This window comes from Barbus barbus (assembly GCF_936440315.1).
Source record: "Barbus barbus genome assembly, chromosome: 35".
Taxonomy (NCBI): Eukaryota; Metazoa; Chordata; class Actinopteri; order Cypriniformes; family Cyprinidae; genus Barbus; species Barbus barbus.
In genome coordinates, this window is record NC_136763.1 from 19,095,312 (window position 1) to 19,383,669 (window position 288,358).

The 288,358-nt window shown below is 36.8% G+C and overlaps 15 protein-coding genes across 31 annotated transcripts; 3 read left to right on the forward strand and 12 right to left on the reverse strand.

Moving 5' to 3' along the window:
• Positions 1-2,363: 2,363 nt before the first annotated feature.
• Positions 2,364-7,121, reverse strand: LOC306855153 (uncharacterized protein). The gene is made up of 5 exons (XM_079393613.1): positions 6,112-7,121; positions 5,491-5,587; positions 3,555-3,708; positions 3,200-3,333; positions 2,364-3,113 (listed from the first exon to the last, which is right to left on the reverse strand). Coding segments are annotated over exons 1-5 (711 nt in total). The 5' UTR covers positions 6,436-7,121; the 3' UTR covers positions 2,364-3,111.
• A 5,558-nt stretch (positions 7,122-12,679) lies between these two features.
• LOC306855469 (Ig lambda-2 chain C region) lies at positions 12,680-13,973 on the forward strand. Its single transcript, XM_079394213.1, has 3 exons — positions 12,680-12,904; positions 12,981-13,048; positions 13,126-13,973. The coding sequence occupies exons 1-3, from the start codon at positions 12,843-12,845 to the stop codon at positions 13,479-13,481; spliced, it is 486 nt and encodes a 161-aa protein (XP_079250339.1). The 5' UTR covers positions 12,680-12,842; the 3' UTR covers positions 13,482-13,973.
• A 23,180-nt stretch (positions 13,974-37,153) lies between these two features.
• arrdc2 (arrestin domain containing 2) lies at positions 37,154-44,922 on the reverse strand. Of its 3 annotated transcripts, none has more exons than XM_079394094.1 (8): positions 44,746-44,922; positions 44,396-44,656; positions 40,785-40,854; positions 40,533-40,680; positions 40,092-40,451; positions 39,849-40,011; positions 39,586-39,740; positions 37,154-38,331 (listed from the first exon to the last, which is right to left on the reverse strand). In XM_079394094.1, the coding sequence occupies exons 2-8, from the start codon at positions 44,652-44,654 to the stop codon at positions 38,278-38,280; spliced, it is 1,209 nt and encodes a 402-aa protein (XP_079250220.1). In that variant the 5' UTR covers positions 44,655-44,656; positions 44,746-44,922; the 3' UTR covers positions 37,154-38,277. The 3 variants fall into 3 exon arrangements, with proteins under 3 accessions (XP_079250220.1, XP_079250221.1, XP_079250219.1); XM_079394095.1 differs by having other exon boundaries at positions 44,396-44,661; positions 44,746-44,888; XM_079394093.1 differs by lacking the exons at positions 44,396-44,656; positions 44,746-44,922 and adding an exon at positions 41,440-42,896.
• A 280-nt stretch (positions 44,923-45,202) lies between these two features.
• On the reverse strand, positions 45,203-49,568 carry LOC306854792 (uncharacterized protein; the record flags this gene model as incomplete). The annotated part of the gene is made up of 8 exons (XM_079393022.1): positions 45,203-46,341; positions 46,651-46,739; positions 47,394-47,568; positions 47,653-47,765; positions 48,453-48,577; positions 48,711-48,811; positions 48,885-48,991; positions 49,073-49,568. 8 exons carry the CDS (start codon positions 49,566-49,568, stop codon positions 46,201-46,203), a joined length of 1,347 nt encoding a protein of 448 aa, XP_079249148.1. The 3' UTR covers positions 45,203-46,200.
• Positions 49,569-52,875: 3,307 nt separating this feature from the next.
• On the reverse strand, positions 52,876-74,028 carry homer3b (homer scaffold protein 3b). 4 transcript variants are annotated; one of them, XM_079393386.1, is made up of 9 exons: positions 73,624-74,028; positions 69,188-69,344; positions 68,937-69,068; positions 66,404-66,511; positions 59,249-59,385; positions 58,522-58,678; positions 55,397-55,495; positions 54,548-54,628; positions 52,876-54,097 (listed from the first exon to the last, which is right to left on the reverse strand). In XM_079393386.1, exons 1-9 carry the CDS (start codon positions 73,626-73,628, stop codon positions 53,912-53,914), a joined length of 1,062 nt encoding a protein of 353 aa, XP_079249512.1. In that variant the 5' UTR covers positions 73,629-74,028; the 3' UTR covers positions 52,876-53,911. The 4 variants fall into 4 exon arrangements, with proteins under 4 accessions (XP_079249512.1, XP_079249511.1, XP_079249513.1 ...); XM_079393385.1 differs by having other exon boundaries at positions 66,395-66,511; XM_079393387.1 differs by having other exon boundaries at positions 66,395-66,511; positions 69,188-69,337; positions 73,624-74,021.
• Positions 74,029-78,282: 4,254 nt separating this feature from the next.
• il12rb1 (interleukin 12 receptor subunit beta 1) lies at positions 78,283-90,090 on the reverse strand. Of its 2 annotated transcripts, none has more exons than XM_079392835.1 (15): positions 89,856-90,090; positions 88,525-88,648; positions 88,181-88,357; positions 87,832-87,968; positions 87,720-87,753; positions 87,027-87,167; positions 86,846-86,925; positions 86,533-86,749; positions 86,157-86,300; positions 85,961-86,059; positions 82,187-82,330; positions 81,894-82,043; positions 81,666-81,750; positions 79,511-79,580; positions 78,283-79,106 (listed from the first exon to the last, which is right to left on the reverse strand). In XM_079392835.1, the coding sequence occupies exons 2-15, from the start codon at positions 88,568-88,570 to the stop codon at positions 78,756-78,758; spliced, it is 1,875 nt and encodes a 624-aa protein (XP_079248961.1). In that variant the 5' UTR covers positions 88,571-88,648; positions 89,856-90,090; the 3' UTR covers positions 78,283-78,755. The 2 variants fall into 2 exon arrangements, with proteins under 2 accessions (XP_079248961.1, XP_079248960.1); XM_079392834.1 differs by having other exon boundaries at positions 88,525-88,651.
• Positions 90,091-94,473: 4,383 nt separating this feature from the next.
• On the forward strand, positions 94,474-139,966 carry mast3b (microtubule associated serine/threonine kinase 3b). Of its 2 annotated transcripts, XM_079393406.1 has the most exons (27): positions 94,474-94,704; positions 98,674-98,760; positions 104,255-104,337; positions 105,851-105,926; positions 106,629-106,707; positions 107,024-107,181; positions 111,025-111,100; positions 111,177-111,386; positions 119,972-120,073; positions 120,163-120,295; positions 120,394-120,464; positions 120,558-120,646; positions 121,996-122,204; positions 125,065-125,203; positions 125,284-125,416; positions 125,523-125,688; positions 125,817-125,918; positions 126,590-126,712; positions 126,897-127,009; positions 127,450-127,622; positions 128,970-129,091; positions 131,548-131,748; positions 133,292-133,518; positions 133,610-133,732; positions 134,659-134,795; positions 135,143-135,324; positions 136,613-139,966. In XM_079393406.1, the coding sequence occupies exons 1-27, from the start codon at positions 94,661-94,663 to the stop codon at positions 137,599-137,601; spliced, it is 4,347 nt and encodes a 1,448-aa protein (XP_079249532.1). In that variant the 5' UTR covers positions 94,474-94,660; the 3' UTR covers positions 137,602-139,966. The 2 variants fall into 2 exon arrangements, with proteins under 2 accessions (XP_079249532.1, XP_079249533.1); XM_079393407.1 differs by lacking the exons at positions 94,474-94,704; positions 98,674-98,760 and adding an exon at positions 103,530-103,661.
• Positions 139,967-145,026: 5,060 nt separating this feature from the next.
• On the reverse strand, positions 145,027-162,179 carry abcb11b (ATP-binding cassette, sub-family B (MDR/TAP), member 11b). The gene is made up of 29 exons (XM_079392943.1): positions 161,989-162,179; positions 161,799-161,892; positions 161,696-161,714; positions 161,571-161,597; positions 161,430-161,484; positions 160,891-161,135; positions 159,400-159,487; positions 159,192-159,325; positions 158,924-159,095; positions 156,979-157,103; positions 156,692-156,866; positions 156,485-156,598; positions 155,943-156,053; positions 155,721-155,846; positions 155,427-155,630; positions 154,612-154,782; positions 154,327-154,528; positions 153,405-153,486; positions 152,914-153,043; positions 152,664-152,831; positions 152,480-152,584; positions 149,073-149,234; positions 148,772-148,975; positions 147,797-148,038; positions 147,549-147,705; positions 147,041-147,238; positions 146,737-146,943; positions 145,627-145,773; positions 145,027-145,543 (listed from the first exon to the last, which is right to left on the reverse strand). The coding sequence occupies exons 2-29, from the start codon at positions 161,872-161,874 to the stop codon at positions 145,343-145,345; spliced, it is 4,047 nt and encodes a 1,348-aa protein (XP_079249069.1). The 5' UTR covers positions 161,875-161,892; positions 161,989-162,179; the 3' UTR covers positions 145,027-145,342.
• Positions 162,180-165,629: 3,450 nt separating this feature from the next.
• Positions 165,630-169,497, reverse strand: atp5f1b (ATP synthase F1 subunit beta). The gene is made up of 10 exons (XM_079393607.1): positions 169,250-169,497; positions 168,479-168,652; positions 168,216-168,390; positions 167,990-168,111; positions 167,020-167,204; positions 166,784-166,942; positions 166,574-166,696; positions 166,278-166,490; positions 165,986-166,187; positions 165,630-165,877 (listed from the first exon to the last, which is right to left on the reverse strand). Exons 1-10 carry the CDS (start codon positions 169,353-169,355, stop codon positions 165,780-165,782), a joined length of 1,557 nt encoding a protein of 518 aa, XP_079249733.1. The 5' UTR covers positions 169,356-169,497; the 3' UTR covers positions 165,630-165,779.
• Positions 169,498-184,049: 14,552 nt separating this feature from the next.
• mknk1 (MAPK interacting serine/threonine kinase 1) lies at positions 184,050-195,373 on the reverse strand. 3 transcript variants are annotated; one of them, XM_079393896.1, is made up of 13 exons: positions 195,224-195,373; positions 193,000-193,075; positions 192,753-192,854; positions 192,449-192,546; positions 188,804-188,883; positions 188,611-188,684; positions 188,419-188,523; positions 188,277-188,332; positions 187,102-187,197; positions 186,817-187,011; positions 186,569-186,733; positions 185,617-185,660; positions 184,050-185,533 (listed from the first exon to the last, which is right to left on the reverse strand). In XM_079393896.1, exons 1-13 carry the CDS (start codon positions 195,344-195,346, stop codon positions 185,344-185,346), a joined length of 1,404 nt encoding a protein of 467 aa, XP_079250022.1. In that variant the 5' UTR covers positions 195,347-195,373; the 3' UTR covers positions 184,050-185,343. The 3 variants fall into 3 exon arrangements, with proteins under 3 accessions (XP_079250022.1, XP_079250023.1, XP_079250024.1); XM_079393897.1 differs by lacking the exon at positions 195,224-195,373 and adding an exon at positions 193,914-194,255; XM_079393898.1 differs by lacking the exon at positions 195,224-195,373 and adding an exon at positions 193,908-194,255.
• Positions 193,750-256,753, forward strand: elovl1b (ELOVL fatty acid elongase 1b). 5 transcript variants are annotated; one of them, XM_079393900.1, is made up of 10 exons: positions 194,052-194,169; positions 204,911-204,988; positions 239,396-239,482; positions 249,490-249,591; positions 250,767-250,957; positions 251,152-251,232; positions 251,346-251,402; positions 251,490-251,595; positions 252,748-252,884; positions 255,745-256,747. In XM_079393900.1, exons 4-10 carry the CDS (start codon positions 249,531-249,533, stop codon positions 256,066-256,068), a joined length of 957 nt encoding a protein of 318 aa, XP_079250026.1. In that variant the 5' UTR covers positions 194,052-194,169; positions 204,911-204,988; positions 239,396-239,482; positions 249,490-249,530; the 3' UTR covers positions 256,069-256,747. The 5 variants fall into 5 exon arrangements, with proteins under 5 accessions (XP_079250028.1, XP_079250026.1, XP_079250029.1 ...); XM_079393901.1 differs by lacking the exon at positions 194,052-194,169 and adding an exon at positions 204,525-204,624; XM_079393902.1 differs by lacking the exon at positions 239,396-239,482 and having other exon boundaries at positions 193,750-194,169.
• mob3c (MOB kinase activator 3C) lies at positions 195,850-202,306 on the reverse strand. 4 transcript variants are annotated; one of them, XM_079393244.1, is made up of 5 exons: positions 201,997-202,303; positions 201,598-201,656; positions 199,987-200,515; positions 198,501-198,703; positions 195,850-196,454 (listed from the first exon to the last, which is right to left on the reverse strand). In XM_079393244.1, the coding sequence occupies exons 3-5, from the start codon at positions 200,402-200,404 to the stop codon at positions 196,425-196,427; spliced, it is 651 nt and encodes a 216-aa protein (XP_079249370.1). In that variant the 5' UTR covers positions 200,405-200,515; positions 201,598-201,656; positions 201,997-202,303; the 3' UTR covers positions 195,850-196,424. The 4 variants fall into 4 exon arrangements, with proteins under 4 accessions (XP_079249370.1, XP_079249371.1, XP_079249368.1 ...); XM_079393245.1 differs by lacking the exon at positions 201,598-201,656 and having other exon boundaries at positions 201,997-202,306; XM_079393242.1 differs by lacking the exon at positions 195,850-196,454 and having other exon boundaries at positions 198,304-198,703; positions 201,997-202,293.
• Positions 256,754-259,662: 2,909 nt separating the features above from the next.
• On the reverse strand, positions 259,663-273,805 carry zfyve9b (zinc finger, FYVE domain containing 9b; the record flags this gene model as incomplete). Its single annotated transcript, XM_079393023.1, has 15 exons — positions 259,663-259,824; positions 260,871-261,047; positions 261,569-261,674; positions 261,756-261,918; positions 262,378-262,458; positions 265,091-265,241; positions 266,810-266,914; positions 267,021-267,103; positions 267,928-268,152; positions 268,250-268,405; positions 270,626-270,748; positions 271,076-271,181; positions 271,952-272,085; positions 272,161-272,260; positions 273,344-273,805. 15 exons carry the CDS (start codon positions 273,803-273,805, stop codon positions 259,663-259,665), a joined length of 2,334 nt encoding a protein of 777 aa, XP_079249149.1.
• Positions 273,806-277,216: 3,411 nt separating this feature from the next.
• On the reverse strand, positions 277,217-282,021 carry LOC306855300 (transcription factor BTF3 homolog 4). The gene is made up of 6 exons (XM_079393878.1): positions 281,959-282,021; positions 278,289-278,350; positions 278,069-278,182; positions 277,782-277,983; positions 277,639-277,698; positions 277,217-277,563 (listed from the first exon to the last, which is right to left on the reverse strand). The coding sequence occupies exons 2-6, from the start codon at positions 278,340-278,342 to the stop codon at positions 277,517-277,519; spliced, it is 477 nt and encodes a 158-aa protein (XP_079250004.1). The 5' UTR covers positions 278,343-278,350; positions 281,959-282,021; the 3' UTR covers positions 277,217-277,516.
• A 3,003-nt stretch (positions 282,022-285,024) lies between these two features.
• Positions 285,025-287,322, reverse strand: ptgfr (prostaglandin F receptor (FP); the record flags this gene model as incomplete). The annotated part of the gene is made up of 2 exons (XM_079393024.1): positions 285,025-285,336; positions 286,516-287,322. The coding sequence occupies 2 exons, from the start codon at positions 287,320-287,322 to the stop codon at positions 285,025-285,027; spliced, it is 1,119 nt and encodes a 372-aa protein (XP_079249150.1).
• Positions 287,323-288,358: the final 1,036 nt, after the last annotated feature.

Genomic DNA, 288,358 nt, shown 5'->3' on the forward strand with positions numbered 1-288,358 from the left:
TTTCATTTATGAGCAGTAATTTTTTTAACTTGTGTACGAGTTAGGCAAGTAAGATATTTGGTCTTGGCTTGGGTATTTATATCAAATTTATTATATTAATCAGGGCTCTCAAGTCTCCCACATTTCAAGCAGTAACTTCACACGCTCTCACGCCACACCTTGTATTTTTCACGCTGAGAAGGGATAACTTGTCCCGCTATATGTACAATTAATAGACGAGGGAATACGGAGTAAGTTATCTGCCGAGTTATACAGAGTTAAATGCCACCTACCAGCCAATCAGAAATTAGGATCATTCCAATTATGAAATGTCACTGTCATTCTGTTGCACTGCGGTAGCTTCTGTCACGAAAACAAATTCCTCGTATGTGTAAACATACCTGGCAATAAAGCTAATTCTGATTCTGGATGTTGTTGTTTCCGTTTAATTAAGCGTTTCTGCAACATGGATGCATGCGCACATGGAGTGCAAATTGGAAAAGAAAGATCTGATGAATGCTGTAGGTAACCCCTTCATTTATTATTTTTTTTCGATTTTATGATTCCTGAACGAAATAATACTAAGAGTCAGCTAAGAAAATACTAAGAAATTTGGCCCCAAACATGCCAACTGAACAGCAGTGCTTAATGTACATACTGTAGGCCTACACATACAGATTACAGAACTGGTCCTGAGCATGCATGTCAAGCTATGTGTGTGAGAGAGAGAGAGAGAGAGAGAGCGAAAGAAAGAGTACACATTTCAGCAAATTATTATTATTATTATTTTTCAAATTCAGATGCAGTGTGTTTTCCATGGTGGGTTTGAACAAAACCAAAACTAGGAACAGTTTGACTCTGGATGGAACACTTTTATCTATCATGACAGTGCTTCATGTGGGAGCCCTCTACCCCTGTCATCAGGCATCAAAATGTGCAACAAACATTTACAACAGAAAAAAAAGAAACATAAATGTGTACTCCCTCTGTCTCTCTCTCTCTCTCTCTCTCTCTCACTCTCACACACACACACACGTTGGTTTTTGTGGTTTATGGGGACTCTCCATAGGCGTAATGGTTTTTATACTGAACAAACTGTGTGTGCTATTGCCCTACACCAACCCTACACCTAAACCTAGCCCTCACAGGAGACTTTGTGCATTTTTAGATAAAAGAAACACCATTTAGTATGTTTTTTAAGCCTTTTGAATTACGGGGACATAGGCAGTGTCCTCATAAACCACCTTCATATTGTAATACCTCTGTACCCATGTCATTATACAAATTTGTGTCCTCATAAACCACATAAACATGCACACACACACACACACACACACACACACACACACACACACACAGCTTGACATACATGCTCAGGGTAAGTACTGTAATCCTACTGTATATGTGTACACATATAAATGAAAGTATATACATTGAGTACTGCTGTTCAGTTGGCTCATTTGGGGCCAAATTTCTTTTTATTTTTGATACATTTGTATTTTTAAGTTCATAAATCTTTTTATTTTATTAGAATGAATTTGTCTTTCATCAGATTTACCAGATGTTATTTCTATTTGTGCTGGTCAATTATGAACAATAGGTCAAATTGAACCGCTAGCAAAAACTTGGGTGCTGTAAATATTTGAGTTGCTCCTCACCTTTGCGTGGCCCCTCCCCTAATCTCACTCAATGTCAAATGTGCATTTCTAAGAGACAAAAAAAAATATTATTATTGCATATATATAATATATATATATATGAACCACTGGTATAAGTAGTTGTTGAATTTCTGTGTGTGTGTGCGCTCCTTTTGGAGTAGGTTGCTGTCTTTTAGTGTGTCCACATGGAGTGCTGTGCTTAACCAATTGTATTGCTTTCACAACTGTGTGGTGTGTGTATGGTGTGAGGTGAAAATCCAAAAGATCCCTGCTGGTCATTTCTGTAACTGGTAGATTTGTGTATCTGGTTTGATTTAAGATCTTGTGTACAAAAAAACAATGTGTTAATTTTAATGTTTAATTTGTGTATAAATAAATTGCTTAATTTATTTATATTTTGTCTATGTCTCCATGCTCACCCTGCCTTTGGCAAAGAACCTGTGTGCCCTTGTGGCTGTTATGTCCCGGTATATTCTGGGTGGCGTAGTCAACTATAGGATTTGTGTCCGTTGTTATTGGTAACTTCCCCTACCTGACCACTCTGCCACATACATAATAGGAGAAGACTGAAAAACAGTAGTCATAATTTTATAATTTGCATGGGAGTGGGTCGCCCCCTCATGGTGGCCGACATGTTGAGATCACATGACCATATAGCTAAGCTATTACTCACTTCATTTCATTATCATAATAAATATAGTATATTCTTAAAACCATACAGCTTTCGGTATAAGTTGTTTAATTTCTAATTTTTATCACAGTTGTGTGATGAGTTACCATAGTTTTGTGGTTGAAGGTAGACTGTAGTATATTCGTTGTTGTTCGGTGTGTGTGTCTTACTCTTCACCCTTCACTTGTCAATATGTACTGGGAACTCTTTCAACAGATTATTGTTAATAAGGCTGACATACAGATGGAAAGGTTACACACATTAAATACTGTCTTTTATCAAGTCATAATTAGAGAGTCAACATTCTAACTTTATTCAAAAATAGCTTTCAAAAGGTTTTCATGAATTAAAAAAAAAAGAAGAAAAAACAGACAGACAGTGGTAAAACAGTGTGATCAAATTTCTGAATAGCTCTTAACATTAATATCTCATTGGCATATTAGCCTGGTTACTCCAAACAAAAATAAATACAATTCCGAAACATCTAGACCCTAAAATCTATATATTTTTCCCAAATAAAAAAAAAGTCTCAAGAAAAAAAAAAAGTGACCACATATGAAGTACAGCATACATTTGTTGAAGGTGAATAAATTCTCCATGATCTCAGCCGTGCCATCAAAAAATGTTTGCAACACAAATACCTTCATTAACTACACATGATCAAACATTTTGCATCAGCACTTCTAAATGACGATTTACATGTGCTTCAAGTCCATGGTTACAAGTGCACCAGAGCGGTGTCCTCAGAACAGTGTTGCACCGAAACATGTACCCAAATACTCCATCATCCAGCATTCCTCTCATCTCTGAGAATAAACCAGAATCTCATTAGCACACAGGATACTGATTCATTATCAACACAGACACAATAACTACTACAAAAAGCACTTACATGGTACTAGAAGCAGACTAAGGCACACGATCACAGCCAATGTAACACTACTTGTGCTGATTCCTTGGGCTCCGCTGTCATTGAGATCAATATGATATTCATGTTCATGGTGGTCCACGTCTTTGCACTTCATGCTATGGTGAAATGAAAGAAAAATGAACCACATATAATTTCATCAGCAAAATGTGATAGTTCAAGCACATCAGCAAGCAAAAATGCAATGCAATGTACGATTTTGAGGGATATTTTCACATTGCATGGTTTATAATCTAACTTAGTCTATCTAATAAAACAAGAACTCTTTCAAGTGCAATGAAATAGTTGGAATTGGTGGAAGAGATGCTGTATGACTTACAGCTGCTTCTGTAAATATTGCTTGGTGGTCTCGCAGCTCTGTTTCTGCATCTCTGCAGCAATCTGGAGCTGTTTAGAAGCAAGGTGTAAAGCCTCACATGATGACAACTCCTGGGCCTTCAGAGTCAAATTGTGCTCCAGGGCTTCAATCTGGTCTGAAATGATAATGACAAACTCTCCTCAGACAATACAACTCGTAGCGTTTTTCTATGTAATGTTAATAAGTGTGTAGCCTCTCCTCTTCAAACTCTCTTAACAATATGCCAAACATTCTTTGAGGAAAAAAGTCTATTGGCTTATAAGGCAATGTCTAGGCACTGCGTAACTTATCAGTTTGTTTCTTAAAGGACTTCGGTGATGTCAGAGCACTATTTTGGGTCCTAGCTGGTAGCTGGCTGGTGTTGTTCGCTTGCTGCTTTGTCTCAAGTTCGACACTGGTGTTAAAATATGGTCTTGGTGTGAAACGTTTTTCTGGACATCGCACCTATCCTGTTTTGTGAAAAGGTTTTCCAAAGTCAGATAGCTTTTTTCAGATAACCGCTTTATCAGGCGGGTAAAAGGGCCGAGCGAGGCGATTTTAATCAGTGTTTGCTATCTCTCTCGCTCTTGTATTACCCGTTATTTTCATATCTCATGCTTTCAGGAGTCATTTCCTGCAGTTGTTTAGTGAGCCAGGAAATCCTTTCCAAATTAAACTAAATTCTAGCTTTGAAATGTTCAGTATAAATTTGGATAAACAGTACTGTTCCCTGCTGGGGAAAATTTTTTTAATTTAGGTGGCTTTATGGTCTTGACAGGCTGGTTTTGGTTGGTTTTAGCTGATTAAGTTGGTTTGAGATGGTCTTATCTAGCTCAAGATGCTCTCCCACCTAGCAAAGCTGACTTTAACTGTTCTAGATGCTCTCCGGTCTGGATTTAATATGGTTTCCCAGCTTGGTTAAGCTGGTCTATGGTCTTGCAGTCTGGCCAAACTCTAACCTGGTCAGTCTGGTTGAAGATGATGTTGAAAACCAACAGTTGAGGCCCGCAAACTAGTTTAAGCCAGATTGAGCTGTTTCTTAGATGAGTTAGGCAGTTATACTAAAAATAATAATAATAATAAAAAATAAAAAAGTCCTTTAAATTATGACATTCTGACAGTTATAAAATATTACATTTGGGGCCAGTATTTTTTATTTTTTTTAAAGAAATCAATATTTTTATTCATGATTATTCAAGGATTCATTATCAAAAGTAACACTAAAGGATTTCACATTTTCACAAAAAAAAAAAAAAAGATTTCAAACAAATGCTGTTCTTCTTTTGAACTTTCTATTCATCAAATAATTTGAAACAAAAATATATATTCACAGTGTATCCAAAAAAATATGAAGCAGCACACTGTTCTTGACTATTGATAATAGTCAAACTTGTTTCTTGTGACACTGAAGACTGGAGTAATGGCTGCTAAAATTCAGCTTTGAATCACAGGAATGAGTTTAAAATGTGTTTATTTAAGTTGTTTTAAATTCTAATGTTTCACAATATTACTGATGTTTAATCAAATAAGTGCAGTCTTGGTGAGCAGAAGATACTTCTTTCGAAAACATTAAGAATCCCAAACTTTTAAACAGCATCGTAATTTTTACTTGCATTGAACTCGACAACATTTTCTGCAAATATAATACATAAATGCACATATATAGACAGGGCAAAGAAATCTGACCAAAAATAGAAGAAAAACCACTAGTTACTGCGCTTCATGTTATTACATCAGCCACTGCAGAGAATTCCATGTCACAAACAAGCCTTTACTATTTGTTGTCTCTTCCGAGTTTCTATGGTTACATAGGAAAATGCATCTAAGAATATCGTCAGAGAGGGAGAGGGAGAGGGAGAGAGCGCTCCTTTCATGGCTGCTCTGATGAGAGGAAAAACTCTGACGTGAATTTTCCTACCTGTCTGCAGGCTGATTTCAGCAGTGAGGTTCTCCTCGATGAGTTTGTATTTCTCAATTCTGCTGTCCAAAACTGTGATGTTTTCGTTCAGAATAGCCTACAGAGAAACAGAAGCTTAATTAAACACAAGTTCATAAATGGGGTGAGGTTCGGCTGTGGATGTTCGCACTAAGACATTAAGGTGTGGCTGTCAGATCTCACGGGCGTGTGAGTGAACGCCGCCACCTCCAAAGGTCAAAAACTTGGCCACACAAATCAAGCCAAAACCTCTTTGAATACAATTTAACACCCACGTTTTGAAACACAACTACCCCAATGTGAAGATTATCAGGAAAGTTTGTTTTTTTTCCAGGAAGAGCTGGGATTGATATCCTGCCCCCTCAACGGGCAGGAGATGTGTTTAACATTCCGATCATTTGATTTGGCATATATTTGCATAACTCTACAGATTTAACTCAACCTGACCTGCTCTCTACTTCCCGTTAGGTCTCATTATGAAAAAACAAAACAGTTTCATATCTGAGCTTCAACTAACATAAAACTTAAAGGCATGCTTTTTTTCAAATCAGCATGTCACTATAACTTACTGAGGTTAAGGCCAGAAGAAGAAGATAAACTCACAATTTCTTGCAGGCTGTCATTCAAAGAGATGTTCAGAGACTGTATTTGCTCCTTGTACTGGTCGATTTGCTTCTGAAAAGCGGTCTGGTTCCTCCATCCCTGTCTCACCAGCTCCTCAAGAGCTTTTCGGTCTTTGGTCCACACGATTTTTGCCCCTTCATGTCTCTCCCTGAGGTCTTGCATCTCTGTCCGACACTGACTGGCTCCTTTCATCTCAGGCGAGGTGGCCCATACCACAATAATGATAAGAGAGATGATGGACCACAGGGCCAGGCAGGCGATCACGATATTACGTGTAGTCTGAGAAGATTTGGAGTTGGTCATCCTGAGGCACGCAGGCTGGAGATGTCCAAGAAGAACGAGCTGTTGGGTGCGAGTCTGTCAGGCGAGAGACTGTCTTCTAAGTGAAACGAAACTTTTAAAACCTGGGTTTCCCCTCTAAGCTCAGCTCAGGAAAGAGGAGTGGCTCTGCTCCTGTGCTGGGGCCTGCCGTCCAGTTACTCAGCCCTCCAAACACACGGATTGTTGCAACGTGACATCAGCTAGAGGTTATCCTCGCCGTTAGTGGGAAAAACCAAAAGTCGCCTCCCTCCTCTTTTTTCCGAAAGAAAGTTTCAGCTTCCATTCCTCGGTTCTGGGGAGTGTTCTGGCAGCGGTCCCGGATCTTAGAAGAGCGTGTTACCTCTGCTAGGACTTATTCTGAGCATTTTTAACAGGAGCAACTCAGTGTTTCCTGAACTTTTGCCAAGAGTGTCCATGCCCCTTTGAGTCAAAAAACTCAAACATACAGCAGCTTTTAGGTGGACTGACTGTATGAAATCTTCTGTTTATCTCTATATAGATTATATCTGTCACACTTTATATAGATTTATATAGATAGCCTGTCTGAAATGTAAATATTAAAACTTCATAGACCTCCCCCTCAAGCGTCCTCTGCCGGTTTAAGAGCAGAACTTCAGAGCCGGTTCGAGTTAGAACGGACCTTCAAAATTCTGCTGCTCAGTGTTTCCAGCAAGAGATGAGTCATCAGTTGGGGGGTGCTTACATAATTCTGAAGGGTGGCGGCTGTTTCCATGGGTCGTGGCCCCCTTGTATTGAATTCTTGCCTTTGAATTATGAACTCTTGCAATATTCTATTGCATTGTGAAATAGATTTTGTCAGATTTGGGGAGATTAATAGCATCTGGCAGTTTTGCACAGTTCTGGGGTGGAAGATTATTCATTGTTGCATCCATCCATCCATTTTCCAAACTACTTCATTTAATTCAATAAAATGTACAATATACCAAAGGTAAAGTTTTAACCTTATAAAGTCTACTGCATCCTATTTGATAGGAATATTTATAAGGCCTCTTAAGGATCAACATGATGAAAACTTTGCTGCAAGTAAAATTCCTTATAATTGTAAAAATGTCCACCTTCAGGTCGTACATGGGAATTTTTGTTGTGAAATCTTGACTAAGTAAACATGAGAATAAATTTGATACTGCTAGTTACAAGATTAATGCTTTCTGGACCAAAAAACTTAGGGTTACTTGATTCTCCATACATAATTTTCAGACAAATCATCAAAATGTGAGCTTCATAACAGGTTTTTGAGGAACGTTTATTTGTTCATCTTTCAATCATTATCGTACTGCTTTGCACTGTTTTGGGTCTGAAATTTGTAATAAAACTTTTTTTTTTCATCCTTAAGTATGAGATCAATATTCTCCTATATAAAACAATAAAATAATCAATAAAAAAATATGCAAACTTTTCCTAGATTTTGTCTAAATTTGAAAAAAAAAAATTTTTTTTGACTATTATTTTATATATCAGTACAGGGTTCATAAATGAAATGCTGGCAACACCCAGCCATCTTTCCACATTACTCTTGTTCTTTGTTTGCATTTAAAATTTGCATGTGTACATTGACAACGTCAAGATCCACCCTCTGCTGTAACCCCAGCCAGCAAGAGCAAAGTGCTCTGACAGGCATTTTGCACCAGTGCTCTGATTCACTCACTAACCTAATGAATTTGAACTCCAGATCCCTAGATTCCATTTGAGTCTATTCTGGGCAGAAAACACCAGGTTCAGATTCCAGATTGAGAAACTCACAGTGAGTTTGTACACATGTTCTTATTTAATGTTCTGTTAATTATTAATAATGGAGAAGATGATAAATACAACAACTGGTGCATTCACAAGACATACAGAGTATGCATATAAAGGGAAAATTAGTGTGTTTGTATCTCTCTCTTTTTGTTTTAAAACATAATTTTATCATAATCAGTCATAAACATGCCAGACTGTATAATGATGTATGCTTTGCTCTGATATATAATAGAAATGTCAAGAATTGACAGACATGTTCTGTAGTGTGACATATAGCCTATATACATTATATCAACTAACATTTCTAATTCTTGTGTAATTACTATACTTTTAATCAGTTCATATTTATTTTGAGACTACATGGAACATCTGTAGGCTACTTTTAAAAATGAATATCACACCACAGGACTATTGAATCGCAATAAAGCCAGATCTAGCATGTCATTGATGTGACATGATCCGGGTTTAATTACGTTTTATGTAAACGACAACTGATGATGATGGGTGATAAATGGACAGTAACAAGGTCGCGCTTGTTTACAGTTGAGAGCGACACACGTGCCCTTTTTGTGGTCAGACTCTTGGAAAAGCCAAACAAACCCTCAGCGAATAATTGCAAAATGTAGTTAGCTATATGCTAGTGTATATTATCAACATAGAAGAGCATCCGGCTCATGTGTGAAAAGTAAGAAAAGATTCTGGAACTAAAGAACATGCCACCTTTCCTTTAGAAAAGCAAAATGTATGGTAACACTTTATTTTAAGGACTGATTCTCACTATTATCAAGCATGCATAATACTAGCATATTGGCTGTTTATAAAGCACATATTGAAGGCTTATTCTGCATGACCATAATTAGATGCTCCAACTACTTAACTATTAATAGGCAGCAAAATATAAAAAAAATAGGCAAAAGTACTAGTTAATAGGGTATTGACACGGATTTCATGATTCAATATGATTTCTATTCACAAGCCTGCGATTTGATTCTGATCTCGATTCGATTCAGTATTGATTATTTTGAATGTGTATCAGGTACAGCACATGACAAATTTTCTCAACTAATGCTGTAAAATATGCATGAGACCCAGCTGGTACTACATTGTATATTGTCATGAATTGTGTCCATAGACTTCCATCCGACTGCCACAGGAGGTCACCTCTTCATCATATTGACACCACACAGACTGTTACATGTCACTCCGGACTGCACACAGCTGTCACCAATCTCACGCTCACCTGAAAGCTATTACACTCACTATATAATACCCACTCTGATCCTGCTCAAGTCGCCGAGTATTGTTCTGCGTTTATCACTCTCCTAGGGATAGTTGCTTTATGGAGCCTAGTTTCTAGTTCTAGTTTAAGTCTAGTCATTTCTTGTTGCCTTGTTTCCTGATTCCTGCCTGTGTATCTTGGATTAACCCTTGTCTCGCCGTTCAGACTCTGTACCTCGTCCGGACTTTTGCTCTTGTTTCTGGATTACCCCTCTTGTCTAGCCCTTTGGATTTTGTTCAGCGACCTATGCCAGCCCTAGGAATACTCTTTGTCTTGCCTTATACATATCTGTTTGCTGATGCTCGACCCTGCCTGTGTATGACCATGTCTATGAATAAAGCTTTGCGTATCGTCTCACGTCTCGTTCGCCCTGTTACAGATATGTTCTGGGTTAAAATGAACTGATTTGAATACAAACACTTAAAACACACAAGTTATAATAGTAACTTAACAATTACATAATTATATTTCCACTCCAATTAGTTTTTTGAAATATAAATTTAAATGGTGGATGTCATAAAAACTTGACAGATTTATTCAAACATAAAGAATATAGATTAGAGTAATCAATATGTTATATAGTGCATATATTTAGTGATTTTTCTAGCTGACTAATGAGTTCATTGTCACCGAATTTCTTTTTTTTTATGATTTTTTTTTTCTGAGATAAATGTGACCTTATTTGGCTTATTATTTAGGCTACAAGATGTTATATTGACATCTTTCTGCAGTTGAAACACTGTTTGAGACAGGATACGGATTTCGGTAAGTTGTATCCTTTCTTTTAACATACATTTGGATGTTTATTTTGTGCTGTAACTGGTATTAAAGCAGAGGAGATGATCAGTTCACATGTGCTTCGTGCTGCCGCTTCTCTTGAACTGAGGCACTACAGCAATCTCTCACTCCACATTACTGTAAGATACAAACTCGCTATATCGAGAAAAAAGTCAGAATTGTAAGATAAAAAGTCACAATTTCTTATTTTTATTTTTAATCAGTGGCAGAAACGGCTTCCATAGAATGGTGTTTATCTTCACTTGTAAAATAGGCATTGTTATTATCTGCACGTATCATTTTCTGGGGTCATGACCCCATCATTTCTCCTAAGAGACTCGTGTAACTGTAAAGACTGAACTCTCCATCCTACAAGAAGCAGGTTTATACAGACAGCCAAACTTAAAACAGTTCTCACCCACGTTGACTTATAGATAATAAAACCATGGATCTTCACATAAGCTGCAACATAAAGCTGTTTTCACTTCTGTATCTGGCACTGCACTGTAAGTGTTTTAAACTCATATTTCTTTTTGAATATTTTAAGTTTGTTATCTGATGTTTAAATACACATATTGCTGTTTTCAATTTTATATCTGTTTTTTAATGATTTTTTTTACTACTGATTTATTATTACTACTTTTAAGGATTATGTACTCATGAGTTTATTTAAAATATATATTTCAGTTTTTTTATGATTTTCCAATTTTACCAAGCACTAATAATATTGAGAATATTCATGATCTGAATATATTTCTTGATTATTTACTCTACATAAACATTTCACTGTGCATGTTATTCCAGGCTTTTTTTGGAAGCCTTCATTGAACATCTCTGTGCAGCAGGGGCAAAATGTCACACTGAGCTGCCCACTGATGCCCAACAGCAGCAAAGGGGTTTTGAGCTGGTATAAACAGACTCCATGGCACGGGCCACAGCTGATCCTCTCCTACAATATCACCAACACGTCACAGGTGCGCTACGGCACGGTACTGGACCACAGTAGATACGCCGTCTTAACCAAGGAAGGGTTAAACCCTCGAAACGTCTTACAAATCATCACAACTTTACGAAATGACACTGGAATTTATTATTGCGGTTTTTCAGACAAAAACCAGACGCAAATGTTTTACAACTGAATGCAAATGCTGTATTATATATTAGGTATGTTTTAATAAACTGATCTTAAATGCATCCTTGTGCAAATGAACTTTATTTATGGAAAACAATACACTTTTTTATACTATATCATGCATTCTATTTTCCATCACGAAAGCTATCTTTTTCATGTTTAAATATTTCTGACTTGCATTGCAAAACCTGCAAACTTTGCTCGGATTGGATTAGTTGGCTCCCAGGAGATCTGTGCAGAAGTGCTGGCAGTGTTGTGTTAGAGCGAGCATCTGTCTGTGCCAGTAAACCAACGGCTCTTTCCTGTTTTTATGTCCCTCTTAACCGAATAACAGTCAAATATGTTTTTAGCACACTGATACTTTATGGTGTATAACAGAAAAGAAAAACAATATTTTCTTTTCAGCGTATCATGGAAAAAAATATTAATAAACACAAATAGCAATTGCATCTTGTCTGCACTTCAGATAATCTTTACATTCCAGTGAAAAGAAGTTAATCCAATATTATATTATATTATATTACAGAAGTCAAAACAGCAAAGTGGATAAAAAGCCTATTAGAACTCACACATGTAGCATAAACTATGAAATGTAAATGATTCATTTTGAAAATTGAAAGATATGATTGTATAAAATAGCATAAAATAACAAGGTGCCTGCCCAGCACGGTTATCATTGTTGACTAACTAAAACCATTAGTTAAAAAATCATTACATGAAATAAAATAAACAATAACTGAAATATTTAGTTTTTAAAAATCTCAATTTGATATAGTTTAACTGTACTAAAATTTAAAATATGGATATAAAATGTATAAAAACTATGTAGACGGAACTAAAATAATATAATAAAAACTACAAAACACAAACGATAACTGAAATAAAATAAAATATGAAAAACATTCTCAATTTTATGTAGTTTAACTTGTAATGTACTAAAATAAAAAATTGAAAAAATTAATAAAAACTATTTAGACAAACAAATACTAAATATTTAACTAAAATTGAAAAGAAAATGGAAAGTATAAAATAAAATTGATTAATTAAATAATAAATACAATTATTAGCTCTTGTTGATAGTAAGATGAAACTGCTGCAAACACCACTATTCATTTTATAGTATATATTAAAATACAATTTAAAGATTTTATTGTAATAAAATATTTCTGTTAATATTTAAAAACATGAATTTCCTAAAACCTGATTCATGTGCCCTGTGAAGGAATCAACAGTGTAATGGTTGATTGCTTTTAAATGGACCATCTGCACACGGCATCTGAGCACATGGGACGTTCTTCCCTCAACCGTCAACCTCTGTTTCAGCTTCATAAGAGTCAACACCGAATCAAATCAAGCTGCACTGGCTCTAGAGCGAAATTATATCTCAGACAGCATTCGCTCACACACAATACGTATAAAGAAATTAAATGAAACAGAAAAGAAATGAACAAGAATAGAAAGCCAACTGGTGTGATTATCATTATTATCTCTCTTCTTCTGCTGCGGTGAGACTTTAAAGCCCAAATCGATTAAGTCAATTAATGTCTTGATCATGTAGCTCACTGCAAATTTCTATTACAGCATTGCTTCAGGTGAGAAGGACCCGATGAACCAGATGTTTAGCAGAGGACTTCGACTTATCGTGGAAGGTAAGAGATGCTTTCAGGAAGTTTAGAAATGTGGTTTTGCTGCTCAGTTTATACTCATCATTAACATGTTTTTTCAGTTTCTCACGTCCGTGTTGATCGCCAGGCGACTCCGAAAGTGCACGTTCTTCTCCCTGCTGGAGTTCAGAAGCAGCGTTCGGAGAGAGTGACGCTGGCGTGTGTCATCACCGGCTTACGGTCTAAATCGGTGAGGATCACATGGAAGGTAAACGGAGCAGCAGGTCTGAAAAACCACACCAGCTCTCCACAAGTGCTCCGAGAGCCTGGAGGCACATTCTCGGCTGTGGGACTGTACTCGGTTCTGGCTCATAAATGGAGCGGTGAGAATATGTACAGGTGTGAGGTGACATACAAAGCAGCGTTTCACTATTATAAGGCAGAGTCGTCTCTCTGCAGACCACCTGAGGGACTGTAACTCTCTAAATTGCATGAAATCTATCTGCTGACCGCTGAGCTGGAGCTCATATTTCACTGAAAAATCTGAGGGGGAAAAAAGGACAACATATTTTCTAAAGAAATGTAAAGACTGTTGTTAAAAGAATTCACAATGTTTGTATTGTCACATTATTTTGATGATGTTGGCCTCATAAATTGGCATTATAGCTGATGCATTTGGACATAATGCAATAGTTTTTTGGTGAATCATCATAAATTGAGGGCAACAAAATAAAATACTAATGATACATATAATGATTTATATAAAAACAGGCTTCATTTTCTTTAAACATATTATTATTATTATTATTATCTTAAATTTGCCATGAAAACTGACTATATACTGTCTTGTTTTGTTTTGTTTCTTTGGTTAGCTAGCATGATTCTGTTTTAATGCAAAGCAACAAAATATTACTGTTTCAATTAAAAATTTAAATGGAAAAATGTGTAATAAAAAAATCTGTAAACTGCTTTTAAAAGAATTCAGAATGTTTGTACTGTCTCACTACTATATATATATATATATATATGCGTATAGTGTGTGTGTGTGTGTGTGTGTGTGTGTGTATGTATACATATTAGTGCTGTCCATTAATTGCATCCCATATAAAAGTTTTTGTTTACATAATATATGTGTGTATACTGTGTGTATTTATTATGTATATAAAACACATGCATATATTTAAGAAAAATGTTGTTTATATATAAATATGTATTAATAAAATATCAGAATATAAATATGTAAATGTATATGCATGTAAATATTTTCTAAATATATACTGTATGTGTGTGTATTTGTATATACATAATAAATATACACAGTACACACACATATATTACGTTAACAAAAACTTTTATTTTGGATGGGATTAAGCGCAATTAATTATTTGACAGCCTTTTTATATATATATATATATATATGTGTGTGTGTGTGTGTGTGTGTGTGTGTGTGTGTGTGTGTGTGTGATATATAATGTGTGTGTACACACACAATGTAAAAAGATATTAATAATAAACTAAATAATAATGAAAAAAAAATCTATTTGTTGTGGCTACTGCAGCTTTCAATATTTAAAAAAAGGATGCAAAAAAAAAATGCCACAAAAGTATGAAAAGTTCATTGTTCAGTCCTACCATCCAACAATGGCTCATTTGCAGACATCAGTGCTAGGTTGGTGTGCCGTTGCTAAAACTGATGAATCACAAGAGGGCGCTAGAGGTTTAATGTAAGACCTGTTTACTGAAAACCTGAATAAAAGGTCATGAGAAGGGCAGCTCAGAGACACAGACGCTTCTTGCTTTCAGAAACAGTTGGCGTGCCACTTGCTCCTTTCTCTTCTTTTCAAAACTTCAAGTCTAACTCGAATATTATTAGGATAATATAATACAGGTGCATCTCAATAAATTAGAATGTCGTGAAAAAGTTATTTTTTTCTTGTAAGTTATTTCAAAAAGTGAAACTTTCATATATTTTAGATTCATTACATGTAAAGTAAAACATTTCAAAAGTTTTTTTGTTTTAATTTTGATGATTAGAGCTTACAGCTCATGGAAGTCAAAAATCAGTATCTCAAAATATTAGAATATTTACATTTGAGTTTCAATTAATGACCATCTCTACAGTATAAATTCCGGGTAAAAGAATTTGTACATTTAAATGTAAATGTAAATAGTAAACTGTCCTAAAACTGTCCTATCATTGGTCAAGGTTCCACGGAGCTGGAATGACAATTTATAATTCATTTGGAAAGAGAGTCAAAACAAACTCTCTCTCTCTCTCTCTCTCACACACATACTCATAACTCATGTGTTTAGTGCTATAAGTAACAAAACACTAGAGCTTTAAAAAGTGAAGTGAAGTGAAGTGAAGTGAAGTGAAGTGAAGTGAAGTGAAGTGACATACTGCGTGTGGTGACCCATACTCGCAATTCGTGCTCTGCATTTAATCCATCCAACGTGCACACACACAGCAGTGAACACACACCCGGAGCAGTGAAAATTCATAAATTTTCATTAAATATAATGAATATGTGATATAGTGCATATTTAGCAAAATGTTCATTATTAGAGTTCAGTTTTCTATTAACTATCAAGTTTACAGACATTGAATAAATGATTTTACACCATATTGTTTACAAGTTGTTTTATTGACATTTTTTTTGCGATTTAAACTGACTGAGCCATTACATGAGATATGAGACATTTCTCTTTCTTTCAGCATACCTTCTGATGTTCATTCATGTTTACTTCGTGCTGTGACTAGTAGTAAAGATGAAGAGATGATCGGTTCAGATCTGTCACGACACATTAAAGAGTGCCAAAACAGTATTTATTCTCTGAATTTCATAATAAATTTGCCGTAATTTTAAAGCTGAGACTTTGTTTAATATCAGAAGGTCCTATGGAGGCTGATGATCAGGGAAGTAGGCCAGCAGTTCTGAGTATGCAGCATAAAGAATGTTTATTAAAAGTTGCAAACGATGTTGTTGTTTTTTACTTTGAGCATGCAATTAAATATAAATTAATTTCTACCTAACTTGTCCGTGCTGCTGTGCGCATGTGTTTGTTCTGGTGTGCTCTTTATAGCCTACTTGGAGAAAACCTATGTACAAACTACAACAGGGTTTAAATACTGTATTTGCATGGCTAGAGGAACAATAGCTTTTGATACTTGTTTACAGCCTAAATGACTAACCTAGACAACATCAGTGGCGTAGCGATTCAGAAATGTTGTCAGATGAGTGGAGGTCCTGTTAAACAGGTTCCTCTCTCTGTTTTGAAGGACAGGCCTCCACAATGCCTCAGAGATGAAGCTTGGTTAACCTACAGAATACATCTGACCAACACAACAAATCAATAATGAAATAATAATAATAATGTAAATAATAATGAAAAACATATGCTTAGAGAGTTTGTGTGTGTGTGTGTATGTGTGTGTGTGTGTGTGTGTACATGTTTATATATACTGGTGGGGACTTAAACCTGAATACACACAGACTCATGGGGATTCGCGTCACGGTGGGGACCTAAATTGAGGTCCCTATGGGTACAAAAGCTTATAAATCATACAGAATTAGTTTTTTTGAGAAAGTAAAAAAAGCTTTCAATATTTAAAAATGATGGAAAGAATGCCACATAGTGAAGCCCAAACATATTGTGCACTATATTCCAAATCTTCTGGATCCATGTGATATCTTAAATATATTAATATTATTTTTTATATATATAAACTGAAAAGAATTTCCCCCAGGAATAGGATTTTTTTCATTTTAAGTGAAGTGGCATGTGGCCAAGTATGGTGACCCATACTCAGAATTTGTGCTCTGCAATTAACCCATCCAAAGTGCACACACACAGCAGTGAACACACACACACACCGGGAACACACACCCGGAGCAGTGGGCAGCCATTTATGCTGCGGCGCCTGGGGAGCAGTTGAGGGTTCGGTGCCTTGCTCAAGTCATGGTATCGAGGGTGGAGAGAGCGCTGTACATTCACTCCCCCCACCTATAATCCCTGCCACCCCGAGACTCGAACCCCGCAACCTTTGGATTACGAGTCCAACTCTCTAACCATTAGGCCATGACTTCTCCAACACGTTAGTCTCAATAATGCACAAAAGTCCCAATACTTTAATGTCATTTAAAGCATCCTATAGGTTTGTAAATGGAGTTTTCTTCGAATCAAGAAAAGGCAGCACTACATCAGATCAAATCAGTCCTCTGTATGAGCATGTGTGTAACACACAGACAAACTGATGGACCCTGGGAAGTGTCAGCCAGCCCACACTCACTTCCCCTAACTCTCTCTCTCTCTTTAGCCCTTAAGAGAGAATAGTGAGTAATGCTGGCAGCTTTCCAGGCCGTTTTTACATGACTGCACTGTGGAAGAGAAACCGGTCTGAACCAGTGCATACCGACTCGCAGGGCCTTTCCAGAAGTCCGTTCACCCTCTCTCTCTCTGTGTGTCATTGATTCTGATGTAGGAGCGCATGAACTTCCCTCAAGTTCTCTGGTGACATTCTGTCTCCTGGAAGGGTCCATGGTACAGATTCCTGGGAAGTGTAAGAGGATCCCCACTTAATCCCATCTGACTGAGGGTTTGTGGAGTCCAGGTGTCTTTCAGTTGTGTAATATATAACGTGTCATGGGGATGTCACAGCTCTTGATTAGCACAGGCATGTCTCAAACATTTTTGAGGTTGCATGACTCAGTCACATCCATGTCAGGAAAGAAAAAGTCGAGACTATCATTTTTGCTATTTTAGTGTCCCCAACTATACGCTGCTGATATGCGACAGAATTAGAATGCACTTTTACTGAATGTGCTGCATGTGCAGAACACCATGTCCATGTCGGTCTAATAGATTTGCGAATGTAACTGCTTTAGTTTTGGTTTATGAATGGATGTTTTATACAATTTGGCAGTTTTATTTGTTATACAGGCTATTATATTTCAATAACAACTGTAAAAAATTATTTCAACTGAACATCAAGATAGATTCATTCACAAACCTTTTTAATAAAGTTTTTCAAACAATTGCTGTATTTCTTGGAAGAACTTGTTCTGACCATTTCTTCTTATGAACATGAACAATTAATGAATATTTTCCCCAAACAGTTTTATTTTAGTATTACTGAGATATTATTATTAATATTTGAATATGTTTTATTGTTATTTTTAAATTGTTTTTATTTCTATATTTTTCTAATTATTTTATTTTAATTTATAGCCATTTTTTAATTATTTCTAAAACTTTTTATTAATTTGTATTTAAGTTTTAGTTTTAGTTATTTTATTACATCAAGTTAGACTAAATTAAAATATAAATACAACTAGGTAAGAATTCAAAGTTATATATAGTTATATAATTTAGTTAACTTTTATTTCAAGTAGCAAATCAAGTGTAATCTTGTTCAATGTGTGTGTGTGTGTGTGATTTTTAGAATATAATAATCATTTTAAAATAATAATGTAAAATGCCTTGCTGAGACGTCTGGGAACATTAACTCTCTAAAATAATTCAGACATCACATACAGACCGCATCTCCACTGGAAGTCAGCCAGACCACATGAATCTACCTAACAGTCAAATAAGGGTTTAACAAGCAAATATATGTTTCATAATAATGAGAATAAACTCAGGCATTCTTCACATGTAGTGTATTTCCATAAGCAGCCCTTTAATATCTCTAATTAAAGCAAGCGAGCTGCTATATCCAGATTGCCTGTTGTTTACAATTGTGGTGGGGGGAGGGGCATGACCTCTGACCTCCTTCAGTAAATCATCAGAAGCACATTCAGGTGCAGAGGTCTTTCCAACCCACTGATCCTATAGATGACATTCATCTGGGCTTCTTCTGTACTTCAAACTAATTTACAGCCTCTGGCCAGTTGGCTGAGCTGCCTTTTCATCAGCTTTAAAAAAAAAAGAGAGAAAAAATGTGTTTTTGACTCAGAATGCAAAGAGTTTAACCAGCTGTTTTCTATTACATGTTACATGTCTCAATATTATTATATTTCTGGACATTTTGTTTTTCTCTCTTCCATTAAAAAACAAACAAACATTTATTTGCACTGTAAAACAAGAAAATACAGTTTCATTCTTTCTTCTTCAAAATTGAACTTTTTTTAATTGTGCAAGGCAGAGTTTGATTTTTTCATCACATGCTTTTGGCTGCAATTCATTTTTTTTTTGTTATATCTTGTTATATTTTATTTTCCTCTCTTGCCTTAAAACAATATAGGTTTGCTTTGTAAACATTTTTGAAAAATAAGAATTTGACCCAATTAACACCCTAAATTTTCAGCATACAGAGAAAAAAACGAAATGTTGTCAGAACTTTTGTGGATAAACACCCTGTAACACTGCAGCTGTGCTCTGCTTCCTGCTGGGATTGTCTTCCCCAGCTCCTGTTTCCCCATGCAGCTGACACAATGCAAAGCGCTGCTGCAGCCGCAGGGTCACAGAAAGATGCCGCGTCCTGCTCTCCGTGCCAGCTAGAAGCTTCTGGAATACAGTGCCACTGCCTGCGCTTCCTTGATGCCATAAAATGTCATTTTCTTGATGTCCTTTACAAAAATGTACCACAGTTATGACAATAAAACTGTAGTAAATTTGTTTTAGCCATTATTGTGATTAAAACAAAATGGCAGACTGATAGTAAAAGTTTTTTACAGTGCTTGGAGATCCCTTATTAATTTATTATATTTACTGTAGTAACAATAACTGAGACTATTTTCAAGGTTGCTTGAAACTACACTGCAGCCTGACAATAAATATAAAAACCAGAAAGACATAATAGGTTTATAAAACTAAATTATTAAGTTATAATAATAAAATAATTTAGTTCAACAATACTATTTTTACTGATAAATAATATGATTATATATATGCATTAATATATATTAATCTAATTAACGCATTAATTTATCAGCCCTAATATATATATATATATATATATATATACACACACACACACACACAGGTGCATCTCAAAAAATTGAATATCATGAAAAAGTTAAATTTTTTTGGTAACATTTCAAAAAGTGAAACTTTCATATATTCTGGGTTCATTACATGTAAAGTAAAACATTTCAAAAGTTTTTAATTTTGATGATTAGTGCTTACAGCTCATGAAAGTTAAAAGTAAAAAATCCAGGATCTCAAAATATTAGAATATTTACATTTGAGTTTCAATTAACGACCATCTCTACAGTATAAATTCCGGGTATCTCTTGTTCTTTGAAACCACAATAATGGAGAAGACTGCTGACTTGGCAATGGTGCAGAAGACTAACATTGACGCCCTCCACAAAGAGGGTAAGTCACAGAGGGTCATTACTGAAAGGGGTGGCTGTTTACAGAGTGCTGTATCAAAGCATATTAAATGCAAAGTTGACTGGAAGGAAGAATTTGGGTAGGAAAAGGTGCACAAGCAACAGGGATGACCGCAAGCTTCAGAATACTGTCAAGCAAAGCTGATTCAGACACTTGGGAGAGCTTCACAAGGAGTGGACTGAAGCTGGAGTCGGTGCATCAAGAGTCACCACGCTCAGACGTCTTCAGGAAAAGGGCTACCAAGCCACTTCTGAACCAGAGACAACGTCAGAAGCGTCTTACCTGGGCTGTGGAGAAAAAGACCTGGACTGTTGCTCAGTGGTCCAAAGTCCTCTTTTCAGATGAAAGTACATTTTGCATTTAATTTGGAAATCAAGGTCCCAGAGTCTGGAGGAAGAGTGGAGAGGCACAGAATCCATGTTGCTTGAAGTCCAGTGTGAAGTTTCCACAGTCTGTGATGATTTGGGCTGCCATGTCGTCTGCTGGTGTTGTTCAAGATATGGGGCAAAAATGTAGCAGTTCGAGTTTTTGTCTCATATTTACATCATATATGACGCTTTTCCACTGCATGGTACGGCACGGTACGGTTCACTTTTGGTGGTTTTCCCCCTCTGCTGAGGTTCCAAGCGAACCGTACATTACCAAAACTTGACGTGTAAATTCAATAATTCAATGGACCATTCATAAAGAACCATTTACTTCACTCCTGAATGAATCAGCCATTTGAACGAATCAAATGAATTAATAAATGACTCTACTGGCAGTTTTAGTTCATTATTTAGAGTATCGGTTCATTAAATAAATAATTTAATATTTCCATAGTAATAATAAATTTAATAAAAAATTATTAAAGGAATAGTTCACCCACCCAAAAATGACAACTGTGTCATCATTTACTTTTTAATATTTAATATTATATTTAATTTATATTAATATTATATTTAAATGTAATATTTCTTGCTGAAGCTACGTTTTGCTTCTTTTGTCTGTTTGATGCTTTACACGACAATGACTTAAGATTTTCTTTTGGGAGTAATTTCTCAGCCTAATTAATCGCCACATCATGTAATTAATTTGATTAAAAATTTGAATCGCTTACCAGCCCTAATATATATAAATAAACATATATTTCTTTGTGCTGCCAAGATTATTAATCGCCATTAATCGCATCCAAAATAAAAGTTTTTGTTTACACGTGTGTGTACTGTGTATATTTATTATGTTTATATAAATACACATACATGCATGTATATATTCAAGAAAAATGTGTTATGTTTATATATTAAATATATTGATGTATAATATAAATTATATGAATATAAATATATACGTGTAAATATTTTCAAAATATGTGTGTGTATTTGTATATAGATAATAAATATACACAGTACACACACATATATTATGTAAACAAAACGCGATTAATCGTTTGACAGCACTAATAAAAGATTAAAGATGAAAAAATATTAAAAGATTAAAGACTTTTTTCTTTGTCATATTTATTCATTTTTTATTTTATTGTTAATTTTATTTTATTTTTGTAAACATCTCAATTGGATGAAACCCTTATATAAAGCCTTATGCATGTTTTTGTCAGGTTCTCATGTCATCATACAGGTATGTATTATGTTTGTATTACATAAGGCTATTTTTGGCTTTCCCATGTCAATCTTTGACAGAGTAAATTAAGTATAATTACAGTACACTGTTGTTGCTCGCGCTTTAAAAATACCTAAAGGATATATTATGAATTTCTCAATCTGACGTGACAGCACAATATGGACCAGGCCAAGTTGTCCCCTTCCAAGACTGTTCCACGAAAGGACAAACAAGGTGTGAGATGAATCGCCGTCTCCATCTCTGCCACGAGCCCCTCACCCTGGAGCACAGCCAAGCAAATGCGGAGCGAACCAGAGTAAGCCAGTATGACAGAGATTCCTGTAACCTCGCACCCGAACCCCTCTGACCGCTCCAGACTCACAGACACATGCTGGCACTTCCTGCCCCGCTCTATCAGTCTCATTCTCACTCTTTTTCCCTTATGCCACTTCCAGTTTCCTGCTGCTTCTAAGTTGTGAGATACTCATAATGTAAGTTACTCTTTTAAAACTAAATTAGCTAACTACACTGAGGCAATATCTTTTTTAGATATTAACATAGTTTGAGTTAACTATTATAACCCTAACACTGTAACTAAATTTACATTACTTGAAATAAATGTTAACTGAAATAACATTTATTTCAGCTAAATTCTTTACTTGATGTAATAAAATAACTCAAACTGAAATAAAAATGAATACAAAAAATTATATAGAAAACAGAAACAAACACTACTAGCCTACAAATGACAAAAACACACCCCAAATTATCAAAAAAAATAAAATGATCAAAAATAAAATTAAAACAGAAAATATCAAATAAAAACTGATTTTAAAAAAAATGTATAAATAAAAATCCTACTAAAATAACACTTGTATGACTTGAATATGACCTGAATATGTAAACCATATTAAATTTCATGCGCATTTTTCTAAATACAACAAACTACAGAAACACTTTCTACATTTCACTTGAAAAAACAGTTCCCATTTAGAATGGAACAAATATTATGGATGTCAATGGGGACCAGAAACTCTTTGGTTACCGAAATTCTTCAAAATATCTTCTTTTATGTTCAACAGAAGAAAGAAACTCACACAGGTTTGGAACAACTTGAGAATGAGTAAATTACTTATTAGAAAATATAGAATTACTAGAAAATATATGCTTCTAGTTGAATTGCTGCCAGAAATTGTAGCTAAACAGATAAATCATCCAAAAACTTAAATTCTGCCATCATTAAACAAACCTGTGTGAGTTTCTTTCTTCTGCTCAACATAAAAGTAATGTTTGAAGAATACTGGTACCATTTATTTCCACAGTATGGGGTTACCCACAATCTTTAAAAATATAGTTTGTGTTCAAAGCAAACTTTACAGTTTTGGTACAACTTGAGGGAGAGTAAACGATAAGAGAATTTTCATTTTTGGGTGAATTATTCCTTGAAGTTAGTGGCATCACCAGTCAGTGTTTTGCCTGTTTGAATAACTCCAGAGAGCATTCAACCTCTGTATTAATAGCAGATTGTTCACAAAGCTTGGAGTACTAATATAGTCACGCTTTCGTTGCGCTTTACTGATTCCCAGAAATGGCCAGCATGCGTGGAAAACAAGAAAATATGAAAATTAACTTTTAACTGTTTACAATCTCCAGTCTTGCCTCACCCATGTGCCTCAGTGTTTCTTGAGGTACTCAGCTGCTTTCAATCAGGTTCCGTGCTAGAGTAACTAGGATGTTTTTCCTGGAAAAGAATAGTGAGCAAGCAACACTTCAGGATAAAGACGCATTTTGAAATGCTGTTTTTGCGCTGTTTTGAAAAAGCTGTGGTAATTGTAAACACATTTGAGAGAGCAAAACCACTGGCATGAATTCTCAGAGACAGACGAGGCTGACATGTGCCAGGACGTTAGCTGCGATTCGGGAATACACTGGCATCCGAGTGACTCTGGTCATCTTGTTTACATAAAATCCAGAACAAACATCTTTTAAATGTGTTTTTCAAGCTTCTATTCTGGTAAGTGACTTTACCCCACACCCCCTGCTTACACCAGGACAGCCTCTGCCAAAGCTAATAGCTCCAAAAATAGTGTCATCCACAGACATCAGATGTATATAGTGCCCTCGGCGTACCTTTGTTCCCGTCTCACCTTTAACCCAGTCAGAAGTTTATTGCTGCTAAGCTCAACAAACATCACATTTCAACAGTTAATGTGTTTTGTTGGATCCGTGTTTGCTGAGGCATTGTGAGCCAGTTTTTAAAGGACAAACATAATACTAATGTTCCAATGTCATTCGTCACTTTCCAATATGGCTTAGTGGCATAATTAATTTGATGTGAATGGAAATGAGGCTATGAGGGACAGAAGAACAGCATGTTCAATTTCCATTTGTAAAACATCCGGAAGCATTCGTTTTCAATTTGAGCTGGTGATTTCATGCAAATGAGAGCGACCATGTGCAAAAGTTTATGAGAATGCACAGCGGCACAATATAGCAACAACTGTTCAGACAGTAGCTATGTTTCCATACATGTATTTTTATGTGCATTTCGGGATATTGCATAAATAAATGCTGAAAGAGTGCACTCTACATTAAAGAACTTTGTGATTTAAAGTTGTACACACAGCTTTAGTTTACTACACTATTAGTAAGGGGAAAAAAAAAAAGAAAAAAAAAACAAGTCTTTGTCACAAATGAATTCATTCACTCGTTTTAAATAAATGTATTATTTAAATCATGGCCACATTGTACTAATCGGTTCCTTTGTTTTTGTTAAATAGTGATCTTGATTGAACTAAAACAAGGCAATGAATTAATAAAACGTGGCCATAAATTATGAGTTATGTAATGAATGTGTGGGTATCACGAATCCTGTCCATGCACTTCCGTTTGCTCACCACCAGATGTCGTCTTCTCTTTACATTGCCTCTCACACCACACAGACTTTTACGTCACTCCAGACTACAGTTCCCATGATCCATTGCACTGATTGCACACACACAGCTGAATGCACTGATTACACATACACTGCTGAATCCATTCAGATAGGCTTTATAAGCCTTGAACGCCGCGTATATCATTCTTCTAGCGATAGCTACACTACGGAGCCATTTCATGTTTCCAGTCTAGTCATTTTGTTTTGAACTCTGTTTGCACCTCGCTTGGACTGTTACTCGTGTACCTGGATTATCTCGTTGCCTTGCCCTGTTGGATAGTGTTCGCTGATCGAAGACCCACGCTTGTCCTAGGATTATTCTTCGTCTTGCCTGTGTTGTACCTGTTTGCCATTATTGAATCCATGCCTGTTTCATGATCACGTCTCTTAATAAAGCTTTGCACATGGATCCGTACGTCTCGTCGGCTCCTTAACAGAGGGTCTCTTTAATTTTTTTATTCTCTTTAATTCTTTAATTCCATAAAATTCGTAAAACGTTCTTAAAAAAAAAAAATTATTCAATATTGTGCAAGAGAATCTATCTTTTTTTAGAGAATATATCTTGATTTTTTTAATTGATGATTTTTGCTGTTCTTTTTTATTTTTTATTCAAAGTATGCTGGAAAAAAAATAATATTAAAAAACAGCACAAAGGATTCCAACACTGATAATGAATCATCATATCAGAATGATTTCTGAAAGATCATGTGATACTAAAATCTGGAGTAATGGGTAATGGCTGATGAAAATTCAGCCTTTCATCACAGAAAAAAAATTGTATTTCAAAGTATATCAAAATAGAAAAGCATTATGATAAATCAAAGTTATTTTTCAAAATATTAGTGTTTTTTCTGTATTTTTGATTAAATAAATGCAGCCTCGATAAGCGTAAGAGACTTCTTTGAAAACACGCTCACTCATATACATATATACTTTTAGGCCCGGTTTCACAGACAGGGCTTAGACTAAGCCAGGATTAGACCATAGTTCAATTAGGACATTTAAGTAATTTTTATAAACATGCTTAGGAAAAAACATTACTGGTGTGCATCTTGAGACAAAACAAAAACACTGATATATTTAAAGATCAGTCACTGCAAATTTCTTTCAGTTGAAACAGCTCAGACTTACATTTTAGTCTAGGACTAGGTTTAAGCCTTGTCTGTGAAACCGGGGGTTAAAGAAGTTGACATATATTAAGCTAGCAAACACTTGATTTTATTATTTTTTATAATATTTGGTTTAAGTTTAGGCTTTGTGAGTAAGGCTTGATTTTCTCAAGCTGTGTCCTTGAAAACTTGAAGACATGTCTATTTTTAAAAAGATCATAAATCTGTGCATTCCACTGTGGAAGGGATGTGGAGGCACCAAATCAATGTAACACCAGTTAATGGATCTATTCCTAGTAATCAGATATCATCTGAGAGGAGTCACTCTCCAATCCAGCAGTCTTGGAATTTTGCATGTTCTTTCAAACGTTATTTTTGAGTATATTTCTGTATCTTGTTTCCTTAATCGTGCAAAACAAGCTTCATTCTTTCTTTCCTCCCACAAAGAGATGTATACATTGTGTTCTAAGCAAACAATTCAGTGCAGTTCACTGTTCTCAGTCAAGTCTTTCTGTTTCCTCCTCGGTTACAGTTTCAGGGGACTTGACCAATCATTTACAAACAGCAAAGGCAGACTGATAGTGAACACTTCCCCCGAAGTCCTCTAAGAGTGAAGCACTGGTTGACTGAAACTGCTGAGACTAGTCTTAAAAGTTAGTTATCTCATTTTTTTCTGCAACTCTGTTCATAACTTTTTGAAGTCAGTCACATTAAAAAACATAGATTACACTAATTTGAATCTGAAAAGTAAGACTGATTACCACTTGGTTAAACTAGTTTTTAAGATAGTCTGAATTTCTCATTTTCTCATCAGCGGAAGTCGTCATATTTGGGTTAACTTGAAGAGCAGTGAATGCATGCCATGGAGACTAGCACAAATATATTTTTGCATTCCCATTTGCTCGAAATAGCAAAAAAGTGTTTTCATGACAACAAAAAAAACTTGAAAAAGGCTAATAACAGATGTCAGAAGAGAGAATGATGTCAAATTGACCATCATAGACTCAATACAAAATCTAGTTTTATAAATGTACATAAACAATTTTAAAAATCAAAATATAAAAAAACTTTCAAGGATTTACGATGCTGATTACCGTCAAACGCTCATCACAGTCTTGTGAAAAGACCCCCAAACTCACACCATTGGTTGAGCCACTCTTGCTATGTCCAGCTAGTCAGAAGTCTCAGACAACGTGCAGTGTTTTGTCTGTGCTTTTCTCTGCAAATTAAAAAAAAATGGAACATTACAATGGAAGTCCAAGGTCACCAAAAGTGTTTGGTTACCAGCATTCTTTAAAATATTCCCTTTTTCAGAGAACGCATATTCAGTGCAATTATATTTTCTTGTACAGCACTGGACATTTTTCATTTTTAAGTATAAACACAAATATTTTTAATAGCTTATCCATTGTTGCTTTTCTCAAATACTTGTCTTATTTTAAAGACTTGTAGGCTTTTGCAGTGGGAAGAAAAATTGGACATCACTTTTAATGGTGAAAAGTTTACAAAAGACCTAGATTCAAAGAGGGAAGTGAGGGAAGTAACCTGGTGAATCAGTAAATCATGTATGCATGTTGTTCTTTCATAACAATGTATTTTGTCTTTGCGCAGAAAAAATAATGTAAATTATGTTTTGGAAAAAACATCAAGATCACATCATATTCCACTGAGAAAATGTGTGGTACCTGTCTGCAGAAGCACCCTGTCAACCACATGCTTGCTTTTTAAATTTTTTGTGGTTTCATTTAAAGGGCCAGTGATGTCACTCATGTTGAATTTTACATTTGATTGCAACAGAAGGGAAATTCATGCCTTCGTCTGATTGGCTAAATGCTGTTTTGTTCTCTGCAGAAACATGCCCGGAGACAGGAGAGCCAATCAGACAAAGCGAGGGAAGGGCTGCTACACCATATGTTGAACCAAGCTGGTTTCCTGAACAACCACACAGCCCTAGTCCGGATGTCTCATGTCACACAGTACTCTCTGTGTGCTAGGCCAGCTGTGCCCTTTCCTGCCCTCTTGGCTTCTCCCCTTGTTTTGCGTTAAAGGTGACCCATAATTCCCATGAGTTTGACCCTGCTTGGGTTATTTCTCCAGAAGTCATCAGTTGTAAGAATACACTAACCCACAGCAGAACGACCTCACAAGCCTCTACTGCTGTTAGTCAGCCAAATGTTAAGTCACTGAACATCAACACACAAACAAACAACAGCAGGGCTGCAACAGCTGGTAGCAGCTAGAATTTGGTAGAAATCTCTTTGAGATTGTGCTTTACTAGAAGATTTGACCCTCTGTTCCCTCCTCCTGGTGCTTAGGTTTGTAAAGTATGGCACAATAGGGCTTTTATACCACTTGGATTCTTGGCTTTCTTTTGTTTGGCACCGACTCCATGCTTTTTTTTTTTTTTCTCTCTAGTTTGGCACCAGTGACCTCTCTCCACCTGCTTCTTACTCTAAACCAACCTGTCAAGTCTGTCTGGTTATTAAGCCAAAGATAAGAACTCTGCGGGACTCACCGTTGTCTCTTCTCTCCTATGCAGGTGGCAAAAATAGTTGGTCAGTTGTGGTGAACCAGCACTAAAATATAGAGATAGACAACTCATCAATCAACATTTACTCACCATCATATTGTTCCAAACTAGTATGATTATTATTATTATTTTTCACAAGGAAGACATTTTGAAGAATGTTGTTTAAGTTTTTGTTCAATGAAACTCAGTGGGGTCCGAAAACAACACTGGAAAGAACGTCATAGACTAGTGAAAGGATAGGTTTATGTGAGCAAAATGCTAATATTTTAAACATTTTAAATTAAAAACTTCCAGCCTGGGAAACGTTAAATCAAGCATGGACCCATGAAGAACTTGTAACATTGAACTTGTAGAACACCAAATTCAGTGTAGGATTATGTTTCTTAAAAGCTTTGTTTATATCTGAAGAAAAGTCATATATATGTGGGATGGCATGAAGGTGAGTAAATAATGAGAGAATTTAGATTTTTGGTTGGCAATTCTGGGCCAAAACCTAAAATTCAGGATGCACTTGGCTGAAAAATAAAACTAAATGTTATTTAATAGTCAAATGTTAGTTATTCAAGTTTTATGTTTTCATAACAGAATTACGTCAATTTGTTATTGAAAAATAAATACTGAGCAGTGGCTTTTTTAATAACAGATTTATTCAAACATACATTAAATAACAAACAGGTTAAGTAAAAACATAATGAATATTTTATATAGTGCATATATTTGCTCCTTTCTAGAGCTATTTTTCTAGCTGATTATCAAGTTTATTGAATGCCTTTCCTCAAGTAAATGTGATATGTACAAGTTGTTTTACTGGTGATCTAAACACTGCATTTAAACACTGATTGAGTGATCACATTACTGTATACATTTCAGTAAGCTGTTCTGTTTCTTTCAGCATACCTTCTGATGTTCATTCATGTTTACTTCATGCTGCGACTAGTAGTAAAGATGAAAATATGACCAAAATATGACAAATAGTTGCAGTTTACCTGGAGGCAACAAAATTGCAAAGTAAGTTAATGGGTTATAGGGAAACTCCAGAGATTATGAGGTGTGTCACCAAATGATGCAACAGTGGTGTAATCAGATTAATTTTGATTGGCTAAATGGGGAAAAACCCTAAACCTCACAACAATCCATGTGAGCAGGTTTGTGTGAGATCGAAGGGAATCACAAGATCACGGATGTTTGGGAGCAAGATTTAGAATTTGAAATGCAAAACTACAGCTGTTTTGTTGGACTGTATGTTTTGAGTCAGGATAGGAACTTCTTGTGCATTTACCTTTAGATCGGCCCCACAGCTTCTGCTATCATCTGCACGGACAGAACATAGCCCTTGTTTTTTTGTAAGATGAGACCCTCTTACAAGGTAAGGAGACCATCAAAACATTCCTTCATCTCAAAAACATGATGATTTCCTTCACAGGTGACAAAAATTAATGTCTCACGGGAAGAAAATGAACAAAACCATTGAGACCAATGTGGGGTAATGGATTTCTGAATGTCACATTGGATGGCAGCAGGAAATCCACACCAAGGCTGTGTTTTCAAACCTCTGTCACTCAGGCCACGGGAAACAGGCCTTTCATGGAAACGTCGGTTTGCTGTGAGAAAGATCAGCTATGGTTTGCTAGTTCTTTAAAATCACTATAGTTCTCAGTGATGTTTGTCGCAGATGTTTATTGTAAAATTCTATATTAAAACAAATTAGGCAACTTTTGATGTACAGTAACAGTACAGAACTCAATATTTCATTGATCTTAATGTATAGCTGAACAAATACTAAGCCAGTGATAACATGAGTTCAATTGGAGTCATATTCATAAACAACAAAAACCTTAGTCTATACAGGGTAATTTGAGACCTCACTCAGAGCAGGACCTGACAGAAATCAGGTCTTCAGCAGTAGGAAGAGCTGTTCTTTATTATTTTGTGACCATCCTGTTCGGCTGCCCTGCCCATGCTTTGTGTAACATTAGTTTGTTCAGAGCTGGCTGTAAGTGAAGGAGCTGTAGTCTTGTTTTGGTTAGCAGCTTTCAGCAGCCAAACGCTCTCTGGTAGTTAAAGATGCAGGCATGCTATTTGACCTACATAGCCAAACAGAGGTCTGTAAAATCTCATTGTACGGCCAGGACAGGGGTGATAACTTGTTTACAAAGCACTCTGAAAAGAAAGCAAGCGTGTTTTCAACCCTCAAAACTCCATGCAAGAGTTTCAGAGGAAAAAAAGCAGGCAATTTTTTATGAAGGTTACACTGAAACTGAAACTTTCCTGTCTTTTATTCAGAGACCTGAACATGATGTGCAAGAAAAAAAGACATATTTTGCAACAATTTCTTAATTAATTCACTTGTTTTAGTTAAATCATGGCCGCTTTGTACTAATTTGCTCATGATTTAGCTAAATCAATATGATGAAGCAAATTAATGAAACGTAGACAACAATTAATATGTTGCAGGAATCCATACTTTTATGTACAGACTTTACTATTTTTGTGTCATTTCTAATCAGTTTTTTTTTTTGGTGAAATTAAAAACAAGTGAAAATATTATTTTATTGTGTGGACAAAATGCTATTAGCTTTGACAAACCTTAAGGAGTTGGCCATTTTGTTCCACCAGCATGTTGTGGGCATTACATTCGGAGGGAAAATGTTGGAATATACAATGTTGGAAACCGTAGACAAACTAAATGAACCAGTGAACTGGTTGTAAGAGAATAAAGAGCCATATCCAGTATCAGGAGAGACGTGAGGCTCGACAGGACAAGTCCGTCATTAGCTTAGAAGAACAGACATAGTCATCCTTATATCCCTTCAATATCAGGTTCAATGGAGTTTTACACGGCCTTCTGTAGTAATTTCGTCATCCACTGCAGCCGTACTGAACAGTAAGTGCTTTAAAACAGAATACACAACAAATGTTGTATTGAGTGAAGGCCGAATCAGTGTGTTGCTCATTAACTGACTGTCAGGCAAAGTCATCAGTGCCAGGGAGTTATTTAATGGCTGAAAGGTCACCGAGTTTACAGTCGCTTCCAGAATATACACTGACCTACATATACACTCTCTGTCTGTTTTCTTTCTTTCTGTCCTTAAATCTTACAGTTCTGACCATCATAACTTCAGAGCCGGTCACAAACAACTTTCTGTGTCTTCCTTCCTTATCAAATCTGCAGTCTTGTCAACACTTTAAATCTTCTTGACAGGCACCACATGAGTGTTTACATCTGGTTGTTCCTCTCTGTACTGGTTGTTTACTTGAACATAAAGTGTGACGTCAGTAAGGCAGGGAGCTCTGCTTTTCTCCTGAGAGAACTATGAAAAGAAAACCTCATTATTCCCAAACCTCCCTGTTTATTTAGCGGCACTCTTATCGTCTCCTGCCGAGTGGGAGTGTGCCTTTTGGTTTAGTGTGCATCACATCCTACCAATTATGACCCAAATTGTTCTCTTTTCTCACAGAGTCATTGTTTTGAGTGGGGCTTTGCGGATAATGATGACTGTTTGGAAAGTTTAAATAGGGAAGAGCTGACCAGAAACAAGTCTTACTGTCAGTATATACACATGACTCATTCAAAACTTCACAGTTCAGCATTTTGGAAACAAAATGACCACGTGAAAGCTCAGAAGAAGCTCCTGTTTTTAACCGAAGGTGTTCACTGTTCGTTGTCCTCACCCTTTCATCCTTTTACCATGTGTGGAAATGGCAACTCCTCCTAATGGCCTATAGTGGAACAGCATGTCCTTATGGCATACAACTTGAGCTCTTAAAGGCATAGTTTACTCAAACACTTCACCAAGGTTCGTATGACCTTTTTCTGAAGTTTTTAAATAACAGTTTTTGTCCTTACAGTAAAAGTCAATGGGGTCCAACTTAAGTGTTAGTAAATGACAGAATTTGCATTTTTGAGTGAAGTATCCATTTAAGGATATATATTATAGAGTGTAATTGGATACAGTTACACCCTGAAGACACTTTTCTAAAGCATGAGAGCCAAGAGCAGTGCAAACATCTCTGACAGATGTTACTGTCTAAAGGAAGTCAAAAACTATTGAGAGATTGATTATGTTGGTCAAAAGAGAGAAAGATGTCAATTTGCAGTATTAAAAACTCCCAAACAGCAGTGTTAACTATTTTTCTGAAATTGTATGCATGCCAAGGTAAAAAAAAAAAAGTGTATAAATGTACATTAAATGTAACCCTAGACCACAAAACCAAAGTAGCACAGGTATATTTGTAGCAATAGCCTACAATACATTGTATGTGTCAAAATTATGAATTTTCCTTTTATGCCAAAAATCATTAAGATATTAAGGTAAAGATCACATTCCATGAAGATATTTTGTAAATTGCATACTGTAAATATATTAAAACTTAATTTTTGATTAGTAATATGCATTGCTTAAAACTTAATTTGGACAACTTTAAAGGTGATTTTCTCAATATTTTGATATTTTTGCACCCTCAGATTCCATATTTCAGAAAAGTTGTATCTAAGTCAAATATTGCCCAATCAAACCATACATCAATGGAAAGCTTATTTATTCATCTTTCAGATGACATATAAATCTTAATTTAAAAAATGTGACCCTTATTGTGGTCCAGAGTCACAAATAAAAAAGAATAGCCGTATATATCACAAATCTTAAAGTTTAAATATTTTAAGATTAATGATTTAAAACGGTGGAAATGCACCAATCTGTTAAAAGGGTCCGCTCACGTTCATTGTATGGAAAGGAGCAGCTTAGGCCTTCTGCTCAATGTCTCTTTTTGTGTTTCCACATGTGAACCAAACTTGGAGTACTCTGGAATACTGCCTATAATGTTTTATTGAAGGGAAACCGTGGTTGTTTCTTAGAGGACTGTGGTTTTGCAAAAGTTTGACCGTGACTTTTGTGAGCAAAAGAGAGGGAGAAAGAATCTTGGAGTACATCCTGTTATTCTAGTAGGGCAATTGTGCAATTGCACTGCCAAAACGGCAAACACATATTTTGTTTATGCTCTTTCAATTCACTAGATAAAGATTTGTATGAAACTTTCTTTTCACCCAAAGTAAATGCATTCCTTCTCAGCCCCTCCATACATTCCTCACAATATTTACCATAGCTTCACAGCTCTGTCTGAGACCTGGACACGAGCCAGAGGCGGAGGCGGAACACGTCGCCACGTGCAGCGCAGCCTGATGTGGGAAATAACATGTATGCGCTTTTGACGCATTTAACATTTCTTATGTCATGTGCATGCAGGAATATATCAACAACACTTTTCTAAATTCCTGACCTTTGCCCCTTTTCTTCATTCAGGTTTGTGTCAAAATCCAAGTGCAGAATGTTGCATGCGAATAGTGCATTTAACATTGATTTTATCCCTAATGAAAAGCAAATTTGCATCGATAATGATAACACAAATGTTTTGGATCACGACTAATCGCCTCCTAGTACCACATCAGTGGAAAAAATCAGACTTAATCTATTTGGCAATGAGTTAATGCTTTGATTCAGCATAATTTTCGGGAAACGGACAAAGCTCAGTGCTGTTCATCAAGAACAAAGCAAACAGGCAGCTGGAAATACAATAACAACTCAGCCTTCAGATGCACCCAGAACCTCCAAATGTGTTTGAGATAAACCAAAACAAGTGCATTTTATGTCATACACAGGCATAAACAAGGTCAACAAATGTCTTGGTTTTTTTTTATCTGTGTGAATGACGGGATATTTTTGGAGATTCCTGGGCTGTAAGAGTAGCTTCTTGATCTGCCACTAAAGTTTCCTTGGTTTCCATGAAGTCCCCGGGCTTCATAGCAAACTGATCTGTCCGTGTGAAGTCAACAAGGGTCTCACACCCAGATGCACAGCCTTGAACGTCATGTTTCCATGTAAAGAAACCCCTCTAAGGACAGATAGACGCAAATATCACTGCCGCTTTGTTTGTGCAAAGTAATGTAGTGACTCCTTTTTCATTTCCAATGTTTTCTTTTGATATGTATATAGGCATATTTGCCATTTAGGAGAAAATTCACTTGCAAAACTCATTTGCCAAAGAAAGACATAATTCAAATTATCAAACATACTAGTTGATGTTTTCCTTAGCGTTTTATCTATAAGGCAGCTTTCAGGCAGAAATCTTGCCATTCCTAGAGTAACTGAGTGTCGTTACAACTGTTAAACTGGATTGTACTTTTATTCCAAACGTACGGCTTTCAGATCTATTTCAGGAGATTGGCCTACTCTTTTTGCTTTAAAACTTTTTTTTTCTGTACGTATCTTTTATCAAATTACTAATCCAGTCACACATCAGCAGTGTTGGAATTCAAAAAAAGTGAAAGTGAAAGTGAAGTGACATACGGCCAGGTATGGTGACCCATATTCGGAATTCGTGCTCTGCATTTAACCCATCCAAAGTGCACACACACACAGCAGTGAACACACACACAGCAGTGAACACACACACACACACACCTGGATCAAGGTTACTTTGGAAATGTAATAGGTTACAGATTACAAGTTTATTTAAAACTATTTCAATTACTTTGTTAAAGTAATGTAACCGATTACATTTGATTACTTTTCCAAAGAATGTTTTCAACTGTTAATCATTTTCAAACATTTAAACCAGGCAGGGTTAACCGTACAGTAGAACTCAACACTAAACTCATTCATTTTATAGCACAGCCAGTTCTGATTTTTTTAATTCCCAGCACTGAAATGCATTTTTATCTCTTGCCATGGTGGCAACTCTCTTGTAGGCTAAAGCTTTCAGCGGCAACGTGGATTGATGTAATTGGCAGACAGGGTGCACTGTAATTTTAAAGGAGAACCAATCAAAAACATCAGAATAGCATTGCTTTACTAAAAGGCCTTTAAATGGCAGGAGGCATTATGCACATCAAAAACCGGGAAAGCAACAAATTATTATTATTCAGCATATCTTAGCTGTTTACAGAAAATATTCAGATGTAGGCCCCTTTGTAATCATAAACCATTTTCATAAGTAATTGATGACAGATTTTTAATGATTACAGTTACATTTACCTTGCAATTAAATTAAGTAGCGCCGTTACATGTAACTAGTTTCGACTGCACATCAGCTTAACGGCCGCGCACTGCAGGTGCCTATTGTGTAGGATTCATTTGCACATCCAAAAATCTTCACGATCTTCATCAATATTTAATACCTTATCTACTTCTGAAACAACCATTCTTTTTGGCTGAAGTCAGCAGTCCCTGTTGTTTTTAAAGTTCAGATTTAAAAAAACAGGTCACGCCTATATTTCCATCATTGAATATCTTCTTGTTTGACCTATTTTAAAGGCGTTTCCTGAAGAAAGAAACAAAGAGAGGTTAAATTAGCAGGTGAATCAGCAGTACAGGGGATGAAACACTACACAAACACACACAAGTGTACTGATACAACACCTCTCTGTTGTAAAATAGGTCATGTAGACATGCAGTCTCGTGTGCTTGTCTTAGCTATGAGCTCAAAGGTCTTTAAATTGTCATAAAAGAAAAACTAAAGAACCTTTGTGATGTGCCTCTGTTTATTGTGCAGGTTATCACCATGTGTTATGTTTCCACCATCAGATGTTCCCGATATAGTGCCATGTTTAAATAAAAACTCCTCACGTCTTCCAATGCAAAAGGTGTGTTAATGGCAAAGAACACAGTTCCACAATGCTGTTTATAGACAATTGCCCTTCAGCAAATACTGTTCTTTCATAAGTGCATCTTTTGTTGCCGCTGCATAGGAGTATATTTGTGTCTGAAATAGAGCCTTCAGTATCATCAATCTAAAACATGAAAACATGAGAAAGTTTTTTAACACTGCGTGACGGTGAACTTGTGAAGGCGGCTTTGACTTGCAAGAGAATGGGAACTCCAGTCACCCAAAAGTGATCATTTGCTGAGTTTTTGTTCCTGTTTCACTTGTTCATGAATTCAGTGATAAAATAATAAAAACCCTGTGGGATGTACTGTGGGATGAAAAAAATGACATTCCTCTAAAGTTTATAACATGACCTTAAACAAGTTCAGTCAGGCCTACATTATGCTGGTGCAAGTTTGTATGCGATATTTTAATAATGACAGATAAAATATATTTATGTACTATGTTGTTATATTTCATGTTAAGCATTATTTCTTAATGACAGTTATGATTACCTGTTATATCAAATATGAACAAAAATCATGATTCAGAATACATGCATATAATTATTTTTCTCATGAGGTTCAAATTTGAATAACATTTTCTTACCGATAATGTAACGAATAACAAGTTTTCTTTAGAACTGATGGGATTTCATAAGAATGGAAGCATTTCAGAAAACAGCACAGGAGGAAAAAGGACACTTGGTGCCTCAAGCTCAACTTACGTTACATATAGTAAAAGTACAACCCCCAGGACTCATTCTTTTGACATTCTCATGGATGGAAAACAAAGATTTTATGATAAATGCAGTTGTATAGGAGTTAGGAACTCTTGAGGCACTTTACAAGTGATGTATTCAACTTTTGTTGTTCTAAAATAAGCTGAAGCAAATATGTTACGTAACCCTTTCCTTTGCATAACTATTATAAATAATTAAATATGCGATTATGAATATAATTGTTTTTCCAAAATCATATGAAATAAATCACCATATTCAAATGTATCATTTTTTCCATTTTATTTACTTAAAAGTGATTAACAACAACAAATTTCAACAACAAAAATCTATAAAAATACATTCATTCAAAATGAATTCCATAAACAATCATTATGTTTAAACCTGAAGGTACACTTTCTCATAATCTGGAAATGAAGCAAAGTCGGTGGTATTTTTGGAATGAGTGTAAGGACACTTCAGGGAGTCACAACACTAGGAAAGCTTAATGTGACTATCCCTGTAGTCGTTCATTGTTTTGTCTAAAACAACAAAAAAGGCACCTTGGGTACACATGGCTCTGTAATTTACCCCATTACTTTGTAAAGCTAACCGTCAAGGGCTGCTCAAGCCCTGCATTACCTCATGTCACAGGCAAAAACAAAGAAGAAAAACAACGGTTTTGCTCAAAAGTTATCCATGGTTTACATTCAGCGAGACATTAAGACCTTCCAGGTCACAGACTCGACCTCTGTCGAGCCAGATGAAACTTCAACCAACATAAGAGCCACTCCAAGAGGAGGGAAAAGATTTTCTACTTCCAGGATTTGCAATTTCCCCCTTAAAGCTCTAGTTTTTCCCTTATGCATAGAATTACCCGTTCACATGAACGTTACACCGATCTCTTTGGCTAAAACCAACACCAAAAGATGCGTACATGATGACAGTTTCGGGAGAGGACAACACCACACGCCTGCTAACACCTAAGGTGGCAGACTGCAGCTGGTTAAGAGGGACTTTGCCCTCGTTCACAGCAAAATAAGGCACTATGGGTAGCATCTCTGAATGGCTTCTCACCCATAATTTTCAAGTGATCATGCCCAAAATTCCCTGATTCTACGTACAATCTTTCAAGGCACAGACCAGAGTCTGATCGCTCTTTGGGACACAAACGTGGGCAGAACCTTTGTTCGCCCCGGTACTGAATGTCCTCTTTGTTTGATGAAAGCACTCGTCCTCGCCTAATCCAGACATCTCCTCCTCTCTCGGCCCCGCTGCTGGAAGCACAGATGCGAACGGCTCGAACGAAGAACAAGTGCCAATCTCAGTCTCAGAGAGGCGTCCAGGAGAATTAAATCTCAGCTTTTGTTTCAAACATCAGGTGATGCTCAGCTGGCAGAGAGTTCAACAGGTCATGCAGCGAGGACGCATGGTGAAGGGCTGAGGGTTTGGGTCCACCTGAGAAGAGAGAGAAAAAAAAACACGGATCAGAACATTTCCCATTGTGGTACTTTTCAAACTTACCAGATTAATTTATTAGTGATTTGCGGAAAGCAGGGAAAGAATCAAATTTTTATAAGCAGGACGAAACTCGTCCTTTGGTCATTTGTTATTGATGTGAAAGGCTGCACATTCAAACTCAGTATTTCAATGGAAATTCATCAGCACCTTTGTAGTTGCAACTGTTTTGTAAAATCACAATAGAATTTAATGTTTAAAGACTGTTTCTAAATAAAAGTAAAAATAAAAATTCTGAGTTAAAGAAAAAGTCGCAATTGCGATGCTAAAATCACATTGTACCACTGGGAGACACAAGCCTGGTTTCACAGACAGGGCTTAGACTAAATCAGGATTAGGCCATAGTTCAATTAGGACATTGAAGTCATATTTATAAACTTGCTTTAGAAAAAACATTACTGGTTTGCACTGATATATTTTAAGATCAGTCAGTGCAAGTTTCTTTCAGTTGAAACAGCTCAGAATTACATTTTATTCTGGGACTAGGTTTAAGCCTTGTATGTGAAACCAGGGGGAAAAAAGTCTCAAAAATCGCAATTATGATATATTATGATAACCTGCAGTTAAAGAAAAAGTCATTAGACAAATAAAGTTGCAAAGTAAAAAGTGACAATGTGAGATTTAAAAAAAAAAAAAAAAAAAGGGTTTACGCTGAGGAAGAAACAAGCTTCCAAATTTTTTTTTTTTTTTTTTTTTTTTTTTTTTTCATTAAACAGTTTTTCCTGCCTGCTCTGATTAAAAAAATCTATGTTGCAATTGTAATATTAAAATCACATTGTACAATTGGGAGATATAAAGTTACAAATTCAAGAGGTCGTAATTATGATATTTTATTTTTATTTATTTTAACTTTTTATTATTATTATTATTATTTATTTATTTATTTTATTTTTTTTACTCTGAGGCAGAAACAGGCTTCCAAACATTTTCTCTTTTTGTTCTGTAAACATATTTTTGGGCCTCTTCTGAAGGTTTTGGGATTGCATATTACACATATTATGCAACATTACATATTAAGTGCATATTATACAACATGCATATTTACTTTTTGTACTCTGGGGTGAAACAGGCTTCCAAACAGTTTTGTTTTTTGTTCGATAAACATGTAAAAATTAAAAACTCTTGGTCCCGACTGACAAAACTAGTTGAAAACCTCGGTCTAATACATAACTAAGTTTTTGCCTGTCTGCTCACCTCGCTGTACAATGGAGGCGGGCGTAATCTGAACTCCTGCACGTAGGCCATGAGGGAGCGCTGCAGCACACCGCTGAGATCTTCCTCAGGTTGGACTGCTGTGGAGTTCTGGACCGCTTCCTCATCTGACACAACAGAGCTGTAATCTGGAGGAGCTGTGGTTAAAAACAAAGGAGAATCAAAGTGAGCGACACATTTCACGGTATGACGTCGCTCTCAGGCTGATGAAAGAGAACGAAACCCAGGGTTGGGCAGAAACGTACGCTCAGGCTGCTCAGGGATGGCCATGCGAAGCCACTCCATGTTTGCGCTGTACTGGCTGCTGACGCTAGACGTGCGACTGCCAAACGGATGCAAAGGGATGGTGCCCATAACCAAAGGAAGCTCCAGGGAAAGTTTGGACGTCCCAGGAACATCAACGCACACCTATGAAAATACAAAGTGATGTTTAGTAAGATCATCCTAGCAGCTTTAGTGGTTTAGTAGCTCAGAGTTCTCAAACTCACCCTGAGCATGTATTCCACTTTAATGATGCGACACTGCAGGATAGAGGGGCCGACTGGGGGGATTTTGATGGCACGGCCATGCCATGTCTCTCTACGGCGTGCACCAACTATGTCCCCACACAACGTGGCCACCACGGCCCTCTTCTGTTTCATGGTTCCCCTTGCGATGAAGGTCTGCGTCTGGGTGATGTAAGCTTTCGGCATCACGGAGCGAGACGTGGAGTTATCGAATTCAGCGAAGACTGGAATCACTTCACCTGGAGTGTACCCCTTGCGGTCGATCTTTGCGGTGACCGACACCTGACCGCAGTTGCGGTACCAGATGCGGGCCATCTTCTCTTTGGTTCCAGCTTGAGGTGCCTGAAGATTAAAAACTCTGATTTAGTGTGCACAAAACTATAAACTGAAAATCACAAAGCGACAGCCATTCTGAGCTCCTACCAGCAAACTTGGTGTGTTGATGTCAATGGGCTCGATAACGGTGAACTCTTTCCTGATCTTCTTGACGGTGGCCCATGGGCGATGCAGCTTAACCTTCACCCAGTATCGAATGCTGCCGTGCTTGCCTTCAAAAGATGTCACTAGAGTTCTGACAGACAAAACACTTCCATTAACGCTCATATCCTTGCAAAACTTTCCAAATAAAGCTCACTGATAACATTTTATGAGACTAACAAAGCAAGCAGGGCTTACTCCTCTGGTAGCTGGAAACTGAAAGGGTACTCGTGTCTCCCAGCAGACAGGACTGTCAGCTCACCATTATCTGGAGGGGAAGAAAGGTAAAGAAACATGATTGCCCCGATAAATCATAAACACACAATGATAAGGGCAGTAATGTTAGAAATGCATGATGATATAACACAAAACTTAACATCAACCGCTGATGCCACGAAGGAATATTTGTCTATTTCATTCAAAAACTTTGTTAAAGTTTTGTTATGCATAAAGCAAAACTTGTTTCTCATTTAACCCCAGCCTCTTGAATAATAACTTAATTAGTTTATTCAGCAGCCTTTAAATATTGCTCACCTTAATAGTTATTTACACATTAACCAAACTGCTAGTGTAAAGGTACAAACTAAACAAATATCAGACGAGTGAGTCAATTATCAACGATTCCTTTGAGTCAAATTGATGCTTTTTTTCTTATCTTCAATCAATTTTCACTTTTGTTATATTGTAAAGAGCAGACAGTATATTTATTTTAAAGACACGTGAGAAAGCAAGTCTGGTTTAGGACGACATGGGGGAGATTAATGACTAAAATGTTGTTTTTATGTTTGGGTGAACTCCTAGAAGGGTCGAAAACAAGTTTGAACATCTAGATAGGCAGCCCTGGATGACTGACCTGCCTGCAGCAGAACTTCTCTCCGGTTTAGGTACTCCACTTCATCGCTGTAGTTCTGCGTGTAAGCCGTGCTGGACCCGGCGCTGCGAGACTCGGTCCAGTGGACTTTAGCGAAACCTTCTGCATGCAACTTCAGCGAATCCACTTTAGTCTCCGCCGAGAGCTCGAGCACAACCTTCCCTGAGACAACATCTCCGCTGCTGAACACCGGAGGACAGTCCAGCTCCGGAGAATCAAACACTATATCGAACTTTTTCAGCTTGTCGAAAATCATCTTGAATCGGCCCTTGAAGTATGTCTAATTCAGACGTGCGAAGTCAAACAAAGCGCGAGAGCGCGTGCATTCAAGTGCAAGGAAGCTGCTCTTCCTTCAGTTTCAAAACAAAACTGAAGCTGTGCATGTTCCCTGGTCGGCCTTTAACTCATGTGGGCGGTCTTACTGATTTTATTATGTAAGGCCTATTGCAGGAATCGCTGCCTGCTCATAAACATCTTAACTGGGTGTGGATGGAGAGCTCGGATGATTGATGCTTACAGGTTCTTAGACAAAAACATGTTGACTGAGCATGCCCAAAGCAGAGGAACCTCCCAGTGAAGAAGTCCAGCAAAACAAAAAACGGGTTCGTTCTGTGCTGTTGTGCTACTTTCTCTCAGTCACTTGTTCTCGCATACGAGAACGTCCTTTTGCTAAAACAAACACTAAGCCATTTCAGTCAAACATTTAGTGGCACTGCAGAAATAGTGTGAACTGCCAAAAGTAGTCAAATAAACGTGCAAAAGCACTTTTCTCAGACTTTTATGACCAAAACAACTTGCTTCTTTGTTAGCAGCGAAGTAAAGTCCACGCATCGCCGTCTCGCGGTGGATTCGCTTCATTAGTTTAGCTCCTCGTACACTAGTTAGTGTGCTTCGTTCTCCCTCTAGTGGTTCAAAGCTGAAGTTACAGCGTGAGGACTGTCACGTCTGTGCTGTCAAGTCACAAGCTGTTTATTTAGATATGATAAGAAAGCCTGACCATGCAATTTCTTAAACTGACACTAAAACTATGTATCAATCTGTTTGACACAAGAACCAACTATAATTGGCCGAAACTTTAAAATAGCCAAGCATTGGCCAGTCCAATCCAAGCCTTCACAAAGATGAACAGACATAAGCCAGTGTCTGAGTCATATTCCTTCATTGTAAGTTACGATATCTGACAAAACATTGGCTGTGATGACAGATCTTTCCTCGTGTCTCTTTATCACTGAAGAAAGAAAAGTCTGTTTGCATTCTGATAGCCTTTGATAACTTGGGGAAGCTCAGCTCACTTGACAGACTGTCAGTGAAGAAAAATGCAATGAAAAATATATATTTTTTATAAAAGTTCAAGAAAAACATGACAAAAATGATTTATCTTTCTCTCATTACTCTAAATAAATCACAAATGATTTAATAATTACAAAAAATATTACACTGAATATTAATTTAACAAATATTAATAAAAATAAAGAAAATAAGAATAATATATTTAACTACAAGCACACAAATAAATACAATAAAGATAAAAATAAAATAAACAGTGATTTTCAGTTTTTTTTTTAGGTAGGTCTAACATTAGTTTTTAGGTACAGAAATTGAATAAAGTAATGAAATGTAAAACAGCATTGCATATTTAACTGTATAAATTAAATATTAATCTTTATTAAAGTTACAAAAGCTATTCAATCAAGAGCAGTGAGTGATTTCTTTATTGTTGCCGTTTGAATAATATTAAGAAAGTGCTGTCACTTTAAGAGAATGTGAGAGAGTAGGCTACGTTCATGTCAGCTATAGGATACTTCCCAAGAAGGGCATTTTGACATAATTGTTGTGTGAATTTAAACACAATACTTCAGAGAGAGCTTAATATTTGCGTGCGTTCTGAGGTGCGGGTTTGCGGTTGCTCGTGTTTATTTCACCTCAACAGATGAATGATTAACCAGATCACAGGTTTGCTCAGCTTTATCACTCCTGTGCCAGCTGCCAAAGGTCACGAAGAAGAAGCCAGTCATTAGTGAAACTACTGCATGAGCACTCTTAAAGGGGCAGTTCACCATTCTGTCATCATTTACTCTCCCTCATGTTGTTCCAAATCTGCATGACTTTCTTTCTTCGTCATTTTTTGTATTTATAATGAATGGTGACTGAAGATGTGAAACCTCGAAAAGGGCACAAATATCACCGTAAAAATGGTGATAAAAATGTGATGTGTCCTCACAAGCTAAATAAGCCTTCAGGAGCTGTATGATCAGATAATTAGGAGACTCACCATTATATTAGGCACATCATTACTGATGATATTGATATCTGCCCTAACTCACTGATGATTCCTAGACACATAAAAACTTAGTGAATGAAAAGTATACAAAACCGATATGAATGACGCATTCACAATTCAGACTGATACAACCAAAAAAAAAAAAAAAGTCTTACAAACCAAAAGTTTTTGTTTTTTACATAAAGCTACCAAACAAATTCAGAGGATTTGGAATATTCTGCCCTCGTTCATTGAAAAGACCAATTGGGATATTCTTCATAATTTCTCTTTTTGTGATGCACATACCCATACATACTACAAAAATATATTTAAAATATTTGGTTTAAATAAATTTCAAAATAAAATAAAAAATTGCCAAAAAATATATTTGTTAATTTGCTTTAAAATATATTTCTGTGAATATTTTTACGTGTCTAATGTAAAAAAAAAAAAAAAAAAAAAAAAAAAAAATTGTTTTTGTATATTTTTGAATATATATATATATATATATATATATATATATATATTACAAATTATACACACACACACACACACACACACACACACACATATATATAGCTATATGCATTGCTATGTGGGGAAACAAACGGTTTCTTATTTTTTGAGTGAACCATCACTTTAAATATCTAATGCGTTGATCAATCCGTGCAAACCCACCTCGGATAAGCTGCTGTCTCTTCCTGAAGTAAGTGATCTTTGATGTGTAGTCGTTATAGACGGTGTTCACGCCGACGCTGCGGTTTTCCAGCCAGTGTGCTGCAGCGACCCCTCGTCCCAGGACTCTCAGGGCTCGGACTTTGATTTCCAGGTTGAGCTCCAGGATCACCACGCCAGTGATCACCTCTCCCCTGCTGTACACAACATCCTCCGGACCGTCCAGCTCAAGGGCAAAGAGTTTGACGCTTTGGAAAGCCATAACTGTGCTGCCCAAAATATAGAGTTTAAGTTAAATGAATAATCAGTTTGTACATCACTTATGATTAGAGGCTATTTTAACTCATTCATACCAAGTGCAAGCACAGCGCTCAATAAAACGTCGTTAAACCCTCAGTTTTAAACAGTTAGGACGTTATTAAGTTACGTAGGTGACATTACAACACGGTCAAAAAGAAGACGAACGCACATTTCACTTTTAAAACCCACAAACTGCATGAAAAATAAAGTCACAACTGCGTAAAACGCCCACTTTCGATTGTGCAGAACACGCCCCTTTAAATTGTAGCCACGCCCACTGTCTGGTGTAAATATGCCTTCGAGCTTATGATTGGACAAGTGTATAACGGGCCAGTTTCTTGCGTTTTTTCAAGCTATGGGAAAGCAATAGCCTAATGTTACTTTGAGATACATTTTCTTGCTGTATATAACATATTCTGTTGTTTATTATTATGTGTTTCTGCCGGGATAAAGTGGAATCCATAAGAAAAGAATATATATATATTTTTTTTCTTCTTTTTTCTTTTTTTACTAGAAACATGCAAAGTATAAGCACTTTTGAAAACGTTGTCACAATTTTGGACCCCACCATACACATTTACAGCATGATAATGACAGTATTACTAATTCTGTGAACTTGCAAATGCAATAAAATTCAACTCACAGGAAAATCATTGGAAAAACCCATCTAAATATCACTAAAATGAAATATTGAACTTGTGTATGCATACACATCAAAATAAAGTTCAAGGTTGCAACTTAGATGTTGTGTTTGTTTTGAGTGTGAGAAAGCGAGATCCGAGTTAGACGTGGGGCCATTACCTCGACAGATGGTCTGATAACACACAGGCTCTGGTTAAATACTGTGCAGGTAGAGGATCATGCCACTTTCCCTACAAAAACACAGACCTGCATGGAGGCTCTTTACTGGCAGACAGCACATTTAACTGGAAAACCTCTGCCACTGTCCTATGATATTTTGTACTTTTGTTGGTCTAAATGCCTACGTGTTGTGTGAAATCAGTGCCTTCTGACACACTTCTTGTCCTGAATTTCCCCACACACACTTTTGATCTGTAAATAGGACGTGTTCTGTTGTCATAAAACGCCTCATAGCCTCTTTTATGCTGATAAAAACTTTTCACACTCGTGGTTATAGAGGTAATGACGTTGTGTGCCAAATTCTGGACTTTTAACATGACATGAATTTGACAGGACATACACGTACATATACACAATGCTTTGAAACATGCATGCTTTTTTAATATTTTAAAGTCAAACACAAATAAGGTCTGCACTCTAAACAAATGTGTGTCCCTTTTAAGCCAATCTATGCATATTTGTCATTTAACGTTATCAAATCCATCATAAAATAATAAGAAATAGTAATTGTTCCTATTTGAGTTGAGTTGGATTTTGTTGATTATGGATTATGAATATGCATGAACAATACACTAAAGAAGGCTTTCAGCCAGAAAATGACATTTGTTTAGAGTAGAGAGCTTTTTTGTGATTTGGACATTTTAATCTCAAAACGGCATATGGCTGATGTGTTGAAGAAGTGGCTTTTCCAGGGATGCCTTGCAGTAGGGTTTGGGAACAAACGCTAAGTTATGGGTTGTCCTGAAGTCATGCTCGCTATGCCAGGGCCTGATATGGCTGTCTTTAACCTTGAAAGAGATTAGAATAAGGTCAATATCAGTTTTAAAACTTATATGAGCTCTTAAACTCAAATAACTGGTCATTGAACAACTATTATACAGCACAACCCCTAAATATGGGAGACTTTTTATATATATATTTGGTAGCATCAGGCAAAATTGCTTTTAAGTAAACTACTTGTCCACTACTTATCACATGGCACCACCAGCCAAGGCCCAGCTCATAGACCAATGTCTATGTTTACTTCTCAAGGACTGGAGAATAAATGGGAAACCAGAGAGCTAGGGTTTATCTGCTATGAAACGTAAATAGTTTACCTGCTGAAGCTGGCTAGGGTTCATTTTCTGTCTTTTAGATTTCAGGGGGGCAAAATCTTTTTGCATGGTTGCAAGCATCCGATCTGGCTCTTGAAAAAAAAGGGGGAAAAAAAGAACAAGATCAGAGAAATATTTGATATTAAATATTACCGAGAAAATTTTAAAAAGAACTATAAAATTATATATATTTTTATTTTTAAATTTTATCTCATTTATGATATTTTTAGAACACATTTTATATATTATTTAGGATATAATATTATTTATACATTTAAAACATTTATATTATTTTTTTAGAACATATTTTATTATTTTTGTGTCAGGTAACATAAAAAAACAAGAAATAAAATGAATAAAAACTATACAGACGTATTTAAAAACAACAAAACTAATAAAAATTACAAAAACATAACAAAATTACTAAAACTTTAACTATCAGAAAATATAAATGAAGTCTAATTCAAAATATTAACAAAACTGATACAAAAAAAACACTGCAGGCAACTTAAAAATGCTCTGCATGTAACTTATATTTAAATTTTATTCCAGTAAACAAAAATGTATTATGACTGAACCATCCTGACAATATTGAAAAGTAATTTTAAGGGTCAGATCAAGCAGAAATAGCGCTTTAAAGCAACAGCCTCCTATATGCTCTTTTTGCACTCTAAGGGTGTAATGTGAAGTAATGTGGGCAGGTCATTTTAGGGGACTTTTCATTGTGAAAATACAGCTCAAAGTACCTTGCTCACACAGCACATGGCTAGGCGGGTAGATCGGAGGTTTGGGACGGACCGCCTCTTTGGATGGGAACTGCTCCTGTGTTGTCCCTCCATCGAGATCAGGCCTCCCGAATTTAACATTGCAAGTCCCAATAGCGGCTCCATCCACATGCACTGGGAACTGTGAGCGCTTTATCTGAAAGGCAAACATCTCAGTTAGGACAGACATGCTTTGTATCTTCTAGATCTTCAAGAAAGAATAAGTTGTAATAGGCCACACCTTTGGGAAGAAGCACTGGTTTGTTGTTGACGGTCTCTCCTGGTTGCCCATCAGTATCTCTCCTTTGAACACAGAGCTGAGAGTCGGGCATCTGCGCTCTAGGTGAATAAGGCCTGGAAAAAAAAAACAGTTATTAAAGTCATAGATTGAATGTGCATGTCATAATTTGTTCATTTTCCCTTTGTGTGATGAATATAAAGCAGAAGCTGAAGGCAGGTTGATGTTTGAGTCACTTAAAAGTGAAGATTTCAAAGTCAGGAGTATTGAAATGGCACCATCTGCTGCTCATGCTGCGCTTTGACCATTAACATGCACAAAAAGCCCAGTAAACAGATAAAGCCGACTAACAACTTTGCATTGAATGAGGGAGAGAATTAAATAGTTAATGTCAAGATTTCAAGCTTTAGAAAGCAGAATAAAAAATGTATCATATTAAATGCACTTTCACTTATGTATAGTTTAAAACTGCTGTACAGCATCAGAAGAAAATTACATTCTCACATCAGTGTCACTGAAATACTATTAAAGTTTTTACTAATATTTTGAATCAGTTTAAAAAATGTATGATTTTAGTCATTTTGTTTTTTGTCATTTTTAGAAGTTTTGGGGGATTTTTTAAAAGTCTATAGAGTTATTAATTTTTTTTCAGTTTTATTTATTTTAGTGTGTCGAGATAAACTAAATAAAATGAGAAATTTGAATGGTTTTGCTTTTAGTTTCAGTTGACCATAATAGCCCTGTCCCATGTTCTGCATTAAAAATCAATTTTTGTGTACACAGCATACAATTAATGCACATACCTCCTTTGTATGCATGAAAATCTTCAAATAAGGCTGTTGTCCATTTGTTGTCAGGAACATCCCGAAGGTTGATGGGCCAAGATTTATTTATCTTAGGAAGCAGACATTCTTTGAATTCAGCAGTACTGTTGACAAATATATAAAACAATTCTGATTCTCCAAAATGACTAACTGGAAAGCAGATGTGAAAAAAATGACATCTAAAGAACTTTCTAGTGTGGTGCGATATTAAGGTTTTGTGTTTCTGCAGCATTATACCTGAGGCCATCTGATTGTCTGAATGAGGTAGAATAAGTTGTTAGTTTGTCCATTGTCTTTTCATGATCTCCCATCGCCACAGATGAACACTGAATTTGTTGCTAAAATAAAAGACAAAAAGATGTTATTGAACTGCAACTTTATTGAAAACACTGCCAAATAATATAAATGTACCTTCTCTGTGGACTGAGGACGACGAGGAGACCATCTGTACTGGAACTGCTCATGATAACTGGAACGGTATCTGTCCCTTCTGTCCATGATTAGATTTGATCCGACACCTGATTGATACAAATAAAGCATCTTATATCAACTCATAAAAAGCAAAATGTAAATATACAGTGTCAGTGTCCAGTACTAACCTGTTTTTGCCGGCTGCTTTGCTCTGGGGATCCGGGACACTTTATGTTTGATGTAGGAAGTCCTATAAATGGGTTCAGGATATTTGCCCTCGGGCAGGCTTATCATGACTGCAGTGATGGGACGAATGAGTTTGGCTGCACACATAGGCAGGGGCTTTAGCTCGGACTGAGTGGTCTCAAAGTCCCCACAGCTGTCGTCTGAATGCAGTTTAAAGTTGGTGCTCAGCATCGTGAGGTGGGTTAGTGTGGGCTGCGTGACAGCAGCTGGTGGACGGGGTGGGAAGGACAGCGCTGTCTCTGTCTGGTGCTTTTTTTCCAGGTAATTCTGGTCTCTGTGCTGGAAGTCTGGTGAGACAGGCTGAAGGATAACATCTCGTTTCGGCACGACGGTGGTGGTGTCTGCTAATTCAAAGTGCCTCTTGTTAGTTGTCGTATACATGTCGTCCGCTTCATCCAAAAATGGTAAATTGGAGATTCTGGAGCGAAGCATCTTCATAGCTTCGTGAGCAAGGTTGTAAACAGCAAAAATGTGCGGGTAAAATTGCTTGAAACGTCTAATATGTCTTCTCGAAGCGAAGGCATTTAAAAAGTGAAAAGTAAAAAGAACAAGAAGAAAGTAACGTGTCATAAAGAGGCTGGTGACGCGCGCATGTTAACCATTCCGCCAATATCGTTTGAATATATACAATATTGGCGACTTTACATTGTCATATATGCTTGCGTTTTTATACATAAAAGAATGAGCATTATTTAGCTTACCTTGTTTTATTGCAAAAAAAAAAAAAGTTTAGATGATTGTTTTTGTACTTTCACCCACGTGGTACACGGTGCACTATATGCGCGCGTCTGATATTCCCTACATTAAATGTCCCCACAAGGATATAATACCAATACATTTTGTCCTTGTGGGGAGATTTTTTGGGGGGTCCCCATGAGGAAACAGCATATAAAGAATTACATTTTTATTACTGTTATTCAAAAAATATAGAAAGTTTTGTGGGAGGTGTACGTACCCTAGTGGAAAATAATCATGTATTTGATATACATTTAAGGATACTTCAAATACATTGTCATATTTACGTACTTAATAAAATGCCCTGCATTTGTATTTTTAGTATAGTAAATTGGAACAACTCATTTTGTACTTAATGCACTTTAATAGTGCGTAAGTATTGCTGAAGTCCAATTAAAGACTTAGCCTATACTTGGTTGTGCTAAAGTGGAACTATACTTTAGGTAGGCCTACACTTGAAATATTTTGCATTTAAAGACTGATATTATTCAAAGATCACACAATCCTCATCAAAAGTGACTAACACATTTGAGGCTTATTAATAAGAAAAGTGCATTGTGCACAAGTAGGCTACTCCAAATAAAGTTTCATTGAAATTTCCATTTCAGCAAGTCTCGAGTTATCTGTCAGTAAATGTGTTAATAGATTTGAACTATACTTAGTATAAAATAAATGTGTTTTAAATATATATATATATATATATATATATATATATATATATATATATATATATATTTTAGGGCAGGGACGGACTGGCCATCTGGCTGGTTCATCAACAAAGAAAGTGTGTCAAATTAAGTGAGATATAAATGGAGGTCGGAGCCAGCTCCAAAGGGGCGGGTCAGCTCCAAATAGGTTGGGCCTTGTTAATATACCTACACCAAACCCAACCCTAAACCTACCCTCACTATTGGAGCTGTCCCAACATACTTGCGCCATAAGTCCCTCCCACTTAGAGGTAAGTTCCTCCCACTTGGAGGTCTCCGGGCTGCAGCGATATATACTTGAATTAATCAGAATCAGAATCAGAATGAGCTTTATTGGCCAAGTATGTTTAGTGACAGATACATTAAGTGACATTGACGGCCGACAAAAGGGGGCGCTAATGCAATCTATTTTTGTTTATAAGAAACCGAAACTAACACGAAGTGGGCTCATGATGGCAAGCAAAAAAACGTGAAGATAAAGGCGGTTGGAAGAAGCTAAAAAAAAAAAAACAAAGCGAACAGTTGTAGCCTATGAGCACTATAGTAAAATCCTAGGACACCCCTAGTCCAAACCTTCACTGTTATTTATCGCATTGTCTGGCAATTCATTCATAAAGAGACAGCAGCGATTCTAGGTTTATGTTTATCATTGTCATATTATACATTTTGCGTGCTTTTTTTATGTAGATTTCAAGAATTTTAGTTCATACGATAGTCTAATACATTTATTTCAATCCCCTGCTGAAAAATAAAAATAGAAACCATAATTTGTAATGGTTTTACTGGTTATAATGAAAATGTTATTGGTTTTAATGGAAACTGTAATGTGCCTGTTGGTCTCTGCTGGTGGCTTTAAAAACACTAAATCCTAATGTAATGCATCCCAAAACACACTAGGAAACATTACTTAATGGTTAAAAGTTTGACGGTTGTAGTGTAGTGGAAATCATTAGAATTTCTGTGATGGTTTCCATAGTTTTTTTCAGCAGGGTCACCATGGGTTTTGTGATGTTATTTGCCATAAATGAGACAGGATTGTTGTAATATTGTGAGATAATAGTGGCTGTTTGTAGTTATGGTGGGGCTATTTGGGAGAAAATCCAGGGCCGTTTTTTACTCCCAGTCCGTCCCTGGTTTAGGGTGAGGGGATAGAAAACAGTTTGTAGCCTACAGTCTAACACTCATTTCATCAACAGAAACCCTGTTCAGACCTCACTATATAGTACAGTAGGGCCTATCACTTTGATGACGTTGTAAAACAGAGACAGCACCAAAAGCCAGGGCTGATTTTCAATCCTTACAGCTCTCTTTTGTAGCATAAATTGGTATTTGTAAGCGTTTCCCAAACTTCCACACAATAGTTAATGTGGGCCTGTGGTTCTATGAGAGAACGATACAAAATACATGATCAATTCTGATTCCATATATTTTCAGTTTTATAGAATACTGGAAATGATTTCGACATTTTGTGTTTACATGTTATTTCCAACGCAGAAGTCAAGAGCAATTACTTTAATCCTAACTGTCGCATGATTAACGATTTGTCAATTACTAGGAACTTCGTTTTACTTAAATTCAATAATAACTTGTTATAGCATCAAACAGTTTCTTTAAAATATTCAGTTCCCTTTCTGCTCTTAAGTGAGAAGAAATTAGATTTAGAAGAGAGCTTTCACTGTTCAGTAGATGGCGGTATTGAATCATTTATAGTTTTCCCAAAAAGTAGTTATAACAAATATCACATGACTTTTAAATATACAACTAGGCTATGCATATGTTTATCATGTATTACTAGGTATATTAGTTGCTAGTTATTTGTTTGCAAACGCCACTATTATTCAATATTTTGTTTTAATGCAATGATATTCAAATATTTTGAACATGACTGTTCGTTTTGAGTTAATAGACCTCAATTTTAACAAATTATTATTAAACAAAGTAATATTATTATTATAACTGACTGAAATTATATCAGCTTCGCTAAACAATTAAAACACTGGATTTATTTCTCATAAACATTGTCAATTATATTTAATACATATTTCTTGCTTCTAAATAATTACGATTCAAAAAAGGCTACTTTGGATCCCTTTTTTCTTCTTCAAAATGCACCATAATTATCATAATTAAATATTACACCAAAACACATGGTTAACGCAATCAGAGCAAGCAATTTATTGCTTCATTAATTTGCACTCCATGTGATGTAACTTAACCTAATATGTAACAACTATCCAAGCATCATAAAAGCTATCTTAAGGGGTTTTACGGTTGTGAAAGAAAGGTTATATTAAAGGACATATACACATGAAGCAAATACTTTTATTGGGAATTCATATAAAACCACAGGCAACAACAGGCACACAATAGAAAAATAGCATATGTGCAAATGTCTTTGAGGTTACAGGGCAAACGTCCAAGCAAGGTATAAGGAAAGCAATAGTTAAAGTGATGTTTTTTAAAAAGAAGAACTATATACTATAACGCTTGGTATAACGATGCATGCTGAGGTATTGCAAATGATAGTGTTTTATAAAAAGTCTGAAGTGTTGTTGCATTTAGAAGTATCTGACAGTGAAAATTAAATTGAAGTACTCTCCGAAACAGTTGATCCTTGCAGAACTGCATTAGTTGTATAGCTACCTACATATTAAGACTGCACCAGACCAGTTAAAATAATGAATAAATTAATTCATGAAAAAGATCAAGTTAACCATTCACGTTAGTTAGTGCTGTGTGCTTCGATTTCCCTGTTTCTCTAGTTATCAGTTGCAGAGCCCTACATTAAGCAAACTTATGAGAAACTGTAAGCCAATAAATCGCTTAACGTCCTAACAGAGACATGTTGGTGTCCATAAAGAGTGAGATTTTCATTCTGCGGTTCTAGTCATGTATCTAACAATAATACTGATACATACATTGAACAGTAGCTTATATCTACAGAACCGTCTGTTCAAAGCCTTTTCTAATTAGAAAACTAGTCACAACCAAATCACAGATCTTAACAATTTCAACTATATTGATATCTAGTACCAATAAACGGGTCTAAAGGAAGTTCTAGTCTGTTTATGATTTTCCTTGACACTGTTTCAAGCAAACAGGCCCGGTTCTGTGTGCGAGAAACATCCGGTAAGTTACACCCATGGCTCTCAGGAAGCAAATGTGGAATGAATGGGTCCTAAATTCAGTTACTGTCATGCTAGTTATCAGTTCTCTAGTTATTACTACCTGCCTTGTACCACGAGGAACCGTTGAGTTGTGCAGCAAGGGAAGATTCCAGAGATCTCATCTACCTCATAATGGCGGTTTTGACATTGAACGTTTGTCTGGCCGCAGTGGTCATTTCTCCAGGAGCTTGGCTAGGTTCTGTCGCAGGTCGCTCAATTCGTAGATCTTGACGTCTAAGGTTTCGATGACCTTCTGCACCGCACTATCTGTCCTACTCCGGGCATCCTGGGACGAAGCTAAAGCACCCTCTGCTGTTCGCACTCGTTTCTCCAACTCAGAGTTCTTCACTTCCAGATCCTAATGCCAAGACAAAGTCATCTTAAGTCACGAAAAATAAATCCTTTTTTAATTATTTTAGGCTTTCAAGACCTCAAGTTTGCTTTACCAGAAACAGGAGATAATCATATGGCAAAACAAAGACCAAAACTAAAGCAAAAAACAACAAAACCAAGCAAGAGGACACAAATATACAATGATGTTAAAGCAGCAGTATTATAGAATTAAAGGTCATGAACATAGTATAATGAAAAAAGGCCATAAAAAAGCATTTTCCTTACTTTGAATAAATGTTAACTATAAAACAAAACAACATGAATAAATTATATATACAAATAAAATGTAATTTTTTTTAAATTACTAAAACTGAAATAAAGATTCAAAAAAGGTAACAAAAATTAAAGGTAAAACTGAAAACTAAATCAAAAAAACTATAACTAGACCAGACGGAGTAAAGTTAAAGGAATCTACCTGTATCCTTTGACAGGCTTCTTCCCATTCGTTCTCCAGCTCATTTACATCTGTTTTTTTGCCTCGTAGAATACTTATTTCCTGTAATAACCATTTTTACTGTAAATAAAGAATATTCTGTACCAAATTACTCATCTTACAAGTGAAATATAAAAGTACTTCTACTTTCAAAATGGTATAAAACTGACTTTAAATGGGCTGAAATACAAAAGAATGATTTTGAAACATTTCAAATGTACAGGCTAGTATATAACCAGTGTCACTGATTACATACTATTTCATTGATATTAAGCAATTCTGTATCTCAGATTTTTATGAGTGCAGTTTTATACATTGCCTTGGACCAGGATCACAATTTCAGTAAATATGCACAGAAGTACTTGTAGAAATTATGCACAAAAGGTAATTGCACTCTTAGTGTCACTAACACTAATTGCATAAATACATCATGATTATTAGTGGAAGCAACTCAACATGAAAAATGCAAATATCATGAGAAAGGCCATATAAAATTCAGGAATTTTAGAAGTTTAGGCCACAAAAATTTGGGGGGAAACATCCTGCTAAATTTTGGTTGGACAGACACACTCACACACATATAGCTAGAAGCCACACGTGCCTTCACAGGGTGCCACTGTATTTAAATGTACGAGTAATGCCCATAGATGATTCTGTTTGTAAATAAATTATTTTATATTTAATAGACATAGATAATACAGCTTACAGTGTGGGCATTATAATAGGATCGATCTATGGCCTCAACAACACACTATAAGCATCCAGCGTAGACATGCTCTCAAGTCTTTTGCGGTGTCAGTTAGCACTGTTACTACATTAAGCAATCTTTACCTCATCTTTTGCTCTGATAAGAGCCTCCATCTCCGCCACAGTCTGTGTGAGCTCCTCGCTGGAGACAGAAACCCCGCTCTGAGCCTCCAGCTCTGCAACCTGAAACATCAAACCAACAGAACACAGCTATTACAAGACTGTCATCAAACTCAGTCTCAGGCCGAACCATCAGCACGACTGTAACATGGGAATACCTAAAACACCTACTTTAAAAACATGTGCCAAGTTCTTAGAAATGTTCTCTTCGTGTTGGTTCATAAGCATAAAGTAAAACATTTTTTTAACAAATATCACAAAATATTATTTCATAAATATAATTAGTTGAATATGATTAAATATTACTTTCTAAATCATTTGTTAAATATGAAGAAATATTCATTCTTAAATATGGCAAAAATCATTAGTTTAATATATATAATTTGTTTAATATTACGACAGTATTTCATACATATCACTAGTTTAATATGACAAAATATTAAATCATAAATATATAATTAGTTTAATATTATGAAATAGTATTTCAAACATATCATTAGTAAAATATATTACAAAATATTAAATAATAAATATCATTAGTTTAGGTTATCATGGAATATTAATTCAAGCATATCATGAAATATTCATTCATAAATATCATTAGATTAGTATTATGAAATGTTAATTCCTAATATCAGTAGGTTTTTGGGGAGTCACACCACATAACATTTAACAACTTGAACTAACTTTGTTTTTTTCATAAAATGGTCAAATTATTTGATCTTTTAGGAGAATTACTGACCTTGACACACACTCATGATATCATTTCCTGTTTTATACTTTTTTCTGCATGCTGGTTGCACAACACAATGTTGATTTAATGGACATAAAAGTTGTACAAATATTAATCTTTGAACAAAATTGCTTTTTTCCCCTAAGAAACAATAATAAAACATTAGGCCAAACTACTCAATAAGGTTTACTTAGAAAATACCATCTGTGCAAAGGACTTCACATGAATAACTCAGAATCTGAATTTTTTCATTATAAATATCAAAACAGAAATTAATTAATTAAAATAAAGATAAAAAATAAAATGCTGTAGAAACTAAATAAAATATCACATGATCCTGTATTCTATGCTTTTACTCATTGTTTCCGTGATTTAGCATCACATCTTCAGATATTACAATTTACAGGTAACACTGCGTCATGGAAAAGTAAAGCAGGCCATCACTGCACTGGAGCTTTTAGCGCTGTCACTATTTTTTCAGTTTGTGTGAGGAAGAAACTTAGCGGTCTCATTTTCCCCACGGTCATTTGTCTTCCCTCTGTTCGGGACAATGAAGGCGTATTGTCTTTTCCTATAAATATCCCTCCGCACGCTCTCAGAAGACCTGAACTACATACGTCACCTGCTTGATATTTGCTTCAGTACACCTTCAAAGCCTTGTGGAATCCTTTATGTGTGATTATGTAAAAATACTGAAGAGTGCCGAAGGGAAAATATTCAGTTTGCCTGAGCAACTGCTAAAACAAATTGTTAACACATGAGAACGTCTCAATGTAGATGTGGACCTCAAAAAAGCCGTAATTTGTAATACAAATGGTTTTGCATTATTTTTCTGAAATTATGTTTAAATATGCAAATAAGGGATTATCTGATTAAATATGCAGTAATTTGAATACATTTCCAGAACAAAAAAAACATTGGATAAACCCAAGTTAAAAATTCTTGTTTTATTTTGCGAAAATATTAGAGTTAAAGGTTTTGACTGAGGGTGATATCCTGCAGTTTGATACGAGCACATCTGAACAATAGTGGCAGACACAGAGGGAACTGCTGCGGGGCAAGTGCATAATCCAATTTGTTCTAAACATAAGACATGAATTATATTAAGGGCTTTAAAATAACTTGTAAGATGTAGTTAACACGTGTAGTTTAAAGCGGTTGCCCCATCAGATGCTCTGACAGACACGTCACATGCACTGTTTAATGCATTTGAGATGTGCTGTTTTCCTCAGTGCATCATTTATATTTCACAGGTATTTTCTGTAAATGTCAGAAAGTCATGGATATATTTTTGAACATGCATGCCAATAGAATAGGAGTGCAATAATTATGACTAAAATATATAATCTGCTAAAATATTTGTTGTTGGACAATAATGTGCCATATGTAGATGTTTAAACCTATAATAAGTAAGTGTATTTATATGATAGCACTAACTATAAAGTGACTGTGATGGGGGTAATCAAAGCAGCCTAATACAATTTATTTGTTTTTGTTTTTTTTCATTCTTAGTTTACTGAGTTTAACTTTTAAAAAGCATTATTTTGTTTTAGATTGTAGTGTTACAATGCTACAATGTGATTTTAATTCTTTTTTGCACATAATATCTAGCATAGCCTATATGGTCATATTCACTTTATTTGTTTACATGACCTTTTATAAGTACATTGTTTCTTGGACAACTTTGGGCAGGATTTTAAAATACCAAGATATACACTGTATATCACAATTCAGGCAAAAAATACTGAGATATGATTTTTTGGCAATATCACCCAGCCCTAATAAATATGTAAATACACCCCCACCCCACTCTGTAAACACTTTTAGAATCTAAATAGAAATAAAACTAACATTTGCTGTATGTAAGTGCTAACGAAGTGGAGATTTCGGATTTAAAAAAAATAAAAAAATAAAAAATTGGAGAAATCGTCATTCAAAGTTAAGTACTGTAATTGAAATCTACTAGATAAAGCATAATAAAATAAACACTTAGATGTGTTTTTTGAATGCTTTCTGAAAAAAAAAGTTAGAAAATCTCTGCAGTGCATGAGAAAAACAAAAACAGTGGTTTTGCCCGCACTCCTAAAAATAAAGATTCTTTAAAGTTTCATTTTAATTCTTTAAAGTGTCTGCCAACATCCATGCAACCTTTCCATTGTACAAAAGATTCTTTACAGAGGAAAAATATGTTTCTAGATTATTAAAGGTTCTTCAGATTCTTCACATTACGAAAAAAAACGGTTCTTTTAATAACTGTTCATTGACAAGCTCCCTAAAATGCTTCTTCTACAGCATCTCTGTGAAAATGAACCACAGGCTTATTTTTAAGAGTGTAGTGTTTTGTCAAGTTCCTCACCTGCTCTCGAAGGCGATCCGTTTCCTCCTGATACTCGGCTAATTGTTTTTTCCATTGATCAATGCTGCTGTTAGCTTCATGAAGAGCGGCCACCAGCTTAGCGTTGCTGTCCCGGAGACAAAACAGCTCGGCCTCTGAGTTTCTCTCACATATCGACCTGTGAACAAACCAACATCTGGGTTACAATTATACTCCGGTAAAGACAAATTTCATCAAACGGCAGCAGATGGTAAATGCTGCACATATGACTTGAGTTCCTTTTGTGCTACCTTCATATTTTATAACTAGAAAATCAGAAACAGGCTGCATGCAAAAGTTTACTGATGTCCCTTGCCAGATTTCAGATTTAAAGCATGTTTTAACAGCTTCTTTAATCTAATTTTATTTATTTCCTGAACACTGTGGCTTTGTGATGTTTTCAGCACCAGCGTATTCAATGTTGTGTTTGTATGGTGAAGTACATCATGCTTGAATCTGGAAAACTTTTGACGTTAAACTCACTGCCAAACTACTGAGGAGGAAAAGTCCGTCAGGCGGATTGATTAGATTCACGTGCATCTGACTGAGCCAGTGTGGTTCATTTAAATGACAAAATACATCAAATAATTACTTTTAAATAGTTTGTCTCCAAATAATGTTTTATATTAGATATCACGAACAGAAGACTGAAATATCATAAAAGAAAATGTGAGATTTGATGGGTATCGTGGAGATCTGAATGTTTTACCCTTCAGAAAGCATCTTCCTCATCTGTTCCTTCTCTGTGGATTCCTCCATATCAGCACTCTTGCTGCGAAACAACTTGTCCTCACTGGAGCCATTGACACCAAGCAATGGAGGAGACTGACGGTCCTCACACAGCACCTGATAGATAATATTACCATTTTTAAGTTTCAAGTTTTTTGTTTTTAATGAACACCAAGGCTGCATTTGTGTGCTCAAAAATTCAGTAAAAACACTAATATTGTGAAATATTATTAAAATTTAAAATATAGGTTTTCTATTGTAATATATTTTAGAATGAAATTTATTCCTGTGATGCAAAGCTGGATTTTCAGCATCATTACTCCAGCCTTCAGTGTCACATGATCCTGCAGAAATCATTCTAATATGCATTGCTGATGTGCTGCTAAAAAAAATTTTTAAACATTTATTATTATCAATATTAAAAACAGTTGTGCTGGATAAGTTTTATGCAGAAACCATGATATAATTTTATTCATATATTAGGGGGGTGTGTGTGTTTAATGCATAGAATAGAGAGTAAATATGCATTCAATTGATCAAAAGTGACAACAAAAATATTTACAAAGGATTCTATTTCAAATAAAAGCTCTTCTTTTTAACTATATATTCATCAAAGAATCCTGAAAAAAAAAAAAGTTTCCACAAAATATTTAGCAGCAAAATTTGTTTTTAATAATCATAATAACCATTACTAATAACTGGGCACCTATAATAATTAATCACGTGACACTGTTTTTATTGGAATAATATTTCATTAAATTACAATTTTTACTGCATTTTAGATTCAATAAATGCAACCTTGGTGAGTATAAGAGACTTTTTTTCAATAACATTCAATAAACTATACAGTGAGGGAAGAAACGGTTTGATCCCCTGCTGATTTTGTACGTTTGCGCACTGACAAAGAAATGATCAGTCTATAATTTTAATGGTAGGTTTATTTGAACAGTGAGAGACAGAACAACAAAAAAGTTCAGAAAAACGCATTCCAAAAAAGTTATAAATTGATTTGCATTTTAATGAGTCAAATAAGTATTTGATCCTCTATCAATCAGCAAGATTTCTGGCTCCCAGGTGTCTTTTATACAGGTAACGAGCTGAGATTAAGAGCACTCTCTTAAGCCCGGCTCACACTGTGCGATTTTGGCCACGATTTGGTCGTCTGAGACAAATTTTGAAAAGATTCCTATAATCCTGGTTTGACATGTTCACCAACAGCCAATCAATGGCTGTTGCGATCAAATTTCACCTCCAACTAAATTCTGGCAGTGTCAGAAGATTTGGCGCACAGTCCTGCAGTGTGACTACCCCTACCATGAATGTCAAACTGTCTCCGTTTTTCAAGACAAGCTATGAGCAGAATTAATGCTAGAGAATTATTCTATCAGCCATAAACTCCGGCGCTCCCGTCCTCTGCTCACGGAATTCATCTGAAATGTTGCCTTTCCTATATAAACACTGGTTGCACCGCTGTTTTCATGTGGGTGTATAGAGCTGCATACACTACTCTTCTTAAATTAAATGTATTGCTGCCGTTCATATACTTTTCATGATAGCCAACATTTTGGTCCCGCGTGCAATGCAGTTCGCAGTCACTGGACGTGTGTGGGTTGATAATGCAAAACTAATGTAAAAAAAAAAAAGTTTTCTTGCACGCACCCGTTTTTAACTCGTCTTAACTGTCGTACAGTCTGACATTAATGACAACTGAGATCCCATAGTGTGACATGATCATCATGTTCGTACAGTCTGACAATCCTAAAGGACTTTTCAAAAATTGCTCAGTGTGAGCCCAGCTTTAAAGAGAGTGCTCCTAATCTCAGTTTGTTACTTGTATAAAAGACAACCTGTCCACAGAAGCAATCAATCAATCAGATTCCAAACTCTCCACCATGGCCAAGACCAAAGAGCTGTCCACGGATGTCAGGGACAAGATTGTAGACCTACACAAGGCTGGAATGAGCTACAAGACCATCGCCAAGCAGCTTGGAGAGAAGGTGACAACAGTTGGTGCGATTATTCGCAAATGGAAGAAACACAAAATAGCTGTCAATCTCCCTCAGTCTGGGGCTCCATGCAAGATTATCACCTCGTGGAGCTTCAATGATCATGAGAACGGTGAGGAATCAGCCCAGAACTACACAGGAGGATCTTGTCAATGATCTCAAGGCAGCTGGGACCATAATCACCAAAAAAACAATTGGTAACACACTACGCCGTGAAGGACTGAAATCCTGCAGCGCCCGCAAGGTCTCCCTGCTCAAGAAAGCACATGTACAGGCCTGTCTGAAGTTTGCCAATGATTCAGAGGAGAACTGGGTGAAAGTGTTGTGGTCAGATGAGACCAAAATCCAGCTCTTTGGCATCAACTCAACTCGCCGTGTTTGAAGGAGGAGGAGGAATGCTGCCTATGACCCCAAGAACACCATCCGTGGATGGGTATTCCAGCATGACAATGACCCAAAACACACGGCCAAGGCAACAACGGAGTGGCTCAAGAAGAAGCACATTGAGGTCCTGGAGTGGCCTAGCCAGTCTACAGACCTTAACCCCATAGAAAATCTCTGGAGGGAGCTGAAGGTTCGAGTTGCCAAACGTCAGCCTCGAAACCTTAATGACTTGGAGAGGATCTGCAAAGAGGAGTGGGACAAAATCCCTCCTGAGATGTGTGCAAACCTGGTGGCCAACTACAAGAAACATCTCTTTAAAATGGTAATCAATTCATAACTTTTTTGAAATGCGTATTTCTGGATTTTTGTTGTTGTTATTCTGTCTCTCACTGTTCAAATAAACCTACCATTGAAATGATAGACTGATCATTTCTTTGTCAGTGGGTAAATGTACAAAATCAGCAAGGGAACAAATCATTTTTTTCCCTCACTGTAAATAATAAACTACCATGCAATCAATGGTAGGGTATTTAACTCAACCACAACATAAAAATAACAACCAGTTTTTACAGAATTTGTATATCAGTGCAACATAAATGAGTAGATATTTACAAGATCCAAAATTTACTAAATCTCTCCTCTTAAATGCCACCACTGATATAGTGTTTACATGAAATGTCCACATTCAGTGAAAGAAAGTCCCAGCGAGCTTTCAAATCCCATCCCATGGTTCAACAGTATGAGAGCAGTCTGCACATGAGACTGTGCAGGGCATGAGGCGTTGTTCTTCGATTCAGATTTTGAAAGGACATCAGTTTATTTCAACCTGCTGTTCATGGAGACTTGAGAAAACCAGAACAGTACTTCTGAAAGAACTGGGCTCTTTTGCTTAAACTGCATAACAGCAAGCGCAGCCTTGGCGTTTCAAACACGTACAGTGTTTCTGTGCAGCAGTACACACTTGCTCTCAGAAAAGCTTGTATAATTCATAAAATCTCAATCTCGGCGTTCCCCAAAGGAAGACATTCTATTTCTCATTCAACCGCTCAGGCCGATGACTTGTTTGCCCTCTCTGTAGCAGTTCGTAGGGAGTTTGAGGTGGAGCTTTCTGTGTGTTTAATATATTTAAAAGAAGAGCAAGAGGAATCAGAGACACGACATCTCCACTACATAGTCAGTGGCAGCTCCATTCCTTCAATAATGCATCTTGCAGATTTCTAAATTTTTAATGAGGCATTACAGATGTCCAGAATACTCCTCTCTTATCGTGAGCCCATGTCAAACTGTAGAAAAATGATACTGGACTTTAGCAACACTATTAGAAAGAGCTCAAATTAAACCACCTCAATCGTGCTCATGCTTGATGAGCGCTACTGAAACAGGAAGATGGACATGACGAATGGCTTCTCTTTTTTCTTATTTTTAATGATTTAATTTTTCAGATAAAAAATGTAAATGAAATCAGTCTTGTTAGTGCACAAGACATTAGTGGGAGTATTGCTACTTTAATATTATTATTTAAATACTGTCTTAATTATTAATACTAGTTTTTGTAATTTTAATGAAACAGGAGGAGATATTAGTGGGAACAGTGTTATTATTTATATACTATTACAGTATTTATATTTTGTTCAGTATTTTTTTTTAAATGTTTAATTTGCTTTTATTTTACATTTACAGTTTTTATTTTAATTTTATCAAAACAGGAAGTTAGAGCAAGTCGGAAATATTTTATTTTATTTTTTTAAATAGCCAAAAGTTAGATGGAGGAAGTATTAGTGGGAACAGTGTATATTTAGTATAATTATTTTTATACTATTATAGTATTTATTAATATTTTTAACTAGCTTTTATTTTTATATTTTCCGATGTTTTATATTTTCTTATATTTTATAGTTTATAAATATATTTGATAGGTTTTTACATTTATAAATTTGTTTCTATTTTATTTGAAGTTTCTGTAATATTGTTATGTCCTTTTATCATTTTTAACAGTTTTGTTGTTTAACGTATTTAGCTTTATTTTCATTTCAGTTTTAGTATTATTACTTTTCATATTTTAACATTTTATATTAGTTGCCAAAGTTTTAGTTTTTCTTCTAATATTACTATTTTATTTCATTTAACAAAAACAATAAAAACCCTGAGTGGGTGGGCCTTTATAATTCTAGACATCATTTGATTGGACAGAATTCTGAATACAGCCCTGAGTTCAAGATGATTGTCATCAATATATTTTTTAATAAATATTTATTTATTTTCCCAAGAAAGAAAAAAGACTGCCTTAAATGTGTCAAAGATATGTCTTTTTAATTTTGTTGATAATTTATCAGTACACTTGCATATAGATGGCCCCAAAAAGCCACAACACTCTCAATTCTGATCCCACAAAGGTCTTGAAAAATGGTTCCTGTACAAACTGGGACAAAAGCAGGAATATGTCATCGTGCATGACAGTGTTTCATATCCAGGGCTTCCTGAGGGGTTTCAGTAACAATATAGTGAATGGTGTCAGCTGCACAGGAGACACAGGTGTGTCATTGTATGTGGAAACAGACGCAGATGCTAGTTTGACAGCTCACCTGAGACAGCTGAGAAAGAGACAGTCCCATCACCACAGAAGAGATATGAAAAGAAAGAAGATATAAGCATTCATTAATTACTGTTATCACTCATACTTAAAGAGTTTGACCAAAAACATCAGTGTTGCACAGGCAAGTACATACACTTTCTTGCAAAAGAGTCAATACTGTGACAAAAGGAACAGTCTAAAATCATTCTTTGGCATACGAGAGACGTTCACTGATGTTTCGCTATTAAAATATATAAACCGAATACTGGATTCGGCCTGAAAGCTCTTAGAAGCAGACACACATCGATTCAGTGATCAAAGTGCATCTCTGTTTCACTTATTTATATACTTCCATTCTTCCCCATCACCCCTAAAAAGACCCCCAAAACACTTTATTAATTAATAAGGGCAGCATTATTCAGCACACACCGTTGCTGTTTTGAACTCTGAAATCTCAGGTTTGATTAAATAATGAATAGCTCTCAGTCAGTGGTCTGTTTCATGTACTCTAGAGAGGCACGTATGAACACAAAGAGCTCATGGGACGAAAAGCCTGTCATGGCCATTAAACCACTACAGAATACTGTGCATTTTGCCGTACTATTAATGGGTAAGTTTGTCAATATTCAACCAGCCTTGTTTTGTAACAATGTTGGTGGTATAAGTCAATTGGTTGGTGTTATTTTTCTGAATTCCCTGCACCAAGATATCAATGTTTATTTGTCTGCAAAAATCTGCCAGATGAAGTGAAAAACAGTTACACAAAGGTTCTTAGATGACAAAAATTTCCATGTCAAAAAATATTATATACTGTATGAATATTTTTTCCATTTTCACTGGCATAGATCAATTTACCAACATCAGTTCTGCTCATAACCTACCATAATTTATTCATTTTCAGGATTTTAACCCTTTAAATGCCGGTTTGTTAACATAATGCCACTGTGGTTGTTTTAGTGGGGGGAAAAAACACAAACATTTATAGAATTCACAAATGTACAATTCACTATTTCTTTTCTTTTATTAATTTTAAGGCCTTGCTGACATAAGCAAAAGCTATGAACAAAGAATGCATGATATTATGCTTAATGGTGCTGAGATCAAATACTGCAGTTTTAATGGGTTTCAATGGGGACATTTTTTGACTTTAAAGTCCTGAGTATAAGTATTTATTGTAACAAGTGCATAATATGTTTTTTTAGCTTGCTGTAATGAGAAAGAGGTCGGGGACTGTCACAATACAAAACATTATAAATATATATAAAATATTTTTTCTCTCCAAGCAAAAATAACTTTTTATTTCATTTGGTTTTTCATGACAATAAAGCATATTTTCTCATTTTTATCTGGGCATTTATTTTATTTTATTTTTTTCAAAACCCCAATTATTCTCGTTGGTGATTCTCATTACCGTAATATATATATTTTTTACTGTATAAATTCAATTCTATTCTGTTTAAATCATCATAAATATATAATGTAACAATTTCTAATTAATTTCTTTTGGTATGGGGATGAAATATCACCTGGACATATTTTGACTAAATAAATCTACTGTGCAGCTCATGGCAAACAAGTCAAACCGGAATGAGCGGTTTAATCAAAGAACACGCATTATATAAATTAATGTCCTAATCTGATGTGTAAGTAGACTCTGGTATATTCTCAGGCCAGCATGATAATTAAGGGATGAGTGTGTCACAAATGGTGAATAAAAAAGGTTAGCCAACTGTAAAGTAAAATGAACAAGACTTTCGAATTCCCCGGGTGACCGCATGGAGTTACATAACTCTACACAGGCTACAAGCAGTGTCTCCGTGTCACCTCCTGGCATGTGAGGACATGCTTTGTGACTCACATACTTCCTAAGAATTCAGAAAAACAATAAACATGGTGAAACAATTCTCTTGTGGGACTGGTCTTAAAATTGATATATTGTGCCATGTGCTAGGTATCATATCACTAGAGGCCAGACGATCCTCTGCGCTATTGTTAGTGCGTTAATAGTGATGGAATGAAATGTTCTGGCACGTTATCTGAATCTGAAGCAGCTGAGAAAGTTAGCGGAGTTATTAAATGTCTAAATTGTGATCATTGCATTATGCTAGCGTGTTGCTTTCAGTCACACGTCCGAAAGGTTTAGCTGGAGTTAAATATGAGTTACTGTGTTTACCTGTGGAGAAGAGATGTTTAGGCCAGGACTCAACAGCTCAAACTTCTCCTGTGATTTATCCCGGACAAGCCGTGCAGCCTCCTTAAACTCTTTAAACTGCTCCGAAAACTGCACAGACAATTACAGAGAAAAAAATTCATATTAGTAACTTCATCAAATCTTTTTAACAAATTAGTTACAAAAGGCCATGATATATTGGCAATAAATATGTGGAAAAAGGTCATTGTTAGCCATGACTTGAAGTGAACCCTCTTTAAAAATATCACTTAACATGACATAATTAATACATTTACATTACCTCTTGAATTAAGGGAAAGGGAAGTGGTGTGTGGCCATGTATGGTGACCCATACTCAGAATTTGTGCTCTGCATTTAGCCCATCCAAGTGTACACACACAGTAGTGAACATACACCCGGAGCAGGGGGCAGCCAATGGAATGTGTATTTGTGCATGCAAATTATAATTACAATATTACAATTTTGATGTTTGGCTTGATTCATATAAGGTTTAACTTTTCAGGTTATTTACATTTACATTTATGCATTTGGCAGACGCCTTTATCTGAAGAAATGTACACTGAATTAAAGCCAAGGTGTAAATTTGTATCAGTTCTAGCTAGGTCATTTTGCTGGGAATCAAACCCATGATCTTGGCATTGCTAGCATTACTGCTCAACTGCTTGAGCTTCATGAAAACATACAAAAGTAAAAGTAAATAAATGCAAATTTTAAATAAAATTCTTAAATGTTAAAATACATTCTAAAAATTTTTATAATTTTAAAATGTAAAATAAAGCAATACTGTTTATAACATTCATCAACATTTTTGATGAAGGAAAGTTAATATATGTTTATGTACAGTATATGTATGTACACTCACTGGCCACTTTATTAGGTACACCTTGCTAGTACCGGGTTGGACCCCCTTTTGCCTCAACAAGGTGTTGGAAACATTCCTCAGAGATTTTGGTCCATATTGACATGATGGCATCACGCAGTTGCTGCAGATTTGTCGGCTGCACATCCATGATGCGAATCTCCCGTTCCACCACATCCCAAAGGTGCTCTATTGGATTGAGATCTGGTGACTGTGGAGGCCATTTGAGTAAATTGAACTCATTGTCATGTTCAAGAAACCAGTCTGAGATGATTTGAGCTTTGTGACATGGTGCATTATCCTGCTGGAAGTAGCCATCAGAAGATAGGTACACTGTAGTCATAAAGGGATGGACATGGTCAGCTACAATACTCAGGTAGGCCGTGGCATTTAAACGATGCTCAATTGGTACTAAAGGTCCAAAGTGTGCCAAGAAAATATCCCCCACACCATTACACCACCACCACCAGCCTGAACTGTTGAGACAGGGTTTCATGTTCTTTACGCCAAATTCTGACCCTACCATCTGAATGTCGCAGCAGAAATAGAGACTCATCAGACCAGGAAACGTTTTTCCAATCTTCTATTGTCCAATTTTGGTGAGCCTGTGCGAATTTGTAGCCTCCGTTTCCTGTTCTTAGGAGCGGCACCCGGTGTGGTTTTCTGCTGTTGTAGCCCATCTGCTTCAGGGTTCGACGTGTTGTGCGTTCAGAGATGGTATTCTGCATACCTTGGTTGTAACGAGTGGTTATTTGAGTTACTGCTGCCTTTCTATCATCTCTAACCAGTCTGCCCATTCTCCTCTGACTTCTGACATCAACAAGGCATTTTCGTCCACACAACTGCCGCTCACTGGATATTTTCTCTTTTTCTGACCATTCTCTGTAAACCCTAGAGATGGTTGTGAGTGAAAATCCCAGAAGATCAGCAGTTTTTGAAATACTCAGATCAGCCCGTCTGGCACCAACAACCATTCCACGTTCAAAGTCACTTAAATCCCCTTTCTTCCCCATTCTGATGCTCGGTTTGAACTCCAGCAAGTCGTCTTCACCATATCTAGATTCCTAAATGCATTGAGTTGCTGCCATGTGATTGGCTGATTAGCAATTTGTGTTACCAAGCAATTGAACAGGTGTACGTGTATATGTATATAGGGCCAGTAAGTGTATATGTATGTATGTATGTATATACGTGTGTGTTTGTGTGTGTGTATAAAAATATTTCAACTTGGGATCACATGTGCTCCTTGGGAAAAACGTAAGCGTCAAGTCCTGTGTAAACACTCAAATATCAATCCATTTTCTGGTTTGTTTTTAGAATTTATATTGATTTATTTAACCCACAAGCATGAAGGGACACTCAATCTCATATCGTTCCAAACCTGTACGAATTTCTTTCTTCTTCTGAACACAAAAGAAAATATTTAGAAGAATGTGGGTAAGCAAACAGATGACGGTAGCCATTGACCTTAACAGTGTTTTCTTCCATCCATACTATGGAAGTCTATGGCTACCTTCAACTGTTTGGCTACCCACATTCTTCAAAACATCATCTTTTGTGCACAACAGAAGACAGAAACTCATAGAAGTTTGGAACAACATGAGGGTGAGTAAATGACTACTCCTTTAATAAAACCGTTCTGCAACATGCATTTACCTGCTGAAGCTGCAGCTCTGTGGCAAACCCAAGGCCATACACCGTGTTGGCCCTGCTGTCCGCCCACTGGCCAAACTTCTGTGACGTTTTCGTGAAGGTCATATTAGGTGTAATGGTGCTGTTGATAATCGCCTTTATTAGAGCAAAATACAAAAATACCACCTTTTAATAACAATAACAGCAGCATCTTTTGATTAATAAAACTGCATCAACAACACTGAGTTGGACGACCCGTAGACGAGGTCTCTCACCTTAGTGCCCCCTACGCTGATAATGCGATACACGCTCCTGCCGGCATCATAGAAGAAGGAGACGGTGATGGCGTGTTTGCTGGCCAGAATCCAATTTCGTTTAGTGGCCGGGTCAATTTGGAAGACGTGTGCCTTCAAGCTGAATAGTGGCTGCTCCCTTCCAAGAAAAAAAAAATAATAATATATATATATATATATATATATATATATATATATATATATATTCATAACATGCTCTGCATTATTTAATTCCCCATTAGGATTCCATCAGACACATTATTCTTGGGTTGAGGTAGGTCAATATAATATCAGAGGAGTGATCAGAGAAACAGCAGCTCTTGTGACGGGAGTGAGAAGCACCTAATGCAAGGTCAAGTGTGGGACATCAGAGCCAGATCTGATTATGGAGGGGCACGGCCATGCTAACAGGCTGAGATAGGCCCGGCCTGGACTATCTGACACATCCTCTTATCACCAAATCAACATGAGATGATTACAGATGGATTAATCTAAGATATATTTCTGACTTGTGAGAATGACTCAACCTCCAACGCTGCTAGCAAACAAACATGAAGAACGAGGAGACTCGAGCGAGGCACATGAATAGATGCATCTGCAGCAAAAAAAAATTTTGTTAAACCATGTCCTAATCAAACAAAATATTATAAATGCAATACATTTACACCAATATTACAAAGTTTGGTACTGGTTAATACTTAGATTTTTCACTTGTCACTTATACTCACCAAGGCTGCATTTGTTTGATCAAAATTACTGTAATAAATCAGTAATATTGTGAAATATTATTACAATTTAAAATAACTATTTTCTATTGGAATATATTTTAAAATGTAATTTATTCCTGTGATGCAAAGCTGAATTGTTAGCATCATTACTCAAGTCTCAGAAATTTGCTGCTCAAGAAATATTTCTTAATATTATAAATGTTGAAAACAGTTGTGCTGCTTCATATTTTTGTAGACTTCGTGATTTGTTTTTCTTAATGAATAGAAAGTTCAAAAGAACAGCATTTATTTGAAAAAATATATTTTTTTGTAGCATTATAAATGTCTTTACTGTCAATTTTGATCAATTTAATGCATTTATAATGAATATCCATTTCTTTAAGATAAAAAACCTTACTGACCCCAAACTTTTGAACAATAGTGTGCATGCATGCAACGTGATACAGTGCATTAAAACAACATATATATATATATATATATATATATACACACACACAGGTGCATCTCGGAAAATTAGAATATGGTGAAAAAGTTATTTTTTTCTTGTAACTTATTTCAAAAAGTGAAACGTTCATATATTTTAGATTCATTACATGTAAAGTATAACATTTCAAAAGTTTTTTTGTTTTAATTTTGATGATTAGAGCTTACAGCTCATGAAAGTCAAAAATCAGTTTCTCAAAATACTAGAATATTTACATTTGAGTTTCAATTAATGCCTACAGTATAAATTCAGAGTATCTCTTGTTCTTTGAAACCACAATAATGGAGAAGACTGCTGACTTGGCAATGATCCAGAAGACAATCATTGACGCCCTCCACAAAGAGGGTAAGTCACAGAGGGTCGTTACTGAAAGGGGAGTGCTGTATCAAAGCATATTAAATGTAAAGTTGACTAATGCACCTGTATTCCTACTGAACCCAAAGTTTTGAACAGTAGTGTCTCTCTTCACTGTAACAAGCAACGTGAGTTTTTCTTTGTTCACACTAGTATGTGAACAGACAAAGTATTCCAGCCTTTATTGATCATACCATTTTGTTGCGTTCTCACCGTTGCCAAAAATGGGCACCATAATCAGTGTAAAAAAAAAAAAAAGAGAAAGTCAATGTTGGTCAATGTTGTACCCACTGACTTTCATTGTATGGATAAACAATACACTGAGACATTTCTCAAAAAATCCTCTTTTTTGTGTTCTGCTGAAAAAAGAAAGTCAACTATCCCTTTGAAATCACTAGATTCTAAGTGCTCTCAAGTGAAGCATCATTTCTAGTACATCGGTGCCCTCTTGATCCACTCCCTGCCAGCCAGAAAGTAATGGTCTGATGCTAATGGCAAGTCAGTGAGTAATCTCTTGTTGAATTCTAGCATCAGTCCAGATTCATATCAGCCCTGTCCACACACTGCTGAAGGTCACACCTGTGTCATCGGTGTTGTGGCTCCATAGCAAAATCTGGGTCCATCAATCTTTCCTGAATTAAACTTCCAGAGGCCAAAGTGACATTTTGGCAATGCTTAATCACTCTGGCATTCTGGGAAGGTTATCTAGGACAGAACACCTCCAGAAAAGGTGCTCCATGCAGAAAATGTTTATCAAGCACTTCTGTTGCACAGTATATTAGCTATATAAAAAGGTTTCCACTCCAACTACTACAGTAATTTCCCACCACAGCCAATGTATTCGTTCAGAGACTGAGCCTCCTGGATAGTTCCCAAGACCCCACTGCATTTTTTTATGCCTCTAAGATGAAAGACGCGATCAAATCCTGCAAATACTGAGAGTAGGAACAGCAGACCTCATGATAAACAAAACGGAAAAGAGACAAGTCTTTCTTTCAAGGAGAAGTCACTTGCTGGGTAATAGCATGCGGTTCTAAAATTTCACATCTGATTTATGTGATCTCTGACCCAATTACCAGGAAATCTCCAATAGCGCCAAATGTATTTACAGAGTGCCACTCGAGCCCATCTGAGATCGGCCCATCTCAGTTCATTTTTCTAGCCTGCACAGAAGAGGATTTGAATCCATGTCAACAAAGCCAGCCTACCATGCACCATCAAACATGCGCGTTTAAACAGTTAACTTCCACAAAACGAATGCATAAAATCATGGCTAGATGACCTATGAGTTCTTTATATATCATAGCATCTTTATCTAAATGCAATATGAGGTCAAATAAGACTTTTACTACAAGATGTTGGGAAAGACAAGCAAACAATTTCAATTTTCACACAAATCTTCACCTAAATTATGTTTTCTATATGAGAAAAATACATTTCAATCAATGAAAAATCAATATTTTGTCCCAAATAAAGTAGCTCCTACTACGTGAAAGCTTAATTTAAATTTGCAACCCTGTTACCCATTCTGCCATAGTTTGATGTTTTTTTAAAATTGCATACATATTTTTTGTATTTAATTTTAGAATTTATTTAATGTTTATTGCTACAGTTTACCACATTTTTGCAACAGGATTGCAAAAAATTCAAAGTGCGCAGCAAATGAAGAGAAAATAAAAGTAGTGAAATATATTTTTTTCCGTATTGTGATGTAGGCTACATGTTGAAAAACCCCATTATAAAAACAAAATGACGTCACGGGTCTAGCACTCTGGAGAAGTCTGGCAAAAAAAAAAAAGGAGAAAATGGAAACGTATACAAATTATTCCCAATCATCAAAATGCATATAAAAAGATAGGGTCAAATTTAGTGCCGTCAAACAATTAATCGCTTCCAAAATAAACGTTTTTGTTTATATAGCCTAATATACGTGTGTGTATTGTGTATATATAAATACACACACATACAGCATATATTTTGAATACATTTATATAATTTATGTCATATATAAATATATCTAATATATAAACGTAACATTTTTCTTAAATATATACATGCATGTGTGTGTATTTATATATACACAGTACACACACATATATTACGTAAACAAAAACTTTATTTTGGATGCGATTAATCGTTTGAGAGCACTAGAAAAATTAATTTCATGTTCACTTACAGCAGTATATGTACAACTTTTTCTGAACACCTCCTTTGACTAACCTTTAAAAAATAAATATATATATATTTTTTTTTTTGTACCTTATTTATGGAAAGTGACGCATAAGCTGTTTCAGTCTTTGAAGGTTATTCTTCTCAGTAACAAGCATGAATGTTGAACAGAGTAAAAGGTGATTGTGGCGTTCCACAGTTGAATCTGAATGAATGCACAGCTGTTCATTTACAATATGACATGCATCTATTTAATCACAGAAAGCATTAATAATGCAATATTTTACAAAAATAACCACCAAAGACTACACAAAACTATCATTTTGATGGGAATATTGAAAAATTCTCCCCATAATCAGAGTTGAGAGACAGATTAAAATACAGTGAGCCGCCTAACTAGTAGACAGCATTTAGCAAAGTGCAGGCACGAGCATTTTTGGTCATTTTCAGCTGAATATGCTGTCTAGTTAGACAGCGCAGTAGATTTTGAAACACGGCAGGAATGTGCCTTTTCCAAACTTACGGCGTCCAAAAATACTGATCCAAACTAAAGTTACACTGAATCTACAACTGTCACACACTAGTAAATGTTAGCTCTACATGCTCAAAAAGAGGTTATAAGCGCTGTTCAAAACCAGTCGTCGTCGCTTTTCTGACATTTGTAGAAACAGCAGTGAACTCACCCCATTTTCACACAAATAAATCAGTCAAATTCAACCACTCCAGCTTGTTTTTCACAACTGATCCACGCAGAGTCGGTTTCGGTCCAGTCTCTCCTGTTTATATGGCGATAATCATACAGCAATGTAAGTGTCAAAACAGTTGTTGTGCTTTGTTTGCTCCGTTATGGAGTGTTTTTATGGAAATTGAGCTCTTCTTTGTCTAGTGTCTCTGTTGGTTCTCGGTGTCTCGTCCTCTAGTTTCTCTCCGACGGCCTCGATATTTCCACGCTTCTGAAAAGCACGAAATAAGCGCGCAGTTCTGCTCTTATGTTTCGCTGAGTCCTCATAGTCAAATTTCTCAAGTAATCTGCACCCCCTGAAATCTCCAGTGTTCACTCATATTGACCTACCCTACTCCTGCATGCTAATGTGATCTGTTGCCCCCTACTGGCCACGGGACGCAGGAGACACTTCAACTGAAGCTGCTAGCTCTTATGTCTCCATGAGATAAACTAACTATCTATCTATCTATCTATCTATCTATCTATCTATCTATCTATCTATCTATCTGTCTGTCTGTCTGTCTGTCTGTCTGTCTGTCTGTCTGTCTGTCTGTCTGTCTGTCTGTCTGTCTGTCTGTCTGTCTGTCTGTCTGTCTATCTATCTATCTGTCTGTCTGTCTGTCTGTCTGTCTGTCTGTCTGTCTGTCTGTCTGTCTGTCTGTCTGTCTGTCTGTCTGTCTGTCTGTCTGTCTGTCTGTCTGTCTGTCTATCTGTTTGTCTCTCTCTGTCTATCTATCTATCTATCTATCTATCTATCTATCTATCTATCTATCTATCTATCTATCTATCTATCTGTCTGTCTGTCTGTCTGTCTGTCTGTCTGTCTGTCTGTCTATCTATCTATCTATCTATCTGTTTGTCTCTCTCTGTCTATCTATCTATCTATCTATCTATCTATCTATCTATCTATCTATCTATCTATGTCTGTCTGTCTGTCTGTCTGTCTGTCTGTCTGTCTGTCTGTCTGTCTATCTATCTATCTATCTATCTATCTATCTGTTTGTCTCTCTCTGTCTATCTATCTATCTATCTATCTATCTATCTATCTGTCTGTCTGTCTGTCTGTCTGTCTGTCTGTCTGTCTGTCTGTCTGTCTGTCTATCTATCTATCTATCTATCTATCTATCTACCTACCTATCTATCTATCTATCTATCTATCTATCTATCTATCTATCTATCTATCTATCTATCTATCTATCTATGTATGTCTGTCTGTCTGTCTGTCTGTCTATCTATCTATCTGTCTCTCTCTGTCTATCTATCTATCTATCTATCTATCTATCTGTCTGTCTGTCTGTCTGTCTGTCTGTCTGTCTGTCTGTCTGTCTGTCTGTCTGTCTGTCTGTCTGTCTGTCTATCTATCTATCTATCTATCTATCTATCTATCTATCTATCTATCTATCTATCTATCTATCTATCTATCTATCTATCTACCTACCTACCTACATTTCACTGCTGGTTATACTCTGTATAATTGTGTATGTGACAAATAAAACTCTTGAATCTTGATCTATCTATTGTCTGTCTATATGTTTCTGGATTACCCCTGTTGTCAAACCCTCTGGATATTGTTCACTGATTCTTGCCCTCTGGATTATTCTTGTATCTTGTCTGTGCCATACCTGTGTGCTGATGTTTTGACCCAGCTTGTGTTTTTTGAACACGTCTTTGTTTAATAAAGTTTGCAAATGGATCCGCACGTCTCACGTCTCGTTCACCCCGTTACTCTCCTCTTCTTCCTCTCAGCTGTTGACCCTGATCGTTTTCTGGATGTTCAGCCATCGTCAGAATTTGTAACTTTTGCGTTGTCCTCTATCTATATATGCTTTCCAATTGAAGGGTCATGAAATGCACCTTTGAGCTATTTCAGAGAATTGGTTTATAATTGGTTGATCTATATTCTCTTCATTAGTGAGAGTCAAGATTCAGTTGCACAATTCATGGCAAATTTACAAAAAGTCTAATAGAGATGTGTTGAAAATATGCTTGACAGTTTATGACAACTAGATCAACCATTTTGCATTTAATGACTTATACGATGAACTAATGACTAGATGTTTTGAGGGGTAAGACAATAGCACAGAGATCTATATAATACATTTTGAGCAACATGACATAAGCAATTGATATTGTAGGATACAGCGGAGAATTGTACATAATCATAATCATTTTCATGGATGTACCAAAGCATTTGCAACTTGTTCAAAGAAATGAGAAACTACTTTTTTTGATGTGCACAAGTGACACGATGATGTGAAGATTGAACAGGTAGTTTTGAGAATTTCAATTCTGATCTGAGAAATGTACCAAAGCGACTGAGAAAAACTGTAATTCCCATATCCTGAACGGTAACTGAATATTGCACAGAATCACAAACAAAGGTGCTTTTGTGAAGACAGAGGGCAGCAGCACTTCACTTCGAGACAGAGAATGTGCAGCTACTAAACACATTCCATATCCTGTCACCAACACCTAAAGCCATGTCTCTCTCAAATAATTAATACAGATCATACAAAAAAAGGACAATTTAATTTTCACTTTTTGTTACCCTGTTTATGAACACTCTCAGAAAAAATAGGTACAGAAGAATATTCTTTCAAAAGGTACATTTTTGTACCTTATTTACCCCTGAGGAGTGCATTTTAGTACTTATTAGCACTTTTTGAAAGGGTACCGCCTCATTGACAAATTTTGTATCTTTTTTTTAGTTCAAGTCTATTCAAGTATAGTTGAATAAGTGTTGATAAAAAAAACTGATAACGGACTAAAATGTCAATAATCTAAAAAAAAAAAAAAACATATGGAAATATATATATGGAAAAATTGTTGCTAGTACTTAAAAATGTAAAAATAATAATAATAATAATTACTTCAAAGGGGACCTATTATGCTCCTTTTTACAAGATGTAAAATAAGTCTCTGATATCCCCAGAGTGTGTATGTGAAGTTTTAGCTCAAAATACCCCACAGATTATTTTTTATAGCTTGTTAAAATTGCCACTTTTAGGGTATGATCCAAAACGCTCTGAATTTGAGTTTGTTGCTTTAATGTAAATAAGCTGGTGCTCCCGGAGAAGAGGGCGGAGCTTCAAAAGCTCCAGCTCCCAGTGCTAGCCTTTGCAAATAAACATTCCACTATTAGTACAAGCCTGTTATCTTTACAGAAAACATACTCGGTTTCAAAGTCATGTCATCTGATTATGCTGTGCATAATAAATTCGCGTTTATGAATTGCACAGACGGGGAGCATGGCGGCATAAAAATAACAACATAGCTGGTCTCATGGTGCATGGCATGCTGTCACAAACTTTATAAGACCCACTCGTGATTATGAGCTCAACAAACTCAAGCGATCGACTCACAATGCTTTCATATGCAACTTTTAACCACCACATTCCTATTCACAATCATTCATGAAGACAGCACCAGTGAAAACAGGCAGAGACGATGGGAACTTTACCATCATTAGCCTTACAGAGTGCCAAGAAGCTCTAGAAAGGCAATTTGGAAAACAAACGCTTAATAATTACTTTGTCTGGAGCTGACTTTCGTGCACGAAGTGTTGGTATTGATCCCTACACGCATTGGGGACTTTACCGTTTTTTTCTGGGACATTTCCTTAGACAATGAAACTTAACCACAGTGTCCTCAGTGGCTCACAGTTAGTGCATCCCAAAACACAACACTTGAAATGCCTCTTTGGCGCTGACATTGTAAAACTCCAGCAACTACAGCAAGTAATCAGTAATGGTGGAGCCGAGAAGCGTCTCGCTGCAGAACACAAGATCCAGGGGGCGTGGTTGGATCCAGATCCAAATCCTCCCACCTTACATATATCTAACCCTACCCTTCTCCACCCCCTGATCCCTAAACCCACCCCATCTCCACCCCTAAACCTACCAATCTCCACCCCCTAGATGTGGATCCAACCACGCCCCCTGGATGTTGTGGACTGCAGCGAGCCCTACTTGGCGGAGCCGCAGCTTCTCACTCAGGGCTGTGTCTATGCTTACAGGGCAGCGTCACAAATGGGCAGAACTTTTTCCCCGCTGTGACGTGAACAGAGGGAGAATCTGAAACAGCTCGTTCTGAGAGACTATAGACTGGTTGTTTTCACACACTCCTGCCACACAACTGTGTTCAAACACTTTATAAAAGTGATTTTTGCGTAACATGTCCCCTTTAAAAAAAGAACGAAAAGATGAGGGAAGAAAAAGTTGATTCATATTCAAATTCTTGCACCTCGGATGTAGATTCCATACAGATTTATAATGATTTGAACATAAATGGTCAATATAGTAAAACCCAAGACTCTTGATTATTTAAATGATGTAACAACCCCAGTGTCTTTTCTGAGAGATTGAATTGCTCTCTCTAGTGGACAAAACTGTAAATGTATAAATATATACTCAGCTGTCTATGATTTCTATGCTATAACATACTACAAATGATAATTATATACATTGACAATAATAATATAATAACAACAATAATATAATAATACCATTTCTCATTATAATTGATGTTTAAAAAAATGTTGTGCTGCTTAATATTTTTGTGGAAACCGTTATTGTTTCTGAGGGGAATTTCTCTTAGATTATTTGATGAAAAGAAAGTTCAAAAGAACAGCATTTATTTGAAATAGTAATCTTTTGTAGCAATATAAAAGTCACTTTTGTCACTTTTGATCAATTTAACGCATCCTTGCTCTTTGAAAAAATCAAACTAACCCTAAACTTTTAACGGTGATGTAACTTTATTATAAACTTTTATTATAACTTTATTACTAAAAACACCAATAAGCAGCATGCTTCATACTTAGACATAATGAGAATCCAGAATGTGACGTCAGAGACCACAACAAAGCTTAAGAGTGAGGATGCGTTCACAACTTCAGTAACTGCTGAGAATCGCACACTGTTCTCAGAACTGGGTTATTTCCAGTATTATGTCTCAGGTGCACTTTAAAGAAAAGCTAAAAAAGCTAAAGATGCCATAACTGACTGTACCTGGCTGTAAGAGAAGACACATGCAGCAGATAGAGGAGGTTTGTTTAGGGTTGTTTATTTGTCCCTAAACAGTCAGGTTCTGTTATAGTGACGTTTTGTCACACTCCAGGACTCGTGTTTCAAAGAACAGGCCATTTCTGTATGTGGTCTCTGTGTCATTGTCCCTTGAAGTGCTGTCGGTCAAGTGGAAAGGCTCTGGCAGCTGTAGCGTCTGTCCTCTGTAGCTAGGATTCGGATAGCAACAGGATTTCATAGAGCTCAAGTTGGTAACTCCACCCTCTCCGTCTTCCTCATCTTCCTCTTCAAAGATGACAAGCCCAAAGTCTTGCAGTAAAGTGCTCTGCTCAGGAGTCATGTTCTCCCTGCGTTTGCTGAGATCTTGACGCAGCAAGAGAACGAATTCATGCACCTCCTCTATCGTCGGGCTCTGGTCCTGCGTCACAAACATTTTCTCATTTGGAATAACTTGCACTGATGACTCATGCACAAAACGATTGATTTAATTACAAAATATACTCTCCATTTATTTTGCATCAAATTTATTAGTAGGTCAAGTCTATCATTTATGTAAATAAGATGAATTCTGTAAGATGATTGTGCAATGCAGCTTTCTTTTACTCTTTTTCTCTGTCAGCTTTTTAGGTACGTCACTGATGTGGCGTGTTATGGTTGGTATTTTGACCTCACCACAGATTTTTTTCTGCTAACAGTGAAGGGAGATTTCTGGATTTGGGTCATTGTAATGTGCAGCATATTCTGTCATGCCTTTTTAAAATATTGAGGCTGTTTTGTTGGAAATGCATAGGTTTCGATTCTTCAGCAGTTCGTGTTGCTAACCTGCTCTGCCGGACATCTGAATTCTGCTGCATCAATCACAGGACTGGGTACCTCAGGTAACAGCTTCAATCTGGAAAGCAAAGAGACAGTTAAAGGTAAATACATTTAACAGAAATGCATATATGTGTGTGTATATGGGTTATACAAGATTCAATTTGTAATATGTATTAAAATAAATATTTTAAGAATAAAGTGAAGTGACATTCAGCCAAGTATGGTGACCCATACTCGGAACTCGTGCACGAGTTCCAACGTGCACACACACAGCAGTGAACACACACACACACCGTGAACACACACCCGGAGCAGTGGGCAGCCATTTATGCTGCAGCGCCCGGGGAGCAGTTGGGGGTTCGGTGCCTTGCTCAAGGGCACCTCAGTCGTGGTATTGAGGGTGGAGAGAGCGCTGGACATTCACTCCCCCCACCTACAATCCCTGCCGGCCGGGGACTCGAACCCGCAACCTTTGGATTACAAGTCCGACTCTTTAACCATTAGGCCACGACTTCCCACCATGAAAATCATAATGATAAGAACAGTCAAAGTATTACAAGAAAAAAGTTTTTGAAAAACTAAATATTTTGAAAATAGTCAAAATGATGTCATATGATGCGATTTCAAGTTTTCCTTTCTCTTTGGAGTGTTACAAGCTGATTGTGCATAGATGAGAACCCTAAAGTTACAAAGACTAAAGTCTCAAACCCAACGAGATATTCTTTATCAAAGTTAAGACTCCTCCACACCCCCCTAAAACGGCTCATTTAAACACACCCCCACATGTCTACGTCACGATGTGGAAATATTTGCATAATGCCACCAAAATGTTCACGCAAAGAAAGAAGGCGTGGTTTCAGTAACAGCAGTAGTGTTGATGCAGCCATGTCAGGGAGACGCTGCGTTTCTATTTGAAAGCAAAAGCACTTTATTTGGCCTTCCGAAAGTAGATGCATATAGGAATTATTGGTTAAGATTTGTTTACAACAGAACAGCACAACCCAAATTTTCAAATTTGTGCAATGCATTTTATGGACGACAGTTTCGTGAACCTAGTAGAGTACAAGGCTGGCTGTGCATGAAGGTTATTTCAAGAAAAAATATAAGGGTCAATTCCGACTTTGCTATGACAATCTGGCGCTTCTGAATCAGCGACTGTAAGTATGTTTTGTTATTAGTTCAAGTATTTGCTATTGACTGTTATTGACTCTGTGTGTGTGTGTGTGTGTGTGCACCTGGTATTCATCACGTCCTGGGGACCAAATGTCCCCACAAGGATAGTAATACCAGTAAATCTTAATCTTGTGGGGACATTTTTTGGTCCCCATGAGGAAACAAGCTTATAAATCATACAGCATAAAGTTTTTTGAAAATCTAAAAATGCAGCATGTTTCCTGTGAGGGCTAAGTTTAGGTGTAGGGCAATAGCACATACAGATTGTACAGTATAAAAACCATTACGCCTATGGGATGTCCCCATAAAACATGGAAACCCAACATGTGTGTGTGTGTGTGTGTGTGTGTGTGTGTGTATGAGTGTGTGTGTGAGGGGAACAGGGTCACATCACAGTACAGCCCGTCAGAAATAGTCTTGTGTACTGAAAATACATAAGAGCATCATTCGGCCAATCACAATGCACTGGGTCAGTTGGAAGGAGGGGCTTTGTAAAAAATAAAGTTAAAATTACAGCATATACAAAATAAAGTTGCAATAACTGTAAAAATTATGAGAAAGTTATGACCAAAAAAAAAAACAAGTCAAACTGATGATAGAAATTTGCAGCAATACAAGATTCAAGTTGTGATATTTTAAGAATAAATTCACATTTACTAGAATAAAGTCAAAATGACCACCAATGCGAGATTAAAGTTGTAATGTTTTATGAAAGTCAAAATTACAAGATCAAAGTTCTATTTATTATATATTTATAGTAACATTTTGAAAATAATGTCAAAATGATTAGAATGAAAGTCACAGCAATACAATAATATAGTCAGAATAAATCCAGAAGATTTATTTATTTTTCAGCGAATGTGTTCCATGGCAGTCGATCCCATGACCTTGGTGTTGTTCTATGCTCTGCAGTCTGCAAGCTGCAGGTTATGTACAATATAACATATCTTGGTCTTCAATCAGCTGTTCTGGGTTATGGTAATCTCACCTCCTGGCAGCTACGGAACAGATTATAGTGCACAAGAGGGCCACCACGCAGACGATCAGGATGGTTTGGTCCTGCCACGATAGGCCTGAATGAAATGGCAGAACACATTTGCTGTTGGCAGGTACATTCTCACACCTCATTGTGTTTCTTTGACAAAAAGCAGACAGTTCAAATAAACTTTTCAGTTCTGCATAATCATTTCTCATTTGGCAGTGACTGTTTCAGTACCCATTTCTTTGGAGTGTGTCTCAAAGTTCACCGTTGAGTTCGGCCCATTACCAGCTTCTGTCCTTCCGGAAATAGATACAGTGTAAGAGGCCCCTGGGTGGAGGTCCTTGATCAGGAAGCTGGTTTTATTTGCTGGGACTTTATGGAACTCTGAAGCAAGAGGAACAGAAGGCAAAACATTTGATATGTTTGTAATGGGTTCGACTGTTTGTCATACAAGTAAAAAACTAACTACGGCTGTGACTTCCATATAGCAAATAAATGATTAGTAATACTATAAACGTTCAGCTTACTTGTGTTTCCCTGCCCAGATATCCAAATGACATAATGCTGTAGAAATCCTCGCTGCTCCGCCACAGGAATTGATACCCAGCTTACCACAGCTGATTCATGTGTCACATCAGAAATATTCACATTGGCTGGACCATTTTTAGGTGCTAAAACAAATGGAAATGTTCCATTGTGAAAATTAGAGATCATCATGGACTATATCTATACCGAGGTCTTCATTTTTCAATAACCTACTCTATATAGTCTAAACAAGGGATGCACCTCATGGGACCAAATCAGTTATATTTTTAATTGATCAATATCAGACAATATTTGATATTTAATCATGTAATTTTCATTATTTTGACATTTATTCGTCTTGAAACAACAATTAAAAATTAATCTTTTAACCTGTGGCGCTCTTTTATTATTGCCTTTCACATATTTTATTAATCATCCTAAATTCAAAAGCTTAAACACTCAAAATTCATCTGGTGAAAACTGAAATCGGACATTGCATTACCATGGAAATGGAACTTTAAAACCTTTTAGTGGGCTCCTCCCCCTAGTGGGTGGTGTCAAGCGTCGTATTACAAAATTTACTGCAATATTTTATAATCCAAACTTTTTCTAATCTTTCCTACATAGTCTCAAGGTCCCATATTTGGTGGTTATCTTGTGATAGAGGTATTGTGACAGAAATGTATAAATTTGTGACAGGAAAAATGCATGAAAATTTAGTTTGGGTACCCAGTGGCTATTTTTGGTATAGCACCTTAACAAAATCGCACAGGAACCACAATTTTTGTGATATCAACTTCAAATTTGGAACATAACGTAGTTAGACTTACGGCTATAATTTTACTTTAGGAGACTAATATTAGGTCCAAAGCATTCATGAATTACAACCAGGTTGCAAAAAATTGAGCAAAAATGCCTGTTCAGGGCTTCAGGTGGTGCAAGCCAGTTTCATCTGTAAATACGCTAAAGAGTTTTGTCTTTATTATCCTAGTTGAGTATTAAACTGCTAGCACCTGTTAGGCTATTAGGGGCACCCTATTATTATCATCATTCAGAATACTGTACTAAAGGACATCATTATCGATTGGAAAGTTACATTAATAAATTTAGCACATAGATATATTTACATGGATTTATTGTATCCACCTTTTTCTTGTCGTAAAAAATGGGCACGGCCATTTTTAAATTCTATGGGTCTAGCTTCCGTCTCATCCGCATCTAGCTATTTTTAGCTGTACGAAATAGTTCGTTTTGCTGCTTGATATTGAAAATTGGTGTGTCTTACCATATTATTTTAATGTATTATCTTAATTATGAACACACTGGTTTGTAGTGCAAACACTTTTATCGTTTACTGCACATTGTTATTCTTCTCCTTATTTACCTATAGCGGCTAATGAACCGGAAGTCTCGCCCTTAGGCTTACTTCTGCATTGAATAAAAAGGTGGATAGGAAGGGAGGGAGCTTGAGCAGACAGCAACACAAAATATCAGCCTAAAAATGCAATGGTGTGCTCAGTATTTGGATTTTTAAAAAAAGAAAAAAGATACTGTACTATTTTGACATTTGGGCACTTTAGAAAATGTGTTTTGATATATTTGTATGAAATATAGGTTTGTTAAATCTTGGGTATTTAAAGGGGTCATATGATGCGATTTCAAGTTTTCCTTACAAACTGTTTGTACATGGATAAGGGCGGGCGGGGGGGGTTATAGAAATTAATACCTGTATTTAGCAAGCATGCTTTAAATTGATCAAAAGTGACGATAAAGACACTTATAATGTTACAAAAGATTTATAGCTTTATTTGTACTTTCAGCTTTGAAATCACAGGAATAACTTGCATTTTCAAATAGAAAACAGTTATTTTAAATGGTAAAAATATTTCAAAATATTACAGTTTTTGCTGTATTTTGGATCAAATAAATGCAGGCTTGGTGAGCAGAAGAGAATTCTTTAAAAAAACAAAAATCTTACTGTTCAAAAACCTTTGACTGGTAGTGTTTGTTAGCCTATAGTTTGAAGTTAAAGATATTAATATTAATAAGATGAGTCTGAGGTGTTTATTTGGCAGTGATTTCACATTTTGTGTTTGTATGAAGGCTAAATACAAATAAAAGATGAACATTAATTTATTTGTGCTGATGGAAATTCGTTTGCTTACGCTGCCGTCGTGTTCTACTCGCTGTGGATGAGGGTAAGGAACAGAGATTGATGGCAGCGAGTTGTGTTTTCCCCAGAATGCGATGCTTTCTACCCCGCCATCGTTTCTAATCTCCGTATTATTAAAGGTGCGTGTCACGTCATTTATGTATGTCACAAGCACATGCGCACTTTGGTTTAAGGTGTCTACATGCCTGTATATTTCGATTAAAATATTAGAGTGTGTGCAGCGCATTTTACGGAGGACTATTTCCTGAACCTGGAAGAGTAGCCTGCCAGGCAATTCCAACTTTGCAAGGACAGTCTGACGCTTCTGACTCACAGCCTGTAAGTATGTTTTCTTATTTAAAGAATTTGCCACTGATGATTCAAATGTGAGTTTTGAGCAGTGTAGATCATTTCTCAGATCACAAATGCAGACATGGTAATGTTTACGCGGCGCGATGCAATGCAACGCGTAAAAAAACAGTATAAGTCATTATATTCAGTAATTATGTCCCCACTGGATGCAACAAATGCCTCGTTTATAATGGGTTTTATTGTTTTTGTGTTGTCGTGCCGGGACACGGCATCACAATATAGTGAGGGGCGTAACATTTCCGTCACACGCTTGAGGTATTCGGCCAATCACAACACACTGGATAGCTAACCAATCAGAGCACGCCTCGCTTCTCAGAACGATGAGCTTTGTAAAAATCTACACGTTTCAGAAAGGTGAAGCATAGAGGAGCAACAATAATGTACAGTATGTGAAAAATAATGTGTTTTTTGAACATTAAACCGTATAAACACATTGCATTACACCAAATACACAAAATAATGTTCTTTTTAGCAATGTCATATGACCCCTTTAAGTCATCTTAAGATAAATAACAATCTGCGATAAATTGCAATGAGGTGGTTGTTTTCCAACAAGGTGGACACAGTTCTAATCCTAACAGTAGACCTGCTGGTGAATAAGTGACAGGTACAAGAAAAAACCTTTAATTATTTTCCAGGGCCCCAGACCAAGGATTTAGACCTTTTTATGAGATGGCCATTTAAATAATAGGGTTATCTGTGGTTTCAGAATTTGTAGTGGGTGTATTGGTGATATATACAGAAAAAAAGAGGCCAAAATGGTACCTTTGGGGGTACAACAGCTTGTCACTGGAGCAGTAAATAAAAGGACGGCTTTTTGTCTTTTTTTTATTTTTTTTACCCCTAATAGGTACAAACATGTTCTTTTAAGGGTACTGCTCTATGACAAGCTGTTGTACCCCAAAAGGTACCATTTTGGCCTCTTGTTTTCTGTGTGGCCTAGATGAGTGTGAGATTTTGAAATTGTGTCCCAGTCCGGCCCTGATTACAACCTCTTAAATTCACATAGTGCATCTTCACGTCTATGTTCAAATATAATTTTATCAAATCTAAAATATAAATTTTTCGTACTGTATATTATAATGATTTACTTTAAGCATTTTCTGCTTCATTTTAGATTTTAGTGTTTTATTTTTACATTTTTAAGCAAAATAGTATTTTAATATCAGCCTTTTTTTTTTTACATCGGACATTTATTGGCCATAACATGAAAATAACCAAATTTACTGGCACATCCTCAGTCTGAACTTACCTTTCTGTTCTGAGTAAAAAGGACACATAACAGCAGTTTGATACCGTTTCTTTCTTATGGTGTGAAGAAAGTAATAATGACGTACAAAATGCTCCACCTCTGTAATTAAAACCAGAGACAGGAGTTAGCATGCGCAGCACATGCTAATATGACACATAAATATAATGCTTTAAATTGGATGAATGGATGAATATACCATTTTTAATGTCCTTGAGTAATTTTTTGTCTGAACTACATACTGTCCTCGGTCGGGTCTCACCATCTTCCAGCTTGTACCATTCTAAGCAGGATTTATTATTGCGATATTTGGCGATATTTGAGGGCATGTCAGAGTCGCAGTCTGAAATGTCAAAATTTCATATGTGTTTCCACTTTACTGTTTCCTCTCAAGGTTTTTTTCTCAGTTTTTCATATTAAAAAAACCCCATAAGTGATATATTTTGAATGAGTAATTTTAACAACACTGAAAGGCACTCAGTCACCAAAAACCCCACAACTTACACTTGCATCCTGCCATAAGCGAACACACTCTAACACACATACTGTACCTGAAAACCCACTCTGACACTTACAGTTCAGATGTTTCACAGCGGGAATGATGATCTGCTGTCGTGGTGAACGTCCAACCTTGTTAATTGCAATAATGGAAATCCTGGCCTCTGAATATGTTATTGATGTGTTATAGGTTTGATTAGTTATGTTTTTCTTTCTCTTGGGTTTGTCACAAGGCCAAACTGAGAGGCTCAGAATATACTTCACACCCCCTACAGACTCCTCAGCAGGTGGGGCCTAAAGAAAACCATTTTAGCATCATTCATATCAAATTTAATTCATCTTAAACCCAACAAAAACATTTCTGATGTGCTCTGTTTCTTTAATACTTACATCCCAGAAGAGACTAATATCCCTGGTACCATTTTTCGGGTTATTCTCTACCCAGCGTATTACAGGTTGGCGCCTGATATCTGTAGAGAGGTGTTACATCTGTTAACCGAATATTTTTACTTATTCTGTTGCGTCGCACTGTGAAACTGCAGCATTCATTGACATACAGCTGAAATCGAACCTGAGGGAACATCCACCATTTGGCTCCAGTCACTCCAGAGAGCATGTAGTGAGTCTTTACATAGGTGTGACTTCAGTTTGGCCTGCCGCCTCAGTTGGATCTGGTAGACAGTCTGGTACTCTAGATGTAGCATATGGAAATCTACAAGCACAGTTTTGTATATTTAGGAAGGATTTGTGCAAACTTTCAACTTCATTAGAAATACGTGACCGCAAAACCTCATTTCCCTGCACTTGTCCGATGCGGGTTTATTAAACAGAACAGTGTCATGAAAAAAACGTGCGCACAAAATGGTTGCAAAAGGATATTACATTGCTTGCAGTAGAGCTTCACAATGACGATTATGCTTAATAAATTCTCTTACTTTTTTAAGCATAATCATCTGTGATATTTGCCAGCAGGTTATTTATCCTATCTTGCATTGGTAACAAGCCTTTATGGTTAAGGTTGCCAGATTACAATTGTTTAAATCCCCCAATTAGCGAGGCTTATTTTACTTTACCTACACACAGACTAATATTTGATAAAAATTGAAAATTTGAGGGGGTTTTTTAAGAATTACAAAAAACATTATTTTTGAATAATACATTTTGAATATGTATAAGTCATTAACTCTTTTTTATAAACACAAGGACTGTTCAGACCTTATTTCTGCACATGTATCATTAGTATTAAAAGAATAAGGACTCTAACCTTCGTCAGTGCCGTCCTTAGTTTCAAATGTTGTCTACAATTGGAGAACATAATATTAGCAAAATAACAGATTTCAGGATTTTAAAATATCAGATTTTCTGAAACGTCTTACATTCTGCCATTCAGAGTCCCTTTGTCTCCATCTGATCTCATATATAGCACCTTTGTTATCCTTCGGTTTGTCCAGTGTGAGATTCAGAATTCCAGCTGACCTTTTCATGCTAATAATCTGAGGGTCACTGTATTTGACTGTTGACAACATAAGTATACGTTAGCAAAATGTTATATATATACATTTGTGTGTGTGTGTGTGTGTGTGTGTGTGTGTGTATATATATACTGTATAACATTTTTAATTATAGAATTATTACATATCCAATATATATATATTAACAAAAAAAATGCATAGATTTCTGATCCCACCATATGTGCTGGCCCTCATTAATCTAGTATAAACTTACCCATGCATTTAAGGATGACTGAGCTTTTACTAGAATTACAGGTGAGGTTGCCCACTTGTGTCTGTACCCATATGTCTGTCTTTCTTGTCGGGATTCCTAGTTGCTCCAAGAGAATGTTTACCTGTGCTTGTTTGCCGCAGTTCATACGCAAAAGAAAACGTTTTTTTTTCAATGTCCCTGTGAAAGTTAGATTTATGAAGACTCACATGCATTATCAAGCCTCAGTATCTGTTAAACCCAAGTTTTTACACACAGTCGAGCGCACAGTCTTTCACTTTTTTGCAACTGTGAAGACAACATGATTTGTTTGTGTTACTTTCATGACTCGTGTTGGTTGAACTCACCATATATGGAGAGTGTGTGTTTGACTCTTCTCAGGGTTTCTCTCATCCCATTCACAAATGAAGTCCTCTTCTGGTCTAGTTGAATTTTTGTAACAGTGTGGACTACTTGTAGACACACATCGTGCTGCTTTAAGAACATTTAAATAAAAAAACAACATCTGTAAGTTTGACTGTAACTCACCCTGATCCTACCAAGAAACAGAAATCCAAAAGAGCTTTATTGTCAAGTACAGTATGTTTACACACACAAGGTATTTGTCTTGGTGACAGGAGCTTTCACAATAAGTATAGACATATATATAGAGATTATGTGTGTATAAAAAACAAAAAATACAATAATGAAAAACACAATTACATTTAAATATAATACAATATATTAGTAAGTTTTTGAAAGAAGTCTCATTACTTACCATGGCTGCATTTATTTGATCAAAAATATAGTAAGATCAGTAATACGGAAATATTATTACACTTTTTATAAAAATGTAATTTATTCCTGTAATGCAATGCTGAATTTTCAGCATCATTATACAGGCTTGATATAAATCATTCTAATATGATTATTATTCTTATTAATGTTGAAATGTTTTTGCTGCTTATAATATTTTTTGGAAACCATAACACTAGCATTCAAGTTTGGGGTAAGTCCTTTTTTAAAAGAAATAAATATTCATCAAGAATGTATAAAATTGATCTGAAGTGACAGCAAAGACATTTTAATATAACAAAAGATTTCTACTTTATATAAATGCTGTTCTTTTAAATGAAAAACATCTATATTTCCACAAAAATATCAAGCAGTAAAAATGGTTTTCAACACAATAATATGCACCAGATCAACATATCAGAATGATTTCTGAAGGATCATGTGACACCGAAGACTGTTCAGCGGTTCGTCACAAGAATAAATTACATTTTAAAATAGAAAACCATTAGATTATATTGTAATAACATTTCACAACTGTATTTTTTATCAAATAAATGCAGCCTTGGTGAGCGTAAGAGACTTCTTTCAAAAAAAATTCCAAACTTTCCACCAATCATGTACAACCATTTGAAGTCATCTATTTACATTTAAGTTAGTATGTGAAAAAAATGTGTACTGTTTACATCCTGTGGTTTATAGTTTTTAAATGGCGGTTTAGTCAAATGGCGCTTGTAGGTTCACAACACTGATAAAATCTACACACCATCTGACACAAGAGCAAAATCATCTGAAATCTGTATCATTACTTCCGTAAAAGTCTAGCAATCTAATCTCGTTATCATCTTCCTCTGTGGTGTTGTATATGTGCCATCAGCCATGACAGAAAAGTCAATGACATACATACCTTCAGTCAGACTGACAGAAACAGCAAGCACCAGCACAGCCACTCTTATCCTCATCGCTCCTAGTGTTCAGAAAGCTCCTCACTTGTGAGACATGACCAATACACGGGCTGTTCAAGATGACCGTCGTAGCCAGAGATCACGTTAACACTCGGTGTGTTTGAAGTCATCTAGGCAACAGAAAGCTGAAGGTGTTTAGTCTGTACGTACTAGTCATGTGTGTTTCTGGGGCAGAATGAAGTGCTAACTACTAGCTGCAACACCACAAACCACACATGAGAGCAGCAGGGGAAGCTTGTCTCACTTCATGAGAAAAAACATGTTTGGTTACCTGCTACACCCTAATCTTGTGCCTTCACCTTCAAATGTGAACATGCTGGACGGAGATGCTAGATGGCTTGTTTATAGATCATAAGCCTAATTGTACGAGCCTACTGAAACCGCTTTCCAACCAAATCATCATTAGCCTGACGTGGGAGGCTTTTAGTAAAGTGTGCTTCAGAGTAATCAGGATTTGACCCCTGAAACCAACTCCACTTGTACATCCTCTTTCCATTTGTTAGTGTCTCCCTCTTCTTAAACACACAAAACCTTCAAAACAGCATGAACTCCAAAAGAATGTAAATACTTGTCTAATCTATGTAAATACTTTATACCCGACTCAATAAATGATGGCAAAAATCCCCTTTCACTCAAACATCAAAGTAGTAATACCTGTGATGATGTCTCATAATGCATCATCTGTCATCAACAGAACCTTCTATATTACTAATGCCTAATTTATTATTATTTTTTTTTAATATTTTGTTTTCTTATCTTATCTTTTCTTATTATTATTTTTATATTAATTTTTTTTATTTGTGTCTGTTCTCTGAAATCTCAGCCAGGGTTATTTATTTATTTATATATATATATATATATATATATATATATATATATATATATATATATATAAACACATAGTTGCTAAAGCAGCATTCCTCGTTTTAATTTAGTTTAACTTGATGTACTAAAATAATTAATATAAAAACTGAAATAAGAATTCATAAAAACTAAAAGTACTAAAAATGACAAAAACACACATCAAAATTACTAAAACTTTAACTAAAATTATAATAGAAAATATAAAAAAAATTATAAAAAAAATATTAAAAATTTTGTACATTTTAAACTAATAGCTATAGTGTTTCAGTGACACTGATTTCAGCTCAGTCTGTCTACGTTTCTTAAAATTCCTGTACCTCCTGTGTATTTTACCGTGTCAGTAAACCTATGAAGGTTTCTGTCAAATGATCAGCGCAATTTGGTTTCACTTCTAATACATGTTTGTGGGTGAGGTGAATAGGAATATTTCATTTTAACCGCAATTTGTGGCTACTGTGATATTAACTGCTTACTGAAGTTATTAATAGTAACTGTGTGGCTAAGCAGTGACGGTACGTTGAGTGTTCATCTGAGAGAAGAGCTTTCCAACTTCACATAAATATCTTATGCAAAATTAGAATGAAAGTAGATCAAGTAGTCTTGTTTGTGATGATGGCACATTTGTTAAAAAAAAAAGGTCAATGGAAAGGTTTTCTGGAAATGGTGACATTCATTTCCTGTGACGCTGACTCTTGTGCAAATCTCAAAAACAAATAATAAATATATTAATGTAACTCACTTATAAAATGCTCCTATGTAAAAAAAAATAAAAAAATAAAACATTTACAGTAGCCTGCGTTCCTGAAACTAGGTTCCCATGCATGCATGTGCTCAGTTTTGTTCTTATTCCAACTGAGAGAAAAAATTAAAGTGACTACAGTTCAAATTTTATTAAAATCCCAGTCATTGCATATATTACATTTTTATAGCCTAGCTATTAATTTATGTTTTATGTCTTATGTACAGTGTTTATGGCAGAAAATAACTTAAGCTAGGACTGATTTGACATTAAAATCCTAAATGCAGCAATTATTCTTAAATCTTGGAAATGTTTAACATGTACGTCACAAATTCTGTTTTCTGTTTTTTGAAACTAAAACAAAAACGTATCGTCCTGTTTTGCACATATAAAGAACATTGCTGAAAATAAATAACTTGAATAAATAACTCTGGGTGTATTTTATTTAAAATAATGAAATGAATAAGATGTGGATGGATCGTATCATATTGAATCAATAAACCCCAAGTAGCCGTGGTTTACAGTGAATTTATAACAGCTAAGGGGCGTTGTTAGGCACAACGAGAAGCCAAATGTCACGTTTTGTCGCCACCTAGTGGTCAAAATGTGTATTGACAGTATGTCTACCTCTATAAATCCCCAAAAGTACATTAATACCTGCTGAATATTGTAGGTTACCCAGCTAAAAGTTACTAGTAGCATAAACTGTAAACTTTATCATTTCAGCATAAGACTCGTCAAGATTTTATTTTTATTAAAAGCAAGTGAATAATGATGCGTGCATAAAAATCTGCGGTCATGCTGCAATTAATCAGATTCTGCTGTTGCTGTATTGTACCACTAATATATTTAATTTTTAATCCAAAAAACAGAAGTGGTTTTGACACAGTTAGTCATTCTGTGTGTTTGCTGAGTTCACTTCTGTTTATCACCGATTTATAATCAGCAAAAAAAGAGAGGGAGAGGAGAAGGTAGGTCCTCATCACCATGGTAACTGAGAGACCTCAGCTCTCTCTTATTTTGCAGTCCTCAACACAAAGAGAAGAGAACAGAGAGGAAAGTCCTAAAATGTTTGCCATAATTCCTGTTGATGGTAATATCAACACCAAGTTACTCAGTCAGAGCATTTTGAAAACTCCTACTTCTATAACATGTTTATCAGAGGATTTAAACTACATATACCCTCTTAAGGATGTGCAAGGGTTGAATTAGCTCAATGCATTGATGTCAGCATTTGTAATCAGGAAGCAATACTTTTGGTATGTGCAAATTGCATGTCTGCACGCCTGCTTTTGCAGCCAGGAAATGCATTCAGCTGATTGGTCAAGAGCTGCCCTGACCGTGAAAACTGTAATCATTAATGACATGCCAAGGCGTTGAGACAAAATGTCTTATAGATATTGAAAGAACAAACCCTAGTGGTGTAGGGACAGTTTCCAGTGGACTCTTTTAAGGGTTTCTGGTGTTGTTTGAGTTAATGCACATTGTTGAAATATGTTATGGCAAGCCATTCTAACATGTATTCCCTAAATTAACTAGAATTAATCTATTATGTTACTAGCACTTATAAATTTTATTACTTTTTTTTTAAGATTTATTTTTTGGCATTTTTGCCTTTATTATGATAGGAAAGATCAGAGCTGACAGGATGCAAAGTGGAAGAGAGATAGGGGGCAGGATCAGGAAAGGGCCTCAAGTTGGGATTCGAACTTGTGACGCCCGTAGCGCAACAGCACTGTATGTCAGCGCGCTGCCCACAAGGCTATCAGTGCAGACTAATTAAACTACTATTAATGAGCCAAACTGTCAGGATCCCCGAGTAATTCTTGTTTTTTTTTTTTTTCTTTGTTATGTCTTGTGAATTGTTTCCCCTACCTATGTGTTTCCATTTATTAGTTGTAAGTGCTGTCGGCAGGCCGCAAACACAGGTCTCCCGAGTTGGTTAACCTGATCATGTGATCAGTAAATGAGCGGCATCTGTTTCTAATTTTCTTTCTGTTCATTCCTTTTGTCGCCAAATAATTTTGAGGTTCTTTTTGTTTGTTTTCTTCTGTGATTTGTGCCCAGACCAGTATCTATCACTTGTCATCATCTCATGTTATTTCATGAGCCATTGGCACTTGTAACTCCAATAATTTTTAAATGGAGAGTTGATTTTTTTTCTCATTCTAGAGCTGTTTTCATCTCATCGCTCTCCTGAGGATTCCATGGTTTATTGTCACTGGAAATATTGGTCTTGTCCATGTCCAGTATGGCATGGATGTTTTCTACCAGCTCCTTAATAACATTTATTTCATTTATTTCATCGTCTTCAATAAATATTTGGAATATTGTGACTGCGACAAATTATACAGTTTTTTTGTTATTTTTTTGCGACTACGGAGCCCCCTACAGTTGAGTGAGTGGAATTCACTGTTGTAATTCATTATCATAATTACAGCAGGTTTATTGCTTCCATTATGCAGTCCACCCTTTTTCAAATTTACATTATCCCAGAACAGGCATTTGTGATATTTTAAGGTTAAAACTGATATTTTAAGGTTAAAAACATAAATACTGTTGTTTTAATTGCAGAAATCAGCAATGAGTTACCAATAACAATGTAATAGTGACTAGGATAGCAAAGGAATAAGACTGACTGAAAAGGTAAATATAAAACAACAGTAAAATAATACAATATGGATAAAAGTTTTAATGAATATTTGTTAAAGCGGCTTGCCATACAAGCAGCTCATTGGTCAAAGCTGCCCTGATGCGATGAAAACTGTAATTACATACTGGGTTATAAAAGTAAAATGTTTCACATATATTGAAATGACAATTTCCAATGGTGTCTCGTTTTTTTTTTTTTTTTTTTTTTGGTGTTGTTTGCTTTTTAAACCTGTGTGTTGAAGCACACCTCCCCACATGGGAGATGTGACCGCACCATTCAATCTCTCACTCGCTCTGCCTACCGCAGTCACTTTCGCTTAGAAACATGACATCAATTTAACTAAAAGTGTTCCTTGAGAATTTGTCTATTTTAAGGAAGTGTCTACAGCAGAAAACCTCACGCTGTCGATTGTTAAACGACGATGTGTAAACAGTGGACACTTTGAGAGATCTGAAACAAGCTGGTTATCGTTCTTCACGGGCTTCTTAAAGATGAAGAGGAGAGACAAGCTGAAAATCCCCTCCCTCACTTTGGAGTAAGCTCAAATATTTTTTCGCTATTGAAATGTTGGTGATTAATTATTTACTGGCGACGGGGGAAACCCCTCGGAACTGGTAAGTTGTGAGAGACGAGTCGACAGCGAATTTGTACAAAAGAATCCCATCGTTTCTTCATTTTTCTTCCATTTCTGCGTGTTTTATGGTTGGTATTGATGTAAACTAAAGAGCGCACAATAAGTAACGAAGTGTCTCATTCACACACTGTTTGCTGTACGGAAGAAAATGTTGAAGCCTATACAGGACACACTGGGGTTAAACGATAAATGTGTAACAAAGATTCAAATAGCTCAGTATGGATTAAATTGAGCATTTTGTGACGAGACAAAACCTTTCCTTTTGTTTCATGCGCATTAACCAAACACGGGTTCTTAAACCTCAAACCCTAAAGTGAATCATTTCGTTAAATGTCATGTATGAATAACAACATCCTATGTAGATTATACAGCTCATGGATTCTGCTGTTTGCACAATGTAGAAAATGAGTAAAATTTTCTTTACAAAACAAACATTTGAATATATTTAAGAGCACCTTACATGTAATTTTACTGTAAAAATAAATACAGTAAAATGTATTTTTAATGTGACACAAAAAGTATGAATTACCTTTTAATAGAAAATTATATATAACAAAATGCATGTACTTTTACAGTAAAATATTGTTAAAATAAATTTGTAAGTAAAAAAATATAAGCCAGCATGTAATTTACAATGGGGAAAACAGTAAAGGTTGTGATGCATTATGCTTTACATTTAATTCAGTTGTTTTTCTTATGCATTTCTTATTGTTTATTATGGTCTTATGTTGCTTAATGTTTATTGCATTATTTTAGTTTCACATGTGTTACCCTAATAGTGTTTTTGTACTGTCTATACAAATATTAGCGGTTTATGGATAGGCCCATTTGTTGTTGCATTTTTTCAAAAACAACAGTTTTACAGTAAATGTAACAGGACTATACATTGTTTGGCATTCCCTACTAGTCAGAATTGTCTTCACTACGATCTCTTACTGTGAAATGGCCTTTTGTTGGAATAGTTGTGCATCATGCTGCATCACATTACAGTTTAATACTTTAGAGGTTTGCAGATGTGCTTTCTATTGAGTGAACGCTCTAATCACACTTTCAGGATCCTACTATGAGTCAAGCTTTTAAGTGAGAACACGAGTCTGATTGTTCTGACGCTCTCCTTATCACATCCCTATCATTCTCTCAATGTTTTCCTGCCTTTCTGACACTTGTTTCTGCCTGACTTCAACATGATCACTGCGGCTTTCCAACCCTGTCCTCCCACTCTGAGCACAGAGTGAATATAGCCGACCCACAGCCCACTACATTTTCAATCCCAGTGTGTAGGAGCCCATATCCAGAGCCTTGCTTCAGCAAAAGCATCTCCAAATACGATTGAGGATTATTGCTGATTTATAGGGATTTTAAGCTTTGGGTAGCAATAGCACTGCATCGTATCTTTAGGAAGATACAAAGCTTCTTCAAACACTGCATATTCTGAAAGCAAATGCACAGAGAATGGTTGAAAGCGGCAGAACATCAGATTGTCGAGCACAGGGGGGTAGTATTCACAGTTGGGTCGTCTCCAGTTTTCTCTCTTCACCATGACAACATCTTCACACTTCTAGAGCGCTTATCCTTTGCAGTGAGAACATACAAACTGCCAGACGGTGGCAGCCCTATTTGTACAGTCATGCATATTTAACGTCCCGGTTAGCTTTTAGGTTTACCCAAACCAAAGTTCATGGAAGTGCGGCTCATGCACTTCGGGGGATATTTTAGTGCAAAGTGTAGAACGATCAGTACTAAAACAGCACATTTCCCTCATCAAGGTCACAATAATCAATACCTGTTTAAACTGGCTTCCGCTAAAACATGCCTCGTGTCTATTTTGATTTGCTCCATTAATTCTGCTTTCAGTTTGACGTGTAAATACCTGTCGAGTTAGCCTGAATATGTTTTAAGCTACTCGGCTGATGACAACATTGAATGGCATGAAGAAACATGAGAAATTGTGCTTCCTGCCGCTAATGGGCTTATCTTGATGCCTCTAATGCATTTTGTGGAACTGAAAGTTATGGTGGCAGTAAACAGTAAATGACTTTGAAGGTCACACACAAGTAATTTACTGAACTTTTATGCTGGAAAACACCTGCTTCCTGCAGGACCAGACTGAAAAGTGTTGACAAAAATGGCGGAAATTTGAGATTATATAGTTTTATGTTGATATAGAACCCTTCTAATAATCCAGTGCATATGCTGTCAGATCTCTGATTGTATGAATCGTGTTGCACGCATTTGCTGTTCATCTTACATGATGCATTCCATCTCATCTCCTGTGACATTTTCCATCAGGATAACTGCTACTAGTGGAAATTGTGTCATTTAAAGATGCTGTAAGTGAAGTTAGCCATCTTCGCCAGACTAAAATAGAATATCTCTATCTATACATCCACAAACCTTGTGAATCCAAGGGTGCTGATTGGCTAAAAAAAAAGTGCAGCTATGCTCAGATGTTTTACTGTTTACAAACCCTTACAAGCCTTATGGAGTGAAAGTAAAGACTTTTATATAGTAAAGATTTATATATGATGTATATCAAATAAATGCTGTTCTTTTGAACTTTTTGTTCATCAAAAAATCCTGGAAACAATGGCCACATATTCCACGAAATAAGCTGTTTTCATTATTGATGTTAAAGGGTTGCTCCACCACAAAATGAAAATTTTGTCATTAATCACTTACCCCCATGTCGTTCCAAACCCGTAAAAGCTTAGTTCGTCTTCGGAACACAATTTAAGATATTGTGGATGAAAACCGGGAGGCTTGTGACTTTCCAGTTGACTGCCAAGCAATTAACACTGTCAAGGCACAGAAAAGTATAAAAAACATTGTCAGAATAGACCATCTGCCATCAGTGGTTCAACCGTAACGTTATGAAGCTCCGAAAATACTTTTTGTATGCAAAGAAAAAAATAAATAATGACCTTATTCAGCAATTCGTCTCATCTCATGCAAACTGCGTACGCAGTGAATATTCTCCAAAATGGCACTACGGTGACGCAGATGAGACAAATTGTTGAATAAATTCTTTTTTTTTCTCTTTGCGTACAAAAAGTATTCTCATAGCTGCATAACGTTACGGTTGAACCACTGATGGCAGATGGACTATTCTGACGATGTCTTTCATACTTTTCTGGGTCTTGACAGTGTTAATTACTTGCAGTCAATGGGACAGTCACAGGCCTCCTGGTTTTCTTAAATTGTGTTCCGAAGACGGACTAAGCTTTTATGGGTTTGGAACGACATGGGGGTAAGTGATTAATGACAAAATTTTCATTTTGGGGTGGAGTAACCCTACAATAAGAAGTGTCCATTGAGCAGCAAATATTAGAATGATTTCTAAAGGATCATGTGATGCTGAAGAGTAATGTAATGTAATGATGTAGTGATCATTAAGAATAATGTAATGATGCTGAAAATGATCCTGAAAATTCAGCTTTGCATCACAGGAATAAATGACATTTGTATACAAGTATAAAAGAATAAAAACTTATTTTAACAATATTTGACAATATTACTATTTTTACTGTATTTTTAATCTAATAAATGCAGCCTTGGTGAGACTTCTTTCAAAAACATTTATACTTCTTCCTGAGCCCAAACTTTAGAACACAAGATTATATCCATCAGACACCCTAACTTTTAATGCATAATATTAAAAGAATCGCTTACAGCAGCTTCTAGATGGCCTTTTCGAGTGCCTCATTCATTCATGTCATGTTTCATGTGTTGCAGCACCATGATGCCACTTAATGAATCCTTAAAGCACTTTAATTTGCAGTGCTGCCGAAAGCATGAAGACACACCAACAAAAAACAGTCCACATGCACTTAGTCGGAGCGCTAATGCATGTAAACGTGTCTTGCTTTTCAGTTTGTCACCCAGCCAGAGCCCCATCATCCTGAGTCCATGCAGTCCAGGCAGCCCTTGCAGTCCTTTACAATCCCTTCATCCCTGGAGGTAAGACAGCCGATTCGCACACCAAAACATTACATAAACCTGGTCCGGTCCTGCAGAGAGACAGAACTGTCTCCAGTTAGTCAGCATGACAAACATATCTTATTGTTTTTTCATTTAATGGGACCTACACTCATACAGTCGTGGTCAGAATTATTGGCACCCTTGGTAAATATGATCAAAGAAGGCTCTGAAAATAAACCTGCATTATTAATCCTTTTGATCTTTTATTTAAAAAAAAAAAATCACAAAAATCGAACCTTTCATTGAACTAAAACAATTGAAAATGGGGGAAAATCTCATTATGAATTAATGTTTTTCTCAAATACACGTTGGACACAATTATTGGTACCCCTAGAAATTCTTATGAGTAAAATATCTCTGAAGTATATTCCCATTCATATTTACAATTATGAACATGAAATTATCCAGCCATGGCTTCCTGTTTCACAGAAATATAAATATGAGGGAAAACAAAGCCCAAATTCCCTTAATCATCATCACAATAAGAAAAACCAAAGAATATATTTCTGATGTGCAGCAAAAGATAATTGAGCTTCACAAATTAGTGAAGTGGCTTTAAGAAAAGAGCTAGAGCAGTGAAAATTCTCATTTCCACCGTCAGGGCAATAATTAAGAATTTCCAATCAACAGAAAATGTTATGAATCTGCCTGGAAGAGGACGTGTGTCTATCGTCCTAATGCACGGTGAGGAGGAGAGTTTGAGTGGCTAAAGACTCTCCAAGGACCACAGCTGGAGAATTGTAGAGAAAGGTTGAGTCTTGGGGTCAGAAAACCTTTAAAAAAATGGTCAAACATCACCACATGTTGTTTGGGAGGGTTTCAAGGAAAATTCTCCTAGCTCATCCAAAAACAAACTCCAGCATATTCAGTTATCAGACACGACTGGAACTTCAAATGGGACTGGCTTCTATGGTCAGATATAACCAAAAATGAGCTTTTTAGCAGCAAACATTCAAGATGGGTTTGGTGCACACAGGGATAAAAAAAAAAAAGTACCCCATGTTTACAATGACATATACTGCTGTATTTTTGATGTTGTGGGCCTATATTTCTGCTGGAGGTCCTGGACATCTTGTTTAGACATCATGACATCATGGATTCTATCAAATACCAACAGATAAAAAAATCAACAAGTGACTGACTCCTTATCCGACTTGAAATCTTATAATGGGCCATTTTTGGATCTTCCAACCGTACAATAATCCAAACACAAACCTCAAAAACAACACAAATATGGGTCACTGGGCATAAAACCAAGCTTCTGCTGGCCATTCCAGTCCTCTGACCTGAACCCTAGAAAATGAGTGAAGTGAACTGAAGAGAAGAAGCACCAACATGGAGCTGTGAATCTAAAGGGTCTGGAGTGATTCTGGATGAAGGAATGGTCTCTGATCTCTTGTCGGGTGTTCTCTAACCTCATCAGGCATTATAGGAGAAAATTTAGAGATGTTAAACTGACAAATGAAGGTTTCAAAAAGTATTGAATAAAAGGGTGCTGTTAATTGTGGCCAATGTGTATTAGAGAAAAACATTTATTTCATAATGATATTTCCCCCCATTTTAAATTCTTTTTATCTATCTAGAATATTATTCATGTTAACAATATATTTAAAATAAAGAATATAAAAAAAATGAATTGCTAAAAATGAAATTAATTTTAAAAAATCATTAAATATACATTATATTTGATGGTCTGTTTTGACTAACTCGCTCTTGAAAATGTAATGCCACTTGAAAAAACACTTCTATGACAAATACCAACAAAAAAAGTTTTTATGTATCATATTACATGAGCTCTCACATGAAGATTTGACATCACTGAGAATGCCTATAGATCAAGGTTCCTCAAATCTTCCCCTGGAGGTCCAATCTGCTGCAGACTTTAGCTCCAATCCTGATCAAACTCATCTACCTGTGATTTTCTAATGATCTTGAAGACACTGCTTAGCATGCTCAGGTGTGTTTGATTAGGGTTAGAGCTAAACTCTGCAGGAATGGTCCAGATTTGAGGATCCCTGTTATAGATCATACCATCTTTGAGATCCACTATATCTTCCATCATATTCACTTAACATGCATATACACTCATCTAAAGGATTATTAGGAACACCTGTTAAATTTCTCATTAATGCAATTATCTAATCAACCAATCACATGGCAGTTGCTTCAATGCATTTAGGGGTGTGGTCCTGGTCAAGACAATCTCCTGAACTCCAAACTGAATGTCAGAATGGGAAAGAAAGGTGATTTAAGCAATTTTGAGCGTGGCATGGTTGTTGGTGCCAGACGGGCCGGTCTGAGTATTTCACAATCTGCTCAGTTACTGGGATTTTCACGCACAACCATTTCTAGGGTTTACAAAGAATGGTGTGAAAAGGGGAAAACATCCAGTATGCGGCAGTCCTGTGGGCGAAAATGCCTTGTTGATGCTAGAGGTCAGAGGAGAATGGGCCGACTGATTCAAGCTGATAGAAGAGCAACTTTGAGTGAACTAACCACTCGTTACAACCGAGGTATGCAGCAAAGCATTTGTGAAGCCACAACACGCACAACCTTGAGGCGGATGGGCTACAACAGCAGAAGACCCCACCGGGTACCACTCATCTCCACTACAAATAGGAAAAAGAGGCTACAATTTGCACGAGCTCACCAAAATTGGACGGTTGAAGACTGGAAAAATGTTGCCTGGTCTGATGAGTCTCGATTTCTGTTGAGACATTCAGATGGTAGAGTCAGAATTTGGCGTAAACAGAATGAGAACATGGATCCATCATGCCTTGTTACCACTGTGCAGGCTGGTGGTGGTGGTGTAATGGTGTGGGGATGTTTTCTTGGCACACTTTAGGCCCCTTAGTGCCAATTGGGCATCGTTTAAATGCCACGGCCTACCTGAGCATTGTTTCTGACCATGTCCATCCCTTTATGACCACCATGTACCCATCCTCTGATGGCTACTTCCAGCAGGATAATGCACCATGTCACAAAGCTCGAATCATTTCAAATTGGTTTCTTGAACATGACAATGAGTTCACTGTACTAAAATGGCCCCCACATTCACCAGATCTCAACCCAATAGAGCACCTTTGGGATGTGGTGGAACGGGAGCTTCGTGCCCTGGATGTGCATCCCACAAATCTCCATCAACCGCAAGATGCTATCCTATCAATATGGGCCAACATTTCTAAAGAATGCTTTCAGCACCTTGTTGAATCAATGCCACGTAGAATTAAGGCAGTTCTGAAGGCGAAAGGGGGTCAAACACAGTATTAGTATGGTGTTCCTAATAATCCTTTAGGTGAGTGTATTTAGAAGATGCAGAGTTGATATTTCTATGACAATTGTCAACAAAAAAATGTATATTAAAAAAATATATATATTTTCTTTATATAATTATTATATTATTAATATTTTTAACAGAAATTGTAAATCGTTATATGTGTGTGGTACACACACACACACACACACAAATAAAAAAAAAAGAATATATATATATAAATATACACGCACATGCACATACACACAGGGCTCGGTACTTACAAATTGTAGTCTGTTAATTACATTACAAAAATTGTAGTTAGTAATGTAATGCATTACATTACACATTTTAGGTAATATAATTAGACTACTTTTGATTACTTGTACACTTTTAACCTAACTCATTTATCTTTAAATAGGATAATATTGTACCATATTGATATTAAAATTCAAAGAAAATATATTTAATTCGTTATTAAGAACATAAATTGAATTATCATTACATTATGTCAAGGTTTCCCAAACACTTTGTGAAGGAACTGCAGGGTGTTTGTGAGTTTAATGAAAAGCTATTAATTAATCATAAAAATTTAAAAATTAAAATAAATAATTTTAAAATGACATCAATCAAAATAACACTTACTAAAAAATGAAAAACTAAAAAGACCTGCATGTCTTGTCATGTAGGCATTTTAGACAGGAAATTGTAAAAGATGAAAAGAATTAGGGAGAATCAATAAATTATGAATAATTTCCATCAATTATGAATAATTTATTGCTATTGTGTGAATATATGTAATCAAGTAAACAATAAAAAAGTAACTGTAGTCTGATTACAAGTACTACATTTTTGGAATCTGATTACATAATCCAGATTACATGTAATCCGTTACTTAATACCCAACTCTTTTTATTTTGACTAGCTCTCACGTCTCTGGGGAAACGCTTACATTGGGTCATACCATCTTTGAGTTTCACCATGTCTTCCATTTAATTCGCTCAAAATACAAAAATATATATTTTGAAGATGCTGAGTTACTCTTTCTACGACAAAACGAAGTTATTAGTCCGTCAAAAAGGACATCTTTTACTCAGACCCAGAGCTAACACACGGTTTAGACTCCGCTCCCCCTCTTCACAGCGAGATGGTACATCCCAAGCTTATCACCCGGCAATCAATCAACACTAGAGAAACAACCACAACATAGCATCTTACCTACAAACATGGACTCGCTCCTGATATCCGCCGCAAGTCGCTTTTTGGAAAGTGAATAGTTAAACTTTGTGCCAGTTCGAGGCGATATCGGAAGATGATTGAACCAGAATGTGGACGTCTAACGTTAAACTTTTACCAAGTTACACGGCGAGTCCAGGCAAACAGCAGCAGCGTGTCACTCAAAGAGCAGAGATGAACCAATACGAGCCAAACGAGTTTCTCCAGTCAAGAGGCGGACTCATGAAACGCAAGGGGGTTCGACTCTAGTTCTGTAACTTAGCTCGGTGTTGCTTGGACAGCTGGCACTGTAATCGTCTGCGATTATGTCTGATCCAAGTTCCTGGAGCGCGTTGCCTGGCAGCAGCAAAGCTCATTTTGTCACGGGCGCGATGCTCAAACGATCCAAAAGGTAACATGCGATATCAGACGAGACGTGCACGAGCAAAACTTTCTAATGTGTTAACTTTTGACTCGTCACGTGGGCATTTATTCGTCTATTTATGTAATCATACTGTGGAGTTTACGGTAATGCTATGGTTGTGTCTCAAAACATAGTGTGTTCTTTACCTAGACTGCATTTTAGTGTCTAGTGAAGAATGGCGCACTATAATAGTGCGATGGTTGCATGGCTTGTTGGTGTTGATGGTGGCATAGTGAAATATCTGTATGCACTGATAGACATCTGTAGCTGCAGACCAGCAAGAGATGAAGGTGAAATGCATGACTCTGAAAGAGGTGTTTGGTGAGCAATACATGCACAACTTGAGTCTCTCAATGCATATGACAGCTGTGTTGAAGGACACCACCTCTGATGAGCCTGCAGATGTTGCAGAATTACTCGTAGGATTATTCTCAAATCAAAAAAGCGACGTTATTGAGAGCGTGCTGATCATTAAATCCTTTGTCACTTTCTTTGTTAACTTCACCGTCGACCATAAAGGCTGGGCTGGATTATGTTGAAAGGTTTTTAATAATCCCTCTCCTCTTGTTTGTGTGTTGCAGCTGTCGCAGCAGTAATAGAAAGAGCCTTGGTGTTGGAACGCCATCGCCCACCCGCCCTCTTTCACCTCTGTCTGCCCACACAGGTAATACTCGCCGTCACATGACACCCGCTCTAGGACAGCTGACATTGAGCTGGTCTGTGACCGTTGAGAGGTTGACGTAACTGGCGCAACATAAGCCTGTCCACTCCTCACCCTTTTGTCTCTTACCACACTGCTTCAAGGGTTTACTTCATCACCCCCCCCCCCCCCAAAAAATTTGAGAAGTCCAAACCTGTATGCTGTTATTTTTTCCTGCAGAACACAAAAGGAGAAGAGTGTCTTCACTCAGCAGTTTGTCAGTAACCATATCTATCGACTACAAAAATGACACAAAAGCACAATTAAAGTCAATCATATATCTTTCAATATTGTGTTATAGGTTTGTTTGAGGAAAAGACGGATGCTTAAACCATTTTGCATTGGTAATCTTCCTCGACAGTGATTGGACCATTTGATTAGTGACTTTAACTTGAGAAATGAATTAGTTACAAAATGATGAATCATGATTAAACTATGATTTGATCACAGATCTGCTTGAGTGATTTGTTCATGAATCATCAGAATAATTTATTATCAAATCAGATGAATGAGTTGTTTGTGAATCTTCTGAACCATTTACTCATGATTCGGCTGAACCGTTTGCTTGTGATTCGGTTGCTTGCAAATTAGCTGGGTGATTTGTCCAAGAGTCAGATAAGTTATTCACAAATCGGACCGAATAACGTAGATAAAGGCATGGTTCACCTAAAAATGAAAATTCTGTAATTAACTACACATCCGTTCAAAACTTGTAAGACCTTCGTTCATTTTAGGAACACAAATTAAGATATTTTTGATGAAATCCGAGAGCTTTCTGACCTTGCATAGACAGCAACGCAACTACCACGTTAAAGGCCCAGAAAGGTAGTAAGGACATTATTAAAATAGGCCTTGAATGTGTGTGGTTGCGTTGCTGTCACTGCAAGGTCAGAAAGCGCTCGGATTTCATAAACAATATCTTAATTTGTGTTCCGAAGATGAACAAAGGTCTTATGGGTTTGGAACAACATGAGGGTGAGTAATTAATTTTCATTTTTGGGTTAGCTATCCCTTTGACTAAATTCATTAGCTATAGCTCATCAATTTGGTTTTTAAATTTTACATATGTGTGTCATTTTGGCATGAATAATGACTGTTTTCAAACTGGTTTTCCTGGAGCAGACAAACACATAGCCTGGTGGAGCCAGTTTGCCATGTTGGGCTGCTTAAACAAAGTTGGTTGCACCACTGTGTTTAAACTTTTTTTTTTTTTTTGGGACGTCAGCCTACGAAATGGCTTACTTATAGCCGTCTCTGCTTATTAAGCTCGGAGAAGATATTTCAAAACATTGAAAAAATTACACACGTCAGCTTTAACATAGACAGTGAATCAGACACGCATTATTGTTCTGAAAGGAGATAAATGTCCTAAAGTGTGTGATTTGTGAAATATCTGAGGTCATCGGACGTCTATTAAATCCTCTAGCTTACGTAACACTGTGTGCTCTGTTGAAATTTCCTCTTGTTCCCCTTCCAGCTACCAGCAGCCCTTTGGACAGCCCACGAAATGTGTCCACTGCTATTTGCTCTCTCAACTTCCCTTTCGTCCGCAGGTAGACAAATGCTCTTTATCATGTTTTTTTGTTCATTAGATAGATGACAGACCAGCATTCTGGATATTCCTCAGCATTTACCACATTGTTATCTAAGTGTCAGGTTCACATTATGTACAGTTGACTCATTTATTCTTATTAATCTTTCTATATAGAGCTCACTAAGCGTGTCGCCTATTTTCTCTCTCTTCATCCCTCTTTATTTCTTCTCAGCCACCTGGCTCGAGCTGACAGGTAGCCAATCTCTTTTTCACACAATGACGAGGCCGAACCTCAATCACTTTATGTATTTCTTGGACTCTGTGTACTCTTTATAAACTTCCTGTTATTTTTTTTAATTTTATTTTATTTTTTGCCTTGATGCTTTGCGTCACCATTTTTAAAAATGATTCATAATTTTTTGCTATAAATATAGGCTTTAATGCTGATATTGAAATAAATAATTGTGTGCGAGATATCATTTCTGCCAACCTCTGAACGCAAATTTAGCTTTCTTTTTATTTGAAAGGGTATGTCAGAAGCTGTTAATTGAAGAACTCTAAAGGTGACTTTATATTAGCGGTGGTCCATATTACAGATGTAATTATAAATAATAGCAATAGTAATTGTGATGATTATTTAATTTGTTGTGGGCTGACATAAAGTTTTAAGTGATGGAATATCATTCTGTCTCCTGAAATGCTCTTTCTTTTCTCTCGGCAGAGTGGAAGGGAGACGGTGGTCCCTGGCTTCACTTCCATCCTCAGGTTACGGGACCAACCCTCCCAGCTCAACCGTTTCAGTATGTCTCTCTCATTCAACTACAAATAAATCTTGTTTGTTCCATGAAAATAAAATGACGAGCATTTCATTTGAAATAACAAGTGGTTGCATAAAAAGACAGAACTCTCCATTAAATCCGTTTAATAGTAAAAGATCAAAGCAGGTGGAAATGTTGCTGTATGATCAGCTCTGTGAAACATTCTCATATTTCTGCAGACCTAGACAATTACTGATAGGTTTAAAGGATGTTTTTTTAAAGTAAAAATGGGACTGTTTTACGCTCGTTGTGGCCATGCATTTTTGATGGATTTATATGTTTGTTGGTTGCTTTGCAGTCATCTTCCTCATCTCAAGAACGACTGCACCAGCTTCCATACCAACCCACACAGGACGAGCTTCATTTCCTGTTCAAACACTTCCGAAGTTCGGAGAGCATGACTGATGAAGATGGCCGGCCCTCCCCGTTTATACGACCCCGGTCACGTAGCCTTAGGTAAACAAAAACACACATGCGCCCATTAATTGCAGAGTAGGATGTCTGTTTGCATTTCATTAATATGGCTATTAGGGTTTAATCATTTCTTGACCTGATTTAGAGTTTATTATATCTGCATTGACTATATCATACCTAGACCAGTTTATGGGGGAAATTAGAGTCTCAGTCTGGCTTGCATCATTTCCTGACTCCATTATTGTCATCTAATATTGATAAAGTTAATGAAATGGCAAAAAATGAAATAAAATGCAATGGATGTAATGTGTATAGTAAATTTATTTTAAATGTAATACTAAAGGAAAATTTCACCCAGAAGTTCTCATTATTTGCGTTGTTCAAAACCCAAATTACTTTTTTTTGCATAATGCAAGTACTTTTCCATGTTTTTTTTTCCATGCATTTCCAATAAATAAGAACTTTTGGAAAAACATTCCAAATTTAAGAAGATATTTTGAAATTGTAACACCCAGCCTATTCAGCTTTTGTTTTCCGATTACAAGTTGCACTGATTTGGTTCAACTTTTTGACTCAATCTGAATTTGATCGCTATTTTGTGACTTCTGAAAACTTGGAATACATATTTTTAAAGGGATAGTTCACCCAAAAATGAAAAATCTATCATTTACTCTCCCTCAAGTTGTTCCAAACCTGTATGCGTTCCTTTCTTCTGTTGAACACAAAAGAAGATATTTTAAAGAGTGCTGGTAAACAAACAGTTGTTGATCCCAATAGATTTCCATATTCTATATTATGAAAAAAATACTATGGAATACAATGCTATCCAGAAACTGCTTGGTTTTGTGTTCCGCAGAAGAAAGAAATTCATGCAGATGTAGAACAGCTTGAGGATGAGTTAGGGCTGTCAAAATGGCTGAAAAACTAAATTCGAATTTTGTATTTAAATATCAAAATTCAAATTATATTCACGGAAATTATAAGCACGGAAAACCAATCACAAGAGTAACGTTACTTTTTTCCATTTAAAAACATGAGATGCAGTGGAATGGGGAAAGACCCATCCCACCATACATTTTTGAGACATGTTTTTTCAAAGTTGAACTTACAATAATTTTAAATGGCTTATATCCGACTCTCTTGCGCGAGAACGGTGGTAGATGTCCCTCTAGAAAATGCGCAAAATATGCGTTCTGGGTGAACGGCTTGATTTCATTTTTGACGTTAACAACATCATCTCCGCATTGATATTCTCTTTTTCTGCAGTATTATTTTTTGAGACCAATTTTTTTTATTTTATTTAAAGCCAAACTCAAAAAAAAAAAAATTCAAATAAATAACATACATGAACATACAAAAACTGCAGTTTGGGGAAGCCGATACATGCAAACAGAAGTGTCCCCAAGGGGACAGACAAAGTCCATGCAGCAATTTCAGATGGATCATCTGTTGATCTGGGCTCTTCGAGGATGATGTGATTGTCTCCCAAATCTGATCAGAAAACAAAGTTCGTAAGTCACCACTGATATCCTTAGACCAGATAGTTGTTATGGACAATGGTCTGCATGATTGTACGAGGAGAAAAGAGCAAACAACTGAAGCAGAAACTGAATTATCAGTTAGGATCAGGGAGAATTACTTTTCTCAAGGGATGTACAGGCAATTCTGTCAGCGTTATCACCATTTCTGTCTAAAATGGAAATATTTAAATTTCTTCAAACAGTTATCAAAACACCTTTAGTTGTATTGTCAGATGCAATAATAAATATTACGATGTGGTCTCTTTTGCTGCGACTATGAACATCATCCTTCCACAAATGTGACCCTGGACCACAAAACCAGTCTTAAGTGTCAATTTTTCGATTTATACATCATCTGAAAGCTGAATAAATAAGCTTTCCATTGATGGATGGTTTGTTAGGATCGGACAATATGTGGCCGAGATACAAATATTTCAATATCTGGAATTTGAGGATGCCAAAAAAATAAAAATTGAGAAAATCGCCTTTAAAGTTGTCCAAATGAAGTCCTTAGCAATGCATGTTACTAATCAAAAATTAAGTTTAAATCTAGCACTCTCTATTCTAATTTTATTTTATCTGTCTCTTTATAAAAATAAAAAAAATAATTAATAATAATATTTATCTGTACTGCGTTAGGCTAACTGAGACTTGTAATAGCACTTGCACGTTGTTGCTTCTTATGTCCTCATTTGTAAGTCGCTTTGGATAAAAGCGTCTGCTAAATGACTAAATAAAAATAAAATAAATGTTTTGTATTTTTTCCTTTGACAGCTCTAGGATGAGTGAATGATGAAAGAATTTTCTTTTTTGGGTGAAATGTCTATTTTAAAGAGCCCTTTTTGATATTTCTTTGTTGCCTTTGTACCCTTTTTTTGTAGCATGACAGCCTAAATCCCCCATTCATTGTAACTGTATCAAAAAGAACAACCAGAAAGAAAGCCATATGGGTTTGAAATGATGTGAGGATGAGTAAATCATGACAGATTTTTCATTTTTGGGTGAACAATCTCTTTCAGTGCTGTTTGTTGCCAGACTGAGTGGACTCCTGACTAATAGGAATATCCAGGCTTTCCCCATCAAAACGAAACAAAAGGAGCGTTTTTGTTTTGCAAAAGAACCTCCCTTGAGGCTGAGTCAGAGAAGAGACAGCTTTCACTATGGTATAATTGAACACTGGGGTTTGAAATTTGCATCTGGCTAGTCAATATGTAGGAGGAAGTCTGAAGTAGAAACTAAAATCTGATGAGGGTTTTTTGTGTTTGACGCCTATTCTGAGCGAGTCTACAGACTGCAGTGCAATGCCTCACCTTTAGCCCACATCTCTGCAGGATTCAGAGGTTTAGATGTCCACCCACAATGCTTCACGCTTCAAACAGGGTGCTTGCGCAAACAAAACACTGCTCACTTGGTTTTTGAAAGGAGAGGATAGTGGGTATGTTTGTCAGTAAAGTATTTAACCAGCAATCTACAAAATGGCAGTTTTCATTAGTTATGCAATGGCATATTTTCTTCCAAAACAGCCATTTTTGGTTTTGAGCCAAAATAGTTTTGAAGTGCCAAAATCATTAAAAATGACAGAAATGTTTAATTAGCATTTCTGTGATGGCACATTTTGATCATGCCAGTGTCTATTTTGTGACGCAACGTGGATAAACTGTAAACATGTCAGCTGTGCAAATGCTAGTCCTGAATTAACAATATCGATTTCTTGTTTTTAATCGATACTGATATGGATTCTTAAATCTCAAGAGACATCTTTTGCTATTTTCTGTTGATGTGTGAACCTCACTAAACTTTATTTGTAGTGTCTGCTATCCAATAATCGCAATAAGCCTTTACGCTTTGCTTTTAATATAAAATATGAAATATAATATGAAATATCACAAAATACAAACAATAAATGGAGTTTTGGCACTCTTTAATGTGGTGTGACAGATTGCTGTAGCGTCTCAGTTCAAGCGGCAACCATTCATATCTTCCTCTTTACTACTAGTTATAGCAAGAAAAAAAACATTAATGAACATCAGAATGTATGCTGCGTTATATTACAGATTTATTATACTTTTATTTAACCTGCTGTATTCATTATTTAATGTATGATTGAATAGTCATGAAAAAGTTTACAACCATTGTTTAAATGTTCATATTTCTAAAAAGAAATTGGAGTAGAATCATAATTCTATTATTAAAAATTTGACACAAACTGCCTTATGTGCAATTTAAATATTTGTACAACTCAGTTTTTATTTGATTATGGATTATTAAACATTTATTTTCGGGTTCGGTTTTCGGCTGAGTGCATCCTGAGTTTTTTTCAGTCCAGTGCTTCATTAGTTGTCATCTGTGTTTCTCCTTGTTTTAGCCCTGGACGAACTGGCAGCTCCTTTGATAATGAAATTATAATGATGAATCATGTCTATAAGGAACGCTTTCCAAAGGTATGTATCGCCAACAGATTATTTCCAGTTTTTACTCTACAAATCTGAGACGCCTAATGTTCTCTCTGCTGTGCAGGCCACCGCTCAGATGGAGGAGCATTTGCTGGAAGTCATCAGGCAGTTTTCCCCAGACAGCACCCTACCACTGGGAGATGGCGTCTTGGGATTTATCCAGCACCAGTTGGTGGAGTTGGCCAGGGACTGTCTGGATAAATCCCAGAAGGGCCTGGTCACATCTCTGTACTTCATGGAGCTGCAGGATAAACTGGAAAAAATGCTGCATGAGGTGAGGCTGGAATTTCTGAAAATATCTTTCCAGTTCAGTGAATCCAGACAATTGTTTTGGTATGAGACTTTGTTGATGTTGGAGAAGTGGCCTGGTAGGAAGTGCACAAGCTCTCACATGTGGTGATCCATGTACATAACTAAAGACAAAAACATATTACAGCTACATTCACCTGATCAGTACTTAGGATTGACAGTCATATTTACTAACAAATGGATTTCATATTAGTTTTGTATCATTACGGACAGGGGCAACATATACTTAACGAACAGGTAACTGAAGTCAGTCCCACTGAAGATTGGAATCTTATTGGAATTTTTTGTAGACATTTTTAATCATTATAAAAAAAGTTATTAACTTTCTAAATGTTTTTTTTATTTTTTTTAAATATAAAAAATATTTTATTCATATTTATTTTTTACAGATTTCTTGAAATATAAATCTTAATTATAGAGTTTTTGTGGAGTTGCACCATATACACCTGCGTTGTCATAAAGGTCAAATTATCTCATTTTAGAGCTGTTTTGACTTATTTTTTTTTTTCTTTTGTGAAGGTTTTGGGGGTACCACATGACTTTGATTTGGCATGCAAAAGTGTGAATAATATAATAATATTGATATTTAATAAGATTAAAATAGTAATAAAGTGAAGTTGTTTTGTTAAAATATTTTCTAACAAATATTAAAGGGTTAGTTCACGCAAAAATTTAAAATTAGCCTGATTTATTCACCCTCAAGGCATCCTAGGTGTACATGACTTTCTTCTTTCAGATGAATCCAATCGGAGTTACATTAAAAATTGTCCTTGCTCTTCCAAACTTTATAATGGCGGTGGGTGTTTTTTTTCAACAGTCCAAAAGAAGTCAAATAAAGCGCATCCATCCATAATAAACCGTGCCTCACATGGCTCCGGGGGATGGATAAAGACCTCCTGTAGCGAATCGATGTGGTTTTGTAAGAAAAAAAATCCATATTTAAAATGTTATAAACAATTTTCTCTCACTTCCACTAGCTATCATACGTGCAAGCTATTGCGGGCGTTTGATGTAATACAGGGCGTTTAAGAAATACAGTACTAAAAATCCTCTGTATATTTTTGTGGTAGTATACTTTTTCAGTGCACTAAAAATCAATTTAAATATCAGTTGTATTTAATATGCTTTTGCAATTGCACTGAAGTACCACTGAAGTAGAAATATACTTATAATCAGTGTATTTATAGCGTATAACTTTTACAATTTTATTTAGCGCAACAAATAAGAATGTACTACAAATGTACTTTCTTGCAGAGATGGGCGCTCGAGTCGCATTTTTAGAGACTTCATACTTGACTCGACTTGAGGAAAAGGACTTGTGAATATTTTAAAAGCAACTCAAGTCTTTTATCCTTAAATACTTATATAACTGATATTCAAACGGCGGACCGCATCCACACCCCGGCATCCATCCAGACTTCGAGTCGTAAAAGCAGCACCATTTTAATTGAGCAGCGTGTCAAAACAGCGGAGCGTATCACATAACAAGCGCTCAGGGTAGTTTATGGCGAATATCTTTCAGAGCTATATCCTCTAGTATTTTTTTATCTAAAGCCAAACGTGCTTTATTCAAGCCCCTTCAGTTCTGTGTTCTCTCTCTCACTCTCTCTCTCTCTATCTCTCTAGCTCTCTCTCCATCTCTCTATCTCTCTCTCTTAACAACAACAGAAACACTGTGAGCAGCAAAATTATTGATTACTTTCACTAGAACACATGCAGAAGATGTATTTATTTTTCTTACTATATATTTATCTATAACCTATGACTCTGACTGTTCAAACCAGATGTGACAAGACGTTTCTGATCTACATTTAGCATTATTAATCTGTAGGCTAAGAACATTTCAAAAGAATCATGTAATTATAATTAAAATTGTTGTTAGATTGCTAGGATAGAACTTAAACTTTGAAACTACTAGTTATTTTTCTTTTCTGGTCCAGATGAGAACGTTTTGATTATTGTAGCTACATTGTTTTTAGTAGATCATGCTTTTTATGTAAAATATGAAAATGGTATAGATTTCAGGAGGAAAACCCTGAACAGTATTTTTGTTTTTTTTTCTGTCACATGGCCTTGCATGTATCTAAATGTATAAATGCATGTAAAAATGTACTTTTAAAAAAAATATATTTATTTTTGTCCGGACCCCTGCTTGGAAGAAAATATAGAGGCCGTGCCTCTTGGAACTTTAATTGAATACCCCTGACTTGTATCATAAAGAAATACTTTATTTGTGGTTTTGTAATATCTGTGTCACAAGCTATTTCCTTATGTGTCATGGTAGATCAGACTCTTTTTATAAAATTTGATTACAAAAAAACTGTTTTGAACATAGTAATGGATTAAAACATAAGTAACAGGCTGGATGTATGTTAACCTTACATCTTAACACCTCTTTGTTTTTTACAAAGCAGATCATAGATCATATATTTTGTCTATAGCCTATGAAACCGCTTTGGAAATAGGAAGATTTCAATACATGAGGATTCTGAATGGGATTTTTTTTATTGAGCCATTAAATGACTTGAGACTCGACTCGGACTCGTGAGCAAAGACTTCAGACTTGACTCAGTTAAAGACTTGTGAAAATTTCCGCTTTCTTGTATTCCCAACCTGATGAGCAGAAATCTGCAAGCTGAAATCTCTTTATTTGCGCTTATGTGAAAGTGCAAGAATTCTGTTAAAGTTTAGTAATCATGGTTATACTTTTGAGCAAAATAATTGGGATTATCTCTTCGTTTAACCACTATTGTTCAGCCCTAGTCAGTCAGTTAGTTAAAGAATGTGATATGTATGTATTGGAAAAAAAGTTTAGGTTTTAAGGTCCTTGCGCACTGAAATTTTCATATGCGATTTTTCCGTATCATCCTAAAAATTTGTCACACACAGAAACCTTGTACACTGAGTCTGATGCATATTAATTAACCCGTTGCGAAAAAATTCATAAAACAATACAAAGTGGAGTCTTCTAGCGGTGAGGATGATTTTGTTGTCGTCTTTCCTCTTAAAAAGAGAGAAAGAAAGAAAGAGGAGTATTCAATAGGGTCTGGCTGCAGACTTGCACTCTCAGTACTGGCATCATCTTACTCCATTATGCCGCATTATCGCATGTTTTGCGGTATGGGAGGAAAATACTATATACATATTCATTATGTCTGCAGCTAGACCCTTCTCGGAGTATTGGGTCAATCCAATTCTGAGATATAGAGAGGGATTTCAACCTCCTTATTAAGGAGTTGTGGGATTATCACGGGCGATTCAAAGTTTACTTCAGGATGTCATTGGCTCAGTTTGATGCTTTGCTTTCGATACTGGAGCCACATACTAAAAAGACCACCAATTTCTGTAAGCTCAGTGTGCAAGAACAGTGCTTTGTGCTGCGAGACGAAGTGGATCAACTTGTCAGACACCATTCTGTATTTTGGCTTTTGCTTGTACGGTGTCTCTGAATTGTCAAAACGCCTCTCAAAATGCTTGCTACAAATGCAGAAAATCAAACCCGGTCCAATTATTTTTTTTGATGGATGGATGAAAGTTTCGGAGGCAGTGTGGAAACATGATTGACATAATGTGAAGTCATATTTACTTTTTAACGTGCAAAAATTTCGAACATTTCGAATGACCTTTACTTCGAAAAACCTTTAACCCAGAAATTGCTGGTAGATGTCACAAATAATCACACTTTTGCTAGTTTAAAGATGGGAAAAACGGTCGGCGTGCCCGGTGCATGGTCTAAAAGGGGTTTCCCTATTCTCTTAATGAATAATGGGTGTGTTTTTGGGCATAACGTGCAATAAATCAATCAAGAGTCTCATCTCCCATTCCCTTCAAGAGCGAGTTGCACTCGCGCCATGGCGGATTCGCTATTTAAACGACGGAATTGTAAGACGCAAAGACTGAACCCGTCTCCATAGAGGAAACCGATCTGCTCATGTGCGAGGAAATAGGTAGCCTAATTCTGGACGCAATGGCTATCCATTATGACGTAGGCTTTTTTATATTTATGTAGCCTATACAATAATATTCTTTTATATTGTAATCCTTAAATTTAATATTTGGCATGTTTGTGTGCTCCTGTGTGTAATAAGCAGAGTATACGCGTGGTTTGAACCTGCCTATAGGTGCATATTACAAACGCACTCTTTAACTAACAAAAAATAATAATTGCGCCATTGACTTTAGGTCATGTTTCAGTTGGTCAATGGAGCAGTCCATTTCAGCTGCCTCAAAATAGCAACGCACCAAAAATGCGCCTGAACACACCTCATTTTCAGACCAGCACACCCTTGATCGCACAAAAGGGCACAAATGCATTTGCTATTTAAACAATGTGGTGCAGGACGTGAAAATGGTAACTGCGTTGTGCTGAAATTAGCAAAATACACTTGCATCGTGCCTGGCGCTGCATTGCGCCAGATCTATAATAGGGCCCATTGAATAAAACATGAAACCATTTCGAAGTAGAAAACCTGTAGTAAAACCTACTTCAGACTCCAATCTTTGTTTCATTTACGACTTTGCAAAAACATTTTTTATATCTGTGTGCCACAAGTTTTAATCTAGCTTGACTTTGGTTGAATTGTCGTATGCACGAACAATCATATTCTGCTGCTTTAGCCGATGTCAGCTTGGTAATGCTGTCCTTTTCTGATTATGCCAAAGCCAACAGGTGGTCCGAGATGGTGGTTGTGGTTTGGCAGGAATATCAGGCTGACGTGACATCAGGGCACGGCTGGGTTCTGTCACTGCTGTTGTTAGTGTGCTGCTGCTGCTGGCTTTAAGGAGCCAGAAGCATCACATATTCTCAAAAGAAACTGTGACCATTTCCCCTAATAAGTGTGAAATTCACCTCTTCCCCCAGGGTATTTTTACTATATAAATACTTTCAGATTTTTTACACCCAGAAAAATAAGAGCAACCTCAAGCTGCGTGCATTTGCATACATGTGAGCGTTTGCGTGCGTGTGTAATTGCACATGTCGTTTCGTGTATAAATGTGTGCGTACCCTGCAGCAGAGGGTTTGATTAGAAATATAGATCTCCCCGTTCAAGCTCCATGCTCATCTTTGCAACTACAGGGTGTTAGTTTCCATAGCAACTCTTACACCCACCCTGTATGTAGTGTTCAGACAACCCCAGGCGCTGTCAGATCGCTGCTGTGCGGTGGATGTCGTGCTCATAGATAAGGCTATTAAAGTGTTTCCCAATTCCCTTAGTCAGCGGTGCCAAGCGCAGGGCCCTGATGCTGCAGTCATGCTGCAGTTTTAACTGCTCTCTGTTTAATCATCAACCTGTTGTGATTGATGGTCGAATCCTGTGGTTTTGTGTTGATTGGTGGTTACATCAGTCCGCTCTATGCTGTTCCTCTGTCACTCTCTGCTCCCTTCTGGGATTGCATAGTCTTTGCTGCTTTATTTTCTCTGGCGTTATACTTAAAACTATTGGTGGACTTGTATGTTGCTGATTTATAAAGAGCAGGTTAAACAACGGCTGGTATAACGGCAAAAACGATTGCTGGATTTAAATGGTATTCATAGGGGTGGGTGATATGGCCTAAAATATTATTACAGTATTTTTAGCATATACAATATTGCAATTTTTATTTACCATTAATTGGGAAGGAAATGCTTTCCACATGTTTGTTAGACCTTGAGAATAAATGTCATCTTTTCACTATTAAACTCCTACCTTTTAATTTAGGGTCCCATGAAATCAATTGAACTTTTCAAAATTTTGCGTTTTCCATTAAATTTTTTTCTGAATTCTGTGTTTAATGATTTAATAGAAATGTATTATTAAAAAGTGTCTAATGAAATATATTAATAAAACAATCTATTTAAATAAATGTTTATAATGTAATCCAAAATTAATTTGCAACAAAACATTGCCTTTTTTTTTTTTTTTTTTGGGTCAAATAAGATGCTGCCCACCAGATCTGTGTAAATTAAAACATGAATGGTTGTATGATACTCCCTAAAAATAAAAGTAGCCTATTATTATTGTTTTGGAAAGTATAAAAAGTGTTATATATTTCTGTCATAATTGCTTCAAATTAAACTAAACTTTTAGTGAAGTATCAGTGTGTGTTTGGTTTCTCTCAAATAAAACGGTGAAGTGACTCTCAGAGCAGCTCTGGAGATAAAGTTTGTGTTCATGTCTCATATATTGATATATGAACTGTTTTTCAGTTTATTTACCAGTTTCATTAATTATTATCGAATGTTGCAAATAGAAACCCATCCTTGATCATAAATAGACTGCGGAAAATTTACATGTAAGCAGTAAGGACAGCTTAAAGCTGGGCATCATTATAAAGATCTGTGCTGCAAGGGCACAAGTCACAGTCGAGTCTGAGCTGCCATCTGCTTATGATGGAAAGAGACTCGCTGGCTGCAGTGCTAAAAAAGGAAACGGTTCATTGTTTTGATGTGATGGTTCGTGTCGAGTTAGAATCATCCATGTGTCCTCTTGCCGTGGCATTTGGCTGTCTGCGAAACATGAGTCACACATCTTATCTTGCTATGAGGCTCTTTAATGTCGATTTGATAGCATGTTTCCCTTACTTTGTTCGGCTTCATCAAATGCATAAAAATGCAGTAATTTTAGTTTTCGTAGGAGTCGTCTGACCGAGCATGATCCTTTGTTTACTCAGCTTTTCTCCTTAAGAGAGGAGACAGCAGCTCAAGATAGATTAAAAATGTTTTTATGTGCTCTTTCGCAGATGCTTGTTAAGGATATAATATTTGAATATGTCTCATCGTTTTGCTCGGTCTTTATATTTTGCCATCGAATGCATCTCAAATCCAGATTCTATGAGAATGCAGAGTTGATAAAAATTCACATGAGTGCCTAGAAAGGATTTGATCCTGTAGCACAAGTAGCTCATTACCTCCCACTCCCGCATCCCACAAGCCAGCAGATTCCCCGGCACAAGCAAGAAATAACATTCCAGTCACTTCACCAAATACTGTCCAGCGTTCAGAACGGATACAGTCGTCTTCTGTCTATTTGATGATCAGCACAGTATGCTGCTGGATTATTTTCCACCCGATCTCGGACTCTTTTAATTTAAATAGCCTTTTTAAAAGAGAAATTTTTACTTAGTAAGGTTGCATTTAAATTGATTAAAAGTGACAGCAAAGATTTACAAAAGCAAAGATTTCTATTTCAAATAAATGGTGTTCTTTTGAACTTTCTATTTATCAAAGAATCCTAAAAAAAGTATTAGTGTACACAAAAATATGAAACCGCACAATTGTTTTCAGCATTGATAATATTAAGAAATGTTTTTGAGCAGCAAATCTGCATATTCAAATGATTTCTGAAGGATCAAGTGACACTGATGACTGGAGACGTGATGCTGAAAATTCAGCTGTGCATCAAAGGAATAAGTTACTTTTTCAAAATAAATTCAAATGGAAAACTTTTTGAATCGTAATAATATTTCACAATATTACTGCTTTTACTGTAGAGTACAGAGTACTCTACAGTACCCGAGTAGTAGAGTACTGTAGAGTACGCATCATGTAGGCTACACTTTTTGTAATTCGTTTGGGCACCACAAGGTGTCACTGTGGCCTCAAGCTTACCCCTCGACTACGTAAAACACGCCGCCCTCATTACCCTACAGACAAAGAAATGTAGAAATAAATAAATGTGGAAATATTTAAATGTGGAAATAAATAAAAGTGGAAATAAAAGTGGAAATAAATGTATAAATAAATGTGGGAAAAAAATTAAAATACATAAGGAAATAAAATTCTAAATGTATTTATTTTTGCTTTTTTACTTTTGTATATTTGTTTATATATTTATATATTTTTGCTTCTTTTTTTTTTTTTTTACATTCCTTTTGTACATTTCTAATTATGGCAGGATTGGCGTTCCATAGCCACCTGCTATTAAACTGCAGAAGAACAAGATGCTGCAACTCTAAATTCATCCCCTTTATTGTTGTTAAAAATATAAATGTTAATATTATGAAAATTGCTAAAAATTTAGCTATTAGCTAAAAAACTAACATTTACCTCGGTAAAGCCATTCAGTGTATCTTTTTAATTAGCTAGAAAAAAACTCTGCACTTTATAATCTATATAATATAACTCTGTTTTCCTTTTTTTGCAAAATAGAAGTGCTAACTGTTTTGGTTAGTGACTTGAATTTGTTGTTTGGCCAAATATTTGCGTTTACTGAAATTTCAGTGCATCACTAACTATCTCTTTGTCCAAAATGAAACCCTTCCTTATTACATAGAATGCAAAGAGAGTAGTATATCTGATTCTGAATTCATAGCATTTGAAAAACAATAGGCAAAAAGTATGCAGATGACCTACTACTTCTGGTGACATACTGAAGTGATCATACTGACATACTGATCCCATGAGGCCACAGGCGAGGATTTATGAATAGGAATGAAGCAATGCAACTGATGTTGGTAGTTCTTGTGATAGTAACAGCTTTATACATATCACATACATGACACAACACTATTTCAGTAGATCAAGACAAGTCGTATAGTATCCCTTTAAAGGATTGTGTTTGTCTCGCTTAGGCTCTGGAGCGCTCAGAGAGTGAGGAGGTTTCAGTAATCACCCAGCTGGTGAAGAAGATCCTCATCATCATCTCACGACCCGCACGACTGCTGGAGTGTCTGGTGAGATTCTGCACCTACACTGATTCACAGGGAATATTCCTAACTGTCTGATATTCCCAAAACGGTGCTCCTGATTTTCACTTCCCTAGGAGTTTGACCCTGAGGAATTTTACCATCTTCTGGAAGCTGCAGAAGGTCACGCCAAAGTTGGCCAGGGCATCAAAACAGATATTCCCCGCTATATAATCAGCCAGCTTGGACTCAACCGAGATCCCCTTGATGGTGCGATTATCTGTTATTTATCTTGTGGTGGTTTTGTTTTGAAAGCCTGTCAGTTTCTCTTTGGCTCATGTCGTTGTGTCCTTCATCTCTTTTGACAGAAGTTGTGCAGCTCGAGGAGCAGTATGACTCTGGCCCCACACTGACGGTCGATTCTGAAGAATCCGCGGAGGTAAATGCACCTCAAAAAGAGCTGAAGCATTAAATAGCCTTGCTAGGTTTCGTAAGATGTCACTAATGATATGTCTCTTCCTGTTGCTTACAGCAGAATAAATCTTTACCCACACCACTACGAAGAAAACCGCTCGAGAGTGATTTTGAGACTCTTAAACTCATCAGCAATGGGGCCTACGGGTAAGCTAATCATATCATGACGACAGGTAAAAAAGTGATTACTATAGAAAGGCATAAGAGCATTTTTAGCTGGCAAAACATGATTTGAATGAGAACCCAGCTTTAATTATCATTCTAGCTTAATAAAGCTTCTGATTCTCTACAAAACAGGCTCAAAAACTGGAAAAAAATTAATTGATTGCAACTAGAGGATGGTTTATTATTGCCATCACAAAGGCAGTTTCTTTTTTTTTGGTTTTGCTAGCTGCCAACGGGATCTACTTAAAGGGATCGTTCACCCAAAGATGAAAATTCTGTCATTAATTACTCACCCTCATGTCGTTCCAAACCCATAAGACCTTCGTTCATCTTCGGAACACAAATTAAGATATTTTTGATAAAATCCGAGAGCTCTCTGACCCTCTGTGGACAACAATGCAACTGAAATGTTCCCAGGTCCAGAAACGTAGCAAGGACATCGGTAAAACAGTCCCATGTGACATCAGTGGCTCAACTTCAATTTTACGAAGCTACGAGAATACTTTTTGTGCACAAAGAAAACAATAACACAATTTATTCAACAATTCTTCTCCCAGAGTTACCGTCTTCTTCCATTTCTGGACCTGGGAACATTTCAGTTGCATTGCTGTCTACGGAGGGTCAAAGAGCTCTCGGATTTTATCAAAAATATCTTAATTTGAGTTCCGAAGATGAACGGAGGTCTTATGGGTTTGGAACGACATGAGGGTGAGTAATTATAGACAGAATTTTCATTTTTGGCTGAATTAACCCCTTAAAGGGATAGTTACAGTCTGGGGGTAGGTGGGATTAGGGCCATGACTGAAAATGCAGTGTAATAATTTTGAAAGTCAAACTAGTACATTTGTGTTAAGAAGATTCTAGTGAACTTCTGATTAGTTTCAAAGAGGATATTTGAAAGGGATAGTTCTCCCAAAAATTAAAATTGTCATTTACTCACCTTCATGCTGTTCCAAACCTATATGAATTTCTTATTTCTGCTGAACACAAAAGATATTTTGAAACATGTTGGTAATTGAATAGTTACAGGTTCCCATTGACTACCATTGTTTGGGGGAAATATATACTGCGAAAATCAATGGCGACCAGAAACTGTTTGGTTACAAACATTCTTCAAATTATCTTCTGGAACAACTTGAGGGTGAGTAAATGATGATAGAATTGTAATTTTTGGGTGAACTATCCCTTTAATAACTAATTTAGTTCAAACTAAAATTGTGTAGCTGCTTTACTCAATCTCTCAAGAAACAGTACTCCGTGTCTTCAAGGTCAGGAAGCTCCTAAAACATTACCCAAGCATCCTACTGCTATGTTCTCCATCTCTTCTGCAGGGCTGTGTATCTGGTAAGGCATAAAGAAACTCGGCAACGTTTTGCAATGAAAAAGATCAACCGACAAAACCTGATTCTGCGGAACCAGATCCAGCAGGTGTTTGTGGAGCGAGACATCCTGACGTTTGCAGAAAATCCCTTTGTGGTCAGCATGTTCTGCTCCTTCGAGACCCGCAGACATCTGTGCATGGTCATGGAGTATGTGGAAGGTAATGGCTAGGCTACAATACACTACACAACTTTTGCCCCAATTTTCCCCTGATTTAAAGTCTGGAGAAGTTGATGAAAGTCAGAGCCAGTCTGCAGATTCGAGTTGACAGATTTCATAGAAAATGGTGATGTGTATGATGAGCCATCTTCTCGCAGGATATCAGACATGTTTCTGCGTGACTTTGTTGTGATTGGAAGGACTTTAAGTCTGGTAATGTGTGAACCTCAGTCATGTAGTGTATAATGTCCCCATAGGCGGAGCGTGAACCAACTCCAGGGTAAGGCTCAAAACAGCCAAATGTATTAAACATCATAAACCTGTCTTTTTAGGCAAGAACCAGGCATGTGTGTCATGCAAGCTAATAAAATGTTTAATGGGACTGAATTTGTATTTAACGTGATTACAATTAAAAAACAATTTAAATAAATTGAAATTGATAATTAGGCTATGTAACATTTCCTTTCCACGGTTATTCAAACAGCGAATAAATTTAATACAGAAAGTCACATTATCTCTAACTTTGATCTATCGTGAGTTTAAGCACTCTCAAAAAAAAAAATGGTTATAATCACTGAAGCTGTATACACTGTGAAATCTCTTATTTACAGTGTACGTACATCTGCGCTTTGTTTATGATGAGAGAATTCGCAAGTCCAGAATTCAGTCAGAGAGCGCGCGCGCACTCAAAACTGATGAGTTTCAGCGATGACACATCTGAACGCCTCTGATTGGCCATTGCATTCCAAAACTCAACAGAATTGTGTGTGATTGGTTAAAATGCGCAACACTGTAAAAACGCCTAAAATGAAATACGGTGCGTGCAACATGAGCAGATCTCAATTTAATGCCACAATCGACACTGTCTATTCATTTTCACTTTGTTAGCAACAGACGTAATGGATTTAATTTGTTTGTGCATTTTTGTCCAATTTAGTGGCGTTTTTGCCTCAAGTCCCCGTGGCAAGCCTTACACACGCGCCTCCTATGAATGCCTCCATTTTTTTCCCTGTGACTGTTACAAAGTCAGCAAGTGTATGATGCCTAACGTTTTAAAATTCATGTTTTAAAATTGTGTAGTGTATTCCAGCTTTAAGACAACAAAACTCAAACATAACTTGTGAACATGCATATTTTATATGCATATTGTCATATGAACAGTCAAAGCTCACAAGAGAAGCATTTACTATACTTACCTTTTTTTTTTTTTTTTTAAATGAAAAAAAACTTATTCATCATATATTAATGTGTTAAAATGACCCAAAGTGATAGTAAAGGCTTATATTGTTGGAAAAGATTAAATGCTGTTATTTTTCATTTTTTATTAATCAAAGAATCCTGAAAAAAGTATCACAGCTTCCAAAAAATATTAAGCAGCACAGCTGTTTCTAACATTGATAAAAAATCAGCATATTAAACTGATTTCTGAAGAATCATGTGACGCTGAAGTCTGGAGTAATGGCTGATGAAAATTCAGCTTTGCATCACAGAAATTAATTATATTTTTAAGTATATTAAAATAGAAAAGCATTGTTTAAATTGCAATAATGTCACAATATTACTGTTTTTTGTTAATACATTATAAAACTTATCTATTCATTTAGAAATTGTAATGCATTAAAACACATGACAAGCAACCTTTCAAATATTATGATGCATGTTACCATTATTTATGGATTATACTACGGGGTTGTTGAATGCTTGAATCTGATTAGCTGACGAACGTTCTAAGGTGTGCAATTATTTTCAGGGAAACGCACGGCGAATGTAGTTCCAGGCACCGCATTACATGTCCATATCACTTCGCCAAATGATTTGCGTTATTTCAAAGGTCCTTACAGCCTAAAACAGCAAAAGAACCAAAACCCACAATGACACTGGCTAAAGAAATAAATATACTAAACAAAATGATACAAACAACAGATTATATTCATGTTTTTGTCACAAAATTACGTTTTATTATGTACGGAAAGCACATAGTCTATCTCTCCCGCTTTCTCCCTCACAGACAGTTTGCACACAGGTTAACTCCGCTTCGCGTCGTAGCCGCATCACCACCTCGGGTGTGCATTATTTTTCTAATAATTCAACGGCCCGTAGTTATAATGGATTATAACTTTATAACATTATAACAAGATATAATGCAATCTACATTGTGAATAACTTTATTATGCAGTATAAAGTCGTGACGTATTGTCAAGTATGGTAACCCATACTCGAAATTGGTGCTCTGCCTTTCACCCATCCAAGTGCACACACACAGCAGTGAGTAGTGAACAAATCCACACACACACACACACACCGTGAACACACACCCGGAGCAGTGGGCAGCCATGCTGCGGCGCCCGGGGAGCAGTTGGGGGTTCGGTGCCTTGCTCAAGGGCACCTCAGTCGTGGTATTGAGGGTGGAGAGAGCGCTGGACATTCACTCCCCCCACCTACAATCCCTGCCGGCCGGGGGCTCGAACCCGCAACCTTTCGATTACGAGTCCGACTCTCTAACCATTAGGCCACGACTTCCCCAAATAGTATAATGTCTGGAGAAGTTGATGAAAGTCAGAGCCAGTCTGCAGATTCGAGTTGACAGATTTCGTAGAAAATCGTGATGTGTATGATGAGCCATCTTCTCGCAGGATATCAGACATGTTTCTGCGTGACTTTGTTGTGATTGGAAGGACTTTAAGTCTGGTAATGTGTGAACCTCAGTCATGTAGTGTATAATGTCCCCATAGGCGGTATACATAAAGGCTTTCAGTAAAGTGTTACCATTGCAAATTGTTTAGATTTAATAAATAAATTATTATTAATACATGTATATGTATGTACCATGTATAAATATGTCTGGGCTATATGATCTCCAGGTGGTGACTGTGCCACTCTGGTGAAGAACATGGGCCCACTTCCTGTGGAAATGACCAGGATGTACTTTGCGGAGACTGTTCTAGCGCTGGAGTACCTCCACAGTTATGGCATTGTGCACAGAGATCTCAAACCAGACAAGTGAGAAAAGAACTGCAGACCTCATTTATGCAACTTTGTCAGTGTAACTGTTGTTAACCAGTTCTGTTAACCCTTTGCAGCCTCTTGATTACTTCAATGGGACATATTAAACTCACTGACTTCGGGCTTTCCAAAATCGGCCTCATGAATATGACAACCAATATTTATGAGGGCCACATTGAGAAAGACACTAGGGAGTTTATCGATAAGCAGGTGGGCAAGAACAAAGTACTCAGTCTATGCCAATTTTCAAGACACTTTATTGATATTAATAAAGAATCTGTCTTTGTTTCGTGTTTTTTATTTGTTGTATTCATAGGTTTGTGGCACCCCGGAGTACATTGCTCCAGAAGTGATCTTGCGGCAGGGCTACGGGAAACCTGTCGACTGGTGGGCCATGGGCGTCATCCTGTACGAGTTTCTGGTGGGATGTGTGCCATTCTTCGGAGACACACCAGAAGAGCTTTTTGGACAGGTTGTGAGTGGTGAGTTCAGATGAACTGCCCTGTCAGCTGGCAGGACACAGATACCATTAAAGGATCAGGAAGCTTTACCAACTGGTTTAAAATGAAACTTCCGTAAAATGATTTGATACACTGTGTTCCTTATGCAGATGAGATTATCTGGCCAGATGGAGATGATGCCCTTCCAGTAGACGCCCAGGACTTGATCACACGATTACTGAACCAAAACCCACAGGAAAGGCTTGGAAGAGGTGCTTTGACATTTATTTGTAGTCGATAGGAATTGTTAAAAAACCTGTTTAGTATAATTATGTTACCTAGGTATAGTTAACTCGTTATTTTTTCCAAGGGTTCATATGAGTGTTTCAAAAAGAGCATATATTGAAACAAAGCTGATAAAATGCATCATTCTGAACAAATTTATCTAGCTGTTTTTAATTTATAATTTTTTATAAATTATATATCATTTTAATTTTAAAATATTTATAAAACTGTATTTTTTAATTTTGTAAATTATAATTGAATTTTGTTTATAAATATAAATGTATTTTTATATTAAATATTTACATTATAATTTTTTTATGAATTATTTTATTGTGAGTTTTTATAAATCAGTTTTATTAATTTTTGTAAATTATATATTGTTTGTGTTTTTGAATTTTTAGAACTATATATTTTTGTAAATTTTATGTAATCCATGGACGCATTGTTTTTGTTCCTCAAAAATGGTCGTGAAAAAAAGAAATTTAAATTGCATGAAAAACTAACATCACCTCAAGTGAAAGGAATGACAGAAAAAACATGTTGTGACCCATTTAAGTTCAAAATAAATGTTTAGGATTAGATGTACTGCAAAAATCATTCATACAAGAGTTTTATGCAGAGCTGTGGTGAGATTTGATGAATTCACATGTGTTTGTAGGTGGGACTTCAGAAGTAAAGCAGCATATGTTCTTCAGTGGTCTGGACTGGAACGGACTCCTGCGTCAGAAAGCTGAGTTCATCCCTCAGCTGGAGGCCGAAGATGACACTAGTTATTTTGACAGTGAGTCTCACTAATTCAGCACAGGGAGGAGATTCCGCGAGCTTCACAAATGCCTGAAGCGAAGCGCTCTGGAAATGTCAGCTCATTCTTGCAGCTTATGCGCTTAGATGCAGTTATTATGTCTTCGTTGTACTTACCTATTACCTCCTAAATTCTTTTTTGTTTGTTTTTTTTCCCCGTGTAGCTCGATCTGAACGCTACCATCATTTGGCCTCTGATGAAGATGATGAAACTAATGATGAAGAGTCTTCTCTAGAAATACGCCGATTTTCCTCTTGGTCAAATCGTTTCAGCAAGGTTGGGTCCTTTTATAATACTGATTTTTTTTTTTTTTTTTTGTTTATTGCATTTAATAGAACAGCCATCATCACAGTTTATTTCTTGTCATTATGACTTTGTATCTAATTCCTTATTTAACTGCGACTTTCAATTACCCATTTTATTTTCTGTTTTGAAATCGAAGTAGGCTTCCATTTCATCTCAAATTTAAGGCCCATTCACACCGTTATATTTATTCAAATATGAAGACAACTATTTTAGCATTCACACAACACACAAAAACGTTCTGTTATAAGCATTATTTATAAACATGTGCTGCATGTTTATAAACTGTTCATATAATTTTTGTTTTTAGTTATTTTAGTACATCAAGTTAAATTAAAAGTGAAGTGCTTATTTAAGTTTAATTTTTGGCAATTGTTTCTCTCTCTGACGCTTCTTTTTTTACAATTTTGTAGGTGTACAGCAGCACAGAGCACCTGGCCACCCCATCCAACCTGAGTTTCTCCTCTGACCGCAGTCACAGTGAAGAGATAGAGGACCGGGCGGACGGGAGGGACACTCACTCACATGGAGAGATCCAGCGGCAGGCCTCCACTGGAGACAAGAGGCTGTCGGCTCAGAGGGCAAGGTGTGAATAGAGGAATAAAGAAATCAGTTCACTCAAAAACCAAAATTCTGTCACCGCTGATGTGTCATTACAATCGAAAGAACGTTATATACAATACAGAAAATTAGAAAACATATGTTGTGTACTTTTATAATCAGTGTTCATTTAATATCACTATTGGTACTATTGTAGTTTTTTCAAAACAAATAAAAATACACCATGCTATATGCCTAATATAAAATAACTTGCACAAAGTTTAGGTATACAAAACTGAAGATCAGTAAACACTGTGGAACCAAATAAATGAGAAATGTACATTTTATTAGCAAAATGAACAAGAAAGCTTGGAGACATGGCGAACTTGATAAAAATACACCGTTTGAATAAATAAAAATCAGCAAACACTGTGGATCCAAATAAGAAACGAATGTTTAAAAAAAACTTCCAATATCACCGTAGATAAATTGGATAAGTCATCAGGCTTTTCAAAATCCAATGTATTTTTAAAAGCTTTTGCATGTTGTTTTGAAACTCTTCTGCCATCGTCTTGTCCGTCTCACTTCACTCTTCTTGTCAGTCAGCTTGACTCACTCTTCTCATGTGATAAATGAAATCTGGTGATGCCACTGTCGTTCGGTATGCTGCATTGCATTGAGCAGCCACGTTAAGTTTTAATTGTAGTGTCTGTTCTCTAACTGAACAAAATATTTTTTATCTAAACGATGGTGGGGATGGTGCCGTGGTGGCCAAGTGACATAACCGGTGTTGCGGCTTCACACCGGTGAAAACGTCAACACCGTTTATCGCAACAACCCTAGTTTTGATTTGTCAATTTAATATTTAAGTTATCTGTAAGGTACTTTTGACTAGTAATAAGCTAACAGCAGGTATCTAAAATATAATTTTGTCTAAAAACATTTTTATTATTATCGGCAAATCTGTGACTTAATTTAGACTAGTTAAAAATGCAATAATTCTTACTAATAAAAATGTAATTGAGGAATCAAAATAAGATACCTTATATACATTTGGTTGTTTTATGTCTGTATATTGTTGTTTGTTTATTCATTAATATTTATTTTTATTCATTTTAGTACAAGTTAAACTAAATAAATAAATAAATATATATATATATATATATATAAGATAATTAGGTATAGAAATATATAATGTATTTATTTTTTGGGTCACTTTTAATGAAAATGTTTCTTATGGTTGCAGTTATTTATTTTAATAAATAAACATGACACCCAGTCTAGTATTGCATTAGTAGTAGTAATCCATTTCAGTATATTTTGATGTTTTTGGCTCAGTCACAGTACGTTATTTTCCAGCACTCTGTCTGAATGTGTGTTTGATATCTTCCAGTCTGCGCCCTCGCACTTCTTCCAGCTCCTCTCAGCCTGAGCGAGCTGTGAGCCCTCTAGTGGTGAGCAGCACACACAGCCTGGAGGCTATGCCTCGATTCGCCCTCTCCACAGACGACGAGGGTAAGCTGATTTTATCATCAAATTTATTGCCCTTCACAAATTTTCAAAATTAACATTTTGCCTCACCTGCCAGTGAGCAACTTGAGAGCAGCCATGAAACTATATTTTGTCAAAAAAAAAAAAAAAAAAGCATTTGTCAGTACAGACCAGGGGTCGGTTTGGCATCGGGCCACAAAACCTTTTTTGCCACTAGATGACGGGCCAGAACATAGTCAACGGATAATCTAAGAAATTAATTGATAAAAAATGCAACTAGAATTGCCTGACAGACTGTTACAGTGTCTTTTGTAAGTGGTACAATAGATATTATAACCAGTGATGCTGTCTACACTGGATGCGGCGCAGCGCTGTGCGACAAATCCCCGACAGTAAACTGCTGACTCCTTCTATTTATAACGTACTGACACAAAGTTCAAATGATTTGCATTGCTTTGTCGCGTCCAGTGTGGATACTATGTGACAGCAAAAGCATGTCAAGTGTGAAGTAAAGAAAAGTGGACACGGAAAATAGGTGATTCAAATGTGAATGGACTGAAAAGTTTTGAATGAGTGAAACCATCTTTGTTATGGATGTTGGTTTGCAGTGAGTTCAGTTTTAACGTAGCCTAAGTTTGCTTTAATTTATTTTCAAGATCTGAGGTAAAATATCTATTGTTGCTTTCACTATGGCTATAAACCTCACGCAAAATATTATTCAAAATCACATTAGACACTTTTAACATTGAATAAAGCACATAATAATTACCTGAGATTATCACTGTCATATTTCATATGTTGTTCCTGCCGCGACATCACAGGAAAAAAAAGAAAAGAAAAAAAAACCTTTCTAAAATAGAATTCCGTGTCCTTATTGTCACGTGTCGCTGTCGCGGGTGTTTAGGACAGAAACTACATGGAAAAGATGCTTTTTATCGTGTCACGTCTGGTTGGGACACACGGTGTTACAGTCTGATCCCAACAAAAAAATCTAAGTAGAAATATTCATGCTGCGGATCTCAGAATTGAATCTGCAATTAGGGAAAGTGGAGAGAAAAGATCCAGTCTGGAGATGATTTGCAGTTGAACAGTTGATTTGCATGGCAGACACGGAGATCCAGATTTTTTGTTTGTTCATTTGTTTTTAATATTCAACAGGCAAAGTTCTTCTGTATCTAATTGCAAAAATGTTCATAATTGTTTGAATAAAACAGACTACTGGGGGAAAATATCTGAATATTTATCTTGTAACCATCTTGTGGCTATTTTAACAAAAGCAACAATAATATAACAATAAGAATAATATAAATGTATTTATGTAGGTCAGTGGCCCTTGGCTTGGTATTGTTGGCAGAATTCGGCCCATGGCAAAAACTAATTGAGGAACCCTGCTGTAAAGTGACGGCGCTATCGAGCCATGTGCTTTTTTTTTAACATTTTAATAGGTTTAACATTAGATTATCAGCTTGGAATATACGCTAATTTGACTATAAACACTGGAGACTGGAAATGCAAAGCATCCTTTTAACATTCCGTTTAAGAGTCGGGCGTGACCTCGGCATTCAGGAAAAATGTCTATAACAGTGGAATTAATTGAGTTGTTTTTTATTATTTTACTTTTTAGAATTATATTTTAGGACTGAACTGTGAATCATGATTTTAATCATGAAATCTGCTTCTCTCGATTTATTAAACATAATTGTTATTTATCCTGAACATTTTAATTTGCCATTTGTGTATTTTCACACGCTTTTATGGTTACTTATTTCAATAGTTTAAATCTTCCATAAAATCCCCCATTTTTCATAAATGGATACATTTCTGCCCAGTGATTATACATAATCTTCCCAACCTGGTAACCATGCGCAGACGCTCTCTATATTATTGAAAAAGCATTAATGAGCTGAAAATACCGGCAAACATTTGCCTTTCTTTCATGAGGTTATTTGCGCTGTTTGCTTCGACTAAATCTGCGAGTAAACCATGTGAGCTTCTCTTGATTTGTGCTTATGTGAAAGTGCAATAATTCTGTTGAGAAATAAAAAATTGACAATCATGATTAATATTCATGATTTATATTTTTAAGCAAAATAATTGATTAAATGTTTAACCATCATCTTGTAGCCCTATTATATATCATTTTTGAATGTTACTTTTTGAGGTGTTTATGCTTTATTGCCACATTGCAGTGTTTTCTACCGTATGTATTTTCTACTGTACACAAAGTTTGAGTTGAAGGGTTTGAGTCTGATCTCTCATGTTTCAATCATGTCCCCTTACATGCTATTCTCTTGGTGTCCGTCTATAAAATTTCCCTTCAAAGAAAATCTCTCACTATATTTGCATATTTATACAGAATTTTATTGTAAATGTGTGCCCTAGCAATGTTCAAATTAGTGTCCACCTAAATACAATAACGTTATTCTACATTCACAAGGGTGGAGGAGTGTTTTGATGCAAACCTTTTTTTTTTTTTGCAGCTGAAGTTGTCGTATCCAACCTACGACGAATCAGACTACGTAGCAACAGCACAGGAACGAAACACTCGTCACCAAGGGAACAAGGGAGTCCTCAGTGCTTTGGAAACCAGCTGGAGACACCTGACAGGCAGCGGCTCTCACCAGGACGCAAAGTCCCCAAGTCTGCATCAGTGTCTACGCTCTCACTCATCATCACGCCAGGTCAGACCCCACAGTCACCACTGCAGTGTTACAGAATATTGCTTCTCATGTCTAGAGAGTGACCAGGGTTGGGTAGATTACTTGCAAATTGTAGTCTGTTACTGATTACAAATTATATAATGAAATTTGTACTTAGTAATGTAATCTATTAGATTCACAAATTTTTGCACAACGAGCATTATCCGATGGGCTCCTCCCGTCCGCAGACGCAGGTTTCCAAGCCACATTTTCCTGCGTTTTTCAGTCAATTTCTTGACTATTCCTTCCTTATGAACAACACATTTTCGTACACGATAAAATATCCTTGTGTTTTCTCAGTTTGACCGATTTGAGCATTCATAAACATCGCAAAACACAGGCATCTTGAGTTTCTGCTACTGATTCCTATGGAGAAAAAATTACTTCCTGCCATCCAGCTGCATTTCGCGCCACAGCAATGACGTCATGTACAAACAACCTATTGACTTAAATATAAATAAATAAATAAATAAATAAATATATATATATATATATATATATATATATATATATATATATATATATATATATATATATATATATATATATATATATATATATACAGTTATATATTATATATATATTTTTTTTTTTTTTGTATTTATTTTTTTTTTACAAAAATATGAAGTGCATTAAACATCACACTACACCAGGGTTTCCCAAACTGGGGTTAATGAGAGAACTGCAGGGGGTTGATGAAAAGCTAATTATTCATTAAATCATAAATATGTCAAATTAAAATTGAGTAAATTATCAAAATACTCATGATTGAACACTAAAAATAAAAATATTTAATTAATTTACTTGCATGTCAATGTGACCATTAACTGGCGTCAGAGAACAGTGCAAATGTGTTTATAATTTATTGAAATATTAACTTAAAATCTCAGGGGTCTTTCCTGGCTTGAAATAATTTTTTCCAAACTTCCATAACTTTTGTATGTTATGTTTTATATCAAATCTCTGCAGAGAGTGCCAACGGCCTGGCGATTGTTTTTACACTTTACAGCATTATCTAATTCTTGTTTAATATTGACTAAACATTAAATTCAAATGTCCACAATCTTTAATATTTGGCTACTTCTTTATGATAGAAATGCTGCAGCCAGACGTTTCTTGAATATGTGGACATCAAAGCATGCAAAGTCAGAGCAAGGGTTTAAACTTTTATTTTGAAGTTTCAATGAACAGTTAGCTTGTTTAAAAAGATAATATATTCTCCTGTATTGGCGTAGGTTTATAAATGACTTGCCTTATATCTGATTGAAAGCTATTCATGGATTCTCATCTGTGGAATATACCATTTCTGGTATTTTGCCGGTTTTTATAATTGATGGAATCATATAACGACATATAATACTGTTGCGTTATGAGTTCGAATGCTGGCTCGAGGACCTTTCCCGACCTTTTCCTTGCTTTTTGTCATCTCTACACTGTCCTGTCATAATAAAGGCAAAATTCCAAAACTAAATCTTAGAAAAAAAATTTGCTTCATCTGTATTATTTTTGACATCCTCCTCCCCAGATGATGGGAGTGGCAGCCTGCAGGCGCACTCTATTTCCCCTCGATCGTTTTCCTCTAACCCATCATCCAGAGACTCCTCCCCCAATCGAGACCTGTCACTCAGCATCAGCAGGCTCCGCCCGCCCATCATCATCCACAGCTCTGGGAAGAAATACGGCTTTACCCTGCAGACCATTCGTGTGTACATGGGGACCAGCGACATCTACACCATACACCACATGGTCTCGGTGAGCGGAGAATCAATCCTACACTCAGACATTGAGCTTTAAAGGTGCTTATCGGTCTGGTTATTCTGATCGCTCTTGCTCTTTCTGTCAGGGTGTGGAGGAGAGCAGCCCTGCCCATGAGGCTGGACTGCGAGCAGGTGATCTGATCACTCATGTGAATGGAGAGTCAGTGCAGGGTCTAGTGCACACAGAGATGATGGAGCTGCTTTTGAAGGTATTCGAACAGAAGCATGCTGGGATTCACTGAACCGTTCTGTAATAATCTGAACCTGACCAAAGATAAATTGTCTTTTGAAGGATTTTGCAGAAAACACAACCGTTTTGAACTTTCCAGTGATTTTTACCATGGTTAAGGGTTGCCACACGATCTCAACTGGCTTATTGTTTTTATAAGATTTTGGGAACGGCAAAATGACAGTGGACACAGACGTTAACAAATAAATGTATTAAATAAAAAAATTTTTTGTAATTTTTAAATTATAAACTGATAAAAAAAATTATATTAGTAATAATTTAGTTTGAACTACTTTGAACAAAAATTATATATCATAAGTCAAACATTTTTACTAGGCCAAATTGAATTGCAGATATCTTTGATGTAATTACAGATGTCAACATATTTAATTGTAATGAATTAGTAATATAAAATATAAAAAATAAATTAGTAAATATAAATTAGAGTATTTACTAGTCTTTTACATAGTAGATATCTGCTGTATGAAGAATAAAGTCAATGTTGCAGTACAGATATCTAAAATAGGGGTTTTGACTAGTCTAATATATATTAGTTCTATCTGTATTGACTAGTAATTGTTTAACTGCAGTTATTTAAAATGTAATTTTGACAAAATTCTAACACTGATTTTTACTATCTGATTTTATTTCACAATATCTGCAATTCAGTTTGAGCTAGTAAAATGAATACTTGTCAAAAAAAAACTGCAGTTACCTTTTGTTCTATGTAGTTCAAATTGCATTATTGCAAATAAAAATTAAGTTTTAATTTTTATTTATTTATTTGTCAATTTAATTCTAGCTAATAACTGAAAGATTAAAAGATGAAATGGTTTGCTATAAAATATAAGAGGTCAAAGATTGTCAGATTACATTTGCATTCATTCTGATTCTCTTAATATACAGAGCGGTAACCAGGTGGCCCTGCAGACTATCGCGCTGGAGGACACCTCTATAAAGATTGGGCCGGCACGCAAGCGCAGCTGTAAAGGAAAGATGGCTCGCCGCAGTAAGAGGAGCAAATGGAAGGACAGTCAGGACCGGTCAGGAGAACTCTTGTTTTTTAAGCTCTTATTATTTAACAAAATATATTTTTTTTTTTTTCAATGGACAATCCCAAAATGCAGAGTGCAGGATAAACAATTCCATAAATAATGCCTCTGCAAACATAATGCAATTCAGTGAATGCAAATTAGATGCGCAATTGCTGAAATTGAATTAACGTTTATTTTAAACAGTATTTACTCAGCAGAAAATATTTAATATCCTTTAACAGCCTAGCACATATGGTTACTGGCTGATGTTAATGGTATTCAGTTGTCACTTGCAAGAGATCCAGATCCTTCGTTGATGTTTTTGTTAACCTGAATGATGTCTGGTATTCACCCAGGAGGCGCAGTATGCTGAAGAAGCTGTCCAAACAGAGCACCGTCATGCACAGCAGCCGCAGTTTCTCCTCTGGCCTGCATCACTCTGTGTCCTCCAGCGAGAGTCTGCCAGGCTCTCCCACACACAGCCTTTCCTCCGGCCCCACAACACCCTGCCGGAGCCCCGTTCCCGACCACACCGCTGGTATGGCAGGATTTTAACAAATAAAGAAGATGAATGACTATTTCAACAAATGCTTATTTACTTATTTATTTTTAGAAAGGAAGTAAAAATTTAGAAATATTTCTATATTTATTATATAGATATATGTGACCCTGGAGCACAAAACCAGTCTTAAGTAGCTGGGGTATATTTGTAGCAATAGCCAAAAATACATTGTATGGGTCAAAATTATCCATTTTTCTTTTATGCTAAAAATCATTAGGATATTAAGTAAAGATCATGTTCCATGAAGATATTTAGTGAATTTCCTACCGTAAATATATCAAAACTTAATTTTTGATCAGTAATATGCATGGATAAAAACTTCATTTGGATAACTTAAAGGGGATTTTCTCAGTATTTAGATTTTTTTGCACCCTCAGATTCCAGATTTTCAAATAGTTGTATCTCAGCCAAATATTGTCCTAACAAACCATACATCAATGGAAAGCTTATTTATTCAGCTTTCAGACACTTATGACTGGTTTTGTTGTCCAGGGTCACATATTTATATTGATGTTTCTTTATATTACAAATATAAAGAGAAATATTCAATAAAATTAAGAAAGGCAAAATAAGACCTATTTCTAGGTTACTTATTCAATTAAGAAATGACAAAAAATATATATTTGTTTTAAATATAATACTTGTAATTCTATTATGTTAAATATAATTCTATTTTTTCTTTATATTGTAAAATGAAGAGCTATTTTTAGATTTGCCACTATTTGTAGTTCATGTATTAAATTAGAAAATACCAAAAAAGTTTGATAATTGTTTTAGCTATTATATTATGTAGATTTTTTTTAAAACATGGAGATAAACATTTAGAAATTGAAATACTTATTTCTGTTTTAATTTTTTTAAATCTTATTTTTAAGTATTTTCTTTATATTGTAAAATAAGGAAATATTTTCGACTCTGCACTAGTTTGTTCACTTATTTGATTGTAAAATGACAAACTGTTGTTGAATATATTGCATAGAATGTTTTTTTAAAAACCTTTTAACATTTCTCTTTATATTGTAAAATAAACTTAAGATTCTGCACTTTCTAGTTCACTTATTCAATTAGAAAACGGCAAAAAAGTTTGTTGAATATTGTTTATTGTAATATGCAGATTGAAATATCGAATTTCTTTTTTCAGAATATTTCTCTTTACATTGAAGATATATTTAATATTATGCACATCATTTCTAGTTCACTTACTCTTATTACAAATTACTCTTATTTTGTTACAAATTGTCATAAAACATTGCCATCTATTCAGATGCCAGCCTGCCCCAGAACGCCTCTCCGAGCTCCAGCTCTCCCAGTTCACCGGCGGTGCAAATGCGGCCCAGCTCTCTGCACGGCCTCGGGTCTAAACTCAGCAACCAACGCTACACTAAAGTGGGGAGACGCAAGTCCACCAGCAGTATCCCGCCCTCGCCTCTGGCCTGCACCTCCTCACCGCAGGCCCTGTCACCTCAGCGCTCCCCCTCTCCCTTACCCAGCATCTCCAAAACCCTCCACTCGTTCCACGGCAAGACCCTGTCGCCCCCCACCATCATTCGGCACGTGGTCCGACCTCGGAGTGCAGAACCGCCACGTTCCCCTCTGCTAAAGAGAGTCCAGTCTGCGGAGAAACTCTCGGGGGCTTTATTTGCTGACAAAAAGCCCCACGCAACCCGCAGACACACGCTGGAGGTCCCGCACTGCGAGGTGGACGTCCCAGGAGAGGCCGAGGCTGAGGGGGCCTGTGGTGTGACATACACGACAGATCACAGCAGGCTGGGCGGATACCTGTGCGCCCAGAGATTGAGGGACTGGCCCGGCGAGCGCATGGAGCAGATCGTCGTAATGCGCAAGCTGAATCTCTCCGAACGTCGAGATTCCTTCAAGAAACAAGAAGCTGTGCAGGAGGTGAGCTTTGACGAGCCGGATGACAGGGCTCCTCCGATGCCCCCTCAGACGCCCATGTCTGCTGGTGCACGGCTCAAGCAGATGACGGGCGAGACGCAGTCGGAGGAGGAGTGCATGGCGAGGAGGAATCCGCTGGTTCCCCAGATCGCCGTGCAAGGATCAGAGAGCGAGGAAGCGGATGACTGGAGGCTTTGCTCGGATGAAGACGAGGAAGAGGCAGATGAAAACATGAATCAGGGCGATCGTGTCAACAAAAACGACCCGTGCTCCTCAGCAGCTACGCACGAAGCCGCCGAGACTGCGAAGCCGGAAACGCATCAGAGTCAAGAAAAACGCAAACTGAAAGAGAGATAAATGACTGAAGACTGTTACATATCCGCAGGCTTCTCAACGTACCCGCTGAGATGTTTGTTGCCACGCAGATCACAGTGGAGTATTTTATTAGCGTGTAATTGGAAGTAAACTAGTCTTATGCAGGGAATATTTATGCTTTTTTATTTATAATGTACACTGGAGACATACTGTTGGCCAAAAAGAAAACTTGACGGTTGCTAGTACGTTTTTCTAACCTTCTGTGAACCTGTTGAGGAGGGAAATTTAATAGTTTTTTCTATGAAAATGTGCAAATGCTTCGAATTAATTTCATCCTCCAAGAGCTTTTCATTTTTGCACCAACATTGTGATTTTAAAAGCTATTGAATGGAATTGTCATTTGGCCCTTGTCATGTATTATTTTATAATCTCAAAGCGTTTCCAGAGCATTTAAAATAATACGTGCGAAGGAAAAAAGTGCTCTGTTGTGCTGAACATTTGGGCTTCGAGTAACTTGTCAAGGTGTCCCGAAAAAACCACAATGCATTTGTGGATTTCATGCATCAAACCAAATAGGACCGTTTTTAGCCATTGTTTACTTTTTTTGTTTGTTTTTTAAGATGAATTTAGATTCAAAATATTTTAAACCACAGGGATAGTTCACCTAAAAATAAAAACTTGTCATTTACTCTTCTTCAAGAATTCCAAAAGATATTTTGAAGGACGTCCCCATTGGCTTCCATAGTTGTTCCATTTTTCATATTTTTCCATACTATTGGAGTCAGTGGCAACCAAACACTGGTTACCAGCATTCTTTAAAATATCATCTGTTATGTTCAACAAAATAAACTCAGACAGGTTTGGAATGTCATGGGGGTGAGTACATGATGAGAGTTTTCATTTTTGGGCGAACTATCCCTTTAAATTCCTTTCCTGACACTCTGTGCTTCATAAATATACGTTTTTAAGTTTGTAAAATGTATTCTTTAATATAACATCCAAAATCCAAATGGCATCCATTAAATTTTAAGGTATATTTTCACAGTTCCCACAATTTTTTTGCACGTATTTAATTTTCCTTAAATGTTCTTTCTGTACACTTTTTTTTTTTTTATTTTTTTTTTTTTTCACCCAACTTTGCATATTATTTTCAGTTCCCACGTTTTTTTTGTTAGTTTTTTTGCATGTCTTAAATATTCTTTATGTACTTTTTTTTTTTTTTTTTTTTCACCTTGAGTTGCATGTTAAGTTTATCTGCAACCTAAAAAAAATCTCAAATATTCACAGGTGCTAAGATGAACGGGCTCACGGACACCTTTGAAAAATTGTAAGAAATAGTAAAGCATGCAGTCACGCATCTCATACTAACTAGAACTAATTTGCGTGTGCTCTTACAAGAAATCACTGCGTAACAAACACCGTTATCACGAGTTTTCCACGGACCGTTGGCCCGTCGGGAGTCCTCACAAGCTTTTGTACTTGGAGTAATGTTTACATTTTTTAATATATTTGGATTTCTACTGTGTGAAGGGATCTGTATGGCCTGTTTTTAACTTGATTCCAGATGTGTGTAGACTGAAGTCAGTTGGTGGAGGCTTCAGTTAGATTTTAAAGGTTTTAAAGTTCGGTTGATGTCATTGTTAATAGGCAAATCTCTCAAACGTTGCACACGTCAGACTGGACGTTTTTGTGTTCATAGGCATGACTCTCCAAAACACTTTTTCTAAGATGAATTTGTCGTTATTTGAATCTAATGGACAGTATTTTTATTGCATGAGAAGGTGCAACAGTCAATTGGATGCTGTCAGGTCTTTACATAGGACAGCACATGTTTGACAAGTTCAACATTTCTGTTATATTTTTGAGGTTTATTGTTAATTGCAACCTCTGTATAATGTTTTTTTGCATCAGGCTACTGTAATCGTAAGACCAGTTTGTGTAAATTTTAATAGGCAGTATTTTTCCGCCTGTAAGCCGACCAGTTGCATGCTGCATGTTCAGTGAATGCACAGTTCACGTTGGCATGGTGTCCTGAGTGCAATATGTGTTTAATGGTCAAGTATAACGAAGCCTTTGAATTACAGTAATCTTTCTAATCATTTAATTTTATCCATCTGTAATCACAGACTTTAGTGGATGAAGTGTTTGTCTTGTGGATCGTGTTCAGATGAGACGGGGTCACTATTTGCTCTTACATTCACACTACAGCTTCACAGCACTGGAAATCCATCATATATATATATATCTCCTGGTGTGCTGCTGGTTTCTTCCATTTTTCCAGAATTGTCAAGACTTACTGACTATTGGTATATGTTTGTAAAAAAAAAAAAAAATACTTTTTATAAATATTTTTTAATGTTATAACTGTTCGTCTGATGATGTTTTGTAATAAATCATTCACTGGTTAAGAGGGAATATCGTTACTTGTTTTTCTTTTAAAAAACAATTTATAAATGCGCAATATCATTTGAGTTGGATTGCGATATGGCTTTATATCAGCATGGCTGTGATTCGGCCGTATATAAATAATAGTCATAGTATTTATTAATTTAGTATTGAGAAAAGGTGTGTGTGGTAGTGATAGTAATTTTAGTTACCGTACCGTGTTACGCCATTAGATGGCGCTTCTTCATAAAGGGGCGATCACACTCCACTTTTCGTTGCATTGACTTCCTTTCGTTACATTGACTTCCATTCATATGCATGCGAATTCATCATACTGGAAACACAAGCCCGTGCGAAAGGTTTCGCATTTCGCTGCGTTCCAAAGTTCAAGCTTGGTAAACTCTGGCCTGCGAACATCACATAATACCGTGTGACAAATGGCAACTCGATACGTCACAGCATGACCTCCTATCTGAATTAAAAGAACAAATTTAAAACTGCAGCGCTGCAGGAAAGTGGAGCAGATTGTATGTTTTTACATTTTAGATGTATTATAATTTATTACGTGTTGAATTTAAGTTTTTTTTTTAAATGTGATATGACGCCATATCACGAAAAAAAACTATTTTGCATGCTCAAAGTCTAGTGTGACTGCGGCTTAAGACTTAAGACCAACAAACACAATGAGCAGCGTTATCATGGGAAATCCCTTTAACAGATGAAAGGATATAACAAAGATATCGCTTTGCTCAGCAGACATGTTTTATTGTGAATATGAGATTGAGCTGAAGAATGAGTACTGTATCAGATGCAGCTGTATTAGATCTCTTTCTCAAAATATACTGTACTATACATAATATACTATAATACAATAACCTTTCAACTTCAAAGAAGCAACTAGGTGTTTTTGAATTCATAACGCTTGGGCTCATCTGTTAAAACTGAATGTGTTTTTCCACTCCATTGCATTACAATGATTTTCCTGTGTAAACGCGCTTTGCGGTGCTCAAAAAAATTTATCTCAAGACCCTGCGTTTTTCCACATTCCACTGCCCGTGTCTCATGTTTTTCAAAGCAAAAACGCATTCTGTGTGAACCGGCAATTACACTGTTAACTTGAGAATCTGTTGCGGAAGGAAGTAGTTCCTCACAGGGACACTCCATTGTTGTTTCCTATTTATTTATACGCTTGTGCCATCAAACTGTTATATAAAAGCAATATCGTTCTTATAGCCATGCGATATGGCTCTATATCAGCAAACCTACCGCCAAATCACAGCCGATATAGAGCGATATTGCACCTATAATAATAAGCAATATTTATTTATCAACATTTTTACCACCATTTGCCTTTAATACTGCTTCCGATCATCTTAGAATATAATTTTTGAATAGTCTCCAGTTGAATGTCATCTATGTATAAAAACATCTGCTAGTTGGTTTAGAGATGTTGGGGAATTAGGATGTTGTTACCTAGTTTTATAAACATAACACTCCATGACAGAGAGATACCATCCACATTTAACCTTCACTTTTCTTTATTGGCATCGGTGGTTCCATGAAGAACATCTATGAAACCTTTCCATTCCACAAAAGTTTCTTCTATTACAAAGTTTTTCACACTTAGAAAAAATTGGTTCTTTTAAGAACTTATTGCTGAAAGTTCTTTAAAGAACCAAAAATGGTTCTTTAATATTATCTCTGCAAAAACCGCCTCTTGGAACATTTATTTTTAATAGTGTTTCCAACACAGGAACATATTGGCCCACACATGCTAAAAAAGTCAAAGTTTCTACTTGTTGGTTAGGTTACCAGATTCACATTTTTGAATGTCAATGTTTAACCTGGCCTCTCACATGGTTTGCTTTTGTATGGATAAAACCATGTACTTTGGCCAAAACATCTGCTCTGAGTTCCACTGCACAAGTCCTCCTTCATATTTGACCTACTAAGACGACCAGAATAAAGCATTTAAGCATGGGAAATCATCCCTGCAACTATAGACAGTATTTACAGGGTTGCCCAGGACAGTGGGATCCTTCCTGACATCACTCTTGATGGGACGGTGGCAAACCTCCTATCCCTCAATTCCAACACTGTGCTCAACCTGCAGTACGCAGCCGTCCAGCAAAGCTTGACCACAGACCAACTGGCAGCTTTAGCTTAATCATTGAATCTGGTAAGAAGGTCAGACACCGCGTGGTCCACAACACCTGCCAATCACAGGCTATTTCCTCAGCGGTTGTGGCCCGAATTTTATCTGCACACAATATTGGAAAGATGGAACGATTTTTCGATGAAGCTGGTCAAATTTTAGACAGCTTGCTTCAACAGAGAGACTCGTTTGAACTTCTCAGACGACGTCTGAGGTGATTTATTGACCTGGTTTTTTTAATGCTATATATTTTGTTGTTTAAACACTTCTGTTTTTGTTGAGTTTAAATAGCATTGCCATGTTATGCTAACTATGTGCTGGATGTATTAGCATTACTTAATAAGCTTGCCATTAATAAATAAAGAAGATAAAAGCAGTATCATGGTGGTGTTGTATTATATACTTTTACTTTTGTGTTGCTTTTGTTTATTTGGAGCATAAGAAATGCAAGAAATATAGCCTATATTTAATGTGCTATTAACCCACTGAATGATGCTAATAAAGATTATACATATCAGTTGTAAAACTTCATAAATTAAAGTATATCTTTCAAGTAATGAAGCAGCCTTACCTTAATTCTTAACAAAGAATAATATACCTGTCAAAGACATTTACTGTTGCTCATAATTCAGCAAACAGCAAAACTAAAGGTGCTGTAAGTGTTATTAGCCATTTTGCTAATTTATGCAGTTTTGCTCCTTTCCACCCCACAGATGCACTATGTCAAAAACAAATAATCAAGTTTAGATGATTTGGCCGGTTAGTATGGGGTTAGAATTGTTTTGTATTTCTAAATAAATAGATTATTATTTGCAAATTAATTTAAAAAGATTCACACAAAAAAGAAGCAAATTTACAATGAACAAGATGCACTAATATATGAGTTTCCCAATAATCAATTGAATTCACAAATCAAATGATATTTGCAATAAACAAATATTTAGAATGTAATTGGTTGAAGCTAGAATGCGATATGATTGGTCAGCATATTGTGGCTGCCATCTGATTGGCTTGTGTAGAGGGTGGGTGGAGTCTACCAGTTTGTGACTTGAAAGGTTTAACAATCCATATATGCACAGAAATTGTGAAACTTTTTAATGAAAAATTTATTTATAACATAATTCTAACCTCATAAATGAGGCACTGCTGGTGGATGTAAAAATGACACCAGCTGGCAATCAAGCATCTTTCTCTATTGACAACTATTCAAAAATATCTGCATTCTGATTATTTTTTCATATATAAATGTAAATATTTAATATACAGGTGCATCTCAAAAAATTAGAATGTCGTGAAAAATTTCATTTTTTGATTCATTACATGTAAAGTAAAACATTTAAAAAAAAAATGTTTTAATTTTGATGATTAGAGCTTACAGCTCATGAAAGTCAAAAATTAGTATCTCAAAATATTAGAAAATTTACATTTGAGTTTCAATTAATGACCATCTCTACAGTATAAATTCAGGGTATCTCTTGTTCTTTGAAACCACAATAATGGAGAAGACTGCTGACTTGGCAATGATCCAGAAGACGAACATTGACACCCTCCACAAAGAGGGTAAGTCACAGAGGGTCATTACTGAAAGGTCTGGCTGTTTACAGAGTGCTGTATCAAAGCATATTAAATACAAAGTTGACTGGAAGGAAGAATTTGGGTAGGAAAAGGTGCACAAGCAACAGGGATGACTGCAAGCTTGAGAATACTGTCAAGCAAAGCTAATTCAGACACTTGTGAGAGCTTCACAAGGAGTGGACTGAAGCTGGAGTCAGTGCATCAAGAGTCACCACGCTCAGACGTCTTCAGGAAAAGGGCTACCAAGCCACTTCTGAACCAGAAACAACGTCAGAAGCATCTTACCTGGGCTGTGGAGAAAAAGAACTGGACTGTTGCTCAGTGGTCCAAAGTCCTCTTTTCAGATAAAAGTAAATTTTGCATTTATTTTGGAAAATCAAAGTCCCAGAGTCTGGAGGAAGAGTGTAGAGGGACAGAATCCATGTTGCTTGAAGTCCAGTGTGAAGTTTCCACAGTCTGTGATGATTTGGGGTACCATGACGTCTGCTGGTGTTGGTCCACTGTGTTTTATCAAGTACAAAGTCAATGCAGCCGTCCACCAGGAGATTGGAGATGCTTTGGACAAGCTTTATGGAGATGCTGATTTCCTTTTCCATCAGGACTTTAGCACCTGCCCACACTGCCAAAACCACTTCCAAGTACTTTGCTGACCATGGTATTACTGTGCTTGATTGACCAGCCAACATGCCTGACCTGAACCCCATAGAGAATCTATGGGACATTTTCAAGAGAAAGATGAGAAACAGTCGATCCAACAATCCAGACGAGCTGAAGGCTCAATAGTGCCTCAGCAGAGCCACAGGCTGATCGCTTCCATGCTACACCTCACTGATGCTGGAGTCTGTGCTAAAGTAGCCTTTAAAGAACTTGAACTTTTCTGTTTTGCAAATCCTTTTTTTGATTGATCTTAGGAAATATTCTAATATTTTGAGATACTGGATTTTTTACTTTCATGAGCTGTAAGCTCTAATCATCAAAATTAAAACAAAAACTTTTGAAATGTTTTACTTTACGTGTAATTAATCTAAAATATATGAAAGTTTCACTTTTTGAAATAAGTAACAAGAAAAAATGAACTTTTTCACGATAATCACATTTTTTGAGATGCACCTGTAGTACATGTTTTATCACAGATTTTTGCAGGGCTATTAAAAGCACTAAATGGATGTTAGTTTTTGGATTTTAGCTTTTATTTTCCCTGTCTTCTGCCTTTGAAATTCAAGCTCATGTCGCTAATAAAGGGTTAGGGATTGTGCACCTTCTTGTGGCGCTATCAAGTGTTAATATGACTCATGTTTCCAGAGCGATTAATGACACATTTACACTCAGATTCTGCTTTTTGTTTAGTTGATAATTATTTTATTTTTTTTGACAGTGCATAAATACATTCATTTTGCAATGAATACAACAACACAAGTTTTTGTTTGCAGCATTCAGTTATTAGACTGTTTTCTATGTGTGTGTGTGTGTGATATAGACTGATACAATTTTAGAAATTGGAATGTACACTGTATACTTAGAATGAATGTTTATACAACATTTACTCGAAATTGATTAAAAATATTTCTGTGCTAAGAAGGCATGGTAATCAGCCAAATATCAGCTGATTTATCATTAAATCTGGATATTGGAAATCCTTTCTAGTTCTCACGAGTGCTGAGTGTGAGTTTAGCTGATCGGCGCTCCGGTCGTGACGAGTTTGTAGTACGCACCCTTCAGGCGCATCAGATAGTCATGCGCGCCCTTCTCGATGACATAACCCCGTGACATCACAGCTATAATGTCAGAGTTCTGAATAGTAGAGAGACGGTGAGCGATGACGATACATGTTCTGCCTTCTCTGGCTTTATCCAGTGCCTCCTGTACAGTCTGACACACACAAACATACGCTTATATGAGATCTCGACAACTGGAAAATCCTCTCAAACTCTTGTTCTGGCTTTCCTGCTCACCTTCTCACTCTCTGTGTCCAGTGCTGAGGTGGCCTCGTCCAGCAGCAGTATTTTGGGGTCTCGTATGATTGCTCTGGCTATGGCAATGCGCTGCTTTTGACCGCGGGACAGCTGGGAACCTTGGGAACCAACATTAGTGTCGTATTTCTGCATCATGGATCACACAAAAAAAAATCATATGGATTAATTTTACTATCTCTTTATGAACTTTTTGAAGCTTCAAAGTGGTAGTTGCATAGACTGTCAATGGAGGAATAAAAATGCGAAGACTATATACAAAGACCTTTCATTCCTATTACTTATGAATGGGAGAAACGTCAACGTGCAATGTGGCGGAATATGTCCCGCCTTCTAAATGAAAGAGCAAATCGCTGATTGGTAAAGTCATTGCATCAATGCAGCTACTGTTCCCATAAAAACCAGAGGCTCGTGCTTATGACTGCACATGCGCATTGCCTTGTCTAGCCTGAAAAAATAGCTTTTTTAACGCTTTTTGAGCATAAGGAACATTTATAGGGCAGTTCATTTCAGATTTTGTTGCTGATTTTAAATTCAGTAGCAGTTTTTGAGATTTCAGGATTCCCCCATTCATGTAACTTGGTCTTGGACGCCGGAAATAGCTGCCTGGAAACGTTGCAATATGGCCGCCGAGTGAACAGACTTTCCTTTAAAGGGACTTTGTAGAAATCTCTCAGATATCTTCATTTGTGTTCCTAAGATGAACGAAAGTTTACGGGTTTAAGGAACAACATGAGGGTGAGTAAATGATGACAGAATTTTCATTTTTAGGTGAACTATCCCTTTAAACTTTTAAAACTGCTTAAAATTTAAAATCGTCAAACTTCAAGCTTTTCACAGTACTTCAAACTTACAGGCAAGGCTTTCTCAGGCCAACATAAAGTTTTTTTTATCTAGTTTTGTTTAATGTTCTTCCTGTTTACTTTCTAACTTCAGTTGTTTTTAAATGTTTTCATGGATAAATTGCTTTACTGTGAAGACATGAAGAGTTTAGAATAGAATCTCTGAGCTGTCACTTAATAATAAAGTAGATTCCCACACAAAATGAATTAATTCTAAATTCTGATAAAGTGAAGGTTCCTCATTGAACACCTCAGGAAGTGACATGACAAAGTCATGCAGCTGGGCTTTCTTGGCTGCGGCGATGACATCATTCATGCTGAGCTCGCGCTGATTGTCTCCATAGCGGATGTTCTCTGCTATACTGCAGTCAAACAAAATCGGCTCCTGGGAGACGATCCCAATCTTCGAGCGCAGGAAAGCAACGTTGACCCGAGTAGATTCACGGCCATCAATGAGCTAATCGATAAAGAATCACAAACTCAGTCTTTTTTAATGAATTGAATGCAAAAACACAATTCCAAATCTGTGAAAAGTCCCAACAGAGTTTTCTTACCACACGTCCATTGTTAGGATCATAGAATCGCTCCAGTAGTTGAACACTGGTGCTCTTACCACAGCCGCTGCTGCCCACAAAGGCCAAAGTCTGTCCCGGTCTAACACTCACACTCAAACCATTCAGAACCTGAATATCTGGCCGGGACGGGTATGTGAATTTGCAATCTATAAACTCAATGTCCCCTTTAAAATTATCCTAAAAGAAAGTGAAAGAGAGAGCGAACTGTTACTTTTTATGTCTTTACAGTAACTTTTGATCAATTCAGTTTTTGAAGGATCATGTGACGCTGAAGACTGGAGTAAAGACTCATGAAAATTCAGCATTGCATCACAGGAATTAATTACATTTTAACATGCATTCCAATAGAAAACAGTTATTTTTAATTGTATTAATATCTCACATTATTACTGTTTTGAATGTATTAATCAAATAAATGTATTTAAAAAAAATATAATAATTCTGGAAAGTACGGTACAAAAATGGTTAGTTTAAATAACTGAATTACCCATTTGTCTCCTTCATTGCTGTAGACGCTAATTTTGGGAATGCGGTCGAGTAACTTGAAGAATCGTGCGGCAGAGATCTTGGCTTTGGCGTAGTCTGGAGTGTATGATGATGCTCGGCCAAGCGCTGTCCCACTGGTTACAATGGCTGAAATCACCCTGTAGTGATAGAACCTCGCCTAATTATGACCTCCATTTGCTACAACTACACAATGGAAACCAGCAAAACACTTTTTCGTTGTTATTTCACCTGAAAACAAAACTGAAGTGTAGCCCCTCTCGATAGACCAGGTATCCACCAAATCGATAGGAGGCAGAGTTTGCCAGGAAAACCACGCACTGGGAGAATCCATAACAGGCGCCGTAAACATTAGCCTTCTTCAGAGCGGCCTGGTATGGAGCTTCCAGCTGTACATCAAACATTTCCACAAAATTACGCTCTTTTCCCAGGCCGGCAATGGTGCGGATGTTATTCAGAGCTTCCCCAGATATCTAAACTCAGAAACAGACAGAGAGACATTCAAAATCCTTGATACAGAAGCTGATGGGTTGGTGATTTGATAACACTATTTATATTCTCACTATTAACTAGTTGCTTATTAGCATGCCTGTTATTTACATATTGGCTGTATATTATTACTTATAAAGCACATATTCTGCATGACCATATTCTACATCCCTAATCCTACCCTAGTACCTAAACTTAACAACTACTTTAGTATTAATAAGCAGCAAATAAGGAGTTTATTGAGGCAAAAATCATAATTAATGGTTTGTTGAAGGTGAGAATAGGACCTTAATGTATGGCCGGTGATTATACTAGGAATCAATTGTATTTTATTGTAGCCAATAAAGGCATTTTCTGCATCGGTCTTTGGCCGATTGTTTAAACACAGCCGATGGTCTGGGCAGATGCCACATAGTTTTTATGAAAACTACCTTGCAGTTTTACAAAGATTTCAGATTTTATTTGGGTATGATTATTATCTGAAAATAAATAGAAGTTGAACATAATAGTTTTGGCTCTGTTGTTAATTTTAGCCTCCAATATTATAGTATGCTTCCCTGCATAGATTACAGCATTAATTGAGAGAGATTTTTTCCTTAATAATACCAAACTATCGGAATCGGTAGATGGCATTCTAAATAACTGGCCGTCGGACAGAGAAACTTAGTATGGGCGCATCCCTAGATTTTACCATACTGTAGTATAGCATGAGCTCACCTGTCCTGCTGTCTCCATGGCCTCTTTGTCCTGCTTGGCGAATCCAGTTAACATCTTAGCCTGAAACCCTCCAGAAAGAGCCAGAAAGGGCAGGAAGCACAGGATGACCAGAGTGAGCTTCCAGCTGAAGTAGAAGGAGATGATAATGGCCACACCGATGTTGGTCAGAGAATTCACAATCATGCCAATCTGAGAACCTGTGGCCTGGGGTGAGAGTATATTTAGTGTAATTAAGCTTCATTTTATTGAAACGGATCATCTAGAAGGCAGTAAAAAAGGGTCTGCTAAAGGTTTTCCTTACTCCCTGGACTTGTGAGGCATCGGTGGCCAGTCTTGTGGTCAAAGCACCTGGGCTGTTTCTGTGGTCATCAAACCAGCCGGTCTCCTGTCCCAACATAGCCTGAAAACCCAGACACCTCAGTCTGCGAGTCAGCAGCTCCCCAGATTTAGAGAACGCATAGCCCTGAAAGTAAGAACAAAGAAGTAGCTGTAATGAATACCATCTAGATATTGTGAAAGCAAATGTAGACCCAAGGTGCTACGCAACCACATGAAAGCTAACACTTCTAGCAACAAATTCTGAAATGTGCTTGAAATGCAATTCAGAACGGAACATGTGTTGCATTCTCAGTGTGGCCAAAAGCGGGCGCTACTATATAGGACGTATATTAGTAGCCCTCGACAGTTTTGCCTTTTTCGGTCAGCTGCTGCCATGAACAGTTTGAAGAGAATCTTGCAAAATAAGACACATTTATATATAATATACAGTCATGGCCAAAAATATCGGCACCCTTGGTAAATATGAGCAAAGGTGGCTGTGAAAATTAATCTGCATTGTTAAAAAAATCAAAAAAATCTAACCTTTAATTGGATAATAAGAATTTAAAATAGGGGGAAATATCATTATGAAATAAATGTTTTTCTCTAATACACATTGGCCACAATTAACGGCACCCTTTTATTCAATACTTTTAGAAACCTTAATTTGCCAGTTTAACAGCTCTAAATTTTCTCCTATAATGCCTGATGAGGTTAGAGAACACCAGACAAGAGATCAGAGACCATTCCTTCATCCAGAATCACTCCAGATCCTTCAGATTCCCAGCTCCATGATGGTGCTTCTTCTCTTCAGTTCACCTCACTCATTTCCTACAGGGTTCAGGTCAGAGAACTGGAATGGCCAGCAGAAGCTTGGTTTTGTGCTCAGTGACCCATTTTTGTGTTGTTTTTGAGGTTTGTGTTTGGATTATTGTCCGGTTGGAAGATCCAAACATGGCCCATTATAAGATTTCTAACAGAGTCAGTCACTTGTTGATTTTTTTATCTGTTGGTATTTGATAGAATCCATGATGTCATGATGTCTAAACAAGATGTCCAGGACCTCCAGCAGAAATATAGGCCCACAACATCACAAATACAGCAGTATATGTCATTGTACACATAGGGTATGTTTTAACCCCGTGTTCACCAAACCCATCTTGAGTGTTTGCTGCTAAAAAGCTCATTTTTTAGTTTCATCTGACCATAGAAGCCAGTCCCATTTGAAGTTCCAGTCCTGTCTGATAACTGAATATGCTGGAGATTGTTTTTGGATGAGCTAGGATAATTTTTCTTGAAACCCTCCCAAACAACATGTGGTGATGTAGGTGCTGTTTGACAATTTTTGTTTTAAAGATTTTCTGACCCCGAGACTCAACTATTTTCTGCAATTCTCCAGCTGTGGTCCTTGGAGAGTCTTTAGCCACTCTCCTCCTCACCATGCATTAGGATGATATAGACACATGTCCTCTTCCAGGCAGTTTCGTAACATTTTCTGTTGATTTGAAATTCTTAATTATTGCCCTGATGGTGGAAATGGGAATTTTCACTGCTCTAGCTCTTTTCGTAAAGCCACTTCACTAATTTGTGAAGCTCAATTATCTTTTGCTGCACATCAGAAATATATTCTTTGGTTTTTCTCATTGTGATGGATGATTAAGGGAATTTGGGCTTTGTTTTCCCTCCTATTTATATTTCTGTGAAACAGGAAGCCATGGCTGGATAATTTCATGTTCATAATCACCCTGGAGTGCTCAAAATTGTGAATATGAACAATGCAGATAAATTTTCACAGCCTTCTTTGGTCATATTTACCAAGGGTGCCGATATTTTTGGCCATAACTGTATATATTTATAGCTACCTGAATAATATAGCTATGGAAGAAACTAACGGAAATCAACTTAAAGGCATAGTTCACCCAAAAAAGAAAATTCTGTCATTAATTACTCACCCTCATGTCGTTCCAAACCCATAAGACCTTCGTTCATCTTCAGAATACAAATAAAAATATTTTTGATGCATTCTGAGAGCTCTTTGACCCTCCCACAAACAGCAAGGATCCTTACACAATCAAGGCTCAGAAACGTAGTAAGGACATCATTAAAATAATCCATGCGACATCAGTGGTTCAACCGTAATTTTACGAAGCTACGAGAATACTTTTTGTGTGCAAAGAAAACAAAAATAACAACTTTATTTAACAATTCGTCTCCTCCGCGTCACCCTATAGCACCATTTTGGAGAGTATGACATACGTAAACAACATATGCTGCTCTGTGTCAGCAGCACCGTACGTGGATACGTTGCATATGTTGTTTACGTATGTGATACTCTCTAAAATGGTGCTACAGGGTGATGCGGAGGAGACAAATTTTTGAATAAAGTCGTTATGTCGATGTCACATTGATTATTTTAACAATCTCCTTGCTACATTGCCTTGATCGTATAAGGATCCTTGCTGTCTATGGGAGGGTCAGAGAGCTCTTGGAATAATATAAAAATATCTTAATTTGAGTTCCGAAGATGAACGAAGGCCTTACGGGTTTGGAACAATATGAGGGTGAGTAATTAATGACAGAATTAAAATTTTTGGGTGAACTATCCCTTTAATAACTTGCAACAAACTGAAATCAAAAAGTTTAAATAGTAAAATTATTAGAATTAAAATTTAAATAAAAACAAGTGAAAGCTGAATAGAAAAAAATACAATAAAAATGACAAGCACATACATTTTTAATTTTACTTTAAAATCAAAGTAAAATACAAAAATAAAAGCTATTTCAAAATAGGAATTAACACTATATAGTATGTAAATAATACTAAAATAACTTTTTATCATATTCCCCTACCCCAGTTCCCTTTGTTTTTAAGTTAGCCTTCAGTTATCACGCTAACAGCTTAGCCTAGTAGCTAAACACATTAAGAAATGCTCTTTTAATCAGCTAAAATCAGGTATTACAATTATTATCAATAATGGGACAGGAGACAGTATCGTGCATGAGACTGACTTATACTGGCTCAGGCATTTGAAGGTAATTCTATCGCCCCCTTAAGATTTGGTGCTTCCACAGTAATGCAAAAGTGTGCATAGAATCCATACTCTTAAAAATTTAATTTCAAAAATGGGTTTTGACTGCGATGCAATAGAAGAACTATTTTGGGTTCCCCGAAGAACCTTTCAGTAATCAGTTACTAAAAGAAACATTTTTTTCTTAATGTGAAGAACATTTAATCTAATGAAAGAAGTTTCTATAAAGAAACTTTTGTCTGATGGAATCTTTCCATAGATGTTAAACGTTCTTCATGGAACCATCAATGCCAATAAAGCATAGAGTGCATCTGTAATAGTTTACAATCATTTCATGAAAAGGCTTAATATGAAGACAAACCTGTAACATCTGAGTGAAAAACGAAACCAAACCAACGACTACAAAAAACAGACAGATTCCATTAATTTCCCTCCGTTGTTCAACAGGGTCAGGCATCGAGAAGGTCTGCGGGTAAAGAGAGAGATGAAAGTCACGCTTAATGAAAACACATGTACTAGAGAAGAACAGCGGGCAGAAACCTCACCGCCAGGATTTGGCTGAAGAGGAGAGAGTAGACGGGGTTCACCCCTCCATTCACAGCTGCCCCAAAGCTTCCAAAGAGCATGTAGGGCCATTCAGGAGCGTTGTATTTCAGAATACGAGCCACTGGAGCTGGTTCCACCTCTTCTGAATCATCATCAGGAAGGCCGCTCTACATAGACATACAGTACACACATGCATGAGATGTTTATGAGATACTCTATGTCAGGCCAATGGGGTTGGAGAGCTCTAACCTTTCCCTTGATCTCCTGAGGAACGCAGGTTTCGGAGTATGAGCGAGGGCCCAGCTCTCCAGCGATGGCCACAGACGATTCTGGTACAACGTTTGACAGCTGCGATCGAGATCTTTGGTGAATAGAAGCTCTGCGGAAATAGTGAAAGAGAATTTGTGGTAAAAAACTACATGACCCATGAAAATTCCACCAATCACAGTCGTAATGAGAAAAATCTCATCAAAAGAGATCTTTAGCTCTGCCTGCTCCCATGAATTTATGCATGCAATATTGTTTCTATAGATACAACCAACAACTTTAAATGAATAATTTTATATTTATCCATTGTTTATTCGATTATGTCATTTGAAGTGCTTCATGGGATTGCAGTTCTTTCCCTCACTGAAGCTGTTAAATACACGTCTTGTACCTTTGTCTTTTTGTCTGATATTCATATTCTTTTTTTTTGCTTCAAATCAAGTTTGTAATGATGTAATTCTCACTGTTTGTACCTTAAGCTAGCACGATAGCTTCCTGCCCTGTTGAGACTCTTTCTCTCTGCAGCAGGGTCATTGCTTTCAGCTTCCTCCATCTCTGAGAAGAGTGAGAGACAGAAAGATTTACTTTTATTCCCTCATTATTTTATGTGAATATAAAAATGAATATAGTGTTTTGTGATAAAAAAAAAATGCAATTCAAACTAAAGGCCCCTCCACAGTGTGTCAGGGCTTTAAAGCAGCAAGCAATGCATCATGAGACACTTTTAGCAGATAGACTGTATCACAGAAGAGTGATTTTGTAATACACCTGTACTGTCAATCAGAGTTGCAGTTTTTTTTTAACTAAAACTATTAAAATTACACTGAAGTACTAAAATTACAACAACTACGAAATTAAAGCTAAACTACTAAAATGGGAAAAGGTTATAACAAAATTACTAAAACTAAACTCAAATCTCAAATAAAAAACTAATTCAAAATACAAATATAATAGCATATAAATACTACACTGATGTAAAGGCTATTGCAAATGAATAAAAAGCAAGTATGAGGTATTTACGATGACTTTTTAAAGATCCTAATTGCTTTCTCTAAATAATTTGTGAGACAAACAGAGACACTAACAACAAACTGTCTAGTAAAAATTGGTAGTTTTTCAAGAGGTCCGTGGCAATGGGATCAAAGTTTAAATTATTTAAACTCTGGGCACCATGTCACAATTCAGGTTGCTTTGCTCCACAGAGTTCAATGCACTGGAGAACATTGACACAAGTCTTGTTAAAGGGATAGTTTAAAAGAAGATATATTGAAGAATTCTGGTAGCCAAATATTTGACAGTAGCCATAGTAGGGGGAGGGGGGGAGGCGTTTCTGGGTGAAATGTCCCTTTAATACAGAGTACTAACAGTAGGAGACAAACTGTGTGTGTTACTCACCCTGTTGGGCTTTTTGGTTAAGGGCTTTGTCTCCCTGGCTCTGAAGAGTGACCAAGGTGAAGTAGACACCCTTTCTATCTAACAGCTCATCATGTTTTCCTCGCTCCACAGCACGGCCGTGCTCGAATCCCACAATCACATCGGCATTCTTTATTGTTGATAAACGGTGAGCGATGGAGATGGTGGTGCGACCCATTCGGACCTTCGAGAGGGGATTCATGGTCTTCAGTGATTTTGATGTAATCATCTACTATTCTGACATATGTGACTGTGTGTGCTGCTGACCTTGTCCAAAGCCTCCTGTACAACAGCTTCACTCTCATTGTCCAGAGCTGATGTAGCCATGTCCAGGAGGAGGATTCTGGGATTCCTCACCAGTGCCCGGGCTATTGCGATTCGCTGCTTCTGCCCGCCACTCATCTGGCCTCCACCCTCACCTACTAAAGTATCAAATTTCTAAAACGAAAAGATTAAAACAAAAAAGTAAGCGACATATGCTATACACTACTGTTTGAGGTCTGCAAGATTATGTTTTTGAAATAAGTCTCTTATGCTCATCAAGGCTGCATTTATTTGATCAAAAATACAGTAAAAACTCAAATATTGTGAAATATTATTACAATTTAAAATAACTGTTTTTTTTTTAATAAAATGTCATTTACTCCTGTGATGCAAAGCTGAATTTTCAGCATAATTACTCCAGTCTTCAGTGTCAAGTGATCCTTCAGAAATCATTCTAATATGCTGATTAGCTGCTCAAAAACATTTCTCATATCCCAGCTGAAAACAGTTGTGCTGCTTCGTATGATTCTTTGATTAATAGAAAGTTCAAAAGAACAGCATTTATTTGAAATTGTTTGTGATATTATAAATCTCTTTACTGTCTGTATTATAGGTCAATTTAATGCATACTTTCTGAGTATTTTTTTTTATTACTGACCCACAAACTTTCAAGCAGAACTGTATATATGTATGTATATATATATATATATATATATATATATATATATAATATGGAGACCAAGATGTTCTTTAATTATGACCTCTATTGTGTGTAATCTATGTTCTGCCATGTAAGTTTGTGTTATGTGTTCTCCTGCCTGTGGTAAGTCCATGATGAAGTTGTAGGCATTGGCCTCTTTGGCTGCTGTGATGATTTCATCATTCGAGACCCCAGGCCGCCCGTATCGAATGTTCTCAGCGATGGTGGTCGCAAAGAGAACCGGCTCCTGCTCCACAATCCCAATCAGAGAACGCAGCCACTGGATGTTCAGACCCCGGATGTCATGACCGTCCAGTGTAACCTATAGTGAAAGAAAATGACACAAAGTTACAAGATTTCTGAACGATGTGCGCCAATAGTATTGTAGCATGTAGAACTGATGGTTCTTTACCATCCCTTCTTTGGGGTCGTAGAATCGTTGGATGAGCTGAATTGCTGTGCTCTTCCCAGCACCACTGGGACCCACAAATGCTGTCGTCTCTCCTGATTTTACCGGCAGATTTAGCTCATCGAGGATCTGTGAGAAGGAGGTGAGTAGAGTGTATTTAATGCAGGAACACAGAGCCATCTGGACCAGATGGTGTGACTGTACTGGTGTAAATTTTAGCTTTACCTTCACTTCAGGCCGAGATGGGTAATGAAATGTTACATGATGAAACTCCAGATCTCCTTTCACTTTGTCTAACTTATATCCAGCCTCAGAGAGACAATCGATCTCTGGTTCCTGAAAATAAGACATCAATCCTGTCAATCCATCACTCTGGAAAGTGTCGAAGAGATTCTGGTGTAAGATAGATGTCAGACATGCAATAATGCAGCTGTTTTCTTTTGATTTGCTCCTGCATTGAGCTTGCTGGGAGTTTTCATTTCACACATCCTAAAATCCAGCACAGGAGGACTTTAACACTCATTTGCCATCTGTGTAATATCATTGTTTTCATAATGTGGTCAAAAAGTCAAATCAGATTTTTCTAAATAAATAAAATAATTTTTTATTATACATAGAGTATCAAATATTTTTGTAAAAAAAAAAAGATTTTTTTAAAGTTAATTATGTGTTAATGTGTTAATATATCTTATTAATTTTACATGATTAGTCTTTTTAGTGATGTTGTGACTACATGCTACTGGTTTGGGTGATGTGGGTTGTCTTACGCGGTCTATGGTCTCAAAGATAATGGTGGCGGCTCCTCTTCCAGCAGCAAAAGCCTCCAGACAAGGAGACGCCTGGCCCAGATTCAACGCAGCAATGAGCACTCCAAAAAATACCTGCAAACAAAACATGTGATATCCAAACAATGAATGACAATACCGTCAACCATAATGGTGAGTTCTTTTGCATAAGAGATTATGTGTGTGCACCTGCAGTAATGTCCCTGGACTGTACTCCTGTGTGTCCACTACTAGGCTGGATCCATACCAGAAGGCCAGTGCATAACACAGGAAGATGATAAACCACATATACCCAGTGAAAAACCCCATGATCAGACCTTTCCTGATGCCCCATCGCTGGGCAGCAATCAGATTACGGTCATACCTGCAGAAAATACACGTTTAAAGAGTTCAAGGGTTAAATGATGGTATCAGATCAGAGAAAATAACACACAATCAGTAGTGATTACAGTGTAGTGTGTGAAGATGATGGTTACCTCTGCACCTCTTTCTTCTCACCGCCGAATGCTGCCACCGTGCGTACCGAGGACAAAACCTCATCTGCCACAGCACCTGCTTTAGCGTACGCCTGCAGCTCCATTCCCGTCAGCTTTGCCACAAACTAGACAAGCACATGCAAACAAAACAAGTGTTAATGTATTGTAATTAAAGGGATAGTTCACCCTGAAATGAATAATTTATCATCATTCCAAACCTGTATGAATTTCTTTCTTCTGTTGAACATAAAAGAAGATATTTTGAAGAATGTTGGCAACCAAAAAATAGTTGATCCCCATTGGACAAAAATACTATAGAAGTCGATGAAGACCAGGAACTGTTTGGTTACCAACATTCTTTAACATATCTTCTTTTTCCCACAAATCTTTGCAGAAGAAAAAGTCATAGGTTTGGAACAACTAGAGGGTGAAAAATAAATCACAGAATTAAAAATTTAGTATGAACTATCCCTTTAAATTATACGCCAGTCATCCTGTAGCTTTAGTTACTGCAGACCTGACTCGTTCATTCAACGATTCGTGTTAAAATCATTGATTTGTTCAGGAACCAAACACCACTTATGTGTTGTTCGGTTCCTTCTGTGTTGACTTCGTTTTAAAGCCATTTTCTTTTAAAGTAAAGAGCGATAATAATTATAACAATATAATATCTATATAACTATAAAGTTTTAAAAATCGTTATATCGATTTTTCGAAGTTCACACAGCCATAACGATAATGGTGAATTTGAGTAACGATAAATACATTGACAGCCAATCAGAATTCAATGCAAAATGAACAGATGAAGTAACGACAGCACTCGCATTTCAATATATTATTATTCAAATATTATTTAAAATATTATTGTAAAATATCAAGATGAAAGTGTGGACCAGCACATGACTGTGTGAACACCTAATGCAGAACACACAAATCATGACAAAATATGAAAATGAAACATTTATTCAACTTCTAAAAAAATTATATAATAATAAATAATACAATTACATCCTCAAACACATTGGTACCGCCCCCTCCCCATTCATTTTCAAGGACATTTTGAGCGTATTGGCATTTCTATTTGCATATTAGCTTACAACAAACTGTGACTAGCTAAATATTTAGTCTGGTTGTTGAAGAGAATTTGGTATATTTAAACTTACATATTTTGAAAATACTGTATTGTAATTACTTCTGGCATATTTTATGCCGACAGGGTGGACATGTTAAGCTTGGGAAAAGCAAGTAAGCAAACTCATAAGAAAAATTGTCAATTTGAAAGTCACCAACTTAAGCGGTTGAAATTCCCGCCACTGAAGAGACAAAAAATCTGTTGTGCTGATGTCACTAAAGGGGATGGCCTTTTCTTAAATGGTCAGATTTCCCAATACTACAGGGTGGACAACCATTCAAGGGAAATACTCTTCTTTTTTATTAACTAAAAATATCGTTTTTATTACCAAATGATCAGTACACTCAAATTGAGTTTAACAAAATATTAATAGAGAACTTTTTTTTTTTTTGACTGTATTCTACTCTCATTCAAATTTAATGAGCAGTGCACGTGTCCTCTTACACAAAATCTAAAAAAAAAATCTAGAATGAAATATATCTAGAAATCTAAAGAGCCAAGTAATGCTTTTGTTATGAATATAAAAACTTAGCCTTTCAAAGTCATTTTTGTGTTATCATGGCAAATGAGTTATTTATGTACAGGACACCAAAAGGCACCCTACAGTGGTACATTGTCGACAGTCAAAAGTGTGGCGAAGTATGAAGCGCTTCTCACACAGAAATCACTTGCAAACCGAGCAGCTTTCTGTTGGTCAGCGCGGCGAATCTGCATGGAATAGGCTAGCTGTGAAGAACCTTTTAAGCACCTTCATTTTTAAGAGTGTACCTATATCATCTAAATTGTGAGTCCTGATGAATTTTCTTTTCTCACCAGAGCCATGAGACCTGCTCCGACCCCAATGAGAGGAGACACTGAGATGATGACCAGCGTTAGTTTCCAGCCCCTTGCAAAACCCATGAGGAAGCCGCACACGAATGTAGTGAAGCGCTGAATGAAGATCCCCACCTGATCAGCAATGGCATCGTTTATCTTGTTGATGTCACTAGGATCATATGGAGGCACACATGAGATGATTCAATATTAGGTAACTTGTGTTTACTTGTGTTTGTGCTCTGGAACGTGTCTAAATGTGTCGTACTCAGACATGCGCGTGTTGAGCTCTCCTACAGAGGTGCAGTCAAACCATCCAATCTCCATCCTCATGACCTTCCTAAAATACATCTTCCTGATGATCTGAATCTGACGTGCTGCTGCAGTGATCCACAAAGATATCTGAAGAAAAAACAGAGAAGCCCCTTTAATAAGGTCTAACTTTAAATCATCTATAATAAGATTAAAAGACTCACCTGGAGGTATCCAAGAATGAAAACACCTGCTCCAATGCCTACATAATAGTAGGCGAAATTAGTCATTTCATATTCAATGTCCAATAGCCTGAAGCAGAAGAGCACACCATTACATTGTAGAAGTTTAAATTGAGCAAAAAAAGTCCAATTTAATTATGCATTAAAACTATTTTAATTAAACAATAAAATATGTGTAATAAATAAATGACTAAACATTAAACAAATCTGTGATATTTTAGTATCATTAACATACTATTATAGCTTTCATTAATATTTTGAAGCAGTTTTTAATTTTATATTTTCTGCTTTAATTTTAATTTTAGTTAAAGTTTTAGTAATTTGGTTGTTTTTGTCATTTTTAGAAGTTTTGGTTTATAATAGTTGGTCATTTAATATTCAATCTCCAATAGCCTGAAGCAGAAGAGCACACCATCATTACATTTTAGAAAAAATGGGACCAAAAAAAATGTGTAACGTTTACCTTCTACTGTTAAAATGCATTAAACGTAAACGTAAACGTTACGCATTTTCTGAAGTTTTTCTGAAAAACAAACATCTCTAATTTCTTTCAACTATATTTTTGATGGTCTTTAAACTGTAAAATATGCAAATCAGTATTATTTTAGTATATTTAGTAATATAACTAACTAATATATAACTAATACATTTTCAGTTTTCATTTTAATTTTAGTTAAAGCTTTAGTAATTTGCTATTTTTGCCATTTTTAGTAGCTTTTGTTTATATATTTCTTTTATTTCTATTTTAGTTTAAGTTATTTTAGTATATCAAGTTAAACAAAATTAAAAATAGAAATGTTGCCTTGGCTGAAATAATGTTTTTTATTTTTTTTTACGTAATGTTTATTTCATTTCAAGTAACAAAAATGTTTGGGGTTTTTCATGTTTTTAATTTTAGTTTCAGTTTTAGTTAACCATAATAACCCTAAAACAAATACATTTCTTACTAATTAATCATTTACATGCCTTTACTAATTTCCTCAAACAATATGAGTCTGTTATATTAAATATAAAAATGTATTTATATTTTAGTGAATCCCAGTGTTTCCCATACATTGATTTATTTGTGGTGACCCGCCACGATATCAAAGCTGACCGCCACAAATATACAGTAGTCAACATTTGAAGTGGATCAAAACCTTTCATCAAAGCTTTCCTAAAACCAAAACAATACCCGTTGTTTTCTTAGGACAACTTTGATGAACTTCTTTGATCCACTTCAAATGTTGACTGCTGTATTTTACAAAAGGCTTTGAGTTTGTTGAATAAACATGAGCACTGCATGCTGGTGTTTTTATATGAATGTATCTTTGAAGGGAACCGACTGTCTTCAGAACAGATTCAATGTCATTTTAATTTCATCTTTCATACAATGCTTGATAAAGTAGCATTAGTCTGTGGGAAACACTGGAATTTTGCAAAAGGGCATCATCATATTTTGGGGTATTTCCTAATGTGAAAACCCGCTCTCACCCGCATGATTTGGTCATGTTCAGTGCCAGGTTTTCTTCCTCCGTCAGGTTTCTCCATTGTATAGTATTGTTGACACATGCTTTGTCTGGGTCAGTAAGCTCGTTGAGCTCGATGTCGTACTCTATGAAGGTGTCTGTCAGCATCCCAAACACGAGCAGCATCAGCGGCTGCGCCGAACCATGAATCATCGCACATATGCTCCCAAAAATCATCATGCAGATCTCCCGGCAGCTGGCAAAGCGAAACTGCAGGGGAAATCAACATATCTAGCAGTGTAAAAAAGCTTTTATCGACTGCATAATATTTAAATGGACAAAAAATGGGCCTACCGCAATGTAATGAACAGAATTTTATCTAGACGATAACCACAAACCCTTGATTATAGACCACTATTGGCCTCAAGAGCACATAATAAATCAGTCACAGTCATTAAAAACTACAAGTTTGCTGCTGTATCCAACAGGTGGTCATCTAGTAAAATATATTTATCATATATAAACATAGAAAACAGAAGCTATATATATAAGCTAATATATTACCAGCTGAAAGAAGCCGACTCGGATGGCTGGTTTTTCTTTCTTGTCATTTTTGGACCTTTGAATGAAATGAAAAAGTGATGCTTAAAGGAAATGTGAGAAAACAAGATTCCGTCTTTAAGAAAAATGAGAAAAGATACTTACTTTTTATCCTTTCCAGAAGCCATTGTCCTGTATTAATACAATTTTAATAAAAGACACATTTAAAAGTAAGATTGTGCTTTATTTTGATTGGGAACATTTAAAAAAACAACAACGTAAGAACTTACATGTAATCACCATTTGTCTCTGTAACAGAATCAATAGGTTCATCAACATCTGAATGGAGCATGTTGTGCATAGTTTTAAAAGATTAACTACTAAACAATTTACCTTCATCTGAAAATTCATAACTATCATTTTCCTGTCCAAACTTCTTGATGCTGCGCAGCTTAACCGTTCCTGGCATCGTTCTGCCGGTTCTTGTCTTAATAGCATTAAGAAAACAGATGCTTCAGGATAATTGAATCACACAAGAACATAATTGTATCATTTCAAACTAAACCCAACACTAAAAACCTACCTTGCTGATCCAAAGTGACTCTTCTTTTCTGTTATTGATTTGTTTTATATTGAAAATTATTCCCAGGATATTACTAAAATCCAGTCATGTTCTTAGCAAATGTCCGGGTACGTTCCTTTTTCAGCTCCAGGAATGTGTGGGAATGAATCTGTCAGTGGTTGCAGACAGTATGTGTATGTAGTTAAATGTCTTGCTCGGTTTGGTTCAGGTGGGGTAACTGTCCGGCAGGTTTGTTCTGTCAGAGAGGGTGAATAACCTCCATACAAACACTGACACGAGATAATTGTCCCAAAAAATCAATACAGCTATTCAGCTGTACTATATTACGATACTATAGTACTAGATACTGTTTAGACATTTATGCTGGAAATCATAAAAATCAAATAGTTCAGATAGTGTCATCTGGATTTTTGAGGAACATCCAACAGGATGGCGACCCTTTGTCATGCAGTCATTTTATGCGAAAAAAGCCATGATTGAGTGACTGCACTCTTTCTGGCCTGAGATTTAGATGTCTAAAAACCCAGATGCATTTTAGAGAACTGTTTCCCGGACTAAATCAAGGTAAAAGCTTGTGAGGTCATTAACCTCAGCATGTTTCCGCACAGGACACGGGTGACCCTTCAGTGCACGGCGAATCAACCTGTTTGGAAGGAACATGAACTGAACCATTAAATATACAGGATATAAAGCACTCTGAAGTACATAACCAACAACCAAAATTCATTTTTGAAATAACAATTAAGTGAAATAGTTTTTTTACTTTGTGGCAGAATATGCATGTGCAAACACGTGTGAGATCCGCTACTCAAAAACCAAATACAGAGACAGAAGTGAATCATTACCTCAGATCCTCCTGAAGCTCCGCCTCATTCCACACTCTGTCAACGCTCCATGTGTGATTGACCTCACAAACAAAGCAACTGTTGCGCTCTTGAATAAAACAATGATTTATTGGAATATTGGACATTTCTGATTTATTTGTCTGAATTATCCAAAAGTCGGTGCAAATCAAAATTCAAATATGGAAAATTGGAAATTCAAAAAGGAGCAAATTTGCTGTTGTTTTTGGGAGTTTGTTTCATCATGCACTTGCATGCAGGGTTGATTTACTTGCTCTGAGCTAAAAATGACTCTATAGCCCTTAAATGCAAAAGAGGACACACTTAGAGGAACAGTTCACCCCAAAATGAAAATTGCTGAAACTCACCTTCAGGTCATCCAAGATGTAGATGAGTTTGTTTCTTCATCCTAACAGATTTGGAGAGAAATGTAGCATTATATCACTTGCTCACTAACGGATCCTCTGCAGTGAATGGGTGCCGTCAGAATGAGAGTCCAAACAGCTGATAGAAACATCACAATAATCCACACCACTTCCATCAATTAACATCTTACGATTCGAAAAGCTGCATGTTTTTAATAAACAAACTACTAGTCTAAATCAGTATAAATATACCTACTGTGTAATATGAAGTATGTCTTACAAAATAATGCTCATGAAAAACATTTTATAAGTAAAATGTCAAAACTGCATTCTCATAGATGTCTCATGTCTGTGTGTTCCCAGCTTTATGTTTTGACAGCCCTGTTGGTGGTCCTGTTTTACATGGATAGATGTTACCAGGAAGCTTGAGAGAGTTTGAGTCAGTGGTGATGAGTATGTTTTCATCACAGGCTGTGACTGGCATCAAAACGTTCCTCGCAAGCCATCTGGATGTGTGCGGAGCGGCAGCGTGCTTGAGAGGAGGAGCTGGGAAATCATGTTCATCAAGTGTGTCCGCCATCCATCTGGATGACATGAAGGTGAGAGCATTGATAAAGCATGCTAAAGTTCAAAAATTAGGGATTATTTAATGCTTTAAAAGAAGTGTCTTATGCTCATCTAGGGTGAATTTATTTGATCAAATATACAGTAAAAACAGTAATATTGTGAAATATTATTACAGTTTTCTGCTTTCATATATTTTCAAATATAATTTATTCCTGTGATACAAAGCTGAATTTTCAGCATCATTACTCCAGTCTTCAGTGTCACATGATCCTTCAGAAAACATTCTAATATGCTGATTTAATGCTTGAGAAACATTTCTTATGCTGAAAAAATGTTGTGCTGCTAAATAGTTTTGTAGAAAATGGGGTACAATTTTTTTCAGGTTTCTTTGATTAATAGAAAGTTCAGCATTTATTAGAATATAATTTACTTACTGTCACTTTTGATTGATCATTTTCAATTTAATGTTTATTAAATATTCCCCCCCCCCCCCCCCCCCCCCCCCCAATCCCAGACATTTGAATAGAAGTGTATATTGTGACCAGTATAGGATAAAACATAACTCAACTGTGATTAAGACGCAAACGGCCTTCAGTTTTCAAAACTTAAATTAGCAAAACTTTTTAAAGGGTCTTTGAATTAATAACTTTCTTACTACCTGCAAAAAGCATTTTCTAAAATATGTCTTAATGGTAAACTATTTAGATTTCATGACAAATTAGCTTTTTTCTATTTGATTTTTTCCCCATATTTTAGGAAGAAGCGTGTATCTTTCTGGTGTGGTGTTCTTGTGCATGTATTCTCCAAGATCAGTGTACGTAACATTTCTCTGGAATATTTTTGCATTTGAAGCATATCCTAATTTGTTCATTGTACTTCTGTGTGTAACTGGAAAGGTGATGAAAGAGAATTTCTCTAAGGTGCCAGATGTTGAACTGCATTGAACATGCTGTCTCAGATGTGCAGCCTGTACCTGTTACTCAGGGTGAGATGCACAATTCCTGTTGCGACCTTATTTTCCCACCTGCATCTCTGACAGTTGGCTGCTCAAAGGTGCTGTTTTTGCTATATATTTACTATTGTAACCATCAAAACGACTTAATGTACAGTATTAAAAGTTTAAAAAAAAGTCACCTTCAGAGACCAAAGATGAAGCATTGATGAATTTTTGTTTTAATCTACTGATTTGAGGGCTTCTGTTTGGATTGATGTTGAAGGTAAAAATATTTAGCTGCACTATAAAGTTGAGCGTTTATGTAAAGGTGAGTGAGCTGATATCCAACATGGCATACTGCTGATTTGGATTTGCTATGGGGAGCTTGACAATAGTCACTGCCACATTTTGCTTATCCCAGCACACAATACAGATACATTTTGTCCCATCTTGATTAGAAAGGTGTCTTGCATGTATAAAAATAACTTCACACAACACAAAACACAGTAGCAGGTTTTCTATTAGACATGTAAATCAATACTTAAACCTTTATAAATGTGTCAGGAATCCACACTGGAAGCATTTAAAAACTAAAGAACCATTTGTTTGTTTTTAAAGCCTACTTAACTTTGGTTGTAGTTCAACAGTAAAAAAAAGCATTTAAATTTTTTTATATACACATAACATCAGGCTTATGGATCCTGTAGTATGATATTGAAAATATTGAGGTCATGCTCAAAGAAGCAAACACAATATTGTGTTTTAGATGTGATTTAAGGTGGACAACAAAGCCTTTACATATATAAAAAAAAAAAAAAAAAAAAAAAGGTAGGTGGCATGTAGATTTCAAATTAATTTACAGGTTTTAATTTAACGGATTAAACGTGATCTAGTAGGATTTATAGTGTTATGACACAGGACCAAGAGAAATGGTTCACGGTAAGACAGTTTTATTTCCATCTTCACAAATTGGAAACATTAAATAGAACTTCAGAATGACCAGCGATAAAGATACAATTTATTTTTGAATGTGACGTTACAAACTCCCTTTCAACCCGCCCAGACACATTTAAACAGACTAATTTACGAATGCTCCTCAGCCAGCTTCTCTGCCTTCTGGACGACCTCTTCGATGGGGCCCACCATGTAGAAGGCCTGCTCGGGCAAAGCATCATACTCACCTAGGGAAACAAACATTATGAGCAACACTGAATAAAAACCCAAATACTAGATTACCAAAAGTGGATGTAATCGAAACAGTCAAGACAAAATAGGACTTGATGACTGACCACCCAGAATGGCCTTGAAGCCTTTAATGGTGTCTTTAAGGGGCACCAGCTTGCCCAAGTGTCCAGTGAAGACCTCAGCGACTTGGAAGGGCTGGGACAGGAACCTCTGGATCTTACGTGCACGAGCCACAGTCAGCTTGTCCTCCTCAGACAACTCATCCATACCCAGAATAGCAATGATGTCCTGCAGGGACTTGTAGTCCTATAATGGAGAAGTGAGAACAAGGTCACTTATTGCAATTCAAAAACAGAGTTACGTGCTCAGATGAAGCCCATATTTGTTGGCACTCACCTGGAGAATCTTCTGGACGCCACGGGCAACATCATAATGCTCAGATCCCACAATATTGGGGTCCATGATACGGGAAGTGGAGTCCAGTGGGTCCACAGCGGGGTAGATGCCCAGCTCAGCAATGGCACGAGACAACACGGTGGTGGCGTCCAAGTGAGCGAAAGTGGTAGCAGGGGCAGGATCAGTCAAGTCATCAGCAGGCACATAGATGGCCTATGAGAGACAATGACACTGTAGAACATGAAGAGATCCACGAAGTGCAAGAGTGTGTGCCGTGCAAAGAGAAGGAAGCGTACCTGCACAGATGTGATTGAACCCTTCTTGGTTGTGGTGATTCTTTCCTGCATGGTACCCATGTCAGTGGCCAGAGTTGGCTGATAACCCACAGCAGAGGGGATACGGCCCAGTAGGGCAGACACCTATGAGAAAAACAAAGCCAGGTCAATAAAATGCTAAATTTAGAAAAAAAAAAAAAAAAAAGCAGTCCAAACGATCCTGACACTGACCTCTGATCCAGCCTGGGTGAAACGGAAAATGTTGTCGATGAATAGCAGCACATCCTGCCCCTCCTGGTCACGGAAATATTCGGCAACTGTCAGTCCAGTCAGAGCCACACGGGCACGGGCACCTGGGGGCTCGTTCATCTGTCCGTACACCAGCGCCACCTAATGGGAACCAAGAGGACCTTGTAACTTGCTGGTAGTAGATTTTATCTGGTGTATCATAGGAAATTTAGATGTACCTTTGAGGTGGTGTCCTTCAGGTTGATGACACCAGACTCGATCATCTCATGGTAGAGATCGTTTCCCTCACGGGTTCTCTCTCCCACACCAGCGAACACCGAGTAACCACCATGAGCCTTGGCCACGTTGTTGATCAGCTCCATAATCAACACAGTCTTTCCCACACCAGCACCACCGAAAAGGCCTGAGGAAATGAGATGCCTTTAGTTAGCTAAAGCATAGCGGGGTTCAAAATGAGTATAAGAGTCCTTATGCCAGCATTTAATTTAAACCACTAGTTCACCCAAAAGTTGAAATTTGCCATCATTTACTCACCATCACGTTTTTACAAGCCTGTACAAATTTACTTCTGAAGACAAGATGACGTTTTGAAAAACACTGGTAACCAAAAAGTTTCTCATCCCCATCGACTTTCCCTCAATACTATGGACGTCAATGGGAACCAGCAACTGTTTGGTTAAACATTCTTCAAATACCTTTATATGTACAACAGAAGATAGAAACTCATACAGGTTTAGAGCGACTTAAGGGCGAGTAAATGATCATTTCATTTTTGGGTGAAAAATCCCTTTAAGGCACAGAAGTTTCAAATGTTCTTAAAAAGCAGTTCCTTTATAACATCAAATACAATAGAAACTGTACTACTGTGGAATCACTATAATTTAAGACAACGTGTATTTACATGTTTTAAAATGTAACTTATGCCTGTGATGGCAAAGCTGAAGTTCATGGTCGGTGTCACATGTTCCTACAGAAATCATTCTAATGTGCTAAATCAGTGCTCAAACATTTAATCAAATGAAGAAAAGAACTAGATACAGTCTCAGAATTCTACGAATAGAAATTGAATTCAAAGCATTAACACTATGAATGTCTTTACAGTCACTTTTGATCAGCGTAATGCACCCTTTCTGGATTAAACCATTAATCTTCAAATTAAGCTTAATCTTAACAGTAGCATATACACACCGATCTTCCCACCCTTGGCATAGGGTGCCAGCAGGTCTACGACCTTGATTCCCGTGACCAGAATCTCCTGCTCGACACTCATGTCTGTGAATTCTGGGGCCTCGGCATGGATGGGGGCAGTCCTTGACAACAGATCATAAACAACATTAAATGATCTACTTTACAAGAGGATTAACGCTCCTTAAATGAGCTTGCAAACACTTGCTCCAGTGTTCATAATACTCACTGTTTTGTGGTAATTGGTCCTCTCTCGTCAATGGGCTCACCAATGACATTCATGATCCTGCCAAGTGTCTCGGGTCCCACAGGGATTCTGATGGGGGCACCAGTGTCAAGAACCTTCTGACCGCGCACCAGTCCCTCAGTACCATCCATAGCGATGGTGCGGACAGTGCTCTCACCTAAAGAGCAAAAATAGTTACTTTGCAAATCCGTCATGACTTTCCTCATTCAGATTTTCTTGATTGGGTAAAGCTTCAGTCTCGTTACCCAGATGCTGAGCCACCTCCAGGACAAGCCTGGTGTCACGGCCGGCCACTTCCAGGGCATTGAGAATAGGGGGCAGACCCTCGTCGAACTGGACGTCCACAACGGCACCAATGACAGCGACGATACGCCCGCTGGCGGCGGCAGCAGCTGCTGCAGGAGCGGCATAATCCCTGCCTGTGAGAGAGAGAGGAGAAAAAGCTGGATGTCGCATGAAACTGACCAGCTGTAATAGAAACATTTAAAAATATGCATATGCACGCACGAAAGCCTAGATTGATTAGTCACTAGTTTGTTTGCTCGGTGTCCTGAGAAATCAAAACAAGCTAATGAATGAACGCACGCAAGTCGATCATGTCGTGGATTTAAAAAATAAAAATCTAAATCTGATGCAATTTGCCTGCAATCTTCATTCATAGCGTGTAAAGGTTTACAAACGTGTTTGCATTAATTCGTGATCTTGTTCCACATGTTTATCTGTGACGTTACCATGACCTCGCGAGCTGCGAGCAAGCTAGCATGACAGATAAAGGTCATTCCGGTTTCCACACCAAACAGACTTAGTTGTTGTTATCAAATGAAGTGCTCCGCAGCGTCAGTTTATTTCCAACACGAAACAACATACGTGTAGCACATCTGGCGAACGCAATCGTTGAAAACGTTGACGGTAAAACTGTGCGGCCTTGTTGTCCGCATGCTGCCATTTAGCGGTGACGCTCCTGTCTGAAGAGCTGCTTTAAAACCAAGCGAATAAAGCCAACGAACTCTACTTACGAGAAAACAGTGCCGCTGGAGCTCCATTGAGAGCCTTCAGGGGGGTCACCCCGGGCTTGAGGGCTTGCAAAGCCCCGGTGCAGCAGCGTCCCACAGCTCCCAACATCTTTAAAATGGCTGAAGGTGGAATGGGGCAGAGGCTCGCCAGCTTATATATAGTGCCGCTTGAGTCCGACAATGCGCATGCGCAGCAGACATGGCGACACAGGAACTGAGCGTCTGCGCATGCGTCAGTGTTGAAGGACAGACTAGGCATCGTTACAATGAACTGAAATAGCTTTATAATGCATGTGCAGGAGGAACAATAATGTGGAAGATTTTGGCCTAATGTAATAGGTTTGCATTTACGTAAAAATAATGGACCAGAATAATACCAGAACGCTTTAATATTATTATTCTACAGAATGTGTTATAGATGTAATATCCACAGGTGGCAAATATTTAGGCGTGGTCCTCATCTGTTTTAGAGAATAACAAATATGAAATGCTTTTTAGCAGATCATATATATAAACACGAAACACTTTCTTGCATGTATAGTTTTGCCAGTGTCAGTGTTTACCAGTCTGTGTCCTCCAGGTGTCGTTGTTGTATGAACGTTATTCAGTCATCAATACTGAACATTTATTCAAGTTCAAGTTCAAGTTGAGCTTTATTGTCATTCTGCTACATGTGGGGACATACAGTGGAACGAAATGTCGTGTCTCGCAGGACCACGGTGCTACATAAATACAGACATACAACAATGAAGTAAAAAACACTATAAACCTATACACTACTAACCTACTGACAGATTTAACTATAAGTACTATATATATAAGTATTTACCCTATACAAACTAAACGAATAAAGGATAAAAAATACAACTATACGAATGCTTCACATAAATATTACCCTATACAAACTAAAAAATAGAAGATAAAAAATACAAACTATACGAATGCTTCACAAATACTGTACATGTGCAAGAGAGACATTTGAGTCAGCAGCTGGTTGGGGAACAGTTTGGTCACAAGACACGTATGGGTGACAATTGTAAAGTTGCTGTCTCTGTCAAGAAATAGCTTACATCTTATAATATGCATACTAGCAGTAAAATGTTGTGGTTAAAGGCCAATAGGCCTGTTATGATTTGTTCTGACAAAGACATAAAAACACAGTGATTCTAATGTTTTGTTTGATGTAATGGATACAAATGATTCTAAACTCAGTATAGTTTTCTTTTATTCATATTTAGGGTAAAACAGGGTTACAGAAAAGTCATACAAAAATGTCAACAAAAAACTTAATAGAGCGAATACCTCAAAGGCATAAGAGACAACACGTTACAAATTAAGCAAAAAAATATTCATATTACATTGATTTTTTTATTAAATATATTTTTATTGATGAAACTCGTTCAAATAAATGTTATTGGGGGTTAAATGAAAGTTTACAGATTAAACTGAGTAACTGGCTGAGTAATATGCTTTATGATCAATTTTATGTAACATATGAGATTTCGCAGTAGGCTACAAGAATGCTGTTCTTTGATACTGTTTGGATATATTTTATAATGGGTAAATATTAATATGCACTTATATGTAGGTTTCTGTACAGTTAATGCACTTCGTATAAAATGAATAAAACGTCCTATAAAACTTAGGACAGCTTGTTTTACTCTTTATAATCATTAATTAAACTTAAGGTCACAGACCAATGTCTAAAGGTGACAACAAAAAGCACCTCCAGCTTCACCATCATCACTAACATCAGTAAGGAATGTAGTTAATTACTCATTTTATTGTGTACATAGGTAAGATATAGATGGGTTTGGATACAAAACCATACTGATATACATTTAACAAACAATCACTGCAAATTATTCATTTATTTTAAATTTTATATTTTACAAAAGATAAAGTCGAACAATTCATGCAAAATTAGAACTCAAAGTAAAACTGGTAATGCTCATACCTTAAGTTATGACAAATTTTTGCAAACAACCTAAAACTGGTGATGGAAATAATATTAAGTGGAAGGGAAACTATATTTCAGTGCTTTTGAGAGCAAACACAAAGTTTCTTGGGGAAATGCAAATGTTTCTGCAAGTTCTAATCTAATTGCATTCAGATCACTTTCTCTTTGCCAGGCCAATTTTAATTGTCATTTGCACTGTTGCACAGTTTACACACTGAAGTACTCAAACAAAACCACTTTTTGAACGATGATTATTGCATTAAGAAATGCATTTGTGACCTTAGGATGCAGGATTTCGTTGACATGCTGCTTGCTGTCAAAACGAAACTGAAAATGTCTGTGCAGTCATATGCAGTTAATATGAAAATGTTTAAATAATAAATAAATAGTTAATTGGTCAAAAGTCAAGTCAATATTATTTGTATAGCGCTTTTAACAATGCAAATTGTGTCAGTTGTATCAGCTTGATATAAAACTGGGTGGATTTATATCAGCTTTACAGTTTGTCGAAATAGTGTCATTCTCCTCTGGCCAGACAAAATTAGCAGTTTAAATCTAGGCTAAAGCAGAATCAGTTTGTGCAAAGGACTCATCTGGTTCCTGTGGTCTTGTCCCGATGGCCGTCTTGGACACAGGGTCTTCACTGGGGATCAGTCTCTGGGGCTCATCTAGGTGTCCTGCCTGTCGAGGTCATCTCAAGTTAAAGAGATGGGTCTTTAATCTAGATTTAAACTGACAGAGTGTGTCTGCTTCCCAAACAGTGTTAGATAGATTGTTCCAGAGTTTGGGTGCTAAAAAGGATAACGATCTCCTGCCCACAGTTGATTTTGATATTATAGGTATTATCAGTGTAGTTTTGAGATCGCAGCGGACGTGAAGGACTATAATGCAATAAGAGCTCACTCAAATACTGAGGTGCCAAACCATTCAGGGCTTTATAGGTAATTAGCAAGATCTTAAAATGTTTAATAGGGAGCCAGTGCAGTGTTGACTGAACCCGGCTAATGTGGTCATACTTCCTAGTTCTAGTAAGAACTCTAGCTGATGCATTTTGAACCAGCTGGAGTTTGTTTATTAAATGTGCAGAGCAACCACCCAATAAAGCATTACAATAATCTATCCTCGAGGTCATGAACGCATGAATTAATGTTTCTGCATTTGATATTGAGACCATAGGTCGTAATTTAGATATATTTGGATATATAAGATGGACAAATGCAGTTTTACAAATGCTAGAAACATGTTTTTCGAAGGAAAGATTGCTATCAAAAAGTATGTCTAGGTTCCTAACTGATGACGAAGAATTAACAAAGCAGCCATCAAGTATTAGACAGTGATCTAGGTTATTGCATGCAAAAGTTTTTGGCCCAATAATTAACACCTCTCTTTTTTCAGAATTTAGCAGTAACAAATTGCTAGTCATCCAGTTTTTGATATCAACTATACATTCCGTTAGTTTTGCAAATTGGTAAGTTTCATCAGGTCGCGAAGAAATATAGAGCTGGGTATCATCAGCATAACAGTGAAAGCTAACACCATGTTTCCTAATGATATCTCCCAAGGGCAACATGTAAAGAGTGTAAGGGGCCAAGTACTGAGCCTTGAGGTACTCCATACTGCACTTGTGATTGGTATGATACCTCTTCATTTACTGCCACAAATGAACGGCGGTCAGATAAGTACGATTTGAACCATGCCAGTGCACTTCCTCTAATGCCCACATAATTTTTTTGTCTATTTAAAAGAATGTTGTGGTCGATAGTGTCAAACACGATGCTAAGATCCAGTAACACTAATAGAGAGATACAACCACGATCAGATGATAAAAGCAGGTCATTTGTAACTCTACTGAGAGCAGTCTCAGTACTATGATATGGTCTAAAACCTGACTGGAAATCCTCACTTATATCATTTTTCTCTAAGAAGGAACATAGTTGTGATGATACTACCTTTTCTAATATCTTTGACAGAAAAGGGAGATTCGAGATTGGTCTGTAATTAATTAATTCTTTGGGAACAAGTTGTGCCTTTTTAATAAGAGGCTTAATAACAGTCAGTTTGAAGGTTTTTGGGACATATCCTAATGACAATGATGAGTTAATAATACTCAGAAGAGGATCTATTACTTCTGGAAGCACCTCTTTTAGGATCTTAGATGGAACAGGGTCTAAAATACAGGTTGTTGGTTTAGATTATTTAACAAGTTTATACAATTCTTCATTTCCAATAGAAGAACATGAGTGGAATTGTTCCTCGGGGGATCTATAGTGCACAGTATCTGATGCAATACTGTGGCTGACAGCTGCATGGTTACAATTTTATCTCTAATAGTTTCGATCTTGGAAGTAAAGTAGTTCATAAACTACTGTGCTGCTGGGTAATGTCTGCAAAGGTGTGTATGGAAAGCCAATCAACCCATTTATTTCTGACAAAGAAATAAAAACACACATTATCTACAGCATGAGTAAAATATGGGAATATTAAATATTCATTTTAAAACTTATATTTTAGTATATTAAAATTGTATGTTTACTGAACAGATCATACCACACTCTTCTTGAATGCATAACCTATAATGCTTCAAAGTGCTGATCTCATTAAGACTGTTTAATGATGCAGAACAAGCAATTATTGGCCAGTGAACTATATTGCCATTTTGTAATGTCATCCAGCCATTGATTGTGTGCACAAATAGTCCACTCACATCCGAAAGATGGGTGAAAATCTCTGCTAAGTAGATCAACAAAAGTTTCAGTAAGCCACATGATGAAGGGATCAAAGACACATAGAAGTCTGTTACATTGGCTGTACCCTTATGTGCATGTGTAACATATATTGATGCGTCTCAGAAGCAGCAGTAATTGTGTTGTGTGCACAGATGGTGCAGCAGCACAACTGAACAAACAGGCTGTTATGGCACTGCCTGTTCATATTTGTGCTGTACGATAAGAGATTTCTGTGTTCGGTGTGATATAAATCCATTAGGGACAGGTAGGGTTTGATTAATCCCTCACATATCAGAGGCTGATTTTACATTAGTCTTGTTATTTGTGTAGATCTTTGACTGATGTGAGGTTTTTGTCTGTCAGGATTATCAGGAGGAACAGCTGTCTTAGTCCTTCCTCACTTAACATTTTTCAATGCGCTTATCATTTTTTTTCATCACAGTTTATTCACTCAGATAGTCAAATCAAATGTTGCCATTGTACCAGAATGAGACTCATTAACAGTAATTACTGAGTAAACAAACAGACAGGAAGAATATGAAGCTTATAATATGACAAAAGTGTTTGAATTTGAATTATTGACAAGTGTCATTTAACAAAACTGAATATTATGTGGCACTTAGCAGATTTTTTGTTCTGAATTCTTTGACTGCAAATATCCAATTTTAAAAAATACAGCTTCAAGTTTTCAAGATGAAGAAGAAATTCGGAACATTAAATTCAATATTTAAAATTCAAAGCGTAGAAATTCAGATCGTACAGAAAGTAGGTCAGAGGGCATCCACAGGGAAGAGTAGACGATCTCCAAAAAGTCGAACGAAGCCTTTACTGAGACCGGGAGGGGATATGTTCGGTTCACTTAGGCTAGATTTGTCCTGGCCACAACATATGGCACCGTGCAGGATCTCCGGCTGCGGGAAAAAAAAAAAAAAATCCTACATTTAAAAAAAACTTGTTGATATCACTTTCGAGTCCATGAGTTCGCCTACCAATGGTATGAGAGCAGCTGTCACTCTCAATCAAACTAACATTACTAGCCAATCAGAATGTGTTGCTCTTATAAACACGAGATGCGCATAATTGTTTAATGCGTAAACAAACCTGTGTTGACAGCAATTTGGGATTATCAGAGATGGATAAAATATTTTTCTCCAACCCACAGTCTTATAAATCCGTTAACTGATCGTGTCTTTTTATTTAATATTTAAATGACACTGTCAATAATTCAAATGAACACAATTCAAATTCAAATAGTTTTGTCATATTATAAGCTCCATAGAAGAACAGCAGATATAGTGTTGAACGTGACACTGAAAGACACAATAAAACAATAAGACAAACTGAGATGCTTTGGAATGGGTTACAAATCATTAACAATTTGGAGAGACATAGCCTAAGTCAGTTTGAAACGTCCATTATATTTATTAATTAGGATATACAAAATGAAACAGCAGAAGGACATATAATCTTGTTTTACAATAGCAATATTTCTGGATTTAAGTATAAGGATGCACAATATATTTGCACCAGCTGTTACCAGTTGACAGATCAGTCAATAATGAATCTTTAATTATTCATGTTTATTTTCTCTATTTGTACAGTTATATTACATATACCATCAGTTAATGCTTGCTAAATCTTTAATGACATTGTTAAATGTAATGTTTACCGAATCTTAAAATTAATATCCTTTTTTTAAACTGTACATTACAGCGTTGTGATGCTTGAATTCACTTGTAGCATTTGATATTAGAGTGTTTTATTTGTAATTTATGTAGACTAAATAATATAGAATTTTAATATAACGCGGACACAGCATGAAAATAATTAGCAGCTTATTAGTATTGTCAATAAATGTAAAATCTGTGCATCTCTAGCTTCTAAAATCTGTGCATCTCTAGCTTTTTATCTAGTTATTTTATATTTCATAAAATAACTAGATAAAAAAGTTAATCAAGACAAACTTTAGGTTGGCTTGAGAAAGCCTAGCCTTAAAGTTTAAAAGTTTAAAAGCAGTTGTAAAAGCTTGAAGTTTGAAAATGTAGATGGATGGATTACATAGATATTGTTGCTAGCATGTTTTTAGCATGATTAGCAAGTCACTAGCAAGATACTAGCATGTCACTAGCATGATTAGCATGTTGCTAGCATGATAAACAAGTGACTAACATGTTGTTAGCATGACTAGCAAGTGACTAGCATGTTGCTAGCATGTTTCTAGCATGATTAGCAAGTGACTAGCAGGTTGCTAGCATGATTAGCATGTTGATAGCATGATTTCCAAGCTTCTAGCATATTGTTAGTATGTTTCTAGCATGATTAGCATGTCGCTAGGATAGATAGATAGATTAATTAGAAATAAGCATGTTATATGCATATGCAGGTTGGTAGCATGATTAGCAAGTGACTAGCATGTTGCTAGCATGTTTCTAGCATGATTAACAAGTGACTAGCATGTTGTTAGCATGACTAACAAGTGACTAGCATGTCGCTGGCATGTTTCTAGCATGATTAGCAAGTCACTAGCATGTTTCTAGCATGATTAGCAAGTCACTAGCATGTCACTAGCATGTTTCTAGCATGATTAGCAAGTTACTAGCATGTCACTAGCATGTTTCTAGCATGATTAGCAAGTGACTAGCAGGTTGCTAGCATGATTAGCATGTTGCTAGCATGATTTGCAAGCTTCTAGCATATTGTTAGTATGTTTCTAGCATGATTAGCATGTCGCTAGGATAGATAGATTAATTAGAAATATTAGATAGATGAGTTTGAATGAGTTTGAATGGATTAGAAATAGTACATAGAAGGGAAGTCTGATTGAGTCTAATGGGCTTCAGTTTGTTTACGTTTGAATTTTGACAGTTGGAGTTTGAATATGAATGAGTTTGAATGGATTAGAGATAGTACATAGAAGGGAAGTCTGATTGAGTCTAATGGGCTTCAGTTTGAATTTTGACAGTTGGAGTTTGAATAGTCTTGGCTCATCTGAACATTCCATGAATGTAAGTCTATGGGATTTTTATGATTTTTAATATTCATTTTTATGAAAACTATAAGTCGGATCAGTTAGAAAAGATATAGCACACTAAGTGAGACCAGTCTGAAGAGCTGGGCTGAGTTTGGTGGTTCTAGCTTGAAAGCTCTAGGAGGAGATGCGTTCAGAAATTTGGCTAAGAAGAATAATAATAAGCTTAAGTAGAAGATCAGTAGGTTGGCTTTCTCAAGCCAACCTAATAATGTGAAAGGTACAACTAAACAATTTTATCTTCAAAAACACATTCCACAATCACACAGATAACAATGTTCTTTAACAGAGACTCGACATTGTATTGTATACATGTGATATGCATGCAAAAAAGGGAAATGGAAAATATATGCATGCACGCATGATAAAAAAAAATCAGAGGATTCATGTACATAAGTAAAATCAAGCATTTCCACTGCAATCTTATAGTGTATAAGGTTGATCTTTTTCTTTTTTTTTTTTTTTTTTACCCGGCCTGTCAGTAACACAGATAACACATGACAGTACGTATGTGTAGCTATGCTATCATCATTCACAGCCTTTTTTTTTTTTTTTTTAATATTTTTTTTTATATATTTATTTATTTTTTTAATTAATTAATTAATTAAATTTTATATACCCTTTTATTTAACCATACTATGACCGACAAGACCAGGGGACAGAGAAAACAAGAGAGAGAAAGAAAAAAAAATATATATATATATAATAATAATAATAATAAAAAAAAAAATAATAATAATAATTATAATGATAATAATAAAAATAATAATAATAATAAAAAAAAAAAGGAATTAGAAAACAAAACAAACAAAAAAAAAATTGTGGATAAAGTCAACAGAGAAGGGGGAGAGAGAGAAAAAAAAAAAGAGAATGGGGGATAGAGAGAGAGAGGAAAAAACAAAAAAAAAACAAAAAAAAAAACAGACAATTTGCTTCGATACCTGCTGACAAAAAGAGAAAACAACAGAAGACACAACAGAAGACACAACATCAGAGAAACTGCAGCAACAACCAACATCTGTATGAATCACAATAAATTCTAAATGTTAAATGTTATTGAGCAACACGCATAACTAATATTACAAAATAAGTTTTGAAGCAACAGCTGATCAGAACAATGTGTGTCTGTGAGCACCCGTTTTTACACCAATGTGAATGCTTGAGTGTACACCTGTGTGTGTGAGCGCGCTTGTGTTCATAAGGTTCCTCCATGTAAATGTTTAATAGTGGGTGTGTGGGGAACAACAGCCCCATCCCGCAAGGCATGAAGCAGGCATGGAAGAGACCCAGGCCCCAAACATCCGGAGGCCCCCCAGGGCACGGGACCCCCAGGGGAACCACCGCAGGGACAACTGCGGCCCCCACCCAGAAAAGGGCAGAGGAGAGCCCGAAGATGGGACATCCGACAGCCACAGTATAGACACCCCAGGGTGCCGTGGCGGCAAGCCCGCAGGCTCCGCCGGCAGCCGACCACACCAGGGCAGACCGAGCCCTGGGCCCGGAGATCCAAGGGCCCCCCACCCCCCAACCGGGGCCCAGCAAGGCCAGTAGGGCCAGGCCCCGCCAAGCGACCGCCGAGAGTGGTCCAGCGCTCACCCGAGCATCCTGCCCCGGCGCGAGAAACCACCAACGCACCGGCGGCATCCTCCACCGGCAGGGCATGGTGGTGGGGTGGGGGTCGACTGAGATGATGAGTGAGGTGGAGTCTAAGGCCCGACCTGACACATAGACGTAGACGAACAAGCACACATATACACAAGCATACATTCCCACCCTCATGCACGCAACGAATATTCTCACCCTCGCCCCACATGTAGACACACAAAAATGGACATGGTACCCACACTCACACTCCCTATATGCACTCTATACTCCTAGATCCAGGCACCACCACCCCCAGAGGGGTAATCAGCGCCCGATCCCGGAGCTGAACCCCCTTCGCTCTGGCGTGGGGACAGGAAGACCACCCCGGTCCCCGCAGCAGCAGAGAAGACCACCAGCCCAGACCCCGACCGGGCGGCCAGCTCATCCTCACAGCCCCCGGCCCCGGACAGAGAACAGAGAACAGGGGTGTGAGATAAAAGAAAAAAAAAAAAAAGACCCCATGCTTCACCTCACCCGCTCAAATGTAGTGTTGGTGGGAGGGGCACCCTCCACAAGCTTGTGTCAGCTCGTCCCCTCCCTAGAGCCCTCAATGTCTATGTGCAACTTAAAATTGAGAAGTGGGCACTGGCACCAGAGGGAAGGCTGAATGAACAGACCGCCCTCCGGATGCCATTCAGTGTGCCCATCCCCAAGGCCCTATATGTATGTGTCATGTGACAGTAAGTAATGAGAATGTCTAAGCTGTAATGTGTGATTGAGATGCAGGTGGCCACGAGGAGACAGAGGAGTACCACCTCCCCCGCATCCCAGCGACACACCCGCACCTCAAAACCCTACCTATGTGTTGGTGTGATGGAGCGGGAGAAGTGAAGCCTTAGGGATGGGGAGGAAAGCATCAGAGGGGGCAAAATACCCCCCCCCTTTGGAGCCAGCTCCCCCGCTGACCCCCATAGGCACCCCCATTACCCCAAATCTGCCCAGGGCGGGGGGCCCAGGCCCATCCAGACCAGGGCCCATGGCAGCCCGGGGCGGCCCACCAGACCCCACAGCAGAGGAAAAACTACCCCACCCCATCACTCATTCAACTCCCAGACTACATAAGACAATAAGACACCCAGGTTAAGCCCGTTTTCCCTGCCTCTATTGGATCCCCCCCGCGGAGGCACCGATGTGTCGAAGACCCCCACACCAGGGCCGGGCCCAAGCGCATGCACCAACCCATGCTCCCGGCGGCACACCAACCAGGACCCAAGCCCCCCAGGCCCAGCCGTAACCCCAACCGGGAGGCAGAGCGCCCCCAGAACCCCAAGCCCCCCCCGGACCAACCCTGGAACAGTGCAGCTGCCAGGCAGGCAACCTACGTCCGCCGGCACAGGCATCCCCAGTAGCGCCGCATGCAGCCGCCAGAAAAACAGCACCCAAGAGTCACCAATACCCCATCCAGGCCAAGATCGCAGCCCCAGCGCCGAACCCCCCAAGAAACCCACCCCCAGGGAACTCCCAGATGCCCCAAGCCCATATGGCCACCCCAACAGCAAAAACCACAGCCGGACAGAATCGGGACCCCCACTCACACTAGGTGATGGAGCTGATCAAAGGAGCCCAGAGAGATTGATCTAATGTGGCAGCAGAAGCTGTGTCAAGACTAATATAATCCCACAAATGATTTCTATATTGGTTGATATTAAGATTATTTTTATTTTTCCAGTTCATGAGGACAGTCTTCTTAGCAATGCATAGGGCAGTGAAAGCCATGTGGATTGTGTTACCTTCTGTAGTGACACCATCTAGGTCGCCCAACAAGCAGACTGAAGGAGAGGCTGGAATAGAGCATTTAAGACACTTTGATAAATCTTCACAAATCCTGTACCAGTACCTCTGAACAGGTGGACAGAACCATAGAGCGTGGATGTAATTGTCAGGTGTATTGCCTTGACAGTGTGAGCAGTTGTTAGAAGCTGTAAGACCCATCCTGAACATCCGATGACCTGTGTAGTGCACTCTATGCAGGATTTTGTATTGTATTAATTGTAAACCAGGATTTCTAATCAGTTCAAAGGTTTTTAAACATATCTGAGACCAGAAATTATGGTCCCAGTTTACTGCTAGATCTGCCTCCCATTTTGCAATAGGAAGTGATACTGATTCATCTATTTTGGAAAGTGTCCTGTATATTTTAGACATTAATTTGGGGGTTTTGAGATTAAGAAAATCTGCCACACTTGGTGGTATTTGTAATTTGATATGATTAGATTTAAATTTCCCTTTTATAATAGATTTAATTTGTTGATATTCTAAAAATCTGTTTTTGTTAATCCCATATTGTTTAACTAATTTGTCAAAGGGAATAAAGTCTGTCCCTTCTAATATATGTTCCAGGTATTTAATACCTTTACAACTCCAATCTGTGAGGTTCATCATATTATTGTTTAGCAATATGTCAGGATTGTTCCAGATGGGGGTACGTTTGCATGGGATTAGTGAAGACTCAGTCATTTTTAGAAACTCCCACCATGCTGTCAGAGAAGAGCTGATACTGATGCTTTTGAAGCATACGTGTCGTTTGATGATCAAGCTAATGAATGGCAGATCCGAAATCTCTATATTATTGCATAATGCCTGTTCTACATCTAGCCAAGGCTCATCTAAGAGGGTGTGTTTTAACCACCCTGAAATGTGTTGAAGCCTGTTGGCTAAGAAATAGTAGTGAAAGTTAGGTAGATCTAGTCCTCCTTTATCCTTGGTCTTTTGCAGCGTTTTTAAGCTAATACGCGGGGGTTTACCTTTCCAAAGGAATTTAGAGATGGAGGAGTCCAGAGATCTAAACCAGTCAGGTGATGGTTTGCTCGGGATCATTGCAAATAAATAATTAATTCTTGGCAAAACCATCATTTTTATTGAGGTTGATCTTTTTCTGCATGCACTAAATTCATCTCTTACCAGCCAAAATTGTTCACGATTTCTAAGGGACAAACTTAAGCTCACAGTCAATTAGCCAGATCTGATTTGTCAGAAAGGATGGTAGCGCTGGCTCAAGCACTTTCAAATTTATCCTGCAATAATCCTTTATCAGCCAGTCTTCCTTTTCATACTATTCTGAGCCCAAGATGATGAAATTATGATATGCTTTTCTTATTTCACCACCAAAGTCTTCTTCCAAAGGTCGGACTGACCCTGTGAGCTGAATTCATTACCATCTCCATCAAATAATTCATCCCAAAGTGGTCTATATCACATGTCTGTTCATGCACACTAACAAACGTCTCATTTTAAGACCGTGATGTGACCGTGGACGTTTGCAAATTCGCGATTTGATGTCCAAAATATGAGTACGAATCATCTACTATGGGGTTTTGTAAACTCACATTATTTCCCTTTGAGGACACATAGGTTTCTGAAGAGTGGGGCGGAGCTCCGGGAAGGTGGGTGGGGCTGCAGCGGTGGGAGGAGCTTGGAGAGTTTGTTGGACTGAGCTGAATGGCTGTAGTGTCCTGTAGGGTGGGCTCACTGGTCTCCATCTCCAACACGGCTCCACCCATCTTCATCAATGGCCAACGGTCCCGTCCGGCAGACATGTGAGAGCTTGGTCCGATGGGTCGCCGACTGCAGATGCAACACGCTCCAAAGAATGAAAAGGCCACTAAGAGGAGGATGGGCCCGATGATGATGGAAGGGTTGTTTATGGGGAGAAGTTTGGTAAAAGCGAGAGCGCCCACCAGGGTGATGTTAATGCCTGCCAGCATGATGCAGAGCCCACACGCGCAGCAAAGAGCCGGCGAGGGCAACCCCTGAGAGCGGAGCGCCCTCCTCTCACCTGACTGCGCATCTTCATTAGAGAAAACCATCCTCTCTAAATGCCGCTGACCTTCTCGGCCACTGCATAAAAGGGGGAATGAGAGAGAGAGAAAACAGAGAAGGAGGCAGAGAGCAGTAATGAGTATTATAGCGATATGCTGGTCCTCGAACATCCGCCTCCCTGTTTGTGTGTCATGTCAGCACCGGCTCTGAGCCGAGCCAAAATTCAATTTAGTGCCAGCAAGACCATATGAGTCTGATGATGTGAACGCTTTGGCTGTGAGGAAATTACACTACTATAAAACTTTATTACTCAGTATGTTTGCATGACAAGGCGTAACGGTTATGTAAATGTTTTAATCGGATGTTATGCCTGCATAAGGAATTTAATCATGAACATCATGATTATTATTTATTAGATTTACATCATATACGCCATGTATATTATGCTCGGCTATTAAAAATTCTGAATTATCTAGCAAATTTCACAATCACATTCTTATAAAGGGGCAGTCGTGGCTTAATGGATAGAGAGTCGGACTTGTAACCCGTGTTGTGTAAGTCTGTGTGTGTGTGTGTGTGTGTGTGTTCACTGCTGTGTGTGTACACTTGGATGGGTTAAATGCAGAGCACAAATTCCGAGTATGGGTCACCACGCTTGGCCACACTTCACTTCACTTCACTTCACTTCACTTCACTTCACTTCACTAACTAGTTAGAATAAAATGACAGATAGATAGACAGACAGACAGATAATTTAGAACGTTAGAATAGATAGATAGATAGATAGATAGATAGATAGATAGATAGATAGATAGATAGATAGATAGATAGATAGATAGATAGATAGAAATTTTATCAACACTCAGTGGTTTAAAGGCGTTTTGACATTGGCCTACTTTTAATAGCCTATATTTAATCTAAAATGACGTATTAAGAGATACAATCAATATGAAACATATTCAAAGTCCGTAATTGAACTGCGGGCGGCATTAGCTAATCTGGAAATTAACGACATCCGGCTCTACAGGTAAAAATAAATTCTTTAAACTCACCAGAAGATGAGATTTCGTAGCTTCTGTTATCTTCTATTTTAGCGAATCTTCGGATGATTCTTCAGGCTCTTCAACTTCAGCCGCCGGAGGAGGGCATCGGCTCTCTGTGGGGATGAGCGGCTCCTCTGAGCGCTTCACGCCGGAGTCATTCCACTCATCACCGGCGGGAGGCGCTCTCGAGATCCGCTTCATCAGAAGATACACGAATCCCGTTTCTGTGTTAACCTTCAACGCTTTCAGGTTCGGCTAAAACATTACAACTTACACGATGCACAATATCTGCTCAAACACGGCTAGTAGAATATAAATGCACTTGGAAACAATCGATAACCTCCAGTTATCCTCGTGACACTCATATCGAAGGACACAAGTCCTGTCTGCTCACAGTGCTCAGTCTCAGGAATAAAAACACTTTCTTTTCAGTGCAAGAAAGCCTTGAGGAAAGGTTTAAAGATAGACAATTTATTTCCTGTGCTTTTCTTTATAAGTGTGTTCATAGGCGCTCATACTATGGCTGATCATGTTCATTCACGCCTTGTACACGAGGATATCATAATCTTTAAATTTCTGTTGTTATCCACAACAACAAGCCACAATATTGCTGTATAAAGTGCATTGAATAAAGACTCAAGTATAAGTGTAAACTACTTTATTTCTCAAAATTGGAAAACCAAATTAACACCCCTGACCTATGATCTGTCCCAGGGTTAAATGGCCTTTCCATAGACAGCATTTCTGCAAAGAGCATTCGATACTTCATTAGAGTATCACACAAGCACTGAATACTGAGAACATTGATGTGAGGTAGTGCCCTCTAGTGCCATCCCTGGTACATTAAATGTTTCCCAACACTCATAAATGTACATAACACATGGACAACCACTAAATTCTTACCATTTCATCTTACCTCTAATAGCATTATAAACAACAAATAATAGGAAAAAATAACCGTGCATGTTTTATAATTTGAAAGGCAAGTGAGAGGTAATTTAGTTATTTTGCACATTAGGAGCTCTGCCCCCCAAAATGGCACAATTTACACTAAATACAAACAAAAAAACGTGTAACTGAATCGGCTGCAGGACAGACTCATCACCCTGATGCATAGAAAAATAGCTCACTTTTACAACAAAATAAAATTCAATACTCTAAAAGACATTAAACCATGAAAAAATATACATAAAATGAAAAAAATATAATCTGAAATCTGAAAAGACAAAAATACGTACTGTGCAATATTTACTAACGATCTGAGCTGAAAGTATCTGGTTAAATGTATATAATACCTCATCAGCACCCTCATTAAAGCTGCAATAGCTCTTAAATGCATTTCCACTTAAAACACATGGCAGCATGGCTTTACATAGCTCAAAAAAACAAAACATTACTCGCTCAACAATAACTATAACTAGACTACAGCTAGACCTTATATAAAACAAACAAAAGAAAATTAACAAAGCAAGATGTCCAGTTCTTTACAGTAACTAAAGTAGTTTTTAAAATGTTAAAATTGTTTTGTTAAGTATAAAAATGCTAATGTAAATTAAAAGCCTCACTGATGTGGCAACATTAATATCAACATCTGTAGATTCTCTCAGAGCTGAGCACCTTTTTTATATCAGACTGCCAGCCATAAATATTTGGTAATAAATATTTTTTTAAAAAGTACAATTTCTGATGCTTAAAATACACAAAACTCACATTACACAGAGTAAAGGACCTGTAAATAAATTAGAACTGTATGGATGTTTTTGGTTTGTATAAGGTAACTCTGTGCTACAAGTTGGTAGCACTGAGCCTGTGATGCATATACATGTGTGTTTGCTCAAGAACCCATTCAGTTCACCAGAGAATGTATGCATATGAAGGCTTATAACACACTATGGTGTGCACGAGTATAACCGGAGCACCTGTGAGGTGGGCAGGTGTCAGGTATTGGTGCGTAGTGCTTGAGACTGTGCTCGGCGACGGGCTAATCTAGAGTTAGATGGAGGAGAGAGCCTCATGGAGCAGACCACGGCACCGAAGTCCTCCTGCTCTTCCTCCTTCTGAGACAGCTGTCGATTGAATGCGATGGCTTCAGCGGCAAACTGTGTCAGGTCTTTAGTGCTGCAGTTTCTGTGGGTTCAACCAGAGAGACGGTAAGAAACATTATAGAGACTGGAAAATATACTTAATCTACAGTATCAAAAATCAAATACCTTTGTAGAACACGAGGGGTTTGAAGAACTCTTTCAGGCGCATTCTGAAAATTTAAACGAGTAAATAAAAATGTAATAAAAGTAAAAATATACATAATAAATTACGGGGGTTTTTTTATGTTTTTTTTTTAAAAAGGGAGCATTTTTTTTACCCAAAAAAGAAAAGACTGCATAAAAAAACAGTAAAAACAGTAATATTGTTACATTATTACAATTTACTTTACTTACTTATAATCATTTAGCGGACGCTTTTATCCAAAGCGACTTACAAATAAGAAAAAGCAACTAAAACTAAAAGTTAACACTCTGTAAATACTCTATACACACACATTTAAGAAAATACATAAATTAAATAAAATTGACAAATGCATACAACAACAATTCAATAGTAAACATATAAATGAAAAAAATTAAAATTAAAAATAAAAAGCGATACTTATGTCCTTTGCCGGTGTCCCAGCCCGATGGTCTTTACACTCTTTACTTTTAGTCATTTAGCAGACAATTTAAAATGTTTTCTTTTTTAATATATTTTTTAAAAATAATTTATTCCTGTGATGCAATGCAAATTGTTCTGCTTCTGATATGCTGCTTAAGAAACAATTATTATTTTAATAATATTATTAAAAAATAATAATTAAAATCGTGGAAATTAAGATTCTATAATGAATAAAAAGTTCAAAAGAAAAGCACTTATTTAAAATTTTGTAACAAAGTAAGTCACTTTGCGGTCACTTTTGGATAATTTAATGAGTCCTTGTTGAATAAAAGTAACCATTTGTTACACACAAAAAAAAATGACTGACCCCAAACTTTTTAAGGTTTGTGTACTTTAGTCTATACATAGTATGCAACAAGTAAAATTACTAACTAACACTAACACTTTTTATTATCAGTTATCATCTCATAATGGCTGAAATCAGAAAGTCTTCAAGAAAATTAGAGGACTTACTCCTTGCACCCAGGGATGCTTCAGGACCTGGGCAGCACTCAGCCGTAGAGTGGCATCTCGCACCAGCAGCCGCGAGATCAGATCTTTGGCATGGGCTGATATCTGAGCCCAAACTCCATCCCTAAATTCATACTTCCCTTCCTGAATCCTCTCAAACAGGTTGTTCTGAACAGGAGAGGACAACACTGCCAAGTTGTCTTCGTGGATGAAGTGAATTCTCTACATTTTTGAATTAGCGTGTGCTTTACCTGGCAGGCACGACACGTCTCTCCTCGTTCCCAGCCGCAGTTGGTGCCGCAGTGGCCGGTGAAGGGAGGACTCCCGCTGAGCAGGATGTAGAGAATCACTCCAAGGCTCCAGAGGTCACAGCGCTTATCATAGAACGAAGCCTCATCCGTAAAGACCTCGACCACCTCAGGAGCCATGTACTCTGCTGAGCCACACTAGAGGATAAAACACGTCCCTCAAAACATGCTACTCCACAATTTTACAGTTCTAGGATGCCAAAAGCACAAATGTGAGGATGCGGTTACCGGTGTGGTGAGCTCAGGGGTAGTTATTGGGGTACAGGCACTGTTTAGCTTTACTCCACTTCCCAGATCAAAATCACAGATTTTCACAGGAGAAACCTGAGTAAAAGCAAAAAACTCATTACAATTAAGACTGGCTATAAACATACAGTGCATACACTACTAGAGGTGGCTGATATATCGGTAGACATGGTTAAACGGTAGAAATTTCTCAACCGGTTTTGGACGCGGTTACACGCTCACGTGACATCGCTGTGCTACATGGTCACGAAAGCGTATCGTTTGTATGTGTTTTTAAGCACTGCAGTTTAAAAACAAGTGATTTGTGAAATGCAATCTGCAGTGAAAGAGAACTCATTTCGCTATATGTGTGTGCTGTCAGAGAGGCGAGCACACGCAAGACGGTGCTCATAGAGCATGGGAGTATTGAAATGAGTTCATTTTGCCGCTTTATAGGCCTTGAACAGTTCAGTACACACACTTGTATGTGTCAAAATGCCCGTCTTTGCAAATATCCTTGTAAACACAGTAATTTAAGTCTTGAAAGCAAACTGCTGAGAACGAAAACACATGAGTAACAGTATATTAGATCTGGCAGCTCTTAAAGTGACAGCAGTCTAATATTCCTGCTGTCTGTCATGTTAAAACAAAAAAAGAGAGAAAATCCCTCATTGCTCGCGACTAAAACACTTTTGTAACTTTAATAAGAAGAAATATATATTAATTTACACAGTGAATAATATTCAGTGTTTTTTTTTTTACATTTGATTGTGATGTATATTAAATTTTATACAGTGTATAACATTTCTTATTTTTATTTGTTCTACTGTAGTTTTTTTGTCCTATTGCTTGCAGTTAGTTTCTTATTCTTATTTAATCGCTGACTATTTACTTGTCTTCAGCGAGCTTGAGTTTTTTTTTTAAATTTAGGCTAGTATTTGTTTGTTGTTTTTGTGATATTGACACTGGTAACAAGAACTATGAAATATCTATGGTATCAAAAGTTTTTATATCATAAAGACCTTATTTAAAGCTAAAATAACTATATTGTGATATATATTGTTACCGTGAAATAAAATGATTCATATTGTGATATAAGATTTCGGTCATATCGCCCATTCCTTTACACTACTGTTCAAAGGTTTGGCCTCTGTAGCCAGACAAACTACACGTGTTACCTTATCAGTATATTCACACAGGATATTTTCAGGCTTAAGGTCCCGGTGAGCAATTCCTATGGAAAGAGTGAGACGAGTCTGAGTAAACACACTCGCAATGAGTCATGGTCACTGGGCCAAAGAGTAAAAGTATAGTATTTACCTTTGTTGTGCAGAAAGTCCAGTGCATGTGCTATATCCCTGACTACATGACTTGCCTCTCTCTCATCAAAGTACTTTCGACTCTGGATGTGTGTTAAAATGGAACCTTAGATGTAAAGAGAAACCCATTCAGAAACAAATAACTGAGAATGAGAATACATCTGTATTTTACCTCTATACAACTGTACAGTACCTCCAAGCAACTTCTCAAACACCAGATAAAAACAGCAGTCATCTTCAAAAAACTGAATGAGCTCCAGAATGTTCCTATAGAGAAACACACAATGCACGCAATTGAGCAGTTATGTATAATACTAACTACAATCAATTACAGTAAATTCTGGAATTAAGTTAAGTATAATGAGTATTGTGGAATAGGATCATACTTATTTCCTTGACACTGGTAAAGCGTCTCCACCTCTCTGAAAACTCTACTCCGACTATGACCAGCATTCTTCTCAATTATCTGAGAAATGTAACCACACATTACACACAAAGTAATTTGTTTGTTTGACAAATAACTACTCCGATATTTTTCAAAATATTTACCATTTTAGTATTATTATCATATGGAAATATATAAGGTTTCTGCAGGTATTATGAAGATAAATTTACACCTATTTAAAGATCTTTTTAACGCCAAGTAAAGAAAATTTAGGCAACACAATTGTATTAAAGATTAAAATACAACTTCCAACCAATCTCCATCACTTTTTAGTTAATTTTACACACACACACACAAAAAAGCTTATGGTTTGAATAGGTGTCATTAGAATATAGAAATAGCTTTTAATGTACCTTCTGATCACAACAACTGATGCTCCTAATCTGTATTTTTGTCTTGTTTTCCATAGCAAATGTCTAAAAATTCTTAAATTGAGAAAGATTTACTTAAGTAATTTCACCGTTTTCAGTGAAATTGATAAGAATGAAGTGAGTTTCTGATTTAAAAAAAAAAAGAACAAATATCTGCCAACTTAATTACAAGGGAAAGAAGGTTTTATTCCCCATTGATAGATATTCGCTCTTATTTTAAACATGAACTCACTTAATTTAGTTTAATTTCTCAGAACACAAGACTTAATTTCTTCATTCTGCATGTCAAGCAATCTTGATGTAAGGATATTTGTATTAGAAAACAATACAAAATACTGAGGAAAATGGCCCCTTTTGCAGTGCATGCAACATTTAATGCCATGACTTCTGGATTTTAGGACTTTCTGATCTGATTTAAGTAGGGATGCACCGATATGAAAATTTTGCCCGATACCGATAAAACTAAATCCAAATTTGTATATAATTTTTGAGAGCCTGATTACAAAATAAGTCTCACCATTAAAAGCTTCAACATAAATCAAACACGAAGCAGCCTTATAAATAAATAAAACAATGCTTAAATAATGCAAACAAGTCACTGGATAACATTACTTAACGTTACATATAAAAATAAATCAAAAATCATGTGCCATGGATAAACTAAACGGAATAGCCTCCGCACCTACATTTAAATTATTTAAATTAAACCATACTGTTGATGAAAATAATAAGATAAAAATAAAAGTGGTGGTTATTATTATTAATATATCAATGATTTAGAAAAAGAAGTATCTTAAATTAATACCACTGTTTCAAATAGCAGCATGCAGTTTTAGCTGCGTGTGCTGCTGGAGAACTGAATGAACACCGGTAAACTGAAGCGCTTATTATTTATACAACATAAACATAATATTATAACTAGGGATGAATTGATCCGATACTCAGGATCGGTATCGGCTCCGATAAGGTCATTTTCTGCGGATCGGGTATCGGTCAGACGAGACCGATCCAAATCCGATATTGTGCGTATACTATTCTGTGTTATTGTTGAGCCCCACGAAAGGCACAAAAACATTATAAAGCACCATAAAGTTTTTGTGCACTATATTTCAAGTGTTCTGAAGCTGTTCCATAGTTTAATCAGGTACAGATGAATATTTAAGTCTTTAAATTCAAGTTCAGGTAAACTCTTCTTTGCGCTGCGGCTGTCTGTCATCCTCCATTCAGCAATCTTACGCACAGATTTAATACACTACGCATCAATATCTCTTCCCTTTGTACTTTGAACGTTTCTATGCGGACTCAGAGGGCTGCGCGCTTTGACTCCGTGTCGCTTCAAGCGCATCATTCTTCGCACGGATGCGCATAAGCGCATTTTATAGTCCCAATCATATAGTTATTAATGTTGTGCGCTGCTGTTTGAGCTGCATGCGCTGTGCTAAAGATGATCACTGAAGTGCTCTATCAACGCTCTATTAGCTTAACCAAACTAATTCTATAGGCTTGTGAGATAAATCAGATAATATATGCATAAAATAAACACAATATTACAACCTACAATTGCACAAAAGGCTGCAAATGCACAAGCAAACTTAACTGTGCTAGTCATGTGTAGCTCCATTACGGATGCACTCTTCCCATAACAATGTGCTAAAACACGGGCGCACAAAGAGTCCATTAATAATTTAACAGTAATGTTTTGATTATAATATGACAGACTTGCCCTGCATTTTCCTTTTCGAAGTGATTCCAATAATATTTCAAGCAATTAAAAACCATCATGGTGAACAGTAGTGCTGTGTTTCACCACCAAAGTCACAATACGCATCACGATACGGGACTGCACTGAATTTCACCTCAGAAGAATTTAGTAAAACAGCTGTTTATTAAACACTGCATACTATAGGGACATTGCTAACTATAGGCAGAGCAGGCAGTTGACCTCTGCATTATGAAGGGCCTCCATAACTGTACCACAGTACAATATAAGTAATGGTATATATTTCATGTTTACATTGGGCACTCCCCACCAGGTAAAATATTCTGATTGTTTGCATCTTGTTTTTAAGCCTATAGATAACAATGTACTCGTTCTAGTATATTTATATTGTAATGTACACATATTAATATATAAAAAAATCATCTTAACATTGCTGGTAGGTTATCATTGCACAATTTAGCACACTCTCTACATTTAGAATATAAAAATAAAAATGAGAAGGGTTCTAAACTAATGCGCTGTCTTCACTGTATCTAACGCACACACACACTCAGTCACACACACAGATCACGTTGCGGCCGCACATAGACATTCAGCAACAAAATGTTTAGCGCTGCCCCGCAATTTTATCTATAAAATTAGCTTAATCGCTCAATAGCTACATTATCTTTCTCAACAAGGAGCTGGTAACATCATTGTTTCTAAAGGGATTGAAGCCACAGCTTCACTGTTACGGTGGTAATTCATACATACACAGCATCTCTCTCTCTTTCTCTCTCGCTCTCTCTCTCCCTCATAAATTAACACTTGATGAATGACACTTTTCTGAGAATAGAATATTGAAGTGGAGATCGCTAAACTGCAAGCTAGCCGGTGTTTTTAGAAAGCAAACGCGTTTATAAACAGTGGAGAGAGCGCACATACATATGGTTGCCAGGTTGACAATAAGTATCACACTTAGCAGATATTTCCGTATTGCGCAAATGGGAAGCTCCGTTTCGGGGATTACGTCTCTTTATATCAAGCAACCCAGTAGTGTTCCTCTGCGGCCAGATTAAACATTGTTGTTAAATATTTTAAACTGTGTTCTTGTATTCAAATTTAGTGCGGTCCACTGCTGCACACGTGCCACAATATCGATGCAGGGCCAGCTGTATCGATACTCGTATCGTCAAATCTCTGTGACGATACATCGTCATATCGATGTATCGAATACAGCACTAGTGAACAGTGCACATCTGAAGTGCCTCTGTAGGAAATTATGCATTATTTAGTGGCTTTAATATATCGGCAAAAATTTCTTATCGGTTCGATAATGATAACAGACAAATTTACATTTATCGGCCGATACCGATATGGTGGCCGATATATCGTGCATCCCTAGATTTAAGGCTTTAATTTGTGGAAGGGCAAATTAAAACTTTAAAACCTTTTTAATACCCACAGAAACCATGTAATTGTAACTACAAAATGATGGGGGAAAAAATCATCTCACCTTGACAGCATACTCATTACCGTCCTGTAAACTTACACAGCCCTGGACTTTAGCATAAGCTCCTTGACCCAGCAGCTCGTCTGTCAGCTTGTACAGATCTACAAAACACACACACACTTGTGAGTTGACTCACCTTACCCCGGAAATGAGGAAATGGGAAATGTTGCAATCACACATTTTGAAAGATCTGATGATGCACGATACAGACTATACAGACTGCATGCAAAGGATAAACCATAGAACAAAAAGTTGCACATTATGAGGATTAATAAGAGTTTTTGTAAAGTTCAAGATGGTTTAGTACCACTAAATTTGCCAGTGAAACTGTCCGCGGCCCGAGTTCTGCGTTTCTTCTTCCGCCGTGTAACCGGGTCTGTGATGGTGATTGGTTGACTGCTCTCCATTCCTAATCCCAAAATAAAAAAAAAAACGTAAAACCACCAGATGTTACATCACAGATTCTTAGGTATTCTGTCAGAATTTAGTTATTTTGAAATGACTGGATGACTTGAAGGATGTGTTTTTAAATGTTTCGTCACAAGCAGCTGTACCTGCGGGGCTGTTGGGGGCATGAGAGCTCAGTCCACGGCTCTCCACCTGGCCAGATGCCAGAGCGCTACTGGTTATCTGAGAGAAAGAGAGAGAAATTACATTCAAAACAAAGTGTTGTGTTATCAGAACACAACAGCAATGTGCCTTTACTTCTAGAGGCACATAGAGTGCAATAGTTGGGTGGCAGAAATAAAAATCCCATTAATTTTTCTCTATAGGGGAGCTGATTTTGAATGATAACGTTTTGTAAACCTGTATACAAGGTTGTTAATTGATGGTATGCTTTACGCATCAGTTCGCATTATTTTTTAAGTAATTGTGCTTTTTTGTCTGATTTTCAAACACTTTTTCCTTCAAATCAATGTTTATGTTGTGATTCATTTAGTTTTGGTTCTTGGTATAAAGACGTTTTTAATATGGCTATGTGAAAATGACTGGGAAAATACTTCCAGAACCAAGGCTGCTAGGAAAAAAAAGATTATTTGCAATATGCAAAGCATCAAGCATAAACACAAAAGGTAATGAAATGGAGTAAACAAGAGCCAGGCGGTCACTGACATTGACAGATATGACCTTTATGTGCTTTATATGCTTCCCCATAAAAGTTTAAAGACTAAATGATCATATTTCCATCATATAAAAGTTGTGCAAGACTAAATTATCATCATATATTAAGTTAGCAGTTCACTATCAATGTCCTGTAGACATCAGCTTCTATCAGAGAAAGAGCTGTAAAACTTGCACTGTCCACTTATCAGATTTCTCACTGAACAAGGCTCACGTGACTAATGTGTGCACACTCATCTACCATGAAATGCCTATATTACACAGTCAGCTCTGTTTTACCCGCAGTTTGAGACTCACAAACAAGTCAAAAGCTCGTTTTAAGTTAAATCGTGATACATGCCAGTACCCGTCGTGAACAGAGGAGCCCCTGAAGAAGAACCAGACGCGATCGCCGAAGGGGGAGCTCGTGACCGGCGTGACAGCTGGTTTCCTTCAAAGTAGCTCGAGTGAAATCATGTTAGAGCTATTTAACGACTTCGTTTCCGCATTCAGAAGCGATATCACTGTCGTGACGTGTTTGGTCAAGTTCTGGCTGCTGAGAGGAAAATCCAGCACACTCAACAGGATATATTACCGTTTTACATGATCACGGAGAAATTAAGGTGGGTTAAATGTTGTTATAATATCAATATAAACCGTAGTATAACAGATATCCCCATTCGTTAATAAATAATAACAGTTTTTGGGTAATATAGGCGGGAATATTGGATTAATGGAAAAATTTCCATATTTAAAGCAACAGTGAAAGATAAGGAACAATTCATCCAAAAATTATAAAATTCCATTGTTGTTGTTTTTTCTCTCTCTTATGCATTAAAGCAGGGTTTCCCAAAGTGGGGTTCTTCAGTTGGTACAGGGTGTGCTTATGAGTGTAACGTTATCCCATTTGCGAATTAATAATAATAATAAATTGCAAATAAATGGTACAGGTTTATATAGTAAATCTTAAATGTATCAAAATAATTCTCTTTTTGGAAAACCCTGTATTTAAACAATTATTGTGAAAAAATGTTAATTTTCTGAGTGTAATAATAACAATAACTATATAAATATTTCTGAAATTTAAAACTGAATGATAAAAATAAATGTTTTTCAAATTAAACATACAAATGTGCCATTAAATTATTCAGAGGGGTACTTTGAGTAAATAATTTCGTCAAAGGCTGACGAAAAAGATTGAAAACCCCTGCATTAAAGGATATGCTATTATTATGCAGAATGACAACCACGGTCGCGTTCACTGCACAATGAAAGTCCCTCGTTTATGCTCCACGACGACTCGATTTGAGTGAACTGTCCCTTTAAGAAAAGAAGAACCGTTAAATACGAAGAAAAGCAACAAGTGTCAGAACTAAATTAATAGCAGTGTCAGCAGAATTGTGATGGCGCTAACCAAACAGATCATGCTTTTTGAGTAACTGAAAATATTCGCTTTTAAGACACGAAATAATTAACGTAACTGTGATAACTCGCGCGCTCATAATGAAGTAACGTTACAAGCGTTTGTTTTTTGGGGATCTAACGATTCATTGGCGCGACTCTTAAAGCCACATCATGACACAGATGTAAGCATCAGCGAGCTGACCTTAGTATAGCTATTTGAGCTCGTGTAACAAACCAGTTATGTACATAATTTAAAAAAAAAAAGACTCAAACCTGGAAATTGCGGCCGAATGAGTGTAGCTGTGCCGTGCCTGCGCTGAACAGCAGCAGTGAGGAGAAGGAGAAGGACCGAAACACATCAGTACTGCGCTCCTCCTGTAGGACGCTGTGGGGCATTTGCGAATCATACTATGGTGACGAGTTGGTTCATGAATATTAATTAGGTCACGTGATTGGGGGGAGCTTACGAAGCTACGTAAGCATGAGCTAATGAATATTCATATTCTAAGATAGTGCTACTGCCACGAATGTGATTCATATATTAGTATTTCGCACTTGAGAAATACCGGTTTCACACACAGACTAGGGCTTAGGAGGAATACAGGATTAAATGATTAGACTCATATAAGGAATGACACTGACTACCGTGTCCATAGTGGAGAGTCCCCATGAAGGAGTAATGCAATCGCTAGTGTCATAGTGTATATATATATATATATATATATATATTATATGGATTGAATTAGTTTATATTTTGATATTTTCTCAAATTTGTAATATTGAATACATCTTCATGTAGTTGTGCTCACAGAATGTCAGAAATTAATATTTAATTGTTATGAGAAACTTATATTTTGGATTTTCCAATCCAATTAAAAAAAAGTAGGCTAAATAAAAAAAACACTTAAAATGTTTGTATTTAAAACTTGCATGCAAAAATATATAGTCAAAAACAGCACATTTTCAGAACTAAATGTCTGAAATAGGAATAATACCGTTTACTATTCATCATCAGTCACTAGCTATTGGCAATAGTTTCTTACTGCACATGCCCTGGTTAAATAGACATACTAGCAAAGGCTTCTGCCCATGCACTCGCACAGACACAACAGAGCAAGAATGCAACCTCTTAAACTTAGCAAAAGTTTTATGCCATGTCCAGGCATGTTTTCCTCAGGAACAAATATTTTAAAAGGTTCTTTGAAGTCACGTGGTGAAATGTTCAAAAATGTATGCAGAATACTAAGCAATCGATGCATCATTTCAGAACACTGCTCCAGAATTTGAGATACAGTACATAATTAAAACATTGTCTCAAGAACATGTGTTGAATTACTGGACCCACAAGTATTTCAGTAAGAAGCACAGATGCATTGCATTTTAGCTCATTTGAGTCTCTGATCTCGCCTGATCTTAGATCAGACCTTTGGTCTGAATGTTTGACATTTGGATTCCCATCCATTCTCCACATCTTTCAGTTACAGATCTTCTCTGTCATTTCTTTCTGTGAAGACAGGAAGGACAAAGTTATCAGGACATACATCACAAGCATTTGCAATGTGCTGTCAGCATCTTGTTGTTCATAAAACCTGCTAGTTTGCTAAAGCAGAGTGCAATATGCTAATGGATAATATCATAATTTATTGTTTTATGTCTAATAACAGTAACACATTTGCAACATATACACTTTAGCTAAAATCAGTTGTCAATTCACTTTTCAGTGCTTATTACTGTTCTGTTCACACACAGTTCAGTAATTTACGGGAGTAACATCCGAATTCTTCAACCAAATGAACACCTGAAAAATTGACAACTGTATTTACAGAAATTCTACGCAGCATGTGCACAACCGAAGTGAACAATTAGTTGTTAATGATGTATTTAAATGCATATCAGTGTTTTGTCATTACTGTATGTGCTACTGTAAAGAATTTATAGTGAACGTTTTGACTCGTTGTCAGATCTTGCTAGAAAAAAACTCTTAAACTCACATCCAAACATGGATTCTTTAAACTAAGCCACATACCAAAATATAGTGACCTGCACCTGCTACTTTATTAACTCCGTAAACTGGATTGAGCCAAGCCCAAAGATGTACAGTGGCGGAAAGAGCTCAACGCGCTGCAAATAGAAAAAACACCTGCAAATTAAGAAAACAACTTCATCAATTTGACAACACACGCACTGCAAATGTTCAGAACACAACCAAATAAAGAAACGCACTGCCAATAAGATTCTTTATTTGGTTGTTTTGTGAGCATTTGCAGTGCGTTTCATTATGTGTTTGCTTTGTGAGCATTTGCACCACCTGCTGTCAAACTGATGAAGATGTTTTCTTGATTTGCTGGTGCTTTTTCTATTTGCATGTGTTTTCTGAAGTTGCAGCGCATTGATCTCTCTCAGCCACTGTAAAGATGCTTTATTAGCATTGCTTATAATAAGTGGACATGGCAACATTTCCAGAGCAAGCTCTGCAAAGTAGCCTTCCAAAACATAAACCAAATACCACGGCTGTTTTGTTAGTGGTTTAGTTAAAACCGCTGAACATAATGAGTCTTTAGCTCAACTGAGCTGTCGTGTTTTGTTTATGTTGGAAGGCTGCTTTGCAGAGCAGGGGCCTGTTTCATAAAACAAGTTTACCAAATAAGCCAGGCTTATTTCAGTTAGTCTGACTTATTTTTAAATCAATTGACTATAAGTCAGACTAACTGAAATAAAATAAAAAGTCGTGACGTATTGTCAAGTATGGTGACCCATACTCGAAATTGGTGCTCTGCGTTTAACCCATCCAAGTGCACACACACAGCAGTGAATAGTGAACAAATGCACACACACACACACCGTGAACACACACCCGGATTGGTGGGCAGCCATGCTGCAGCGCCCGGGGAGCAGTTGGGGGTTTGGTGCCTTGCTCAAGGGCACCTCAGTCGTGGTATTGAGGGTGGAGAGAGCGCTGGCCTCCCCCACCTACAATTCCTGCCGGCCGGGGGCTCGAACTCACAACCTTTCGATTACGAGTCCGACTCTCTAACCATTAGGCCACGACTTCCCCCTAGGAAACCTGGCTTGTTTGGTAAACTTGTTTTATGAAACAGGCCCCAGGTTGCCATGTCTACTCATTATAAGCAATGCTTATTAAGTGTTTTAGGCCTTGTTGTTTGGGCTCGGCTAATTTTTTAGAGATAACAATGTAGGCAGGTGTAGGTCATGATATTTTGGTATGTGGCTTATTTCCAAGATAACACATTTAGATCTTGCCTTCTTTATAGTAATATCTGGCAACACAGAGTCGATATGTTCCTCCTTCCCTGTGATTTCTTGCACAACTCTGATATGCGTTTAACTACTAGTTCGATTCAGTTCTGTACACACTGCATAGAATTTCTGTAAATGCGGTTGCCACTACCTGAATTTTTCTGGAGTCCAATTTTTTAAACCGTCCACGTACAGAATAGTATTAAGCGCTAAAAGGTGAAAAGCTGAAGTGAAAACTGAAGTTAGCTGCAGTGTGTATGTGGTCACAGTAATGAAAGCACAGCGCTCTCACAAGCGGCTCTAGCTCCGAGTGGTCGATGAGGCTGAACTCAGAGATGAAATAGTAGTAGTGTTTGTAGCAGGTGTTGATGTGGGCTTCAGCTCCCATACTACAGATCATGTCAAAGTGATGGATGTACACGTGTACAAACACCCGAAACAAGCGGCTCAGTATCTTCTTGCACACCTGCTGAAAGTTCTTTGGAAAAGGGACTCCTAAAAACAGAAGAAAACCAGCATCACACTCAAATCACATCACATTCACGATGCTGTATGATTTTCTTCCATGAGAAAATTCAAATGCTATTTTAGGAGAAAAAGCATACAGAGTATGTCTCGAGGGTTTTCAGCCAATAGTTCAGTCTGTGGAATTATGAATTGTTGGCAGTCCTTATAAGTATAGCTTTTTTAAACTCTATCCAGTAATATTTTTTCAGACAGAAGTATGTGTCTGGTGTTCCCTGCCCACACAAATTATACAGCAATTCCTGAGAAACGTAACTGGATCATTTCTCTTGCCAGTTACCCATTAATATTTCTACGTCTAACTGTTTTTGTCCTATTTTCATTCATATGTATATCTCTGCTCATTTATTAATATACTAAACTTTTCATAGTGATTTACTGAAAAAGCTTAAAGGTCAATGACAAATAGGATATATATATATATATATATATATATATATATATATATATATATATATATATATATATATATATTTAGGTACTTTACGTATTTTAAAAATATATAAGGTATTTTTTATTTTCATTATTAATTCATAGAAATATTATAAAATTTTATTTATTGAAAAGGATAAATGATCTGATATATAAATGTAACTAATATTAACCTTAAAAAGCTAAACGAAATAATAATAGTAATAATAATTTGTTACTTGAAGTTAAATAAATGTTTACAGAAATAAAAAAAGGTCCTATTTCAGGTAGTTGCCAATGCAACATTTCTTATTTTAATTTAGTTTAACATGAGGTACTAAAACAGCTAAAACTAAAACTGAAACAAAAATGAATACAATCTAAATAGACATAAATTAGACACACATATATATATATATATATATATATATATTTTTACTAATAAAAATGATAAAACTAAAACTAAAATGAAAAATATAAAAATAAAAACCGATTAAAAATATTAATAAAAACTATAATTTATCACTGTTCTTGACCTTGACACAGTCAGCAGGTGTCGGCCAATTTCCTGTTTTATTTTTGCATGTTTTTCTGCACTACATGACTTGAAGGTTTTTCAAATATTAATAAGCAGTGAAGCAGTTTTGTTAAAATATTTTTTCTAAGAAATAACAATAAAACGTTTTTTTTTTTTTTTTAAGAGTTTCCTCTTTTTAATAAAGCATGTTTCTTTATTATCATATTGAAACTGTTATCCCACACTGACATAATTTTAACATTTAAATGTAAATGAGCCTTATCACAGTGATTTGGTTTGGTACAGTTAAAATGACGTCACGCACCTACTCGTGTAGGAAAGATGTCCTCATTGTTGATGAGGGACTCGATCCAGTTCATCAGAAGGTTCATGTATATAAGAGCAGGTAGTTTGGTGGGCTTCTTGTATTGATCCCCATCCTGCCACCTGTATTCATAACGTGGCCCTCCAGACATGATGGGACAGCTCTTCTCAGTGCAGCATTCGCTCACTGTGCCGTAGATGAGGTTGATACGATTGAAGAAATCCACCACATGCACAGCTATCCAGTCATTAATGTTCTCCCCGTCCGGCAGCTGCACCACTTTCCTCAGGTCCAGGCCTGATTTCAGAGATGCCTGGGCTCTTTTGTACAACTCAAAGCGCTGGGTTCCAGGTTCAAATCGCTTTCGAGGCCGAAATGTTTTGTCTTTGCTGAAAACCTGACCCAAGCACAGAGCCATTGCTGAACTGAGCAGGGTGACAGAGTCGTCAGATCCAATCAGGATCTGGAAGATTGTGATTTTTCACTCGTATGATTCCCAGGGCCCTCGTCACATCCAATAGGGGACTTTCTAGAGAGCAGAAAAATATATAAATGTATATTTGAATATATAATAATAAGTTTAAAAAAATAAAAGTATACTTATAAAATATACTGATATTACACAAACATTATTGGGTTTATGCAACTGGGAAAGTGCAGTGGATAACATTTATGACAATAACCATGACACATATGTGATAGATAAATAAATAGGAATAAATAGCTGTGCTGAGATCCTGACAGTTTATATAAACAGTAATATTGTGAAATATTATATTATTATTTAAAAGAACTGGTTTCTGTTTTCATATATTTTAAAATGTAATTTATTCCTGTGATGCAAGGCTGAATTTTCAAATGTAATATGGGATTAATAGCTGAAATCCTGGTCATATGAATGGTAATATTGTGAAATATTATTACTAGTTAAAAGAACTGGTTTCTGTTTTCATTTTCAAATATAATTTATTCATGTGATGCAAAGCTGAAATTTCAGCTTTTTCAAGAAACATTTCTAATTATTATCAGTGATGAAAACGTGGTTGAAACGAGGGTTTTAAGGAGTAATATTTTTTAAAGTAGAAACATTTTTTAAAGAATTATTTAATAAATAGAACAGCATTTACTTGAACTAGAGATCTTATAACATTATGAAAGTTTAACTTTTTTTTACTGTCACTTTTGATAAACTGAATGCATCCTTACTGAATAAAAGTATTAATTTCTAAAAAAAAAAAAAAATTTTTTTTAATTCTGACCACAAACGTTTGACAGACCACCACAAACAGACATTTATTCCTCTCGCTATGCATTCAGTTTCCCTTTGTCTTGTTTTATCCACATCGCCATTTTCATAACTTCCTGTGTTTGTTCGAAGTGGCTGAAATGATATATATTTTTCTGTGGATTTCAGAGCTATTGGGCCGTACACTCAAACCCTGACTCTGTTTCCATTTAACGTTCTGGCAGTGTATCTGTGTTTGAGTCCATCCTTTCTTTGTCTCTTTGATAAGTCTTGTTTTTCTTTCACTCTCTGTTTCTATCTCCTCCCACAAATGTATTCACAAAAAAGAAAACCCTGGCTACTATCAAACCATGAATTTCTCTCACCTCATAGCTCACGTTGACCGATTTTGCAGAAGGTCTGTTTCTGACACTTGTTGCTGTAACTGATAACGAATAGTATTTCACGCCATTAAAAAGCCTGCATTTCCATAATTGTTTTTATATGCAAAAGAGAAAATTTCAAATCATTTATATATATCTTCAAAACCAACATATCACCGTTTCTAACCAAACTGTTAAATATCCAGCCACTCTTTTAGGCAGACTTTACACAAACTCACTTTAGATGTTAGCCTTAAGTCAATTCATTCAACATGTGTGGAAGCAAAGAACAGAGGAGGTATTTGTCCACAACAAACACTGACGTGTCTGATCACGCTTTTTCACACAAGCTCTGACATTAACTAAAAGTAAATTACATTTTAGAAAAGTAAAAATGTAGACCTGGCTTTAGTCCTGCCGTAGACACTTGGAATGTTGTGGGAAACCTGAAAAGATCTCCTCGCTCTCCTGTTCTCTTCAAGAGGGAGCAGAGCAAATCCAAAGAGTCCCGTGAGGATCCTTTCTCGCACTCATCAGCCGGTCTTTTCCCTCCAAAACTCACTTATGAACAGGGTTTAGAGTGAAAAAGCAAGACGAAAAGTTACTTGGCTTCCCTTCCTGTGTTTGATGTCATATCCTGATCTTGTCTGCTAGGCCCCGTTGTCTGTTTTTGTGTGCCTGTGTGTGCGTGTCATGTGCGCTCAGGGGCAGTGTGAAGTTAAAAGGAAGGATTTGGTTACTGGTGGGAGGAGCAGCAGTGAGTCTGTGAAGTCCTGTCCCACATCCTCTGGCCTGCCCAGCACCACACCCCCTCCCCAAACTCCATTGTGTTTGGCCTTCAGTATGAATGGAACCTTTAGGACTGTATCCCACTATTACTATAAACTTATCACACATTTTCCTCTTTCTCAGACCATCTAAATCTTGGATAGCATTTTTTTACTAACTTTTAAAATGTATAATTCATTTATTTATTATTAAATGGCAAAAATAATATGTAATGTATTCTTAAATATATAAAAACTAATTCAATAAAAAAGAAAAATCAATTCACGTTTATTATTTAAAATATATTATGGTTATATTAAAGTTATTCATGATGATTTAAAAAAAAAAAAATTTAAACTTCAGAATTTAGATTTTTTTTTAATTCAAATTAGATTACTATTAAAATTTGATGGGTGATTATAATCTATTTTGTTTAGAAATTGTACATAGAATTGCTTTAACTTAAAACTGATAAATAAAGAAAATCTGAACACTATTAATAGCCTACTCTGAGCACAATTGTGAAGAAATGTAATTACTATTAGTAATCACTAGATGGAAATAATGTTTTAATGTTTGTGTGCTGCCTGTCTTGGCCTTGCTTGTAAAAGATTTTTATTTCCTGGTTAAATAACGGTTGAATAAAAATGAAAATGAAATAGTTTCTAAATATTGATAGTGGCACACTTTTTAAGGCAAATCTTTTATGAAGTTAAAAGCAGTAGCATATGGCGTTTAAGACCATTGGAATACCTTTCTCTCTTGAGAAATAAATATTGCACTAAAGTTAAAAACATATACATAAATAGGAAAAATAAACAAATAAAACATTTTACAAGAAAAAACTAACTTTATTTTTCTTATTAATTCAATGTGTTACTTGCCATTTCTTTGTAACTGAGTTGTTCTTTTCAGAATATGTTTGATTGGATGTGGTTAGTAGAAATTTACATAATAATGTTTTGTGTGTTTGTATAGATGATTTCTTTTAACATTTGTTTGTAAAAATGTGAAAATCAAGTACTAAACTCTAAACAATGCTGGGTTAAATACAACCCAGCGCTGGGTAAAATATGGATGAACCCAGAGATTGGGTTGTTTAGACCCAGCGGTTGGGTTACTGCACAGAAGACTGTTGGTTGAAAACAACCCAGCATGTGTTCGGTTCAATATTTACCCAGCACTGCGTTGTATTTAACCCAGCATTTTTTAGGGTGTACTGAGGCACAGAAATTAAATCCATCATCAATCAGGACATTATATAAAACTTATATTTCTAGAATGTTCTGAGTTTCTTATATAATCATAATGTTACAGAGCAAAAGATTTCTGTAGTGTTTTTTGTTGTTGTTGTTGTAATGTTTGCCACACAGGTTGAAGGTTTTTCTGTTATAATGCAAGGCATCTTAAACTGGCTGTGACATATTTGGATGATTTATTACCTGAAACCTAATGTTTCAAACCGCAAACATCTTTCATCAAATCTTTTAGCTGGGCTTTGGTCGCTGAGGGCACCTCAGTCACTAATACCTGACCTAAGCTCACATTACAGGTTATTTAGTGTGTTTTTAAAATTGACAATTTTTTTTGATTGTTTTGCAATTAACAAGTACAACACTTTATTTTTTTGTATTTTTATGTTTTTTGTAAATGCAGGGAAAAAAAGAATTGGAGAGTTTAATAAAAGAGCTACTGACTGATGTCTGTTTACAGAAGTGTGTCATCCTGCGCAACTATTTCAACTATTACCATTTCAAGCTTATCTTGTCATGTAACAATTTCCCTTTACTTAGGTGTTTGTCATTCTGGAAGTAACACAAATATGGTGTATGCCACTTATGTAATATGAATATGACAATAAAATGTCATTTTAAATACCAGTTCTGAAGAAAATGTACTTTGTGGTGTACTACCTTAGATTTAATCAAGGGGTTATATAGGAACACAATGACTGAGATATGTGAATAATGTCTTTATTTTAATTGTTTTCATTTTCATATCAGCTGCAGACATTAGCATACAGCACTCAAGAACAAGAATTCTCCAGAATTTTGTAATGTATGGCAGGCATGTAAGTGCCTGCCATACACAGCCAGTGCCTACGCGCGCTCGCGCTATCTCTCTTTCTCTTCTCTCTGTCGGAGGGCTGGGTAACTTGAGACTACAAAACACCTGAGGGGAAATGCGAAAGTACAGTTGGTTTTCGGAACTAGTGAACCCCGTGAAGAGCTCTGAGACGAGCCCTGCTTCATCATTTCACAGGTTGGTCGGTCCCAGAGGAAAGTAACATTTGTGGAGTGTTTAGATTTAGAAAATTATCCGGGTGCCGGGTTAGATAAACAATGCATCCATTCACTAGCTTTGATTCGTGTGATAACTTTTAATTTACGCGACAGCTTTAAAGAACGACCTTTCAGTTCACACGTGGTTTTACGCAGAAAAGTAACATTTTAAAGAAGTACAGCAACTTCTGTTTACTCCGCCTCTCAAAAGCTGTGATTGGTTTAATCTCGGCTCGTGATCGCGTTGTTTCCTGTCTTTTGTTCAGGTGTGTCGCAAGAAGTCGAGATCTGAAGGTGCCAGAAGCGTTTGAACGATCTCCTGATAGCACTTGAACCGTTTAGAGGTGAGTCCTAAATGATTTTGACCTCTGCCGTAGTTCCGTTCTTTAAAACGGCATTTATTGCAAAAGCATTTGCTGGAGGGGTATTCGTACAGTGACAAATTATGCAGCGTAAAATACCAGAAGTGCTGCTAATATTAACAAATAAAAAGAAATGCAAAGTTTTAATTAAAAATAAAGTGAAAAAAACGATGACGTAACAGTGCTGAGAAAGATAAATGATGATGAAAAAAACACTCTCCTTCATATTGGCAGACAATATTTTCTCACTAGGTGTCTTTTTATAGTGCATTCTGCCAAAAAAAGAAGTGTAGTCTTGATTTTGCCGTGAAATATTTACTATTCTGCAACATTCTGTAACAACAGATTTTCTTTCTTTTGAAGCACAAGATGCTCCTTGCATCATTCTGAAATCCTGCTGGAGAGCATGAACAGAATAAGAAATGAACACTAGAAAATTATGAAGTGATCATATTTTTCCCTAGATGTCAGTGTTTTTTGTACATTGTGTCAAAGGTGCGTACATGCAAGTTATAGGCAACCATGGTTTCACGTGTCTGCTTGTTTCTGTGTCATGCTGGCTCTCAGTTTTATCAGAAGCGACTTATGGTGCATTGACAGTATAGATTGTAATGTGGGAATCAAACCCCCTTACTAAACCCGTGCACTTCAAGTAGAGCTGCAGGATCAAGATCATGTGTTTAATTTGAGAGGGATGGAGTTAATACTAGTAAAACATCACGGTTTCATCTCATCTTTCAGTTCTGCTCGAGCTACTTGTGTCAAACTGATAGACGATTGTTTTATAGACAAGTTATAGTTTAAAATGATAGTTTATTATAGTTTAAGCATTAAAGCAAACACATAGAAAGCACTTTTTTATGTATATAAAATGACTTTTGTAAATTTATTTTGATGCAGATACCAAAATGGGATTCCCTTTCCGAAGCGTTTGACCGTTGATAAGTGAAGGTGACCTGTCCCTCATAATGTTATGTAAGGTTCAAATAAAAGCTTGAGAAGCTTGTTTACGGACTTGTTTATAGTACAAACTAAAGTGTTTACTACACAAAAAAAGCAGCCACGCCTTGTAACACAAATTATATTTAGTTAAGTTAGTTTAATGAATGAAGTGTTGCTCTCTATACGGCTGCATTCTCCATCGAGTCACAGATCATGTTTTAACCGAGCCTAAGAGAAGGGCTTCATCTCAGCGGTGTTGAAAGACTGTTTCACTTGCTAAGTGTTTTGCAAGTTTCCTCTTTACAGTTCTGTTAGTTTCCGCCGAAGGGATGAATGACACCTTGCCAAATATTTAAGCTAAGTAAACGCCCATTAACATTTTGCATTCTCTTTGTGGGCTGGTAGGCGCTTTGTTATTATAAGAGGAAAGATCAGTAACTCTTATATTAGTCAAGTTTCACTTGTTAGTTTATTGTTGTATGCATTTCAATGTGCAATTTAATGAACTCAAGTCATTTTCACCCGTCAAAGGTCTCTTTAGTAAGAGCCACAAGGGTTTTCTGGAACATTCAGTGTATAGAAATAGTTCAGAATATACGTTTTTAAAATTTGCTATCTATTTTAGAAATGCATGTTTTAGGTCTTATTGCAAACAGAAATTATCATTAAAATCATTTAGTCTACTTTTTGATAATCTGTTACACTTGTATGTACGTCACAATGCAGAAGAAAAGATATGTTTCTGTTTCCGTTTTAATGCAACGTTAATGTAAGATTCCCACTTCTTTTTTTTGGCATTTGCTTACGGAAGTGAGAGATGGGGAAGTTCTGGTTTGTAATAATTGTGTGAGATTTTCTAGGTAATTTTGTGTGATACAAAATCTGATTTAAATCTTGAAATAGGAAGGTTTTTAGAACTGTGCAAATTAAGGGATAGGGATAAAGGGATAGTTCACCCAAAAATGAACATTCTGTCTTGATTTACTGACCCTCACATTCTTCCGAACCTGTATGAGTTTCTTTCTTCTGCTGAACATAAAAGAAGATATTTTGGAAACTGTCTGTTATCAAATAGCTGCTGGTACCCATTGATATCCATAATATGAAAAACAAATACTGTGGCAGTCAGTGGAGACTAAAAATATTTTCTTTTGTGTTCAGCATAAGAATGAAAGTCATACAGGTTTGGAACAACAGAATTTCTATTTTTGTGTGATCTATTCCTTTAAAGTTGATGATGCAAAATAAATAAGATATATGTAAGATTCGGAACAATTTCCAGATCAAAAAGGCAAAATTGTGAAGTCTAAAAAGTCTCCAAGATGCTCTTTGAGTATTCTGAAATCATTCAGGAGAGCAGCTTTTAGACTTCATGTAGTTGACTTTGAGTTTTAGTGTGAACCAGATTGTAAAGAAATTCTAAAATGAATTATTATGCAGATATTATGATTTATAATGATTTTTGTATTATTGAATTAGAAACATGTTAAATATAAGCATTTTTTCTAGTGGTCTCAGACTTTTTGACCCCACTGTATCTGTGCTTTAACTGATTTCAAATCAGATTGCAATGTTAATATCAGTTACTCTAATGCTTTGTGGTGAAGAACTACTTAAGGGAGTAATGGGATGTTTGGTGCATGTGCCAGTGACGGTGTTTCGGTGCATGAGGTGTAAGCGCTGATGCTCTGCACTCCAAACACGTTTCTCGGCCTTGCTGAATTAAGCAATTACATTGTAGTTTAATTCCATTCATTCCTCAAACAAGGCATTCCCCTATGCTCATTCCTCGCTCATTCCTCTCATTGTACAGCACTGAGTAAGATGCATCAGAGCTCTAACCTAATGTGACAGCTCGCACGCTTTTTCAGTGTGACATCCTGTAGTCTGGTATCTGGTTTATTTCAGGGAGAGCACCTTTTAAAATATTTCTTAGTACTTTAATCATTTCTTTGAAACAAATAATGGCATACAGTGGTGAATAATGGCATACAGTGGTGTTCTTTTGTTTGTTTAAAAATTCAGTGCTTCCTTTTAATATAAGCAACCTTAAAGTGAGAGTTCACCTTAAAATTAAAATCCTGGTGAACTATCCATTTAATATTCTGGATTACATTTAGTAAAATGGTCATTTACGATATTCACTTAAAGGGATAGTTCACTCAAAAATGAAAATTCTGAACACAATTAGATTTATATCCAAATTCCAAGCTGCTCTTTTCCATACATTAAAAATGAATGGTGACCGATGCTGTTGATCAGATTTTCAGTGAATAACTTAAATTACTGGCTATTCCTCACACAAAACGTTTCATCTATTCATTGTGTCCAGAAACCATGGAATATGCTGCAGTATAATTTATTTATTTATTTGCATGTTTTGGAGTTTGACAGTCCCTGGTCCCCATTCACTTTCATTGAATTTGGAATAAAAAAACTTTGAAACCGCTTTTTTCACTTTTGGGTCAGGTTTCTGTTACCAAGGAGTTCTTGCACTGGCTGTTGAATTGAGCACCTGTTTTGATAGATTAGTTTTGGAGGCCTGACAGGGGCTATGTGTCAGACTGGTTGGGCTTTATGTTATTTTGTTGCAGTGATTAAGTATATGTGTGAAATGTTTTCTTTCATGTACCACAGAAATCGAGAAATACCTGTTTGCAAACGCTCTTGGCTATGTATGTTCATATACCACTGACCGGTTGATTTAACCTGCTTAATGCAACAATGCCTGCCGAAAGTCTTTGTTAAAATGCCACCAAACCCTTTATAGCAAGATTACACAAAACAGTTGTATCTTGGTATTATCGTTATTCCCATGGTTCCATGGTGCATTGTTATTAGAGGATGTGTTGTAAAGCCCTCAGCGAGGAACAACGGGGAGTTTGTGAAATGTGAGAGCATTTTTACCCTCTTTGTACTTTGCTGGTCTTAGTTGGATTAAAGTCACCCAGTCTGGATAGCAGTGTCTTCTGCTGGTTTAGTAAGCTAGTCTTCTAGCCTGACCTTCTACAAAAAGCCCCAAACCTCTCTGAAACTATACTTGCTGACTGATGAGTTGCATTCACTTTGTTTATTTGACCCAGGCCAGATGTTTATCTGCTGGTTTTGGTGTATGGCCCATGCACTTTGTTTAAGGGTCATGAAACCCCCGTTTTCAGCAGCGCTTCTCACCACAATTAAAAATAATACTGCAAAAATAGGTGTGGAGTGAAGGGTTAAAAGCTTTAAAGCTTCAAACAAATGCATGCACGCACATATCAAAAATATGCGCATAAGGTGCTGGAAGATGGGTTGTTGTTTTTTTCTTTTTTTTTGTTATCAACATTTTTTTATTTTTCATACATAACACAACATAAAAAAAAACAACAATATATTAAGAAAATAAAATAAAATAATAAAATAAAACAACAGACACATACTCAACATCTCAAAGTCCAGTCAAAAGGAGGGAGAAAAGGAAGGACCGAAAAAAGAAACCCATAGAAGTCACTCCTCCATACAGTCACGTATTTCAAAGAGAAAGCACTGCCAAGCATCAATGGTAGAAGGCTTGGCTCCATTGATTCGTGCTGTTGTACATTCACAAGACACTATTTGCAAGAGGCTACGGATCCAATATGTTTTCCAACACATATGCGGTGTAAACCAGTTCTGTATTATTGTCTTTTTCGCAGCTGTAAAACCAGCAAACAACATTCTCTTTTGCATCGAACTTCTACAGAGACCAGAATCATTAAGAAGACACAAACTTGGGTTAACTGACCAATCAATTTTCAGTAAGGATGATAAAACCAGGTTTACATGTGTCCATAGATTGCTAGTGATAGGACATTCCCAAAACATATGCAGAAAAGTACCCGATGACGTAGTATTACATATATGGCAGTTGAAATTTGATTGTAGTTTCATTTTGAATCTTTTGTAAGGAGTTATGTATGCTCTATGAATGACTTTGAAGTGAATAAGACGATGCGCCAGATTTTTAGATGTTAAACTGAGATTAGACCACACCCTCTCCCAGTCGACAGATAAATTAAGGTCAGATAATTCCCTATTCCAAATAGTTTTAATAGAAAGAGGTTTTATAATGCAATCAAGGATCTTATTATATATTAAGGAAGCAGATGGCCGACCAGCAGATGGTGCAATCCAGTCCCGCATAGGATGAGAGGAAACGGGAGAAGACCAAGGAACGCCATACGCTTTGAGAGCGGAACGTAATTGAAGAAAGACAAAATACGCAGATGCTGGTAGACAAAATTTAGTTCTTAACGTCTGAAATGAACATAGGCCTTGGTTATCATATATATCACCGCACGTGTTTACACCTAAAGAAGACCAAGAGGGTTGGATAAATGGGCGATTTCCGCATACAAAATTAAAATTGTGCCATAAAGGTGTACTATTACAAAATTTGAAGGGTCCTCCAATCCGACGTTCAACCGTTTTCCAGATTTTAATAGAATTGGCCACAACCGGACCAAATTTATAATTATCCCCTTTTTTCCCTGTGCCAGTAAATAAAATATCTTGGAGTCTATTTGGTTTAACCTTGTCAGCTTCAATCACTCTCCAAGAAACTGTGGATTGAGGATCAACCCAAGTATGAAGAGCCTTAAGCTGAAACGACCAATAATACAGTTCAAAGTTTGGTACAGCCAGTCCTCCTGCACTATTAGGATGTTGTAATGTGGTAAGTTTAATTCTGGGGCATTTATCATTCCAGATAAATTTCGTAATTATGGAGTTGATCTCCTTAAAGTAACCTGGAGGGGGAGAAAGCGGTAGCATAGAGGAAAAAAAATTAAATCGAGGTAACAAATTCATCTTAACAGTGGAGATTCTTCCATCTTTGAATGTCATTCTTGACCTTAACTAAAATATTATTAAAATTGTCCCTGGCAATTTTATGAATGTTTTTATATATGGTAACGCCCAGATAGGTGAAAGAGTCCTTAATAGGGATGAATGAGGGAATAGAAGAATTAACTTTAATATTGTTAATTGGCATTAAAGCAGATTTGCTCCAATTTATTTTATATCCTGATAAGCTACTAAAATGATCAAATTCCTTAATTATATTAGGGACTGAAACATCAAAGTGGTCTAAATATAGAATAATATCATCAGCATATAACGAAATACTATGATTATGATCATGAATCTTAATCGATACTTCAGATTTCCTGATGGCTTGTGCTAAGGGTTCAAGAGATAGACAAAACAATAAGGGGGAAAGCGGACAGCCCTGCCTCGTTCCCCGCTGTAAAGGGAATGGGGGGGAAATAACATTACCAGTCATGACTGATGCTGCAGGTGAGTTGTATAATGTCTTAATCATAGAAATGAAGTGTTCACCGAAGCCGAAACATTGCAAAACTGCCCACATATAATTCCACTCTAGCCTGTCAAAGGCTTTTTCTGCATCAAGTGAAAAGACTGCACAAGGGGTTGGGTGGGAGTCTGCAAAGTCAAGAATATGAAGGAGTCTACGCATATTATCAGATGCATTACGCCCCTTGATGAAACCAGTTTGGTCCTCCTTGATCAGACTATGAATTACCTTCTCCATACGGGAAGCAAAAACTTTAGCATACATTTTTAGATCACATGAGATAAGCGAAATTGGTCTGTAGTTGGAACAATCTAATGGATCTTTCCCTTTTTTAAGAAGTAATGAAATCAGTGATGTTTTTTGATCTCTATGAAATACCCCATGTTCAATTGCAAAATTAAATGAATTAAGCATAAGTGTCCCTACCAAATCCCAAATTTCTAAGTATAATTCTGGGGGGAGACCATCTAGGCCCAGCGATTTGCCCTTCTGAAGGCTTTTTAAAGAGACATGGAGTTCCTCCAAACTTAATGGGGCCTCCAAAGATTCTTTATCCATCTGTGAGATCCGAGGCAGTTCCAATTTATCTAAATACTGCTTACAGATTGATTCATCAAAATCTGTTTCGGCTTTATATAGATTTGTGTAGAAACCTTTAAATATTTCATTAATTGCCACAGGGTTTGTGGTGACCTGATCATCCGATGATTTTATTGCGCTAATATATGCCTTCGACTCGCATTCTCTCAACCTAAGAGCCAATAAATGACTAGGTCTCTCCGATTCAAAATAATATTTTTGCCTAGTCCTATGTAAAATAAATTCCGCCTTTGATTGTGAAAGCAAATCGTATTCTTCTTTTAAAGAGGACAACTGTGTAGCCTGTTGCTCCGTAAAATGTTGTTTTTGTAGGTTTTGTAATGATTGGATTTTATTTTCTAATTGTGTAAACTGGCGGGTTTTCGCTTTGGCAAGAGTAGAAGAGAAAGATATACAGAAACCTCGTATAGCGCACTTAGTCGTCTCCCACAGTTTTTGAGGATCCACACCAGAGGGCATATTAATTTCAAGAAACTCCTTAATATATTCTTTTAAAGAAGTAATGAAAGTCTGATTACTTAATAATGATATGTTAAAGCGCCATCTAGGGGACTTGGCTTTAACATCGGAAAGAGGAACACTGCATAGCACTGCAGAATGATCAGACAATAAAATTGGTAATATAGAGATGGAGGAATCAGACGAAATTAAAGATGGGCTGAGAAATATGTAGTCTATCCTAGAGAAAGTCTTGTGTCTATTAGAGAAAAAAGTGAAGTCCTTAGATTTAGTATTCTGAATTCTCCAAAGATCGATTACGTTAAGCTCAGTGATAAATTTATTCAGTAATTTAGAGGATGGATTGGCTGTTGTATCAGATTGAGATTTATCTAAAGCAGGATTTATGACAGCATTAAAATCCCCACCCACCACTAGAGGGCAATCAATCTGCTCAAGCAGAGTTTTGGAGATCTGTGAAAGGAATGCACTGTCTGTCTCATTCGGACCATAAATAGAGACCAAGGCTAACCTATTATTATATATTTTGCATCGGATAAAAACAAATCTACCCTTCTCATCACTACCAAGGTGTTCAATTGTTAAATTTAACTTCCGGTTAACAAGAATAAGCACCCCCTTAGTTTTATTTTGAGCGCAGGAAAAAGCTGCTAATTTGTAATACTTATTCTGGAAACGTGCCACGTCGGATTGCTTTAAATGTGTCTCTTGAATTAGGGCACAGGAAATAGATTTACGATGTAAATATTCTAACACACGAGTTCGTTTAACAGCAGAATTTAACCCATTCACATTTAGTGATAAAATATTTAGAGTATGCATTGAATATATAGCGTGTAAATGTTGACGTGTATTTTAGATACCAAACCTCCTAGATGGAAAATCCCTTTAAAAATAAGGTAAAATAAATTAAAGTATAAATGTCTGTTGTAAAAAGTAAAAACCACATAAAAACACGAACAACTTACAACCTTAAACAAGGAACAACTCAGACCGCACATTACCGAGAACATAGGTCTGACTGAGCAACAAAAAATAGTGATGGTTCGTGACCGATCCACTCCAACGCAGGACATGTCTCCCAAAAAGCTCGTACTGCCAGAAAAAATTATTTTAAATTAAACCAACTCCCCATTAGTCCCCTCCAAAAAGAAAGAAGGGGTGTCAATCTTGCCAGCAATGAGATCGTTGTACCCGATATATAGGAAGTTAGGAACAATATCTCAGTAGTAGAGTGGAGAGAAGAAAAAAGCAAAACCAAATTTAGTCAGCGTCCATGTCCGTTCTGCCATCATCCGCTCCTAAGCCGCTGGGACCATGTTCATCCCGACCATCAAACTCCTCCCGGGCTGGAGAAACAGCGGCCGCCGTTCCCCCGCGCAGAGCCGCGGCATACGTCTTCTGCTGGGACAGGGAGCTAATAAAATCCTCCGCTTTCTGAGGGGAATCGAAGCTTTTCTGTTCCCCCTTGTGCCGTAGTTTGATTACGGCCGGATAGATGAGGAAGGGCTGGAGACCAAGCGCCGTCATCTTCTTCAGAACCGGACCAAATGCCTTTCTCCTGATCACTGTAGCTGGACTAAAGTCGGGAAAAAATAGCAGTGTGACATTGTTCTGTGCGCATTTCACCGGATAAGCCTTTCGAGCACCCTTCAGGATATCTGATCTGTCATGCCATCTCAGTACACGGAAGATGAGGGTGCGAGGCCGATCGGAGCCCCTCCCTCCGTCATACACGCGATGTGCCCGGTCGATCTCAATGTCACGGCCCTTCAAGGAAGGAATCCACTTAGAAATATTAACTCTGAGGAAACCAGCCGCGTTGGATCCCTCAGCCCCCTCTGGCAGCCCCACCAGTCGTACGTTGTTCCTCCTGCACCTGTCCTCCATATCCGTCACCTTCTCGGTGAGTCGCTCCAGCTGATTTCTTAAGCCCGTGACTGTCCTCCTATCCTCACGTGCAGCTGCTTGAACAGAATCTACGCGGTCACGTGTCTGCTTCGCCGCGGTAGTTATGGTCTCAAACTCCTCTCTTAGCTCTTTAACAGACTTGTTGGTCGCTTTTATGTCTTCACGCAGTTCGCGTAATGCTGGAATCAGCACAGAGTCCATCGCCTCTCTTACTGCCAAATTCACAACCGAATTCAATGTATTTTGTTGCTCTTTAAATGCTAGTTCGATGCGGCTAGCAATAGCCTCGTCGAGGTCTTCTCTGGAGATGGCAGAATCTCTGAATTTTTTCTTCATTGGCGATTGCTCAATCTCTCTTTTCCGATCCCCTTTGTCTGCCTTAGCACTCATGACAGGTCCAATGCAGAGTGGTTCAAATATTACTGACAGGATCATACAAAATATGGCAAAGTGAGCAGAGCGAAAGATTCAAGCCTGCATCGCCGTCGAAGGGTCACGTGATCCCCGGTTGTTGTTTTTTTCGACTGTACTAAAGCATAAAAATACCAGAACTTTTCCAGATGTTTTAGAAACATGCTAAAGTCACATTGTTTCTCTGAAAAACAATGAAACGGCCAATGAAAATGTGCATCTCATGCCAGAATGTCTGTTTTTGCTTTGGTCTGTGTGATTCTGCCCATTTACAGTTTACCCATCATTCCCATCATTATACCCATTTCAACACCATGGGTTACCAGTTGGTGGAAAACAGCGTAGTGCAGCCATAGAAGCCAGCTAATGAACTGGATCAGAGATTGCAGATTTTTACTTAACCTAAAAGCCTCGGCATCCATCTAAAAAGTTCTATGACCAGACGTGGATACATCAAACTACAGTGTAAGCCTCATTGCCTTCCATGGTCAGTTGCGTTTGTCAACGCAATTGTTGACGTGTAATCAATCTGGCAACCCGTGTGAGTTGCGTCTGGGGGGAAGGGGCGGGGGAGAAATGGCATATGGCATGAGCGAATATTTCACCCAGTCACTCAATCACACAACGTTCATGTTTTTTGCCCTGTAAGAGTGGTTTTGCTAACGGGCTGCGTTTATTAGTTTCCACCTCCCTCTGTTCACACCTGTAGTTTTCTTAAGCACCCCTTCAAACTGAACACTGGCCTTTGTAGCAGCACATGCTGACACAAATTATTACAATTACCTCAACACCATCTCATATTCATTAACCACTCTGTAAACATAGACCCATGCATTGTGCTAAATATTCTGTGATACATTTTAATGCAGTGCTGCAGTTGAAGGGAGCGCCAGTGAGCCCCTCAACGCCCCCATTAACATAATGACATTGCATTTTAGTGAAAATTTAAGCAACTGAATATTAGCATACTGTATCTCACAAAAGTGAATACACCCCTCGCATTTCGGCAACCATTTTAGTATATATTCTCAAGGGACAATACTATAGAAATGAAACTTGGATATATTTTAGATTAGTCAATGTACAACTTGTATAGCAGTAAAGATTTACTGTCCTCTGAAAATAACTCAACATACAGCCATTATTGTCAAAAAATCTGGCAACAAAAGTGAGTACACCCTAAGTGATAACAGCTATATGTCGTTTAACCAGGCAAAGCCCTTTTCATGGTTTTGTCTGCTTGACAGGACAAAAAATTTGTGTATCTTATATTAGAGCAGTTAAAATTTGGTGCTTGGAGTACATACTCTCATACTGACCACTGGATGTTCAACATGGCACCTCATGGCACAGAACTCTCTGAGGATTTGAGAATTAGATTTGTTGCTCTCCACAAAGATGGCCGAGGCTATAAGAAGATCGGTAACAACCTGAAACTGAGTTACAGTACTGTGGCCACTGTCATACAGAGGTTTTCCAAGACTGGTTCCACTCGAAACAGGCCTCACAAGGGTCGATCAAAGAAGTTGAGTCCTCGTGCTGTGCGTCAGGTGCAGAAGCTGGCTTCAAAAACAGACGTATAAGTGCTGCCAGCATTGTTTTAGAGGTTGCAGAAGTGGAAGGTCAGCTTGTCAGTGCTCAGACCATACGCCACACACTGCAACAAGTCGGATTGCATGGCCATCGTCCCAGAAGGAAGCCTCTTCTGAAGCTGGCTCACAAGAAAGCCCACAAACAGTTAGCTGAAGACAACCTGGCCAAGAGCATGAATTACTGGAACCATGTCCTGTGGTCTGATGAGACTCAGATAAACTTATTTGGCTCAGATGGTGTCCAGCATGTGTGGCGACGCCCTGGTGAGGAGTACTAAGAAAATTCTGTCTTGCCTACAGTCAAGCATGGTGGTGGTAGCAACATAGCTGCATGAGTGCTGCTGGTACTGGCGAGCTGCGGTTCATTGAGGGAAAATGTGGATTCCAACATGTACTGAGACATTCTGAAGCAGAACATGATGCCCTCCCTTTAGAAACTGGGCCGAACGGCAGTTTTCCAACATAATAATGACCCCAAACACACTGCCAAGGTAACAACTGCCTTGCTGATGAAGCTGAAGGTGATGGAGTGGCTAAGTATGTCTCCAGACCTGAACCCTACTGCGCACATGTGGGGCATCCTCAAGCAGAAGGTGGAGAAGCACCATGTGTCTAACATCCAACAGCTCTGTGATGTCATTGTGGAGGAGTGGAAGAGGATCCCAGCAACAGCCTGTGCAGCTCTGGTGAACTCCATGCCCAGGAGGATTAAGGCAGTGCTAGATAACAATGGTGCCCCTACAAAATATTGACACTTTGGACACAGTTTTGACATGTTCACTTAGGGTGTACTCATTTTTGTTGCCAGTTATTTGGACAATAATGGCTGTATGATGAGTTATTTTTAGAGGACAGTAAATTTGTACTGCTATACAAGCTAAAATATATCCAAGTTTCATTTGTGCAGTATTGTCCCTTGAGAAGATATACTAAAATTGTTGCTGAAATGTGAGGGGTGTACTCACTTTTGTGAGATACTGTAAGAATAAATATATATGTAGTGCTGTCAAACGAGTAATCGCATACAAAATAAGTGTTCTTAGTTTATTTATTATGTGGATATATAAATACACACACATACAGTATATATTTTGAAAATATTTAGACAGATATACATTTATATATTTATATTATATATAAATATATTTAATGCATAAAGATAACATATTTTTCTTAAATACATACATGCATGTGTTTGTATTTATATATACATAATAAATATACACAGTACACACATTTATCTATTATGTAAAACTTTTTATTTTGGATGTGATTAATTGTTTGACAGCACTAATTCATTTATATATATATATATATATATGAGTACACCCCTCACATTTTTGTAAATATTTTATATCTTTTCATGAAGACAATAAGCCTTCTTTGATCATATTTACCAAGGGTGCGGATGTTTTTGGCCATGACACACACACACACACACACACACACACACACACACACACACACACACACACACACAATATAGTATCTCACAGAAGGGAGTACACCCCTAACATTTTTGTAAATATTTTATTATATCTTTTCATGTGACAACACTGAAGAAATGACACTTTGCTACAATGTAAAGTAGTGAGTGTTCAGCTTGTATAACAGTGTAAATTTGCTGTCACCTCATAATAACTCAACACACAGCCATTAATGTCTAAACTGCTGGCCACAAAAGTGAGTACACCCCTGTGAAAGTGAAAATGTCCAAATTGGGCCCAAAGTGGCAATATTTTGTGTGGCCACCATTATTTTCCAGCACTGCCTTAACCCTCTTGGGCATGGAGTTCACCAGAGCTTCACAGGTTGCCACTGGAGTCCTCTTCCAATCCTCCATGACGACATCACAGAGCTGGTGGATGTTAGAGACCTTGCGCTCCTCCATCTTCCGTTTGAGGATGCCCCACACTGTAAAAAATTTACATTTTGAAAAATTGTGGAAACTGGCAAATAAATATTGGCTCAACAAATTGCTTCCCAATAATTGTCCCCAAACAAAAAAATACATTTGTACTAATTTTAGCTGAAGGTCTGAATTAAAAATTTAAAATATACATTCACCGAATTTATTAAATTGTGCTCAGCCAATCTATCAAGCAGAAGTGAAAAATCTGTGTTGGCCCAACAAGCTTTGCAGCAAAAAACACATGTACGCATGCTCCTGAGAGAAACCGTTGGTGTAGTGAATTCAAATTCCTGTGCGCGGGAGATTTAAAATGCATGATTTTGTAAGGTATACTGTGTAGAATCAATGTTAACTAATGTAGACTGTTGCCACAATTGATAAAATTCATTTAGCAGAAATTCAATTGGGCCAATGGAAAAATTTAGATGTAATTGGTCACTAGAAAATTTTGAGTTGGGGAGGTCTGAAATTTTTTACAGTGCACAGATGCTCAATATGGTTTAGGTCTGGAGACATGCTTGGCCAGTCCATCACCTTTACTCTCAGCTTCTTTAGCAAGGCAGTGGTCGTCTTGGAGGTGTGTTTGGGGTCGTTATCATGTTGGAATACTGCCCTGCGGCCCAGTCTCTGCTTCAGTATGTCACAGTACATGTTGGCATTCATGGTTCCCTCAGTGAACTGTAGCTCCCCAGTGCTAGCAGCACTCATGCAGCCCCAGACCATGACACTCCCACCACCATGCTTGACTGTAGGCAAGACATACTTATCTTTGTACTCCTCACCTGGTTGCCACCACACACGCTTGACACCATATGAACCAAATAAGTTTATCTTGGTCTCATCAGACCACAGGACATGGTTCCAGTAATCCATGTCCTTAGTCTGCTTGTCTTCAGCAAACTGTTTGCGGGCTTTCTTGTGCATCATCTTTAGAAGAGGCTTCCTTCTGGGAAGACAGCCATGCAGACCAATTTGATGCAGTGTGCGGTGTATGGTCTGAGCACTGACAGGCTGACCCCCCCCACCCCTTCAACCTCTGCAGCAATGCTGGCAGCACTCATACGTCTATTTCCCAAACACAACCTCTGGATATGATGCTGAGCATGTGCACTCAACTTCTTTGGTCGACCATGGCAAGGCCTGTTCTGAGTGGAACCTGTCCTGTTAAACCGCTGTATGGTCTTGGCCACCGTGCTGCAGCTCAGTTTCAGGGTCTTGGCAAACTTCTTATAGCCTACGCCAGTGTTACTCATTGCGCGGCTCGCGAGCCTCATGCGGCTCGCCAAGCTTTACTTTGTGGCTCGCATGGCAGTAAATAATATGATGATATGATCATGCAGTCAATACAGATATTTCACAAAAACATTAAAAACAAGCAGGGCTATAACATAACCCATTAAAATACTCACACCATGTCTAAACCGGACGCGAGTTGCGCGATCCGACAAAAGACAATAGAACCCATCAGAGTACGTGAGCGGAGTGGAGTGAGAGCGGAGCGGTGTAATTTTGAATGGAGAGAGGAACGGATTTTTTAAAAGTCGGAGCGTCGTTTTCACTCGTTCCAAGAGCTCTCCACCACCTCTCCAGCACAGGTACAATTCATGCCAACTACCTGTAATATAACTGCATATTTAGCAAGAATTCACGTTAAACATATTTAGCTAGCTTGATAGATATGGATAACTCAAATAAAAAAGTATGTGAAGGCTATGATGACGTGAGCGGGAATTTATAGTTATTTTCATCAGAAACAAAATTGGCACTGCAAAAAGCAACAGGTATACCTTTTAATGCTGATTTTAGCTTGTGGTAGGAAGCTGGAGCGGAGTGATTATTAAATGCTCGGAGCACGGAGAGGAAATCGTTGGCGCTCCACTTCGCTCACATACTCTGGAACCCATTGATGTTGTTTACACTGATGCCTCGTTCTATTTATGACGAACTGTACTGGCACTACGTTCAAATGATTTGCAATGGTTGCTTTTTCGCGTCAACAGACTTTTAGCGCAGCGGGGCGCAGCACGACAACTGGTCTGGTCTGGTGTAAACACGGCCAGACAGTGCTCTATTACAAATAATTTATATTTAAAAAAAAAAAAAACTAAAACAGTGGCATTACAAGATGGAAATATAGACTAGAGATATTTACACTTGCTCTGTCCTATGTCCATGACACTGACTCACTGCGCATTTGCCATTTTTTTGCCAGCTCTTAATGCGAATGTGCACTTGGATGGTTAGATAATAGATACATGATGGGCTAGTATAGAAAAAATAAATAAATAAGGTGTTCCCAGCATTAAGGTAATCCTGCTTTTTTTTTTTTTTTAATCATCTTGTCCTAGTTACAAATTTGACTGGTAAATGTTAAAGAATGATAGCACCTTTTGTATTGTGTTGCATTGCATATCAGGGACGACAGATTGATAAAAAGACATGCTATTTATGACTGGATGTAACTTTTGATACTTTGCCGTAAAAGTGGCTCTCTGATTGACTTTGCCCTATCAGTGCGGCTCCCATGAAAAAAATAGCGAGGACCTCTGGCCTACGCCATCTTTATGTAGAGCAACAATTCTTTTTTTCAGATCCTCAGAGAGTTCTTTGCCATGAGGTGCCATGTTGAACTTCCAGTGACCAGTATGAGAGAGTGAGAGCGATAACACCAAATTTAACACACCTGCTCCCCATTCACACCTGAGACCTTGTAACAATAACAAGTCACATGACACCGGGGAGAGAAAATGGCTAATTGAGTCCAATTTGGACATTTTCACTTAGGAATGTACTCACTTTTGTGGCCAGCGGTTTAGACATTAATGGGTGTGTGTTGAGTTATTTTGAGGGGACAGCAAATTTACACTGTTATACAAAATGAACACTCACTACTTTACATTGTAGCAAAGTGTCATTTCTTCAGTGTTGTCACATGAAAAGATATAATAAAATATTTACAAAAATGTTAGGGGTGTACTCCCTTCTGTGAGATACTATATTGTGTGTGTGTGTGTGTGTGTGTGTGTCATGGCCAAAAACATCCGCACCCTTGGTAAATATGATCAAAGAAGGCTTATTTTAAAAATTCACAAAAATCTAACCTTTCATTGGATAAGAGTTTCAAATAGGGGGAATTATCATTATGAAATATTTTTTTTTTCTAATACACATTGGCCACAATTATTGGCACCTTTTATTCAATACTTTTTGAAACCTTCATTTGCCAGTTTAACAGCTCTAGATTTTCTCCTATAATGCCTGATGAGGTTAGAGAACACCCGACAAGAGATCAGAGACCATTCCTTCATCCAGAATCACTCCAGATCCTTTAGATTCCCAGCTCCATGATGGTGCTTCTTCTCTTCAGTTCACCTCACTCATTTCCTACATGGTTCAGGTCAGAGGACTGGAATGGCCAGCAGAAGCTTGGTTTTGTGCTCAGTGACACATTTTTGTGTTGTTTTTGAGGTTTGTGTTTGGATTATTGTACGGTTGGAAGATCCAAACATGGCCCATTATAAGATTTCTAACAGAGTCAGTCACTTGTTGATTTTTATCTGTTGGTATTTGATAGAATCCATGATGCCATGTGTCTGAACAAGATGTCCAGGACCTCCAGCAGAAATGTAGGCCCACAACATCAAAAATACAGCAGTATATTTCTTTGTACACACAGAGTACTTTTTAACCCCGTGTTCACCAAACCCATCTTGAGTGTTTGCTGCTAAAAAGGTCATTTTTTAGTTTCATCCGACCATAGAAGCCAGTCCCATTTGAAGCTCCAGTCGTGTCTGATAACTGAATATGCTGGAGTTTGTTTTTGGATGAGCTGGGAGAATTTTCCTTGAAACCCTCCCAAACAACATGTGGTGATGTAGGTGCTGTTTGACAATTTTTTTTTTTAAAGGTTTTCTGACCCCGAGACTGTATTTTCTGCAATTCTCCAGCTGTGGTCCTTGGAGAGTCTTTAGCCACTCAAACTCTCCTCACCGTAATTTTCACTGCTCTAGCTCTTTTCTTAAAGCCACTTAATGCCAATATGTTTGGCCATGACTGTATATATATCTGTTCACATGTGGAAAATTATATCTAAAGGTCAGTAATATACCTTATGAAATATTATAAAAATTCATATCACATCCTTTTGTAACAATTGTGGGGCAAGATTTACTAAATTCGTATTTGTTTATCTAAAAAGGTATTATGTTTTTTTACATTAATTTACTTTAAGTAAACTAAATTTAATGTATGTTTGGCTAATGTGAGTGTTTTGATAAAGCATGTTGAAGTGATATTTTTTATCTAAAAATAGGCTTCTGTTGCATAATTGAAAATGACAAAAATAATATTGTTGTATTTCTTGTTTTGAAATTAAATACTTTTACTGTTAAAAGTATTGCTCATTTATTCTTTCATTTAATGATCAGTAAGAGCTGTTTTAATGTAGTCTTTGTCATAATTTTGCGCAGCGATTATTAATGTTTAGCCTCCATCTAGGGGTGCATGATTTGAGAAATAAATTTAATTGTTAAAAATAAAAATGATTAAAATGTATTGTTATTTAAATTATTATTTAATAATAATAAAAATAAATAATTGTGGTATAAATAGTTGTCATTATTTTAACGAATACAAAATAAAATATTGCAAAACAAGAAATAAGGCTATTGTAATATTTAATTGAAAAATAAAATAAAATAAAAATAATTTTTAATCTACAACTGTAAAATTACAATACTATTTTTTCATGGCCGTCTTCATTTTTCAAACGTTAAACCATTGGTAAATTGCAGGGACCTCTTAAAGCTTCTCTTTTTTTGGCAACCGTTTATAAGGGCTTCTCATCTGAAGTTTGGGAAGATGGTTGGCGCATATTGTGTATAATTAAATCTTAGCCTTTGTAATTTGTTAATCGCACTAAGCCATTTCACGATTTCTCTCCTACCTCTATCCCCACTTAGTCTTTAGTGATTGAAAACCTCCTTCCTTACTTGTGCTATAGAATAATCTATAATAAAGTGAAAAATAATTGTATGACTTGTGTTTTGTCAGCATACCGTAACGGAAAGCAACTGTGTGTTGCTAAGTTGCTCCTCAGGTGAATGCAACTTCTGTTTGAAGTTCAATGATAACCACACCCTCACCTCAGCAGATCTCTTAACACCTACACAGAGACCATTTGTAATGGGATAGTCCCAGATTTCCATGAATACAGTGAGTGGAAGGCTGGGAGGGTTTTTGTTTAGAAAGTTTGTGTAGAAAAAAAGGGGGACAGAGTTTCTCTCCAAAGCCTAGTTGAGCTGTAAAAGGAATTTACAGATGAAACTTGTCATTTAAAAGCAGTAATAATACAAACGCAAAAGCAATAGAAACTGGAGTTATGCCTTTTCTGTCAAGCCTGTCAAGTTTTTGGTCATGACTGGCTGGAATGAGAGTAATTTCCTTGTTTCTGTCGTTACTCTTGCTGTACTGGCTTCTTCCTCTCGCAGATCGAATGTCTGATGTGAAATGTTTTGTTCAAAATAATGAAACCAAGTAACTTCTTGTTATCTGGGTTTGAGATGTGTAGAATTGAATTTCAAACATTTCCATGTAATAGTTTTGCAGAATTTTATTTACACTGCTGTTCCAAAGGTTTTTTTTTTATGTTTTTGAAAGTCTCATGCTCACTAAGGCTTCATTTATTTGAAACTGTGAACGGTTAGCTATTACAAATTAAAATAACTTTTCTATTTGAATATGTTTTAAAATGTAATTTATTTTTGCATCATTACTCCTGTCTTCATTGTCATATTTAGACATTATTCTATGCTGAGTTGTTGCTCAAGAAACACATTATTATTATTTTTATTATTAACAATGTATTATCAATTATCAAACCAGCACTGCTTAATATTTTTGTGGAAACTGTGATTTTTTTTTTTTTTTTTAAGGCTTCTTTGATACATATGACGTTCAAAATATTTATTTTTAACAGATTTTGATGTAATGTAAAAGGCTTTACCATCACTTTTGATCAATTTAGTGCATTCTTTCTGAATAAAAGTATTAATTTCCTAAAAAAACAAATTATTTACTGCCCCCAAACTATTGAGTGGGTTTTTTAATGGCGATATCTATATGTATTGTATCAGTCAATTTATCACAAAAAGCATGAACTACATATATAAGTTAACTACAAACAAATATACATACTGGATAAAACAAATCTTGATGTTACTGCGTTTTGACTTTTTAGGGCAGAATATGTATCTTTATCACTACTAACTGTAGTAAATATCAGTTTTCTAGTCTGATGTGGTGTCCGATGCATTGCGTCTTTGCATGCAACTGTGAATGCGTCTGTGTTTGTGTGTCAGTTACAGTAGATATAAAAATAGGGTGATAAGAAATCAGGGCATACCCCAAAAAAGAGAATGATTTAAATGTTTTAACCTGATCTTTCTTCTTGTAGCCTAGTTCTGTTTCAGAGCCGCTTGCATTCACACACTCTCAGCCGTGCCTGTGAGGCGAACCATTCTCAGCTGAAGAATTGATCATCTTTTACCACTTCTGAGAATGCAGATTAATTTGACTCTCAATGAAACCTCACATTCATGCAGGGGTGGTTAGATTCCATGTGCTGTGTAAACATCTTGTCGTTTCTCTTATCAGCCTTTGACTTTTTTCTGGTTCTGACAAGATGCTTGAAGAAGGTTCACATATATTTTACAGTGATGGAGATTTCCGTGCATTTCCAGTACGGTTTGTTTGGCCAGCAGGAGGTGCCGAGATTTAATGAGAGACTTTTTCTCTCACACACTATGGTAGAATAGCATACTAACATACTACTCCTACTATTTATGCTGTGTATATTGTACATGCAGTATTCCTTGCACAGTATGCAAATTTGATTCATCTATGCAATACAAGGATAACATTTAGCAAAATGTGAGGTAACCGGCAGAGGTACTAGGTGTACCAATCATAATCGCGGACAAATCGTCTGAGATAATGAACGCGATATTGCCTAGCTTGTCAGTGAACTACGGCTCTGTGTACTTAATGCCGTCTATCTGAAAGCAGGTGATGGTAATGTACTACTAATCACGGAACCGGCTTTACTAATGAGATGTGCATGACAATCACATGCGATTAATTGCACAGCCCTAATGTTTACCATGGTGTAGCATCTCCTCTTCTTTTCAAAACAGTTTGAAGACGTCTGGGCATTGAGGTTATGAGTTTCTGGAGTTTTTGTGTTGGAATTTGGTCCCATTCTTTCCTGATATAGGTTTCCAGCTGCTGAAGAGTTCGTGGTTGTCTTTGACGTATTTTTCGTTTAATGATGCACCAAATTTTCTCTGTAGGTGAAAGATCTGGACTGCAGGCAGGCCAATTCAGCACCCAGACTCTTCTACTACAAAGCCATGCCGTCGTAATAGCTGCAGTATGTGGTTTTGCATTGTCCTGCTGAAATACACAAGGCCTTCCCTGAAATAGACAAATAGTGCCTTCCAAAACATGCAAGCTGCCCATACCGTATGCACTTATGCATCCCCATACCATCAGAGATGCTGGCTTTTGAACTGAACGCTGATAACACGCTGGAAGGTCTCCCTCCTCTTTAGCCCAGAGAACACGGCGGTGCTTCTGGACCATGTTCACATATGGCTTCCTTTTTGCATGGTAGAGCTTTAGTTGGCATCTGCAGATGGCACAGCAGATTGTGTTTACCGACAGTGGTTTCTGGAAGTATTCCTGGGCCCATTTAGTAATGTCAATGACAGAATCATGCCGATGAGTGATTCAGTGTCATCTGAGGGCCCGACTGAAGCTTGTGTAATTCCTAGTTACATCCCGTGGCAGAAACAGAGAAACAAATAGAGACATAATTAGCGTAGCTGTGTTCCAACCAAGCAAAAACGATTTGTTCAATCCAAGCTAAAGAATAATAATGTGCATTTGATCAGATATAACTGCAGTACAAGATTATGAGATGCATTATGTGAATGCTTGGCTAAGCAGATGTGTCTTTAATCTAGATTTAAACAGAGAGAGTGGGTCTGAATCGCAAACGTTATCAGGAAGGCTGTTCCAGAGTTTGGGAACCAAGTGTGAAAAAGTTCTACCTCCTTTAGTGGACTTCGCTACACTCTAAAAAATGCTGGGTTAAATACAACCCAGTGCTGGGTAAAATATGGACAAACCCAGCGATTTGGGTTGTTTTGACCCAGTATTTTTTAGAGTGTATCATACTACCAAAAGTCCAGAGTTTTATGACCTTAAGGAGTGGGATGGATTGTAGCGTGATAGAAGACTAGTTTGGTACGCAGGCGCTAAACCATTAAGGGCCTTATAGGTAAGTGGTAATATTTTGTAACTGATACAGAACTTAATAGGTAGCCAGTGCAGAGACTGTAAAATTGGGGTAATATGATCATATTTTCTTGACCTGGTAAGGACTCTAGCTGCTGCATTTTGGACTATCTGTAGCTTGTTTATTGAAGATGCAGGACAACCAGCTAGCAGTGCATTACAATAGTCCAGTCTAGAGGTCATGAATGCATGAACTATCTTTTCTGTATCAGAAGCAGGTAACAGTAGCTTGGCAATGTTTCTAAAATGGAAGAATGCTGTTTTTGTAACATTGGAAATATGGTTTTCAGGTTACATGTTATGTATGTACATGTACATGCATGCAGTGCTGGGTAGTAACAGATTACTATTGATTATAATCTGGATTATGTAATTAGATTTCAAAAATTAAGTACTTTGTAATTATATTATTACACTTTTAAATACTCATCAGACTACAGTTTCTTTTTTTAATTGGTTATATGATTGCGTATTATTCACAAATTACAATAAATTATTCATAATTTAATTCTCCCAAATTCATCTTTTATATCTTTTCAGTATTCCTTTCTAAAATTGCCAGTTCCAGTTTTGCGTAGGGCCCTGTGAAATCTGTTTTATTTTTTCACAAAGTCCGTTTTTTTTTTTTTTTTTTTTTCCAAAATTCTGTTTTTCCGTTTAAATTTTTCATAATTCCATTTTTTCTTTTCAGTTTTATTTTTTCTTTCTCTCTGTCTATTTTTTCTAATTAATTTAATTCATGAAACCTACAATATTAGACAGCAGTTTAACAAAAATTAAATTAAGGCCCTATGAGATGCTTCATTTTGTCCTGAAATTCATTTTTTTTTTTTTTTACCAAATTCTGTTTTCCATTCATTTTCTGGATTCCATTTTAATGGTTTCATTAAATAATAATCAAAAGCATCTCCAGTTAATTCATTTTATATAAAAATTATATTTTTTCCCCAGAAAATCTGTTTACATTTTTTTTTTTTTTTTTCTGTTAATTAAGTTCTAGTAAATATTCCTTTAAAATATTGTTTTACTAATAATTTTAGTAGTAGTACTTTCATTGCATTAAGCAATTTTTCTGTCACGGGTTCTTCAAGTTAAACCAAACCTTTATTATTAATTCCGTTTGTGTGACTGGATTCCACGATTCCGTCTGCGTTTTCCTCAACATTTCATTCACAACATAGCCACAGTCTTTCTCTGAATTATGTCCACCTACACACACACACACTTAACACTAATCATCCTTAAGAGGGGTGTTAGACCAGTCCAACAGGCTTTGAACAGTCTGAGACATCGATCTCCTGTTTATAATGAGTCTCTAAGTATTTGTATTGTATTGGTGAACTTGTCTCAAAGTCAGAGAGCGCATCTACTCAGGCATCTCACCTTTCACCTACTTGACGTCCAGCGGGCCTCTAGTCCTGCAGAGCGGTTGTGTCCGTTTCCCGTGGTCACCGGGAAAGAAAAATATTCATGTGTGGAGTCTTTGTGCATCTGCTAATGAGTAAAATGCTATTGATTTCCTAATAGACCATCCCCTGTGGTTTGTTGAATCTGTTAATGATTACTCTCCAGCACTACAGTGGTCTTTGGTCAAATTAGATGACATGTAGAAATCCCGGGGTTGTTCTGCACTGCTGTGTCATAAGGCTTATGTTCACATTGTTAGTCACCAAATCAGATCAGTGTGTTTTAGGGGTGTGCGATATTGAAAAAAAAAAAAGATCTCTATATTTTTGGGGATTTTTTCGATAACGATAATTAGACGATAATTTGCAGAGTGTGTTATTGTGCTGATATCTGACTACTGTGGACAGCTGCAGTTTTTGATGTTCTTCATATTCTGTGTGGTCAGTTCGCATCAGTGAGCAGAAATTAATCTTTTCATAACTTTAAATTGATTTTTAACGTTTATGGGCATTTTTACCGTTAATAAATCCTTATTTTATATTTTTCTAAAAGGTGTGCATCTTTTGAGTCAAATTGTTACATTTAATCAGTCAATTAGAATAATAAGGCATTTAGGCTGTTACCAAACAAATGAAACCAGTATCAACAAAACTATTTTTTTTCAGAAGTTGCTTCTGAAGTGGTATTTAGCTCAGAGGGACATGGAGTGCTTTACCCTGCAGTTACAAATGCATAATGTTTTGATATTTTAACCATTGATCAAAAATGAAAAAAATACTTTAAATGTGAAATTAAATCGCCAGCAGGTGGCAGCACGTCACTGTTAAATGAATCATTGCGCCTGAACCGAATCATTTAAATGATTGATTCATTCAGGAAATGAAACGCCCTCATGTTCCTCAGAGAGGCAAAACAGTGCTGTAGCTGTTTGGAATGATTTTTTGTTGGCGAAATAGAGCAAAAACAGGCAATATGGTGTCTAAAACGTAAGTCTCTTAATATTAACTTATGTTTATTGAACTGTTGTATAAAATCAATATCACATTTGTCATCATGCTGATTTTTGAAGAAAAAATGGCACTCTTCGTGTGATTTTTAACTATATGAAATGATATAAATGTACATTTTCTGCCTCAATATCTTGAATTTTGTTATCTTAATGCATTTTCATAGACACACTCTAAATGCGCACGCGCTCTAGTCTAGACTTCATCAGTAATGTATCGATAATGTCAAATTGCTTATCGTTAAAACAACAATTACGATATTATTCCAGACGATATATATCGTGTGTTTACTTTCTGGTGTGTAGCTGCATTTTATAGTATTGAGGAGCGTCTCGCTGCAGAACACAAGATCCAGGGGGCATGGTTGGATCCAGATCCAACTCCTCCCACCTTACATATATCTAACCCTACCCTTCTCCACCCCCTGATCCCTAAACCCACCCCATCTCCACCCCTAAACCTACCAATCTCCACCCCTTAGATGTGGATCCAACCACGCCCCCTGGATCTTGTGGACTGTAGAGAGCCCTACTTGATTGTATTGGTGACTGTGAAGGTTGAATATCATGTTATTTTGAGTGGCTGTCATCACCATCTGTGCCGTGTGACATATGGAAAGCTGAGAGTGTGATTGTATGTATTGTAGATCTAGGAAAATAGCTGCTGACATCTCATTCTTACCCACTATGTCATGAGGTTGATGATATAAAAAATGCATGACTTGATAAAAAAACATGAAAAGAAGTGCATGAATGTTTCTATGTATTTTCTGTTCACACTACATAAAACAAAGCAGGACTGAATCTGAATATCCTTAGTGCCACTGACCATGATGAAGACCTGACTGGTCAAAAACTTTTCGTTTTTTTTTGGAGCTGCAGTTTTACCGTGTAGACAGTTTATTATTGGTTAACTTTAAGGTTTTTTTGTTTTTTTTTTGTAATTGGTGCAAACATTAAGTAAAATAAAAACATTTTATTTGAGTGTAAACATTCAGTAATTGTAAAATATACTGTTATAATTGTAAAAAATTATTGTATAATTTTTGACTCCTAGTGTGCAAAGACCTTAAGTCCTTAAGATTTGGACCTGATGTGTTTTAGTGTGAAAAGCAAGTACATAGAAAGGTTTATGCATTTTAATTTGGCATCATAAACATTTCAGTGTCCAGATTATTTTTCTTTGTTTATTATTAATGTAAATTGTGATTTATTGCAGCAGTTCATTGAACCACTGGCTCTGCGTCGAATGCGCCATGCCAACAGAATTTACTGTAATGAAGTCTGCTTCTGTATTTGATTTTGCACATTCAAGATTAAGATTAAGATATTTAAAATCCTTTGGTTTTGAACACACTCTATACTACTAATGTTGCCTCAGCCCCACCAGCACCCCCCCAAACAATGCATCTCCACACAGTTTTGCCTATATTTAAATGGAGTATGCAGCCTGTTTATGAATCTTTACATAAACTAAAAAAAGGTATGTGGGTATTTTATAATGGTCTGTCCAAACCATCCGTATACGTGTCAAATTTGTATGCAGATTTCTTTTCTGACTGGACATAGTTCACATTATTTGCATGAACGTGACAGCTTAGCATTTAGATTTAAATTATGCAAAGCAAACACAGGGTGTTTTTAATAATGGTCTGTGTATGGTTACTGAGGGTTGTGCTCTTGTTGGTCTGGAGGAGGTTTTTGTATTTATGAGGGTTAGTGATGTTATATGGAATGCCAAACCTGCCATAATTATAAATAAATATACAAAGAAAAGTAAAAAAGCAAAAATAAATAATTAGCATTTTATTTCCTTATGTATTTTTTCATTTTTTCCACATTTATTTATTTTTTATTATTTATTTTTATTTATACATTTATTTATTTCCACTTTTATTTTCATATTTATGTATTTATTTACGTATTTCTTTATTTCTTTATTTCCACATTTATGTATTTCCACATTTATTTATTTATACATTTCTTTGTCTGTAGGGTAATGAGGATGGCGTGTTTTACGTCAGGAAAAGCAATCGAGCCAGAGTAGTCGAGGGGTAAGCTTGAGACCACAGTGACACCTTGTGGTGCCCAAACGAAGTACAAGAAGTGTAGCCTACATGACGGGCCTGTTGATAGTGTGGGATGAATGACTTAGATGGGCGATATGACCAAAATCTTATAACACGGTTATTATTTCAGTTTCACGTGGGGGGTTGTTTTGGCTGGGAAGCGTGCAATCTGTGATCGCGTGCATTTGCTGAAGCTCGCGAAAGTTTTTTTAGGTTTCACTTTCAAAGCATACAACGCATGTTTTTGTCGCCTCGCGCCACTTCCTGTGTGGACAGTCACCGCATCAACTGATTATAATGGGTTCTCTTGGTGTAGACACGGCTTTACGGATTAATCAAACGTCTTAGGCTGGAAATATCCAGAATTAGGTCAAAAGGTGTCCATGGGAACGGAGCTAGTGAAACACACGCCATGTATTGAACATACAAGCATCATGCTCATCCAAACAGCGCCTGTCGTGTGCCCTCAGCTTTTTGAGCTAACTGCATTTTTTTTTTTATGTAACCAAAAACCAAAAACAACATTGACAGCATCAGAAACAAACCCGTAAACTGATATCCAGGGGCATTTTTTTATAAACCGTATTAATGTATGCATCATGAATATGGAATGCCACGGTTCTTAATTACAATCGATAAATTCAGTTAAAATAATAAAGGGCTGTTACTAGTAAAAATCCCATCAGTGTCATCAAAAGCCATCAGAGACATCATTACTGAATGTATTTACACTGCAATTAGCCTACAAATGCATAAAATGTTATGAAATTAATGTTTTAAATTTTGAAGGCAGAAATATGTCGTTCAATTAAATGATACGTTTATTATGAAACTAAAACAGACACTTGGTGGCACCAAGTCACTGATTAAAGAGTGAGTTCAATCCTGATTACTTCAAATAGGTTACGCTGATTACTAAAACACCACTTGTTGCCGCGGTTCAGCTGTGGATTTGTTTCTGTGATAATTATATGTAGGCCTAATGTGCCGATTTAAAAAAAAAAAAAAATATATATATATATATTATTCATGACAAAATTTTCAAAAAGATGGCAGGTAGGGGACATGTTCGGGGGAGCATGACGACTTATGTTGAGAGAACGACATTTATTTCTCGTGACCATTAATGCAGGAACCTGTGTGACCATAGCAACCTCGGATATTCAGAAATGGATATTATGAATACATTAATATTTTGTTTTGAATTTAAGAAAGTGCAGAATTAAGAATTATTGTATTAACCCATACTGCACATATTGTGCAGGCCAATATGTAGCCTAATATTCTTCCTTTATTATTATTATTATTATTATTAGTAGCATTGTTAGTATTATCATCATCAGCATCATCATCATCATAGCCTATATCCAAAATAAAATTAAGGCAGCCGCTATTTGCAGTGTAAATAGCACATTTTCTAAGCGATAGATGCTATTTACACTAAATGAATCCGTAAAACTCAGTGAGTGATAACCATGTTGTGTGTGTATGAGACGCCAGCATGATTTGAACAGTTTAACCATGGAACAGCGTTTTCTTTCGTTTGGTTAATTAGGCCCCTAAGTGAAAATTTGCGTATTTATTCCTTTTGTATGTAGCCTATGAATTTATCCTGGGTTTTATTTTTTCTTTCAAAAAAGCGCAGGTGCGTGATGTGATGTGTGAATCTAGCTCTTTTGTGTATCATATTATGTGTTTTAGGGCTGCAACAAACAATTATTTTGATAATCGATTAGTCTAACGATTATTAGAACGATTAATCGACTAATCGTAGATTATTCCACTGATTAATCAGTAGACTTTGATTATTCAGCTTTTGCAATTAGATAAAATATTAAGTAATACATATTCTAACATAGGTCACTTCAGCTTAAGAAAAGCATATTATGTAATTAAAATTATTATACAATTAATTGGTAACACTTCACAATAAGGTTCATTAGTTAACATGCACTAAAAATGAACAACACTTCTACAGCATTTATTAATTTTAGTTAATGTTAATTTCGGCATTTACTAATGCATTTATAAAAATCACAAGTTGTGTTTTTTTAACATTGGTAAATGCACTGTGAACTAACATGAACAAACAATGAACCGACTGTATTTTTATTAACCAACATTAACAAAGATTAATACATAAATGTAATAAATGCATTGTTCATTGATGTTAATTAATACATTAACTATTGTTAACAAATGATACCTTATTGTAAACCGTTACCAATTCATTATACAAATAGATGCATTTGGCACACAAAATGAGATGACAGACAGAGACACTTTCTCAGCATTTAATTAGCTATATGAAAAAGTAACTGAATGACACATTATTCTGCCCAACATCTCCTTTTGTAAGTCATATAGATAAGCAACAATAAAGGAAAGTGATAAGACGCTTTGGATAAACTATTTTATTCACATGTCTTAAAATACCTTATAGGGTTATGATAATCAAAACAGTCCTTAGCTAGATCAAGCTTTGATCTCTGTAAACCAAACTGTCACTTTAATGAAATAATTTTTTCCTACTAATAAAAATATTTTAGCATTAGCTAGCTCCACACTGGAGAGCAGCTTTATAAGAGAAAATCAAGTTGTAATTCTAACTGAAAGCGACACCGACTCAGGTTTTTCATGTTTAATACCATAAAGCTGTTAGAATTAAGGCTATCTATTGCATAAAGTACTCTATAAATTAACATGATGTGACCGCACTTTACTGGAGTAACGTTACGTTACTGAAAAGCAGAGCTCATGCAAACATCCACATCGTTGTAATCAAATGCATTTTTAACTGCTGCTTTCACACTGCTGTCAGTTTTTGTTGTGTTTATTTCGTTACTGAGAAAAAAGCATGCAATATATATTTACATATTCATCCAAACGCCCCTTAGGTTTGGCTGCATTTGCTCTGAAGCGCTGTGTGTCCTTCTTCTTCTTCTTCTTCTACTTCTACTTCTTCTACTTCTACTTCTTCAACAACCCAATTACTAGGCTGTCAAAAAAAAAAAAGGATTTCCAAAAAAAAAAAACCAATGTATGGCCTAGCCTATGTTAAATTCCTGTACAGAGAACCCGTAACATTTAATAAAGAAAGAAAGAAAAATGGTCACTGAATGGATTTAAAAAGCTGGATGGATGGGAAAGATAGTAATGTTTTTCTAGGCATGTCACAGGTCTTATTTTTAAATGTATTGATTATAACAAGGTTCATAAATGTTGTTTGTGGACTGCATATATCTGCAACATATCACGCACACAATGTACAGGTAGGTTAATATAATATTTTCTTAATTCTGCGCTTTATTAAATTCAAATTTTTTTATGTAAGTTTCTGAATATCCAAGGTTGCTATGGTCATGCAGGTTTGTGCATTCAACGCATGGCCACGAGAAATAAATGTCGTTCTCTCAACATAAGAAGTCGTGCTCCCCCGATCATGTCCCCTACCTGCCATCTTTTTGATCATTTTGTCATGAAAAGATTTTTTTACAACATGCGTTGTATGCATTGAAAGTGAAACCAAAAAAACACTTCGCACATAAGAGAGCGATTGCACTCTTTCGCGAGCTTCAGCAAATGCACGCAATCACAGATTGCACGCTTCCCAGCCGAAGCAACCCCCCACGTGAAAATGAAATAATAATCGTGATATAAGATTTTGGTCATATCGCCCATCTAAGTCATTCATCCCACACTATCAACAGGCGCGCCATGTAGGCTACACTTCTTGTACTTTTAAGGTGTCACTGTGGCCTCAAGCTTACCCCTTGACAACTCTGGCTCAATTGCTTTTCCTGACGTAAAACACACCCTCCTCATTACCCTACAGACAAAGAAATGTATAAATAAATGTGGAAATATATAAATGTGGAAATAAATAAATACATAAGTGTGGAAATGTGCCTTTTTAAATTTCTTTATTTATTTATTTATAATTATGGCAGGATTGGCATTCCATAATGTTATAGAAGCTGGCTTTGTGTTGCAGGCAGGTCCTTCTGGTTAGAGCGGGTGGTGTACAACAATAGCCCCCTTGATCATTACAGAGTCGCACTGATTTCTCGCCTCGGCTTGTGAATAATATTATAGGCATGGCCTTGGGAGGGGGCAGCGGTCCAGGCTACTTGCACTTCAGTTTTCAGTACCACAATAAACACTATACTGTAGATTCCGGATGATATTATTGGTGATATCGTGATTATTTTGATTTCCATGTAGGGCTGTCGCGATAACCGCAATATTGCGCTTTTGATGAGCATAACCGCAGAGGAATGCAACAACCGCAGCAACCGTGATATTTCCGTGTTTTCTTTCTCGTAAGGTTACGCCCCTCTCGTTTTACACTTCGTGCATGTGTACTGAATATTAGTAATGATAACAATGTGTACCATGCTGATTTGTACAGAGGCTCAGTAAATTTGCACTTAACAACCCTAAACAGACAGCGAATGACAGAGAGATCGACTGCTCGTGTGCGATTGCCTGCGTCTGTCCTTCAGGCCGAGTCATGTATATTTGTGAAAACAGGTTTTCATGTCCAAGGAAAGCGAAATCTGTCTTAGCATCGACACATTGCTGGTCAGCTGAGCCTTTAAAAGTGGTGCTCAAAGTTAAAATGATTTCAACATTTCAACACGATTTAGTTTCGGTTTCATTGGTTTCTGAATATGACCTCGTTACATCGTAACACACACACACAGATTTTATATATATATATAAATATATATATATTTTATATATATATATTAGGGCTGGGCGATATGGCCAAATTGAAAATGAATTCAGTGTGAACTCCCTTAAAAACATCAGTAGTAAAATCAGTGTTATAGTTGGTATGTTTAATTAATTACTGTGAGTCAGTTCAAACTGCCTGATTCAAGTATTTGTTTGCACCATCACTCAGAATCATTCACTGTGTCTGCATTGTATTTTCATGTTTTAAAATTTTTAGGGAAAAAAGCTACTTTTGTTTTTATTACTAATACTTTGCTATGCTAAAGGGGTCATATGATGCTATTTTAAAGATCATTATTTTGTGTAACAGAATATGTTGACATGCTTTAATGTTCAAAAAACACATTAATTTTCAAATACTGTACATTATTGTAGTTCCTCTATGCCCCGCCTCTCTCAAACGCGTCATTTTCTACAAAGCCCCTCCTTCCAACAAGTGCAGTCTGCTCTGATTGGCCAACTGAACCAGTGCATTATGATTGGCCGAACACGCACGCGTCGGAAATATAACGGCCCTTGCCATAATCGCAAGCTTCAGCTTTCAAGTTAGTTTTATCAGTTCAAGCACGAGAGGGAAACAGAGACAGACACAGTGACAGACACAGTGATGATGTGCCTATTAGGGGTGTCAAAAAAAACACTGCATTCGAATTTTAGGTGTGCGTCAGGCAGCCTTATCAGTGGTGCACGAGATGCGATGACGAAGTAGGTGTCGTTGCATTTTAATGCTTTTTTTTTTTTACCTATTCAGTTGAACCCTCTGGATGCAGCGCAACTTTTGAAAAACATGTCTCGAAGTTATGGCGGTTTTTCTGCATCCCAGCGCATCTCATGTTTTTAAATGAAAAAAGTAGGCTACTCTTTGTGCTTGGTTTTCGGTCATTATAGTATTAAACTATACATACTTACACGATGCTTGTTGTTTCTAATTGTTTAAGCAACGTAATTAATTATATATGGTTTATAAACATTATTTTCAACATTATGCACTTTTTTCAAAGATAGTCTTGTGTTTTTTATTTCTTTGAAGAAACTTGCTTTAGTATGGTAATATTTTGCTCGATGCGCCCTCTTGTGGCCTCAGAAGAGAAGCCAAAAGCTTTTTTCCCCCTAACAGAAATTATGCCTTTTAAATTAGAATATTATTCAAATATTGATAATATTTTAGTACAAAATTCGAGTTTAGTTTTTCAGCCAATTTGACAGCCCTAGCTCCTATGTATTTGCAGTACACAAGCCGCGGTTAAGACGATTTCTGACTCCGCTGTGATGTGACCCTGTTCCCCTCACACACTCACACACACACACACTCACACTCACACACACACACATGACGCGGTACACGCAAAACTCCGCATTTGAACAGTCAATAGCAAATACTTGAACTAATAACAAAACATACTTACAGTCGCTGATTCAGAAGCTCCAGATTATCATAGCAAAGTCGGAATTGACCCTTTTTTTTTTTCTTTTTTAGAAATAGCCTTCTTGCACAGCCAGCCTTGAAGTCTACTAGGTTCACGAAACTGCCATCCATAAAATGTGTTGCACAAATTCAAACATTTGGGTTGTGCTGTTGTGTTGTAAACAAATCTTAACCAAATCTACTTTTACCAAATAAAGTGCTTTGCTTTCGCATTGAAACACACAGCGTCTCCCTGACATGGCTGCATCAACACTACTGCGGTTACTGAAACCACGCCTTCTTTCTTTGCGTGAACATTTGGGCGGCATTATGCAAATATTTCCACATTGTGACGTAGACGTGGGGGCGTGTTTAAGTGAGCTGTTTTAGGGGGGGCATGGACGAGTCTTAACTTTTATAAAGAATATCTCTTTGGGTTTGAGACTTTAGTCTTTGCAACTTTAGGGTTCTCATCTATGCACAATCAGCTTGTAACACTCCAAAGAGAAAGGAAAACTTGAAATCGCATCATATGACCCCTTTAATCCATATGAATATAAATACGATTTCTAGTGTGTACTTGGTGAAATAAACATGTCTAGACTAGTTTTGGCTATTATTTGTATTAAACCATTTTTAAGCTGTTTTAGAAGAATAGACTAATATTGATTAGAGATCAAAGATATTTATGTATGTCTTATGAAAAGCAGTTTGTTTGTATACATTACCATTCAGAGACACCCATAATGTTTCAAAAGACTTCTGTGCATTTCAAAAGCATTGTATGACACCACTGATATTTGCTAGTTAGTAATGACAAAGATAAATATTCTGCCCTAAAAAGGTGAAACGCAGTAACATTTAAATATCTTTTTTTTTTAAATTTGGATTAATTTGACATGCTTCATGTTCTGTGTTATAGAAGTATAGTAATGTATATCTGTGCTTTTTGTGATGAATCAACTGACTTTTAGCTAGATATCGGTATTGAGAAACCTACTGAAAAGTTTGGGGACAGTAAGATTTATTTATTTTTTAAAAGTAATTAATTTTATTCAGCTAGGACACATTACATTGATCAAAAGTGGCGCTAAAGACTTGTACATTGTTACAAAACAAATTCTTTAAAGAATCCTGAAAAAAAAGTTTCCACAGAAACATTAAGCAGCAGACCTCTTTTCAACATAACAAATGTTTCAGATTTCTGGAGGATCATGTGATACATAAGATGTAAAATGTATTTTAAATTGTATGAATTAACTTTTTTTTTTTTTTTTAAATCAAATCAATACAGTCTTGGTGAACAAAAGAGACTTCTTTCAAAAACATAAAATTATTATATTCTTTCAGACCCCTAACTTTTATATGTAATATCTTTTGTAGTGCTGTCAAACGATTAATCGTGATTAATCCCACTCAAAATAAAAGTTTTTATTTACATAATATATGTATACTGTGTATATTTATTATGTATATAAATACACACACATACAGTATATATTTTGAAAATATTTACATGTATTTACATATCTATATTTATATTAATATATTTTATATAAATATATTTAATATCTAAATGGAACAGTTTTCTTAATGTATACATGCACGGGTTTGTATTTATATATACATAATATATATACACAGTGCACATACATATAGTATGTAAATAAAAACTTTTATTTTGGATGCGATTAATCACGATTAATCGTTTGACAGCACTAATCTTTTTCTTAATCTGCTTCAGTTCTTGGACCACTAAACCTATCGTTATAGCTGTTAAACTGCAGGTTAAAAGTTTTACCTTACTGGCAGTGAAGTCAAACATACACAGAGACTTCTTTCTCTCTCTCTCGCTCTCTCTTGCTCTCTCTCGCTCTCTCTCGCTCTCTCTCGCTCTCTCTCGCTCTCTCTCGCTCTCTCTCGCTCTCTCTCGCTCTCTCTCGCTCTCTCTTGCTCTCTCTCTCGCTCTCTCTCTCTCTCTATCTCTCTCGATCTCTGTTCCATTTACATTTTCAGTCTCTCTCTTCCAGTTTGCTGTCTCAGTGCCAGTTATTCATCCACAGAGTGAGTCAGGGTGGGAGGGACCAGGAGGCCAACCGTACCAGTCACCGTCATTTCTCTAACACACACACACACTTATCCTCGGTCTCTTTCCTTCCACTTCTCCTTCTCTTTTCCTGCCCTCTCTCTCTCTGTCTCTCCCTCTCTGCACTACCGCTGTCCTGGTTTCTTTCTCTATCAGCATTGAGAGGCAGACGCTGAAAGAGAAGATAAGAGTCAGGCCGCAGGCGCTGATCAGGACTCTCAGAGAAGGCAGGAGTTTTTTAAGGTGAGACTTTTTCCGTTAGTACTTTTCCTAGTGCTTTCAATTACAATAAAGTGGAGACGTCGCAAACAGCTTATATGGCATGATTCTTCTCTTTCTTTTGTTTATTATTAACTATAAACGTGTTCCTTTTTTTCATCGCATGATTCACTCACAGGATGCCAGTTGCTGCAGACTGTGTAACCCCACCCTTACCGTTCGCTCTTCGCGAGCTGCGCTTTGACTTCTTAACACTTTCCCTTCTGCCTGTAAATGGAAGTGTTATTCAAAAATGAACTTGTTTTGCAATCGTAATTGAGTGATTTGTGCCATGTCTCTTGCTGTGAGAAGGGAAGACAGATTATGAGTTACTAGTGATTTTCTGTTGTCTTTTTCTGCCTGTGGCTTTTGACCTGATGTGTTCTGGTCACATGACAGGAGGCCTGAGAGCAGGGTGGTTCCCCGTCTCTGCTAGCAACCGTGTCATTTTACGCCTGCCCGCTAATTCTCACACAGAGCAGACTTAAAGGGCCGGATATAGGTTTATGCTTTCCTTATGTTGAGAGATGGAGAGAGCGGGGGGAAAGTGTGATGGAGTAAATGAGAGGGACTAGACCTCTGATCCTAAACGCTAACATAGGGTGATTTATTTTTGCCTTTGAAGAGCTTTGATGAGGTTGCTGTTACCATAAATGGTCACTGTGTTGGTCTCTCTTTCCTGTCTTAGCTTTAGGGACCAGTGCTGTGTTGTAATGTTTGGCTTTGGCTTTCACTCAGTTGATTGTAATCTGATTTTGTTTGTTCAGGTTCAGTACAGAATGTCTAGACGTTGAATGACACTGGTCATTTCTAAAGTGAAGTTCTTTCTGGTGAAACCCTTAAAGAATATGTCTGGGTTATATTTTCCACAAAAAAAAAAAATTCTCAAAAAAATTAGTCTATTTTAGAGGAATTAAGACTTTTTTTTTTTATCAATATTTGCATGAAAACTAAGCACTTTTTTTTTCGAAATTCTCATTACCATAATGTAAACATCTCATTACCATTACTGTTATGCTAAAAAATATATTATTTTAACAAAACATTTAAAAGGTAAAATATTGTAGTAGTATAGTAACTTTACTGTAATAAAATAAAAAGCCATTACAGTATTAAAGGTGTGGTTGACTGTTTTTTGTTCTAGGCTTGATTGTGTTTATGGGGTGCAGTCTAGCATGTGTTAATGCTTATTTTTTTTTTTAAAAACGCTTTAATTTTCACATAATTTACCTTTATTCCACACGGCTCTCTCCCTTCTCTGATAAATGTGCTGATCATTTCCTGCTTTTATGAAGCTCCTCCCTCAGAAATACGTGATTGGTTAGGTGCCCCAGTGTGTTGTGATTGGCTAAACCACCTCTAGTGCGCGTCTAAACGTCCCGCCCCTCAGCTCAGCGGCATACAGGCAATACAGGCAATCAGGTGCAGTACATGTTAATTAATGAAAGTAAATCTCTCTTATGCTGTAAACTACACAATAAATCCAATTTGTACTATATTAACGTGATTTACAAACAAACATTTAAAAACCATATTTTTTTAGTAAAACTATAATTACATAATTAAAAGGTTATCAATACATTTGTATTATATAATACATTTCTACTCCAGTTTGTTAAAATATAAACATTTGAAGTCTGTCATAACATAAATTGTTTTATTTTTTTAAACATACATTAAATACTGAAGAACAGGTTAAGTAAATATATATGTAATATAGTAGTGTAAATATTTAATAAAATGCTCCTTAGAGTAAATTTTTCTAGCAAATTTTCAATTTCATGGTCATTGAAATGCATTTAATGAGGTAAATATAATGTGAAATTGTTTACAAACCATTTCGTTGATGTCTTTAGGCAGTTGAAATACTATTTAGCGATTACATGAGCCATACATTTCAGTAAGTTGTTCTGTTTCTTTAAACATACCCTAAGATGTTCATTCAAGTTTACTTTGTGATGTAACTGTTGTAAAGATGAAGAGATGATCGGTTTATGTGCCGCTGTCACGACATATCAAAGAGCACCAAAACTGTATTTATTATTTGAATTGCATAATAAAACTGACAGAATTTGAAAGCAGGAGATTTTGTTTCATATCAAAAGTAGCATTTTTTGGATGGTAGGCGTGCTACAAATAATGATTCATTACGTTCTGTCATGCTTTTGGATTGTCTTCGTATTGTATTCATATTTGTGGAACGTAATGGCTGAAAAGTAGTTTGACCAATAGTGTGCAGGCATTGTGCACCATTGACCCATCGTGGCGTACCAGAAGGCGGGATCTACAGAGAAATAGTCTTTAGAAGCAATGCATATACATATAAAGTATGTATGAGGACTGTAGAGAGCATGTCAATAGGAAAACAAAGTCAAACTTAGACATTAGAGATTTTAGAAATCCGTTAGGAACCAAATTCGACGAAGAGGACGGATGGTAAACCTGCTTGAACATTTACACACCCCACAGTATAGGGGGAAAAAACCTGAATGCAAGCAGTGTCTGATCATGGTTGCCAGTGTGGGGGTAATATAATTGTGCAAGATATGAGAGGCATCTGCAAGACATCTCAGGATTGTCAATGGCTGTGTGGATGTATTGTGAGGTTTTGGCAAGGCTGATGGAACACATGCCTCAGCAACTGAATAGTCCAACAGTGGAAACTCATGGAAGCCACATCTAGACACACAAAAGAGCTTTGCCTTGGCCGGGTCATATTGGTGTTTATGTCCCGGTGGGTTGTATTTGTATTTGCATCTGGATTGCCTCTCCTGATGAAACATTGTGCAAACATGTTCTAGGGAGAAGTGCATGCTTCATAATGACAACACTATGAGTGGCCACTATGTTAGTAACCTCAGGGTTAGTAAACCTCAAATTTACACAAGTAACAGTGAGTTTAAGAGGTCTATACTAAACACAAACACAATGTGAAAGGTGTGAATGTGTCTTCATGAGAAACGACAAGTTCTGATACTGATTTTCAGTAATACTGGAGTAAAAACATCTGCAGCAATACCCAGTAAGTAACCACATGACAAAGTAATTCTTTGGAAATGTTTTACAAAAAACAAGTTTGTCAACTTTTTTTTTTTAATGACTCAAAATATAATGTATAGGTTAAAATTATTATTATTATTATTATACGTAAATATAATTAATACACTATTCTCACTAAACCATGGCATGTGCAGTTCATATTTTATTCCTTATTAATAAAATGTAAAAAATAATCAAATAAAAAAATGAATGATAAAAATAAAAAGGAAAGAAAAAAAAAGAAAGAACACGCATAATGGATGATAAAAATGTGTTAATAATAGTTTTAAATTAGCACTGTCATGACAATTCAAAATGAAAGTCACATTTCCTTGTTGCATTTTCTTTAATTGTAAGGAGTTTGTACATTTTTCTGTAACTCACATTATTAATCAGTGATTATTCTTCTCTAGTAATTCTTAAAGGGGTGGTTGATTATGATTTCACTTTTTTAACGTTAGTTAGTGTGTAATGTTGCTAGTTGAGCATAAACAATATCTGCAAAGTTGCAGCGCTGAAAGTTCAATGCAAACGGAGATATCGTCTTTTCTTTTAAAATTCTGGCAGTTTAATGCCTACAAAAACGACTCGTAGGGACTACAACGAGTTATTTCCCGGGTCCAATACGTCACAAACCCAGATAAACCCCGCGTACTTGCACAGGTTCTGCGCGATCCTCTTCCTCTGCGTCTCAATCAGAGTCAGATTGATAAAATGGCAACATTTGCACTAAGAGCCTTAGCACTTAATTCCTATTTTTTTTCTCAGATCCGATTTTTTTTTTTTTTTTGTATAGCTGTTTACATTATAGTTTTAAATGTGGCCAATATCAGATTTCCAGTGTGAACCGATCATGGTTCTGAACTGACCCTTATGCGCAAAAGAACGATACGAACAGGATTTCCAGATTTTCACAACAAAATCTGCCCAATTGTTTCTCAAAACTAGCCCAATCATGTTCAGGGGGGTAAATATTACGTTAGTGGGGTCGTGTCAACCTACAAAGTTGAAAAACATCCCACAGCAACAGAGGAAAAAGTAGCCCAATTCCACGGGGAAAATGTGGATTTGGCAACACTTGCGCAGCGCGCCGTCATACAGAAGTAAACACGGAGGATATAAAGTAAGCGATTATGCATTTATTTATAGTGTGATCTGCTGCAGAAGCCAGCGGAATTATGTACAGGTAATATGAAAAAATAAAGACAAGGATGTGACAAAAGAAAGCAGAGCTTTGAAACTTTTATGATACGAGCCCTCATGTTTTGCTTGTGGAGTTGTCACTGTAATACATATATATGAGTTCTGACACATATCACACTTCCACCGATTACCGCTACTGTCTTGATAAGTTTAGGTATATAACATTTTTGATGTTTCTCCCGTCAGCGCAGAATTATGACAAATGTCGATCTAGAGTGACGTAAAAGCTGCATGAAATCCGACATGACCGTTCACACTGCATTGCAAAACACCTGACATGTATCGGATTTAGTACTAGTGATGCAAAGTCTGATTCATTTCCGCGAACCGGTTCTTTTCAGACAGTTCGGCTCCTGATGTTATCAAACAATGATGTCACTATGCATTTATTTTTTAACAACTCTGTGCCATGTTGCATCAATGAAACATTTGAATAAAGTCATTTGTGTCAACACATATTGCTGATTATTGCCTTTCACTCACTTAAGTTAATAATGTTTGTGGTCACAGTTTCATTCGCGGATCCTTTATGGCAGATACGACTGACTAATATTGATTAGCCTACGATAGGATTCCTAAAGGTTTTGCATCTACAGCACACATTACAGACATGTTGAGTCCTCGGTAATCCTCGACAAACTTTGACAGTTGGTTGAAACGGTGTTGTGCCCATTTTCGACTCCCTGCCAAATTATTACCCCCTCGTTGAAATCGCTACCTGATTGCCTAACCCCAACCCCATACCTAATCCTAACCCCTCCCCCACACCTAACCCTAAACCTACCAATACTAGGGGGGTAATAATCTGGCAGGGTCAGAATTCGGCACAACATTGGAACTAAAGTTCGATTCAGTTCGATATGTGAATCGGCTCGACCGGTTACTTCCTAAGAACCGGCTCAAAAGAACGATTCGTTCAAGAACCTAACATCACTATTTAGTACCACATATGGAAGTTGCACAAATCAGAATTGAAAAGATCAGATTCCATGCGGTTTGTGCTGTTCACACAGTCATGACAAAAACAGATCTGAGTCACACTAACCCTAACCCTAACCCACATTTGCCTGCAGTGTGAACATAGCCATAGACGATGCCATTGTTTACTATACAAATGGAGCATGTATATCCCGTCGCTATTACAATCCCAAACTTGTAAATCGAATCGTGAAATTTGTCTCAATACCCAGCCCTAGTCACTTCATGTGTTTTGCTCAAGGATGACGTTACCACTTTGTGTACAGAAACCAGTTTGGACCGTATTCTGTTCCTCCTGGTGCCTCTGATCGTTAACTGATCTTCCTCATTTGATAAACTGAATGTTCGATATCTACCACACCTGGCTGGATGAAGGCTCATTCCGGTCACAAACACATTCTGAGATAAGAACCTCTCTGAAACTGCTGTTTTTTTTACTTTTGTGGGAACTTTTTTTGTGCAAATTTCAATGCAAAGGCTGAAGGGAAGGAATATTATGATGTAGGTGGGTCAGTTCAGATGCATTTGTGTGTACATTCAATCTGCGTTTCCTTTTGCTGAACTCAGCTCTGCACTAATCTTATCTCAGGTCTTCCGCTCGCAGATCAATATGATGCAGTTAGTTTAAATTCTTAGATTTTACTCACAAAGCAAAGGAATGTTATCATCTTTTTACAATCACACTGACAGAAAGCGGTTTAACCTGAAGGTCGCAGCACATTTTCTACAGAACGTCTCTGTGTGTGACGAAACATGGTCCATGATTCCAATCAGCATCTGTAGAAACCCATTAGTCTGTGAACGTACTTGATAGCCTACAGTGGCCTATCACTGCCATCTCAAATGACATCCGTGTGCCCCAATCCAGGGATCTACACAGAGAATATTTGAGAGAACCTGTCTTGGCATGTCAGTTTTCAATCTGAAGCGTTGAAGACATGTTGGGTGCTATTTAAGTTGCTTTAGAGCAGGTTTTTGGCGGCAGGGAGGGAGAGCTGTTTGTTCATGTCCTTGGAAGGTAAAGCATTTATCGACCTTTTATTTATTGTTCCCTCTGGTTGCTAGATGAAGTCTTACCTTTGGATTAAACTCTTTATTTGGACCAATGAGAGATAGTCGTTCTGTGTATATATGTTATCGGAAGGACAATGGCGTCAGTGGCTCATATTTGCCAGCTGATATGGGCACATCATTGCATCTCTAGGTTGTAAATGAGTAATTTACTGCTAATCTTATCTAAATGTACGGGTATAAAATTATATTGTCAAATACATAACAACTGAATGGGTCTGTGAATTAATTTGACCCAAAAGTAGCATTAGCTTTGAGTGTTTGTCTTTCTGGTTTTATTTTACTGTTGTTCCAATAGTTGTTATTAGTTATTAATTCTTTATGGTTTATTTAAATATAATATGAACTATAAATGTTTTTTTTTTCTAAATATGACAAATACATAATTTTCTTTAAATGCATTTTATAGTTTATGTAAAATCTCATGTTTTATATTTATTTTTACTAAATATTTAAATACATAATATTATTTTGTGTGTGTATATGTATGTCAATCAATAATAATTTTTATTCTGGATACATTTTCACAAAATAAATAAAAATATATGTGTGTGTGTGTATGTATATATATATATATATATATATATGTATATATGTGTGTGTATATATATATATGTGTGTGTATATGTATGTATACATAAATACATGTATATATGTGTACATAAACGTGTGTGTGTGTGTGTGTGTGTACAGTCATGGCCAAAAATATCGGCACCCTTGGTAAATATGATCAAAGAAGGCTGTGAAAATTAATATGCATTGTTAATCCTTTTGATCTTTTATTTTAAAAATTCACAAAAATATAACCTTTCATTGGATAATAAAAATTTAAAATGGGGGAAAATATCATTATGAAATAAATGTTTTTCTCAAATACACATTAGGCACAATTATCGGCACCCCTAGAAATTCTTATGAGTAAAATATCTCTGAAGTATATTCCCATTCATATTCACAATTTTGAGCACTCCAGGGTGATTATGAACATGAAATTATCCAGCCATGGCTTTCTGTTTCACAGAAATATAAATATGAGGGAAAACAAAGACCAAATCCCCTTAATCATCATCACAATGAGAAAAACCAAAGAATATATTTCTGCTATGCAGCAAACGATAATTGAGCTTCACAAATTAGTGAAGTGGCTTTAAGAAAAGAGCTAGAGCAGTGAAAATTCCCATTTCCATCATCAGGACAATAATTAAAGGGGTCCTATTATGCTCTTTTACAAAGTCTTGATTTTGTTTTGGGGGTGTACTAGAACATGCTCTCATGCTTGGTGGTTCGAAAATCTCATTATTTTTCACATAATTTACATTATTACAATACCTTTCTCCCCAGCCTGACACAAACGACTCGATTAGTTCCGGGTTTGATGAAGGCCCGCCTTCCGAAAAACAAAATGTGTTGTGATTGGTTAGCTGTCCCAGTGCGTTGTGATTGGCGAACAGCTTAGACGGCGTTTCAGTATTGCCCCGCCCCTTGCCATTGTTCAAGCAAGTTCATCAATATTGCTATATCAATTCAGACCCCGAGAATATTGAAGAAGAGGATCGCGCGGAACCTTTGCACGCACGGATATTGCAAGACATTAAAGTGGTAATGTTATAGTTGTTGTTGTTGTTTTTTTTGGCTAAATCCTGTTTTAGATGGGATGTCAACAACAGCTTAAAAATAACTGCATTGACTATGTACAGATAAGTGCAACGGTAATATGTATTATGTTTATTGTTCTTAAAATCTAACATTATAACATGAATTGCAGTGAAACTGTTATACAGTTGAATTTATTTATAACATAGTCCCACAGACTTACACTATTTGTGGCGGCATATGCAAATTAATTATCTGCCAGCAGGAGGCGCTGTTGGAGCGGGAGAGATCGAGGTTTCCCCGGTAACGCTGTACACAAAACAGAGCTCTGCTCACAAATGCTGCTTTATCAGACATTATATGCAAGATTAAATGAAAATGACATCTAAAATTTTCTGAAAATAGTTGGTTTCCATCAGAAATACAATGATATAAAAACACCCGCACTGGGTTTCTATTTTGAAACGTGCAGTGATCCTCAGCCCCCACCCATTCAAATTTCTGTAGGCGGGATTTACAATTTGTGATGTCATAAATACAGGAAAACAACTTTGTAGTCCAAACGATAAAAAATCAACAAGTGACTGACTCGGTTAGAAATCTTATAATGGGCCATGTTTGGATCTTCCAACCGTATAATAATCCAAACACAAACCTCAAAAACAACACAAAAATGTGTCACTGAGCACAAAACCAAGCTTCTGCTGGCCATTCCAGTCCTCTGACCTGAACCCTAGAAAATGAGTGAACTGAAGAGAAGAAGCACCATCATGGAGCTGAGCATCTAAAGGGTCTGGAGTGATTCTGGATGAAGGAATGGTCTCTGATCTCTTGTCAGGTGTTCTCTAACCTCATCAGGCATTATAGGAGAAAATTTAGAGCTGTTAAACTGGCAAATGGAGGTTTCAAAAAGTATTGAATAAAAAAGTGCTGTTAATTGTGGCCAATGTGTATTAGAGAAAAAAACATTTATTTCATAATGATATTTCCCCCCATTTTAAATTCTTTTTATCCAATGAAAGGTTAGATTTTTGTGAATTTTTAAAATAAAAGATCAAAAGCATTAACAATGCAGATTAATTTTCAAAGCCGCCTTTGATCATATGTACCAAGGGTGCCGATATTTTTGGCCATGACTGTGTGTGTGTGTATATATATATATATATATTATAATTTTTTTTTTTTTTTTTTACCCGGACTCTTGATTCTATTTAGTGAGGACAGAGCTAAGGTGATTTTTACATCTCTTTTCACTGCATTTGTTAATCTTTAACATTTGGTTAGTGAATAAACTGTGAATGTTGGTAGTTTGCTGTAGCGTTTTCTGTAGTTCATTGTGCAGTCCTTTCCTCACAGCTTACTTTAGAAAGTTCTTTGTTTTGTTGAAAAGACTTCAAACTGAAGTGCGCGACACACCTTAACCCCTCCTGTGTTTACACCGAGTTCAATCGGGACACAGATCTATGATAAGAGCAGTCTCCGCTTCCTCCATCTGTGTAGTCAGCTGTATAAATCCAGAAGTGTTTACAGCGTCAAAGCTCAAGCAGTGATATATTCAGTGGAGGTGACCGAGCGTTTCATCAAGGTTAATGTGAGGCAAGCATTACCTCACTGGTGCCGTTCCACTCCCTTCTGTGGCCACACCTCCAACATCAGACCATATCAGCCAAGAGGGAAAAAAACACATGGAGGAGGGAAAGAGGGAGACTGAAAATGATAAAGAAACAGAATTTGGAATAAACAGAAAATCGAATAACTCTTGTTACCCATGTCTTGGTAGTAGTAGAGTAAGTGGGTTCATTGTTAAGGAAGCATCTGGCTAGAGGATTTTAAACGGCCACGAGATGAACATCACATGTTTCCAGCATGAGGTTCAAGGTCTTTCATTTTCACTGGCTCAGCTGTTGAGGTCACCTGATACAGTGAATTAATTCCATCCTTTACAAACACTATTTGCATTTTTTTCAACTGCATTTAATTCAGTTAGCCAACTGCTGGTAGAAAACCCAGTGTGGAGATATACTGATTGAAGAATCTGCATTCATGCATGTTTGATCCACGTGACATTACACTCTGAACTGACAACATCTCTGTTTCTGCCCTCACAGGTGCTTTTGTGTAGTCAAACGTGAAGCTGACGTCAGTGAAAATGCTGGAGACGGTGAAAGACCGAGTACTGGAGGTCTATGACAGTCTCTTAGCAGGAAGAGGTAAAAATGCATGTTACATGAAATGACTCCACAGTAAGTCCTGAAATAATGTATACCATTCAGATTAGTGGTCAAATGATTTGCCTTATTTAAAAAAACAAAAAAAAATTAAAAAAATTTTTTATAATGGCCGATGATCTTGTTAACCAGGAAGGCAAACTTGACACCTTACAACAAAGTTTTCAATTCAAAATGGGTCATTTGAATTGTCAAAACAGTCTACCTGAAGTTTTCCACCCAAATAAAAGCTCTATTTAATCATTGAAAGTGGAGAATTATTTTTATTACATTTTATTTTACAGTACAATAGTATTATTATTATCAAAGTAATGTTTGTTATAATTTATAATTCAATAATTATATATTATATAAGTGTGTGTGTGTGTGTGTGTATTAGTGCTGTCAAATGATTAATTGCGATTAATCACATCCAAAATAAAAAGTGTTTGGTTACATTATAAATGTATGTGTACTGTGTATATTTATTGTTTAAATACATACACATACATACAGTATATATTTTGAAAATATTTACATGCTAATACATTTATATATTCATATTATTATATTTTACATTATATATTAATATATTTCGTATGTAAACATAACATTTGTCTTATATACATGCATGTGTTTGTGTATATATATATATATGTATATGTATATGTGTATATATGTGTGTGTGTGTTTTAAAAAGATTGTTTTCCGCCATGATATTAGCTCTTGTGAAAGTGAAAACTGACTGTAGTAGAAGCAGCAATGTTAAAAAGGCTTATGAGTTGTGGTTTGACACATTTCAGAGCGCAGTGCTGTTACTAGAAGTGTTAGTATTCATGTGCCTGTTTCGAGTGTGTCAGACCATTGCACACACAATATCTAAAATTAACATTTATTTTAGTACTCTATTTACTAAAAAACATGGAAATCAGAAATTGTTAATCTTGTACAAGGAAGCTAAAATTGCTACTGCTAAATACTCAAAACAATCTCAAAATTTTGGCTGATTAATTGGACTGGTCAGTGTAGTGTGTTTCTGCATCACTAATTCATAAAAGTCAGGTCTATGTGGGAAACTGCTATCAATTATAATAAATGGATAAAATATAGAAGATTTGAAGTAATATTAGCTGTTACTATATGTAAAAGTACTGTTTTGTGTTCCTCTCTCTTTCTAGACCCACGGTTGAAGGACTACCTCCTAATGGAGAGTCCAGTCAGCATGTCTGCTGTTCTGCTTGCTTATCTGTTCTTCGTATTGTTCGCTGGCCCTAGGTTTATGGCCAACCGCAAACCCTTCCAGTTGAAAGAAGCTATGATCTTCTACAACCTGTCCTTGGTTGGCATGTCTGCATATATCGTATATGAGGTGAGAATCAGGAGATGTTGGTTCGGTTAGGTGGTGTGATCTGGATGTATAAGTGTTTGTTTGTCCGCGTTGACTCAGAAAGAGGTGTGTTATATTTTTATTCATTATGGAGACACTATTCTGGTTTTGAGTTGCTCCTCAAAACTAGTTCCTGAATACAAATTAACATATTCATTGTTTTGACTGTTTTGTAGTTCTTGATGTCGGGTTGGGCGACGGGATACACATGGAGATGTGACCCATGTGATTATTCAAACAGCCCTCAAGGACTCAGAGTAAGATTTGCTTTCCGTTTCCTGTTATATGCTCAAATATTACTGTAGTTTGTGCACAAATAATAAAATGGGAACGTATTAAAGATGTCGTCTTTTTTTTTTTTTCTCCCCAGATGGCAAGAGTTGCATGGTTATTCCTGTTTTCAAAGTTCATTGAGCTTATGGATACGGTAAGATTTGAATAAAACAGCTGATTTTAAACTAGTTTAAAGCAGATTGGTTCATGAAGCGATGATGGCTGCTGTTGTCCTGTTCAGGTGTTTTTTGTTCTGCGTAAGAAACACAGTCAGATCACCTTCCTGCACATCTTCCACCATTCCTTCATGCCCTGGACGTGGTGGTGGGGCGTGAGCTACGCACCAGGTGAGTCCATCCGAGTCAGTCAGCAGGTATTTACATGATCGGCACGTGCCGTCTCAGTGACGTGAAGCTGTTAATGGACCCTGACAAATTTCTCGTCCAGTCAGAGATGGGTTTGCTTTTCCACAAGCCAAGAGATTTTGCATGTGCTAATGGTTCTTGTGAATAAAGCTCTTCTTGGTGTGTTGATGGTCATTGTAGTTTGTTATTGTTAAACTGCCTATAGCATGATAAAATATTATAGTTTTTTTATTATATTATTAACGATATATATATGTTCTTTTCCATTAATGAGGAAGGAAATGATTTCCAGATGTTTGTTAGATCTTGAGAATGAATGTCAACTTTTCACAATTAGGTTTTATTTTCCTCTAAATTCAGATTTTTCCATTTTATGTTTTTTACTGATTCTGTATTTTATGATTTATTACAAATGTATCATTTAAAAACTGTGTTAGTTTTATTAATTCATTAGTTCATTAAACAATTTAAGCAGTCATAACAAATTGAATCAAATGAAAGTAATACAACAATTTCCAACAAAATGTTGCATTTTAATTTTTTTCAGGCAAGATGATGCTCAACAGAATTGTATGCATTGAACATTGATGAAAAAATATCTTGGTTTAATTATATTCCTTAATAATATTAGTAGTAGTACTGCTTTGAGAAGTAAATTTTAGTATACAGTATAAATATACTTCTGTCCTAATTTCTTCAAGTTAAACTGAACTTTTATTTTGAAGGTTTGTCATGAAGATCTTTGAGTTTCAGTGTATGATTGTAGTTTTTTCTCAAATGAAATGATGAAAAGCTGGTGAAGTGACACAGAGATTAGCTCTGGAGATTGAGTTTGTGTGTTCATGTCTCATATATTGAGACGCAATGCTGAAAACACTGAGCATCATGTCTGTTTGAGTTTGTGTAGTATATGAAGCTACACAATTCATTCACACAGAGACACACAGAACATGCAGACTTAATAGCAACATGCACTGACAGATGTCATGTTTATGATGATCAGATGTTAGATTAATACATATCAAGTACAAATGTCCAGAGCTTACCATTATTAATGTCATAAACTTTATAGCTATCTTGATATGATATTATCACCATATGTGACTTTAAGACTTGCTGTAATGTTTCTTGCAGGTGGAATGGGCTCCTTCCATGCCATGATCAACTCTTGTGTCCATGTGATCATGTACTTCTACTACGGCCTTTCTGCTGCAGGACCTCGCTTCCAGAAGTTCCTCTGGTGGAAGAAATACATGACTGCAATTCAGCTGGTATGTTCTTTCGGTCTGTAGAGCAGTATAAATCTCACCCATGATAATGGTGAAGGGATAGTGCAGCCAAAAATGTGTCATTATTTTCCCTCATGTTGTTCCAAACCCATTTTCTTTGTTAGTGACCATAGTTGTCAGGCTCTTTATTTTTTTTTATATATATATATACACACACATACACGCAGTTGGGCAAAAAAGTATTTAGTCAGCCACCAATTGTGCAAGTTCTCCCACTTAAAAAGATGAGAGAGGCCTGTAATTTTGATCATAGGTACACTTCAACTAAGAGAGACAGAATGGGGGGAAAGAATCCAGGAAATCACATTGTAGGATTTTTAAAGAATTTATTTGCAAATTATGGTGGGAAATAAGTATTTGGTCAATAACAAAAGTTCATCTCAATACTTTGTTATATACCCTTTGTTGGCAATGACAGAGGTCAAACGTTTTCTGTAAGTCTTCACAAGGTTTTCACACACTGTTGCTGGTATTTTGGCCCATTCCTCCATGCAGATCTCCTCTAGAGCAGTGATGTTTTGGGGCTGTCGCTGGGCAACACGGACTTTCAACGATTTTCTATGGGGTTGAGATCTGGAGACTGGCTAGGCCGCTCCAGGACCTTGAAATGCTTCTTACGAAGCCACTCCTTCGTTGCCCGGGCGGTGTGTTTGGGATCATTGTCATGCTGAAAGACCCAGCCACGTTTCATCTTCAATGCCCTTGCTGATGGAAGGAGGTTTTCACTCAATCTCACGATACATGGCCCCATTCATTCTTTCCTTTACACGGATCAGTCGTCCTGGTCCCTTTGCAGAAAAACAGCCCCAAAGCATGATGCTTCCACCCCCATGCTTCACAGCAGGTATGGTGTTCTTTGGATGCAACTCAGCATTCTTTCTCCTCCAAACACGACGAGTTGAGTTTTTACCAAAAAGTTCTATTTTGGTTTCATCTGACCATATGACATTCTCCCAATCCTCTTCTGGATCATCCAAATGCTCTCTAGCAAACTTCAGACGGGCCGGGACATGTACTGGCTTAAGCAGGGGGACACGTCTGGCACTGCAGGATTTGAGTCCCTGGCGGCGTAGTGTGTTACTGATGGTAGCCTTTGTTACTTTGGTCCCAGCTCTCTGCAGGTCATTCACTAGGTCCCCCCGTGTGCTTCTGGGGTGAGATCTTGCGTGGAGCCCCAGATCGAGGGAGATTATCGGTGGTCTTGTATGTCTTCCATTTTCTAATAATTGCTCCCACAGTTGATTTCTTCAAACCAAGCTGCTTGCCTACTGCAGATTCAGTCTTCCCAGCCTGGTGCAGGTCTACAATTTTGTTTCTGGTGTCCTTCGACAGCTCTTTGGTCTTGGCCATAGTGGAGTTTGGAGTGTGACTGTTTGAGGTTGTGGACAGGTGTCTTTTATACTGATAACGAGTTCAAACAGGTGCCATTAATACAGGTAACGAGTGGAGGACAGAGGAGCCTCTTAAAGAAGAAGTTACAGGTCTGTGAGAGCCAGAAATCTTGCTTGTTTGTAGGTGACCAAATACTTATTTTACTGAGGAATTGACCAATTAATTCATAAAAAAATCCTACAATGTGATTTCCTGGATTCCCCCCCCCCCCCCCCCCCCCCCATTCTGTCTCTCATAGATGAAGTGTACCTATGATGAAAATTACAGGCCTCTCTCATCCTTTTAAGTGGGAGAACTTGCACAATTGGTGGCTGACTAAATACTTTTTTGCCCAACTGTATGTGTGTGTGTGTGTGTGTGTGTGTGTGTGTGTGTGTGTATATGCTTCAGATGCAAAAACCTCTTCAGTCCGTTTAAGATTTTTCTTTTACATGAGACATAACATTGGACATTTTCAAAAATGTCCAATGTCCCCCCCCCCTTTACAGTAAAACTGCACATTTTAGAGTGGCCTTTTATTGTGGCCAGCCTAAGGCACACCTGTGCAATAATCATGCTGTCTAATCAGCATCTTGATATGCCACACCTGTGAGGTGGATGGATTATCTCGGCAAAGTCGTGGCCTAATGGTTAGAGAGTCGGACTCGTAATCCAAAGGTTGCGGGTTCGAGTCTCGGGCCAGCAGGGATTGTAGGTGGGGGGAGTGAATGTCCAGCGCTCTCTCCACCCTCAATACCACGACTGAGGTGCCCTTGAGCAAGGCACCGAACGCCCAACTGCTCCCCGGGCGCCGCAGCATAAATGGCTGCCCACTGCTCCGGGTGTGTGTTCACGGTGTGTGTGTGTTCACTGCTGTGTGTGTGCACTTTGGATGGGTTAAATGCAGAGCACGAATTCCGAGTATGGGTCACCATACTTGGCAGTATGTCACTTCACTTCAAAGGAGAAGTGCTCACTAACACAGATTTAGACAGATTTGTGAACAATATTTGAGAGAAATAGGCCTTTTGTGTACATAGAAAAAGTCTTTGATCTTTGAGTTCAGCTCATGAAAAATGGGGGCAAAAACAAGTGCTGCGTTTATAATTTTGTTCAGTGTATATGTATAGTGCTGTCAAACAATTAATCGTATACATATGTAAACATTTTTTTTATTTTGGGTGTATTTATTATGTATATATTAATAGACGCACATGCATGTATATATTTAAGAAAAATATGTTGTTTATATATTAAATATATTTATATAATAAATTATATGAATATAAAATTTATACATATAAATACATGTAAACAAAAACTTTTATTTTGGTTGCAATTAATCGTTTGACAACACACACACACATATGTATATATGTGTGTATATATATATATATATATATATATATGTATGTATATATGTATGTATGTTGAAATGGAGACACTCAGACCTTCTTACTCTTCATTACAGACTCAGTTTGTGTTAGTCTCTCTTCATGTAACCCAGTGGTACTTCATGGAGAGCTGCAGCTACCAGGTGCCTCTGTTCATCCACCTCATCTGGATGTATGGGACCTTCTTCTTCTTGCTGTTCTCTAACTTCTGGTACCAGGCGTACGTGAAGGGCAAGAGGCTACCGAAGAACACCCAACAGCTCGCCCAGAACGGCACGGCCAACGGATCCACCACAGTCGCCAACGGCTCATCTGTGGTTTCAAATGGCCACGGCCTGAGCAATGGGAAGAAACACCACGAGAATGGAAGCACTCTCAACAGCAAGATGAAGAAAGCCTGAAAACTCAGGAAGAGAAAACCCAAAACGGATGACCAGGAGAACATGCATTAAGCACTATGGAGTCCAAAGAGTGTTTTGGGACTTTTCATTTCAAATCTTATTTTTGTTTTTTAATATGTACATTAAATAAGTACATGGGGATATGAATCCATCTGACCCCGTTTGTATATTTCTTTTTTTTAATGTCATAAAATAATCTAAAGAATAATTATTGAGCACAATGTATGAAGAGAAGAGGAAGAGTACTGACTGGATCCATCCTCCGCTGATGTTGCTCATGACGTTCATCTCAACAGAATGAATTCACAGATGGGCACGGACACACACACAGACACACACACACACACACCCACACCCGTGTGTGTGTTTCATACTCCCCCAATAGCAGACACTGTACAGCCAACATCAGTAAACTTGAATTACACCTGTAAATACTAACGGGATTGATACGGTAAAAAATATTGTTACTCTTGAAATAAATACAAAAAATAAATTCCATTTTAAAATACAGTAATCTGTTTATTTTACATGTTATGCGGTTTGATGGCACATTGTAGTTCCTTCTTGAATAAAACCTGTGCAAGTCATTTGACCTACAATTCCAGCTGAAATTTGCACGTGGCATCTCCAATGCAAATGCTTGACATATTAAAATACTTTTTAATCATTTACAAGAATGCTAGAGTACCTCTGCCTCTTCGCTCTTGTTGTTTCTCGTGTTTTGTTTTCAGTCGGTAAGCTTTCATCGGATGCGCTTTATAAAGAAACGCAGTGTGTGCATGCCGCATTTCTCCTTCATAATCTGCATTTGTCATCTCAAGTATGTTCAGCATGTTGAGTGTAAACAAAAAGTCCATTCAGTTTCTGAAAAGCAACAGAGGAAGACCAGATGAGCAAGCATCCTACGCCGTGTGTGAGGGAGGTCAGAAGACAGTTCAACAAGGTTGTGTAGGAACAAATGACTTCGAGCTCACAGTGCACGAGAGCTTGTGCGTATAATTCTCGCTCCTGTTTATCCAAGTGTTGTCTTTGTTTGGCTGAATTCCTAGGGCTTTTTTTTCAGGCAGGTGTGCGTTAATGTAGGGCAGAGGTCAGGGCGCTCCTCTTGGCAAGCTGGGAGAACGGGGCGTTACATGGGATTTGTACAGTGACTCAGGAGGAAATCATCCTCACGCCTCTATCGGAAAGTACAACAGCGATCGCCAAGGCTACAATGAGTTGTACATGTGGAAGACAAGAAGAAACAGAGTCTCTCTCCAATATCATGTCATGCTCATAAATCTTTTTCGCTCTGGAATAAGGTTTCATGTCGCACTTTGGTCCTCATTTGCCAGCATGTTTCAGGCCTCAAGTTTCAAATCCTGTTTCTGACCGAGCCAAGGTCTACAGAAGGAGTCCAGACTACAGTACAAACTACAGACAGCTATGTCAATTTGTCACAGATGAGCCTTTGGCCATGACTAGAGGTCGACCGATGATGGGTTTTGTGGTATCGGAATATTGAAGACGTTAACGTTTAATTTCTTGTGAATGTGTAACTTTAACTTAACCCTCTGAGTCAATAAGTATACTGGTTAATGTAAGAATTCAAATCCATATCCTGTCTTGTGTCTGGCTCTGTTTTTCAGTGTAGTCACAGCACAAAAAAACAAGCATTCTCCACAAGAGGCTTTGGTCGATCTCTAGAAAATCTGGAAGCCTATTTCTGCCACTAATTTGGAAAAATGAATTTGCAATTATGAAATATGTATGGTCTCAGTTATGAGAAATAAGTCAATTATACGAAACGGTCACAAATGTGAGACGAAGTCACAGTTGCGAGAAATAATCGTAATTGGTAGACACAAGGTTGCAATTACATAAATGATGCAATTTTGATATGAATTTGCGATTGAGAAGTAATTGCAATTATGAGATGCGAAGTTTAGATTCTAAGAAATAAAGTCACATTTAAATTTTTTAATAGAATGTTTCAACTGTGAGATATAGTCATAATTAAGACAGTTACAACACTTTGCTTTGCTCAGAGGTGGAAATAAAATGAGTAATAAAGAAATAGTCAAAATAGCAAGATATGAGGTTGCAGTTATAAGAAATAGTCATTATTACGTAAATTTTTTACTCTGGTGGAAATAAATTAGCATTTATTAGTAATAAAAAGTAGCGATTAATTGAAAGTCGTAATTATGAGAAATGGTTTTAGAAGAATAAAAGGACTCGCAAAATAGCTGAAATTACAAGTCACAATTGACCCTTCGCAAAGACCCGCCCACCTTCGTTACTGTTGCTATGTCCGACAAGCCATGGCGCCCTCACTCCACACCTCATGTTTTCACGCAGTGAAAAATACACCGCAGAGCAAAGAGGAAACTGACAACACATCGACAGACAAGATTTGGAGTAGGTTACATTAGGCATGAAACAAAGTGTCCGCTTTCCAAATTTGTCACTTTTTAAAGATATTCAGACAATAAATACCGTTTTGTGGCTCTGTAATGCGTCGTGACAGATCACTGTAGCGCCTCAGTTCAAGCGGCACGTGAACCAATCCTCTTTTCATATGTACTAGTTATAGCATGAAATGAACATCAGAAGGTATTTTGTTTTACCTGTAGAAAGACGTCAATACACCATTTTAGTGTATCGGTGGACTTGAAAAACTGTAAATCTGTCACAATGCATTAAAGAGCCACAAAACGGCATTTATTGTTAGAATTTCTTACAAAATGAAAAAATTTGAAAGCGGAGACTTTTTCAAACCAAAAGTAACCTGCTCTGTCTTACCTGTCGGCACACTGTCACTGTCGTCTTTGCTCTGTGATGTATTTTTCACTGTGAGAACATGAGATTGCCATGGCTTGTCGGACATAGCAACAGTAGGTAAGGGGGGGTGGGTCAATTGTGAGATATAAAGTTACAATTATGAGAAATAGTCGCAATTACAAGAAAGCTGCAACTGCGAGATATAAACTCGCAATTAAGAGAAATAGTTGCAATAGGAAGATATGAGGTTAAAGTTGCAATAACAAGTAATAAAAAGTGACGAATTATAAATCACAATTATGAGAAATAGTCAGAATATTGAAATATGATGCTGAAATAAAGTTGCACACATGAGATAAGTGCAACAGAGAAACATTTTGTTTCCAAATTGTGAGATATACATTTTTACGAGAAATCAACTACTAGAAATCATTGCAATAGCGAGGTATTTGCGAGGTTGCAGTTATGAGCAATTCCATGAATTACATTTTTACAACTCTGAGGCAGAAATGGGCTTCTTTAAGTGTTCATTTTTGCCATTATTCAATATTTCCAAGAGCTGTTACTGGTGTCGATTGACCAGCCAAAATGATACTCCGGTCGGCCTCTAGTGATGAATAAGAGATATTAGTAGTTTTTAAAGCCATTTGATGTTGTAACCCCAGACCCTTTCACAGTGAGCAGTAGGGTATCGACTATAAACTACTAAAATAAGCTGCCCCATGGGGACGTCTACTACATTCCACTATCAAATGAATGATACTGAACTCAAAGGTTTTGCTCGTGAGGTTTCTGGGAGTGTTGGCACATGTGACAGTGGGTGGTCCGTCTCTAGGACGTGTCCTCCAGAATATAGAAGATGAGCTCCAGCTGGAAGATGGCAAGACCCTGGTACTGAGAGTTACTCTGCACCACGGATGTTAATGATTGGTTAAGACATTCCTGGTACGGAGCTGGAAGGCGCTGCCCGTTACTGCCTGCCAAGAACTCCATCTGAAAGATTAAAGAAATGATGATAAGAAAACTTTTGTCTTTGGTGTCTTGACCTTTGCTCGAAACCCCAGAGATTTAATCAAAATACAGCACTAATAGTAAAGCAGAAGATTGGCGTCATTGGGGAGAGAGTCACGCAGATCACACTCACATGCTACACTCCTGACTGGCCCTTACACAATACTGAACTACAGTAATTACAACAACTGAAAGTCTACATGTTATATCTAAAATCCAATCTGAGATTGAGAATACAGTTCTAAGTACATGAAGGAGTAATAAAACTTCACAAATCTGGTAGTCTAAAAGCAGCCATGGAAAAGTCAATAAACGAGGTACAGTACATGTGATCAGGAAGAAAGAGTTTTTTTGGTGTTTTTTGAAGGACAGAGGTAGAAATGTGTAAATATATACTATAAACTAAATCGCAAATATATGCAGAGAGAGATGTGTAACTGAGTAAAATAGTATTCCGAGTATTCAGTATGCAATATATCTATTTAGTTTAAAAATATTATACACACACAGAGAGAGAGATAAGTAATTGAGTTAAATAAGTGAACGTAAACAACTATTCATAAAATTCATATTCATAAATCTAATATATTTATTAAGTTAAAAAATATGTATAATTATTTGCAATTAATAAGATTAGCACATCATATAATTAAATTATTTTTTTTATTGCTTTAATTTTTTTTATTGCTTGACAAACACTTTGTATATAAACATGATATAAAATATTGTCATATTAGATTGCAATAACAATGTAAATAATTTTTTACACAAATTTATAAAATACCCATGCATTTTTTTCACTTGTTTACTCATCACTCTCTCTGTATATACATGATGGCCGATCTATCCACGCACAAATGAGTAATTAAGTAAAATGAATGTATATGAGTACTTTTAAAATTGTACAAGTATATTTATTTCGTTTAAATATTATTATCATTATTTTGTTTGGTTAATTACTTGTGTCTAATAAATGACTGCAATGGGGGAAAAAATAATCTGTGGCACAACAGCTGTGGACATGTCACCTTCTGGCCGTCCAGGATGACTCTCAGTGCCAGTTTGGTCATGCCATCCTCCTTCAGCAAACAGAGAGACTGACACAGTGCCAGGCAGAACGCCCGTGCAAGACGCTCTGTCAGACGGTTATGGCTGGTGTGGTTATTAAGACCATTTGGATGTTGATCTTTCAGCAAGTAAAACACCTGTGAAGACATTCAAACGGGAATTAACCTGTTGTTGAAAGTGGTTTTCAAAAGTATTTTCAGAAACTGAAATTCAATCAAATTTAGATAAAACCACTAAGATGCAGCACGCACTTAATCCATAAGCATAAATCCAAATAAAGGCATTAAAAAAGCCCTCTATGTACTCTAATATCCATGTTTTTAACAGTCTGATTTGACTCTAATTGACACTAAAATAGGCAGTGCTGAGGGTCAGATACAAAATTGTGGAAAAAATAATAAAATATTATATTTTTATATATTTTTTATAATTATATATCATAATATTTAGTTTGTTTTTATGGAAAAAATATATTAAATATTAACTGAAAATATATATATTTAAAAAAAATTTTTAATTAAATAATTAATTAATTATGACATAATTTTGGGCAAACTGTCCCTTTAAGATTCAGGGTTTATATCTATCCCTAACTCTAAAAATGAGCAAACGTACTAAAAACACAAACACTCCACAAGTCACAGGTAAACCGGCTTACCTCTGTCCAGCGTATGAGCTTCCCATTGGCTCTGTATTCTAAGCGCTGATGGGTCTTGATGTTTGTGAGAGACTCCATAGACTTGCCATCGATGGGGCTGATGATGCTGTGAGATACAGGTCAGAATGAGAGGAAACCAGCACAGCTTTAGACTAACTGTATATGTATATATATATTTGTTTCTAACCCTTTATTGAAGCGCGGCTCTTCGTCCTGCCACTGAATGTGCACATATTCCTGCCTCTCTGCAGGGGGGAGTTTTCCACAGGTGACGGTGAAGTCCTTCATGTCCCGTAGAGATCGACGTAAGTCAGCCATGGCCTCCATGGTCACCTGCACCATCAAACCATCTGTAATATTGAGCAGACGCATGGAATCTTAGCTCATGCACATCTACTGTATACAGTACACCTAAACTAAAGTTAGATAGGGCTCATTCTATAATTTAAGGTACATTTCATGTGTATTGATGATAACTATATATTTTCTAACAGTGATTTCTTAAGAAATATCATGTTTTATTCGTTAAGAGAATGCATACTAAAATCACACATAAGCTATATTTTGTGCACCCCGTTTATCAGTTTGCTTGAAATTGCCTTTAAGTCCCTTAAATTACAGTTTTTGTCTGCTTTTTGAATTTAAGTATTGAGTTCAAAACGATGAATTAAACTATTTAAAAAGTCAAGACATTACATTTATTTCTACAATCTAAATACCTTAGAAAAATAGATTGGGTTTCAATTTAATTTTCTTTAAAATAAGATTTGTGCTGCTTTAATGAAACACAGAAATGAACAAATCATAACCTTCCACAATGCTGGACTTGGCCAAGTACCCTGATGAAGGTTTGAGCGCTCCACTGAACACAAAAAAACACGAGCCAGTGACTGAAAGGTGAACAGAAACACAGATTTAGATTCAGTGAGAGAATCCAGTCAACAAACGACCGAAAGACTGTCAGACAGTGCCTTCAAGTGAGCGTTTAAGGAAAGACACAAATTAATCAGTCCTTTGTTGATGTAGTTTAGAATTTACCATTTTGTTTGCCATATTAAATAATGTAATAATATTAAATAAATGATAAATTAATCCTTGTGCATCATTTTAAAAAAGGTACACAGAGTTTCTTGGAAGACAAACGTGTGTCAAAAAATAGTCTAGTCAAAAATTATATATATTAATATTTTTTTCTACTTTCACAGACATTTTTTTTAATCCTGATCATAAATGCCAAAAATGTTCAGGATTTTAACCCTTTAAATGCCATTTAACACAATGCCACTGTTGTTTGTTTGAGGAAAAAAACACCATAACATTTATTAATTACCATATACTAAATGCTTTTGTTAGTTTGTTTTTGGAATATTACAGTTGTGTATATGTCAAGGATTAGCAACAACATTAATTTAGAATTTAATTTTAAAACCTGAGACAATGTCATCATCAGGTGGAAAATTATGGATTGCCAAGAGAGCTCAACGTACTGCAATTTCAGAAAAACACATGCAAATAGAAAAAGAACCAGCAAATAAGGAAAACATTTTCATCAGTTTGACAGCAAATGTGCTGCAAATACTCGCAACACAACTAAATAAAGAAACGCACTGCAAATACTCACAACCCAAATACAGAAACGTGCAAGTAGCACAGACCACAACAAAATTACCTCAATAAAATGAAAATTAAAAATTTTTTTTTTTTTTGACATATTGATTAGAACCACAGTTGTACAAATACCATGATTAAACTACGGTTAGTGTAGTAAATCCACGGTTAATTTGTGCATGGTAACCATGGTTTAACTATAGTAACCATTTTCTGTTTTTATTTATTTATTATATAATAAATGTATTAATTAATTTATTTTATTTAATACCCAAGGCTATGGCTAATTTTTGTAAGGGAAGTTGTAAAATAAGTTAGCCAGTTTACATAACCTTTCACAGTTACAGTAATTGTATATTTCGTCAGATTATTTTGGCTAACAATAAAAAACAACAACAAAAAAAAACACCTTTCAGGGCAAACATTGATAAATATGTCTCAGCCATGTTTGTCACTTTGTTGTTCCCTTAAACATTTTGATGTGGTCTGTGCCTCTTTGCAGCCTGTTTTTGTTTTTGCAGCGCATTTCTTTATTTATTTGTGTTGTGACTATTTGCAGCACATTTCTGTTTTTGCAACGCGTTTCTTTTAAAATAAAAATAATTAGAAAAATTAAAAAGATGAAAATGTCCCTAAGGATGCATAAAAAGATTTCTACAGGTGCCACAGGTACTCAGATCAATGATTAATCATTAATCAGTTCCAAAAGGAAGCTGGAAGAAAATAAGTTGACAGAGAGATCAAATCCAATACTTCATGATAATGATAATAATAATAAGAGATTTACAAGCAATTTAAAAGCCCGGGAATTTTTGACCAAATTAGGTAAAGGATTTTCAACACAGCACAAGGGTTAAATAAACACATAGGTTTGATAGTTTATTATACTATGCAATGACATTCATACATTTCTAGGTGCGAAATGTGTCCAAATACTTTTTTTGACCACTTTAGATTAGATTAGAAATCTTTATTGTCCACACATGTGGAAATTCATCTTCGGCCCCACAAAAACATATACCACAAATACTACTTAACTAATATTCAAAACAAAACAATCAAGGAAACAACAGATATTTGTATATAAAGCCGGGCTAGTGTGAGCCCGGCTTTATATACAAATATCTGTTGTTTCCTTGATTGTTTTGTTTTGAATATTAGTTAAGTAGTATTTGTGGTATATGTTTTTGTGGGGCCGAATATTTTTAGCCCGATTTAACCCCGATTTCCACCTCCTGAGAATTGGAGCAAAAATCTTGTCGAGCACCTCGATCGGTCCCGATGTTCGGTGCGGATTATCTGGTAATGTGAGGCGTTCACCGATCGAATCTTGCACCTCCCGATCTGCTCGCTCATAAATCAGAGCAGCAAACAAGTTTGATATTTAGGATTTAAATCGGGATGATGGCGGCTATATGATTACGTCAGTAATTTCACAACAGCCAATGCGCGACTGCAAAACAGCTGCTGTACGGCTCTGTTGGATAGTGGAGATGGAGGAAACTGCTTCTTGACGTTTTGTAGTAACACAACTGTCGGTATAATGTGTCGAAAATGTATCACAACTGTAAGGAGAAAGAGAAGCGCTGGGGTGAAATACATATGTTTTGAACATACCAGGTGAGTGCAGAAAGCTGCTAGCAAGCTAGCTAAAATATGTAAACATCTGCTGCATGAGATCACGTGAGGCGCTCGCTCTGGCATGATAATCTTAATAATATCTTGTAGTGTGTGATGCGCCACGATTTTCAAATCTTGTAGTGTGTGCATGTTTAAGATTTGAGGGAAGATAATCTGCAAAGATTCTCCTTATGCGTGTGCTGCAACCAGATTTCATAATCAGATAGGATTTAAAAAATCCTGTAGTGTGAGCCCGGCTTAAACTGACATGAGTGTTGGGATGTTCGCTCTCACCTCTGCGTGGCTGGCTGTGAATGCTGATGGCCTGCGTCTGGTACTGTCCATCTGCCGTCTGCACGCAAATGAGATGAGAGTCGGCCTGCTCGTTAAAGCAGGCGCCCAGGGCCAGCACTCTCTCATTAGACTTATTCAGAGCCTTCAGCAGCTAAAACACCAGCAGAGACAGAGACAAGACACTCATTACCCGAAGAAATGAAAGAATTACTCTTTACCTCAGGTGTGCTTATTTATTCAACATTTTGATGATAAACCTTCTGATACTCAAGGCACAAGCAACCTACATTGGAAATGATACATTGGTGCTCCTAATGCATTTTTCAGAACAATTCACTGTTATCTTTAAAATGATTTTAGGTTGGAATACACTAAGGCCATGTACACACTGTAAAGTTTCAGGAGTGACTACCGCATTTAAATTAGGGGTCGACAGATTATCGGCACCGATATTAAACATTTTTATGGTAATCGGTATCGTCATTTTCAAAAATGATTTGCCAATAAAAATATTTAAAAGCATTTAAATTAGGGGTTGACCAGTTACCAGCCTGGTCGATTATCGGCACAGATATGAAGCATTTTTATGGCTATCGGTATCGGTCATTTTCAAAACCAATTTGTGGATAAAATAATTTAAAAGCATTTAAAGAAAGTTTTTGTCAAAAGGCCTTGTCATCCACTAAATCCACTAATTTATCGATTTGTGTGAGTACGGAACAAAACGTGCTTTAAAAATTGCAATGAAAGCATGGTAACTATTGCAATGTTCTGGCGTCTCACATGTTTGGTATCCACCATTTTCAACCAAAGTAAAATTACAGCAACCAAAGACTTGTTGTGTTCAACAATTTGAACTAAATCACGGTGAACAGAGCCATTATGTTTTGTTTATATTTGGAAGGCTACTTCACAGAGCTTACTCTTTAAAGGTTGCCATATCCTTCAATTATAAGCAGCACGTATCAAGCATCTTAGGGCTTGTTGTTTGGGTTCGGTTCATAAAGTAAACCAGTTTATGGATTTAATAGGTCACTATATTGTGGTATGTGGCTTATTTCCAAGATTACATTTTGGATTTGAGTTTATTATTGACTTGTTCTCATTTGCTGTGTTTTTTTCTAGCAGGATCTGGCAACTCAAAACGTATCCTGTGCACATACAGAAAACACTAAACTTACATGTTTTTCAACTTGTCATTAACAACTAGTTGTTCGCTACCTGAAATTTTCAGTAGCCCCTCACTGCAGAACAAAGATCCAGGGGGCAGAATTGGATCCGCATCTAGGGGGTGGAGATGGTAGGTTTAGGGGTGGAGATGGGTGGGTTTAGGGATCACAGGGTGGAGACGGGTCTATGTAAGGTGGGAGGATTTGGATCTAGATCCAACCACGCGCCCTGAATCTTGTGTTCTGCAGTGAGGACCATCTCAAAATTTTCGGGAGTCGATTGTGGAATAAGGTTATGACTCCCGTAAATGACTGAACTGTGTGTGAACAGAACAGGATTAAGCACTAAAACTAACATGATTGATATCCTCTGTCTGGAAAATCAGAATCTGGGACCATGATACACTACACAATTTTCTATAAAATCTGTCAACTCAAATCTGCTGAATGGCTCTGACTAGCATCAACTAGCATCAACTTGTGCACACTTGCAAACATCTGTGTAAAATTTGAATAGTGTATTCCAGCATCTAGTTTAGTGATATATTACCTCTGGATGACGTGTTTTAGGGATTCTTATACAGGTGCTTCTAGCCTCTAAATCAACCACGAGCCCCGGCACTGTTGGCAGTGTGTAACGGTAAAAACGGAAATCCTTTGAGAATAAAAAAAAAAATAGAAATCAATTAAAAGACATCAAATGAACTAAACAGGAATCAGTATGACAAGAAAGAGTAATTGAAACAGGTCACAAGTCTCACCACTAACAGTCTCATTATACTGTTGTTGACGGGTCCGAAGAGAGGTTCTCTGAAGCGCACACTGAACAAGGGACAGGGATAGACTACAGGACAGCAGAAAACACAAAAAGCTCAATTGCCATGCTTCCTGCGACCATACAATAATGCTCACAGAGAAAATGAATGACATTAGAGCTTTTCACAATTTTGCTTTTATTAATTTTGTAATTGTGACAGTTAACAAATAACAAAAAAGACCAAAAAATAAGAGCTGTTATGATCTTAGAAATCATAACTCTGCATCTTAATTTGCATAATATTTTCACTAAATAGTCTGACAAATAAGTATCTGTCCAAAATCACAGTATGCTACCATTTTAAAAGTCTGGGATCAGTAAGATTTTAAATGTTTTTGAAAGAAGTCTTTTATGCTCATCAACGCTGTTCAAAAATGCTGTAAAAACAGTTAAAATGCTGCTCAAGAAACTTTTGATATTATCAATATTAACAACAGTTAATTTTTGACATTTTATTCAGAATCTCTGATGAATAGAAACTTCAAAAGAACAACATTTATTTGAAATAGAAATCTTATCTTTAATATTATAAATGTCTTTATTGTCACTTTTGATAAATTTAATATGTGATTTCTTTAAAAACAAAAGACTGTAAAACTTTGAACATGACTGGAGTAATGACTGCAGAAAATTTAGCTTTACCATCACAGGAATAAATTACATTTTAAAATATATTCAAACAGAAAACAGGTTTATATGGTAAAAATATTTCACAGCATTACCATTTGTACAGCATTTTGTATTAAATAAATGCAGCCTTGGTGAGACTTCTTTCAAAAACACAAAATCATAAAGACCCAAAGTTTTGAAAGGCAATGTATATTAATCTTAGTTTTATTTAGTTTCCTTACATCTGTACTCCGCTCCTAAACGCAGCATGAGTCTCAGGGGAAAGGCTTTGGCCCATGGAGCCTCTGCACGGAGCATGAGGAGCCCGAACAGGAAGGGAGGCGCAGGTAAAGGCAGGCCCTCCAGAGACTGGAACGTTGGATGCACGTAAAGAAAGCCAGCATGTTCGTTATTACCCAGAAACCCTCGGGATACCAAGGAGTAACTTAGGTGATTCAGAAGCTTCCCTGCTGCTTGAAGAAAAAGCAAGATCAAGAACTATCAAGACATTGCAGATGTTTGGTCTTAGTTTTATGGTTGAGTAACATCCTGCTCAAGGTTCACCTGTCTGGGCATCCCAGTAGATCTGAATGAAATGATTGAAAATATCCGTCGGGAATCTCTTCTCTTCAGGCAAACACTGCAGTAAAATTACCACCTCTGGCTGTCCCACAGCATGCATGCCCTTCGACATAACACACCAACACCGCCGGTTCACGTCTACAGGAGCACAAAAACACCTTAGTTATCACATGAACACACTAGCATATTGTTATCAGATGTTAGGGCTGGGTGATTTTTTTTTTATCATTATAGATTTTCCATATCATAAAATATAAGCAAATGCTTTCCACATGTTTGTTAGACCTTGAGAATGAATGCAAACATTACTTGTTTGTTCACAAACTCCACAGAGCTTTAATTTAGGGCCCCATGAAATCGGTTTCATTTTTCCCTAAATTCTGTGTTTTCCATTTTATTTTTTCTGCAATCTGTGCTTCATAATTTAATACAAATTTTTCATCAAAAATGGTGTATAATAAAAATTATAAAAAAAAAACAATTCACAATTCAATCAATCTATTTATAGTTTGAAACTAAAATATAACAATTAATTTACAACAAATTTTTTTTTTTTTTTTTTTATCAAATAAGATGCACTCTATAAATTTAAACATACAGTATCTCACAGAAGTGAGTACACCCCTCACATTTTTGTAAATATTTTGTTATATTTTTCACTAAAGAAATGACACTTTGCTACAATGTAAAGTAGTGAGTGTTCAGCTTGTATAACAGTGTAAATTTGCTGTCCCCTCATAATAACTCAACACACAGCCATTAATGTCTAAACCGCTGGCCACAAAAGTGAGTACACTCCTAAGTGAAAATGTCCAAATTGGGCCCAATTAGACATTTTCTCTCCCTGGTGTCATGTGACTCGTTAGTGTTACAAGGTCTCAGGTGTGAATGGGGAGCAGGTGTGTTAAATTTTGCTCTCACTCTCTCATACTGGTCACTGAAAGTTCAACATGGACCCTCATGGCAAAGAACTCTCTGGGGATCTGAAAAAAAAAGAATTGTTGCTCCACATAAAGATGGCGTAGGCTATAAGAAGATTGCCAAGACCAGCAACCAGGTGAGGAGTACAAAGACAAGTGTGTCTTGTCTACAGTCAAGCATGGTGGTGTGAGTGTCATGGTCTGGGGCTGCATGAGTGCTGCCGGCACTGGGGAGCTACAGTTCATTGAGGGAACCATGAATGCCAACATGTACTGTGACATACTGAAGCAGAGACTGGGCCGCAGGGCAGTATTCCAACATGATAACGACCCCAAACACACCTCCAAGATGACCACTGTCTTGCTAAAGAAGCTGAGGGTAAAGGTGATGGACTGGCCAAGCATGTCTCCAGACCTAAACCCTATTGAGCATCTGTGGGGCATCCTCAAACGGAAGATGGAGGAACGCAAGGTCTCTAACATCCACCAGCTCCGTGATGTCGTCATGGAGGATTGGAAGAGGACTCCAGTGGCAACCTGTGAAGCTCTGGTGAACTCCATGCCCAAGAGAGTTAAGGCAGTGCTGGAAAATAATGGTGGCCACACAAAATATTGACACTTTGGGCCCAATTTGGACATTTTCACTTAGGGGTGTACTCACTTTTGTGGCCAGCGGTTTAGACATTAATGGCTGTATGTTGAGTTATTTTGAGAGGACAGCAAATTTACACTGTTATACAAGCTGTACACTCACTACTTTACATTGTAGCAAAGTGTCATTTCTTCAGTGTTATCACATGAAAAGATATAATAAAATATTTACAAAAATGAGAGGGGTGTACTCACTGTGAGATACTGTAGATGTAAAATATCTTTGCATGATATTCCTTAAGAAATAATAACATTATCATTATTATTTTGAGAAGTAAATCTTTTGTACACAATATATTTCTGTCATATAATTTCTTAAACCAAACTTATTTTGGCAGTTTGTTGTGAAGCTCTTTGAGTTTCAGTGTGTGTTTGGTTTCTCAAATGAAACAATGAAAAACTTGTGAGGTGACTTTCAGAGCAGCTCTGGACATGAAGATGTGTGTTCGTGTCTCTTATATTGAGATGCAGACACTGAAAACACTGTGTTTGAGTTGTGTAGTAGATGCAACTCATTCACACAGAGACATACAGAACATGTAGACTTAATAGCAACATGCACTGACTGACAGATGTCACATTCATTTCTTCTGTGATCAGCTGTTAGATTAATACATACCAGGTAAAAATATCCAGAGCTTATCATTAACACACATGCGCACATACACTGAGTGACAGACTACAGAACAGGTTCAATCACAATATAATATACCATACCGATTCACAAAGGTTCCACGTCAAATCACCAAAACCAAAAATGCAGTAGAATGAGACATTAGCAACATACAGCTGACAATCTTCACAACGGCCAGCAGGTTTGCATTGAGCACAAACACCAGAGGCTCTGCAAGACCTCTCTCCAGCTCTTCTAAGAGCGACGACTCTGTTCTCTTCTCCTCCAGAGTGTAGTCTGCAGAAATTAACACAAGAACCAGCATCTGAAATCTCAAAATCACTGATGAAATGATTTAGAAGTATCGATCTCATAGTGACTCTCTCTAGTGATGGTTTACCCAAATATAACACTTTTGTCCTTGTTTACTCACCCTTGTGTTGTTCCCACCATAAATGGACTACTTTTATGGCATTTTTGATGCAAAGTTGCTTGTGTTCACTGTATACATTTCATTATATGGAAAATCTTTTTGTTCCACAGAAAAAAGTAAGGTGGGTTTGGAAAAATTATTTTGGGTGAAGCCTAATTAGTCAGAACTAGTGTGTTTATTAGGACACATACCTCCTTTGACCCCTGTTGATGTCAGAATAGGGGGAAGGTCCTTTGGTGGAGTGGGTTTTGTAGAGTTGCCACTGACTTCATCTCCAGCTCTAAGATCAGATACTTCCTACAATGTAAAATCATTGACAATCATTTTGCTAATAAAAAGTCAAAATGTAATAACATATGTTTTTCTAAAGGTCATTTCACAGAGAATAAAGGGAAATATTGAATAAAATATGATTAAAATAAATATCCTCTCAATAGGGCGAAAAGTGTAAATAAACCATATTAAAATAATTATAAAATAAAAATCAATATGAGATTGTAAGGGTGTTTTTTAAAATTACTACAGAAAGAGTCATGGGAAATAAAAAAAAATAAAAAATTAAAATCATACAATGAATAAAATAAAATATCCTCTCTATAGGGTCCTTATAAGAGAATTTACTTTTCAAAGATGAAAGGGAATTTAAAATAAAAATAATACATATAATAAATATAAACATATATAACAATAATGAATAATACAAATATAATGAATTGAAATGAACATTTAAATCAAACAAAATATCCTCTCTATGGTGTCATTACAAGAGTGTATAAGTATTTTTTAAAGTTACTTTACAAAGACTAAAGAGAAATTAAATATAAAATAAAAAATAAAATATACTCCCTAAAAAATAATTATAAGAGTGTAAAAATGTTTTGAAAGTGTGGGGAAATTTAAAATAAAATATTAATAAAATAAAATATTTAAATAATGAATAATAAATAAAATAAAATATCCTGTCTATAGGGACATTATAGAAGTGTTTTTTAAGTTACTTTACAAAAATGAAAGGGAGAATATAATAGAATAGACGAGCAAAGAAGCAGAAACATGTCCGGTCATACCGCCTGAGCGAGCTCAGCCCTCTCTGTGTGGGACACACTCCTGTGAATGGGAGAGCTGTTGGCACTTCTACTCTCAGACTGAGGAAGGAGATTATCTGCAAACCAGACCTTCTTCTGGTCCTTGCGAAGCGTCCCTAATGAAATAACATCATTGTAACTGTATAACTAATATGTGAAAGCTCATAAGCAGAATCCACCACGACACTCACGGTTCATCAAAGTTGAATGACAGGTGACACAGACACGCCCCTCTTTCCCACCGAGATGAGTCAATTTGAATCTGAGGTCACAGCACACCACACAAAACACCTGCAAAACAAATCAACATTCATGTTTTATGGAGAATTACATCTTAAAGGGATATTTCACACAAAAATAAAAACTGTTATCTTTTACTCACCAGTTCCAAACATTGTAAACCTGAATAAGTTGGCAAAACTCAATAAATTTGAGGCAATCAGTTACATCAAAATTGTAAAAAAGTTAATAAATTTGAAATTTAAGTAAGCAGAAATTTGTATTTTGTACACACCGGTTTTAATTGGTTGATAAAAGTTTTCAAAAATATTCTCCAGTGTCTTACCACCTGAAGAAGTTTTCATGGAAGATATTTCTCTAGCCCAAGCTTTCAATAATAGTAAAATAATTTAAATTAATAATTTAAACATTTCAGTGTCCTACACCACAACCAGCTATAGCTAATTCAGTAATTGTGAACTTGCTAATTATTAACACAATGCTTTTATTAGCATAGCAATTGCTGAATGCGTAAAGCAATATAGAACATCTAACATATATCTGTTCTCACCATGATGGTAACCCCACAAAAAGCCCAACAAAATCTCCCATTTAACATTAATCAAGTGCAGAAAAGGATTATATAACACTTCACTAGAGCATTTACACTCCTTTTCAGTTTCGTAAGCAAGTTCATTAAACTCAAAATAATGAAACAATTCAGATTACTTAAAATGCATCAATGGTGCAAACTCAAAAGAAAAAGAAAGTTCTAAAAACTCATAAAAGTCAATGTGATTGAACCAATTTAGTTTTAGTTTGCCCTACTCAAACCAATTAATTATTTTGCGTGTAAGGGTTTGTGGTGAACCAGTCTCATTTTTTTCTTTTTGAAGATTGTTGGTTACCAAAAAAATTGCTGGTAGCCATTGATTTCCACCATATTTTTTCCCATACCATGGAAGTCAATGGGAATCAACAATTGCTTGGTTACCAACATTCTTCAAAATACCTTCTTTTGTGATCAACAGAAGAAAGAAAGAAAGAAAGAAAGAAAGAAAGAAAGAAAGAAAGGTGAGTAAATGATGACAGAATTTTCATTTTTGAGTGAACTATCCCTTTAAACTTTGTTAAATTTCCACATGCATCTCTCACCTTCCCACACGCTCTGCAGTGATGACGTCTTTTGGTGAAGGAGAATTTGGATCCACATTTCATGCATGCTGGTGCCTGAGAATCAGGGACCCACTGTGGGGCCGTGGTGCCCAGAGAACTGCAGCGCTGCATGGGCAAAGCACCAAGTGAACCCTTCCTCCCACCACACACTAGTGACGCTTCCATCCCACCACTCTTCTTGCAGTCTAGTGTGGGGTCTGAGGGCTCCATGCTGCCCGTTTGGTGGGTGTCCTCCACAGGAGAGGATGGAAGTCCCAGCACAGCCTCCAGCTGGTCCTGCTCATTCTCAGCCCGCTCTTTCTCTTCAATGACAGAGTCCTCTTTCAGACCAGGCCTCAGCTTGCGCTCGTCCAGCAACGACTCACTGGAGTCCTTGAGGGTGGAGTATCCGAAACGCCTCTCACCCCACACAGACAGAGTGGCGGTTACTGCTTGCCTCATAGTCTCAGTGGAGGGAGCTCAAAGCGAGAGGGTTACTGATCATACTTTAGCCCACCCTGAGCTTTGTTTTACCCTCAAACCATCACGTCGTGGCCCGCACAATGTCCTGCCAAAAAATGACTCAGATATATTAATTTCCAGCAGTGCAGTGGATTTGTCAGGGATGCTTGGCTTTTTTTATTTTAAAAATGTAAACGTTAGAATCCATTTTCATATTTTTAAGATGAACATGCTGGACTGAGTCAACTTCGGTTTACTTGTTATAACTTTTTAGAAAAATCATGTTAAAAAGTGAGCCCAAATATGATCCATCAGATTTTTTAGAAACGATTATTCGTTCATCTCTCAATTATCATTGTACTGCATTGGATTATATGTTTTGAAACTACAGCAGTGATCATATAACCAAGCATTTAAATATCATCTTACCAAGACATATTATTAGGAGATAAAGAGTGACAAATAGTCTGCTATACTTTTATAAAAACAAATCTCATTGATTTACACCAGAAGCTACCAGAATGTCATCTTCCTTTTCAACCATATAAATATCAGCAAATATTTTTTAATAAAACTGAGGTGCTTTTTTCTACTTGAGTATGAGCCTCACAAGCCTGATATATCAAATATGATGTTTTGCTTTAGATTTTGTCTAAAAATTTGATTTTTGTCAGGCTTTACAGGGTTGAAATGTAAGATCCTGTGATGTATATCCAAGTGTATATTCAGCTGAATGTTGCATCCCAAATAAAATTAGTAAATAAATATATTACATATTATAATAAATGGTAAACATTAAATGCTAATTCTTAAATATTAAACAATAAATATTAAGCAATGTTCAAATGTGAACTACATGACTCTGTACCTAAATAATGACTATTTTTTTCCAGTATAAACAACATAACATACTATGATAAGTCGTATATACTAGGCCTATACAAGTTACAATATGTATGATGCTCCATCTATTTATTTACTATAGGCTACTTGGCCTCAAAGGGGTTGGTATTTATCTACATGGTACTACCATGTGTACAAAAACTTAAGGCATTTCAGCATTTTTTTTTTTTTTTTTTGCCACACTCTCAGAGAGACAGATCCTGCATCACTATTTCACAGTGAGGATGGATTTGCTGAGCAGACAGAATAACTCGTCTGCATGGGTGCATATGCAGATACACATCATAATCATGCAATCAACGCAACTAAATGCAAACACTAACGCATTTCAGTGTATATTATTTACACATATTCAGATACATAACAGCTGCCAAAAAAAAAGGTGCCAAGTAGCACTGTTTTCTGATTTTCCGAGTTTGTCGCCTCACCCTATCTCCGCTGCCAGCAACGCAACGCGACGCGACAAACTAGAACGCGTCGCGCACTTGCAATTATGTGAACGTTCTAGGCTGCGAAGTGTCACAACATCCCAGCATTATAGTCTATTCTCCGGAATTGTGGCCCAAAAGGTAGTGTAGCATCTGTTACCGCAGAGAGGACTGAATACGCTTTTGGTTATTATTCTCTCAGCACTGCATTGCAGAAAAGCCGCAGCAAGCTGCACAACATCTTCACGCGCCCGTGGTAATTCAGCATCACCGCAAACGCACGTGCTCATATATGTCTGATGTACATCACTCTCGCCTGTGGCTGGCTGCTGGTGACTACAGCAATGCGACACAGTACCATCAACCAGAGCCAATTACCCTCACTTACAATAATTATCTCAGAAAAAAAAAAACCGACAACTCCCACAGGTTATTTTAGCGATATATAGTGACACAACGAAGGAATAAACATGATAAATGTAAGTAATTACCAGGATCTCTGTATCCCATCGCCACCTCTGTGTGCTCGTCTTCAGAGGTCTGCGCGAGGCTGCACAGCGGCGCGAGATCAACGCGCGTTCACAGGGGCGTCGCAATCACTTGAGAAGTCAGGGGGACACAATGTTACGATACGTCCAGTTTTTATCAGCGCTGTGAGCACGTTTCATTTTCTCTAAGGTCTCCTATTTTTTTCATATTATTAATATAACAATCGTTGTCTTGGTATTTCTATTACTTGTGTATACAAGCTCTCATTATAAACAAACATGTCTTTAGTCAACCACAGAGTGGTCACATTAGAGAAATATGTGACCATGGACTACAAAACCAGTCATAAGGGTCCATTTTTTTAAATTGAGATTTATACATCATCTGAAAGCTTTCCATTGATAGACCTATGGTTTGTTAGGATAGGACACTATTTGAAAAACTGAAATCTGAGGGTGCAAAACAATCAAAATATTGAGAAAATCCCCTTTAAAGTTGTCCAAATGAAGTCCTTAGAAATGCATATTACTAATCAAAAATTATGGTAGTAAATTTATAAAATAGCTTCATGGAACATGATCTTTACTTTATATCCTAATGATTTTCGGCATAATAGAAAAATCGATAATTTTGACCCATACAATGTAATGTTGGCTATTGCTACAAATATAGGCCCTATACCCGTGCTACTTAAGACTGGTTTTGTGGTCCAGACTCCAGGGTCACATATGGAAGGCAAAAAGGTCCACAATACAGGAAGCATGCATGAACCACAAATCACAGAGAAAAGCCGCTTTAATCCATGCAACTTTGTGTTGGTAATGTCTCTGGAACTTACCGCGAAATATGCGTACGAAATGGATTCCTATTGAAATGACTGGATTTCGCCTGTGAAAATTTGCCAAAAACTGTAAATGTGAACGTATCCTCACTGTAAATGTTATGATTATTGAAACATCATAAATCTTTTGCAAACAGTGATCATGGGTCAACATAAGAAAAAAACTTATAGAAATATTACGTATTGTTTTTGATCATATTTAGATCTCAAATAAAGCCTATGGTTAAGGTGCGGTCACATTTACTGTCAATTGGCGAAATCCAAGTGATTTCAATAGGAATCAATGCAAATGTGAATTTCTTGAGGGGAAAGATTTCTACATGCAGATTTTGCATTGGGTTCAAGCTGATCACACAAATTCGCCGCATGCGCTGTTTGCGCATCTGTGTGAATATCGCAGATTTATATCGCATTTGCAGATTTAATGATCATTGACCATCTTTATTTATGACTTTGCTGACATTTTTAACATTAATATAGTTTGTAGGTGGCTGTTATACTGCAAAAGTAAAAATTATAAAATTTAAAATACATAGGATATTATTAATCAATTGTACAACAATTTTGGCCAAAAGAACTAGCAATAGTGTTTTGGTGTAACCTAATTAGCATTTTAAACATTTCAAAGGGACAACACATTTTACTTTTGTAATAATAATAATAATAATAATAATAATATGCCTAATGATACTACAGACCCCATGACAAATCTTTTCAAGCATCTAGAGGAAAAGCAAAGCACTATAGAGAAATGTTTTATGAGCTTTATTTTTAATTAACAGAAAAAAAATTAAGACTAATTTTTACAGCCATTGCCGTCCAAACTAGCATTTCAACATGATAAGATTTATAACCATTAAGCATTCAATAAACCCTCCATCTTTCTGTATAAATGCAGGAGAAAGGTCAGGAATGGATCTGGAACAGCCAATTTACGATATAAAAGTCTCTGGTTTCACTGAATAGTGTTGAAATGATATGTCTGTCACTCTAATTTAAAAATACTGCAGGAGACTTTGTCCTGAACAGCAGTTACTGAAGGTCCCATGTTCAGTTTGCCTCATTCTTTGATGCCTCGTCGAAGTTCTCTACAAGATCTGTGAAGAAAGAATAAAATGACTTAAATCTGCATTGTACAATTTACAGCTTGATCAAAAGAAAAAACTTCATACCTGGGACATCATCATCTTCTTCATCGATATCTTCTGCTTTTGGAGCTTTGTTGTCGAGAACTTAAAAAGCAATGAAACCGCAATGTCAGCATCAACACTAAACTGTAAATTCACCCATATTTCAAAGCCACCTCTTTACTCACCCTGTCTGGGAAACTGCTCGGCGAGTTTGCGCAGACTTGTGAGACTATCAGCCCCGAGCTGACTGAGGATTCCTGGGAGCATTTCCGTAAGCTGTTTGGTCTCTGCGTGGCCTGTGATGGCGAACGTATTGGCAGACAGAGACGCCTGCACTTTGGGGTTATTGAAGTGAATGACTGTGCCATCATCTTTAATCATATTCACCTGCAAAACAAGATCGAATTCTCAATTCTCTCTGAACAGGACAGAATGAGATGAGCGGAGAAAGACTAGAGAGCTACTGATCTACCTCTTCAATGCCAGCTATGTTATTGACTGCAAGCTTCTTTAATGAACTTTGAAGTTTCTTGTCATCAGCTGTTGCTGTTCTGTGCACCACCTTCTTCTTCCTGCGTGCTGTTCCCTATAGAAAATGAATCAGAACTGAGTAAAGACAGAAAAACAACAGCAAAACCATAATGTGTGTCCAAAATCATTATTGTTCAGGGTTCATTGACAATACTTCTTACCTTGCCCCCTATCCGGACCTGGGCTTGAAGTTTAGCCAATTTCTCCTGGTTCATACTGACTTCTAAAAACAAACAATTCCTTCATTATTCAAATGCTTTAAAAGTCCACCTAAAAAAACCCACTATACACTTATCCTCCGGTTTCACAGACAAGACTTCAAACTAGTCCCAAATTAAAATGCATGTTTGAGTTATCTCTACTGAAAATATCTTGTTCTGACATATCTTAAAATATGTCAGTGCCTCTGTTCTGTCTCAAGATGCACACCTATAACGTTTCCTTCAAAGGCATTTTTATAAAAGCAGCTTAAACACCTTCATTTGACTAAAGCCTAATCCTGGTTTAAGATAAACCCCGTCTGTGAAACCGGGCCTAAATCTTGTTCACACCAAGAATGATAAATATAAAGATAATTATAACGATAAAGATATTATTGTCATGCGCATCTTGTCAGTAAAGCCAGTTCTGTGGTTATTGCGAATTGCGTAGCTTGCCGGTGAACTACGGCTCTGTATATTAAATGCCGCTCCATCTGAAAACAGGTGATGGAGATTTATTAATAATCACAGAACCGGCTTTACTGACGAGATGCACATGACTATCGCATGCAATATATATATCGTGCAGCCCTACACCAAAGCATGATAACTGTGTTTATTGTAGTTTTTGCTGCAGTTTTGTGGTCTGCCACTTTAAATGTCTGAGCTCTTTAAAGGAGGAGGGATTCTGATTGGCTGTCAATGTTTTGATCATCAATTAGCTAGAAAGTGATTCCAGTAAAATCATTCCTCTATGCCATTATTGTTATATTTGTGCCATGGACTATTTTTTAAATTTAGATTGATTTTCAAAACTATATCTTTGTTATAGTTATTGTCCTTAGTGAGAATTGATCAGTTCAGATCAGATTTGCTATAAAAGGTTCCATGGATGTTAAAGGTTCTACATAAAACCATCACTGCCAATAAAGAACCTTTGAGTGAATGTTGAACATGGGTAGATGACAGAATCTTTAGTTTATGGGAAATCTGATCTGGATTTGCAATAAACTAAAGATTCTGTCACCTACCCAGAAGCTTTAACATCCATAGAACATTTCTATTCCACAAAAATGTCTTTAGATTTTTAAGAAGTTCTTCACACTTAGAAAAAAAAAAAAGTCTTTTTGTTTTTTTTTAGAACTGTTCATTAAAAAATGGTTCTTCTATGACAGGCGTAGGCAACGTCAGTCCTGGAGTGCAGATGTCCTGCAGAGTTTAACTCCAACCGTGAAAAAAAACCTCACCTGCCTGTAGCCCTAGTAATTCTGAAGACCTTAGCTTGTTCAGGTGTGTTTGATTTAGGGTTGGAGGTTTGGAGCTAAACTCTACAGGACAGCGGCACTCCAGGACCGATGTTGCCTACCCCCTGTTCTATGACATCAATGAGAAAACCCCCCTTTTGGAAATTTTCCAGACCCCCAAGGAATACACTATCAGATGACAAAATAAATCTATATATATATATATATATATAACTGAAAAACATGGTGATGAGTTACTAGTTTACTAAAAAGACCGCATGTACACTTTGCGTTCACATGCAAAGAATGCATCAATTCAAAAAGAAACTCGTACAGAAATTTCTTGGCAGAACAATTTTTTTTTTTTTTTTTGAGTTTCCTTGAGTAATGCAACTTTTTGTAAGATAAGGCAAAAGCATTGGAATACAAGTACATCTAAACGAAATTTGAATATCGTGAAAAACGGCATTTTTTTGTAACTTATTTCAAAAAGTGAAACTTTCATATATATTTTAGATTCATTACATGTAAAGACATTTCAAAAGTTTTTTTGATTTCCAAATGAAATGCAAAATTTTAATTTATCTGAAAAGAGGACTTTGGACCACTGAGCAACAGTCCAGTTCTTTTTCTCCACAGGTAAGACGCTTCTGATGTTGTCTCTGGTTCAGAAGTGGCTTGGTAGCCCTTTTCCTGAAGACGTCTGAGCGTGGTGACTCTTGATGCACTGACTCCAGCTTCAGTCCACTCCTTGTGAAGCTCTCACAAGTGTTTGAATCAGCTTTGCTTGACAGTATTCTCAAGCTTGCAGTCATCCCTGTTGCTTGTGCACCTTTTCCTACCCAAATTCTTCCTTCCAGTCAACTTTGCATTTAATATACTTTGATACAGCACTCTGTGAACAGCCACCCCTTTCAGTAATGACCCTCTGTGACTTACCCTCTTTGTGGAGGGCGTCAATGTTCGTCTTCTGGATCATTGCCAAGTCAGCAGTCTTCCCCATTATTGTGGTTTCAAAGAACAAGAATTTATACTGTAGAGATGGTCATTTATTGAAACTCAAATGTAAATATTCTAATATTTTGAGGTACTGATTTTTGACTTTCATGAGCTGTAAGCTCTAATCATCAAAATTAAAACAAAAAAACTTTTGAGATGTCTTACTTTACATGTAATGAATCTAGAATATATGAAAGTTTCACTTTTTGTAATAAGTTACAAAAAAAGTTTCACGATATTCTATTTTTTTTAGATGTACCTGCATAATTCTTCCGTCTCATTTTCTTTTACATTAATAGCAAATCATAAATAGAAACATGTTCAATATGAAAAATATATAATAGCTCTCTATTAATAATTAACATAGCTCTCTATGTCCTGTCAAATTTTTTATAAGCAAAAAATAATGACTATCGTTATATATTTTCACAGAAGAGACCCACTAAAATGTCATTCAGCATAACAATAGTTAATAAGGGAAAAAAGGCAGATTTAGAACAAGAATCATTAGATGACATTAAAAAACTAATTAGCTGACATTTTAAATCTTTACCAATCTTTGCCACAACCTTCAAACCACCAGTTTTTACCCATTTGTCAGCAAGGAGGTTTTCAATCATTTCAATAAAAAAAAAAATTAGTATGATCACGTTTTGTTGTATACATTTCAAAAAGTACTGGTCAGAATAAGTATATTGTTTCATGTTACGCTGTAGCTGAATAACAATGGAACAATACTTCACCGATTTTTTTCACAATTTATTTGAAACTTTAAATTAGACGCTTGCATTTAGTGTGCTTTTAATGTATAAAAAAAAACATTTTTGTAAATGTAATTGTTGCAACAAAACGTGAAGTCTCTTCTTTGACTACAACACACACGTGCATAAGCTTGACAATTATATTTTGGTGTGGATGCTCTTTTTTCATGATTCATGATCTGTCATGATTCATGATCTGTCTAAAATACATTTTCAAAAAAATGGTTATTACTTTAATACAGAATGGCACACAAACATCTAAACTGTAACTAACTACAGAAGCATACACTGTGCTCTTCTTCTGTGGAGTGACCGATGCGCCTGTGGGGAGGCTACAAACCCTCAGATGACACGGAAAAACACGGTATATGGTGAAAGTAGCTAGTAAAAACGGCTCAGTCGTCGGTTTGAGGAATGTTCCAGGCTATACTGTCTATCGCTGTCTCTGTCCCTCGCACATGTCGCAGTGATGGAGAATAAAGACAAATCCTGACGGTGCATAATCTGAGTGAGTCCAGCATAACACACATGCGCACAAACACACCGCGCTCAGCCGCGTAATCAACAACGCGATCATCATGGATGGAGTCTATTTACAATAAAAACATAACGCTGTTCATTACTGACCTGATAAACACAGCTGCTCAGAGAAGCATGAGTTCAATGAACAGGGCGGAAGTGGTCAGACTAAAAGAGTCACGTTGTTTTTGTTGTTTTAAGGGTGAACAACAGTGATGCTGCCCTCTAGCGGCTCGGCTTTAATAATAAAAAAAGAGTAAAAGACCTGAACCTGTTGATTGCATGGTGTGACCATAAGATGCATATTTTATATAGGGGAGAGCGGGCCCCCCACATGAAAAAAAACACAAATATATGAAGATTAATCCATTTACTCACCCTATGAAGAGAGACCCATACGTTTAGGTTTAAAAAACAGTTTTTTGCTGTTCAAAGTGATTTTTTGATGTTTAAGGACACATGCTTCTTGTGTCTGAACAATTACAGACAAATATGAAAAATAAAAACCCCATCACTTATGTATTTGTGCTTAAGGAAGTTATAATATGAGGCTATACTGTTAGCATGATGTTTGCTCTAAACTGCTGGATGATACAAGTTTGGTAGTTGTGGAGTAATTTGATCCAGTGGATAACCCATTCGTATTATTATAAAGTATTATTTTATTGTATTTCTATGGTACATTTCATTCATTTTAGACCAAACTTTTTTTCAGAAAATTTTAAATAGAACTTGTTTATGAAAATTAGCCATTTAATTTTTTATGCAATTGTATTTCCCTGAACAAGGCTCCAGTCCATCACAATGCACACACATTTTAAGAAGTCATTTTATTGAATTCCTTTTCCTTTGATATAGCATGAGCTGAAAATGTTCATAATCAGTGGCATCATGTGGCAAGTTGAACCAAGAGAACACTTTTTTTGTTGAAAGCAGTTTATTTTAGACTCAAAGTGATTAAACCCAAACATGCACCACATTCTGAAATTTATGTACATATTTAAGTTGGACTCATTACTGTCATGCGCTTACTGTAGGTAAAAACTGTCTCAACTCACCCTGCTCTCTCCCCTCTCTCTCTCTCTCTCTCTCTCTCTCTATATATATATATGTATATATATATGGCCACACAACAAGCAAGCATATACAGTTTAAAACAAAATTATTAGCCCCCCTATGAAATTTCAGTTCTTTTTCAGATATTTATGAGAAAGAACTGAACCAAGTGATGTTTAACAGAGAAAGGGAATTTTAACACAGTATTTCTAATTATATTTTTCATCTTTGGAGAAAGCCTTATTTCAATTTGCCTGGAATAAAATAATTATTTAAAAAATTTTAAAAAAATTAGCTAAGGTCAATATTATTAGCCCTCTTAAGAAATGATCTGTTTGATTGGCTACAGAACAAACCACTGTTGTTCAATGACTTGCCTAACCAACCTAACTTGCCTAATTAACCTAATTAATCCTCTAAGCCTTTAAATTGCACTGTAAACTGAGAATTAGTATCTTTCAAAGCAACTATTAAAATCATGTGTACTGTCATCATGGCAAAGACAAAAACAAATTAGTTTAGACTTGAGAAAAAGAACCGTTAATGCTCACAAAGGAGGATATATACGTTTATCAAAGCATTTCCAAGTGTCAAGAACAGCCGTGAGAAGTATTATCAAGAAGTCTGAAGAGACCCACACAGTAGAGAACAGTGGCAGGAAGTGAAAGATTTCAAAAACGTTGTAAAGAAAACTATTGAGAGAGGTTTCTAAAGACCCAAGAACAACTGCCAAGACACTATATAGTGAATGATTTGGTCAAGTCTGTGATTGATATCTCAACGAAGACGGTCAGAGGCCTGGACAGGAATGGACTGTGAGGTTGCCGACCAAGAAAAACTCCTCTTCTGAAGAAGAGACACCTCCAAACTAGACTGAAGTTTAAAGGACAACCTGGAGAAAAACTATGCATACTGGAAATGTGTCACTTGGTCAGATGAGACAAAACTAGAGCTCTTTGGCCATAGAGATGTTGCCTATGTTTGGAGAAAGAAGGTACAGGTGTTCAACCCAAAGAACACTGTTCCCACAGTGAAATATGGAGTTGGGAGTATATGCTGTTGGGATGTTTCAGTGCATTTGGAACTGGTGAATCTCGTCAGAGTCAAAGGAATTGTGAAAACGGAAGACTACAAGAAGATTTTGAAAGACAACCTCAGGCAATCTGCAACAAAAGATGGTTTGGGTCAACGTTTTGCCTTCCAGCATGACAGCGACTCAAAGCACACCTCATTTCTGGTGTATAGAACTACCTCCAAATGAGCAAAGTGAACGTCCTTGACTGGCCTGCACAAAGCCCAGTCTTGAATCCAATAGAAAATCTGTGGGGCTCACTGAAGACCAGAGTCCATGCCAGGAGACCAACAAATCTGGAGGAGCTTGAGAGGTTTGCTAAGGAGGAATGGGCTGCGACTCCTCAGGAGACATGCCTGAAATTGTTGAGAACTACAACAAACAACTAAAGACTGTTATCAAGCAAAAGGGATACACCATTGACTATTAACACCAGAGGGCTAATCATTTTGGCCTGTAGACTTTTTTTATTCTTGGTTATAATTTTGTTTCTATTTGTATTACAAACATTTCAAGCTTCCTAAATAGACTATTATGTTTAGAATTGCTGTGTTGAAATTTTGTAGTGCTTTGAGACAGACAAATTATGGATTTAAACAGCTCTTTACAGCAGCAAATTATGTTTACATTTCAAGACACTTTTATAAAAAATTCTTAAATCTATAGATACCATAATATACAAACATCATGATCTGAAATATGTGTGTGTGCTGTTAATGAGACAATGAAACAACACATATCATGTTTGAAACATTTAACCATGATAATTTTTTACATGAGGCCTAAAAACCTGCTTGCTTGAAGCAATAGACTAAAAACAAACCTTCAAAAGCACATATACACCATTTGAACAAATTGCTTAAACGTCAGTATGCAGTAAATCTGTATTAGATTTTTTTCTGGCATTGTACTTATGCTAATGAAAACCACTCTGTGATTGACCTCAGACTTCAAATGAATGCAAATTTCCTCTGCAAGAGACATGGCATGGATCTCTGAAACAGTCTCTTTTTCCACTGTATGATCAAATATCCTCATATCCCCCATCAGCGGAGGTTATCTGACTGGATGGCAGTGTCTGGAAGGAAAGGTCCATGCAGGCAGATGAAGTCTGGTCTGCTAATCACTGAGCTGCTGGCCTCCATGCTGCCCTGCCACTGGAAACGAAAATTGGAGTGAGGACTGCAAAGTCTCAACGCCACCTGAAAAAGTCTCCTCAGAACAGCTTTGCGCAGGAGGATGTACACCCATGGATCGAGGATCTGGTTCCAGGTCGCCATGCGTACAACCAGGAGCATATGAGTGTATGATGTCTGATCCTCACCGTGATCCTGCAGGCTGAAGATGATGCCTGTTATCTGAGGAACAAACCATGATGCATTAAACATTTTACACAAAAATGATACATCTGCATGTGTGGCTCCAAACAGAAAGAAATCATTTTTTCAATATGCTCAGTTAACCAATCTTAAACATTGTATTTAACTTATGTGCATTATATTATTATAGTGCCTTCTCTCCTGATGGAATGACCTGCCTGACTCAATCCAAGCAGCTGAGCCCTTACCCATCTTCAAGAAACACATCTCCTCCATCTACACTTGACTACATCTATCTACGTTTTCTTTTTATTTATTATAAAAATGACCCTCTAACACTAGCGTTCTGTATTCTTGTTTTATTCTTTCGACTTGTTTTCTTTTTATTTATTAAAAAAACCCCTTGTTATGTGTACTGAGAGTCTTGTCACGGCGCTCATATGCTCTTTTGTTGGTTTTGATTGCTCCTATTGTCCTCATTTGTAAGTTTCTTTGGATAAAAGCATCGGCTAAATGACGTAATGTAATGTTATATTTATTAAATAAAAATGGGTTGATATTTTTAAAATGAATATACCGAAAAATACTGTTTATTAAGTTACATTTATGTTTACACATTTATTTTTATTACATATAGATGTACCAAGTTCATTAATTTAGAATTAAATTAAAAATCAATTTAAAATGTATAAAAAAAAAAAAAATGCAATTAATTACAATGCACACCCATAGATGCATTTGTATTTTTGTATTGAAAGTCATATATTACTTAATACATTTATATATATATATATATATATAAACACACACACACACAAATACTAGGTAAGTGTATATGTATATATATTTATACACACAGACACATGTATATTTGTGCAGACAGGCAGGCATACATTTACATTAAATTGAATTGAATTTATGGTGAATAAATCTAAATTTACTTAAATTTGACTTACATTTATTATTTTTAAACTTAATTTAATTTTACCATTTAAATAAATTTATATTTACATCTATATATATTATGATGAATTAAGATATGATTCATTATTAGATAGAATTAATCATTTACTCAGTGGGAGGTGATATTTTTATTCTCACTATTCACTATTCTCACATTATTGATAAATAATAAAAAATATAAATAATTACAGAAACATTTCTTTGTTTTCTTGAGAGAGAAATAAGAAGTGTGAAAAATAGGATGCATTTTCTTACCAAAATTGGCCCCCAGCACACACAGGAAACCAGCATGATTGCCAAAAGCTGGCAGACCATCTCAGAATGGTGTGATGTGTTGCTGCAATGGCGATGATGATCTCGGTCAAGTTGTACCCTACTCCGCAGGAGAGTGAGAAAAGTCACGGTATTGCACACCAATGAGACGAGGAGAGCCAGCAAACCCAATGCAGAGAACAGCATGGGCAGAAGCACATCCACCCAATCGCGCAACCCCTGCAGGCGGAAGAAGCACCAGCTTCGTGAACGCTGCACCTGGTAGGACCGCTGAAGCAGGAGGGGCAGCAGGGCCACCAGCAGACCCAGCAGCCAGGTTAAACCCAACAGCCTCCTGACGTGATGGGAGCCCCGCACTGTGACATGGAAGAGAGGACGGGTCACTCCGATGCAGCGCTCAACCGCCATCAAGCCTCCGAGCATCAGAGGAGTCAAGCCAAAGAAAGCCATAGAAACTCCAAAAAAGTCACACAAAGACTTGTGAGGGTCAAATGTTTCCCAGTCTTTCTGTGAGGCATATACGTAGAGAGCCAGAGAGCCATTGATCAGGTGTCCGAAGAAGTCAGTCACCACCAGACCACTAGCAAACATGAGGAAGACTGCTTTAGACTTCAGTCTGAACCTCCGGTAGGCTTTGATCAAGATGAAGAGGGCCAGAGTGTTGGAAACGATGCCCACCGTCATCGAGATGGCAGTTGAGGTCACAGAAACTTCCTTTTTGGGACAGCTCCCGTTACTCACATCACTCGACACCAAGCATCCAGCATTAGCTGAACCATTATAAAACATGATTGGCACTTCACACTGCAAACAAAGAAACCCAAGTGTGCATTTACAATGTTCTCAGTTTTTATTTCCACAATTAGTTTCACGTGTATGTGAACATTTTTAAATTGTTCCTAACATTATACTAATTCTACCCATTTATGATCAATCTGTTGTGAAAAGTTAAAATATAAAATGTGAAAATATAAGTAAGCTATTGAATAGACAGACAGACAGACAGACAGACAGACAGAGAGACAGACAGACAGACAGACAGACAGAGAGACAGATAGATAGATAGATTATTTTTTTTATAAACAGTCTAAATCTTCATAAATATCCTATATGAACAGGTCTTGAGTTCAGAATTTTATTCAAAAGTACTTCCATAATTTGAACTCAAATTATTGAACAAATCCAAATCAATTCTGCTTCACTTTGTAAATCTATTCTTTCCAAACAATTATTCCAGTATTACTCACCGTAATCTGCTAATCAAATGAGTCTCAGCGCTCCAGGTTCATTCACTCTTCCCGTGTAAATAACGACTGCTGGGGAAATCCACGGACTGTGCTGAAAGAGCAGTTTGTGATGAGCGCGCTCTGAATTCACCACAGTAAATGTGAGCTCCCCATCGCGCGTCGTGGTGCGAGACGAGGTTTGATCAAAATGTCTCCAATATTGCAGTCCTATGGGTTTTGGTCTACCATTATAATATAATAAAATAAATTGGTCTGATTATGGACCGGAACAGATATTACAACATACTATTTTTAATCCTACCGGAGCTGAACACCCGCTGCTCATGCCAAATCTGCCATTACGCATGGGATATTTCCTGGGGCATTGGCTATTATGAAACGAGGTTAATTCATTAATTCATTCATATTTATTGACAGATATAATTGTATGTTTAAGTATTAATAAACTGCATAGAAATTGCATAAAGGGCAATTTTTTAATGTGTAGCCTAAAGCAAGTCACTGTCATTATGACAAAGTTTTGCTTTCTTTCTATCTTTCTTTCATTCTTTCTTTATTATTAAGGGGGAAGGTGATGG

What these genes read in the sequence shown, in the direction of transcription:
- LOC306855153 (XM_079393613.1), bottom strand. Translation starts at nt 6,435, where the DNA reads ATGACCAACTCCAAATCTTCTCAGACTACACGTAATATCGTGATCGCC. An exon ending in ATGACAGCCTGCAAGAAATT is followed by an intron (nt 5,588 to 6,111) that starts GTGAGTTTATCT and finishes GTTTCTCTGTAG; the next exon opens with GCTATTCTGAACGAAAACAT. An exon ending in TGAAATCAGCCTGCAGACAG is followed by an intron (nt 3,709 to 5,490) that starts GTAGGAAAATTC and finishes TTATCATTTCAG; the next exon opens with ACCAGATTGAAGCCCTGGAG.
- LOC306855469 (XM_079394213.1), top strand. Translation starts at nt 12,843, where the DNA reads ATGAACAAGAATAGAAAGCCAACTGGTGTGATTATCATTATTATCTCT. An exon ending in ATCTCTCTTCTTCTGCTGCG is followed by an intron (nt 12,905 to 12,980) that starts GTGAGACTTTAA and finishes TTTCTATTACAG; the next exon opens with CATTGCTTCAGGTGAGAAGG. An exon ending in ACTTCGACTTATCGTGGAAG is followed by an intron (nt 13,049 to 13,125) that starts GTAAGAGATGCT and finishes ATGTTTTTTCAG; the next exon opens with TTTCTCACGTCCGTGTTGAT.
- arrdc2 (XM_079394093.1), bottom strand. Translation starts at nt 41,713, where the DNA reads ATGATTTTCGACAAGCTGAAAAAGTTCGATATAGTGTTTGATTCTCCG. An exon ending in TCAACACACCAAGTTTGCTG is followed by an intron (nt 40,452 to 40,532) that starts GTAGGAGCTCAG and finishes TTTAATCTTCAG; the next exon opens with GCACCTCAAGCTGGAACCAA. An exon ending in CATCCCTGAGCAGCCTGAGC is followed by an intron (nt 39,741 to 39,848) that starts GTACGTTTCTGC and finishes TTTTAACCACAG; the next exon opens with CTCCTCCAGATTACAGCTCT.
- homer3b (XM_079393385.1), bottom strand. An exon ending in AGGAAGATGCTTTCTGAAGG is followed by an intron (nt 58,679 to 59,248) that starts GTAAAACATTCA and finishes GTTTGTTCACAG; the next exon opens with GTCGATATGTGAGAGAAACT. An exon ending in AAGCCTGTCAAAGGATACAG is followed by an intron (nt 54,098 to 54,547) that starts GTAGATTCCTTT and finishes TCTTGGCATTAG; the next exon opens with GATCTGGAAGTGAAGAACTC.
- il12rb1 (XM_079392835.1), bottom strand. Translation starts at nt 88,570, where the DNA reads ATGAGAGAAACCCTGAGAAGAGTCAAACACACACTCTCCATATATG. An exon ending in TGTTCCGTAGCTGCCAGGAG is followed by an intron (nt 79,581 to 81,665) that starts GTGAGATTACCA and finishes TTTGCTTTCCAG; the next exon opens with ATTGAAGCTGTTACCTGAGG. An exon ending in TCAGATGTCCGGCAGAGCAG is followed by an intron (nt 79,107 to 79,510) that starts GTTAGCAACACG and finishes TTTGTGACGCAG; the next exon opens with GACCAGAGCCCGACGATAGA.
- mast3b (XM_079393406.1), top strand. Translation starts at nt 94,661, where the DNA reads ATGAAGAGGAGAGACAAGCTGAAAATCCCCTCCCTCACTTTGGA. An exon ending in AACTTCCCTTTCGTCCGCAG is followed by an intron (nt 105,927 to 106,628) that starts GTAGACAAATGC and finishes TTCTCTCGGCAG; the next exon opens with AGTGGAAGGGAGACGGTGGT. An exon ending in GGGAGTTTATCGATAAGCAG is followed by an intron (nt 125,417 to 125,522) that starts GTGGGCAAGAAC and finishes TTGTATTCATAG; the next exon opens with GTTTGTGGCACCCCGGAGTA.
- abcb11b (XM_079392943.1), bottom strand. Translation starts at nt 161,874, where the DNA reads ATGCCAGGAACGGTTAAGCTGCGCAGCATCAAGAAGTTTGGACAGGAA. An exon ending in AACATGACCAAATCATGCGG is followed by an intron (nt 159,488 to 160,890) that starts GTGAGAGCGGGT and finishes CTTCTGCTTCAG; the next exon opens with GCTATTGGACATTGAATATG. An exon ending in CATCTCGGCCTGAAGTGAAG is followed by an intron (nt 155,847 to 155,942) that starts GTAAAGCTAAAA and finishes TCCTTCTCACAG; the next exon opens with ATCCTCGATGAGCTAAATCT.
- atp5f1b (XM_079393607.1), bottom strand. Translation starts at nt 169,355, where the DNA reads ATGTTGGGAGCTGTGGGACGCTGCTGCACCGGGGCTTTGCAAGCCCTC. An exon ending in GCGTCCAGAAGATTCTCCAG is followed by an intron (nt 166,188 to 166,277) that starts GTGAGTGCCAAC and finishes TCTCCATTATAG; the next exon opens with GACTACAAGTCCCTGCAGGA. An exon ending in CTTCAAGGCCATTCTGGGTG is followed by an intron (nt 165,878 to 165,985) that starts GTCAGTCATCAA and finishes TTGTTTCCCTAG; the next exon opens with GTGAGTATGATGCTTTGCCC.
- mknk1 (XM_079393896.1), bottom strand. Translation starts at nt 195,346, where the DNA reads ATGCCCCACAGCGTCCTACAGGAGGAGCGCAGTACTGATGTGTTTCGG. An exon ending in TGCCCCCAACAGCCCCGCAG is followed by an intron (nt 192,855 to 192,999) that starts GTACAGCTGCTT and finishes TTTTGGGATTAG; the next exon opens with GAATGGAGAGCAGTCAACCA. An exon ending in GTTTGAGAAGTTGCTTGGAG is followed by an intron (nt 188,524 to 188,610) that starts GTACTGTACAGT and finishes TTTACATCTAAG; the next exon opens with GTTCCATTTTAACACACATC.
- mob3c (XM_079393243.1), bottom strand. Translation starts at nt 200,404, where the DNA reads ATGGCTCTGTGCTTGGGTCAGGTTTTCAGCAAAGACAAAACATTTCGG. An exon ending in CATCTTTCCTACACGAGTAG is followed by an intron (nt 198,704 to 199,986) that starts GTGCGTGACGTC and finishes TTCTGTTTTTAG; the next exon opens with GAGTCCCTTTTCCAAAGAAC.
- elovl1b (XM_079393902.1), top strand. Translation starts at nt 249,531, where the DNA reads ATGCTGGAGACGGTGAAAGACCGAGTACTGGAGGTCTATGACAGTCTC. An exon ending in ACAGCCCTCAAGGACTCAGA is followed by an intron (nt 251,233 to 251,345) that starts GTAAGATTTGCT and finishes TTTTCTCCCCAG; the next exon opens with ATGGCAAGAGTTGCATGGTT. An exon ending in ACATGACTGCAATTCAGCTG is followed by an intron (nt 252,885 to 255,744) that starts GTATGTTCTTTC and finishes TCTTCATTACAG; the next exon opens with ACTCAGTTTGTGTTAGTCTC.
- LOC306855300 (XM_079393878.1), bottom strand. Translation starts at nt 278,342, where the DNA reads ATGAACCAGGAGAAATTGGCTAAACTTCAAGCCCAGGTCCGGATAGGG. An exon ending in AGGTCCGGATAGGGGGCAAG is followed by an intron (nt 278,183 to 278,288) that starts GTAAGAAGTATT and finishes CATTTTCTATAG; the next exon opens with GGAACAGCACGCAGGAAGAA. An exon ending in AGAAGATGATGATGTCCCAG is followed by an intron (nt 277,564 to 277,638) that starts GTATGAAGTTTT and finishes CTTTCTTCACAG; the next exon opens with ATCTTGTAGAGAACTTCGAC.